Source organism: Bubalus kerabau, chromosome 13 (genome assembly GCF_029407905.1).
Source record: "Bubalus kerabau isolate K-KA32 ecotype Philippines breed swamp buffalo chromosome 13, PCC_UOA_SB_1v2, whole genome shotgun sequence".
NCBI classification, from domain to species: domain Eukaryota; kingdom Metazoa; phylum Chordata; class Mammalia; order Artiodactyla; family Bovidae; genus Bubalus; species Bubalus kerabau.
The window spans coordinates 80,191,572-80,479,929 of NC_073636.1; the positions used below are offsets into that span (position 1 = coordinate 80,191,572).

At 48.2% G+C, this 288,358-nt stretch overlaps 2 protein-coding genes and 1 long non-coding RNA gene across 10 annotated transcripts; 1 reads left to right on the plus strand and 2 right to left on the minus strand.

The window, feature by feature from the left end:
* Positions 1 to 10,834: 10,834 nt before the first annotated feature.
* On the minus strand, positions 10,835 to 139,227 carry ATP9A (ATPase phospholipid transporting 9A (putative)). Of its 7 annotated transcripts, none has more exons than XM_055545320.1 (28): positions 138,930 to 139,225; positions 109,371 to 109,515; positions 107,068 to 107,181; positions 101,048 to 101,156; positions 86,993 to 87,051; positions 85,667 to 85,718; positions 83,479 to 83,573; positions 82,120 to 82,200; positions 80,890 to 80,965; positions 75,343 to 75,419; positions 70,888 to 71,048; positions 70,511 to 70,653; positions 69,432 to 69,544; positions 58,382 to 58,591; positions 45,621 to 45,782; positions 38,592 to 38,684; positions 37,330 to 37,413; positions 35,685 to 35,855; positions 32,648 to 32,746; positions 29,976 to 30,065; positions 29,747 to 29,891; positions 28,714 to 28,778; positions 25,989 to 26,144; positions 21,862 to 21,926; positions 20,408 to 20,516; positions 19,550 to 19,607; positions 16,793 to 16,996; positions 10,835 to 15,518 (listed from the first exon to the last, which is right to left on the minus strand). In XM_055545320.1, exons 1-28 carry the CDS (start codon positions 139,205 to 139,207, stop codon positions 15,382 to 15,384), a joined length of 3,351 nt encoding a protein of 1,116 aa, XP_055401295.1. In that variant the 5' UTR covers positions 139,208 to 139,225; the 3' UTR covers positions 10,835 to 15,381. The 7 variants fall into 7 exon arrangements, with proteins under 7 accessions (XP_055401295.1, XP_055401294.1, XP_055401300.1 ...); XM_055545319.1 differs by having other exon boundaries at positions 58,382 to 58,594; positions 138,930 to 139,224; XM_055545325.1 differs by lacking the exon at positions 138,930 to 139,225 and adding an exon at positions 137,711 to 138,182 and having other exon boundaries at positions 58,382 to 58,594.
* An 8,430-nt stretch (positions 139,228 to 147,657) lies between these two features.
* SALL4 (spalt like transcription factor 4) lies at positions 147,658 to 165,316 on the minus strand. Of its 2 annotated transcripts, none has more exons than XM_055545331.1 (4): positions 165,025 to 165,316; positions 152,520 to 154,874; positions 151,404 to 151,684; positions 147,658 to 149,755 (listed from the first exon to the last, which is right to left on the minus strand). In XM_055545331.1, the coding sequence occupies exons 1-4, from the start codon at positions 165,152 to 165,154 to the stop codon at positions 149,336 to 149,338; spliced, it is 3,186 nt and encodes a 1,061-aa protein (XP_055401306.1). In that variant the 5' UTR covers positions 165,155 to 165,316; the 3' UTR covers positions 147,658 to 149,335. The 2 variants fall into 2 exon arrangements, with proteins under 2 accessions (XP_055401306.1, XP_055401308.1); XM_055545333.1 differs by having other exon boundaries at positions 153,846 to 154,874; positions 165,025 to 165,305.
* Positions 165,317 to 180,417: 15,101 nt separating this feature from the next.
* On the plus strand, positions 180,418 to 194,176 carry LOC129625140 (uncharacterized). The gene is made up of 3 exons (XR_008701277.1): positions 180,418 to 181,255; positions 184,930 to 185,129; positions 194,067 to 194,176. It is a non-coding gene; the product is annotated as an uncharacterized LOC129625140 (long non-coding RNA).
* The last annotated feature ends 94,182 nt before the right edge of the window (positions 194,177 to 288,358 follow it).

Sequence of the window (288,358 nt, forward strand, 5' to 3'; positions counted from 1 at the left end):
GAATTAACAAATGCCTTGACACCACCCCGAAATCAATTAAAAGAACCTGGGACTCATGCTTCTCAATTTGAATAAGGATGGCGGAACCACATCGCCTATTAAGACCCGATCCAATGAAGGGAGGTTCGAGGGAAAATCAGGCTGGGGAAGGCTTGGAATGAAATTGCCTCTTTGTGCAACTCCACAGGGGTTTTAGCATCTTGAACTTGATCAGAAAGCCCGACACAATTTGTGATTCATTACTAGGGACCCTAGCCACGCCCTGAAGCAAATGTCAAATTTCACACATTTAATGAACTCCATACTTGAAATATGTGGCCTGTAAAATCTGATTTACACTGCTGTTAAAATCCATGGTGCCTAAAAAGGAATGCGAAAAGTATATATTTGTGCTTAGAGAAGGGCCTTTTTTCCCCGAGACATTAATTCACTCCAAGGCGCATAAATGTTCCCTAAAGCATTATTTCAATTGCAATATTTCTTTCAGCACCTCAAATTTAGTTACCGACTTTTGAGAAGAGTGGCTGTGTTAGGTCACACACGAGTGGGAAAGTGCCACCATGTAACTGTCAGCTCTCTGGAAGGTAAGCGGAGTTGACAGCTGAGCTGGGGACAGCCCCCAACCTGCACAGCCAAGCTTACTTGGCACCATAATTAAAACCTGCCTCAAGTCAACACCAGTGCAGCCACGGTGCTTGGAAGGTGGATTTGTTTTTCAGTTCAGCCCAAATCCTTATTTATTGGATGCTACCACCTGGTGTTTCTTTCTTCTCCAGGTTCGCCGCTGGCTCTGGCACATTTTAGCTAGGTTTGATACCTGGGGCGGCTGAGCTACCTGGCAGGTGACGCATGGCGCCCCTCTGGGCTGTTCCATGGAGCAGTAAGGGCACAACCTTTATGGCTACTTCCGGACTGAGAAGGACCCCAGGACCACCACCCAAGCTTCACTGGTTCAAAAAGTCCGTCTAACAAACGAGAGAGAAAGCATTACAGACCATGCTGGGGTCAGTCAATTGCCTCTCCCACGGTGGCTTCGGAGAAAGTGAAAAAGTGTTACTCATTCAGTCGTGTCTGACTGTGACCCCATGGACTGCAGCCCACCAGGCTCCTCTGTCCATGGGATTCTCCAGGCAAGAATTCTGGAGTGGGTTGCCATTTCCTTCTCCAGGGGATCTTCCTGACCCAGGGATCAAACCTATGTCTCCTGCATTGCAGGCAGATTCTTAACCTTCTGAGCCACGTGAACAATGAAAAGCAGGGGTCAAATCTGATTGGTCATCCTGCGGTCCTCTCTCAACAGTGATTGGTTTAGGGGTGGGCGTGTATCTTGGTATTGGCCAATGAGATGTAAGAGGGACTTCCGGGACACGTTTTCAAAGCTGATCAAAAGAACGTGTCTTCATTTTTCTAAAATTCTACCAGAGACCCTGAGATCACCCTGGTGTGGAACTTAGTGCCTTCATTTCAGAGTGGGAACCGAAACCTAGAGAGGGATCAGGGAGTTCAGGGACAAAGCCAGCATTAATACTGTAAGGAGCAGTTATTCTTTGAACACCAAACGTCCATTTGCCTTTTCTTCTTGATGAAACAAAAACAATCCTTTTAAAACTTACCTCTTCCCCATGGTAGACCATCTGGAGGAACTGTGAGTCAAAATACCTGGCCATGCAACCCAAACTGGATTCATCAGATTCTCCCACCAGGACTTTAACTCTGGAGTGATGTGAGGTTCAGTTCAGTTCATTTCAGTCACTCAGTCGTGTCCGACTCTGCGACCCCATGGACTGCAGCACGCCAGGCTTCCCTGTCCATCACTAACTCCCGGAACCTGCTCAAACTCATGTCCATTGACTCATGTCTATTGATGGATTAAATAAAGCCAGAGGTGATAAAACAAGGTGCAGTAACCTGACTGTAGGTGGATTAGCTCCTGCTAGCTGTATCCCCAGCATATCCTGGTTCTGTCTGTTCCAAGCCCAAGCTCCAGTCTGACAATAAATCCTCCCTCCCCCAGTTCTTGGCTAAGCTTTGCCACCGCTGATTTTGGTTGTATGCAAACATGGAGCTGTAACTGATACAGGATGGCTTTATGTGTTCATGCGCCATGCTGGCCATCTCCCATATATCAATACATTTATTTCTCCCAACAAGCGTTATCAATTAGGGACTAGGCATGCATACACTCAGGTTTCCAAGGTAGCTCAGTGGTAAAAAAACAAAAACAAAAATCCGCTCGCCAGTGCAGGAAATGTGGGTTTGATCCCTGGGTCGGGAAGATCACTTGGAGAAGGAAATGGCAACCCACTCCAGTATTCTTGTCTGGGAACGCCTATGGACAAAGGAGCCTGGCGGGCTACAGTCCATGGGGTTGCAAAAGAGTCGGACACAACTTAAGAGACTAAACAAACAGCATGTACACACAGAGATGAAAAACCTCGGGCTCAGAGCACATTATCTGCCCAGCATTTCACAGGGAGTTAACATTATCTGCCCAGCATTTCACAGGAGTTAGTAAGCCAGGTCTGGAATCTAAGTGTATCTTGCTCTCCTTATCTGTCAGAGGAGTTTGATTCCAACCACACAGTTACTGTGAGGACTCAATAAGACAATACAGGTGGAAGACACAGCACACTCAGCCCCATTTGAAAGCCATGTGGTTCACAGAAGTGTCTTTTGTGAGAGGCATCTCCTGAGCCCAGTGGATATTCTCTCAAGAATCAAGAGCTTTCTCATGGTTTGATCCAGCTACCAAAAGCCACAACCCTGGACCTGGAGAAAAAAAAAAATCAGTCATACCTGGGGCAAGCAATGTGGTCTGGGGCATGAGCCACATCCTTGACATTTCGGTCTATGGAAATTTCAGCAGGTCCATTGTCTAAGCTGGCCAGGAAAGGTCAGAAGGCCGTGAGCTCCGGCCTGGTGGAGACAGCCCCAGGGCGGTAAACGGATGCCTTTCTACCAGATAACAATACTCACTTCCTGCCACTCATCAGCGCAGGGGCCATGGCTCCTCTTTCTCTTCCTCAATACCCTGAGAACTTCCTGCCACAGGGCATTTGCACATGCTTTTCCTCTGCCTCCAATACTCTTATTTCTCATATCTAGGAATCCTGGTTTCTTTCAACTTTCAGATTCAAGCTCAAAATTCACCTTTCCCTGGCCACCAAGTCTGAGATAGCTATATACAGTCCTTATCCCTCACCCCTACCCCACTCCAGTCAGTCTCCCTAATGATACCCTGATTGAATTTCATCAGTCATCATTGCAAAATGCAATTACCTTATTTGCTTACTTCACGTATTCACTCCACATTTATTGAACGCTCACTGTGTGTGACCTTTTTCTAGGTACTCAGAATAGCAAATAAGTCAAGAGCATACATTTTAGTGGGCAATACTGGAAAAAAAACCCAGAAAACAACCGGAAAAAAAAAAAAAAAAGGGCTCTAATAGTCCTAAGTGCCTGAGGACAAATACAGCAGGGTAAGGGGTAAGGAGGGGCTTCCCAGGTGGCTAAATGGGTAAAGAATCTGCCTGCCAATGCAGGAGACACAGGTTCGATCCCTGGGTCGGGAAGATCCCCTGGAGGAGGGCATGGCAACCCACTCCAGTATTCTTGCCTGGAGAATCCCACGGGCAGAGGAGCCTGCCGGGCTACAGTCCATGGGGTCACACGCCTGAGCTACTGAGCGTGGCAAAGTGTTAGGGAGCTACAGGGGAAGCTAGATATGGAGGTCAGGAAAGGCCTCTCTGAGAAGGGATATCTGATCAAAGATTTAGTGATGCTTGTTTCTCCTCCAAATAAGACAAAAGCTCCTTCAGAGGGGGGGCCATGAATGTCACATCCCCAGGGCCCAGAAGCTGCCTGGCATCCAACAGGCGCTCGTGAATGTTGAATGGCACCCCTCGACACCCCAGGGGATCTCTTACTTATGACAACACCCCTGAGATGACTCATGACTTGAGACCTCTACCCCATCTCAGGGCTGACTCTGCTCATAATTAGAAGGTGGGGACAGCCACAATGACAGCAGCCAGAGGATGTGGCAACTTCCTGGGGGCTGCTGTGTCAGGGGTGGAGGTGAGAAGGGTCCCTGGGAATGACGGGAGTCAGGTAAACAGGGCATGCGTCGTCCTCGTTGGCATTCTCCACCTCTCATGACGAGCATTACAGAATGCAGCTTGTTGGACAGAAGTCAGGCTCTTCGTTTTACCAGGAGCCTGAAGTTGAGGGTTAAAGGGGATTATAGCTCCAAACGGGCAGCTGTCTTTAAGACAACAGACCTGAGTTCCTATCCTTCCCCATCTCTTAACTAGGACCTGTGTGACCTTGAGCCAGTCACGGAATCTCTTCAAACCTTGCTGGTAGAAAAGATAATGACAGTCTCTCCCTCTTCAGAAAGGTTCTGTATATAAAGCACTTTGCACAAAACCAGAGCTGCTGTTGAACCAAGACCCCACACACCAGGCTAAGAAATGATCTGATGTAAATTAGAACCACAGTGAGATACCACCATGCACCCCCCCAGAGTGGCTAGGATGAGAAATACTGACAACAAAGCCAATGACGTGACAAGCTACAGGTGGGCAAACATTTTTTGCAGGTCACATAATCAACAATATACTTCCATATGGAACACACAAAGAATTCTCAGAATTCAACAAGGAGAAAACAGGAACGTTTCACCAAAGAAGACGTGGGTGGCAACCAAGGAGATGATAAGATGTTTGATGTTACCAACCGTTAGGAACATACAGTTAAAAATGATGAAGAGAGACCACCACACGTCTATCAGAATGACAAAATGAAGGGACAACAGCAAGTGCCACCGAAGACACGGAGCAGCCGGAGCCCTCCTGTTGCTGCTGTGGAATGGGAAACCGGCACAGCCACTCTGGACACAGTTTGGCAGGGCTTGGTTTTTTTGTTTTTTTGCAGAATTGACACACGTTATATACTAGAAAATATAATAGAAGTTATACACCCCTATATGGTGTATAATTAATGTTTTAGTGTACGTACAACCATCATCACAATCGAATTTTAGAACATAAGACACCCAATAAAAGTCACCCCCACCTTCCCCCACCTTCCGACCGTCTTTCTGTCTTTAGAGAGTTGCCCCTTCTGGACTTTTCATATAACTACGGAATCACACGATATGTGGCCTATGAAAGTGAAAGTCGCTCAGCTGTGTCCTATTTGCGACCCCATGGACTTTACAGTCCATGGAAATCTCCAGGCCAGAATAATGGAGTGGGTAGCCTTTCCCTTCTCCAGGGTATCTTCCCAACCCAGGGATCGAACCCAGGCCTTCCGCATTGCAGGTGGATTCTTTACCAGTTGAGCCACCAGGGAAGCCCAAGAATACTGGAGCGGGTAGCCTATCGTTTCTCCAGCGGATCTTCCCGACCCAGGAATTGAACCAGGGTCTCCCGCGTTGCAGGCGGACTCTTTACCAGCTGAGCCGCCAGGGAAGTCCTGTGTGGCCTGTAGTGACGGGTGTATTTCAGTCGGCAGTGCTTTCAAGGTCCACCCATGTTGTGCCATGTCAGAGCCTCGCTCCTTTTTAAGGCTGGAGAGCATTCCTTAGCAATGGACAGACTACATCTTGTTCACCCATTCATCAGCTGATGGACAGCTGGAGTGCTTCCCCTTTATGGCACCTGAGAACAGTGCTGTGAATACTTATGTTGTTCGGTGGCCCCGCTTCAACCGTAGTCTCTCTCAACGACGCTTTTCTCATCTGCAAATTGAGGGTACCACCACCTCCCAATCACAGAAACAGGGACAGGGACAGGTGGGAAAGCACTTTCACCCGTAAAACGTCGCAACGCAGCAAGGCCCACTTTTTCCACGTCCGGTTCCTGAATCTTCCTGAGCCCACTCTTAAAACTCAGGGACCACAACATTGTAAATGAACTACATCCCAATAAAAACAAAAAACAACAACTCAATGACTTAACGCCACCGAACCGTACACTTTAAAAGGTTTAAAATGGTACGCTTTGGGTAAGTTTTACCACCATAAAAAAGCAAACTCAAAGTCACAAAGGTTTATGGAACCCTCGCCATGGGCCAGGTCCCGGGCTGGCTGAGGACAAAACCGGAAGTCAGTCCCTCCCGAGCCGCCCCTCCACGACCCTCAAGAGCCCAGCCCAGGAGGAAGCACCCCCAGCATGGGCTCCCGTCACCCACTCCCCTTCACTTCTCTCAAGTCTCCTGGTTTATTTTTTCAAACTCAAGCAGATTTTGCCCTCTGCTCTATTAATCTGTTTTCATGTTAAAAAAAAAAAACAAAAACAAAATGTGTTAAATGACTTGCCAATCCAATGACTGATCCGCTCTCATTCTCCACTCCAAGTTGCTGAGTCTGTACAGCCTGGGGGACATCCTCTTTGGCTCCATCTACCCCCAGTCCTGCAGGGGTGTGAGCCCCGGGCAGGGATGTCCAGGTCAGCCCCGCGCAAGGCGGGCAGGTGGGTGTCCTATGCCGAGTACTGCGTCTTGGAAGGAGTGGGTTGGGGAAGAGGGGCCGCTCAGAGCAGGGCCTTCTGAAGGGAAAGCACCTGTGAAGTCAAGGAAGGCGTGGCGAGAGTCAAGGCGGGATATGACCTCTGTGCCCAGAGTCTGAAATCTTTCAAAACCTCTATCCACACAGGTGACCTCAAGGTTGGGAAAAAAACATGCACAGTAGCCCATTTCTGTGAAGGACTTGGAGCTTGGAAGAGACACCCAACCCCCTATCTGTAGCCCGCCCTCCACTTGGAATGAAGACCACAGCTGTGTCCTGAGCCTCGCGGCTGGCCTCACAGGTGGGGCTCCCATTCCTAACAGCAGGCAAGGAACTGAAGCTCAGAGAACTTAAGGCATCAGCCTCGGTTCACTCAGTAGGTGTGGGGATGGGTATTTGGGTCTGTCTCATCCCAGCTGGGTCCCGGGCATGGTGCCCTTTGCTGCCCGCCCGCCCCACCGAATTCCAGCCCATCCCCTAAAAGGCCATTGCATTCATTCTCCTCCCGCCCACCATCAGGCCCAGAAGAAAGGTGGCGTCTCCCCTGGTGTCCCTCTCAAGCACGAAGCTGTTTTGGAGCGAGAGTCTCCACGTCTGCATCAGGCTGCCTGGCTAGCAGGTTTTTTTTTTTTTCTGGCTTGATTTTCTTTAATTCTGGTGATGATGAGCTGCCTAATAAAATTATGCTAAGTTATGTGCATAGCGAGCAGCATCTTACACTCTAATTACTGGCCGTGTCTTTGAAGAATTCCTGTGCAACTTCCAGGCTAATCAGCTCACCTCTTTTCTTGGGTCTGATTAGTCGTGTGGGCCGAGGGGAGCCCCCACCCTCAGCCCCACTCGAATCAGCAGGGCTCTGGATGTTGTTAGCTACTCCAATTGCCTTTTAAAAAATCTGTTTCACATAAAGGGACAAATGAGAATGAATATTTGCCCATCTTTAAGACACTAACTACATTCTTTTCCACAGCCTGTTTCTCGTTATTATTTCTTTCTTCAGGAGGAATTTGAACACAGCCTGGGTTCCCGCACGCAGTTCATGACTGCAAAGGGCTTCCTCTTCGAAATCCAGCCCAAATGGGCACACTCAAGAAATGTGGCAGCTTCAGAGAACGTGACCCAGTTAAGTACCTTCTACTGGTTCTTCCTTCAGACTCACCTTCTCAATCGGGGTGGCCGGCTTTCCAGGGCTTGCCTGAGAACAATCAGCTCTGCCCACAGCACCCCAGGCGGGGCTGAACAGAGACCCTTTGTAGTATTTGCTGGAAAAGCAAGAGGAAACTTCAGCCAAGGACCAGCTTCTTCTCCCCCTTATGTCAGAGTTAGTGTCGCTCATGCCAGTGAAGTCATGCAGAAAGTCGGCATGGGCGAGGGCTGACTCCAGTGGGAATGGTCTCACCGGAACCCCCTTGGAACACAGAGGTGGAGACAGAGACAGGGAGGGATGGGTCAGTGGGCCCCTCGGACACAGTTCAGCTTCTGACACACTCACGAGCCAACTTTAACACGCTTGCTTGGTTCTCATAGCCCTCAGTCTGGATGCCACGGACGGGGGTGGGGGGCACATCTGCCTCCCCGCCCTCATCTCAGCACCCTGGCCATGCGCCCTCTTTTCTGCTCCTCCAACACACCCAGCCTTTTCAACCCCAGGGCCTTTGCACACCCTGCTACTTGAACACCACTTCCCCCGGTTCCTTTCCTCCCATCCTTCAGGCTTCTGTGCCAGCAGTCCACCCCGAAGGGCTCTTCTCTGACCCCATCACTTCCTCTCTCCTTACTTATACCAGATCATCCCTCTGTCTCCCCTTCGCCCTGCTTTCTTTGGAGGACATTGGAGTCTGTATCTGCATGTCCCCTGTCTCTCCCACACAGAAGACGATAATCATTACGAGGGCGGGGATTATCCATCTTGTTCTCCCCTGTGCCTCCAGCCCAAAGAATAGTACCCAGCACATAGTAGGTGCTCAGTAAATATTTAGCAAAAGAATGAATGAAAATATCAGTATATTCCACACAACTCTGATCCCTCATTATTTGGATTCGGCAATCTTTCTGGAAGGAAATAAAATAATATATATTCCTGGGTTTATCTAGACCCAATAAAAGGGAAAAAAAAAAAAAAAAGTTCTTAAATCTCTTGGAAACACCAAACTCCCGACATAAGCAAAAGAACCTGCAGGTTGAGTTCTAAGATATGAGACCCGGCTGGTCACTGAACGTACGTTGTGGGGCTGGGGACTTTACATATGATTCAGTTACCCCAAATTTTAAGGCAAATCCATTTCAAAATCAAAACCTCAATATGGAAAGTGGAGTGTGGCTTTACTCTGGCATTCCTACAAGAAGGCAGGCTTTCTGAAAAGATGCTACGTTGTAGATAACTCATCCACAAAAGGCGGTGGGGAGGGAAGGGGAAAAACCCCAGGATCGGGTGTCTTTCTCTGCTAAAGCTTCAGATGAAAACTGATCCGGGAGTGCGTGACCCTCCAAAAATCTGCCAGCCCCCAAAGTATTTAAGTTACCCCTCGACCACAGCCACATGGAGAACGAAATTAAATCCCACGGAAAGATTTGACTTTTTTTTTTTTTTTTTTTTTAACATTATGCAATGTTTGGATGAGAAAAGGGAAGGGGGGACTATTAGAAGGAAAAAAAAAAAAAAAAAAAAAAACTCATCTTTTTCCCAGAGTTTAGCAAAGCTATTTCTAGCTTTTAACGATACATCTCACCATCACTTCATGGGCAGTTTTGAGAGGCGAGAAGGCGGGACGCTCTGTTATGTAACCCATTTAAAGTAGGAAATTAGCAAGTCCTGAATGAATTCTGTTACTGTGCTCCGACTTGTGGAAAGTCTGGAGCGACTACAGTTCTATTTTGAGGTGAGCAAATCCATCATTTACAGATCAGCTCACAAATACCGCAGGGTTTCATGTCACCCTGAAAAGTTTCATAACAAAAACAGCTAAAGTACTTGGGGTGATGGAACATTTCGTCTCTAAACCTTATTAGCCCAAAGAGCAGCGAGGAGGGCAGGGCTTCCCAGTTGCCAATTATTCAAAAATGCAAATATATGAGACCAAATAAATATTCATCTCACCCTGCTCCCATCTTGCTGGAGTGTTTTTTGTTTTTTGTTTTTTTTTTTTCAAGCTAAGTCCAGCAAAACAGTCCGGTCAACAACATAAAAAGAAATGTCTGTTTTTAAGGGAGCCGTTGGCCATGAAATAAAATTCTGAAGCTATGAAAGCAGCATCTTGAAACAGCAGTCGGGTATGGAGGGCCCGGCGGGCTGGTGAAAACAGGAAATAGAAAGGTCTTTTGATCCTCAGGTGCCCCCTAGCGGCGCGGCGGGAGCAGTGCCTGCACGGTCATGGAATTTCACAGCAGGCAAGTGTGGTCTGAAGCCTTTACATCGACCGCATGCGGTTAGGAAAAGTACCGTCCCTCTGCCCTGGAGCGCATGCGTCCCCCATGGGCCCAGGGAGCCGCCGTTGACGGGGGCACAGCTAACGTACAATCCCCTCTCTAATCCGTCAACTGAGAACGGCCCTTTCAGCTGACAGCCAGCGAGAGGACACCAGCAGCCTGCACTGCTAAGAGCTGCTAATTAAAACATTTGACCCATTGGATGCTAACTGGCTTCTGGAGACAAGGAGTTCATACTGCTGGGCTCCTCTGGAAATGAAGGCTCCTACAGAGGGCAGAACTGACGTGTGCGGGTTGCGCGTGGGTTTCTCAGCCTCAACACTTAGGACACTGGGTTGGGTGATCCTCTGTGGTGGGTGTGCTTGCCTGGTGACATGGAGGATGACCTGCAGCATCCCTGCACGGTCCTCGCTGGATCCCAGCGGAGCACACCCCCCAAGCTGTGACAACCAAAAATGACTGCAGACATTGCCCGTGTCCCCTGCAGGACAAAATCGCCCCTGGTTGACAAACATGTTGAATGAAACACAATGTCCTCTGCATTCTAAACAATAGCTTCAAAACATCTTTTCCCTAAAACTTAAGTGACTGTGATCCTGAATCTTCTGTCACTTAACAAAAGGTGGTTGTTTGGTTGCTCAGTTGTGTCTGATTCTTTGTGACTCCATAGACTGTATGTAGCCCGCCAGGCTCCTCTGTCTAGGGGATTTTCCGGGCAAGAATGCTGGAATGAGTTGCCATTTTCTCCTCCGGGGGATCTTTCGGACTCAGGGATTGAACCCATGTATTCTGCATTGGTAGACGGATTCTTTACCACTGAGCCACCAGGGAAGCCCCCAATAAAACATACTCAAAGCAATCAAAGACTGTGGGTGTAAATAAATATGAATCATAAATGTTTGCCTTTTTTAATAGAGATCATTTTTTAAAGTTCTAACATGTCTGGAATAGGCAACAGTACAGAATAATAAATAATGCATGGATTTGTGGGGGTTTTTTTTTGCTGAAATTGAAATAGTTCTTTACCCAGAGAAAAAGCTCTTTACTTTTTATGTACCACAAGACACACACAAAATAGCATTCTCATAAAAATCTCTCATTCTGACACCAGAATTTCATGTTTCCGCACAAATTAAAATGATCCCCGAAGGCATAAAGTACACAAGCTTTATTGGGCAACAGCAACGGGCCACGCTGGCACACAATGAAAACAGAACCGTTCAGAATCACGCAGGATCACATGTGTGTCATCAAGGGATCAAGAATGTGTATCATCTGGGAGTTCCTGCTAAATTCAAGTTCTGTACCAGAGCTCCTCTCTAATCAAAAAACGCTGTCCTGGTGAATATTTGCCGTGAGGGTTACAGATAATCTACTAATGAGGAAGTCAAGGAGCCCTAGAGGAATTCACAGTCAGACCCATGACAACAGAGTAATAAATGAGCCACAATTTTTTTTTTTTTTTTGCAAATACCATGTCCCCTCCCCAGCTGCCCCCCAACAAATACAATATTCACGGACATTGCCCAGCAACACCGACAGACAGTGCCTCCAGCCACACTGTGATGGCGAAGACCAGACTCCCGGGCACAAGGTGCTGGCTGGAGAAGATCCTGCAAATCCCCGAGTGCCACCACACTGCCCACGTGCTTCTGGGTTGCGCACAAAAGCGTAACATACACACATTTTCCTAAGAGAGAGTGGACATAATTCATGGAACTGTTTCCTAAGAAGTATATATAAACGACAAAAAAAAATGCTTTACGTTAAAAGAAGGTGAGAGAAATAAAGTCTGTTGCCTTTGCAAAGCTCCTTGCATATTTCTTAATGCAAAAGAAAACCATCACTGACAGGATTCCAACACAGTGAAAACCAAGCATGTCTTTCAAACACTTGAGGTGACGTCATGTTCACACACACACACACACACACACTCCAAACACGCAAAAAAGGTCAAAGATAAAAATGGCTGACGGGTGTTGGCCTTAAAAAGGATGGAGCAGAAGAACATATAGGTCCCATTTGCAATTTTGGCGGAGGTTTAAAATGCTGCCCCATAAACGCTCAAGGGCGTTCCATCCCCACCCTTGGAAAAACCAAACAAAAGTATGAAAGCAAAAGTCTGGAGAAGGAAAAATAGGCATGATCGTGTCAGTTCCCAGTGAGCACAAAAGCTCAAAATACATTCAAAAGTACTGTCAGCAGAGTCTAAATTTTCAGCGGAAACCATACGGGGAAAAGGGTAAGCAGACGCCGGCATTTAACATCACTGCTACAGAAAAGGGTTTCGCTAGGAAAGTCAGTCTGGGATCTGGATACAATGAAGCGGGAGGAATCTCAGCTCTCAGCCTCCCAGCTCCAGGTGGCTGTAAACAGATGGTCCTGCTCCAAAGTGTAGGTGCTCCCTGGCTTGCCCTTCTTCGCTTCGGGGAAACGTCCTTTGCCCCAAGCAGCCCGAGTCAGTGTGACCAGCCTCACCAAGCACCACTGGGAACACACATGAGCACATACAGGCTCTCAAAACGGGCATCAAGGCAGGCGGAGACAGGAAGTCACTCAAGCCAGAGAAGCTTGTCCGGTCATTCCCCCGGAGAAAGGGAGGAGGGAACGGAGGAGGGAAAAGACACACCAAACGGACTGCTCACCTGCCTACACACACCACCATCGCCAAAAAAGACAAGACAAATCATCATCAATAACAAAAGAAATATCTAGTATTGTTGTAGGGCAGGAGGAGGTGTCATTTTTTTTTTTTGTTAAACTTTGAAGGAAAGTCTTTAAACAGCACTGTGCCTGTGTGCCGGGGAGGGGGTGGGGGGGGGGTCTCTGGCTTCCAATCAAATTGGCTGTGGGAGACTTGGGGGCCACTGAGTTCCAAGGTAAGGGGACCTCCAAGCTGTCAACGGCGCTTCCTAAATTCCTTCCCAGGTGGTGAACAGAATTCTTATGCTTGAGGTTTATGACTCAGGAGCTTCCTGTAAAACGGGGGGTTTTGCTTCTGTCCTTGTCTTCTGCCCACAGAGAGGCTAAGCCGGGAAGCACCCGTGTGTACCGGCTCTATAGGATTACGTCTGATGTGTGCAGGTCAGGATCCAGTACCCTCAGCTGACTCATGGCTCCCACCCTGCGGGTCTCCAGCATTTGAGAAGTGGAGCGTGTGTTTTCCTATCAGCACTCCTGCAGGTGGTGGGAACAGGCTGCCTGCCGGCCGGGTGGCTCTCCGAGGTGGCCACGGTCTCCCGTCTCCACTCGCACGTTGGATCCTCAGCTTTTGGCTGCCTCCACCGGGGTGTGGTCGAGAGACCGAGCGAGCGGGTTTGTGCACAGCACAAAGGAGCACGTGCAACCTCCAGGCACGGCTTCCTCCACTCCCCTGCGACCTTTTCTCCCTCTCAGATGCCAGTAAGGAGTTTACTCAAGTCAACTCAAGCACCTCCATCAAAGTTGGGAAGTAAAAAAAAATCCCAAGAGACCATCTTCATTCCCCATCTCTGCTGTTAATCTAAACATTTCCTATTGAGGGTTCCAGGAGACCTTCCTGTGGAAGCCATCACCTGTCTGTGAACAAGGTCAAGGTCAGGGTTTGAGAAAGGGGAGAAGGACCTCCAGACTCCTGAGTCGACAGGGCTGACTTCCAGACAGACAGACAGGTGCGAGAACGCTGAGCACACCTTCCTCCCGCCCCACCTCTGAAACCACATAAAATCACCCAGCAAAGACGTCAGACTGGCTCATCCTTTCTCAAAGTTTTGGAGCAAGATCTTCTTCCTAAATAACCATTCATTTAATGCAACATTTATTTCCTGTGGGGCAGAAATGGCTGGGACAGAATGGGAAAAATCTCGCAAAACTGCAGAATCTTGGAAACAAAAATAGAAGTGATGTCATAGTCAATTTAGCAACGCCTGCAACTTACTGTCATTCTATAAAGTTTTAAGAGGGCAATGGAAATACATCAGTGTATCAAGCGGTCCAAAGGCAAGGACCTGATGTCCCCAGCAATGCAAGAGCGGGCTTACCCGTTGGGGGGGTGGCCATAACTTACACTTCTGAAGCACAAAAAGAACCAGGCCAAAGAGCTGGAGGGGACACAGTCAGAAAGAATTAATCACAAATCTAAGATCTCAAGCACGATCAGCTCTTGCAGATCCACCAACCTAACCCTTCTGGCACGCACATGTGGCTTCTGGAGGGAGCGACTTGAAAACCCAAGAAAGCTTTGCCGGGCCACGGCCAGCGCTTGCAAAGTCTCTTCTTCCTCTGAAACCAGAAGCCATGGCTTTATAGGAAACAGCCGCGCAAGGGCCCCACCCTGGTCGGGGAGAGGAATCTCCACTCGCGGCTGCCTTTGAGCAAGCTTCCCTTGAAATCCGGAGGCAGTACAAGCGAGCCCAGACTGCAGAGCTGCAGCCCAGGCCTTCCCCCACCCCAGGCTCCTCACTCAAGGCTGCCACCGAGGACCCGCAACATGCTAAGACACGTCCCCCTTGGTCGCTGCGTCCTCAGCAACTCCTCCTAACCGGAAACAGACTCCTGTGGACGTCAAGACTCCTGTCCCTGACCTTTCCACCTCGGACTGGGAGGGTCTGAGCCACATGTGCGACGCCGTCTAAAGAATTAGCTGCGTCTCTCGTCACGCTGTCGGCAGGTCGAGGGGCCGCCCAGGGGCACGTTTCCTGCTGAAAAAGAAAGAAGTCCCAGGGTGTCCTCAGATAGCCACGGGCTTTGTAATTGTTACCAGGTCCTAAACGAAGCAAGATAACACTTTTGAAATTCTTTACGAGGTGGTAGGTGATGTTAACGTGAACGGCGGGGCTGTAGACGCTGAGCTGGGGGAAGGATAACGTGCCTCTCTCACTCCCTTCTCATAGCTTTTTTGTAATTCCAGGAATCCAGAGCCGTTTCAACAAGCCAGGCTGCCTTCGAGAGGATATTTAGTGTTTCAAAACTTAGATTACCGTCTGCTTAACTATTTTAACCAAACAGCACCGTCTTTTCCCCCAAACCGACACCAGGAGCTCTATCTTTCTCTGAAACCAGTTATCTTAAGGGCAGAAAAATGTAAAAAGTGCACACACATTGGGATGGTTTAAAACAACAACATGAAACCCTCTACGGTTTTCAACTGGACAGAAACTTTTAGCACAGGACAACGAAATTCAAGTCGTAAGGAAGCCTGCACGGCGACGCACGCGCCAACCTCTTGGCTGGGCCACGGGGTTTCAGAGTCACGTTCAGTCCTCCGTGAACCGCCAGGGGCTCAGACAGGCCTGTGGGGGCCCTCGGGCGCCTGCCTCCTGCGTGTGCCAGGCCACGGCTCCGCAGAAGCCCAGAGCCTCGGCGGCGGGCCCGCACAGTCCCCGGGCGGAGGTCGACAGAAAGCGGCTTGGACTCTGCCCGCCAGGCGTGTGCGCAGCCCGGGGTCCCCTCCCGCGCTCGGCCTAGGACGTGAGCTTCGAGTAGCTGGGAGGCGAGAATCGTCGTCGCAGGTACTTGAGGACGTAGAGGGGCAGACAGCTGACCAGGGTGATGACGGACACTTTCCACAGGAAGGACAGCGTGGCGATGAAGTACACGTCTGCGGGCAGACAGAGCACAGCGGTGGGCGGGGGTAGGGGGCGCGCGGCCGTCGGCCGGACAGCTGCGCTCCCCTCCTCCCTCTGACTTGCTTCTGCGGCTTCCGGATCTTCCGTGAAATGCTACTTTCAACAACTGGGAAAAGAACACTATGGCGTGGGGGGTGAGGGGGCGGGGCCTTCCAGGTGCTTTTGGTTTGGAATCTGACAGCTGGAGGTTTTTCTTTCTAAACCTGGCAGAAAGAGACACTCAAACAACATGGTTCTGCTTCGGAGCGCCTTTTTGCCTTCATCTCGGCAATAGTCACAGAAGCTGGAGCCAGGTCTGAGGGCGGAACGAGGGGGTGGAGACCCCTGGTCAGGACGAGCATGACCTTGGGGGCAGGGGAGCTGGCATGAGATCCCCTCCTGGCTGCAGGACAGTCGTCCCTGTGGTTAGGTGGTTTTTGGGAGAGGAGCGACAGCTAGTGAGTACCAGCAGAACTGGGGGCATCTCCCCTGCCTCTTGAGCAGAAGCTGGGGAAATGCAGTGGGCACTGAGTAAGCACCTACTAAGTGCCACGCCGAAGCCCTCCCCCCCCCCCCCCCATGGGCTGCTTGCCCAGTCCTAGGGCAGGTCCACGTCTAAAGCAATGACTGAAGCTCCTGGGGGCAGGCTTGTCTGGCAAGCCTCTGTGACTCCCTGGAGTCAAGCACTGAAACGCACATGTAGGTGCTCACAAAACCCGAAGGGAGGCTTTTCAAGTGAGTGTGAAACTGTTCTAAGACTTCACCTTCCGTTGGAATGCTGCTTTATCAAAATCTTAAGGAGCAGTTTGCTGATAAACAAGAGGCAGGATGGAAGATGCCTTTGCGATAAGGCAGAGCTTCTCGAGCCAAGAGCAGTGTTAAGTCCTGCTGACTGTCACTTACTCTCCAGCAAGCCTGACTTGGCGCACCAGCTCCACGGAGCCCAGCACGGTGACCAGCTCCCTGGAGAAAGCCCAACAGGTCCTCACATTAAACAAATCCCCTTCTAAGCCAGTGGGCATGGGGCGTGGTTTAAAGACCACACTCAGCACTGAGATCACGCCCACCGGCCTCAGTTCCAGGAGGCCGACTGTCAACGGTCCCTTGCCCCACGGGATGCCAGTGAGACAAGGAGGGCTGCTGAGTGCAAAGGCCTGCTGGACACAGGGCCCAGGCCACGAGGGGCCGCCTCCCTTCCCAAGTTGAGACCCCTCGACCCGATGGGCAGGCTGTGTGTGTCTGCGTTAGGGGTGGGCAGGGCTCTTACCGATGAACTCATGGAGGAACACCAGGGAGGCGATGTAGCAGGCCAGGCTGAGCAGCTCGGCCACCGTCATCAGCCAGTGCCAGGTCTGGATGGTCAGGGCCACCATGAGCAGCTCCGTGAGGATGAGCGACGTGAAGGAGATGGCCACGATGTGCACGAACTCTGATTCGAACAGCAGCAGCGCCCCGTACATGATGGTGCTCCCTGCGGGGGGTCCATGTGGGAGGGGGTCTGCGTGGGGGGGTCCACGTGGGGAGGGGTGTCCGCGTCGGGAGGGGCTCCACGTGGGGGAGGGGGTTCGCGTGAGGAGGGGGTTCGCCTGGGGTGCGGGTCCGCGTGGGAGGGGTCCGCGTGGGAGGGGGTCCGTGTGGGGGGGGTCTGCGTGGGAGTCCCACGTGGAGCGCGGGTCCGCGTGGGGGAGGGGGTCCACGTGTGGGAGGAGATCCGCGTGGGGGGTCCGCGTGGGGAGGGGGTCCGTGGGGGGGGGTCCGCGTGGGGAGGGGGTTCGCCTGGGGGGGTCCCCGTGGGGTGGGGGTCCCGTGTGGGGGAGTCTGTGTGGGGCACGGGTCCACATGAGGAGGGGGTCCACGTGGGAGGAGGTCCGCTGCGTGGGGGGGTTCCGCATGGGGAGGGGGTCCGCGTAGGGGAGGGAGTCCACGTGGGGAGGGGGTCTGCCTGAAGGGTCCCCGTGGGGAGGGGGTCCGCATGGGAGGGGCTCATGTCGACCCCGCAGCCCCCCTGCTGGACGCCGATGCCCCCCTCCCCCCAGGACACAGCCTGGTCGCCCAGTCTGACCCCTCTCCTCTGCATTTAGACACAAAGGGTACCATTTGGTCAAGGACGGTAATGAGAGGGCCTTCACGGAGGTTTGAAAGACAGGCAGCAGATCCTAGTTTTCCTATGTTCCTTTTTTTTTCCTTTTAAATTTTTTGGCCATGCTGCGCAGCATGTGGGATCTTAGTTGCCCAACCAGGGATCACACTCACACCCCTGGAAGCATGAGTTTTAACCGCTGGACAGCCAGGGAAGTCCCTAGTTCTGCTACACTGCTTCTGACTTATATGCAATTGAGCGCTGATCCCCAGGAGGGAGAGGAAAAGCTAGATAGGAAAGACAGGAAAAGAGGCAGAAGGAGGGGGTAACTATCTGGATTGGGTGGAACAAGAGACAGAGGTTTTTCTACTTTATTTGAAATGACAGACGTGGCCAGCCACTGAAGAACAAATACTGTGGGATCCACTGATACCAGGGCTCTGACGTAGTCATGTTCATAGACACAGAGGGGAACGGGGATTACCAAGGAGCTGCGGGGAGGAGGGAAAGGCGTGTTTGCTGCTGGACAGATCACACAGTTTCTGTTTTCAAAGCTGAGAAGGTTCTGGAGACTGGTTTCACAACAACGGGAATATACTGAACACTGCTGAACTGGGTACTTCAAAAGAGTCATGACGGTAAATGGTATGTTTCGGCTCTTCTACCTCCCACCCACCCCAAAAACATGCACGAAAGAAACAGGCAGCTGAGAGACACTTGAAAAATTCTGCACCCATGCTGAGAAGAGAAAGCAAAGTGGGGGAGAGTCTAGATAAGCACCTTTTCATCCAGAATTGCAGGAACTGAACGGACAATGTCTCGTGTTGATCAAACACCCTAGCTATGTGAGGCCACTGCTTAAGAGCAGGGCCAGGAGACTGTGAAGCCCTGAAGCTCAGGTGAGTCTATCACAACAGAGCTGGGGGTAGAGGGGTGCAGGAAAGCGCCACTGCCTGGTATTGTGAACTTTCACACTGGCTCTGCTTTCTTCAACCAGATACACACGTCACTTGGCTACACCTATCAAAAAGACAGGGTAGCCTCTCACCGACAAATGCGATGATTGCTACGCTTTTTAGCTGCACATCACCTCATCAGTAAAAAGCACTAAGCATGAATCCCTAACGGACGATATGTATTTGTGAACTATCCATGTGTACCTGTGCAGAAAGACATAGAAAGCAGGCCCACTGTACAAATATATCAGATACATTACAAAACACACCAATAAACAGAAATTCTAAACAGAGGGAGAAAAAAGTATATACAAAGAGGGCCTGATATTTCCTTTCCATATTCCAGTAAATCATCTCACAAAGCCTCTAGTCTGAGGGACCGGACCCTCTCTGGAGCCCGCGGAAGTAAATACGTTGTTAAAAAACTAAAGCTGGACCTCAGAAAACCTATCAGGACATCCCAGAAAGCAAGCATTTTTTGTTATAGTGACTCCAACACCCCCTCCCCCCGGCAAGCTTTGATTAGTATTGGTTACGTTTTTCTCTGGGCTTCCCTGGGGGTTTGGGCGTAAAGAATCTGCATGCAATGCAGGAGACCCAGTTTCGATCTCTGGGTGGGGAAGATCCCCAGGAGAAGGGAATGGCAACTCACTCCAGTGTTCTTGCCTGGAAAATCCTATGGACAGAGGAGCCTGGCGGGCTACAGTCCATGGGGTCACAAAGTGTGGGACACGACTGAGCGACTAGTTCTTTCTCTGATTTTGTCTCAGTTCAGCTGGCAGCACCACCTCACACGTGCGACTCTGGGCCCCACGACCATGTCCTCAGGACTTGCAGAGGGGGCTTCCGGGGGCCCAATGCCATGCTCCTGACTGCTGTCTCAAGATTCTAGCTCTTTCTCTTCATGTTCTACAGACACAGCACAGGAAATTTGACCCTCAGGCCAAGGCCAGAGCACAAGACAGCCGGTGGTTTTGCCCATCCTTACCTTGATAGATGCTGATCAAAACCCATATCAAGAACGTCTTGTAAGACAGTGGCCGTCCCTGAACGAGAGAGGAAGAGACAGGGCGGGTCAGCGGGCGGGGCTCAGCCAGGGCGCCAGCTGCCTTCAGACGCCCCTCCGCCAGCCAGACAAGACAATCTGCCTGTTTTCATGGGAACAGTGGCTCACACACATCGAAATGCATTAGAGAAATGACATTTTTTTTTAAAGAGAAGTGATTTTAGATGTAATAAAGCTGCTCCTTATTAAAAATTCCTTGAGGACAAAAAAATGCAATTACACACACACACAGGTTTTTCTGGATGGTACATAAGAGCATTTCCAGGGGCACAAGGAGCAGCTGCAGAACAGAACTGTCAGGGGCTTGTAAAAAGGTATGAGGGGCTTGTTTTCTGTTGACGTATCAGTGTTACGGTTTAACAGTCTACGTGTGCATACAACAGTTTAAGAAAAACGAAAAGCCCCCACGCCTTCCTCTCAAAAGAAAGCCATCAGTCCATGTGTATTCACATCAGACGTGGAGCGTCCGTGTGAAATACGGTAAAAGAAGCAGAAAGGTGAGGTCTTTGAACAATTTGAGTAGCGTCTATACTATACCTTCTGCTGACAGGGTGAGAAAAGGTCTAAGAAATGTATCATAAAAATAAAGACGTGACCACAGCCATAGAATAGCTTTGTGGGTTAAGTCAGAAAACATTTGCCTATAGAAGGCAAACATGCTGCATTAAATACATGTTAATTTATAATTTAAATAAAGCAGCAGGGAGGGTGGGAAGGAAGGAAGCAGGAAGGGAGGAGGAAACAGGGCTGGAGGAGGAAGCCAGCAGGCGCCTGGGGAACCTTGAGCAGGTCTTTGTAGAGCTCGGGGTACAGCATGGCCACTTCCGACTTGACATCTTTGTCCAGAACCAGAGAAAACACGGGAAACATGGTATAGATGGTGGAGTACCTGCGAGAAAGAAGATCCCCTCAGCGAAGAGCCAGCCAGTGGAACACCAGCCAGGTGCCCCCCGCCTCTGGAGACCAGCTCCACCGCTCCATTGAACAACTGTGCACGGAGCGCCTGGAGCACGCTAGGGCCGGTGTGAAGCCCTGGAGATGCGAGATGCAAAGCAGACAAAATCGCCTGCCTTCAGAATGCTCCCGTGCTGGGAGTCAAAAAACAACCTCGGTAAACCGTGTTGTGCGTTGGAGGTAAGGAGCTGAGGAGGGAAACACGAGGGGGAAGAGGCAACAAGACACGGGGTGAGATGGTGTGATTGCAGAGAAGGTGGGCGGGAGATGAGACGGTTGAGGAAACGTCCACAAGAGGAGAGGGGGTGGCCGTGTCGGTGTCCAGGGAGGAGCCTCCCAGGTGGACACAGCAGCAAGGGCAGAGGCCCCGAGGTGGAAGTGTGTCTGTCCTGTGCGAAAAGCAGTGAGGCAGCCCACGTGGCCAGAGCCACGCAGGTAGGGGGAAGCGAGCAGATGAAACCCGAGGGAAGGGGGACCAGGTCCCGGGGAGGCACGTGGAGCCTAAAGCCCTGGCTCTGATCTGGCAGGTTCCGCCACGGTTCCAGGGCCTGACAAAGGGCAGGCCGTTTTCCCCAGTTAGAAGCAGGCAGAACCCCAGTGCCGGCTCTCAGGCTGAACGTCAGAAGACACACTTTGTAAGATGGCCCTGGGACCAGCCGGCCCCTCTGTGCCTCCCACCTTGGTAACCAGCCGCCCTACCAGCATCTACCTGGGGCGGGTGGAAACCAGACTCCACCTCCCTGCGTAATTCAGAGACCAGCACATCCTCTGAAAAGGTCAAAAGGAACACCACAAATTCCAGGTCAGGAACAGGGGTGGATATGACGGCAGCAAACGTCCAAGGGACAGCGTAGGTCACGGGGGCATGTGCCCCCGGGAGCCAGGCTCTGGCTGCCTCAGACTCACCAGCAGGCGCTCGCTGCAGGCAGCCATGGCAACGAGGGTCCTTCCCAGATCCCCTCTCTCTGCTTTTCCTAAGACCCCTCAGGGACTTCAGTTTTGCCTGGCTGCCAATTATCTGATAACCTCAGGCTCTTGCAGGCAAGCACTGTTCAGTTATCAGGTACAGAGGGACCACAAACAGACTGGACTCCACCTCCGCAGTCTGGTTACGAGCTCATCAGTTCAAAATTGTATCAACTCAAGAAGGCTCTAAACCAGACTGCCAGACCAGCCTTGACTTGGGGACCAAGGCGTCTTTAACACAACGCGTCTTCCTTCTTCTGCAGTGTTTTAGGGGTGGCTCATTAAAAATTAATACTTTGCCTGGACTTTCTTACCCAATGATGAGGAATCCTTGATAGAGGGGGACGGAGGCGAAGTAAAACACGGAGGAAAACACAGCCTGTGCCAAGGAAAGAAAAGGACGTTACCAAAAACTGTAAGCAAAGCCCCTGTGTCTGTATCAAAAACGGCATCAACACTCACAGAGTGCTTATTTTACGCCTGCCTGTTGCAGTGCTTTAAGCTATCAGCTCATTTAACTCCCACAGCAACCCTAAAAAGGAGGTGCTATTATCATTGTACCCATCCTACAGGTGAGGGAAGTGAGGCACAGGGAGCTTAAGTGACTTGCCCAAGATAGCACAGCTCACAAGGGACAGAGCCAGGAGTCACAGCAGAGGGTTTAGCTCCAGGGTCCACTCTCAGCTCCTCTGTAAACATTTAACTTACACACAAGCCGGACCTGGGAATACCTTGTATCTGATCTCGGTGAGTCTCCACAACAACCCATGAGATCATGTCCTAATACCGCCTACATCATAGAAGGGGAAAGTGAGCAGATAAATGGCCCTGCAGGATTCAAGCCCTGTGCTGTCCCCAGAACCCACACACCCAACGGCTCAAAACCACTGCCTCTCTAGGTATACAACCGATCAACAAGCTGGCGTGTGCATGGTAACAGACACAGAAAAATATCCTCCACCCTAAGGATATGTACCAGTTACCCTGGAGGGTGGGATCACAGAGGCTTCCCTTCTCATATTACATGTTCTACTTTTCTTGGAAATTTTTACAAAGACCCCATCACCTACTACTTTTGCAATCAGACAAAAGCAATAAAGATATTTACCAACCCCTGCTGTAATGTCTGCTTCCTGATTTGGAAAATATTAGCAATGAAAAATTGGCTGGGGAGATAAAACCAGGCTTGACGCTCTGTTACTTCCTTCTCTGAACATCTACTGACCCCAACAGAAGCAAAGTGACCGCCTAAGTTAATTAGTACAAAACCTACCGGAGGCCAGGGACAGCTGTTGCCTGAAGGATTTTAAAAACTGAACATGGAAGAAAATCACTGTGGACGGTGACTGCAGCCATGAAATTAAAAGACGCTTGCTCCTTGGAAGAAAAGCTATGACCGATCTAGACAGCATATTAAAAAGCAGAGACATCACTTTGCCAACAAAGGTCTGTCTAATCAAAGCTTTGGTTTTTCCAGTGGTCATGTACAGATGTGAGAATTGGACTATAAAGAAGGCTGAGCACCAAAGAATTGATGCTTTTGAATTGTGGTGCTGAACAAGACTCTTGAGAGACCCTTGGACAGCAAGGAGATCCAACCAGTCCATGCTAAAGGAGATCAACCCTGAATATTCACTGGAAGGACTGGTGCTGACATTGAAGCTCCAGTACTTGGGCCACCTGATGCGAAGAGATGACTGACTGGAGAAGACCCTGATGCCGGGAAAGACTGAGGGCAGGAAGAGAAGGGGAGGACAGAGGATGAGATCGCTGGATGTCATCACCGACTCGATGGACATGAGTTTGAGCAAGCTCCAGGAGATAGTGAAGGATAAGGAAGCCTGGCGTGCTGCAGTCCATGGGGTTGCAAAGAGTCAGACACAACTGAGTGGCTGAACAACAAATGGAAGAAAAGGCTGGGCCAGCCTAGTGGCTAGAAAGAGCATGGAACCAGAGACCTCTCCCCCTCATCACCTGTCGTGGGCCTTGGCTTGGTACAGAGCTCAGGACGCAGGTGGCATCGAGGGCCATGGTCACGAGCAGCCTGGCTCTGCCCTGGTTGTGACTTCAGAAATGAAAGGTGAAAGCCTCCTTTCAGATGATTTCTCACACAGGCTGCTGCCCAGGAAGGAGGGCTAGAAGGTGGTCAAGAATCCTGGTGTTCAGTTTTGCAAATCAGTCAGGAACCTCTTTCTCTAAATGGGCCAGACTGAACACGCCGCCTTACCCTGGAAACAGCACTGTGGAAAATAAACACGCTGTATCTTCATCCATCTCAGAGGCCACTGTCAAGGTGCAGTTCTAAGGGGACTCTCTCAGCCAGTTACTTTTGGCACAGTGAACAGGGTTAAGGGGTTTTTTACTGGGGATGAAGGGATGGTTTGTTTGTTTTTCCCTCGATAGCACAAAGAACAATTCCTCACGCTAGAACTGTTTTTCTCTGAACCCATGTTTATGGTAACACACGGGCATTACAGAAGTAAATTCATCCAGGCCAGCTTGTGTGTGTTTGCCCGGGAATGAGCTGATTAATCTCCCAGTGATTAAAACCATGACAGCACCCAGTCTGACTGATGAGCTCACGTGACGTGCGAGTACAGATGTGGCCTGAGGAACCACGGCAGCTGTTAGCCTTGTGATCGTGTTGATGAAAATGACTTTAAAGCTCCTTCAGTCATAAGTGCAATAGATATTGAAAACAGAACCGCCCCCAGCCCAGCCCGCAGATGCACAGATGAGCCAGTGGAGGGGAGTCCTCACGTGCATCGGGCAGCAGCACTCGAGCCTGAAGGCGGGGTGTCCTACGCATACAATTAAACAGCTTCCCACAAATTAAAACAACACCTTAACCTAAAATAGTCAAATTCAGAGAGTCAGAAAGCGCACTGGCAGATCCCAGGGGCTGGGAGGAGGAACGGGGAATTGGTGCTTAATGGGCGGAGTTTCAGTTTAGGAAAGTGAGAAATTCAGGAGACGGACGATGATGAGAATCACACAACTGTGTGAACGCTGTACTCAGTGCCGCTGAAGTGCGCGGTTACATGCAGTTTAAATGATGTTTTACGTGACTTTTACCACAATAAAAAAGTAAAAGGATAAAACCTCACCTTAGCTTTACACATTAGCCTGTTTTGCTTTTATTTGTAATTAAGGATGCCTTCAGCACTTGATGCCTTAATAAAACTCTCTGCTTCTCAAGTAGCCCTCTCTGCGGGGCCAGGGCCAAGACCCTTGAACAGAGTGATGCCCCCTTGACAGATGGAAAGACCGAAGCCCGGAGTTAGGTGACTTGCTCAAGATCTCAGAGACACCTGGGGATACAGGTTCCAAGATGTAACATTCCTAAGTTCTCACCACTTAACTGGGGCTCTTTTTCACCTAAATGCCCGAGGAAGAAAATCAGCCAACAGATGTTCAACACCCAGAATGTTTTCTTTCCCCGCTTTGGGCCTCCTCCCTACCACGACTTCACTGCCACGGCCCGACGACAGACTATGAAGGAGCTGGGGGGACAGAAGGCAGGAAGATACCTTATACATTCTAGAATCCTTTGTGAAAAGCAAGATGTTACTCCCTGGGTCTGACCCCTAGGTCAGGAAGATCCCCTGGAGGAAGAAATGGCAACCCAGTACAGTGTTCTACCCTGGAGAATTTCACGGACAGAGGAGCCTGATGGGCTACAGTCCATGGGGTCACAAAGAGTCGGAGACGACTGAGCGATGAACACTTTCAACTCCCCGAGAGGATGGACAACTGCCAGGAGCACGCTGGACTCCCAGCCGGGCTGCGCTGGCGACAGAGCTGAGGTGCCCTGGGCTGCCCCACTCTCACCAAGCATCCCCCAGAATGGAGGGCAGAGGGGAGACCTGGACTCACAGGGCAGGCACCAGGGGCCCCTGCCTGGGTGGACTAAATCCCTGAGGGATACTGTGCCGATTCCTCGCCCTCACTGAGCCTCAGCCTCCCCATCTGAAGCATGGGCACAGACTACAGTGAAGACAGCAAGTGCCCTGCGCTCTGAACACTTAGCCCCCAGGGTACAGGACGCTCTCAAAGAAAGCACACTGCTTGTCTATGGCTGCTTTCTGTCGGTCCTCGATTCTGCATGCGGAAAACTCCGAGCTGGAGTATTCATTTGGCGTTTACCTCTGCGTCCTTCTCTCTGGCAGACTAAGGATGACAACGCATCCCGATACACGAACCCAGGTCACCTACACCACCGTCCATCTCGTGCCCCGGCCAGGCCCCACCGCTGACGCGCTGCAGAGCAAGCACAGCCTTGGCCCCCACGCAGGAGGGCTCCAGGCAGGCGCGCCAGCTCTTTCGGAGTTGCGGGGGAAGCGGTGCAGAGAGGAGGGCTGAAACTGGCCCGGCGGGGTCACTGTTCCAAAGCTGCTTCTCAGGCACTCTCCAGAGCAGCCCCCCGTGCCCGCGTGCCCACCTGCATGGCGCTGATGCAGAGGCTCCTGTGGATGACGAACTGGCTGAGGGCGGCCGAGCGCTTGTAGCTGTTGCGGCCGTGCACCATGAGCAGGCGGCCGAGGTGCCGGAACTGAGTGACGGAGAAGTCGGCGGCCAGCGAAGCCTGCTTGCCCTCCTGGGACCGCACGTCGAAATCAGGAGCCATCAGGCGCACGGGAGGTCAAGGCAAACACATGTTTTTTTTTTTTAATTGAAAAAGCAAGATGCTGGTAAGGAAGAACTTCAATAAAGAAATTCTTTGGTTTCCAGCTATACACAGTTGGTGGTCTGAGTCTAAATCTGATTTTAAAAGAGGAATTTATTTAAATAAAAAACATTCCAAAGCACAGATAGTCATAATTGGGAGGTCAAACGGATCTAGTATTAAGCCTTGGGGGTTAGGCCCAACCCATAATGGGAGTCAGGAGCAAAGAATCATTCCAAGACAGGCAGTGAGCACTCCGCTCCCTTAAGAGTTAAACGTATGGGGCGGGGTGGGGGCAGCCGATGCTCCCGATGGTACTAAATTGAACATTCCCAAACACAGCTTTGCACATTCACAGAACTGGAAATACTTTAGAGTGCAGCCATATTATGGGATTCTTTAAAGGCACATGACAGATGCTATCAATGGGACAGATGGACATCACGGCCTCCTGGTGGTGAACGGGAAGGCACAAACTCCTCTTATGCGCCCCTTACACCAAAAACTCAGAACCATAAGCAAAGCCACCCGGCCCACAGACGTCATGGGATTGTGCTCCAGCTGCCTGAACGCTTCAGAAACCAACGTCCTGAAATACACCGCCTCTCCCACAAAACAGGCGGAGAGACGTGTTCTCCACTAGAGGAGAGTACAGACGTGAAGCGCGCACGTAAACGCAGGGTGTGAGCATCTACCGCTTCCGGAGATTTCCTTTCTAAACATTTTGGGGACCCTTGGAGAAATGAGACCATGAATATTACATACTATCGTCATACATCAACGGTACACTTGTGGCGATGCTATTTTGCGTATGTAGAAAAATGCCCTCTTTCTTAAGAATCCACCCTGAAGCACTGAGGGGGTAACATCTGCAACTTACTTTCAGCTGATTGAGAGCGAGAGGGAAGGAGAAGGAGCATGTGACAAACGCGAATAACTGGTAAATCAAAGCAAAGAGTAAACAGGTGCTCACTGTCCTAGCTCGACTTTTCTGAAGGAGTTACATTTTTCAAAATAGAAAGTTCGAGGAAATATACAAAATGATGGATCTACATGTACTGATGTATAAAGAAATCTAAGCTACAGCAGATTTAGGCAAGTTTCATTTAAAAAAAACATAGTACAATGTTTTAAATGTTAAATTACACATGAGAATAACACATGTGTGCATGAGGTGCACGTATATTGCTTGTTGTTGTTTGGTCGCTAGGTCATGTCTGACTCTGCGACTCCGTGGACTGTGGCCCACCTGGCTCCTCTGTCCATGGGATTTCCCAGGCAAGAACACTGGAGTGGGTTGCCATTTCCTCCTGCAGAGGCTCTTCCTGACCCAGGGATCGAACCTGCATCTCCTGCTTGGCAGGCAGATTCTTTACCACTGAGCCACCTGGGAATCCCATGTATATATGTGTGTGTACATGTAAATTATATACATCCCCATTACAAGTAGTATACACATAGACAAAAATTCTAGGAGAATAATCACTTACTAGTTTGATGCAGCTGTCTAAAAGAAACAACTGCTCTTTACCCATTTCTACGTTGTGCTGGTTTTTTTACTGTGAGCACTTGTCACTTTCATACTCCAGGAAACAAAGGAAGCAGACTGTAACTTTTAACAGAAGAGAAAATGTTCCCGTACTATATGGCATTGTGTAAAGAATTCCATCTGTTAACCTCAACTGTGCTTTTTACAACCTGCATTAAAGCAATCACACAGATTTCAGACCTAGCGTCTTCTTCAAGGATCATTTAGCTCTGCAACTTCAAGCAACTGTCAACTGGATGAGAACCAGAAAACCAGGGAAAAAAGGTGGAAAGGAAAAAAAACATTTTTGGAAAATCCAGATGCATGAATGTATGGGACAAAATGCAGAGAGAGCATCTCTGGCCCTCATTCAAGGCCTCCACACTCTCACTCCACACACAGAGCTAACAAATGTGGGCTCAACCTTCTGGCCTATGGTCATCTCAAGTCACAAAGGACGGAGGGCAGGGCAAACGATCAGTGGAAGGCACACAGCTGACAGGGAAGGAAAAAGAAAAACGACTGTAACACACAACCTTTAAAAATTCGCAGCTGCCACAGCATTTTAGGGAGGAGCAAACCATGCCCTGTTCTTCCATAACCCCTGAGAGGATCCCCAGTGCGAAACTAACGCTTTTACTGACAACACTACCAGGGAAGCATTCGCCGCTCCCCAAGAATGTAGCAAGACACTAACGAAGATTAGGTCTGGGCAAGCAAAGACTCAGCATTTGTCTGTAAGATACCTGACTTCCAGGTAGTAACACTAGGTAATTACCAGACCTGGTTCCTTATGCTCTGTAATTCTAATGGAGAATTTCCAGAAGCACCGAAGCTACATCTCGGAGGGAAAGAGAAACCCCAGCTGGTGGAGCAGAGCGGCTCCCCTCTGACATCCTCACGACCACCACCTAACGCCCTAACGCTGACCCCGGGGCAGAAATCAGCGCCCACCCCCGGATCCGTGCTCACCTTTCCCTCCACGCCCACGCCGCAGTCTGACTCCTGGATCATGCTGACGTCATTGCCACCGTCGCCTGCGGGGCGCACAGACCAGACAGGAAGGTCAGCAAGGAGGGAGAGGCGAGAAACACGACCGCGCCTTTCACGGTCACTTTACAGACTCGTCCACTGCTGCCTCCCGTCGCAGGCTAAGTTTCTGTCCTGTTCTGTCCACTCAGTCTCTCCAACAGCCCGCAGCATCAGCTTCTTTTACCGGCAGAGGAGCTGAGTCAGAGGGACCGGGCGACTGGCCGAGGGGCCTGGCTGACTCACTGAGCAAGGGGGCTGCGTCCACGCCGCGTGGGGGTCTACAGCCCCTTGGGGCCTGCCTCCGAGGGGTGGGGGTCCCATCATCACCAGCGATGACAGACGCTACCCGGCTTACTGCGGCTGCAGCAGGCGCCCCGTAAAGGCTACCGCCCTGCTGACTCCGCCTAGGCACCTCCTGAGGGAGCCGACGGTGCTCTCTCCTTCTACCAATGAGCAGACGGGCTCCCGATGGGGAAACCAAGACCCCGTGGACCCCCAGCTAGGGAAAACCTGCAGACCGGACCCAGACCCCTCTCCGTAGCGTGGTCATCTTCACCTCCGGGGCTTTGCTGTGCTGGTGTCAATAGTGAACAAGGCACAAACCGAGGAGGAAGGCCCGGAACGCCCTCAGCGTCCTTCTGGACGCTTTCTCAGAGCAAAGTACTCGAAAATAATGACAGAAACAGGGTCCAAGGGGGGAAGGGGTATCAATGCCTGGCCTGGGTCAAGGGGCCTGGGAACCTGAAGCCTGTGGCAGTGGGGCCCCGCCCCCGAAGGTCACGCGCAGCCGCGGGCCGTCCCCCGAAGTTCACCAGGCGTCCCCTGGAGGGGCACGCGCAGCCGCGGGCCTGTCCCCCGCAGGTCACGCGCAGCCGCGGGCCTGTCCCCCACAGGTCACCAGGCGTCCCCTGGAGGGGCACGCGCAGCCGCGGGCCTGTCCCCCGCAGGTGAGCGGGCGCGGCCGCGGGCCTACCTACTGCGCAGGTCAGCCTCCCGGTGCGCTCCTGGAGCAGACGCACGATCCGCGCCTTCTGCGTGGGCGCGCAGCGGCAGCAGACCACGGCCGGGCACTGGCAGGCTAGCTCCATGAACTCGTACTCGTAGTACTTGAGGCACACCTGGCGGCAGCGGGCGAGAGGGGCTGGGTCGGCCACGGCCCCCCCTCCGCCCCCACAGCAGCTCCAGGCGGGCCCCGCGCCCACCTCCAGGGAGTCTCCGGAGATGACCAGCGCGCAGTCGTGCTTCCTGCGGAAGGCGTTCAGCTCCAGGTGCGCCTCGCCGCGGTTGGTCACCTGGAAGGGAAGACGGTGAAGGAGGCCTTGCGCTATGAGCCGCTGGGAACAAGTGGCGACTTCCTGGGGCCCCCGTGAGGGCCAGGGCCCCGGCCTGGAACCCTCCCCTCCCCTGCCACCAACCCCCGAGCCAGAGCAGACCGTTTGCTGTGACTGTGGGCATCAGGGGGGTCTGCACACCAACCGTCCCCTCGCCTTTCCCCCAGGAAGGCTGGGACCCACATAATCAAGGGAAGAACAAAAGGCCAGTGTCCTTTCATTCTGCGCCCGGCACTGTGCTAAAAGCACTCTTCCTGCACTTTCACCCCCTCTTTCTCACAAGGGCTCTTCCAGGCTCTACTGTGTGTACAAGGAAACGGAGGCAGGCCGTATGTGTTAGCCTGGCTAGAGGAGGAAGGAAACAGAGGCAGGCACGATGTGTTAGCCTGGCTAGAGGAGCACACCCTGTCCATTTCAGAGCAGGCCTCAGAAGCCAGGCACCTAGCCGGGCGGCTGGCTTTTCTATAAAGAATCAGGGTGTTAAGTATGATATGCTCTGTGGACCACACCGTCTACCACAACTACCCCACTCCGCCGCTACACTGCCAAAGCAGCCACAGACAATCCTAAACAGATGGGCAGATCTTGCATTTAAATGAAACTTTATTTTAAAAAAAAACAGGTGACCAGCACACAGCCATAGTCTGCCAGAATCCTAGAGCATGCAGTGTGTTCTCATTATGTCCAACAGTTATGTTCTGTGAAGTCGCTGTGAACACTCAGTGATGACTGAACTACCGCTGCTGGGAGAGATACAGAGCTAGGCTCCTGTGAGCCTCTGGTCACAATATTTTTGTCCATCGGTCATTACATAACCTTGATTTCTATGTGTCTCTGTTTAAAGACATCTTTGAAAATATATACTGCTGAAATAAGTCAGAGAAAGACAAATACTGCATGCTGTCACTTATGTATAGAACCTGGAAAATAAAACTAATGAATATAAAGAGACAGATACAGAGAACACACTAATTGTGAATAGTGAAGAGAGGGAAGAGGTGGGGCAAGACAGGGGTAAAGGATTAAAAGACACAAACAACTGTGTATAACATAAATAAGCTACAAGACTCTATTGCATAACACGGGGAATCCAGCCAATATTTTATAATTATAAATGCAGTGTATGCTAAGGTGCTTCAGTCATGTCCGACTCTTTGCGACCCCATGGGTTTTAGCCTGCCAGGCTCCTCTGTCTGTGGGATTCTCCAGGCAAGAATACTGGAGTGGGGTGCCATCTCCTTCTGCATATACCATTTAAAAAACTATAAACCAATATGTTGCACATGTGAAACATGTAACGTTGTACATCAACTGTACCTCAAAAAAAATTTTTTAGTAATATACATAGGTATAGTTGACTCATTAACACTACTCATGGCCAACAGGACCGTAACTCACACCTGAAGGAAGCTGATCTCTGGGAGGTGCGTCACAGCCTTCTTGCACTCAGGGACATGGTCAGTACTCAGCTCTGTGCTGGGGACCATTTTAAACCGTGAGATTGCTAATAAAAAAACCCACAAAAATGCCAAAAAACCAGGTGGCACTGAATAGACCAAAAGGCCCCCTGCGTCCAGCCGAGGGCTGAGACAAGACGGCAGAGCGTCGCCTGACTCCACCTCAGCTGGGAACCTGCTCGGCAGGCAACGCCACTCTGCACGTGTCCGTATACGACCCTGAAGGCAGCTCGAGTATTAATTTTCGGGGTACAAATAAATTTTAATGAGTGGGCAGATTTGCAAATACAGAATCCATGAATAATGAGGATCTGCTGTATCTGCCTCTGTGTGATGCTGGTTGGGCTATTCCAGAAACCGTGAGATTTCTTAAAGCTTCAACGTGCTATGGACCAAAGGCAGGGGTGGCGGTGTGGGGAGACCCCTAGAACATCTAGAGAACCCCCAGCTGTTTGGCTTGGTGGCTCTGGTGGCAGACACGTAGGACCACCATATTCAGCCCCGGAGGAGACCCGGTGGCTCTCACCTCACGACTCAGTAAAGCCAACCAGAGTCCTTAGCTTCGAGCCCTGGAGGGGCTCCTCTTGCCTGCACTGTTTGGCCGAGGGCTTGCCACCAGGGCAGGGAATTCTCCTTTGCCACCCACCATGCCTCCTTCTAAAGGCCCCTCAACGGTTTCCTTCAGGAAGGCAGACAGGCCGGTATCTGTGATCTCGAATTTATTTCCTACCCAAGGACTTGGCTTTCAAGGGTTCAGTGAAACCCTAGACTCATATGCACAGTTTCACGCGTACGAGCTTATCTGCATCCCGTCAGCTCCTCCAAGGGACCACCGCCCCCAGCAGGTCAAGAGCACGGGTTAACGCAAGGCGGTCGCCAGGAGCCCCTGTGCCACCTCCGGAAGGAATCCTCAGCCTCACCTGGGCCATTCAGTAAGTCCTCCCAAACCAGTGCCCTGAGCTACCCCCACCCTAGGTGGTAACGTCCTCCCCGTCCCCCTACAGGGGCCCACATGAGATTATGAAGTTACAGGGCAAACAGAGCATCCCGCCCCCGCCACGAGGCCCAGAAGCGAGAGTGCTTTACCAGCCGAAAAATGTGGATGTCCTGGTTCCTGGTCACCAGATGTGCGTTCTTTGCTGTGCATGTAGCCGTCTCCAGCTTGTCCCCCGTCAGCATCCAAACCTGAAATGACCGCAGGGAAGACGTCCCCTCGGTGAGCCTTCAAGCCAGCCTGTCACCCGTGTCAGCTGGGTTTCTAAACACACCGCGCTGAACTGGTAAGTTCCAACTACCTCGAGGCTTACGATGTCCCCGAAGCACTGCAGGGAAAGCCCTGGTTCAATGGCTTCAAGACCCTGTGTGCCTGCTGCTGGAGGAGCAAAAGCTGGCGCAGCACTTCGGGAAACTGGCACGCGCTTCGGCAGACATCGTGGAGCCCAGCCTCTGCCCTCCTAACCCCCCTTCTGAGAATTTTTCTTAAAGCAGTAAATATCTCAATGAAGGGGAAGGCTGTATGGATGGGGGATTGCTTCCATGTCCTACAAGAAACACTGATTTGTCACGTTACATGGGGTCTTTCTACACAGTTGGATTCCCCTGTGTGATCTCAGGGGGCTTGAAAGTGGGGCTCAGTCGTGTTCGATTCTCTGCGACTTCATGGAGTGTACTCCGCCAGGCTCCTCTGTCCATGATATTCTCCAGGCGAGAATACTGGAGTGGGCTGCCATTCCCTTCTGCAGGGGATCTTCCCAACCCAGGGACGAAGCCTGAGTTTCCTACACTGCAGGCAGGTTCTTTACTGTCTGAGCCAGGGAGTCTTTACCCTAGCTGTAAACTGCCAACGGTAAACATGCCAAGTTCCTCATCACCCTGTAAGAGAACATTCTGCGTCTCACTGCTGTGGGCTCAGAGAGGGTAGGTGAGCTCCCAAAAGTTACAGAGCTAGCCCCTGTCCCGACCAGGCTCAGAACCCCGATTTGCAGAGTCTAAACCAATGTACTTCCTGCTCCGCTTGTTCACTCTTTAACTCTGTTCTCTCTGCTCCCAGGAGGGGTGGTGGGGGTGCGGGCACCTTAGAGTCATGGGGCAGGGACACCTTGGCGTGAGGGGAAGAGCAGGGAAGAAAGTAACTATGAAGGTTCTTCACCATGCCAGGCACTGCCTCAGCTCTGTGCATTTAACCCTGTGTGTGTTCAGGGCACTGTCCCTTCACACACCCTTATGAGACAGGAAATGGAGGTGCTGTGAAGTCAGGCCACCAGTCAAGGGCCACAGAAGTCGTCGGTGGGGAGGCAGGATTTGAACCCCCAGGATGAAGGCACCAGGCCCTGCTAGGGGCCCCTTGCCTCTGGATTTGACCCCCAGAGTGTGTCAGTCTTTTCCCTCCATCTCCCACCTGGTCTTAAAAGCAGTGTTGTTGTTCAAGAGGGAGGGGGCATATGTATACCGCTGGCTGATTCACGCTGATGTGTGGCAAAAACCAACACAAGGTTGTAAAGCAATTATCCTCCAATTACAAATAATAACAATATTGTTTTATGTGATCGGCGCCAGTCTTCAGGGTTCTCTGTGAGAGTAAACCCTGGGACAGGAGCTGGAAGGCTAGAGTTCCAGAAAACCATGGAAAGTCCTGAGCGCACTGAGGCTGCATCCCTCGCAGGGGCACAGGCGGGGCCCCGTGGGGACGCTCCAGTCCCAGGTCTGTGGTTCCCGGCATGAGAGCCTGCATGGAGCCACCTCGCACGGCCTGGGGGGCTGCGCCCGGGAAGGGAGTGAAGTGGAAGTTCCCAAGTTCTAACGCCCCCCAGCCTGTGAAAGACCACACGTTAGACCCTCATGACAAGCTAGCCAGACCCCTAACTATACACTCCACACCCTCCCCTCTCACAGTGGAAACCAGCAAAAGTCCAGTGCACGCCCTATGAATAAAACACCTCTTTTGGAGAGAATGGTTTTAAGGAGTAAAAAACCTCAGGACAAAGCCAGTGGCAGAAACTCGGAATCTCCCAGGTTCCTAGAGGAGAGGTTTTAGAAACGGGCGGGAACAAACACGACATGCCCCAAGGCATCAGAAATGGGCCTCTCTGACTTCAGACTTTGTGCAGAAATGGGATCTCGCTGGCAATTTCCTTGCAATGAACCAGGCCTGTGGGCCAAAGACGAGTGACGGTTTGGTTTGCAATGAGACACGCCCACACACGTGTGAGCCCCCTGTGGGCTACAAGGTGGCTGGAGCTGGTTTATGACCACAGGCCTCATGCCTCTGTTCACTCCATCCTGCTCATAAGGATGCCTGCTAGACGGGGGCCCCAGGACATGGTTGGGTAGAGATAGGCCGCTAACCTACGTTATCTTCAGAAGCCTCTAACCCATAGGGCTTCCCTGGTGGCTCAGATGATAAAGAACCTGCCTGGAGTGCAGGAGACCCAGGTTCAATCCGTGGGTTGGGAAGATCCCCAGGAGAAGGGAATGGCAGCCCACGCCAGCATTCTTGGCTGGAGAATCCCATGGACAGAGGAGCCTGGCGGGCTACAGTCCATGGGGTCACAAAGAGTCAGACACGACTAAGCAACTAACACTCATTTTGTAACCCAAGAGCTTGCTAATCCCTTTCTTGGGTTCACTGAGATGGAGCGTGCTCCCCAGACGCCCTCTACTGGCCTCTCCAGATTAAACAACTGGATATGAACTTTCTGGCCCTGAAACAGGAGAGTACGAAAACGTAACACCGCAGGGTGCTGGGGCGGGCGGTCACTCTGCCAGGCGGCCGTTCATTCACCTAGATCATAAAACAGATGGCTGGCCAGCCACTCGGCAGCATGTAACAGACACCCCAAGCGTGCAGGATACTGTGGACCTGAGCTAAGGTGAAGCTCCCGGTCCTGCCTTCATGGAACCCAGTGCGCAGAGGGCAGCCACCAGCGAAAGGACACGCAGGACGTCTTTTGAAAGCAGGCTGTCAGCACAGGAGGATGGAGCTCTTCAGGTCGCCGTCCAAATCCGGATCCCTGTGCTCCCTGTCATTGCTTCCACCCTCTGCCCCATCTCTAATTTTCACCCTCCGCTGAAGAGACCACTCGTCTGAGCCTGGATTTGCTGCCAGGCGGCAGGCTCGCCGTACCTTGATGCCGGCGTTCCTCAGCGTCTCCAGGGTGGGCCTCACGTCTGCCTGCAGCTGGTCCTCCACCCCCGTCAGGCACAGCAGCTCCATCTCCATCTCCAGGCTCTCGATCACCGTGGCCACTTTCAGGGAGCGGTCATGCACACTCAGCTTGGCCTGGACATAGCGGGCCTGGGACACAGCAGGGAGCACGGTCACGCCATGGGGTGGGGAGGTGCATGGCAGGCCAGGCCCGCACAGGCAGGGACCCCAGCCCCGGGGTGAACCTCAAAGTGGTCAAACTGAGATCTTCGGCCTCCTTCCAAGTTCATCAGCCCAGACACCGGAGGTGGAGGGACCAGAGTCCCAGCCTTTGCTCTGCGCTCACCTGCTGTGCAACTCCCAGCAGGTCGCTAAACGTCTCTGAGCCTCAGCTGTCCCTCCATGAAGAGGCAACAATAGCCCCAACTGGACTCAGTCTTCACAAGGGTTAGCACAACTCCAGACCTCAAAAAGCACTGGAGAAGGACACGGCAACCCACTCCAGTGTTCTTGCCTGGAGAATCCCAGAGACGGGGGAGCCTGGTGGGCTGCCGTCTATGGGGTCGCACAGAGTCGGACACGACTGAAGCGACTTAGCAGCAGCAGCAGCAGCAGCAGACCTCAAAAAACAGTCGGTTCTCCCCCATAAACATACACTGTAACCAAGAACCAGACTGTCTAAAGATGACGTCCCACTTCCAAAGACTATTGACCCAACCCTTCCGTTTATCCCCTCTTTATACGGTTAGCAAGGATATGGTCATTTCAAAGCATATGCCTTTAAAGTTGAGAAAACGGCAGAATGCGTCAGGGCTAGAACTCCTGTTAAATCTAACTTCACAGAGAAGTCACGCATGTGAAAGGAACAGACTCAAGCAGTTTCTCCGGGTGGAGCAGGACAAGGGCCCCAGAAGCCTCTCCCTGCAGCCTGCTCTCTCTCCCCCTTCCAGGCATGTATAAATATGGTCATTCAGCTTTGTGCCAGGACAGGGGGTACAACAAGGACCCCCCCTCAAGGAACACACAGTCCATGGGACAGGATGACAATTAACAAGACATATTTATACCTGAAGCCTTGGCTGTGAAAGTCAATGACCTAATTCACAGCCAACACTTTCTACAGCTTAAAAAACATCAGAGCCCCAAGAAAGTTTACAATTTCAAATTGGAAGGTTTCATTTCAAATTTCCTAGAAGATTTACAAAGACTACCCTAAGTGCTGGGGTACAAGAGCAAAGCAGACCAATAAAGTTTGCTCTGAAGAAGATTTTATTCCAAAAAGAAGATATTAAAAAGACCATTGAAATATACACATAAGAGAAGTCATCATATTACAGCTGTTGATAAATGCAAACGAAGAAAGCTCAACAGGGTAACAGGGAAGGGATGAGGTGGGACTGCCTTAGACGGGGAGCCAGGAAGACTTCTCGGAGGAGGAAGCATTTGAGCTGAGACCCAAAGGCAGCAAGGGAGAGGGGCTACGAGGGAGGAGAATTCTAGGCAGAGAGAAGAACCTGGTGTGCTCGGAAATGACATCGGCCTGGGCCAGAGCAGAAGGAAGGGAGAGAAGATGGTGAGGGGGGCGGGGCTCAAAGCCAACAGAAAAGTCACAGAGCCCACTTACCTCAAAGTCTTGATACTGCTCCTCTGCTAGAGATTTCTTTGCCACCACGAGCACCCGGAGCCCCTCCCGGGCCATGTTTCCACACTGAAAAGCAGACCCCGGTCAGCGGAGAGCCATGCTGAGAGCTCTGAGTCCCCACCTCTCCCTGGGGATGGCTGGAGGCTGAAGCAGATGGGACCCCCTTCCAGTCCAAGGAGGACCCCTGGCAAATCACAACACTGCTTCCTCCTAAAGCCGTCTCCCGGAGCAAACCTTCTAAAAGGGGTTCAAAATTTAAGTCAACGCAGCCTGACTTAAATGTGGATATTTCTGGCTCGTTGGAAAAACTGAACCTCTGACAAAAGCACTTTCCTCGATGACCACAGTCAATGATGCCACAAGGCAGCTGTTCCTGTGAAACACAGTGTCAGGTGAGGATGTGTCCACATGTTTTACACACACAGTGGGACTCTGCCAGAAACACATCCCGGCCCATCTCAGTCATCTGAGTTACCTGCCCGGCCCCTGTCAGCATGTGGGACTGTTATCTCGCTAATTAGGAATTTATTCTTACTGAATTTAAAATGTGAATTCTGCACCTGGAGCTGGGAGATGACACAGAAATGGCCTGAGACACGGGCAGTTCCTTCCCTCCAGGCTATGGCCAGTTCCCACGTCACAACCTGGGACGAGGCAGCCTGGGGCCAGGGCCCCACAATGCCCACCTCCTGGTAACCACATCCCTGTATGATCACCTGCTCTGAGGATGCAATGGACCCAGGGCCTTCTTCCCGACAGACAGAACGTGGCAAAGTGAGAGAAGGTCATTTCAGAGAAGGCGGCTTCTGTTTAACCTGTTCCTGTGCTTGCCGTCTCTGACAAAGCCAGGGCCACATGTATGCTGCCTCACGCACAGACCCACAGCGCGAGGAACACGGCTGCCTCCAGCCAAGAGCCACTGCGAAGCTGAATCCCGCCGCCAACTGCTAAGTGAGCTCAGAAGCGGGTCCTGCCCCAGCCGAGCCCTCAGATGAGACCCCGGCCCTGTGCAACCCCTTGACCCCGGCCTGAGACCTGAGCGGAGGGCCTGGCTGAGCTGTGCCTAAAGCGCGGATTCGCAGAAGTTGTAAGAAACAACACATCTTTCTAAGCTGCTGAGTTTGGGGGTGACCTGTTACACGGCCACAGAAAACGCACACAGGCACCCACCCCCCGTTCCGCACAAGGGACAGGCTCCAGAACGTGCTTCCGGGGCCCGTTTCCGCGTCCCACGTGGCACGTACCTCTTCCTCCAGCCAGTCATTGTACTGCACGATGCCTGCCATGACCACATCCGCTCCCTTCATGTAGAACGTGATCTCCCCGGTTGACTCGTCCTAGAGGAGGGATGGGAAGCATGAACACGCAGGAGGAGCCCGCCTGCCCACGAGCGGTGCCGCACGAACTGTCCTTCTGCAGCGGGTGTCGCTGTGCGTTCTCACTCGGCCAGAGATGAAAAGCGAGATGGAGGGGAGCTCACTTTGGGGCAAAGGCCACAGAAAACAGAAGAAAACTCAAAGCACTTGGAAGATGTTAAAGGATGGAAGCAAGATCAAAAGGGCGGAAGAACTTTTTACAGGTATCACTATTCTAGCAGGAATGGACTCCCATGCTGTAAGACCGTTTTAAATTGATACACAGGGCTGCCAGTGTCGGAAAGAGTTTGGGAAGTAAGATAATTCTCAGGGTCAGGGCTTCTCAGCCTCGGTGATGTTAACATTAGGTAGGGGCTGGAGAATTCTTTGCCACCAGAAGGCTGGACTAGGCATTGAACCATCTCACGCAGCATCCCTGGGCCTCTCCCCACTAGATGCCAGCAGCAGGCCCCATGACAGCCAAAATCTCTCCAGATATGAACAAACATCCCCTGGAGGACACAGCGCCTCAGCTGAGAACCACCGATCTAGGTAAAGCTGGACCCTGGATGAGGTCCAGCTGGACCCTAGCTCAGCCCTCGACGCGAGGACTCAGCTAGAGAAGAAGGTACACAGATTCTCGGTCCACACCGACCAGCTGTTCTGGGGAGAGGGGGACATCGCAGCCCAGGCGTCAGATGCTTAGACCCAGCACCAGCTCCCGGCTGTGTGCACCTGGACAGACTGCTTCTCATCTCTAGACCTCACTGTCCTCCTCTGTGAAGCCGGGATCCTACAACTCTTACCACGTGGCTGCTGGGGCTTCAGGGAGATAATCTACATAGAGCAGGCAGCAAAGGGCCAACACCTGCAAAACTGCTGGCCCGGTGTTGTTATTCCTGTTGCGCCCTCAGCTGCGCTGCTTGTAGAAAGCAGGGTGTGAACGCGGGTGGCTTTGTCCCCAGGGGACTTCCAACTCCTCTCAACACGTATCTGACTGTCTCGACCCGGAGGTGCTACCCGCATATAAAGGCTAGAGAACAAGGATGCTGCTACCCATCCTAGGGGCTCCCCGGGGGGCTCAGCGGTAAAGAACCCGCCTGCCAATGCAGGAGGCGTGGGTTCGATCCCTGGGTGGGGAAGATTCTCTGGAGAAGGAAATGGCAACCCACTCTAGTATTCTTGCCTGGGAAATCCCATGGACAGAGGAGCCTGTAGGCTACAGTTCATGGGGTCACGAAGAGTTGGACGTGACTTAGCAGCTGAACAACAACAATCAGCCTATGATGCCCAGGACAGTCCCCGCAAGACAGAATCATCCGACCCCAAACGTCAATAGTGCGCAAGTTGAGAAACCCTGGCTTTAAGGAACTGATGGTGAAATTGCTGATTCTTATCCCATGACTCTTTCCTCAGTGACCTTCATCACAGGGAACCTGGAGGCAGTGGAGACGGGCAAGGGTACCAGCAAATCCACCACCCCCTGAGCCTGAATTCTGCTGCCCCAGGAAGCCCAGAACTCATGGTCTCTAAGCTCTTCATGGAAGAGGAAATAAATACTCAATGCCAAATCAGTGGTATGGTTTCATCTTCTAAAGTAACTTCTGAATGCCTCTGGTCACTGATCATCTTTTCGAACAGCTTGCTTACTCGTAAAAGCGCCCACAGGCCACAAAGAGGCACCTGCATTTCAGCAGCGTTACAAACGCAGGTCGCTTCTTTGATGGATTGCATCTACGCCTGCTTGTGACCCGGGCCAAAGATGGCTATGGGGTCTGAACATGAAAGCATCAGGTTTCTCTTTTTGTTTGTTTCATTTCCCCTTCACCCAAAAGGCGCTGTGGGAAACGATGCCCCCCACCCCAGCTTCGTCTGCTCCAGAAGGGGCTCAGAAGAGCTTGGGCATCTCGGCCAATATAAATACTGCACCAACTCTCTCCTCGCCTTAGTCACTTCCTCCCACCAAGTTCATCGCAAGGTTACTCTGTTCCCATATTATGGCAAGATTACACTGTAAATTTACAGATATCTGCCTGTTGCGTTGCATCGTTTGGGGGCCTCATCTTTTTCCACTGTGGTCTGATTCTGGCACCTGTCCAAAGGCTTCTTTTATTCAGACAATGACAAGGGTCATTGGGTCTCTACCAATGATCCGACTTCGGCACGCCACATGGGAAGGGTGTGGGAAGGGCGATGGAACATCTTGTAAAACAACAAAAACAAAACCAGCAGCCCAGAGCCAAACACACAAGCCCCAAGGAAGCCGGCTTCTCGAACCTGGCTGACCTTCTCAGAAGAGAGATGCACGCAAACACCAGACCTTGCTTTGTGAGTGTTCAGATGCTGCTCAGTTCCACCCACGAGCTCACAGGTGTTTGAGGGTTGACGGGGACTTCCCCGGTGGCCTGGCGCTTAAGAATCCGCCTTGCAATACAAGGGACATGAGTTTGACCCCTGTTCGAGGAACTAAGATCCCACATGCTGAAGAGCAGCTAAGCCCAAGCACCATAACTAGGGCCCGTGTGCTGCAACCAAGACACAACTGAGCCAAATAAATAAAGAAAAATTAAAAAAAAAAGTGTCAACAGTCACTAAACCAAGTTGAGAACCGTTTTGTAACTGAGGGCAAACCTCCTCACATCAGGTAACTGGACAAACAACAGGCAGAAAAGATGGACACCTGAGAACAGCTTCTCAGCCCTGGCACGATGACCATTCGGGCTGGAACCTTCTTTGTTAGGAGGCTGTCCTGGCCTCTACCCACTAGATGCCAGTGGCACCACCCTCTGAGTTGTAACAACCAAAAAATGTCTCCAGACGTCCCCACGTCCCCGGGGGTAAGACGGCTCCAGGGTGAGAGGCGTTGGGTGAAAAGAGGACAGTGAGGTTTGTGCAGAGAGGTGAGCTCGTCCCACGGCCCCACGCTGCACTCAGCAAAACCAGAGAGGGAGACAGGCCAGGAAACAGAAACATCCGCGAAATAACCTGTGTTTCATTAAAGACAACTAACACAGATGGACATGCACGGATTCACTGTTCATAGTGAGAGACAGGAAACGATCTACGTGTCCAAGAAGGGACGTTTGATTAAATAACGCCGCATTCGTTCCCACAGAACGCCAAGCGCACATCAAAATCATAAAAATCATCTTTTAATGGCAGGAGAATATTTTTAGCATACCTCTCGTTCAATGGAGGGGGTGGGAGTTTACAAAGTTTTAGGTAGAGTTTGATGTCAATTTTATAAAAATGTGTGTGGCTATTTATACTCATTTATGCTTAGAGACTCGATGGACGTGAGTCTCAGTGAACTCCAGGAGTTGGTGATGGACAGGGAGGCCTGGCGTGCTGCTATTCATGGGGTCGCAAAGAGTCGGACACGACTGAGCAACTGATCTGATCTGATCTGATGCTTAGAGAAAAAACAGAAGAGAAATTTCCTGAAAAGGTAGGCATGAGCAAGTGAGTCTTTGGGTGGTGAAACCACAGATGAGTGGATCTACCCCCTGGCTTTAATATGCATTTGTTCTGAATGCCTTAGGCGACTGCTGATTTTTTTAAGTATTACCTGGGAAGGACAGAGACCACTTTAAAATACGACAGATGTGCCCATCCAACAGTATCCCAGACATACACCCCACTCTTGCTGTGGGCAGAGCCAGGGGTCACGGCTCGTAATCTATGACGTGAGTCTGCGCATGAGAGCCCTTCGCAACGCAAGGGACAGGACATACTGCGCCCACTTCTAGAAGAGCTGATATCGGGACTATCTGATGATGACTCAACCCCCAAATGACTCCAGCAGAGCCCACGGCCCTAGAACTTGGAAAAATAATGGCTGGGACAAAATTAAAATAGGAGATAATGAGTAATTCCTCAGGAAACACCAGCCCACAGGATTCATGTGGCTGCTTCCAGGCCATGGATGTTCTTGACATCAGACATGAAGTCAAGACGTGGTTTGAAGGCACGGGGCAGGCAGGATGCAGGCCAGTGGGAAAGCAGGGACTGCAAGGGAGAAAAAGCCCTCATCCCACTTAAAACTGCCAAGGATATACATCCGGTATCCCCGGATATACATCCCCTGAGGACATACTGGCCTCGGGGACATAAAAATCTCTTAAAGGGTGTTGTTTTCAAGGCACAATCCCTGCCCTGTGTCACTGGACCATCAGGACCATGTCTAACTTTAACCTGGAGAAGTGGCCTCTTTAATGATTCCCACTTCCCCCTTCAAGTGAGGGGGCTGGACCCAGTCACCCGCTTCTGACAACAGAATGAGCCAAAAGTGTGTCTAATGCTGCTGCTGTTGCTGCTGTTTGATCACAAAGTTGTGTTTGACTCTTTGGCAACCCCATGGACTATACAGCCCACCAGGCTCCTATGTCCATGGGATTTCCCAGGCAAGAATGCTGGAGTGGGCTGTCATTTCCTTCTCCAAAAGTATATCTGTTCTCCGATAAAAAATAATTTTTAAAAAATCAGATTTTTTTGTAAAATATAAAACTAATTAAAAATAAAAGCAATTTTAAGGCAGGATTTAAAAGGGCATCTACAGCTTCCTTCATGTAAAGCTCAAAGAGACAAAGTCAGTCCATGGTAGAGATGGGATAGCAGTTACGCCCTTGTGGGGAGGAAGGATGCAAGACCAGAAAGGGGCACAGGGAACTCCTGGGGTGGCGGTGGAGGCACTCTGGCCTTGTTCTGGGTGCCAGGCAAGTTGTGTTAATTTTGCAAACACTTAAGCTGCATGTTTATGAAGTCTGCACTTTTCTCTGAGTATGCTGTACTTCCATAAAAGTTTCAAAAAATTTAAAAAGAAAATCTGAAACATCAAGGCCAAAATGACACGCTGCTGCGTGATCACACGGTTTTCAGTAACTTTTGTAATTGTATGAATGAAAAATCACTGAAAATATTGTACTACGATAAAAGTGTCAAGACTATTCAATGGGGAAACAATGGTCTCTGCAACAAACAATGCTGGGACAACTCTATATCCACAGGCAAATGAGGCTAAACCCCACCTCACACCATGCACAAGCATCACTCACACCACGCACAAGCGTCACTCACACCACACACGAGCGTCACTCACACCACACACGAGCGTCACTCACACCACGCACGAGCGTCACTCAAAACGGACTGATGACCAGAGGAGAGAAAACTACAAAAACTTTCTCAAAGAAAATACGGGGGTAAATTGTCATGACCTTGGGTTTAGTTCATGACTCTCAGGTACGAAACCAAAGTCAAGAGCTGCTGCTAAGCCGCGTCAGTCGTGTCCAACTCTGTGCGGCCCCACAGACGGCAGCCCACCAGGCTCCCCCGTCCCTGGGATTCTCCAGGCAAGAACACTGCAGTGGGTTGCCATTTCCTCCTCCAATGCATAAAAGTGAAAAAATAAAGTGAAGTCACTCAGTCGTGTTCGACTCCTAGCGACCCCATGGACTGCAGCCCACCAGGCCCCTCCATCCATGGGATTTTCCAGGCAAGAGTACTGGAGTGGGTTGCCATTGTCTTCTCCAAAGTCAAGAGCAACAAAGGAAAAAAATTAATTGGACTTCATCAAAATGAGTAACTTACGTGCATGAAAAGAATTTTATCAAGAAAACAAAAACATAAGCTACAGAATGAGAGAAAATATTTGTATGTCATATCTCTGATAAGGGACATAGACCTTATAATGAAGTCTTACAAGACAACAATAAAAAACAACCCAATTAAAAAGTGGGCAAATGACTTGAACAGACATGTCTCCAAGGAAGAAATACAAGTGACCAATAAAAATATGACAAGATGCTCAACATCATTAGCCGTTAGAGAAATGAAAATCCAAACCACAATGAAATACCACTTCATAGTAACCAGGATGGCTACAATGAAAAGAAAATGGAAAATAACAGGCATTGAGGAAGAGAAACCAGAACTTCACATGGTAGAATGTAAAGAGTGCATCATTTTGCAGAAAAGCTGTGGCAGTGTCTCATAAAGTTAAAAGAGAATTATCCAGCAGTTGGGAAACAGACCCAACAATCCCACTGCTAGGCATCTAACCTGGAGAACTGGAAATAGGTACTTACATCCTTTTACATGAGTGTTCACAGCAGCCCACTACTCACAGCAGCCAAAAGCTGCAAACAGCCCAAACAGCCCGTCATGGGTGAATGGATAATCAACGTGAAATATTATTCAGCCATAAAAAGGAACGAAGCATGGACACAGGCAACGACATGGATGAATCTCTGAAACTTTAGGCTAAGTGAGAGGAGCCAGGAATACTGTGTGATCTCATTTACCTGAACTGCCCAGAATAGGTAAATCCTAGGGACAGAAAGAAGACTGGAGGCTTCCAAAGACAACAGGCAAGGAGGTTTGAGGAGTGACTGCTTGATGCTATGAGGTTTCCTTTGGGGCTGACTCTACAGAAGCGGTGGCTGTACGACCTTATGAATGTACTAAATGGTAATAAATTAATCATGTCAAGAATGTCACCTCAATAGAAAAAAATATATTTTAATTAAATGAACGAATATACAATGAGAAATGTATTATTACCAAGAGTTGCCTGATCTACGCTCATTAGACCTTTCACTCTGAAATGGGATTGAACAAAAAGCTGAGCAGCTATCAGAGATCTGTGCAACTGAAGAACAAATTCTCTTTCTGCAGAGGGAACTGTGTCCTCTGGTTGGTCTGAACAACAGGCAATACTAGAGGAAGAAAGGGGTAAGAAAGAACGTCCAGCCAGAGACACACACCAGACGTAGGCGCGTTTTTAAAAAACAAAAACAATTTTTAGCCATAAACGAAAGACAACTCACCCTCAGACACACACCAGACTTAGGCGTGTTTTATCAAGAAAAAACAAAACAAAACAAAACAATTTTTAGCCATAAACGAAAGACAACTCACCCTCACGATGATGCCCATGCGTTTGCTTTCGTAGGTAAAGGGGAAGAGCTGCAAGATGGTGAAGTTCAGGATCTGGTCGCCAGGGGTCCTCAGCTGCATGGAAGACTGGTCGCGGCCCACCAGCGTCAAGCCCACACTTTCGGTCCACTGCACCAGGGCCACCTAAACGAGATGAGGACCAAAGGTCAGACACACAGGCGGGCGTCCCGGTGCACAGGCCAAGCAAACGAACAGGAAGGTGGACGTGCACAGCGCGACAGGTGAGCTTGAGCGGAGCCTGCATCCCTCGGGGAGGCCGCGCTGGCCCGGAGACACGCCAGCACCCAGCTCAGGCCTGTGGGTGCCCCGGGCTCACGGCTGCCTTCTCTTCCCTAAAACAGCCACGAGCCAGACCATGGAGAGAGCTACACAGGTTCAAGGGTGACCAGTGCAACCAGGGGTCCCGTCGGGAAGAATCTGCACCAAGCAAACCGCAAATATCGGGAAAGAAGGAGCACGATGCGGGCATGGGGAGGGGGTGGCGCTCACGTCCAGGCTCCCCATTAAACCTCACGAATACCCGACTGGGAGGGAATCTACGGTAGCTCTCCACTGGGCAGCTCTGCCCCCCAAGGGCACAGTGTTGGTTGTCACAGCCAAGCAGAGGGTGGACATTCGCTCTTGGCATCTTGTGGGGAGGCCAGGAGCTGCTAAACATTCCACACCACGCGGGACAGCCCCCGGCCCCGACAGAGAATCACCCCCAGCCCACCCACGCGGCAGGCCTGATGAGGGTGAGAACGCTGGTCTGTGCCGGTGAGGAGACTGAGGCTTGGAGAAGCTCCCAAGTTGTGAGTGGTGATGTTCCGGGGCCAAACCTGGATTCACCTGGTGCCCAGCCATGCCCTCCACTGCCCTCTGCGCTTGCTGGGGGGCTGACCTGGTGCACAGCCATGCCCTCCGCCGCCCTCTGCGCTTGCTGGGGGGCTGACCTGGTGCCCAGCCATGCCCTCCGCCGCCCTCTGCGCTTGCTGGGGGGCTGACCTGGTGCCCAGCCATGCCCTCCGCCGCCCTCTGCGCTTGCTGGGGGACTGGTCCAGTCACCAGCTAGAGGTTTTCACAGCCTGAGCAAGGCTTGCTTCTCTGCCCATCAAAAGGCACGGAGGACGCAGATTCCAAGGCGAGGGCCAGACCGCTGGGGACGGCAGCCGGCGAGGGCCCGAGCCCCAGCTGGAGGCAGCCGTCCCCCGGGAATGGGGGCCCAGGGTGGGCACGGCTTCCAGCTTCTCAAGAAAACCCAGAAACCTGACCTTGTCCAAAAGCGTTCTCAACTTTTCAATGTAAGCAAGCTGCATGTTTTAAATGCCCGTGAAGAAAATGAAACATGTCTGCAGAGGAATCTGGCCTGGGGTCTTCAGGGAAAGAAGGAAAAGAGGAGTAGAAAAGGGGGGAGCTGGGAAGGGGCGACCACCCCGCCCCAACCCCCCGCTGCCACAGGAAGGGGGACGGCAAGGATGACGAGCTACGGTGTACGGATGACAGCGTGGTGTTCACTTGTTAGAAGAGCCCACGGAGGCAGGAACTGCCAACCAGCTCTACACGGGGGATGAAGAAACAGACAGAGACGGGAGGGGAGCTGCTCCCAACTGGCAGCTTGACGGGCTGAGATGAGATCTAACCCTAGGTCCAGCAGACCCGAGGCCCAAGACAAGTGCCCATCCCGGGCCATCCAGACGCCCGTCCTCAAAACACCAGGTGTATGCACATCAGCGCATCCTCAGTGAGTGGCTGGCCACCCCTGACTCCCCGTCACCATCAGGAAGTTGACAGGAGGCACTGGGGGCAGAGTAACAGCCCCCAAACATGCCCACCTCCTAGTCCCCACCGACCTCCACCTCCTAATCCCAACCGACCTCCATCTCCTAATCCCCACCGACCTCCATCTCCTAATCCCCACCGACCTCCATCTCTTAATCCCTACCGACCTCCACCACCTCCTAGTCCCCATCAACCCCCACCTCCAAAAAGAGGGCTAATCAAGTGATTTTTTTTTTTTTATGTGGACCAGTTTTTAAGGCTTTATTGAGTTTGTTACGCTACTGCTTCTGTTTTATGTTTTGGCTTTTGGGCCACAGGCGTGTGAGGTCTTAGCTCCCCAACCAGGGATGGACCCACATCCTCTGCATTGGAAGGTCACGTCTTCATCACTGGACTGCCAGGCAAGTCCCAAGTAGTAATTTATTTTTTGCTACTAACTTGCATAAGTCTTCAGAAATGCATTCATGTAACTGTTTGTTCTAATCACTCTGAATTTCAGTATGGCCTGTCTTATCTGCTAACAATTTTCTTTCAGAGTTTAAAATGAAAAAAATCATTAAATATTTTAAAAATCTCATCCATATATATGAAAAAAAATACACTGAGCAGTAGCTCAACTGGTAAAGAATCCATCTGCCATGCAGGAGACCCCAGTTCGATTCCTCAGTCGGGAAGATCCACTGGAGATCACTCCAGTATTCTTGGGCTTCCCTGGTGGCTCAGCTGGTAAAGAATCCACCTGCGATGCGGGAGACCTGGATAGTCCACGGGGTCGCAAAGAGTTGGACACAGCTGAGCGACTCTCACTTTTGTGTGCATTAAAATGCTCACTGGGTCATACACACAAGGAGAAATTCCTTCCAGCCTTTCCTTTTCTCCATGTATACCACTGAAATGTTTTAGTGTATACATGGATTTCTTTTATTTTTAGCATTTTTAATTTTGATTAAGTAAATAAATATCCCTACACAATGTGAGAGATTATAAATACCTAGGTCTATACAAGACTCAAAAGCTTGACTAAATTTACATCCTCCTTTACATACCAATTTAGTAACAAACAAAAAATAATTCTTCCTCTGATGCTTTCTAACAAGACTGCTAGGAAACAGATTTTTTTTTATCCCTGCTTTTAAACAACTATTATTTCACTCCTTAAAAACGTATTTAATTGTTCTGAAATGATGTGAAAAGTCTGAGATATTGGGCTTCAAGGAGAAACGCTAAGTCCCCGAAAGCCTGTTCTTAATGTCAATCAAGAGGACTTCCATGGTGGTCCAGTGGTTAAGAGTCCACACGCGAATGCAGAGGACACAGGCCGATCCCTGGTCCAGGAAGGCTCCACGTCCTGTGGAGCAGCTCAGCCCGCTTGCCACGACTACTGAGCCCACACGCCCTAGACTTCGCAACAAGCGAGGTCCTTACAGTGAGAAGCCGTGCATCACAGTGACGGGCGGCCCCCACTCACGGCACCGAGAGAGCCCGCGTGCAGCAACGGAGCCCCAGTGCTGGCCCAAAAAAAGAAGAAAGAAAAAGAAAGGATGCTAAACGGGAAGCGGCTTGCAGGGCTGTGGGGGCAGTTCTGGCCTCAGCCAGCCCAGACGCCCCCTGGCACAGACCCCACAGGACTGTGCTGGAGGGAAAGCTGAACCGGAAATCTCAAATGAGCACCAGCAACGCGTGCTCCCGGGGAAGCGTGAACTACAAGGCACTGAAACATCTTCTCAGCCCGCATTCTGCTTCAGCAGCGCCCCCACCGCCCCCACCCTCAGCCCCGGGGCCAAGGTCCTAATCAAAAGCTCGCAGGTCTCCTCAGGGGCTGATTCCAACAGGATATGAGCCCTGCAGGGGCCTTTCTTTCTCACCTTCCACTCTCTCACTTCAACTAACATTAAGTCAGCCTTAATTTAAAGCTGATTTCTATCTGAAGACATAAAATCCCTGGGGCCTACTCAGAAGAGAGCTGTTCAGAATGGGGGGCTATCTAGGCCTTCTCAACTGGGGTGGAGACAGACATTTCAGGGGTCAAGAAGGGACGCTAGCTATCCCTTCGCAGAACAAGAGAATGTGAATAAGGCTACTTCTTCCCCTAGGCGGTCAGAGCTTTAGTTCAAAAGAATCATTCCATATTGCCAAATCCTCAAGTCTCACCTGAAGTATCACTGCGTCTCACTGAGTAGGGGTCTTGAGTCTCACTGAGTAGGGGTCTTAGAGGGCCTTGGGTGAAGCTATCTAGAGGTCAAAACGGCAGCAGAAAAAGACGTCGCATAAGGTGGCTCGGTGTTAAAGAACCAGCCTGCCAACGCAGGAGACACAGGTTCGATCCCTACATAGCGAGTATCCCCTGGAGAAGGAAATGGCAGCCCACTCCAGTACTCTTGCCTGGAGAGTCCCATGGACAGAGGAGCCTGGCGGGCTACAATCCACGAGGTCACAAAGAGTTGGACACGACTGAGCGTTCATGCATGCATTAGGTAAATGAATAAACAAATTAAGAGTCAAAGCCAAATGCTAGAAACCAAGAAAGTGCCAGAGCAGGGATCTGGCTCTGTGAGTTGGCTGCATATTCCGGTTTGGGTCAGGCGGAAAAAAAAACAGAGTCTGCCACTCTACCCTGCCCCCACGAAAATAAAAGCCCATCTGAAGAACTCTCGCCAGAGCCGCCCATGAAAGGGCTTCTTCATCATTTGTTGGTCAGCAACGAGCCATCTGTGATAAGTTTTAATAACTTTCCCTTTGTACCTGGGAATGTGTGCTTGGGAATTATGCCAGGCAGGCTAAAGAGCCTTGAATTCTTGTCAAAAGCAGGATACATGCGAAACGTTAAGAACACGCACAAATCCACTATCTGATTTATTAATAAAAGGGTTCTTTGGTGGCCTTCAATCAGATAAACAGCCAGGCTTACAAAGAGTGGCCAGTCTGCCTGAAGCCAGCCTTTCAGGATTATAAATGTATCCACAGACCTAGGGTATTCTTTACTGAAGAAATAAGTTTCATAAAACCACCATATGACCCAGCAATCCCACTACAGGGCATATACCCTGAAAAACTGTAATTGAAAAAGACACATATACCTCAATATTCACTGCAGCACTGTTTACAATAGCCAGGACAAGGAAGCAACGCAGATGTCCATCGAAAGACGAACGGATAAAGAAGTTATGGTACCTGTATACGACGGAATGTTACGCAGCCATTAAAAGGAACGTAAAATCTGAGTCAGTACTAGTGAGGTGGATGAACTTATAGCCTATTATACAAAGTGAAGTAGTCAGAAAGAAACAAATACCATGTATTAAAGCACATGCATGCAATTTAGAAAAACGGTACTACTGATGAACCTCTTTGCCCGGCAGGATAGAGACTCAGATAGAGAAGAGGCCTGAGGACACAGTGGGGGCAGGAGAGGGCGGGCTGAACCGAGAGAGCGGCACTGAAAAACACACAGCATCACACGCCAACCAGAGCGCTACTAGGAAGTTTCCGCATAACCTAAGGCGCTCAACCCGAGGCCCCGTGACAAGCCCGAGGGGTGGGATGCGGCGGGGGGCAGGAGGGGGGTTCAAGAGGGAGGGGATATGTGAACACCTGTGGCTGCTTCATGGTGATGCAAGGCAGAAACCAGTACAACACTGGAAAGCAACTATCCTCCAGAAATAAAAAATAGTTTCCAAAATGTGCCACACTGTGGTTGCAGGTTCGACTGTCGACAGGAATAGGGCAGGCAGTGGACTGGGGCAGGGCAGGCCACTGGGGCGGGGCGGGGGCGGGGTGCCTGGGGAAACAGGCAGGAGCCACCCCACTCGGCTCGCTGCTGCCAGGCAGAAAGCGGACCCAGTCTTTCAGGTTCTGATCTTTCTCAGGAGAAGCTGACTCTTACAGAATGCAGTGATTTTTAAAGTTTGCTGATCAAAAAAATAAACCATCATGGAGTCAGCAACATTTAAGAATCAGTGGACAGGCGGTTTCCCGGGGGGTCCGGTAGTAAAGATTAAGCTTACACTGCAGGGGATGCGGGTTTAATAGCTGGTCGGGGAACTAAGGTCCCACACCCCACGAACTGCGGCTAAAACATTCTTTTCACAAAGAATCGGCGATCAAGGTAGCAGAATAAAGGGCCACTCCCTGATCTAAATTTCCTTGATCTTATACTCAAAATTCAGCCTCCTATCACTTAACTCTGATGAAAATGAGTATCTGAGAAGGAAAGGTGGCATCCCCTCCATTAAAATTTAGCCATTCAGAAACTACTATTTACTTAATCCATGCTGGCCAAAACGAACACGATAAAGGACAGAACCTTCACGCGTCTGTCCACAGATGAGCTCAAACCAAACAAGGCGAATACAACAGTTTTCTCGTGTCCCCCACAACCCCACAGTCCTGCCTTTTACACAGGATCCCTCTCTTCTGAGCAACCAAACTCCTATTTCAAGATTCCAGCCCGATGGTTAATAAGTGACACTGACGGAGGGTTTTTATCAAGTTCCCGACCACCATTCTCTGACCTCACCCTCGGGCCCGAGCGCCTGGCCACGTGACGGTGGAGCTCCATCAGCCTCCCAAACCACTCTGCGTCAACACTCCACTCCCCCATGCACGCGTCTGAATGCTGGCATTGTCCACGGCCTGGGGCCGAGATGCAGGCACCAGGAGGCTTCACGAGAGACAGGGATGCAGTCATGGAGGGAAGGGAAAAAAGCCTCAAGGCTGCAAACAGACTGGGAGGTTGCCAGCCCCTCTTCAAGGCCACGAGCTTCCCTTCCCCTACAGCTTTTCTCCTCACTCTTTGCAACAGGGCTAAGAAAACACAAAATGAGAAAACTGGGACCTTTTGTGCATGCTGCGATGCACAGGGGGACTGAACACGCAAGGCCCTCCATCACGATGTTAGTCACGACCACCAAAAGAGGGGCCCACCTAAGTGTTATGCCTGGGAGACAGGAAGAATGATCTCTGCCGTATCTCAGCAGTCACTAAGAATCTTCCCATCATAGACGGTTACCAGAAAGGGATAACGCAAGGGAACGAGTCAAGGTCGTTGAACATATAAGGTATATACACACACATACAAGAGAGAGGGAGCAAAAACATCAAAATATTTTTGGCTTTTTTTTTCTTTAATTTTTTATTTTTCTATAAAAAGCTCTTGCTACTGTTTTCTTTTAGATATATATATATATAATTTATTTATTTTCGACTGTGCTGGGTCTTCATTGCTGCACAGGCTTTTCTCTTGTTGCAAAGAGCAGGGCTTACTCTCGAGGAGCGGTACTTCAGTAGTTTCTCTTGTCACAAAGCCAGGCTCTGGAACACAGGCTCAGCAGTTGGGGTGCACGGGCTCCGTTGTTCGCCGGTACAGGGGATCTTCTCGGATCAAAGACTGAACCCGTCTCCTGCACTGGCAGGCGGATTCTTTACCACTGAGCCACCAGGGAAGCCCTGTTACTCTAATAATGAGAGCGTGCTAAGTTGCTTCAGTCGTGTCTGGCTCTGCGACACGAGAGCTCTGGCTTGTAGCCCGCCAGGCTCCTCTGTCCGTGGGATTCTCCAGGTGAGAATACCGGAGTGGGGAACAAAAAGCAAAATCCACCTCTAGAGCGCTGTACCTTTACTGCACACCTCTTTTATGACACCCCGTCTGCATTACTCCCAGCCCCTGACATTTTAATGGACGCAGGGATGCTCTCCATCTCTAGAGTCTAAACCCCCTCCACTGCACCCCACCTCTGACGGTGCCAAACATCCTCAAAAGGATGGGATGCGATCAGGGCGGAATTCTCCCCAGCAGACTGCAGCCATTTCACTTCCCTGGGGAGTCACTATACCGGGGCAGGGGAGGGCGCTGCCCCCAGGCTGTAATCAATAGCTGAATAAAGACACTTCAAGGCTTCCCAGGCGGAATGCGCACAGGAAACAAATTTAGGAAATCCTGCTTTCTGTTACAGGAAATGAATCCTGCGCCAACTGGTAGGAATTACTCCAGCAGCTCCGAAGTAAAACGGATACTGGCTTCTGTATGTATTCCATCAACTGACCTTGCCCGCACCGGTGAGGCTTTATTGATATAGAATTTCAAAGGTAGGATTCTAGACCCCGCTGCTCCTACATGGAATCCCAAAGAGATCTGGAAACAGGACAACTTTCTGAAAGATTTCATTGGCAACCGATTCGGCCAACTTTCTGTCAGATGGTCTATTTACATAAACAGATTTCTGTTTCGAGGTATGCATCTTTCGAAGTAGTTTAAAAGGTTGGTGGGGAAAATATTAACAGTGGTTACACCTTTTAGTTGGGCTTCCCTGGTGGCTCAGTGGTAAAGAATCCACCTGCCAATGCAGGGTTCAGTCCCTGATCTGGGAAGGTTCCCTGGAGAAGGCAATGGCAACCCACTCCAGTATTCTTGCCTGGGGAATCCCATGGACAGAGGAGCCTGGTGGGCTGCAGTCCACGGGGTCACAAACAGTTGGACACACCTTAGCAACTGAACAATAACACGCCTTTAGTTGGTAGGGTTTGGCTTACCTTTTTTCTTCTCTACATTCTCTATCATAAACCTGAAATAACTGAGTAATAAAAAAATAAGTCACGGGGAAAAGGAAACCAAGAAAGTAACACTGACCTCTATGAAGACATCGAAGACCAAAAGAAAATATCTTTTTAAAAAGAAACACTATTCAGAATCTTAGCAAAACAGAACAAATCTGAATCCAGAGGTGATTAACGGACAGCAGAGATAAAGGGCTCTTCTCTTTAACAAAAAAGGAGCTGAGAAGCACACAGCATTCCATGGAAGACTTACCTTTGTGGTAAACCTTTGCACAGCTCTAAAACAAATATATCAAAGTTCAGCAGGAACCAGGGGTGCGGGCAGGCATTAAAGACCACCACAGATGCGTGTCAGTAGTCAACAGGAGCCCAGAGGCAGAAGTGCTCATCCAACCACCAACATCTGGAACCTGTTTGAATTTAAATTCTACCCAACACCCACAAGCTACTGGTTCCCAGTCCATAACTATCAAGACTCTGGTCCTTTCTCACAAGGCCCACTCAGTGGTAACATCCTCCCATTCCCAAATGGAAAAGCAAGATCAAGCAGACAAACCCCGGTGAAGAAACAGTGACAAAAGTGACAAGCTTTTTGTTCCAGGGCAGAAGTCCCAAGAGATCAGTAGACTCATCCATACCTATAGTCCCTCCCTCCTTTGCTCTTTCTGCACACAAGTCCCATCTCAGAATGTGGCCAAGGGCTACCACATTTTTCACCCCTAAAAAGCCTGGTTCAGATATCAGTGGTCACGGATCAACTCGGCTTCACAGTTTGAGCTCTTCCACAAATACCGAGCAGACGGAAGGAGGAATCTCCCAGGGGACACATTCCGTTGCCCCAGAGGAGGAGGAAGAAAGGACCTCACGGGGAAAGACACACCCAAGTGTCCTTCCTGACCTTTGGAGATTTCCGTTGTGCCTCCCTCGACCACCTCAAGCACCAGCTCACTGATGCTCTCAGAGGGGTCCAGACTTCCAACACACGAGTGAGTTTCAGCCCGAATTCCTTCCTTCCCAGGAACAGCTTAGCCGAATGGGCCATAGGAGAAAAGCCTGCTTCTGTTAGGGGAAAGTGAAAGTGAAGTCGCTCAGTCGTGTCTGACTCTTCGTGACCCCATGGACTGTAGGCTACCAGGCCCCTCCGTCTGAGTAGTATCTGCTACTGCTACTGCTAAGTCACTTCAGTCTGTTAGGGGAAGCACACTGAAACCCCCCACCCTGACCAGGCACCATAGGTAACCATCTGCACGAGACAGGAGGTCCTGGTAAGGAACACGGAACTAACAAGCCACCACCAACCGGAGGAGTTCGGGAAAGGCCAAAAGGCCAAAATCCTTCTCGCTGGCAGCCACTTTGGCTGAGCAATTCATATGCTACCAGAAAGGACCCTGAGTCAGAGTGGCCATAAAAAACCTGGAAACTAATCCCATCACCATAAAACCCGAGACTGGGAGCCACATGGCGGAGCAGTTCTCCTGGTTCCCTTATCCTCCTGCTCTCTATTAGGGTGCCCCTTCCCAGTAAAGTCTCCAGCATGTCTGTCTCTTTGGACAGTTCTTTTCTGCGTATTAGACAAGAGTCCGCTCTCAGGCCCTGGAAGAGGTTTCCCTTCCTGCAACATTTCCTTTAACTCCAAGGCTTTTGTCTACAATTTGTTCAACCACATGCTTTACCAGGAGGCTGAAGGCTGAGCCAGCAAGAGCAGGTGCTGCCTGGGACCAACCGCTGGCGCTCACCAGCTATACAACGTTGGCCAAGTTGCTTACTCTCTCTGTGCGTCCGTCTCCTCATTTGTAAATCAGAGGTCATGATAGAAACCACCTCCCAATGCTGTTGGAAGCATTAAATAGTAATAGTCACTGACATGGTTCAGATGGTAAAGAATTCACCTACAATGTGGGAGACCAGGGTTCGATCCCTGAGTCAGGAAGATCCCCTGGAGAAGGGAATGGCAACCCACTCCACTACTCTTGCCTGGAGAATTCCATGGACGGAGGAGCCTGGGGGGCTACAGTCCATGGGATCAGAGAGTCAGATATGACTGAGTAACTAATACTTTCAGCCCTTTCCCAAAGCTGCTGTAAGCATTAAATAATAATAGAGACCGAGTTTCACACAATCCCAGGTGCATGGTGAATGTCAACTGTCACTGATGTCGTTCAGTAGTCCAGTCGTGTCCAACTTTTTGTGATTCCACGGACTGCAGCACACCAGCCCTCCCTGTCACTCACCGTCTCCCGAAGTTTGCCCAAGTTCATGGCCACTGCATCAGCGATGCCATCCAGCCACCCATCTCGTCCTCTGACACCCTCTTCTCCTTCTGCCCGCAATCTTTCCCAGCATCAGGGGCTTTTCCAATGAGTCAACTGTCATCACGTACATATTAAAAAAAAAACACTTCACGTACCACAGACGCCCCTCCTTCCTTCTTGAAATTAATAAGAATAATAATAGTTGGGATTCCCTGCAATGCTGGTGGAAGAGTAAAATGGTTAAAAAAAAAAAAATCCTGGGAAGCGCTCTCGTAATTTACATAAACATATTCATTCAGTTTGACCCGCGGGATTTATTGACCATTTACTAAAAGCCTCACAACACCTTCTTGTCCCATGCCACTGATCCACCATGAAGATAAGAAACCTGCCCAGGTGTGGAGCTGGGAACCCAGGATCCACGTGCTCCACTGTCTCACTCCAGCTGCCCCTACGGACGTGGCCTGGTGTCTTGTTTAACATAGACTCCTAGTGCCTGGCCCACGGGAGGCCCTCAGAGATACCTGGCGAAATCATGAACCCAGTTACACCATTTCTACAAACATCAGGTGCAAGGATGCCTGTTAGAAATGTTTCTAACTACTGCTGCTTGAAATGAAGGCATAATCTAAATTCCAGAAATATGAGCACCGTTAAAAGATGTCACGGTCCATTCATGGGCAGTAAATCTGAAGAACTGTATTCTAATACTACTCAACAAAATTCAGAAACAGGCATGATAAAACATTAAGTGAAAAAAAGGAGGATGCAAAACCCTTGCCAATATTAATATTCTCATTTTTTTAGAAAAAAATACATTGAAACCTAGTTAGAGGGGCTATATTTCAAATTAATGAAAATCGGTATCTAGTGGTGTCTAAAAATGGTTTAGTGAAAGGTTTAGCAGAAAAGTAAAAGAATCTGGGCTCTGAAAACAACCTGTCACCCAGGGGGCTGGTGTTATGAGCCAGTCACAGAAAACGGCGACTTCACCCGGAAGGAAAGTTTTCCATGGGACACCACCTTAGCCAAGAAACCTACGTTAGAACCTCTGAGAGCGGGACACGCCAACGTCGTGTGAGTCCAGACACCAAGGCCAGTGCCAGAAACGCGTAACCTGACAACATCACAGGCAAAGCTCAGACAGACACAACCCGAAGGACATGCCGTAAAACTGAGGCCACACGTAAGTTAATGCCACCCAGTAATCCTCTCCTATACGCACACCGAGGGGACAGAACACACGTGTCTACACAAAAACCTGGACACAGATGTTCACAGAAAAACACATATAAACATTCCACAGGCCCATCAACCAAAGAACAGACAAACGGAACACAGTGTTATCCATTCAAAAGCATACCGTTCATTCAAAACAAGGCACGAAGAATTGATACACACCACTACATGGATTAACCTTGAAAACACATGCGAAGCGCAAGAAATGAGGCAGAAAACGAGACACAGCGGGTGTTTCCACTTGAACGCAACATCCAGAACAGCCAGTCTACCCAGACAGAACGCAGGTCAGGGCTCGTCAGGGGCTGCGGGGAGGGGTGGTGGGGGTCTGTGGAAGACTGGCATGGAGGGCTTCCTTTTGGGGTGGTGAAAATGCACTAAAGTTGACTGTGGTGGGGACTTCCCAGGTGGTCCAGGGGTTAAGACTCCACCTTCCAATGCAGGGGACACAGGTTCGATCCCTGGTCAGGGAACTAAGGTCCCACATGCTGTCGGGCTACTAAGCCCACACGCAGCAACGACTGGGGCCAAGCACCACGACAAAGACCCTGTGCAGCCGAAATAAAAATTCACTAATCAATTAAATAAAATCAACTGTGGTGAGGTTAGAGAACGCCACGAAAATACTATTAACACTGAGCTATATTTCCGTTAAACAGGCAACTGCATGCTATGTGGATTGTATCAATAAAGCTTTTTGAAGGAATGTGGTTCATTTAAGGGACCTGTGTCCCGTGTGCTGGATGTCTGAACCACACAGATCTCTTGCTCTTCCCTGATTTATGATGCATTTCAAGGTCAAGACTGCTCCTTCCGGAGGAAGGGCGGGGCCTTTACGGGCCCAGCATCAACCTGGCTCGCGCCGCCCCAACAGGCGGCTCCAGGCGGCGCAGCCGGGCGGCGGGCGTGCGCGGGGCTTACCTCGTCCGGGCTGGACGCCTGGTACACGCGGCAGGAGTCCTCGTACTGCTTCTCGGCCTCGGCCTGGTCGGTGACGCCGTTGGACTCGTACACGGGGGTGACGTTGTGGCAGAGCGCGATGGCCTTGACAGCTTCGTGCACGCGGCTGCTCATGGTCCGCCGCACCTTGGTGGTCGGCGCGGAGCCCTTCTGAGCCGGCGGGTCCTGGGGCTGCTGCGGGAGAGGAGAACAGCGAGGAGGGCCAGGACAGGAGGGGCCTCCGGGGAGGGAGGGGCCGGCGGCCTCGCTGCTCTAGCACGTGCCACCCTAGGCGCGCACTTCAGGGGTTCAGTCCCTGGGGCTCAGCCAAAAACAAACACAAAATAAGGGAAGAAATGACAGTCTAGGGTATGTGGGCGATTCTACCCGGGAACGCTGGGTGGTGTCGGGGGCTCCGCTACACTGCCAGCGATGCTGGGGTTTCAGACCAGGACCTCAGCACTGCTGACATGTGGGGCTTCCCTGGGGCTCAGTGGTAAAGAAGCTGCCTGCCAATGCAGGGGACGCAAGTTCCATCCATGGGTCAGGAAGATCCCCTGGAAAAGGAAATGGCAACCCACTCCAGTATTCTTGCCTGGGGAATCCCATGGACAGGGGAGCCTGGTGGGCTACAGTCCATGGGGCTGTCAAAGAGATGGACATGACTGAGCGACTAAACAGCAACTGCTCATACTTGAGAAGGATAATTATTGGGTGGGGGCGCATACTGTGTGTAGCAGATGCTTGGCAGTGTCTCTGTCTCCATCTCCTAGACTCCAGAAACAACCCCAGGTGTCACAGGAGAACAAACAAAAAATGCCTTCAGAGGTTGCCAAATGCCCCACGGAGACCAAAATCCTGCCCAGTTTAGAGCCACCGTTTGACCTGTACATTCCTCGCAGTTTAAAATGGAAGACAGCCTCAACGGGGCTCTAAAGGGCGACGAGCATCCCAGGGCAGGGCAGGGAGAACGTCAGTAAAGACATACTGCAAAATGGTACCAGAAGTGCACTCAAGGTCGATTTTCAAGGTTAACTGAAGTGTGCTCAGGCTCTGCCTTTGGCACCGACCAAGGACCCTAATTCTTGTCTAAGAAGCGGCTGCCCAGCTTACACAGCCCTCATCCACCTCTTCTCTATACCTTTCAGCACATGGCTTGTCCTCCTTATGGGTTAAGTCTTGGGGAAAAGGTTTTGAGCAACATGGTAAAAAGAAAAGCAGAGACATTACTTTGTCAACAAAGGTCCGTCTAGTCAAGGCTATGGTTTTTCCAGTGGTCATGTATGGATGTGAGAGGTGGACTATAAAGAAAGCTGAGCACCGAAGAATTGATGCTTTTGAACTGTGGTGTTGGAGAAGACTCTTGAGAGTCCCTTGGACTGCAAAGAGATCCAACCAGTCCAAACTAAAGAAGATCAGTCCTGAGTGTTCATTGGAAGGACTGATGTTGAAGCTGAAACTCCAGTACTGTGGCCACCTGATGCGAAGAGCTGACTCACTGGAAAAGACCCTGATGCTGGGAAAGATTGAGGGCAGGAGGAGAAGGGGACGACAGAGGATGAGATGGTTGGATGGCATCACCGACTCAATGGACATAGGTTTGGGTTGACTCCAGGAGTTGGTGATGGACAGGGAGGCCTGGCGTGCTGTGGTTCATGGGGCCACAAAGAGTCAGACACTACTGAGCTTCTGAACTGAACTGAAGGTGAGAAATTTGAGTCTGATACTCAGGTTAGGTGTGAACAGCTGTGTGGCCTCAAGCAAGGCCCATCTGCCCTCTGGGCCTCGGTTTACTGCCAATGAGAGGAGTGGACTAGGGGCTGGTTTTCAACCCACATGTGGAGTAGTGGAACCCTGAGAAACGCACTCAGCAGCATCAAACGTGGAGGACAAGCAGTCCCATCCCCACCTGTGTACCGTTGGGTACCATGAAGGCTCTGCTTTGAAGAATGGGTTCTACTGCTTTGCTCTGTGCTGTGCTGAGTTGCTCTATTGCCTTAAAATATAACAAAAAATTAAGGCCACTAGAAAAAGACTACTTGTCAGTAGTCTATGAGTTAGTGATCAGTAAAACTCAGATACCTCCCATGACCCACCTGACCAGCCTCTCTCCAAGCTCCTTATCCTGCCTCAGTGCCCTTGCTCTTGCTGTGCCCACTGCCTGGAAGACTGTTTCCCACATCTTTGCAGAATTAGCTCATTCCACCTCATCGTTCAGGCCCCAGATTCAACGTCACCTCCTCAAAGATGCCTCCCCCTGACCCCCTAATTGGCTCTGCCTCCTGTGCCCGCCCCACTGGGAAGCACGCTGCCACGGCACCGGTGCCAGTGTCTCACAGGCTAAAACTGGCTTGTTTACCTGCTCACGCTCCTGTTAGATTGTGATCGTGAGAACAGATAGCTTGTCTACTGAATTCTAGTACCAAGGGCAGGACATAACTTGCCTCCGATATCTGTTGAACAAACAACTTAATTTTCCTGAGATAATGGTGAGAAGTCCTCATCTGACACCCCCCCCCCAGTTTTAAGAAGAAATAAATATCAAATTGACCAACATCGGTTCCAGATTTTAAGTCACAATTTAGGACAAAATATCAGAGCCTCCCTACCTCCACAACTGAGTCTCGGAAGTGAGAGCTGTTTATGAGTTACTGAATAGTACGTCCCATTAAAAACATATTTTATCCAACAGAGGAGAAGCGATCTGATCTTTTAGAATGAATCATGTTTTATACCCATGAACACATGGTTTCCCAAAATAGAGAACAGATGGGTTATGAGAAACAAGAAAAGACTTTCATTTAATTTTTTAATACTATTTTTAGCAGTGGCATCAGACTGCTCAGGTAATTAGACAATTACTAAATTATTCTGGTCACGCAGGCACACACACACTGCTCTGGCTTCCTGCTCTGTTAACCTCTGGTGTCAAGAGGACACAGGTTTCACTTCCAGGCCAAAGGGCGCTGCATGGTAACAATAATTAGAGTAATATATCAGAACTACAGTTTAAATGAATCATTATTTGCCAAGTGCTTTTAATTATAAAGAATTTAACTCTAAAATTATAACGAGGACTGAAGATTTACAGAAAGGTCCCCTCTCATAGTGAGGCTAAATCAAGAATGTTTTTTTTTTTCTTCAAAGTTCTGTAATTTATGTTCTGGCCATGGACGTGTGTCTTCATTTTTTTGCCCACATTCCTCAGCACCTGGACCAAATTATTATTTACCATTAGGAGCAATAACAAGACCTTTGACAAAGTAATTGCTCTGGCTGGCAAGTTTCAGCAACAGTGGGTTTGAAGGGAAGGCTGAATTAAGGGTATCTTTCACAAACCTTTGGGTTTTAGAAGCAATCTGATTATGTCTACGGGAGTCAGATACTTCCACTAATATTTTAAATGTGGGATAACACAGAGCCCTGGGGCTTTGCATTCCAGGTGAAACCACTCCAGAGCAAGGCAAAAAGAGAAACACAGCCCAGATTTTTGCAAAGACCCCACTCTCAGATCAAGGAACTACTTGACAATAACCTAGAAGACGGCGACTGAATCAGACCAACGTCACAAGCAACTGACTTGCTGCCTCCACGTTCCTTTGTCTCTCTCTGAAATTGATACGTATCCCCCTTTACTACTAAGATCGTTTTGGCCTGTCTCAGGTCAGATTTGGAGAGGGAAATGGCAACCCACTCCTGTGTTCTTGCCTGGAGAATCCCATGGACAGAGGAGCCTGGCAGGCCATGGTCCATGGGATCGCAGAGGCGGACATGACTGAAGCGACTAAGCACACACACTAAGATGTTTCAGGGAAGACGGGTCACAACCACCGATTCTGATTTAACTTGCAAATAAAAGGCTCCTCCACGCACCAAATGGTGATCCGCACACACCAGGAAGGCACTGGCCACTACGAGGGGCTCGGCCAGCGTTTGCACTGGGTCTGGCTGTTAAGCATCCCCACGTTGCCCATATGGAAAAGCTTCACGTTGTACAGTGTTTATCTCCAGCCTCCTCCCCGTAGGCCCTTTAACCTACACACATTTCTTCTTACTTAAAAAATACCAGGGGAAAATAAAAACAGATGTGGTATCCACAGAGGCAGGTTACGGCCCTTTCTGCCCTACGGGGGAAGCCACCGGTCCTCTTAAGGAGGGCGGGACACGCTAGGCCCTTGTGAGGTCAGAAGTTGGGTGAAGAATCAAGCTCTTCACACACACAGGCCCCTGCCTCGGGCCCGGGGTGGGTGTCCCGCACCGTGGGGTGTCTCGGTCATTCCACGCTACCCCAGCAAACAAATGAGACTTGGAGACTCCATGAAAAAAAAGAGGCCTCCGTTTCTCGTTAATAATCCATGGCAAGGGTATTTCCCGATGAGAACCCCAGCCTATATTTCAGGAAAGAGTAATACAAAAACTAAATGCTCAGTCACCATGAATATCCACCTTCTCTTACCCGTCTTCTATTCCAAATGCAGTGAAAACACTACCACTTATGAACATTCATAAAATCAACAGATACCACAAATGGGTTGCAACTGCTTAAAAGTACACTATTGAAGAGAAGGAATTCCTGTTTCAACAGGTCCCCACGTCACTCTCCAAATAAAGCTCAGAGCTGATAACTCATTAACCTCAAAGGGCCACTCTTCTAGAGACAGGCTCAGAGCTACAACTTCCAAATGAATCAACTGACTTACAGGCTAAGTGACTGAATAAATATAACATTTACTGTATAATAGCCGGGCTCCCCTAGTGGCTCAGAGTGTAAAGAATGGGCCTGCAATGTGGGAAACCGGGTTCGATCCCTGGGTCGGGAAGATCCCCTGGAGAAGGGAATGGCTACCCCTCCAGTATTCTGGCCTGGAGAATTCCATGGACAGAGGAGCCTGGTGGGCTACAGTCCATGGGGTCACAAAGAGTCAGACACGACTAAGCAACTAACATTTACCATGTAATAGTACACACCTTTCTGTATGACAAAGGCAACTTATTGAAACGGAACCACATATAACACAGGGGTTCTCAGCTTGGGAGATTCTGCCCTCCTCCTCGGGCAGTGTCTGGAGATACGTGGGGTTGTCACAAAGAGCAGGGGGAGTGTGCTACACACAGCTAGACAGTGGAGGGCACGGATGTTGCCTGACAGCCTACAATGCACAGGCTGGCCCCCACAACCAAGAATGATGCCGCCCCTGAGGTCATCGCGGCAAGGCAATGGCGGGAACCAGACACGCACGCTCTGCTGCCACAGTCCAGGGTGAGGACGGTGAGACCAACCTGTGCAAGTGCTCAACTGCAGCCTGTCGATTTAAGATTTGAATTTTTTACCTTCGTTTTGAGTTTTTTAAATACTGCATTACAATATGATTTGTCTTAATGACTGCATTTTTTTCCATCTCAATGAATTTTCCTTCCGAGGTGCATTCCTCACTCTACCCCTATCTGGCCCTGTTATAAAACCATTCAAAAGGATCATAACTACGACATGTGTGGGCAAAAAAGGGAAGCTGGACAGTGTTATTCTAACAGTGGGTCTTAGTCAGAAATGCTTCTCTGAATAATCAGGAAAGATTTTAAGAAATCTAAATATATATGCCCAGGTCCCGGTCACTTAAAGAATACAGTAGGGCCCAGGCATATATACATATTTTTCAATTCTACACATAATTTTGATCCTCAGCTCTAGTTTAAAGGAATTACAAAAATATAATGACTTCTTGTTGGAAAGAAAAAAGAACCAGAGAGAGAGAAACACAGCAGACATCTCCACAGACGCACAAAGGCAGTCAAATGGCGTGGCGTTTTATGCAGTCAGGTGTTGACACCGGGAATCTCTGACTGATGTGAATACAGGTGACCTCAATGTTTTTTCTTTGCACCGATCCACATTAATTTATTTTTTCTGTAGTCAAAAAACAAAAAAAATGCATCCTAAGAAAGGATTAGAATTCCTTTTTAATGACTAAAAAACAAAGTAAGCTCTGTGTCCCAGAGAAAAACACACGAGTAAAAATTCTTCCCTGAGAAAACACAGCCTTCTCTGTACTCCCTATGGCTGCAGAAAGCAAGAGACGCATCAGCTGGGCACAGCACGCACTGACGGCCGAGCGCATCCCGCGCACGTCTTGCGCAGAAAGTAAACCACAAACTCACACGCTCACCAGCATACTCATTAAACAGAAAAGGGAAAAAACCGTTCAGTAAATTCCAACTCTACCAAATCCTTCAACAGTATCAGAGGCAAACTATTAAGTGAAAAATCACAGTTCACAGATCAAAATATGTGTAATAAAGTGAACTATGTTTTTAAAAAAAAAATAAGAATGTACCCATATAAAATAGCCTAGAACAACACTCAAAACCACTAGTCTTGGTTTTCTCTGACAAAGGACACCACGTGGCTTCCATAGTCATTATTTTTCTCAGACACATGTATCAATAAAAGTTAAAGATACTTCCACTTGCCAGGGTGAGTAAAATAAAACAGATGATTCCATATTCCAGGCAATATACAGACTGCTGCTGCTAAGTCGCTTCAGTTTTGTCCGACTCTGTGCGACCCCATATACGGCAGCCCACCAGGCTCCCCCGTCCCCGTCCCCGGGATGCTCCGGGCAAGAACACTGGAGTGGGTTGCCATATTCTGACCATGTTGAGAAAAAAATTTAAGTACCTTTCCCACATGTGTATTCAAGTTACACTGTGCATTGAGAAACAGCAAAAGATCATAAAATGACGTGATAAAAAGAAGAGAGCATATTTCACAGCGTTAGCTAAAAGTTCAAAATGACATATGCTGAGGATTATAGATTTAAAATTATAATTATTTAAAATTACAGATTCAAATTGTCGTATCTGTTTGCCATAAAGGTGCATGAAGTGCTGACACAGGCTGCAACCTGGAAAAACCTTGGAGATGTTACGCCAAGTGAAATAAGCCAGGTGCAAAAGGTATTGATTGATTCCAGGCATCTGAGATGTCCAGAATGGGCAGACCCACAGAGACAAAAAGTAGATGGGTGGTTGCCAGCAACTGGGGAACGGTGGGAGTCTAAGAGGCAGGGAGGGTCCCTCTTTGGAGTGGTGAAAACACTCTGACATTAGATAGCCGTGGTGACTGCAGAACACTGAGGATATACCAATAAACCCTGACCCATACGCTTAAGGGGACAAATGTTATGGTTTGTGAGCCATCTCTCAATTTTTTAAAGGTGTCAGTAAGTGAATCAATAAGCCAGAGGAAAAATCATCACATCTCCCTAGCCTGTCATGGGTTTCCCTCATAATGTGTTGGCCATTTCTTTGTGGTTTGTTTGGGCCTGTATTAATCATCTGGAGTTTCCCTGCAGGAATCGTGTAAAAGCACCTGCCTTCTTTATGAGGTTAATTTAGTTAAATAACATCCCTAAAACCAGTCACCTAGACACTCATAAAACAGTCTGTATTCCAACGTTTCGAAAATAAACAATTCCAGAATTCTGACTCCTTTCTGATGAATGTTCGTCCGATAAATCGAGGGAGGGTCCCAGGGTCAATCTTCATGCTCTTAGTAAGGTTTAAATTTTGCTTTAATTTTGAAGATGATAAACTGAAGTGTGCGTGAACACTCAAATCTTTCCTTCCTGCACCTCCACGGGTCACCTTGCACCCTCTGCTTTGGAGTTCACAGATCTAGAATAGCGATATTCTGAAAGATAACGGCGGACCTTAGATTCAAGGTGGGCTTCCCAGGTGGTGCGGTGATAAAGAATCCCCTTGCCAATGCAGAAGATGCAGGACTAATCCCTGGGTCAGGAAGATCCCCTGAAGAAGGAAATGCAATCCACTCCTGGGAAACCCCAGGGACAGAGGAGCCTGGAGGGCTACAGTCCATGGGGGTCACAAAAGAATCAGACATGGCTGAGCAACTAGATAATTAGAATCAAAGTAGCTGTAGCGCCTCTGTTGCCCTTTGGAATCACCTGGTTCACCTGTTAAAATTTGTAAGTCCAGCCACCACTCCGAGACCTTCTGACTCGGTCCCTGGCCATCTCACCCAGGAATTCCAAACGCTGTATTTAGGAGACACTGCTATAAACATCCTATTATTAATCCCTAAAGGGCAGATGGACGGCTGTAACAGGCTCAGGAGAATCCCACTGGGCGGGTGGGTACGGTGTAAGATTGGATTGTGGGGATGATTCCACAACTCTGTAAATTTACTTGAAAAAAGCATTAAACAGTACAGTTAACATCGCTAAATGTTATGGTATGTATGTTATACTTCAATAAAGCTGTTAAACACACACACACAGGAAAGGCTTCACACTTGTCCTCACAAAAGAATCCGTGAGGCAGCTTTTCGCTGTCCGGAGAGAAGGATGCAGATGGCCTCCCTGGGGGATGGGTGTCCACACCAGCCCCAGCCTCTCCCCGTCACACCCCGTTCTTTTACACCAAGGCCAGGATGGGCAAGTCAATTTATGAGCCTCCGCTAAGGAACGGTGCTGAGAGTTCACTGTAAAAAAGGCTGTTTTCTGACTCTCGGCACTTCACTGAGAGGCTTATCTGCGCTCCCCCAAAAATGGGCCACAAAGCTGAACCAGACAAACATCGGAGAAAGGGTGGCTTCTGTCAATACCACAAGCTCTTAATACCAGGATGGGCAGGGGTGTGCCTCCCGCCAGGGCACGTACTGCAGCGCGTGACGCCATCTAACGTAACCGTCGGCAGGCCGGCACCGCTGACGCGGGGCTCCGAGGGAGGCGGGACCCGGCCAGGGGCTGAGAAGCGTGACGATCCACACGGTGACCCCTGCGGGGGAGTCCTGAGGGCACTAGGGGGGCGGTTCAGAGGGAAGACTACTCCAAGACACAGAAGTGAAGTGGCCGACCCTGGCCAGAAAGCTGCAGGCCGGGGTGTACTGGGGTGAGCGGGAGGAGAGGCTGAACCATGGGTGAGGGTGGGGAGGGGATGCAGGCCACGCTGGACGCCACAGACCCTGCTGCCAGGACCAGGGCGGGGAGGAGCGAAGCAGGGAAACCCTGCAGGGTCTCTGCAGACAGCCAGGCAAGGGAGACTGCAGCTTCTGCCTGTTGAGCGAGAGAGGATGACAACCAAAGCCAAGCAGGTGGTCTAGGGGGGCGGGCCTGTGACTGCAGGCAGGTGGCCACGGGGCAGGAAGCAGGGGCACCTCCCAAACCCCTGGACGGAGCTCACAGGGCAAAGGGGCACGGTGCTTACAAAGACGAGAACAACTTTGAGCACACAGGGGATGCAGGGAGAAGGACGGGATGTGGTTACACTGAGCTCCTTACGCGTGAGCACAGATGCCAAGGATTCCAGGCTAAAGCTCCAGGTCGGGTCGATGCCGACATGGGAGCCATCAGCTTTGACAGGGCGGCAGAAGCTGGCAGAGAGGGAAGCCCCTAGAGAGTGACACTCGGAGCCCAGCACAGACCCCACGACTCGACGCTGGGAGACGGGTCAGATAGAGGGGGAAAGGAACAGGGGTGGGCAGTGGCTTCTCCCCCCAGCCCAACCGCATCCCTGTGATTTTCTAACAGTCTTAAAGTCCATCTTTGAAAAAGGTCCATGGATCCATTTAGAGTCAAGCCACGATGCCCACACAGGCAGCCAGCAGATTGGCAGGTGCTTCGTGCTGGCTGTAGGTAATGACTCGACGTGGATCGAGCGAGCTGTTCTTCACGTAAAACCCACACTCGCTTCCAGACTCTGCTCCCTGCCCCGCCGCGTTCAGGAGACGCCCCGGAAATCCAGGTGTGCCAGCCGGCAAATGTCCCAGAAAATTAAAATGTTGACTCTGATGGTGCTGCTAAGCATGTAGAGAGTGCACCTCTGATCCTTACACAAAAATACATTTTTAACTGGCCTTCTGACTACAGAATCAGTATCTACTTGGACAAATTCAAGCAAAACATGGCCTCTATTCTCTTGTCCTCAAACCAGTATCATAACCCCGTAGCTCGTCTAATGCGAGCTATGTCAGCTCTGGGTGTGTTTTCAGAATTACCAAGGGAACTGCTTGTTTATCATCTTTCCTTTAACACATAGAAGCGCATCTGAATGAGCCAGAATCTCTAGGGGATCAGGCCCAAGCCAATGTCTTCTGTTTTGCTTTTATTCTATTTGTTTTTTAAAACATCACTAGGAATTCTGATGAACAGTCAAGGTGGTGATTCACCGGTCTAACATTTTAGGACTCTTAGGACACTTACAAGTAATATCTTTCTCTAAAAAAAAAAAAATGACTGGTTTTGAAAAATATTGTAGCGGGGGAGAAAACCAGGAGCAGATAAGTTGATAGTCATTTCTGATCATTTCTTCCATGAGATCGCTGAGTTGAAAAGAGATGAGGAACTAAAGCTCATCAGTTACACCGTGATTATGTCACAAGCAGTCCATTAACTACTGATTGCTTTTGCTCGTAACTGGGGAAAAGTAAAAAGTAAACATGTCTATAAGCTTGAAGGAGAACCATCACATTCTCAGAGCTTTTGCTGCTGCTGCTGCTAAGTCGCTTCAGTCGTGTCTGACTCCTAGCGGACCCAGAGACAGCAGCCCACCAGGCTCCCCCATCCCTGGGATTCTCCAGGCAAGAACACTGGAGTGGGTGCCACTGCCTTCTCCGTTTCTGATACTAGTTATTGGCAAATAATTTTCTTCCGTGTTTCCCCTACCATCCATTAGTCGTAGTTCAGTAGATCAACCCTTGGGATGAGGAAGACGGGAAAAACCTCAACTGCAGGTTTATTCAAAATATGAAGAGCCAGTGATTGCCACGGGCTTGGAAGGTAAGGTGGGTGGGGGGAAGCGAGGAGCGACTGCTCATGGGTATGGCAGTTCTCTTTCGGGTGATGAAGATAAAAACAGATTGTGGCAAGGGTTACACAGCTCTGCATATTCAAAACAACCCACTGAGTTGTACACATTTAATGGGTGAATCATATGGCATTATGAATTCTTCCCAATAGAGATGCTAGTAAATATTTTTAAAAATCACTTTGGATATCAAAACAGAAGGCTTTACCTGGGTGTAAATACTAAAAATGTGGCTTTGAACTTCATCCATTGAGTCGAGGCCATAGGCTACGGTGCCAAGATGGAGCCGTTTGAAAACCATCTCATTCTGGGTAAGAGTTCCTGGAACACAAAGCAAGGAGCAACTGTGCCTGCATCCTGAAGCTCTCACTATTATTAACAGTAACGAGAGTTCTTTGTTTTTGTTTTTGTTTTTTTGAGGGTTTACTCTATGTCACACACTGGTTTCAGCACTGCTTCTGCTGGAGTAGACATCTGTGATATTCTGTCAGCCTGGAATCCAAGAATTTCTTCTAAAAACAGAATCTTAGAGGTCCAGGGGAAATGATCATCCTTGGTCCGTGGGATGGTCTAGAGAGAATGCCAATCAGGGTGCCTGACTCATTCCATTGGCCAAGAGGGCAGGACATGACATACACGAGGCCAATCAGATTCAATCTTGAAGGAATCAAACCCTTGACCAGACAGACGCACAGACAACAGATGAGTACTGTCAAGTCAAGAGACCATCCTGATACTGACACAGCCAGAACTTGCCTGGTTCTTCTTCCTGAAATCTAGCTTTGCTCTGCCTTCCCGGATCTTTGCAACAGATCCCCTTTTATCCCATGTTCACTAGATGGTAGAGATGCAGGTTGAACCCAGGTCTCCCCACTTGCTCTCAACCACTACAACCACCTCGTAACTTGACAGGTGCTAGACTGTAAAGAGGCATTTTAAGATGTGGTTTCAGGGTCAGGACTTGAAGCCAGTCTGTCTGAGTTCAAAGCCTACTTCTGCCACGATATGCTTCTGACAAGTCATGTAACCAAGTCACTTAATAACTCCAAGCTCACAATATCAGGGGAGGATTAAGTGACCAGATATAGACACCCAGAACAGTGCTTTTCCACATGATTAGCTCTCAGTAAGGCTTTGCTGCTATCATCATCGTGTCCACCAAGGAGTCTATCTTCATCCAAAGATGAAGAGGATAAAAGAACTGCAACACTCATCTCTAATACCTCCAGAAAGATAGTCCAAGCATCTTCTCTGACTTTGAATCCTGCAAGGGCCCCGGACACTCACCCGTCTTGTCTGTGAGTAGGTAGGAAATCCTCCCCAGCTGCTCAGGAATCGTGCTAGAGCGAACCACGGTCCCGGGGATTTTCGAGTCCCGGCGAATGACCCAGCTGTACACGATCTTGCCCATGTCCAGGTTCACACGCAGGCTGGGCAGAAAACCAGAGCATACGGGTTAACAGGACACACCAAAAAGCTGCTTGTACCTCAATGCCGATTCCAACACACACACCGTGGGTGCCGTAACATCGGCACAAATGACACCCCGCCTGTTCCGGGTCAGCCCTTACAAGGGACCAGCTCCTTCTCAAAACCACAAAAGCACAGCCTTCAAAGAGACAGAGACGCGCAAACACTGCGGCACCAGCTCGCTCTCAGCGCACCTGATGGGAATGATGTTGGAGAACAACAGAAGGAAGCGGATGATCTGCAGGTACCAGCGCCCGGCGAAGTGCTGGAGGGCGACCATGACCAGGGACACCACCACCAGGGCTCCGAAGAGGATCTTCGTGAGGCAGTTTACCTCCAGGTCAAACAGGCCAATCTGCGGGATGGCACAGACGGACACTCGCCGTGAGCTGCTGCGGCCCACAGCCCGCCCGGAGGGCTGGGCCTCCCCCTGGACACCTGCACCCTGGGTGAGACAGCAGGCTCTGCGGATCGCCACAACTTTGGGTGAGAATACTGGGCTCCACGGAGTAACCGCCATCCCAGGGACCTCAATGAATCTCATTTTGATTTTTCTTAACGATTTAAAGATCTAGCATGGAAACATATAAGCGGGCCACTGCTGCCTTCAGTGCTGCTGTGCTCTGCACGGCCTCCACCGTGCTCCCAGCAACCCGTGAAACGACCCAGCTCTACACCACGCACTGGTTTTGTATTGCATGGAGAGTCAGGGCACACATGACCGGTGGCATCGGATTTTTAGGTGATGCATTCCTGAACATTACTATTTTAATGACTATATTTATCTTAATACATGTTTTTAAAAAATGGAACCAGCCCATGAAACTCATCACTTTGCAGAAACATGGCCCCAGATAAGGCTAAAACCTCAAATAAGTGGCATTTATAGTTGTAATATAGTTCGAGTACAAAATAAAGCACAGCAAAGGCTAACAGAGTTTTAACAAGAGAATGCACTGGTCATAGCAAACACCCTTTTCCAACAACACAAGAGACGACTCTACCCATGGACATCACCAAATGGTCAATACCGAAATCAGATTGATTATATTGTTTGCAGCCAAAGATGGAGAAGCTCTATACAGTCATCAAAAACAAGACCAGGAGCTGAATGGCTCAGATCATGAACTCCTTATTGCAAAACTCTGACTTACATTGAAGAAAGTAGGGAAAACCACTAGACCATTCAGGTATGACCTAAATCAAATCCCTTACCATTATATAATGGAAGTGACAAAGAGATTCAAGGGATTAGATCTGATAGAGTGCCTGAAGAACTATGGATGGAGGTTAGTGACACTGTACAGGAGGCAGTGATCAAGAGCATTGCCAAGAAAAAGAAAGGCAAAATGGTTGTCTGAGGAGGCCTTACAAATAGCTGAGAAAAGAAGAGAAGTGAAAGGCAAAGGAGAAAAGGAAAGATACACCCAGAGTTCCAAAGAATAGCAAGGAGAGATAAGAAAGCCTTCCTGAGCTGTCAATGCAAAGAAATAGAGGAAAACAACAGAATGGGAAAGACTAGAGATCTCTTCAAGAAAATTAGAGATACCAAGGGAACATTTCATGCAAAGATGGGCACAATAAATATTGGACAGAAATGGTATGGACCTAACAGAAGCAGAAGATATTAAGAAGAGGTGGCAAGAATACACAGAAGAACTGTACAAAAAATATCTTCATGACCCATATAACCACAATGGTGTGATCACTTATCTAGAGCCAGACATCCTGGAATGTGAAGTCAAATGGGTCTTAGGAAGCATCACTACAAACAAAGCTAGTGGAGGTGATGGAATTCCAGTTGAGCTATTTCAAATACTAAAAGATGATGCTGTTAAAGTGCTGCATTCAACATGTCAGCAAATATGGAAAACTCAGCAGTGGCCACAGAACTGGAAAAGATCAGTTTTCATTCCAATCCCAAAGAAAGGCAATGCCAAAGAATGTTCAAACTACCACACAATTGCACTCATCTCACACACTAGCAAAGTAACGCTCAAAATTCCCCAATCCAGGCTTCAACAGTACATGAACCATGAACTTCTAGATGTTTAAGCTGGACTTAGAAAGGGCAGAGAAACCAGAGATCAAATTGCCAACATCCTCTGGATCATAGAAAAAGAAAGAGAGTTCCAGAAAGACAACTACTTCTGCTTTACTAACCATGCCAAAGCCTTTGACTGTGTGGATCACAATAAACTGTGGAAAATTCTTCAAGAGACAGGAATACCAGACCACCTCACCTGCCTCCTGAGAAATCTGTGTGCAGGTCAAGAAGCAACAGTTAGAACCAGTCATGCAACAGCAGACTGGTTCCAAATTGGGAAAGGAGTACATCAAGGCTGTATATTGTCACCCTGCTTATTTAACTTCTATGCAGAGTACAGCATGAGAAACGCTGGACCGGATGAAGCACAAGCTGGAATCAAGATTGTCGGGAGAAATATCAATAACCTCAGATACGCAGATGACATCACCCTTATGGCAGAAGCAAAGAGGAGCTAAAGAGCCTCTTGATGAAAGTGAAAGAGGAGAGTGAAAACGCTAGCTAAAAACTCAACATTCAAAAAACTAAGATCGTGGCATCTGGTCCCATCACTTCATGGCAAATAGATTGGGAAACAAGGGAAACAGTGAGAGCCTTTATCTGGGGGGGCTCCAAAATCACTGTAGATGGTGACGGCAACCATGAAATTAAAAGACGCTTACTCCTTACAAGAAAAGTTATGACCAACCTAGACAGCATATTATAAAAGCAGAGACATTACTTTGCCAACAAAGGTCTGCCTAGTCAAAGCTATGGTTTTTCTAATAGTCATGTATAGATCTGAGAGTTGGACTAGAAAGAAAGCTGAACACCAAAGAATCAATGCTTTTGAACTGTGGTGTTGGAGAAGACTCTTGAGAGTCCCTTGGACTGCAAGGAAATCAAACCAGTCCATCCTAAAGGAAATCAGTACTGAAGAGTCATTAGAAGAACTGTTCCTGAAACTGAAGCTCCAATACTTTGAGCACCTGATGCGAAGAACTGATTCATTTGAAAAGACCCTGATGCTGGGAAAGATTGAAGGCGGGAGGAGAAGGGGACGACAGTGGATGAGATGGTTGGATGGCATCACCAACTCGATGGAAATGAGTTTGAGTAAACTCCAGGAGTTGGTGATGGACAGGGAAGCCTGGCTTGCTGCAGTCCATGGGGTCGCAAAGAGGTGGACACGATGAGCAACTGAACTGAAGTGATGGCTGTAACGGTGGTTGTCATGGGGATGGTAACGCTGAGGCGAAATGACTGATGTTTTTTCACGGAACTGACCAAGGAAATCATTCTGCAATATCCTGACTCTAAGAAACTGGAGGAGGGGTGGGGCTGGGCGGGCGGGTCCTGTTGTGTTTGAGCAGTAACAGGGCCATTAGGTCAACTTCCAGAGCTGACTCTGCGGGCTGTGCCAGAGCCAGCAGCTCGGTGTGGGTTTGAATCCAGGTCTATGCAGCTTCGCCAGAGCATGGTGCTTCTCCAGGCCATTTCTCCTCTTGAGAAGAAGCTGCAGACGTCTGCTGACAGGCTGGTGTAAGGATTAAAAGTGATGTGGGTAGAGGGTGCCGAACTACATGTGGCAGACAGTAAGGACTCAACCGTGGTTGTTTAGCTGCTAAATCATGTCTGAATCTTTGTGACCCCATGGACCGCAGCCCTCCAGGCTCCTCTGTCCATGGGATTTCCCAGGCAAGAACACTAGAGTAGGTTGCCATTCCCTTCTCCAGGGGATCTTCCCGACCCAGGGATCGAATCTGAGTCTCCGGCACTGGCAGGCAGATTCTTTACTACTGCGCCACCTGGGGAGCCCCTCAGGACTCAACACTACATTTTAAAACTTTTAAAATCTTATGTATTCATACACAGGCAGCCCTTGTTTAACTGCAGAGAGCTTTGCAGATACCGTGTTTTTTTACAAATTGAAGGTGTGTGTGCCAGATAAGTGTTAGTATTTTCTAGCAATAAAATATTTTAAAATTAAAGTATGTACATTTCTTGAGACAATGCTTTTCCTGCACACTTTAACAGACTACAGAATAGTGTAAACATAACTTATATGCACTGGGAAACCAAAATATTCATGTGACTTGCTTTGTAGTGATACGCACTTGACATGACGGTCTGGAACCCAACCACAATATCTTCAAATACGTTTTTGAATATGTGTTTATGTATTGTGTGTATAAATACATGTATGGGCTTCCCAGGTCGCAGCAGGGGTAAAGAATCTGCCTGGCAGTGTAGGAGACTAAGAGACATGAGTTCAATCTCTGAATCGGGAAGATCCTCTGGAGGAGGGCATGGCAACCCACTCCAGCATTCTTGCTTAGAGAATCCCATGGACAGAGGGGCCTAGTGGGCCACAGTCCATGGGGTCGCAAAGAGTCAGACACAACTGAAGTGACTAGCACAGCATACACACACACACACACACACACACACACTCTTATGCACAAACATGTACACAAAAAGACAGTAAGTTTATACAAATGAAGTCACACTTTTAGGGGTTCCTGTTTTTGAGTCTTGCTCCTCACCCCACCAACACCAATCATTAAACCACATCAGTCAGAAAGTTCTGGCAAGAAAACACATCCCACAACCGTGTACAGACCTTACTGCGAGGATTCGAGGTATTCATGACACTCCGGAGTTCTCTCCCCGTGTAAAGAACAACACCCACGACAGTACCTAAGACGAAGGAAACACAACCCAGAGGAATGTGAGTTCAGACAGGCAGGCTTTCAGAGGGCCTGACGCGCCGAGAGCACCTCTTCTCAGTCCAGCGTCTGCAGTGCGAGGAAGTCCCCGAGTTTACACCAGGGCCGACTGATGTCTGTGTCCACACAGACGGCAGGAAAGCTCCCAGCCACATGTGGCCATTCACATTTAAATTCAGTGAAAAAGAAAGTGAAATACAGCCCCCATTTTCATTAGCCTCATTTCAGGCTCAACAGCCACAGAAGGGCAGGAGGCCATCCAGCTCGGTGAAGGCGCAGGGCGTCCCCACTACTGCTGAAGGCGCCCCTGGAAGGGCTTCCCTGCAGGTCCAGTGGAGGAGACCCACCCGGCAACGCAGGGGCAGCAGCTCGACCCCAGCCTGGGGAGACCCACACGCCGTGGGGCAGCTAAGCCCGTGCTCCACCTCCTGAGCCCACGCCCTAGAGCCTGAGTGCCTTAACTGCTGAGCCGGGTATACAGAGCCCACGCGTGGGACAGCTAAGCCCACACCCCACCTCCTGAGCTGGCGCTCTAGAGGCTGCGTGCCTAAACTGCTGAGCTGGGTATACAGAGCCCACACAGGGCAGCTAAGCCCGTGCCCCACCTCCTCAGCCCACACCCTAGAGCCTGCGTGCCTTAACTGCTGAGCTGGGTATACAGAGCCCATGCGCGGGGCAGCTAAGCCCACACCCCACCTCCTGAGCCCGCACCCTAGAGCCTGCGTGCCTTAACTGCTGGGCCGGGTACACTAAGCCCGCACCTCACCTCCTGAGCCCACGCTCTAGAGTCTGCGTGCCTTAACTGCTGGGCCGGGTGCACTAAGCCCGCACCCCAGCTCCTGAGCCCACGCCCTAGAGCCTGCGTGCCTTAACTGCTGAGCCGGGTATACAGAGCCCACACACAGCAACAAGGGGAGCCGCGGCAACAGGAAGCCCACTCTCTGCAACTAGAGAGAGCCCAACTACAGCAATGAAGGTCCAGTGCAGCCAAAAATAAATATAATTTTTTTTAAAAAGGCACCAAAAAAATAAAAAAATTAAAAAAACAAAAACAAACAAACAAATAAATAAAAAGGCGCCCCACTGGGCATTGCTGGCCTGTGGGCCTGGCTGCCTCGGAGAACAGAAGAGGTCGGGGGGCGGGGAGGGGGGGCCTGTCCTTCATGCCACTGGCCTCACAGGCATCCAGAGGTGCTGCAACTTCACAAACTACCCTGGAAACCTAGGAAGATGCCCCTCTTATCAGAGCACGTTCTTCCCATGGACTGTGATTCCGCTCAGAGTTGGTGTGCAACCAGAACCTTTGGCAGACGTCTGTCTGGATGGGAGCTTTCCTGAGAACTCCCCTACCCCTTCCTTCCACCCCTCCATCATCATTTGTTTTTAAAAAAGACATCAATTGTTATACACAATTTCTAAAAGAAACCCAAAAAGCCAATTAACATGAGAAAAGATGCTTACCCTACTCAAAAACCAAAAAAATGGGAAATTCTTATTCCCATCCTCGTAATAACAATTCAGATGCATGAGAACATCAGCGTGAGCCCAGAGGTGGGGAAATGGGCTGGCACACACGCTGCTGGCTGGGGCGTCCGCTGGAGCAGCCTATCTGGGGGGAAAACAGGCAACAGCCATCAAAACTGCACCTCTGTCTCCCCTTTTCAGGATGTGCCAGGGAAATGCTCCGCACAGCAGGGCAGGTGGAGAGTCAAGAAGGGCAGCAGCACCCCAGTCAGCATGGGGCTGGCGGCACCCCGATGAAACCAGGAGAGAAACAGACAGGAGGGGCTGGGGAGGGGGCCAGCATGCGCTGATGACCGGGGACGCGGGCTCAGAGTGGAGGACATCTAAGCTGAAACCCGAAACACGAGAAGGGTAGCCCCGCCAAGCACTCAGGGAAGATCCCGGGAATACAAACAGCCTGGGCTCCGCGGAATAAAGGAAATCCCTAAGCTTCTCTCCTCTGGCTCCTCAGCTCTTGGCACAGCACCAACAGAGGGACACACCCAAACCGCCAAGAGATTCAAACAGAGTTGCTAAAGGAGCAAACCTTTAGAGTGCTGGGGCCGTGTCTTTCAGACAGAGGCCCCAGGGGAGACACCAAGGGCCCCGAGTCGATGCAGTCTCCTGCACAATGTGGTTCCCTTCCAGGGAGGCGCTCAGCAGACGGAGAGCTGGAGAGAGTACCTGCCTGCTCCCAGGAAGATGGCAAGCCCCAGAGAGTGCAAGCCAACCCCCCGCAGACGGTCGGACAGGGGGAGCTGAGCTCAGGGTGTGCAGGGGTGGCCGTGCGCCCATGGCTCTCACTCCAGAGCGGACATGGGTAGGCCCCAATCCCCAGCATCCAGGGTTCTAGAGAGTCCTAATAACAGGGGCCCCCGAGGGCAGCGTCCCCATCTAGTACTGGCCAATCCTGGTGCCTTCAAAGGCCGCTGGAGATGCCCTCTCCCCTACACCCCTCTGTGCCCAGGACCGAAACAGTCTCCAGGAGATGCAGACCCCAGCCTCAGTCACCCCATAAGAGCACGCCAGCAGTCCACAGAGCCGCGCTGGTCTGGTCTGCCCAGTGCTCGAAAGCTCTGTCTCTTCAGCTTCTGGCTATGCTGGCTCTTCACTGCCACGGCTGGGCTTTCTCGGGTGGGCTTTCTCGAGCTGCAGTGAGTGGAGTGGGGGTGCAGGGGCTGCTCACGAGTTGCGGTGCATGGGCCTAGTTGTCCCACAGGACACGGAACCTTCTAAGACCAGGAATTGAACCCATGTCCCCTGCACTGGCAGGCGGATTCTTAACCGCTGGACCACCAGGGAAGTCCCTAAAGGTTTTGAAGTAGTTGCCAACTTTTAAATACAGAAGCTTGCATGTTAAAATATATATACAAATAAAGATTTGTGGTTTCTTCTGGAAAACTGGCAGATCTGATGCCACTGGGTCTTCAGTCCTCACCGCATCTCCGGCAGGTGCTGAGCTCAGCCACCCCGCTTGGCTCCCACTTTCCACTCATCACGGTCCCCACTCAGCCCTGAAGACCCCTGACCTGCGCCCCTCCGCTCCCCCAGACCCCGACCCCACTTCTGAGGCTACATCCCCGGCGGCTCCCCCCACACGGCCCCTCCCTCGGCCGCCTGCCCGCTGTGGTGTCCACTCCATCCTGCCTGCCAGGGGCTCCAGCCAGCCAGGCTGCCGGGGTCAGGTATTTCCCCCAGCCCCTCACACCCTCCACCACAGTGCTGCTGCCGGCGACCTCTGACCCCGTCTGAGAAGAGAGAGAGGCTGAGCCCCAGAGAGGGAGGATTCGACAGGTTTACAGCAACCAGACGCTGCTCTGACACGAGTCTGTGATTCCAGGACAAGCCCCGAGGAACAGGGTACAGACCAGTAGGCATTATCAGACCCGCATGGTGTGACCCGCATGGTGGTCACAGTTCAGCCCCAGCAGGGCCACAGACTGACGTGCTGCACACTGGGGGTGGGGGCAGGGGCTCAAGAAACTGTCCCTTTCCATGGAGAGCCTGAGAAGAACTGGGATCTGCGACACCCAGGTTCTGCTTCTGCCGAGCCCCCACCAGCCTCTCCCGTCTATCATCACCCCAGTGACTCCTCAGCCTAGCAGCCCAGTTACCATGGCAACTGCATCTTCTTACAGACTGATGCCAGCCAGTGCGGATGGACCCTGAGCACTGCCTGGGAAGCTTTTTTATTCTTAAATTTCCAACTGATAACGTGGCGTGATCAAGACACGGGAATTAGATTCTGAAGGGAACACAGAAGTGAAATCTCAAATACCTAAGATTACTCTCGAGGGTTGCTTCTGGAGTTGAGCACCGGAAGGAGAAAATGGCTTGCATTTAACTCTGTGTTTATATTAGAACTAGAGTGTGATCAGACATCTATGCGGGGAGAAGCGGAGGCCGGCTAAAGAAACGGTAGCCGCCCAGCTCCTCAGACCCACTGCAAAGCAGACACCCGCTGCAGGGCGTGGCGATTAACACTTCTAGATTGGGGGTCACGGCTTGCTCTCGTCCCACCTCACCAAACACAAAGAAGTCACACAAGTGGGGAAAGAATGCATGTTTTAACTTCACGGTGCCTTTCTGAGGAGCTATGTGAAACCTTTTTTCCATCTTCCAGGTCTCAGTGTGCCTTCCCATCTCCTCCTCCAAGGAGACGATCTCCCCAAGGCTGTGTGGCCTCAGGCAAGTCGCTCGACCTCTCTGAGACTCAACTCCTTATTCCATTAAGTGTCCTCATTTAGCATTGTGAGATCAAAACAAGAGAATGGAAGATACAACACTCTACACACACAGAGCCTGACAGATACGCCTTCTTATTGCGAATCTCTGAAACTGGGGCTGAGAAGCCGAGCTCACCTCTGCCTGCTGCACTGAGTACGGGGGTAGCAGCCTGTGCAGAGCCTGTGCCGGTCCCTCTCCTTTCACAGAGCATCCTGACTGAGCGCCTGCTGTACTGAAGAGCCGCAGGGCAGCAGCGAGCAGAGGGAAACGGGCTGGGAGGGGAGGTGGGGCACGGCACGGACTTCTCCCATAGTAAAGACAGGAAGTTGCCAGAAGTGGAATTACATGTTAATAATTACATATTGGGTTGGCCAAAAAGTTTGTTTGGGTTCTTCATAAGATATTATGGAAAAACCCAAACAAACTTTCTGGCCAAGCCAATAACATATACAACATAGTGATAACAGGGGAACAGATTTCTGCCTCTGGGGCAAAACGCCTGGCTCGAGTCCCAGCTTTGCCTTTTATGTGCAGTGTGACCTTGGGCAAGTTACTTAACCTCACCGGCCCTCAGTTTCCCTATCTGCAGCATGGGGACAATGCCAGCACCTGCGTGCAGGGTACTGCTGGGAGGGTTAAGTGAACCACGTGACCCACAGCAGGTGCCAACAGACTGGCGGCCCCACCGCCATCACTCCAGCTGCCCCAGGAGTGCTCAGCCCCTGGAGCCCTTCTGCTCAGCTGCACCCCAGTGTACCAACCTTTCCTTCCTGCGCCTCAACAGGTCATCCCACAAACTCTGTTCTGGAGTCCAGAGGACCAGACAATTTCTACGTCACCTGAGCGTCTCCGACACCAGGGCACCATCAGGACCAGCCGGGAAGCCCTCATGGACACAAGAGCCCGGACATCCAGGCTGACCCACTTTCTGGTACAGATTAGGACATCAATCTCACGTGGCAATTAGGGGCTATTCCCAGGGCGGACGCTGTGGCCGAGTCCACAGGCCAGGGCGGCCTCCCTTCTAGACGCCTCCAAGCACGGGGGGGCAATTAGATGGCCGTTTCATTCCCTGGGGGTGCAGCAGCCAGTGGAAAACGCCATTTGACCGACAGCTCATTTTCCCAACTGACAGATGATTATTCTCATTATACCGAAGGATTTGCTTTCCTCTTCAAATTGCTAACACATTCGTCCGCGAGGGCACGTACCTGACGCGGTGACTGTGCCGGCCCACAGCGCGTTCTCTATGCTCAGGCTCTCGCTGATCGGGGGGTCGCTGTCCTCCTGCAAAAGAGCAGATGGACACAGGCTGGCCCACCCAAGTCTGCACGGAGCCTGCTGCTGTCTACAGCCTGCTCTTTGCAAGAAAGGAAGAGAGGATGACCCCCGCATTTGGAAGCCAACAGCCTAGCCAGGAGAGAAGGACCAAACTCACAAACCCTTATTCTTGGTGTTTCAGTCCCACGGAAATACTTGAAAACAGTAGTTGGTGATTTAAGAAATGCAAGCTTCCAGCACTGGAGAAACGTTTCACAAGGTGGGAATGATAATGTACAGGGAAATCCATCAGAAACAGCCCTTTGCTGGCCTATCTGAGGGCTTCTAGAACAAGAGCAGGAACAATTCAATACGGGTTCTATAAACCTATCATCTCAGATGCCTAAAATAATTCAAATCCAAATTTAATTTCTATTCCGAAAGGTTGGGATATGGTTTAAAAGTTATAACCATGGTGGACAAGACTTGGAGGATACTCATTGGAAGAGACCCTGATGCTGGGAAAGACTGAAGGCCGGAGAAGGAGGGGACGACAGAGATGAGATGGTTGGATGGCATCACCAACTCAATGGACATGAGTTTGAGTAAATGATGGTGATAAGTTGGTGATGGACAGGGAGGCCTGGTGTGCTGCAACCCATGGGGTCACAGAGTCAGAGATGACCTAGCAACTGAACAACAGCAAATGGCTTCATGTGAAAAAGACATAAAGAATAACATTAATTACAAGAACACTTGGCTCTAAGTAGTCAGGCGATGAAAGCTGTTAGGAGGCTGGAAGAAATTCCCAGTTATGTTGCCTTTACTGAGAAGCAAGTATGTCAGTTTTCAAGGCGGAGTCTTCTGATGGGGATGTCACCCCCACGTGACACAAAGCGACGCCCCAACAAAGCCCTGCTGGCGCTGGGCAGCGGGCCCGCACCCCGGTCACGCCCCCAGGCAGGACCCTGCGCCACAAAGCTATGCCCCGACAAAGCCCTGCTGGCAGTGGGTAGCGGGCCCGCGCCCCGGTCGCGCCCCAGGCAGGCCCCTGCGCCCTCGAGGCTCATGGCCCGCACCCCGGTCGCACCCCGGGCAGGACCCTGCGTCCCTCGAGGCTCATGGCCCGCACCCCGGTCACGACCCCAGGCAGGCCCCTGCGCCCCTCGAGGCTCACTCACTCGGGTGAAGGTGCCCACGAAGTTGTGAATGTCGATGTTCGGCTCCTCTGCGTACACATACGAGCGGATCTGAAGAAGGTCCTGTCCCACGGGGGTGACGTTTTGGAGGTAAAACAAGGTCAGCGCACGATTAAAAGGGATTTCGGGAATCATCCACTGTTTTTCAAAAGCAACTGCACTTTCTAAACAGGCCTCACAACCACAGGGCAGGTGGAAAAGAAGGAAACCTTCCTGCAAGTTAGTCCGGGAGTCTCTACCTGCAAGATCCCCAAACACCCTGAAGCCCTAAAGGGGAGAGTCTGTGTTTACCCGGCTTTTCCAGAACTAACTGATGGTGCACATCCCTCCCCCTATGCAACACTCTCGTTTACAAGAGTCATTCAAACCCACCGAAACCCTCGCTCATTCAACAAAGGGCCCCAGGGCGCTGACCGTTGTGCAAAGCCTCGGACAGGGCAGAGAGGTGAACAAGTGTGCAAGAACACCTCACACCCATCAGGGTGGCTACTATCAAAACAACAGGAAAGAGGACTAAGTTTCCTGGTGGTCCAGTGGCTAAGAAGCCACCTGCCAATGCAGGGGACACGCGTTCAACCCCTGGTCCGGGAATACCCCACATGCCTCACCTGGGGCTACTAAGTGAACCCACCACAACTGCTAGGCCTGTCCTCTAGAGCCTGGGCGCCCCAAGAACAGAAGACACCCCCATGAGAAGCCGTGCCCCACGACCAGCCCCCGCTCGCCGCAACTGCAGGAAGCCTGCACAGCAACCAAGACCCGGCCCAGCCAGAAGCAAGTAAATCAATGAGGTTTCAAAAGCAAACGAAACCCCAGGGACTTGTGCACACAAGACAGGAGCAGGTCTGCTTGCTCCTGGAGGAGAAGGGCGAGGGCCGGGGTCGGAAGGCAGAGCTGGAGCCGGCGGGCACGGGGACAGAGCGAGAGGGAAATACATCACAAACAGTCCTTTCGCTGGCCTGTCTGAGGGCTTTCAGAACAGGGCAGGGCCTCCGCAGAGAGACAAGAGCCGCAGGACCGAGTGCCGGTGGCCGCGACGCCCTCAGAGAGCATGCACGGAGGAGCGGGCACCTGTGTCGCCTTTTAATTTCATCCCAGGTGCTCCGTCAAGGTTTCTTAAGGGCTGGAGCTGCCCGCCAGAGACCATCAACCCCATCGGCCAGATCAGGGTTCACAAGGCCGCGTGGCCGGCAACCAGCGAGCGCCTGAGGCACCAGGAGGATCTGGGGCCCCTGCAGCCCTGCCTCACAGTGGGCGGCCCGCCGTGTGGCCCCCGAGGTGGGCGTCAGAGTCCCACCCAGACACAGCCGTCGGAGGGCTTCTGCAGGGAAAGCTACTCACGGCGGCGGTGGGCAGCCTCTGCGTGCAGGCCACGGGCAGCCGAAGCTTCCAGTCTGTCTCCCCGTCCAGCTGATCCGTCCGCAGGAAGCAGGACCCTGCGGAGGGAAGAGGGGGCGCCCTCTGTGCACCTGTGGGTCAGGACCCCGCCCCACCCCGGCCACGGGGGCGCCAGCAGCTCCTGCTCTGGTCCGTGTCAGGAGAGCCAACCAATGGCCAAGAGGCAAGAAGCAAACCCGACGTCCCGCTTCCGCCACCAGCTCCGGGTTTAAATCCCCGCTCCTCCACTCACAGTGGGAGCCGGGGCTGGGCTCCTGGCCGTGCTAAGCCTCAGCCTGTCGTGTCCGTAAACGGGAGAAACGCAGACCTCACAAGCTGGCTGCAGAGGATTCCGTGGGGGTGATGGTGCCCCCAGACAGCGGCTGGCACAGGCTCACCAGCATTCGCCTCTACGAGGTGCAGGCGTTACGAGCACCTTCTCAGGAACCGAACCTCCTGGGTTCAAGGCTCCGTGGCTCACAGGCTGCGCAACTTGAGGAAGCTGCTCCCCGTGAGCCTCAGTCTCCTCGCGTGCACAAACGAGGGTATCAGAGCGCCGACTCCCAGCTTGAGGACTAGAGAGCTGCTTCACGCAAACTGCTCCGACCTGGGAAGGACCACGGAGCCGTCGGCCGTGACTCCCCTGCACATGTGACGGGTGCCAGGTTCAGCCTGATGTGTGCACGTCTGAGCAGGCAGCTCCATGTTTCATCAGAGGAGCCACTGAATATCCCGACACTGAAGGTAAGACTTCTGAGACCTTTCAGGAAGACCCCTTCCAGTCCATCTTTTTTTGTTTGTTTTGTTTTTGGAAAAAAGAGAAGACTTCTGAGACCCTAATCCATTTTCACTGACAAGGAAACAAGGCCCAACCCGAGGACAAAGCTGTAGCGTTTAAAGGACTGTTTTAACGGGAGTGCATTCCATGCACCCTGGATGATTTAACGTATCATTCATTAGTATACTCTGGCCACCTGAGGCAAAGAGCCAACTCGTTGGAAAATACCCTGAGGCTGGAAAAGACCCAGGGCAGGAGGAGAAGGGGGCGAGAACCAACATGAGATGGCTGGATGCACATTAGTCTGAGCAAAGCCCGGGAGACAGTGGACAGGGAAGCCTGGCGTGCTGCTGTCCATGGAGTCACAGAGTCAGACGCGACTGAGCGACTCAACAACAACAAATGAAATATGAAACCTCATCCTCACTTTTATTAAATTCATCACAGAATGAGGTTGCAGCAAGCTCCAAAGAATATAAACGTGGATTTTTCTGAGGTTCAAAGATCTCTGCTTCTGCCTGCTAGGCAAGAGAAAAATGGCCTTGTTTCCTGAGAACAGCTTAAATAACAAAAATAAAAAGGAGATTTGAGTCAACTGATGAGGCAGGCAGGCAGGCAGCAGAGGGGGCAGCCACCCCGGGGAATACAGCCGGGCCTCCAACCCTGCTGTGGATGCGGACGGCCGAGTGTCCAGCATCATTTCATGTGAGGGATGTGAGGATCCGTGGATTTGGTTCCACAGTTGGGGGGGGGGAGGGGCAGGTCCTGGAACCAAAGCCCCAGGACACGGGGAGACAACGGTAAGTGCGACACATGTCGGGTCTTGGAGGAGACTGGAGGGGGTCGCTCAGGCAAACAGGCTGCAAACAGACAATAAACGCATGGGCGGGGCGACCGTGGCCCCACCGCTCGAGAGCCGAGGTTTGGGGGAAGGCCACCCCGCTCTCCCCTGCCCGGCTTCTCTCTGCCCCACCTCGTGACACACCTCCCAGTATCTTCCCAGAAGAGTCTGTTGCTGTTGGCTTTTGTGTGTTAGACACACTTCCTCATCCCACCAACTCCAGAGGTTGAGCTGAACGCAGCCCAGCGTGGGGGGGGCGGGGGGTGCCCAGCCACCGCACGTGACCCCCCAGCGGTGACTCAGCAGAGGTCCCACTGTCGCTGTCGTGATCAGAAGCTGCTGACCGGCACGCACCAAGCCCCCCGGCCCCCGCCCCCGCTGTTTAAAGACTGCTCTATGAAAAGAAACATTTTTGGTCTGCCTCCATGGCTCCAAAATGATCATCCGCTTCTGTTACATTTTCAAATGATTATTTTGCCAAATCACCACTGAAAGGTTAATGGCTCTTTCCAAAATTGATCCCAGATGCTTACCGTTTTTTTCTGATGTCCTCAGGAAGATCATGTCGGCAGGGACCCGCTGGTTCTGTGTTATGAACAGAGAGACTGTTACCGTGAGTGCCCCTGTGTGGGGATTCGTACCCCCCTACCCCCTGCCCACTCGGTGGGGAGTGGAGGGGGCAACCAAAACCCACAGCCTCTTTTAAGTGTCTGCCTTTGTCGGAGACAGAGCTGGGGATTTATCCTGTTTTTGAATCTGAAAAATCTTGGGCTGCTGCTGTTACGCTGCTAATCCCCTATTGAAATCTTATCTCGAAAAGAGAGCTTCCCATTTTCTGGCAAACCCAACCACTACCTCCTGCAACTGCAGCCTGCAGACCCGGGGCGGGGGCGCCCAAAGCCTGCTCCCCGAGCTGGCTTTCGTCTAGGCTGTCTGCCGAAACTACAGACAGACGTAGGCTAGCCTCATCTTTCTGCTTCGACCAGTTTTTCGGCTTGATGTTTGGCTTTGAGTGGGATTTAAATAAGGAAGTCAAGTAGGAAGACGCGAAAAAAAGCCACGCTCAAAAAAAAAAGAGGGTCTCCAACAGCAGCCCTCGTGTAATTGTGAACAGGAAAGTGTGCCACAGCAGAAAGAGGTCTGCGAGGGTCTTCGCAGCTGCCACTCAGGAGAGCTTTGCTTTACCTCAAATCAACTGTGAGTTCTTAGATTTAATCCTTTTAAAAGAGCAGAGTTCACTTCCTACAGAAAGAAGCTGAGATGCAGTCCTTTCCTAATCAAGTATGATTCCAAGACTCTCCGGGGCCACCCCCGCATCCAGCACCTCCCAGCGGACACAGTACCGGGAGCTACGAGCCTCGGCTGGAGTAACATAACAGTGCTCTTTTTAAAAATGCATTTGTGGCCTTCTTACCGTTCTGTTTCACTTAACCCCTACTCCCCATAAAATGACAGAAAAGCACAACATTCAAGTCAAAAATACACAACCTGAAATTGTTCAACAGGCAAATGACAAATGTTTTTATGTGCTGATACGGGCAGCGGGCCTCTAGGAAAAAACTTTATGCTGAGTTAAAAACAAAAAGACGCCCAAAGAATACATCAAACAGGAAATCAGAGCTTATACTCTTCATGTTTGCAAGCGGGATTTCTGGCTAAGCAGCACAGAAACCTTGAAACAGTATTTTGTGTGTGTGTGCTTCATGTTTCTCCCAGGCAAAGGTGCTGGGTAGAGCCCAGAAAGCTTATGGCCACAGATCCAGGAATCGCACGGCAGGATTCGTGAAGTGGGCGTGACCACGCCCCGCGCACGCGCACCCACGCCGCAGCCGTCACAAGCCGCGAGACTCCGCTCTCACCTTCTCCACGATGATAAGGTCTCCCACCTGGATGCTGGAGCTCTTCACCTTTACCGTCCCTGCAAGGAAACATGCCCCTGATATATCACGTCTGAATTCATTTCAAGTCCTTGTGTCTCTACAGAGCGTCCGCCAGCCTGCACACCCTAAAGGATGTGCCCCCCAAACCCAGCAGCTACAGCATCTCCTGCCTCTCTGAAAAAAGGTTCATCTGCTGCAGAGACCAATTCAAAACCTGATCCCCACTTCTGAGAGCCCTGGAAGGACTCACAGGCCTCAAGCCAGATCTTCTGTCCTAATGGCACTTTAGAGGCTCTTCCGAATCACTATAAAAGATTCATTTAGCCACATACACACACAGACATGGGGAAGAAAATCCAAAGGCAGATCCACGGTCAAAAGACCAATACTGAATTCTCAGCACCACCAAAAAGAAAGCAGCTAACCCAAAATGACTTTTTAAAATTTGCAACTGCTATGCAGTATGGTTCATATGGCCTTCCCTGGTAGCTCAGACAGTAAAGAATCCGCCTGCGATGCAGGAGACCCTGCTTCCATCGCTGGGTCAGGAAGGTCCCTTAGAGAAGGGAATGACCCCCTCCAGTATTCTTGGCTGGAGAATCCCATGGACAGAGGAGCCTGGTGGGCTACAGTCCATGGTCCCAAAGAGTCGGACACAGCCGAGGGACGCACACAACGACATGCTTTGTGTGTGGGGGAGGAGAAGGCCGCCCGCTCCAGTGCTCTTGCCTGGGAAATCTCACACTGAGGAACCTGGCGGGCTACAGTCCACAGTGTCACAGACTCAGACATGACTTAGCGACTCAACAACAGCCAACGGCTTACATGATTATAATCAGACCACACAACTCTGGCTGCATGCTTATGTAGATAAATAATAACATTAAACATGGATTCCATGCTAAGCGCTGTATACACATTGACATCCTAATGGCTTAACTTCCTCCTCTCAATGGCCATCAGAAAAGATATAATCTCTAGCTTTCAGACAAGGGAAGTGGGCTCAGAGAGGCCCCATCTGCCCCCAGTCTCACAGAACAGGTCAGCACCAAGAGGCGCACCCCACCTGACTTCAGAGGAAGGAAGAAAAAACAGGAAATTCAATTCAACTCAAAAAACATTTACTAAAGTGCCATGGTCTAGGAATTCAAAGAAGACAGTCCCTCATCCTAAAAGAGCCCACAGTCCCGTGCAGGAGTCAACAGAGGCGTCCTGGGGAGTGCAGGACAGTACACAGTTTAGGTTCTGCAGCCAATAAACAACTCAAATCTCCCAACAACTGTTCTCCCCAAAGGCCAATAGTCTTTTGTGCGTTTATGCTGGACAACGTAAAGACCATTCCTGGATCCCGGGCCAAGGTGGTGGGCTGAATTTGGCCTGCCAGCTGCAGTCTGCAAACCCATGAGCTGTGAGAGAGACAGCAGGACAGATGCTGTGAGTACAAAACATTGTGTGGAAGGACAGGAGACAGGTGAGTGCAGAAAGGAAGCCGGAAGGAAGGACACCGCCCCCTCTGAAGGAGGACGGAGAACGGTGGCTGGCACCCCGAAGGCACGTGACGACTCACCCCACGTTCAAGCCCCTTCAGTGGAACGCCTGCTGGAGGCCAGGGGATCCAAGGGTGGGCTCCGTGGACTTGCACCCGTGGAGCGGAGACGGCAAGAGACACATAATAAGTGAATGGAGTGGGGCTTGGGGAGGTGTCAGCAAGCACTTTACAGAAGAGATGAGGTCAGACCTGACCAGATGATTCTGGCTACCAGCATCGGGAAAAAGGCATGACATGACAAAGAGAGCAGCACACGTATGCATGTGGCCGCAAGCTGGAACTCCTTCAGCAAGACCAGAAGTACCGCGTGGAGCACAGAGATGAAGGTCTGTGGGCGGCCAGGCGGCCCAGCACCCTGTGAACAAGCCTGCGGAGGACGCGGGTCTTTACCCTCGTGATGGACGGGATCCCCACACGAGGGAGCACCACCACCAAAATCTTCATGCTCCTGGCACCTCCTGTTGGCCCCATTTAGTAAGTCCAGGGGTCCTGAATCTGCTGTCCCCCACTGTGGACTCCTTCATCTGACATACACCCAACACTCACCCACCAGGAACTTGTGCACGCAGCTCAGATTATTTTATCTGACACTTTTCACATCATTTAATGCCACAGGTCTTTCCAGTAATTCATCACTGCTGAGATGCTTCAAAGCATTCCGAAGACTTCAACTGAAACAATTCTTTCTCAGAGTTCCACGGGGTTTGATCTTTAACTAATGTTTGTCCTTAATTAAATTTTGTCATGGTAACAGTGAGGAGACCTGGTGCTAAAAGGGCAGCTCTCAAACACGAATGACATCTAGACACGATGCAGAGGGCTCTCGAGATGGCTAGCCGGTCCCAGCTGGACCCTCCCTCCCCCGGAAAGGGAGACTCCCATAGAGCCTCGCTTCCATAAACCAGAACTCAAGCCGACAGCCTGAGCCGGGGCACCCTTGGAACCCACTCGTTAAGCATCGGTGACGGTGATGCTGCTGTCTTTGCAGAGGGAACCTGCGCTAATCCTAAGAGTCAGCTCATTAGAAATGCATGAATGAACACGGGGTGCAAAGCAGAGAATTCTCTTCCTGCCTGAACAATGCTTCTGGCCCCACCAGGGGGGCAACAGGGAGAAACCGCACAACAGACACACTGCTGTTTCTGAGCAGCTTATCAAGGATCTTCCTGGAGGGAAGATGGTAAATTCAGCGCGTCCCCCTGCCCCCAACCCCCGGTGCCCGTAAGCTTTTCCTTCGCCTGAGTCCACCCCAACTTTCCCAAACATAAATTTACACACTGTCCTTGGTGTTCTCACTGGAATTTATGCTGGTGGCCTGACCCAAACCATCCCTGAGCCTGTGTTCTGATCTTCAAGACCTACTCACACGTTTTCTCCGAACGGCCAACCCTAAGAAGAACACTGTTATAATTCTTATTAAACAATAACTGCATCTGGATGTGCGTGGGTATGTGAGCAAGACAGAGGACAAAATCAGGGGGATTATCCTAAAAAGGTTAATCTAGGGACAGAAGAGATTTATCCTTTTCTTTGGCATATGTACTTTCTAAATGCTTCATGATGATTTTTCTTTTTTTAAGAGTTAACATGAGGGGCTCTTCCAATAAGAAAAAATATATAATAAATTAAATTAGCTCCAACCTCTAAGTGACCAGGCCCAGACTTTCCCCTTCCACGGCAGGGTTCTGATTTACGGTCAGTTAATTTGAACTCTGCCTCTCTGTCCATCTGCTCTGCCTCAACAAAAACCCCTTTAATCCACTGCGCTTGCAGAGCAGTTTCTGACCAACCCCAGCAGGCCGATCCCTCCGACAAACCCTCCTACTGTACCCGGCTCCATGTCGGGAGGAGGGCGGGGGGTAGGGGCACCCCCGCCTCAAGGTCCCTGGGGAGTCTCAGTCACAGCCCCTCATTAGCATGTTAGTATTCGGTGGGAGGAGCCTCAGCTTTTCAGGTTCCACACAGGGGGACCCTCGGTCTCACCCGCTCCACTGAGCCAATGCACAGGCCGGACTGTAAGTCTGGACATCTCAGGTCACGCTGCCATTCTGGGGTGATGAAAACTGCGTGGTTCACGAGCGTTAAAAGGGCAGCTAGCGGGAGCCGCCGCACAGCACAGGGAGCTGGGCTGGGTGCTCTGTGATGGCCTAGAGTGGTGGGACGGTGGGCAAGGGGAGGAGGGGGTCCGAGAGGGAGGGGACGTGTGTACACTCACAGCTGGTTCACGCCGCTGCACCTCAGAAACCAACACAACACTGGGGAGCCAATATCCTCCAAATTAAAAAAACAAGAATGTCTGGCTCACATCTGTGTGCAGAACACACATGTACCTGCTCATTCTGACGAGAAAAGGCAAAACCAGAAGAAGGAAAGGAGGGAAAGCGGCTGGAAGGAAAGAGAAGGGGAAGCAGAGATCCATACTTCGATTCCATCACTGGGGGTTTTGCTGCCCACATCCAACGTCCAAATGACACGCCCTCTCTAAGAAGGCCTTGAGTGGTAAAGAAACCACCGCTGTGGCAGGACAGAAACAGGACCAGAGTCAGTGGTGAAGACCCAGGCACGCAGTGGCTGGGATTAACTCCCCAAAAGAGAAGAATCTCAGAACTGTGGAAAGGGTCCAAAGCACATGATGTCTAACCATGCCTGAACCACTGTTCTGAGCGTTCCACCAGCGTTCCTGCAAAAAAGGAAGAGCAGAAACGCTCACGCTCTCGCAGAGCTCCCCATCTTCCTGACAAAGGAAAACAAGGCCTGAAAAATGGCACAGTGACAGTGACGATGACCTAGACCTCAAGAGAGACGAGATCCCGAGGCTTCCCCAGTGGCTCGGTGGTGAAGAGTCTGCCTGCCAATGCAGGGGACACGGGTTCCATCCCTGGTCTGGGAAGATCCTCCAAGGCCTGGAGCAACTAAGCCCATGCACCACGACGACTAGCCTGTGCTCTAGAGCCGGGAGCCACAACTCCTGAGCCCATGGGCTGCAACCACGGAAGCCCACACGCCCTAGAGCTGGTGCTCTGCAACAAGAGCAGCCACGGCAACGCGACCTGCGCACCACAGTGAGGAGCAGCCCCCGCACCCCGCAACTAGAGCACGCCCTGGTGCAGCAACCAAGACCCCGCACAGCCAAAAATAAATAAATTGTTCTGAGAGAAAGAGAGAGACAGAGGCACTCTCCCTACAGTCCCTTATTGGACTGCAAGAAAATTCTCTCAACACCCCACTGGGAAGTCAGCAGACCTACTTCCCAAGGGGTCCGATTTTCTGTTCCTTTTTTTTTTTTTCCATCTACGCCAGAGACTCCTAAAGCTTCTAGAGACAGAGCCCAGCCCTGTGTATTCACATGGATCCCCTTACCCTTGGGTGAATAGTCTACTCTTTTCATACCATAATTCTTAATACTTTTAAACAAGGGACCCTGGATTTTCATTCTGCACCACAAATTACACAGCTGGTCCTGCACAGGAGTGAAAACGTGCACTCACACCTTTACAAACGGAGGAGAAGATCTGGTCTAGGGACTGAAGACACAGAACTCCCCACCTTGCCCCCCAGACCTCCCTTCTCTTTCAGACTCTGTCACACTCAACCTCCAACCTCTTGGCTCTGGGATTTTCACCATCTTTGCAGAAACTCTACAGAAAGTGGGTAAGAGATTTTTCAAAGGTTAAGTGGCAGATTGCCTGCCAGCCACATCCTAAATCATGAAATGCTTTCTATAAAATAAATGTACCCCGTTCAGCTTCGGCCACTTCACCCAAGCCGTCTCTTGAGTCAGAGTTTATAATGGGGAACAAACTTCCAATTACTAGATCTGTTTATTTCTGCAGCGATGGACCCCCAAGCCTTTCATAAGCAAACCTATTGAGCCCAAACCATGCTTTTCATGGATGAGAGCTTCAGAATAAGGGCAGTTTGTCTACACTGCAGAGAGAAACCAGATGTTTTCCATGAGTCGAAACAAGCAAATGACAATTCAGTCAAACTGCAGAACCGCCTGCAAAAAAAAAAAGTAAATTCCAGGGCACTAGTATGTGTGGGTCAATTTTCTGACCCCCGAACACCTCCAGCTATGCTTCTATTTTTCATTGTGCACGCAGGACATTAATTGCCTTTGTAGGTCTCTGGCAGCAAGCTCCATGCACTAACCCTGGTTAATGTATAACTCTTTAACTCGCACTCTAATCTGATTGTGACAGTGATGAGTTGTAAATTCTACAGCATGTGTACATTTCCTGGGCTTGACACGAAAACGCCTCTGCAGACCCGGCAGAGTTCACAGGTTTAAAGTTGATATTTTCGTCTTCCAATCGGGTTGTCTTGCGTTGCCCAAAGCCGAAGAAAAGACTGTTATGTGAAAACAGGCAAACGGTGGAAGAGTATTATTATAAATTCCACGGGCCACTTTCTGGGGCTTTTGTTTAAATTAGCGGGAACTTTAAAAAGAAAGGCTGGAGTTTAAATTTAACAAGTTTATACTCAACAGAGGCTTTTAAAATAAATATATAAATGGTCCTCCCCTGCTTCTGGTGCCCAATAATGATGGACTAGACCAACACCCCCGGCAGGGGGTAAATACCTGTTGGGAAAGATAACAGTGCAATTTGCATGGGAGATTTTTTTCCGGGGTTGCTTTTTTATTTTGGTTAAACAGTAGATCAGTTCACCAGTGGTTTGTAATAAAGTGAATTTTGAGTAGTTTGAAAGAATAAAAGGAACCTTATGAGTCTGAAATAACAAACTTCGTATCTGTCAGAAAATGTATGGGAAAGTGTTTGGCAAGACCTATTTTAAGTTAAGACTTGTAAAAGCTAATGCTCTGAATCTTGATGAGAGAAGCCTGGGCAATGCTTTGCTTACTGAGCTGTATTTGAGAGCCTCAGTAAAAACCTTTGCAGCAGTCTTGCAGCAGGAATATCCAATGACCATCACTGAGCAGATGCAAGCTATTTACGAATAAAATGGATAAGGTCCTAGTGTATAGCACAGGAACTAGATTCAATGAGCTGTAATAAACCACAGTGCGAAAGAATATATATATGTACCAGTGAATCACCATGCTGTACACCAGAAATGAACATAACACTGTATATCAACTATACTTCAGGAAAATCAGACTTTTAGGGAACTGCATTCAATGTCCTGTGAGAAGCCATAGCAGAAAGAACACAGAAGAAAGAAGCGTCTGTATGTATATAACCGAGTCGCTCTGCTGTGCCGCAGAGGCTGGCACAACGCTGGAATCAACTATAGGTCAACTTCAAAAATAAAGTTTACAATGATTTTTAATAAAAAAGTTTTAAAAGACCATCACTGTAATTCTCTTCTCGAAAAAAGTATGAAGCCTTTTTTAGTGTCATCCCATGTCTGGACAGAGTTCATACTTTGAAAACATAAATGGTGCCTGTGTTTAAGAATACAGAGTTTCCGTTTAGCTAATTAACTATTAGCTAAACAACAGCCACTCGTGAACCCATGTTCCCTGCCCCATCTGATCTCCTGACGAACTCCACTGCAATACAAGGTCCTAAAGGGAACACGTGTGTCTTTATACCTCAATTTTAGTCATATTCACTGCAGTCCTAAACAATGGGGTAAAGTGGATTCTGAATTAAATCTTTAAAAATGTATCACTCTCAAATGGAAGTGAGATCCTTGAGGTTGCTCTGTAACTGGTAAAGGGTGCACAGAGCAGCAGGGAGGAACATTCTGGAAAGAACGGAAGGGTGAAGATACCAGTTCCGTTTTTCACACCACCTCTGTCCTCAAAAGCTGAAAAGACAGATTCCCTCCATTTTGCACAGACCTTTGACTTATGACTTACAGTTCACCCTGTGCCCAGATGTCCCCAGCAGGAAAGAAGCACCAGCAATTGTTTAATTGTGCTTCTGTTTGCACTTTCTTTCAAGGCTAATTATCCACTTGCTTCATTTAGCCCTTGATCACAAGTTAGGCTGGGAAAACATTCCTGGCATGAAGACCCCTGGAATTCATCTGGTGAAAATTTGAAACCAGTTACCCACACCCCACCTGTGATAAGCAAGGCAGGTTCCCCACTTCAGAAATAAAGTTTGGGTTTGGGGAAAGTCAAAGATAAAGAAAAATAATTCCTTTACCAATTATTATTTCTTGGCCCAAGCCAGATCTTTCAAGTAACAAAACAAAGTTTTGCTGAGTCTGCTACGACTTTAAGACCCTCTCTTCTTCGGCTTTGGTGTTTCCAGGGCCACTGAATGCTATTAATTTGGAAAGACAGCTCTACCATTAAAGTCATAAAACGCATAAAGGTCAGAGAACCTCTCTTAAGTCTCTGATCAGGTTTAAATGTGGATTTCAAGTAGGAGGAAAGGGGATGATTACTTATTTAAAAGCATCCTTCCTATACGGCTTTCAACAGTTTGTCTGCCTCAGAATGAGGAGGCTGGATCGACTTCTTTGGACTCAGAAATGTGTTTTGTCATATTGTATATTCAATATCCTGTAATAAATCGTAACGGAAAATAATCTGAAAAGGCTTCCCAGTTGGCTCAGAAGTAAAGAATCTGCCTGCAATGCAGGAGGTGCAAGAGATGTGGGTTCAATCCCTGGGTTGGGAAGATCCCCTGGAGAAGGAAATCACTCCAGTATTCTTGCCTGGAAAATCCCACAGACAGAGGAATCTAGCGAGGAACCATGGGGGTCACGAGAATGGGACACGACTTAGTGACTAAACCACCATCATATATATGTGTGGGGTTGGCCAAAAAGAGCTCACAGGAAAATGCACACGAACGTTTTGGCCAACTCAATATATAACTGAACCACTGATGTGCCCCAGAAACGAACACAGCGCAACTCAACGCTGTAAATCGACCTAGACTTCAATTTTAAAAGCGCGTTTGTAAACTATGTGCTGAAACTGAGCACTGTGGCAATTACTAAGAGACTCCACGGGAAAGTCTGAGCCTCAGCTCAGGGCCCAGCGGTGACCAGACTCACAGACGAAGGTGTTACATCAGGCTCCCGCCACAGCTCTATCCTGTAACTGCCCCACCATCTCAGACACGACGCTGTCCTTCTCTGAGCCTCGGACGTCCATCTGCAAAACCCACCTCCGTGAGGCTGTTTTAAAAAGTACAGAGCAGACCTTACCCAGCGCCTGGCTGGTTTATAGTCGAAGACCTTTCTTTGTTTTTTCCTCTCCTGCTTCCCACTTTGGACAGCATTTTTCTAACAGTTCCAATGCCACCAATGCCACCATCTCCCTGCTGCATGCCGTGATGACAGATTCCTGGATCACAAAATGAACTTGCCCGGAGTCTCAGGTCTTCACTGGCCTATATGGTCTTTTCTTCTATTTTCCCGGGAAGGAGCGGCCCAGGAAACACGGCTGGATTGGGAGGAACAAGATGGAGCCAGAACATGGAATTCTGTCCCCCACGCTTCTAACCATCACCGTCTGTACCTTTGGGGGACTCTCTTTCCTTTCTCCCAGCTGTGCCGGGTCTTTGTGGAGGCTTACGAGCTTCTGCACTTGCTGAGCACACGCTGCACGGCGCCGGCCTGCTGGCTGTGGCGCACGCTCAGCTGACCTGCAGCGTGTGGGAACTTAGCTCCCTGACCAGGGACTGAACCCCAGTCCCCTGCGTGAGAAGGCAGGTTTCTTAACCTCTGGATCACCAGGGAAGTCCCCCAGAGAACTCTTCACCAGGCCACTTCCCGGGCACGTGATCCACGTTAACAGCACAGGGGGGTGCCCTCGGAAGCGGCCGTGACTTGGTTTAACGCTCTGCTGTGCCATCTTGAAGTTCTGAACGATTTTTGAACGGGGGGCCCCTTGCCCCTTGTGTTCATTCTGCATTCGGCACTGCAAATCACAAAGCCAGCCCGGCCTTCTTTTGTCCTCTAGGACTCAGGATGCCGGTCACCTCTTCTGCGAAGACACCAGCAGCCCCTGCCTGATGCACTCCCACGCCTCCCCTCACTTCCAGCTCACACCTCCGTTTAGTCGTCCGCCTTATTTAAGGAAGCCCGGCCGCAATACCGCTAGTGCTGCCTCCCCCGGGCACAGGCCAACCCCAGCCCAGGCTCAACTCCTCTCATGCGCGAGTTACGCTCACGGCAGCGCTCTAAGCAGGCACCATTACTATCCCCAGTTCACTGACGGCTTACGGGATCTGCCGCCACGGCAGAGGGGCGGCACACAAACTCAGAAGCACTAACTTCTTCCACCACCGGGCACTGTGCTCAGGACCAGAAATGCAGTGGTTGCTTAGAAGGGCCATAATGCTTGTGCCGCTACAGTGTAATTACGAGTTACATTTTATAATCATCCTAAATTACCTGTCTGGATACCTTGCTGCACTGTTAATTCCGTGAAGTCCCAATCTCTCATGTTTATCTCTGCAATACAGAAACCCATCACAAACTCTGAAAGTGCTGGAGTCTCAAATACTCTTGAAGAATGAATAAAACGTCATTTCTACACGTAGGTTAATTTTACTATTAAAGTGCTTCAAATACTTCTTATTAAACCATGACAATTACATTAAACATTGATCTACTGCTGCGCTGCTTTAGACACATCATGACTGAAATAAGATGATCTAAACCCTTGGAAGCAGCAATTAAAAAAAAAACTATCCATTTTTCCTTCCAGTGCTAAGTTCCTGATTTCCAGGGTTTTAAGTTCAATTGTTTAAACTCAACTTTTTCCTTCCAAGTTTAGAACTCTTTCAATTTGACTAACATAATGCCTCTAAAACTTTGGCAACATCCCAGAATCTGTGCCATTGACATTCTTATAATGATACTAACTCTGCAATATCTTGAATCTAATTTTGGGACAAACACAAATTGACGGACAGACTACAAAGTAACTGGGCTGAAACTGGCCTGTCCTTTTCAGAAATGTCAATGTCACGACAAAGAAATCTGGGGCACTCTGCCAAGTTAGAGGAGATTAAGGAAGCAGTCAAATGCAACTGGCAAACCTGTACTGCTTTTTGGACTAGGAAAAAAAAAATACTATTAAAAAACATTTAAAGAACAAATGGCAAATTCTGAGCGAGAAGTATAGAGGAAATTGACAGTAATATATTCATGATAAATTTACTGATTTTGTAATTATACTGTGTTATTTAAGAGAAACATCCTACTGGGAATTAAACACAATCTGCCTGCATTGTAGCAGACCCGGGTTTGATCCCTGGGTCAGGAAGATCCCCGGGAGCAGGCATGGCAACCCACTCCAGTATTCTTGCCTGGAGAATTCACGGACGGAGGAGCCTGCTGGGCTACAGTCCATGAGATCGCAAACAGTCAGACACAACTTAATGACTAACACAGACACACACATTTAGGGGTTACCTGGAAAAGGAAACAGCCACCCACCCCAGTATTCCTGCCTGGAAAACCAGTCTGTGGCTACAGTCCATGGGGCTGAAAAGAGCTGAACATGACTTAGTGACTAAACAGCAGCACCGGCATGAAGGGGTTAAAAGGGAATGTCTGCAACTTAATTCTCCAAGAAAAGGTGAGGCTAAGAGGTTAAAAACTGATAAACCTAGGTGAGGGCAAACAGGAGTTTTCCACATAATTTTTGCAACTATTTTGCTAGTTAGAAATTATCACCACTCCCCTATCCAATTATTTGGGCTTCCCCAGTGGTTCAGAGGGTAAAGAATCAGCCTGCAATGCAGGAGACACAGGTTCAATCCCTGGATCGGGAAGATCCCCTGGAGAAGGGAATGGCAACCCACTGCAGTATTCTTGCCTGAAGAATTCCATGGACAGGGGAGCCTGGTGGGTACAGTCCATGGGGTCGCAAGGAGTCAGACACGACTGAGCGACCAACACTTTCACGTTCCTTCCCCAATTATTTAACTATATTAGTATTAATACAGTGTTGCTATTATAAGCCAGCAAATGATGCAGAACGTAGGTAAATATTATGGCTTACAATCTCATGATCAAGGACTTGATGTTTTGGTTTCCAAACTTTCTTGAATTCCAAAAATAGTATTGAAAAGTACATTTTAAGATGCCATGTGATAAAAACAGAAAATAGTCCTGCATGGATACACATGCATGTATCTGTTGCCCTTTGCTTTTGAACTTGGTAAAAACCCTTACTCCAGAAAATATTAAGAGATTGAATGGTAAGGTCAAAAAAGGCTTCTTTCTCTTCCTCTCTCTGAAATCCTCCAATTTTAGCTTCTTACCTTGGCCCTTCCCCCAAAGTGTATCAAATAACTATACCCCCACCCCTCCCCCACACCTCCCCCCACTGTGCTTTGGCTTTCCAAGCTGGCGGTTTTCTTCAGTGCCTTCTTTTCTGGGGCTTTCGAAACAAACTGTGGAGCCAGGGTCTGGGCTGACACTCAGAACTCTGCTCCGTTCTCCCCTCCCGTTGGATTGGCATGACAATAGAAACCACGGGCCACAGAAGGAGACCCACAAAGGAAGACAAGCTTTTAACGCTGGAGCCATCTGCCAGTTCTCCTTAGGATCTTTTCAAGAGCTGAAGGAAGCTAAAGCAGGGGCTGAGAAAGGGGGTCTGCAGGGGAGGGCAGAAAAAAAATCATTCACGGGAAAAGCAATTGCAATATGAAAAGAAGCAAAGAAGGTGTGGAGCCTGGACGGCTGACGCATGGGGTCCCCAGACCCTCCTCCTGAGCTCGACGGAGACCCACCGCACCCTGTCTGGTGGAGCTTCTGTCGGCTACTGAGCGTTTTAAATGTTACAGTCAGAATATGTTATTAAGGGAGGATTTAATATACACGAACCACAAAAACATGTCTTGCAGAGGGGTCTTCTGGTTACCCCCATGGAAAGCCCATGCCACCTGCCTTTGCAAAGATTATGTTGGGGTTTCTTTCTTTAGGTAGCAGAACACCCTAAATATAAGCAGTTTAGCAATAATAAAACATTTCTACACCAACTCTAAATCCCACCTTTTCCCAGAGACTGGCAACTTTTAAGACCACCAACTATGAAAATCTACTTAAATAAACTAACGCAAAATACTTTCACACCCTCCTGCTGTTGCTGTTTAGTCGCTCGTCGTGTCCGCTCATCGTGGCCGAGTCTTTGTGACCCCGTGGACTGCAGCCAGCCAGGCTCCTCTGTCCATGGGATTTCCCAGGCAAGAACACTGGAGTGGGCTGCCATTTCCTCCTCCAGAGGATCTTCCCGAACCAGGGATGGAACCTGCATCTCCTGCCCAGCAGGCAGATTCTTTACCACTGAGCCACATAGGAAGCGTGCCGTCATGCGTCTATACTAAAAAAAACAAAATTTCTGGAGCCTTAAACAAATTTCTCCAAAATTTTTCCTAGAAGGAAAATACTCAGATCCCAGAAACTATGAATGAACTGCTTCTGGTGAAGACTGAGGCACTCCCCATAAAGCAGTTCACACCCCGGCCGGGTGCAGGCTCCCTCAGGCATCTATCTTATCTCTTTGAGAATTCTCAATTTCCTGGACGCAAAGCACAGCTTTTATCCCCCTCAACTGCTCCTGAAACAATCCCTGAACGGGATCAGTCATCCTTGGGTGTTTAAGGTAACGTTTTCATTTCCTATGGGAAATCTAGGTAGAAACTGTACTTAGAAATAAAAGTCGACATCAGTTGGGTTGTTTCATGGGTTCTCCATGGTGTGTTTGAGTGGGTTTTTTTAAATTCCACCATTTCAAAATTTCAAATGAAAGTGTGCCTAGTCAATTCTCTTCGGGTCAGATTATTCACTCTTTATTCTTCCATTTTGAAAATTTATAAGATCCCTTCAAAGAAACTTTCACAGATGCAACATTTAGTATGAAGTCTGGTGCCTTCTTAAAAAACTAACTGCAAAGTTGTCACACTAGTTTTGTAATGTTGAAAGGATATCTTTTAGAGATACGCTCCCTTGAAAACCTGTGTAGGACAGACTTCACAGCCTCCACACCAAGAGAGCTCAAGTGGCATAGAATCTGCCTGCAATCCAGGAGATGTGGGTTCAATCCCTGGGGTCGGGAAGATCCCGTGAAGGAGGAAACGGCCACCCACTCCAGTATTCCTGCCTGGAGCATCCCATGGACAGAGGAGCCCGGTGGGCTACAGTCCATGCAGTTGCAGAGTCAGACGCGACTGAGCGCGCACACGCCCAAACGCCAACAGAAGGGCTGCCTCCTCCGCCAGCGGGGGAAAGGGGTGAGTGCTCGGAGAATGTCACGAGTGCACAATTAATCCCAGGTGGATAAGGCGCAGGTCAGCCGTCAGCACGGGCTCCAGGGGCACAGTGATGGCCCAGGGATGTGGCCAGAGTCCCCCCAGGCCCGGGGCACACCCTGGCCTCCCTCAGTCGCTCTGCCACTGAGCGACTGTCCCGCCCCAGCCGCCCACACCCCACGGCCCTAGGTTGTGAACTCTGCTCCCTGAAGGTCAGCGGCCCATGGCCGAGTTGGGACCCAATGCCAACCCCACCCGCCACCCCCTGGGGCTGGGCAGCAGGAGGCTGACCTCTCGCCGTGAGGCGGCTGTAGACCTGGGAGTTCACCTCCTTGTCCCGCATGTAGCATCGGATCTCCTCCACCGCCTCTCGGATGATGGTGACAGCCAGCACGAAGCCCTGCAGAAGAGAGAGAGAGAGGGTGAGAGAGAGGGGATGAGCCGGCCTGAAAGCCACCGGCCTCCCCTGAGGCCGGGACAGAAGAGACCAGAAGACCAGGGCGGCAGGTTTTTCACGCGCACGAGCCCCAGCAGGCCCACTTCTCTGCATCTCCTACCCCCAAGAAACCCTCGCAGATACCAGGACATCCCATTTGCCCCCACCCAGGGCTTCTAAGAGAAACGCAGAAGCCCCAGAGCCGTCCGGCCGCTGGTAAGGGCTGAGCGGCGGAGACGCCCCTGACGTCTGTGGCTCACTCGCCACGCACCGGGTGCCATGGGAGCACTTTCCCCCCGACTTGGAGCAGTTCACCCCTGGGATGGCCACGCTAGCTGGGCAGAGACCAAGACACTCAGAATATGGTGAAGAAAATGGCCTCCCTGTTGGCTCAGTCAGTAAAGAATCCGCCTGCAGTGCAGGAGACCCGGGTTCGATCCCTGGGTTGGGAAGATCCCCAGGAGAAGGAAATGCCATTCACTCCAGTATTCTTGACTGGAGAATGCCACGGTCAGAGGAGCCTGGCGGACGACAGTCCATGGGGCCTTAAAAAGTTGGACATGACTTAGCAACTAAACCAGGGACGTCAAGGTCCTGAGTGATCATTCAGGGGCTCCTGTTCCAGAGTCCTTGCTCTCAGAGGCCACAACGTTCTGACCTGCAGAAACCTGGATGGGTGGAACCAAGCAGGGGGGCCACCAGAGCACAAAATGAGTCACGACGCCTGTTTGTATTGACCCGCCAGTAGGGAAATCAACCTTCCAGACATAACACTGTTCACATAACACCAACAAATATCCATACACTGCTGAAGATTTTCCAATATCCTGAACTTTTTTTTATTATAAGGTCTGTGTGTGTGTGTGTGTGTGTGTGTGTGTGTGAGAGAGCTCAATCATGTTGGACTCTTGTGACCCCATGGACGATATCCCACCTGGCTTCTCTGTCCACGGAATCTTCCAGGCAAGAATACTGGAGTGGGTTGCCATTTCCTACTCCAGAGGATCTTCCTGACCCAGGGATCAAACCCACATGTCTTGCATCTCCTGCATTGGCAGGCAGATTTTTTACCACTGCGCCACCTGGGAAGCCCCTACTCCTTAACTGTTGGTTAGATTCCTCTGTAAAGAAGGGGACGGGGTAGGGTGGGGACTTCTTACTTGGCCACAAGGTATGTGGACTCTTAGCTCCCCTAGCAGAGAACACACCTGCACCCCCTACGCTGGAGGCAAAGTCTTAACGACTGAACCACCAAGGGAATCCTCATGTTAAAGTACTGATTGCATAAGCACCCATTAGTAAAAGGAAAATTTTAAGCCATCTCACCTTCCCACGTTAGATATCCCCACTCATAAAACCTGGTGCGGACTGGTGTCTGTCACCCATGGTAGGAATCTATTTTCGTCTTGATTTTTCCTCTCGTATCAATAAAAGCAAGAGCAACCATTCATTTTTCTTACAAAAGAGCCTTGTCATCTCTCTTTTTAAAGTCACTTTTTTTAATACAGAGGGCACAACTGCCCCTGAGGTTAGCAGTCGTGAATTCTTTGAGGATTTCATTTTCATACTGTTTACCCCGTGCAATATATTAACTTCGATTCAAAGGACGTTAAATCTCTTATGTAAATCTAGCCAGCGATGTGCCGCTTTGTGGAACCCCTCCCAAGGCCCATACATCTTTGCCATCACAGGATTTCTCCTGTTTCCGATCAGAAGGAAAGTACACGCTGAAGCCACAGCAGAACCGGTACATATCAGAATGGAAGCAAGACCAGACCACACAGGGAGGTGAGAAGACCTGGTCAGGAGAAGCGCGGCCACGTCTGCAGAACCCGCCCCCACCACGCTGCACGCTGCTCTTTTGTTCTGGGCCAGAATCCAGGTTTCGGTTGTTTGTTTTTTCAAGTGTTCCAGTTTCTAGTTCTCTCTGCGTGGGTCTGGCTAAATCCCATCGATGTTAATGGGAAGTGTGTGCTTATCACAAAGACAGGAGGGGCTAACCTCCCTGCTGCATATGAACACTGCTTCCTAAGTCACCATGGGCTTCCCAGGTGGCACAGTGGTAAAGAACCTGCCTGCCAATGCTGGAGACACAAGAGTCACAGGTTCGATTCCTGGGTGGGGAAGATCCCCTGGAGGAGGGCATGGCAACCCATTCTAGCATTCTTGCCTAGGAAATCCTAAGGACAGAGGAGCCTGGTGGGCTGCAGTTCAAGGGGTCGCAAAAAGTTGGAAATGACTGAGTAACTTCACACACAGGCGCACAGTCAGGTGAAGGGACCCAGAGCCGAAAGTGACTGTCCACTGAGCGAAACTCCTTAAGAGCCAGGGAGCTCGCACGCAGTTACCACGTCTGTGACCCCCCCAACACACACACACACACACCAGGGAGCTCACACGCACAGTTACCACGTCTGTGACCCTCGACCCCACCCCAACACACACACACACCAGGGGACTCACACACACAGTTACCACATCTGTGACCCCCACCCCAACACACACAGAACCCTCACCAATCCCAGGGGACCTGCCATCTCTTAAGCTAGAAACTGCTTTACAAAGAGATTCAAATGTGGTCCAGATATAAATTCCAACCTTCCAGCTTTGGAGGTCCCTAAAGGCCAAATCACTTCATGGCAAAGAGATGGGGAAACTATGGAAACAGTGACAGACTTTATTTTCTTAGGCTCCAAAATCACTGCAGATGGTAACTGCAGCCATGAAATTAAAAGAAGCTATGACCAACCTAGAGAGCATATTAAAAAGCAGAGACATTACTTTGGCAACAAAGGTCCATCTAGTTAAAGCTATGGTGTTTCCAGTAGTCATGTATGGATGGGAGAGATGGACCATAAAGGAAGCTGAGTGCAGAAGAATTGACGCTTTTGAACTGTGGTGTTGGAGAAGACTCTTGAGAGTCCCTTGGACTGCAAGGAGCTCCAACCAGTCCATCCTAAAGGAGATCAGTCCTGGGTGTTCATTGGAAGGACTGATACTGAAGCTGCAACTCCAATCCTTTGGCCACCTGATGGGAAGAGCTGACTCATTTGAAAAGACCCTGATGCTGGGAAAGATTGAAGGTGGGAGAAGAAGGGGATGACAGAGGATGAGATGGTTGGATGGCATCACTGATTCAATGGACATGAGTTTGAGCGAGCTCTGGGAGTTGGCAATGGACAGGGAGGCCTGGCGTGCTGCAATCCACGGGGTCACAAAGAGGCGGACGCAACTGAGCAACTGAACTGACTGAAGGGCCACAGATACTGAAACAGAAGCTTGAATGGCAGTGGAGGGCTGTCTAAACTTGCAAGGACGTCAGAGCTGGTGACAGTGAACACACAGAACCCTGAAGGCGCTGAGCCTCTTCTGTAAAGCTGTGCATCAAGAGCAGATGTGCTGGGGATTCCCTGGAGGTCCAGACGTTAGGGCTCCATGTTTCCACTGCTGAGGGCCCAGGTTGGATCTCTGGTTGGGGAACTAAGATCCCATAAGCCACAAGGTGCAGTAAAAAAAAGAAAAGATCTACTAACAGAAAACTCCTGAGAGAAATCAGAAAGGCAGATACTTCTGCGTGGGGAGGCGGGCTGACTGGAGAGGGGCAGAGAGCTTTCTGGGCTGGTGAGAACGTCCTACCCCGACCACGGGTCCTGGCAACACCCAGGGAACGGAAACCTCGGTATCGTGTAGGCTGTGCCTTAATAACAGAGAGATCTAGATTTATTATCTGATCTTCATACAATTTTACTGATTATCTCATCTGTTTCCTGAGGAACATCTCCCACGAACACATTAGCATCGAGAAAGAAGTTACCAGGACTTCCCTGGGAGTCCAGTGGTTAAGAATCTGCTTCCAATCCTGGGGATGTGGGATTGACCCCCAGTCCAGGAAATAAGACCCCACACAGCACACGGCAATTACGCCTGCGCACCACAACCAGAGAGAAGCCCATGCACCGCAAGGAAAGAGCTCGAACACCACAACTAAGACCAAATGCAGCCAAATAAATAAATACCTTTTTTAAAAAAAGAAAAAATGTTACCAAAAGCTAAGACGTAATCCACACGATGACCAACAATGGCACTGGTACCAGAATTTTAAAATTCAAATGAGGACATTTCCTGAGAATTTTCTATGTGTCAGGAGCTATTTGCAACATTCTACTTGCTGTACTTCACTGCACCTCCCAACAAGCCATGGGAACAGACACGATCACCCACCCCCTACTTTACAGATGAGGAAACTGAGGTTCGGAAAAGCTAGTTACAATCACACGGCTTCTCAAAGAGGCTACAGGGCAACCATATGGCCCCACAGCCCTCGTTCTGAACCACTGAGCTCCCGGCTGGGCATGAAACGAGAGGACTCTCAGGGTGGTCAGACACATTTCAAAATGTACTTCAGCCAAGCACTGGAAATTGATTCTCTGCATAAACATCTAGGGGACTTAGGAGAAATCAGCTGCATTCACCAGGAAACAGGTGTCGTCCAGTTGTCTTTGACCCCAAGCCCCCTTCTCTGCGGCCCCTGGAAAGAGGGGAAGAATCTGTGCAACATGACTGCCTCCTTCTGTCTCTGAACCATCACAGGAAACTCTGGCCATGGGGCACTTAGAAGCCTCAGGACTGCCCGAAACTGCTGGTAACCCTGGCTTCTCTCTACAGCCAGAGGCCCGGGAAAGCCAGGACTTGGCTGTTTGCATCGGAAGTCAGGTTCCTGGCTCCTCCTGGAAACTCTGAGCATCATTTCAGTGAAGAGACATGGGCTAGAACTGGAGCAGGGGTCTCGCTGGAAGGGCGGGAGCCCTGCAAGTCATCCTGGCCCCCACACGGGCCCTCACTGCATTACCTGAGGGGCTTCTGTAGTGCCCGGGGTCAGCATCATCGGTACCGATACGCGGAACACATCCCAGACCAGAACCGGGTATAGCACCTGCCTTCGAATTGGGTTCAACACTTCGATCCCTGGTCACCAGCCCCAAGAACCAACGCGGTCTTCCCCTGCAGAGGGAGCAACTCTATAAGCAGTTTCAAACACCTTGACTACACATCTGAGCTAATGTAGTTTCCCGTAAGTTTCCAGCTTCCAGAAAGGCACTGTGGTGACTTAAGACAGATGTCTCTGTACCTGAAGATAAAAAATACTTAATAAAAGGCCGCACCCGCCCCTCCAAGGACTTCCCTAGTGGCTCAGAGGTAAAGAATCTGCCTGCAATGCAGGAGACCCAGATTTGATCTGTGGGCCGGGAAGATCCCCTGGAGAAGGGAATGGCCACCCACCCCAGTATTCTAGCCTGGAGAATCCCATGGACAGAGGAGCCTGGTGGGCTACAGTCCATGAGCTCACAAAGAGACTAAGTGACGAACACTTTCACCCCTGTTCCAAAGAAAACTACTAGCTTTGGTGAAGAACCTTCCAGACCTCCATGTATTTATTTACAAGTCTCAGGTGAGTCACACTCCATACACAGACACACCCAAGCGCAGAATCGTGGTCAACCCCTCACGCTGACACAGACTACATCATAAACAGAAAACAATCCAAAGAGCACAAGCCACAGGGTTGGAGGCCCTGCCTTTCTCGGGCCACTGTGTGCCAGCCCAGTACCCAGCAATCCGCAGTGAGCAGGCGGGAAACGCTTGCTGAAACAAGGAGAGACTGGACAGGGGACAGACAGACGGAAGGAGGAGCCCAGGCACCGCGGCCGTGGGCCCTGGCGGTGGGCGGAACAGAGCGCCACCAGGAAAACCTCGGGGGCTCCCAGCGTGTTGGGCTGGGGGCGTCCGCTCCCTTGAAAGACCATGTCCTGTTCCAGCCGCCTGAAGGACAGAAGCCGCCTCGGACCCCCCCGAAAGGACGCCCCAACTGACTCACCAGGGGAACCCAGTAGGTGTAGAGCGCTCCGAGTCGCATCTCAGGGACGAACTGGGAGCAGGCGAGCAGCAGGAAGTAGAGGTTGAAGAAGTATTTGAACTGGTTAAACAGAACCTGCAGTGGAGAGAGACAGGAGACACTCGAGGCTGGAGGACTCGGAGCGAGGCAGACAGTGACCTTTCAAACACTCCCCCAGGAGAACGCAACTCACGTGGTACCTGCACATACACGTCACACTGACACCTGCTGACTAGGAAAACACACCTGGGTGATGAAAACATCATTTGTCAAAGTAAAGAAGCACATGATACCCGTGGGAATTCTAAACACCACATTCAACACAGTGGGGACCTCTGGGCGTGGAGTCTCTGACAACAGCTGTTAGGTTTCATTTCTTAAACTTCTTCTCCAAATGCAGAAAAGGCCACTCCAAATGCCACTGAAGAGGGTTTAGTGCAAAAGGCTCAGGTTGTAAGACTAAATCAAAAGAGAGATACACTGATGTCTCAATGGTGTGATTTCAACGCCAGAAGTAACTACAGAATTCCATCCCACATGGCAGGAGGGCTCTGGCGGTTTCCACTGGCCCCACGTGCCCTGGGAGTGTCATCGACACCCCGACTCACCTGGCCATCAGGCAACAAGCGGAAATGCCCAGTGTGTTCAGGACACCATCCGGCCCCTCGCTCCTGCCCTGCCACGGGGACATGGATGCTCCACACACCCCAGGCGGTGTAGCTGTGGCCTGACGTGCCTCAGAGTTTCCATGAATGAGAAATTAACTTGCACTTGACTTTAGATACTGAGATTTCAGGGGCCAGGGGAGAGGGTTGAACCAGGTACTGATAAAAGGAGTCAAAAATCACCCTTAAAGAAACATTCTGGGGCTTCCCTCAGGGCTCAGTGGTAAAGAATCTGCCTGCCAATGCAGGAGACACGGATTCGATCCCTGGTCCAGGAAGATCCCACAGGCCATGGAGTAATGAGACCTGTGGGTCACAACTACGGAGCCTGGGCCCTGTGGCCAGCGAGCCACAACCACTGTGCGTGTGTGACCCAGGGCCTGAGCTCCACGACAAGAGAAGCCTCTGCGGTGAGACGCCTCCGTACTGCAACTAGAGAGCAACCCCCTGCTCCCTGCAACCAGAGGAAAGCCTGCAGGCAGCAGCGAAGACCCAGCACAGCCAAAAATAAATCAATTATTAAAAAGAAATTCAGGCTGACCTTATGCTACAGTATAAGGTATTTGTTTCCATGTTCTCTCTCAGTAAATCAGTGATTTTTTTTCTTTCAGCTTTGGAACTGATTGTTGCTGCTGCTTCTACAGCCAGCTGGTGTAGTTTTGGAGGTCACAATGGATAAAAATCGATATTTAACCTAAGGGTGTGCTGGGGGGGAAGGTTTTCAGAAGGCTTGTCTGTTGATCTGTATAAATTAACGAACAAAACGGACAATTGCAGGGCAATATAAGCAAAACAAACATTAGCAAATACGTTAATAGAAAATGTCTCTGGATGGAGGTATTAAAATCTATCTTAAAAAGATTTCTTGGGACTTCCCTGGCAGTCCAGTGGTTAAGAATCCACCTCCCGAGATTCCCTGCTGGTTCGGTGGCTAAGACTCCAAGTTCCCAGTGCAGGGGCCCGGGTTTGATCCCTGGTCCGGGACCTAGATCCCACATGTCACAACTTGGACTCAGCAGAGCCAAATAAATAAATATTTTTAAAAATTAAAAAAAAATCCACCTCCCAATGCAGAGGATGCAGGTTCAATCCCTGGTCGGGGAACTAAGACCCCCACATGCTGTGGGGCAAGTAAACCCACGTGCCTCAACTGCTGAGCCTGCACGCCTCAGCAACAGACCCCTGGGCTGCAAGTACGACGGCACAGCAAAGGAAGAAGAAATAAAAAAATTTCTCTACACTTTTATCTCCCAACATTTCTATTCTGAATATGTGTTCCAAGATGGTAATACGGGGGAAATATAGGCACTGATTTTTTTTTTTTTGGTAACAAAGCTAGGCCCTCAAAATATCTTTTTCACTCCTCTTAGGCCGAACACACCAAATAAATGTGAAGTTATTCCAACCGATCAGGTGGAGGCTCACAGACTTGCAGACAGAAGGCAACCTCTTTCAGGTGCTCAGGACTAAGGGAGGTGAACGGCCAGTGGCTGGGGTGACGTGGAAAACACACGGGGAGCTCACAGGCCCTGCGGCAGGAGCCTCGGTCTTCTAAGACTGGTACCACTGCACACACGTGGTGTAAGAAGAAAAAACAATGTTGTCTCGGCCCGTACGTACCCCAGGCAGAAAGGTGAAGAAGTTGTACTTCTGATTGTTGATGACATTTCGAGGGTACCACTGGTCCCTCTTCTCCGGGTGCCCCAGCCAGACTGTGCGGGGCCTGGGCTCGCCTCCACCGCAGCATCTCAGCCACTCGCCGCACCTGTGGAAAAGACACGCCCACACCGTCAAGGCCATGCCCTCCCAGAACTTCTCTCTCTAAAGCATCATCACTGGGTCAGAACCACAGCCCCACATGGGGCTTCATCCTTCAGTGGGCAGGGAAAACAGACCTGATGCATCTACAAAGCCAGCTGTGGTCCAAATCAAAGATGCTTTGTCCCCAAGCCCAAATTATTTCAAAAAGCAGGATCTGTTTTTTTTTTTTTTTAAGATTTAGAAAATAAATACATAACAATAAGAACTTTTATCACTTTGACATGTTGCAGATGAGAGAGGAAAGCTCAGGACAGCTGAAAAAAAAAACCCTGTGTCTGCCAAAATGTGAGAAACAGCTGAGTCTGGTCTTGAAGCAGGTCTGTCTGATTCTCAAAGCTAACAAGGGTGCTAGTCACACCAAGATTACTATCAAAGAAGAGAAGGAAAATAATCTCCTTCCATGCCCATCTCTCCTTTTTAGCAACACATTGGAGCAACAGCCAGGAAGATGACTCGGAGCCCCACATAACCAGAAGACAGGCCAGTGTGCCAGCTGTAGGCAAGCTGACCCCAAGGGCTGCCCCCAGAGGGCAGCTCCTCAGGTGCCTGGGCACCTGCCCTGCTCTGATGAAATTAGGCTGCTCTGAGACACACATCCCCAACCCCGACTCTCGCCCAAAAAAGGCACCACATCCTTCAGAAGAGCCTGTAAACAAGGCATCTTGAGAATTACGACCCTTATCAGCCCCTTGTGGTAGAAAGACCACTGGCAGAATGTTCCTCAGGCTGGGAGGGAGGAAGCCCAGCACTGCCAGCCCCGCCAGCCCCTTGAGACACTGCCAGCTGAAAGCAAAGCATCCCGATGTGGCCATCACGACTTACATAATTATTTGTCAGCGGCAGACCCGCCTTCTGTCCCTCCGCTTTCGGGCCAGGCATGTCCTGCTGAGGTGCTGGGTACAGAGCTGAGCACACACAGGCTGTGGGCTCAGGACTCTTAAAGATTGGCAAGCCAGCAAGTCGCCTGCTCAGATGCTCAAAATTTCCATGATGAAACACGATGCTCTTTCTTAAAAATAGCATCCTGGTTCCAGTAAACCGGTGCTGGGGGTGGGGCAGGGAGGCTGCTGGTGGCTCCCACGAGGACAGGTTTCACTTCTAAGTAACTCATTCGTGTCCGCCAGAGAAACACAGGGAAACCTGGAGGAGTCCAACCCCGTTCCTGCTCTTGGGTGAGTCACCCAAGCGGCCCAGCGTGGGGCAAAGTGCCGAAAGAACGGGGAGGGGACGCCCTGAGCACAAGCACACCCTTCCGGCTGCAGACGCCTTCCTCACGGTCACTGACTCTGCCGTGCACCAGCTACTCTCTCCCTATCCTGTGATGACCTGGTAATGACGACTTCCAGAGCGGAATGCTTCGAAGGAAAGCTGGAGAGAAGCACAGACGGTCGGGCTGACTGTTTATGTGAGTTCTGTTTGCTTTCTGCTGGCAGAAGGTTCCACGCAGCAAACTACAAGGTTAAACTCTCCGAGACTTAGCCTTCAGGCGTGCACATGCACGGGGCAGCTCGGGCAGGGCAGCCCGCGTGAGGCAGCGAAGACTGGAAACTAACCTAATCGGCCATCAGAGCAGGGGGCGGGGGCTGGTTGGGGCTTCCGTGGCGGTCGGGGCTTTAGACTCCGTGCTTCCAATGTAAGGGGTACCGGTTCAATCCCTGGTCAGGGAACTAAGACCCCACATGCTGCCTGGTGTGGCCAAAAAAGTATTAAAGGAAAAAAGGGGGTGCTGGTCAAACAAGCAGCAAACATTCATACAAGGGGATGCTCAACAGTCTTTAAAGGAGGAGACGGAGCTGCGTGTGCTAAATGGTCCTATTCGCAAGATCTGCTAAATGGAAAAGGCTGAAAGCTGTGTCCAGGACGCCATTCTTTGCATGAAGGCCAGAGGATAATGCGCAGACGTGCTTGGAAGTGCAGAAAACCTCCATAATGAGCTGATAACATGGGTTCCTTTGGAAGGAGTGGGTAGGAGGCCTTTTCCTATGTATTCTCTGGATGCATATTACCTGTGTGGGGCTGAATGTGTGTCTATGTGTGTATGTGTGTGTGTTTTCAGCTAAATCCATAATAGTAAGCATTTATTAAGTGCTCACCTGGTCCAACCATGATTCCAGGTCCTGGGCGGGGATGGGGGGTACCTAACTTTGGAACAAGATCCTTCGCTTCTACTTCCTCACAAATACAAAAGCAGGCAAGCACTTGGCACAAGTAAAATAAGGACTTTGTGTCACCGAGGTCTGTGTAGCTGGCCCCAGACCCAAGCTCTTCCGCATGCGTTATTAGCTGCCCTGCCTGAGCCACGCCCGTGAAGTCTCACATCAAGGGACCGGCTGGAAGCTCCCCATCACCCTTCAGTGCCTGCTGGGTGGGTGGACAGACTTCTTCAGGGCAGTGACATGCTAAGCTTCCTCAGTAGCAGGCGCTGGAGAGACACCCCTGGAGGAAAAGGTGCCCCCCACCTCCACTCCCACCCCCCAGATCCCCAGGCCGCAGCCCGGGGGGCAGGTGGGCAGCGTCTGCGTGTGAGTCGTGCTGTGGTCGGCCCACATACCTGGCACATGATGTCCCTCGAGCCCTTCAAGCCCCCCTGTGGCCCCGGGGTCACCTTCCCAGGGCCCTCCCGTGGACACCCCAGGCCCCCGGCCCCTCTACGCCAGAGCCGGGATTCTCTCACACCAGGTCTGTCTGGGGGCCCTTCTGCCGGCGTCCACAAGGGACGCTGCGGGCTCCAGCTCCCTCACACCAAGTGTGCCAACCACCGCTGTGCCTGCCACCCCGTCTGCACTGCGGGGACTGATGCCTGCTTGCCCCGCCTGCAGACTGGCTCCGCTCCCGCCATCCGGTGGCCTGAACTGCACCATCTCCAACCAGCCCGGCACCCCAGCCTTAGGGGGGGTCCCTGTCCAAGTGTGTCCCGCCTCGAGTTCGGGCCCTCAGCCTAGGCCACATATCCTGCACTTACTCTTTTATCAGAATTCAGTAAGTCAGTTTCCCTCCATCTCTCCACCTGATCTAGCCGAGGCCAACCCCACCTCTGAGCTCAGGACGCAGGCTTGGCCAAGCAAAGCCCTCGACATGCTTATGGGCTCAGAGGAGGGGCTGATGAGAGGTCTGGCGGGGGGGTATCGCTAGAAATTCCAGAAAAGACATGCCCTTCACCCTGGGGTTGTTTAGGTGGCAGAAAACAAGCCTGGAGTTGCAGGCAGACAGCCGCCTTGCTCCCATTTAGGGAGAGTCAGCCTGAAAAATGGAGTCGCAAGGAAGATGCAGAGACACCAGAGGCTCTGAGCACCAGGGCGGAGAGCTTAGGTCTGTCCATCTCCTGGCTTCTGTTTTCCGTGTGTGCTGTGTCACTTCAGTCGTGTCTGACTTTGTGACGCCACGGACTATAGCCCCTCAGACTCCTCTATCCATGGGATTCTCCAACCAAGAATACTGGAGTGGGGTGCCACGCCCTCCTCCTCCAAGGGATCTTCCCAAGCCAGGGATCGAACCCAGGCCTCATGTTTCCTGCACTGGCAGGCGTGTTCTTTAACCACTAGCACCACCTGGGAAGGCCAAGTATCAGGCGTCAGTAAATTGATTTTTGTTTTTATTTTACTCTGCTAAAGCCAACGTTGGGCTTTCCAGGTGGCTCAGTGGTAAAGAACCCATCTGCCAATGCAGAAGGCGCAGATTCAATCCCTGGGTTGGGAGGATCCCCTGGAGGAGGAAATGGCAACCTGCTCCGGTATTCTTGCCTGGGGAATCTCATGGACAGAGGAGCCTGGCGGGCTACAGTCCATGGGGCTGCAAAGAGTCGCACACACATAGTTGGCAAAGCCCATGTTAAGTGGGTGTGTTAACTTGCCCCCAAAATCTCCTAACAGTCCTGTCTGCCACGTGACTGGACTGTCCTTAAAGAGGCATTTTTACTGGTTTGTGTATCTTCACTTCTAAGCTTTTAAAGCCTGTGGTCTTATCATCCTGACCTCTCACACTGATTTCTTCAGGGTTGCGCTGTGCAAACATGGAAGTTTTACATTGAAGTTACTTAAAATAAGAGTTGAGTTCCTCATTCTCAGTAGCCACATTCTGAGTGCTCCGCAGTCACAGGCGGCCAGTGGCATGCGCTGGACGGTGCAGACGGAGAACATTCCAGCACGACAGAGCTTCCCCTGGACCATGCGGCTTTACAGCTTCTGTCAAGGCCCCTCCTCCCACCTGGCTCTGGACCAAACCTCAGCCAAGGGAACATCAGTAAGCGGACCCCCAACTGAAGGCAATCTGCTGAGCAATCCCACACGCGTGTGCGCACACACACACACACGGGATTTCCACATACCAACCACCTCCACTTTCTAAGTTCTTAGTTTGCCTCAATTTGAATGTGTTTTTTCGGGGGGGGGTGGCGGGGTGTGGCTGTATTTCAAGGCATGTGGAATGCTTTAGTTCCCAGACCAGGATCAAATCTGTGTCCCCCTGTGAGAGTCCTAACCACTAGAGGGCCAGGGAAGTCCTCTCAATCTGCATATCTTAAATCAGTGATTCTCAGCAGGAAGAAGGGGGGTAGTTACTGGTGTCTCCTAGGTGGAGGAGGTCAAGATTCTGCTAAACATCCTAGAAAACCCAGGACAATGCCGCTCCCCACAAGAATCATGCGGCTCCAAATGCCAGTTATGCCTTGGTTGAGAATTCTTGCCCTTTATTTCGACCAGTGTATCCTAAAAGGTAACTTACAGGACCTCCCTGACAGTCCAATGCTTAAGATACCAAGCTTCCAATGCAGGGTCTTGGGTTCAATCCCTGGTCAGGGAACTAAGATTCCACATGCTACATGACACAGCCAAAAAAATTAAAAAAAAAAAAAAGGTAACTTAATCAGTTCAGTTCAGTCACTCAGTCGTGTCCAACTCTTTGCGACCCCATGAATCACAGCACGCCAGGCCTCCCTGTCCATCACCAACTCCTGGAGTTCACCCAAACTCACATCCATCGAGTCGGTGATGCCATCCAGCCATCTCATCCTCTGTCGTCCCCTTCTCCTTCTGCCCCCAATCCCTCCCAGCATCAGGGTCTTTTCCAATGAGTCAACTCTTCGCATGAGGTGGCCAAAGTACTGGAGTTTCAGCTTCAGCATCAGTCCTTCCAATGAATACCCAGGAATGATCTCCTTTACTATGGACTGGTTGGATCTCCTTGCAGTCCCAGGGACTCTCAAGAGTCTTCTCCAACACCACAGTTCAAAAGCATCAATTCTTTGGCACTCAGCTTTCTTCACAGTCCAACTCTCACATCCATACATGACCACAGGAAAAACCATAGCCTTGACTAGACGGACCTTTGTTGGCAAAGTAATGTCTCTCCTTTTGAATATGCTATCTAGGTTGGTCATAACTTTCCTTCCAAGGAGTAAGCATCTTTTAATTTCACGGCTGCAATCACCATCTGCAGTGATTTTAGAGCCCCCAAAAATAAAGTCTGACAGTTTCCCCATCTATTTCCCATGAAGTGATGGGACCAGATGCCATGATCTTCGTTTTCTGAATGTTGAGCTTTAAGCCAACTTTTTCACTCTCCTCTTTCACTTTCATCAAGAGGCTTTTTAGTTCTTCACTTTCTGCCATAAGGCTGGTGTCATCTGCATATTGATATTTCTCCTGGCAATCTTGATTCCAGCTTGTGCTTCTTCCAGCCCAGCGTTTCTCATGATGTACTCTGCATATAAGTTAAATAAGCAGGGTGATAATATACAGCCTTGACGTACTCCTTTTCATATTTGGAACCAGTCTGTGTTCCACGATCTGTTCTAACTCTTGCTTCCTGACCTGCATACAAATTTCTCAAGAGGCAGGTGAGGTGGTCTGGTATTCCCATCTCTTTCAGAATTTTCCACAGTAACACTATCATAAATGGAAAACTAGTACCACTTGCCATAAATAGAAGGTAAACAACAAAATCCACACCAGGAGAAGCAAATGTTACTAAATTCCCACTGATACAGGGGCCCTGGGCCCAGAGCCTCCAGTCTGTTGCTGCTGCATCCTCTCTTCGTTGCACAGACATTAGCAAGTGTCTGCTGTACCAAAGTGGACCCTGGGACTTCCCTGGTGGTCCAGGGGTTAAGAATCCGCCTTCCAATGCAGGGGATGTGGGTTCGATCCCTGGTGGAGGAACAAAGATCCTACCCTCCACGGGACAGCTCAGTCTCCCTCAATGCATCGAAGAGCCTGCAGGCTGCAATGAAGGTGCAGTGCAGCCAAAATTTTGTTTAAGAAAAGAGGTGTCACAGAAAACAGCAAAATTCTGTAGAGCAATCATCCTTCAATAAAAAAATAAAAGAAAAAGAAAAAAAAAGTGGGTCATGACAGGGTTAGAAATATTGAAGGAAAACTGAAAAGGGAAGTTAAGGGTCTCACTATATGTCTGCATGAGACTTACTTCCTGTCCTTGAATTACTTAGATATTACCGCTGTAGCACCTGGGGCCAGCATCTGCCTGTATCTGGGGAACCACTGTCCTGCAGCGAAGCTGTGGGCTTGGTGGCAAATTTCCAAGTGATGACGTCCTCCCCTGGCACCTCCCATCAGTCAAAACAGAAGAGGCAGAGAGCAGCCAGGCCCCCACTTGACATCTGGATGTATACCCATGGCTCTTTTTCCAGCAGCTGCCCCACACCCCATCTGTCCAGGGGTGGAAGTCAGCCCCCCAGGAGGCCCAAGGGGGCCGTGCCTGGAGCCGTGGGGGAGCTGTCACCCTGCTGCTGCTTCTCAACACCAAACTGAGCCATCTGTCACTTTCCCAGACACATTAGCTCCTATCCCACCTTCTAGACACGCTGGGGACGGGGTTGCAAGATAGAACCCCTGAGTGAGGGAAATTAATGCAGAGGCTGGAAAAGAAGGAACAGGAGTCCCAGTTTCAGAACAGCAGGACCACGTGGGCTAAGTAATAAACACCAGCGTGCTTTTTTTTTTTGGCTGTGCTGTTTGGCACGTCAGCTCTTCATTCACCAACCAGGGATCGAATGCTGCCATGAAGCATGGAGCCTTAACCACTGGACTGCCAGAGAAGTCCCTGAACACTGGCTTTTAAACCAGACAGATGTACACGCAAACCCCAGCCCAGCTCCACCCCAGCTATGCACCCCTGGACAATTCATCTTCTATGCTTCCCTCTCTTCCTATCTGTAATAAGACCTGCTTTGCTGAATTATCAAAAGGATCAAGGACGTTATATACAAAGGGCATAAGACAACGCCTAACACACAACAGGCATTCCATTAACAGTACATATTATTTCTCAAGTTATTTTTCAGATTAAAAAAACACATGAAAAGTTTCTCGCCTGTCACTAGCAACAGTGATTCAACTAGGTTAAGATGGAAGGCTAGAAATAATTGAGCTTACACTGCTCCCAGCTTAGACCATTTAAACGAAGGGAAACCCAAGGGGACGTTCTTACGGTCTGACTCCAGAACAAACAGAAGCTCTGATGGCCAGGAGCCTGCTGGCCAGATGTGCGGTGGTTTCACGCAATCCGGGCAAACGCAAGGGGTAAAGCAAACACCACAGAGGGACGTGCCAAGGGAACAGCGTTTCTGGAAAAGGTAACTCGTGTAACAAGGGGCCGCCTCCAAGGAAACGAGCGTTTCTGCCTTGGTGCTGCCGCCAGCAGCAGGCACTCAGTAAATATTTGCTAAATTGAGTTTGTGACGTATCCACCCTCCCTGAAGCCAGAGTCCAGAAATCTAGACTTTTCAGTGTTGACACTGGGCAGATCCAGGAAGAATGCAAGGAAAAATTAAAAGCAATGCAGAGAACAAACTGTGGGTACCTGGGGAGAGGGGCGAGAGAGGGGAAAGGGATTAAGAGGTACCAACTACCATCTAGCTGCAAGGATACACTGCATGGCACAGGGGATACGGCCAGTATTTTATAGTAACTACAGATGGACTGCAACCTTTACACGGTACATCTGAAACTTAGATAATACTGTACACTAAATGCACACAGTGTCTTTAAAAAGCAGCATAGAGGGAACAGCCAGCAGCAGTGGTTCTCAATGTGAGTATGGGGTCAATTTGCCTCTGGGGACACTTGGCGACATCCAGAGAGAAGTTTGGTTATCACAACTGCAGGTTCACGGGAGGGAAGGGCTAACGGCATTGAGTGAGTAGAAGCCAAGGGTGCCACTGAACATCCCAGGGCGCACAGACTGGCCCTGTGCAGAGGGTTACCTGGCCCCAAATGCCAAGAACTGATGCTTTTGAACTGTGGTGTTGAGGAAGACTCTTGAGGATCCCTTGGACTTCAAAGAGATCAAACCAGTCCATCCTAAAGGAAATCAACCATGAATATTCATTGGCGAACTGATGCTGAAGCTGAGGCTCCAATACTGTGGCCACCTGATGTGAAGAGTCGCCTCATTGGAAAAGACCCTGATGCTGGGAAAGATAGAAGGCAAAAGGAGAAGTGGGTGGCGGAGGATGAGATGGTTGGATGGCATCACTGACTCAAGGGACATGAGTTTGAGCAACTGTGGGAGGTAGTGGAAGACAGAGGAGCCTGCAGAGGTGTGCTGCAGTCCATGGGGTCGCAGAGTCGGACATGACTTAGCGACCGTATAACAACAAAAATGCTAACAGTCCCGAGTCTATCCCCTACGTGTCAGTGATGCGGGAAATCTTCTCTAGCTGCACTATCACACACGGCGGCCACTAGCCACACACGGCTGTTGAGCACTGGAAACACAAAATTTAAATCTCAGTTCACGAATTTAATGACCAAAACCAGCCATGTGAGTCTAGGAGCTGCCATACTGAACGGCTGGTCCCGAAGGACCAGAAGGACGTAACCCCAACTGTTAAGCACTTGGGGGCGGGGGGGACTGGAGGGAATGGAAGGGAAGGCATGAAGGGAAACCTTGCTCTTTGTTCCAGAAACAGGGAATTGGCTAGATTTTTTTTTTAACTGGGAGAATGTAAAATCTAGAAGAATGCAAAGAAGGAAGCAGTCCACTGAAGTCTGAAGTATCTCTGGCCATAGGAATGCTACTGTCCGGAGAAGAAGCAAGACCACAGTTGCCCCCCTTATCCATGGGGTACTCGGTCTAAGATCCCCCAGTGGGTGCCTGAAGCCGAGGGTGGTTCCAAACTCCACAGGCACTGTGCCTTCCCTAAACACACACACCTGCGGATCAAGTTTCACTTATAAGTCAGGCACAGTAAGAGATTAACAAGAGTAACTGATACTAGAACAATTGAAACAATAAAAGTTATGGGAATGTGCACTCTCTCTCAAAACATCTTACAGTACGAATTAAATGACTTTCTCACCTTAACTAAGTACTTATCACACACCCTGTGGCCGTAATCTTTGCAGTTTGAAGTCATGAAAACTCGCAGGAATTTCTTTTTCCCTCTTCACAATTTCACGAACAGAAGATTCAGCCTTACTGTACATCTTAGCAACCTCAGCGTAAGATTTTTAAGTCGAGAACTTCCCACCTTTTCACTTGAAGCATTTTACAGCTTCCTTGTGACATATCCATATTGCCAACATCATTATTTGGGGCCATTTTTAAGTAAAATAAGGGTTATTTGAACACAAGCACTGCGATACAGTCGGTCTGGTAACAGAGGGGGCTGAGTGGCTACCAGGCCGGACAGGCGGGACAAACGATGATGGTTCAAGTCCAGGGCAGGACTGAGCAGCAAGACACACGGTCTCATCACGCGATTCAGAAGGGCAGACCATGTGAAACTTACAATCCATTTATTTCTGAAACTTTCCACTTAAGATTCTTGGGTCCCTCACACCTAACTGCAGCCATAGAAAGCAAAAGCTCAGAGAAGGTGGGACTGCTGTGTACCAGCGAAAAAGGTCACATCAACGTGGCAACTTCTTCAAATGTGAAGCCCAGATCCTCTCACCTAGAAGGCCACCCTGGATGCGTCTTTCACAAATATTGGTACAAGGTGACCAAAGGGAAGCACACTAGGGTGCTCACAGCTGCAGTACACAGAGAGAGCAAACCGCTGGGAACAACCAGATGCCCATGGCAGACGGACCCCCGGACACTGAACCTGCAGCATGAACAGAATGAGGGAGGGATGCACACGCTGGCTGGACGAGATCCAAGTGATAAAGTGGGAGGAAAAAAACAAAGCGGGAGACAGGCAATTTACTATGCTATGTTTTAATGAAAGTAATATATGCTGATGTATGCATGAGGAAAAATACTGGAAAACACACACGCACGGGATTAACTCAGGTTCTCTGGGGGTGGGGACAGCCACAGATGGTAGACACTCTTCTCTCCCTATTTCTCATGGCTTAAGTCGTCTCCTGTTGGTCTCCTGCTATTCACAGCTCATGACGCCTCTCACGTCGCATCCCACCCCATGATGATTCACTACTGATGAACCTGTGTGCATCCCTGTTACCTGTTCATCCCAGGTCCTCACTGTCAGGCCACCGACTGCAGTCAAGACAGGCGGGCTCCAGAACTCCGCGAGATCTCTCCTTGCTGGTCTACTTTCCTCCAACTCCCAACCCCTCTGCAATGCTCACCCACATCAGACTTTCTCGAGCAAGCCCACCATCCAACTTCTCCTTATCCTTCGAAACCCATTCTGCTATTCCCAAAAAGAAGAGGAAGCAACTCTGTTCTCCCTTAAACTTACCCGCTTCTCTCTAAACCAGGACTGGCAAACTCAAATCCACAGAAGCCCGGCAAGAAAAGAGTAAACAAACAAAAATAAACACACGACCCAGTGGGACAGGGATCCTGAAAAGCCCAGACCCCGTGGGCAGGATGCAGTTCCTTCCAGGATGTTTCTGCACAGGCCCAGCACAACAGACCCTCCAGCTCTTCATGACAAAGACAAACACACATTCTAAGGGGCCAACCCTCAGTTTTTAAATGTTGGCAACTGACTCAATTTTAAAATACTAGGCAGAACTAAAACCACACTGAGGTATTATTTTTTTCCACTTAGCATGATAACCAAGATCAAAGAGCCTAACAACACCTGTGTCTGGTCAGGACAGCCAAACAGGCGTTTTTACCGCGGGGAGGGGCCTAAATCAGTACCACCTCCTGGAGGGCAACCTGGCAACAGCTACCAAAATTACAAATGGACATTCCTTTTGACCCAACCATTACCCTTCGAGATATTTCATATGTTCAGAAAAGGGCACAAAGACCATTCACTATAATATTACTAGTAAGAGCAAACCATTAGAAATGACCTGAACCCCAGGCCTGGGATACAGCAAGTGCTCCGCAATAAACTGGTTAAATAAACACAGTACGTCTCTATGACCCTATGGGAGATTAGAGAGCCAGTGGAAATTTGCTGTATGACGCAGGGAGCTCACATTCGGTGCTGAACAACAACCGAAAGGGGGTGGGGTTTGGAGGGGAGGGGGAGATTCAAGAGGAGGGGACACGCAGATAACCTACGGCTGACTCATGCCGATATACGGCAGAAACCAACACGATACTGTAAAGCAATTATCCTCCGATCAAAAATAAATAAATTAAAAAAATAAAGCACATCTATTCAATGGAACCCTATGAAGCCATTTTAAACAAACTGTTTTTAAAGAAACGAAGAAGCTTTTCATGACTGATATGGAACAAGCCCAGGGTATAATGTTAAGTGAAAAAAGTATGTTGTATTGTGTAAGGGGTACTAACAAGTGAATAAAAAAGGGAAAAATCTATGTGCATTTCTTTAGATACAAAATATCTGTACTGTTTTCATCAATGGTTAAAGACTGTCTAGAACGACACTGAAGAAACTGACGAGTGTTCGCCTGGGGAAGGGCACCAGGTAGCTGAACGGAGCAGGTGGGAAGCAGGCTGGGTTTGCAATGCACACACTTCTGCACCTTTCAACACTGAACTACATGACTGTGACGGATTAAACTTCTTACATTTAAAAACAAAACAAACCAAAAAGCCAGCCTGCTGCAAAACAGCACACAGCTCTCAGTCTGGAGCCAAAATCTTAGCCCCAAGCTTGTGGGTCGGAGACCAGATTCTACTCACCTCCCGCCCCAGGCCTGGTATACGGCAGGTGCTCGGTCGCTCTGCTGGAAAGCCCTCCACACGCCCCAGGCCCCCAGCACACAGGGACCTGACCTCACACGTGGACACTGAGCTAGGCCATCTGCTCACAGGTTCCAGAAGAGGTCTGAGTGCAGCCGCCCCCAGGCAGAGCCAGGCACACTGCAGGGACCACATGATCCCAGAGAACTGAATGGAGTTAAGTGATGACACAGAAGGCAAGTCCCCAGAGGGCAGAACACCAAGCGAGCACATCCAGAAAGCTCTCGGTGCGCGCTGGACGCCGGCGGAAACCATCAACGTGCATCCCTTCCTTGCTCCCCATCCTGCACTGAGTCCTGCAGTTGGAGGGGGCTGAGGGGACTGTGGCTTTAGCAGACAGATCCCAGAACCCGCCTTTGGAGTCCTCACGCTATCAAAGACTCCAAGAGCCATGCCTGGATTGTCCAGACCAGCAGAACTCAATGATGGAGGCACAGCAGGATGCATGCGGGTCCCCAGGGCCGCTGCCCACCCCCTGCTGGCTCCTCCCTCCGAGGTCAGCCTTGATAGTGGCTATCTCTGCTCCTGCCCTTGCCATGGGCCACACGCTGAGGCCTAAGCACACGACAGACAATAGCTCATCCGGTCCTCACACCCCCTGAGCAATGCCATCACGATGCCCATTTTCAGAGAGCTGAACTCACCCCGCCAGAGTCACAGGGCCAGAGAGAGGCATCCCCGCTCGCATCCAGGCTCTGGGCCCCTCCGGGTCCTGGGCAGCGGAGCCTGGCCGCGGGGAGCCAACACCTCTACCAGGAAGCCTCCTTCCTCCCAGCCTGGCTCCTCCCCTGCCCCCTGGAGGCCTGGACAGCAGCCCAGAGGCTATGCTGCCCACCAGGCGTGGCTCTGGTGCTGAGACAGCCCCGCATGGCCACAAGTGAAGCTTCCAAGGGCGCCTGTAAAATGCCAGATTGTTACAGCACCTGTCGCTTGGGGAGAGCCAACTTCTGGAACCAAGGGGTGGAGGGGCTGGTCCGAGGGGGACACGGTCACACCTCTCCTGATGCTGCTGCCCCCCGGGAACAGGACCGGGGCTCCTCTCTCTGCAGGGTGGCAGACGTGATGTCTGCACGCAGCTCTGTCAGGAGAAACTGATCTACAAGGACTTTTATTCACTCAGCAAACACTGAATGCCTGCACGCTCTGTTCTCTTTCATGACCACCAAATGCACCATCCCGAGGCGGTCGGACCCCAGTCCATACACAGAATGTGCCACGGGCAGTCAACCGCAGGCCCCCTGCCCTCCAGCTCCACCCGTCTCAGACACTCGGAAACAGAGAAAGGAAAAAACTTTTCCTCTTACTTCTTTTTCTCTCCTTTTTTAAAACTTTCCCAATCTCGTGGGTATGCACTCGGCAAAAGGAAAAATGTAAATGATTGGAGGAGGCCACCGCCCATCTCCTGACCTGGGAGGGGCCGTTCTAGCTTTTCCAGGGTGTGACACAGCAAAGCCCTTCCAGAAGAGTAGCTCAGTGATTAACACATGGTGAGAGCCCCTAAGTACTCACGAGCTCCATCTAACCCAGAGACCTGGGGATGCGGGCTCATGAAAGCTGCCCAAGGAGTAGCAAAAATCCATGCATCAAGACTGCCTCTACAGACTAAGTTTTCATTTCTAACAGCAAACCCAATGAAATAATGTCACCTAACAGCCATCTGCAGAGAAGGCAATGGCACCCCATTCCAGTGCTCTTGCCTGGAAAATCCCATGGACAGAGGAGCCTGGTGGGCTGCCGTCTCTGGGGTCGCACAGAGTCGGACACGACTGAGCGACTTCATTTTCTCTTTTCACTTTCATGCACTGGAGAAGGAAATGGCAACCCACTCCAGTGTTCTTGCCTGGAGAATCCCAAGGACGGTGGAACCTGGTGGGCTGCCGTCTCTGGGGTCACACAGACTCGGACACGACTGAAGCGACTTAGCAGCAGCAGCAGCAGCAGCAGCCATCTGATAAAAGTGTAGATCAGAAGGAAATATGTTGTTGAGGCAATAAGTCATGTCCAGCTCTTTTGTGATCCCATGGACTGTAGCCTGCCAGGCTTCTCTGTCCTTGAGATTTTCAGGCAAGCACACTGCAGCGGGTTGCCATTTCCTTCTCCAGGGGATCTTCCCAACCCAGGGATAGAACCCGTGTATCCTGCATTGGCAGGCAGATTCTTTACCTCTGAGCCACCAGGGACGACCAGAAGGAAACATACCTAGTATTAACAGGAAGTTGGGCTTTAAATTCCATCTCCTGCATCTTTAATTCTTCTATAAGAGAAACCACTAGTTTTCTTTAACAGAAGTTATTACTTTTACACTGGAAAACAATTAAATGCTAGTGTTTAGAAGTCTCCATGTGGGAGCTGGGGGTGGGGGGGCTCTGGGCAGGTCAGGCAGGTCCCCGCAGGGCCTGGCTGCCACCCTCAGCGGCGGTACAGGGGCTCTTCTCCAGTGAGCCCGGGCTCCCCGGACCCCCCCGGCTGTCTAGGGGCGATCAGCGCCTGTCTGACAAAGGTCCACCCCAGTTAACGCAACAGCCTGGAAACGTGAGAGATCGCGGGCCGCATCAGGGAGCGGCCGGGCGGACCGAAACGGGGGCATCTCCAGTCACGCAGCAAACACGAGGTCACGGTAACCCAGGCCTGGGCCTCCGCGGGTGCAGGGTGCCTCTGCTCTGGAGGGCCAGCGTTCAGAATATAAAGTGACAACACAGTAAGAACCAACTTGTGAGCATCCAGGGTCCTGGGTTATGTGAATTAAAGATGCCTCCTCAAAGAGACAGCAGGTTGCCACTGAAAGTGTCGTTTACAAAGCACATCAGGATACCAAACAAAAGCTTTACATTAAAATGCTGGGTGAGAAAAAATGGGAATAAAAGCACATGTGCTGCATGGGTATAACTCACCAAACAATGTCCACACGAAACAAGACAGGGAGAAGACAGCGTCTGCTGAAAGGTTGAGCTAACCGTGGCGCCGCTGAACGGAGACGTTAACACCCGTATCTCAGTCAATAGCTTTCTCTGTTCTCCAATTCTTCTTTAATACACATGCACTGACTTAACAATTAAAATACAACTTAGACTTTTTTTTACTATTTCCCTTAAGAAGGGGTCTCTGGCTGTAGAGTAAACAGAAGCAGAAATAACATGTTGTTCCCATGAAACACATAAGGTGAGAAACCAATGTTACTTTGATTCTTAAAAAAAAAAAATGTAAACTAAGAAATGCAAAAAAAAATAAAATAAAAAAGGGATTTCCCTGGTGGTCCAGTGGTTAAGACCCCGAGCTTTCAATGCAGGGGGCATGGGCTTGATCCCTGGTTAGCGAACTAAGATCCCATACGCCTCATGGCCAAATTAAAAAGAAAGAAAGAAAGAAAGACCAAGCTGCTTCTCAGAATATATCTGAGAAGAACCAGGCTCCTCTGTTCACAGGATTCTCCAGGCAAGAACACTGGAGCGGGTTGCCATTCCCTTCTCCAGGGGATTTTCCCGATCCAGGGATCAAACCTGGGTCTCCTGCGCTGCAGGCAGATTCTATACTCCCAAATAAAACAAAGAGTTAAAAGAAAAGAAAAAAAAAAAGAACTAGGGTTTGAGTCCTGATTCTATCCAAACTGTTTCAGCTTCTGCCCTTGGGTGAGTCATTTATCAATTCTTTTGTTTTTGAGGCAAAGATAGCAAGCCCAGTCCTTGGACTGTTGACTGTTTGAGGGTCGACGCTCCTAAACCCCTCCCTGTACACAGATCAATGACTTATCCCTACACGGACTTCATCTGGCAACAGAAGTGAGCAAGCGCTAACAAACAGGCAGCGCGGTCACCCCTTACGAACAAAGGACGCAGCGAGAATGAACTGGCAAGAGTGAGTGCCTGCTCCATGACTGCAATCACTTAAAGGTCAAAAACAGGCCCAGTCTCTGCTATCAGAAGTCAGGACACCGATGGGGCGGGGAGGAAGGTGAGGAGGGGCAGGCTTCTGAGGTCACAGCCTGTTTCTTCACCTCCAGTTACAGGAGCGTGTTCACCTCATGAAACTCATCAAGCTGTGCGTTGAAGATTTACGCACTTCCCTGTGTGTGCATATGCAAGGATGTGCATATATGCATAGTTTTTAATCAGGTGATTCAGGGAAAAAAAAAAAAAAAAGCCCTGCCCGTAGGACAACTTATCTGTTTACTTCCTGGTCCTTTGACTTAGCCGGACACAATTGTGTCATCCCTTCTATGAGGGTCTCAAATTGCCTTTAATCTGGAGAACAAAAAAAGAGGGAAGATCAGGAAGGTGGGGCAGTTCTCCAGTTTTACATTTTCTTTGGCCCTCCCTGGGGACTGACTGCTTTATGCAGGCTAAAAGGTATTCAAAGGGTGAGTCCAGACATTTTAGAAACACATGTTCTGCCCTTTTCCTCCATTACCAGGAACGTCTCCCTCACAGAGAGTGAATCAGGAAAATAAGGATCAACTTGCAAACTAACCCAGAAAACAGAAAGTACGCTTCTGAAGAATTCACAATCACTGGGATAATCTGAAGTTCCTAAAAGTTCCCCGTCACATCATTTCTGCTCTCTGCTTCTTCCAGAAGCAATGCACGTATTGGGTTGGCCAAAAAGTTCACTCAGCTGTATCTGCAAGCCCTTACAGAAAAACCCAACAGTGTGCTAGCTGCTGAGTTGTGTCCGACGCCTTGGGACCTCCTGGACTGTAGCCCGCCAGGCTCCCCTGTCCATGGGATTCCCCAGGCCAAGAATACCGGAGTGGGTAGTAGACATCCCCTTCTCCAGGGGATCTTCCTGACCCAGGGTTCAAACCCAGGTTTCCTGCATCACAGGCAGATTCTTTACCAGCTGAGTCACCAGGGAAGCCCCATCAGCACACAGCAGGGGTGGGCAACTATTATACTCCTCATTAGACTAATCTAGCACAGTCCGAATTAACAAACCAACCATCCAAAGCACAACCTGGAAATGTGACCACCGTAAACTCTGTAAACACAAGGAAACATCTGGAACCAGTGCCTCCTCCCTGGGGAGCGCGCAGGGTGTGCTTTAGGTTACGGGAGCCGGTGGTGCTCAGCTCTAGCACACATGACCTTGTAATATGCTTACGGAGACTGGACCGTCTAAAGAGAATCACTGAAGAACTCATCCATCGGTTTAAAACAAAAGTTCACCACTGACACCAAGACTCCTCACCTACAAATAACCAGGAGATGCTTCCTGCATTAAGCCTTCTTAGGCGGCCATATGAAAACACCACGGACTGGGCAGTTAAACAACAGAAATTTATGTTCTGATCATTCTGGTGGCTGCAAAGTCCCAGATCAAGGTGTCAGCAGATGTGGTGCCTTTGGAGGCCTCGCTCCTTGGCGTGCCGACGGCCACCTTTGTCCTGGGTCCTCGTGGCCTGTCGTCTCGTCCCTGGTGTCTCTCCTCTCATCCTAAATTCCTCTTCCTAGAGCACCACTCAGCTTGGTTACAGGCTCGCCATAATGACTCACTTTAATTTGATCCCCTCTCTAAAGGCCCTGTGTGCACACACGGTACTTTCTAAAAGGTGCACAGTTAGGACCCTGGTGTGTAAATTCGACCAGGGATACACGTCAGCCCAGAACACTTCCCAAATGCTCTATTCCAACAGCTCAAGGCTTCCTTAGTCGAGAAGCTGAACTCAGAGTTGAGAACATGGTCCAAACGTGAATTTCTTGCCCAACAGGTTTTTCTTTTATTTCTGTAAAGAGACGATGACTCACCTTAAGGACAACAAAGGCTACAGCCATTCACAGAACACGTACATTCCACTCATCCAGGGGTTCCTAACAGCGGCGGTCCTGCCCACACCTACTCCCCCACCCCCGGGGGACGCGGCAACATCTGGGGACCCTTCGGGCTGTCCCAGCTGGGGGACCCCTAGGTTATAGGAGTGCTACTGGCCTCCAGAGGGAGGCCAGGGTTGCTGCCCAAACTCCTACAACGCACAGGACAGGCCCCCACAGTAGAGAACTGTCAAACCAAAGATGTCAACGGGGCGGAGGCTGAGGGCTAGCCAAACCCTGACGTCTAACCTGGCCAAACCCGACTTCATCCGTGGCCCAGCAGATGGCCAGGCGGAGGGAGGTGCCCTGCCAGGCCCGGCTCCACAGGGAGGGCACTGCTCCCTCCGCAGGCGGCTTCTTTCTCAGGCAGGGCAGCCAGCAGGCTCCACCCCGACAGGGGGCAAATGCCACAGAGATTTAAGGGGAAGGAGGTAACAGCCTTCAGCTCACCCCAACTGCCAGTTCACACAAGAAGCCTTTCTTTCCATGGGGCCCCTTCCAACTGTCCTCTCACACAATCCCCTCAAACCTTAGACGATGATTAAAGCAACGATAAGATCCCCGATCAACAGGGCAAACCAACCATGGTTTTAAAAGCATTTCTTTCCTGGATGACTTGGCGAAAGAAAAAGGATTTTTTAAGTCTACAAATAACAACTGCAGGAGAGGGTGTGGAGAAAAAGGAGCCCTCCTACACTGCTGGGGATGCAAACCGGTGCAGCCGCTATGGGAAGCGGTATGCAGGTTCCTTAAGCACTGAAAATAGAGTTGCCATATGATTCAGCAGTCCCACTCCTGGCCACACATCCGGACAAAACCATAATTTGAAAAGATACACACACCTCCAAAGTCCACTGCAGCACTGTTCACAACAGCCAAGACGTGGAAGCAGCCTAAACGCCCATCAACAGAAGACTGGATAAAGAAGATGTGGAACCAAACACAGTGACATGACTAAGCCATAAAAGAGAAGGAAATGGACTTCCCTGTGGTCCAGTGGTTAAAACTCTGCACTTCCAATGCAGGGGGCACGTGTTGGATCCCTGGTTGGGGAAGATCCCCCATGCCATGGGAAAAAAGAATGAAATAATGCCATTTGCAGCAACATGAATGCACCTAGAGATTACCATTCCAAGTGAATTAAGTCAGACAAAGACGAATATATGTCGCTTACGTGTGGAATCTAAAATATGATCTAAAGGAACACGTCCATGAGACACAGACCCACAGACAGAACAGTCTGCAGCTGCCAACGGGGAGGGGCTGCAGGAGGGGCGGCTTGGAGATTTCTGATCGCTGTGGTTTGTTGTTCAGTCGCTCAGTCGTGTCCGACTCTTTTGCGACCCCGTGGACTGTAGCCCGCCAGGCTCCTCTGTCCATGGGGATTCTCCAGCCAAGAATACTGGCATGGGTTGCCATGCCCTCCTCCAGAGGATCTTCCTGACCCAGGGATTGAACCCAGGTCTCCCGCATTGCAGGTGGATTTTTTACCAGCTGAGCCACCAGGGAAGCCCAATAATACTGGAGTGGGTTGCCATTTCCTTCTCCAGGGGAACTTCCTGACCAAGGAATCAAACACAGGCCTCCTGTCTTGGCAGGTGGATTCTTTACCACTGAGTCACCAGGGAAGCCAGGTTTGAGATTAGCAAATTATACACAGGATGGATAAACAACAAGGTCCTACTATACTCTGTACAGAGTCATAATGGAAAAGAATATGAAAAGGAATGATAATCATGACAGAATCGTTTTACTATAAACAGAAACCAACAACGCTGTAAATCAACTATACTTCAATAAAATTAGAAAAAAATGTTTTTAGAATTTTAACTCTATTAGCACAACCAGCTTATCCCTCTTCTTTCCCCTTTGTAACAATACCATTATATTTTTAGACCAAGAGCATCATGTCAGCACAGGCCACCGCTTCCTAAATGTCAGCCATGACACGGGCACATCTACAAAGCTCCCCAACTATTACTGACTTCATACATCTAAACCAACTCTGTGTTTTTTTTACTGAAACGTATGAGAAAGGCAACTTCCTGTCGCTACTACAAAAAGAAGACAAGTATTGTTTGGCATAAACAGAAGGAACCATAAACATAATTGCAAGCCTTTCAATGTTTGGCCCTGAGCCACCTAAAAGTGATCTCTGGCGATGCTTTCCACAGGCCAAGCTCTGAATGAGTAAATCAATCTTTCAAAATCACATAAATAAAGCAAAAGCTCACTTGAAAAAAAAAATCAGCACCATTCTCTTTGGCTTTCCTGGTAGCTCAGCTGGAAAAGAATCTGCCTGCAATTCAGGAGACCCTGATTCCTTCCATGCCCAGGTCTGGAAGATCCCCTAGGGAAAGGACAGGCTACCCATTCCAGTATTCTTGGGCTTCCCTGGTGGCTCAGATGGTAAAGAATCCACCTGCAATGCAGGAGACCTGGATTCAGTCCCTGGGTCGAGACTATCCCCTGGAAGAGGGCATGGCAACCCACTCCAGTATCCTTGCCTGGAGAATCCCATGGACAGAGGAGCCTGGCAGGCCACAGTCCTTGGGGTCACAAAGAGTCGGACAGGACTGAGTGACTAAGCACATTCTCTCCCTTTCAGTAAAAGTCATCAAAAAGATATGCTACGATGGGTTTTCTTCTTTCCAAATTAAACCAAAGCCCAGTCACTTTCAGGAGTGAAGCTCGAGCCACTCCATGGCCATTCCCAAAGGTGGCCATCATGTTTGGACAGCCCTCATGGGTGACTTCCATCATTTGCATCTGGGTAGAAATATTGAAAGAACTTTCTATGCTGAAAAGTAACAGCCCCAAAAGTCTGAAGATGGCTTATTCCATACCCTGGCTCCGCCTTCCCACTGACTGCACGCACGGGGGCCAGAGGTCAAGCTCAAAGGGCCGCCTTGCTGCCCTGGGGCTGGTGTGCAGCAGGCGCCCTGGCCTTCCTTGGTCCTGTACCCACTTGCTCCCTTTCAGCATCTCCACCTGGGTTGGTGTGTAATTCCACAGCTGATGTCACCGCCTGTGCCCGCCTGGGCAGGGAGCACTGGTCTGGTTTTGGTCAGCACTGGGGCGGGCCCATGGCAGGGAGGCCGTATCAGGAAGTGGATGGCACGGGTGCAGCAGGGCTGGCAGAGGGCACAAAGGCCGCTTCCGGGTGGGCCGCTGCCAACGCCTGCCGGGGCTGTTCTCTCATCCAAGGCAGCCAAGAGCCCATCACAGGAGCGGACGGGCTGGCGCCCCTCGGCGGAGAGAGAGGCAGACAGAGGGCACCCAGTCTCTTGGCCTGAGACTCCCCTCTCCTGGCACTCACGTCACAAGCCCCTCGGGCATCTCCAGCCCTGCCTTCAGACCACATGGCTAAGACAGGCAGACTTGATCCCCCCAACCAGGGAAGACCGCCGAGCCAGGAAAACACAGGAGCAGATGGTTAGTAAGCAGCACTTCAAGAACGTCCAACAGGCATCCTACAGACTTAGACTTGAGGACACTGAGACTTCTGCCGGACCAGCTGGAAAGCTCCTCCCTCCCCATTCTCAACAGCAGAGGCGGCTCCGTTTCTTTTATAAACTGGAGACCTGCTTCAGGCACGCTTTCTCTCAACAAGGATTTACTGGGCCCTTTCAGTCATCTTGGCCCCTGTGGAGGCGGGCTAGGAGGAGGACCTGTAGAATGACAAACATTCTGCAAGGCTGTGGTCCGTGGCCATTTTCGCTGGCTACAAGTGGGGCCTATGGAACCAGAGGGGGTACAAAGCCTGAAAACTGAAGCTATACTGGGCTTCCAGGTGGCTCAGTGGTAAAAGGATCCCCCTGACAATGCAGGAGATGCCAGTTCAATCCCTGGGTCAGGAAGATCCCCTGGAGGAGGAACTGGCAGCCCCACTCCAGTATTCTTGCCTGGGAAATCCCATGGACAGAGGAACCTGGTGGGCTACAGTCCATGGGGTCCCAAAGAGTCGGACACGATCAAGCAAGCAAGCAAGCGCATGCGTGCTCACACACACTCATACACACTCACACACACACGCGCTCAAGATAACACTGAGTTCTATCTAGGCAAGAGACGTGCTTATGTGTACCAAACAAAGAACAGCACAGTAACTCCGGGAGGAAAATGTAACACAACCAGCGTAATCTGGGGAAAGGCAGCGCGCACTTGTGGAAACAGCAGCGTGGTTCGTGCCAAACTGCAAAGCAACTTGTTTTGCCAAGGCCACTGGACACAGAATCCGACTCTTGGCGTGCCCTTCAAGGAGTGACGCTGTGCCCTTCAAGGATCTAAACTTATTGAAAAGTAAATAAAAGTGTAGACTTGTTCTCTTCTTTAAAAAAAAGAAGGATGTGTTGGGCACCTACTCCGTGCCAGGCTCCATGCGATGGTGACTAACCTGTCCCCAGCCAGGGCCCCGCGGTGTTCCCAGCTGAAGGGTCACACAAGGACATGTCTAACTGCAACTGAGCAAAACAGAAGAGGAGCAGGCGCTCTGAGAGGCTCCCAGAATGGGACCTGCTCTGCAGAGGGGACGTCAGGCAAGTCTTCCCTGAGGACCTGAGGCCTCAGTGGGATTTAACGGAAGACGGAGCTTCGGCCAGATGAAGGGGGAGAGGAGGACTTTCCAGGCAGAGGACAGCATGTGCAGAGGCCCTGCGTCCAGAGGGAGCCGGGAGGAGACGTGAGCACAGATCATGCGGCTGGACGAGGAGGGGGCCGAAGTGCGCTGAGATCAGCTCAGGGGGCGGCAAGGGTCCTGGCAGCGCCGTTCGACAGCACCTCGGGTGACGGCGGGATTGCTGGTCTCTGGGCCAACCTGTACAGCAGGCGCTGGCCGTGTGGGGACTGGACGCTGAAACGTGGGGCTGAAACTTTAATCTAGTTTTAATTATTCTAAACCGGAATTTAAACAGCGGCGGGAGGCTAGTGACTGCCATGCTGGACAGCGCAGGGCCAAAGCACCTAGTGAGATGGTTCCCTGGAGGGCTTTGAGCAGAACATGCCCAGGATCAAAGCATCTGGCCATATCTGGGCTTCCCAGGTGCCTCAGTGGTAAAGAGCCCGCCTGCCAGGGCAGGAGACGCTGGTTTGATCTCTGGGTCAGGAAGACCCCTTGGAGGAGGGCATGGCAACCCACTCCAGTATTCTTGCCTGGTCAACCTCATGGACAGAGGAGCCTGGAGGGCTACAGTTCATAGGGTCGCAAAGGGTCGGGCACAACTGAATCGACGTAGCACACACATTCTGGCTGAGAGGTGGAGACCTCATTGGACAATCAAAAGCTTGGATGAAGGGTATCAACTGATGATGATGAAGAAGACAAGGAGGCTGAGCCGGTGGCAGCAATGCTGAAGGAGAGGAACAGACTCCAGAGCAACTCAGGGAGCAAAAGGGGGAGGCCCTGAGAAAGGATTAGCAAAGGAAGAGGAGGGCAAGGCAGCATCTGGATCCTGGGAGTCAGGGTTTTGCCTCGAAGAGCTGGCACACCATTCTCCGTGCGTGGGAACACTGGAGGAAGACCAGGCTCGCGGTGGGAGCCAGGCTGAGAGGAGGACTCAGGAAGACGGCAGAAGGACTTGAAGGTCACTGAAGCCATGGGTTCAAAGTGTTAGTCGCTCAGTCGTGTCCGACTCTTTTCGACCCCACTGACTCCAGCCCACCAGGCTCCTCTGTCCATGGAAATCTCCAGGCAAGAATACTAGAGTGGGTAGCCATTCCCTTCTCCAGGGGATCTTCCCAACCAAGGGATTGAATCTGGGTCTCGCACATTGCAGGCCGATTCTTTACCATCTGAGCCTCCAGGGAAGGGCTCCCCCATGGCTCAGTAGGTAAAGAATCCGCCTGTAATGCAGGAGACGCAGGAGATTTGGGTGCAATCCCTGGGTCGGGAAGATCCCCTGGAGGAGGGAATGGCAACCCACTCCAGTATTCTTGCTGGGAAATCCCATGGACAGAGGAGACAGGCAGGCTACAGTTGGAAGGGTTGCAAAGAGTTGGATGTGACCAAGCGACCGAGCCTGCACACACGAAGCCATGAGCACGCACGAGCTCAACCCAGACTTGCAAAGGCAAAGAGGGCCAGGAGCAAACCCTGAGCAACCGCAACTGTGAACGGGAAGATAGAGGAAGATGACACAGGGGAACCCACAGGACCACCATGGAAGAACCAGGAACGACCAACAAACTCCATCTCAAACACTCACCACGGACAGGAAAAAGGGAAGCATATGTCTGCACAAAGACTTGAATGTTCTTAGTGATACTGTTTACAATAGCCAAACACAACCATCATGGTGAAGACATAAAGTATGGTATGCCTACACGGTGGAAATCTTTAAGCAATAAAAGGGAACTTTAAAACCGCTGCGTTAACAACTCTGCTCAATACTCTGTAACAGGAACTTCCCTGGTGGCCCAGCGGCTAAGACTCCACTCATCCAATGTAGGGGGCGCTGGTTTGATCCCTGGTCAGGGAACTAGGTCCCACGGGGCAAATAAGAGTTCTCACGCCACAACGAAAGACCCCACATGAAGAAATAAAGAGCAAACAGCCCGAGTACTGCAGCTAAGAACCACTGCAGCCGATAAATAAAATTTTTTTCAAAAATTCTGTAACAACCTAATTGGGAAAAGAATTTGAAAAGGATACATGTATATGCAAAACTGAATCCGTTTGCTGTACACCTGAGACCAACACAATACTGATAATCAAGTGTACTCCAATTTAAAATAAGAAGTTAAGAAAGAAGCAGGCTTACAGAGAACGAACTAGTGGTTACCAGTTGGGAGGGGTTTGTTGAGGGAAAAATACAAGCTACTGAGTGCAGGACAGGCTGAGGATGTATCACAACACACAGCCAGTATTTTGTAGTAACTGTAAAGGCACAGGGCTTTCCAGATGGCGCTAGCAGTAAAGAACTCGCCTGCCAACGCGCGAGATGTAAGATCCTTGGGGTCTATCCCTGGGCTGGGAAGATCCCCTGGAGGAGGGCATGGCAACGCACTCCAGTGTCCTTGCCTGGAGAACCCCATGGAGCCTGGTGGGCTATAGTCCAAAGAGTTGCAAAAACGAGTCAGACACAACTAGGAAGTGACTTAGCACATAAATGGACAGTAACCTTTAAAAACTGTATTAAAATAAAAAAAAAATCATTCTGTTAAATGACCCCAAAAAAAGCAGATACAAAGACAACACAGTTTATGACTCCATTTATATGAAATTTCCAGAAAGGGCAAACCTATGGAAACAGAAATCAGTCTGGGATTAAGGCATGAGGGAACTTCTGGGGAAGATGGAGACGTTCAAGAACTGGATTGTGAGGAACTACAGAAACTCTGTAAATTTAATTTTTAAAAAATCAATGCATTGTACCTTAACAATGGATGCATTTTATGTGATATAAACTAACCCAAGTGTAAGCTGCTCAGTCCCTTCAGACTCCGTGACCCCGAGGACTGTATCCACGTGGACTGTAGCCCCCTCTGTCCATGGGATTCTCCAGGCAGGAATATTGGACTGGGTTGTCATTTCCTTCTCCAGGGGATCTTCCCAACCCAGGGATTGAACCCGGGTCTTCTGTATTGCCTGGTCGCTCAGACAGTCAAGAATCTGCCTGCAACTCAGGAGACCTGGGTTCGATCCCTGGGTTGGGAAGATCCCCTGGAGGAAGCCATGGCAACCCACTCCAGTATTGTTGCCTGGAGAATCCCATGGACAGAGAAGCCTGGCGGGCTACAGTCCACGGGGTCGCAAAGAGTCGGACAGACTGAGCGACTAAGCAGAGCACACAGCACACAGGCGGTTTCTTTACCGTCTGAGCCACCAGGAAGCCCCAAACCCCAATAAAGTTGTTTGCCCCCCCAAAAAAAGCTGAAGTAAACTGTGTAAATACTCAGCTGTTTCTTAATTCAGTTCACATCTAAAATTTCCTTGTTCCCCAAGTCCAAATACATCGAAAAGTCAAAGCATCCTGTCCAATTTGGCCATGAGATCCCTAATCATTACTCAGGAAAGGCAAAGTCTCAGTTCTGCCCAACCTGCTCTCTACCTATCACACCAGGGCACCTACTTATCTGGCTGGAATCATTTATGTGGTTAATCATTTCCTGGATTTGATCAGGAGAGAGCAATGAAATCTATATTTCTCAACTTCCCACCATGAAAAGTCCTTCTTCTCAAAGGAGCATTCCAGAAATTACCAAAGGCAAACCTCACACAAAAATCCAATTATCACTATTTGGCCTAGCAAATGTCTAAGATGCATTGAGTGCTTAGTGTTCCAAACTTACCATGGATTAAGTCTCAAACAATCCTAGGAGATACACATAATTACGGGGTTCCCTGGTGGCTCAGATGGTAAAGAATCCACCTGCAATGCTGGAGACCTGGGTTGGGAAGATCCCCTGGAGGAGGGTATGGCAACCCACTCCAGTGTTCTTGCCTGGAGAATCCCACGGACAGAGGAGCCTGGAGGGCTACAGTCCATGGGGGTGCAGAGAGCCGGCCATGACTGAGCGACTGATCACACAAGCCCACACACAGAATTACTGTTAGTCCCTCTTTACAGGTGAAAAAACTAAAACCCAGAGAGGTTAAGTAATTTCCCCCGAGTCACACAGCTACTGAGTGGCAAAACCCAGGCTTGCACGCAGTTCTCCAATCCTGCGCCCATGCTCCTAACCAGTTTCACCAGGAGGAGGATTTCACTTAGCCAGAACCAAAGCACCTGATGTCAGAAACAAGGTTTCCAGCGATGTGAGGCAAGCGCTCATGTCCTAACAAACCCACTGCAACAGTTTTCTCAACATCAGGATGTGGTGACTTGCTCAAGACAGAAAAGAGCTTTGGGGCTACGGGATTCCTCCAGCAAATCAACTGCATGTCTTGGCATATGCTGAGTGATCCCAGCACTAATTATACTCTGTCTCCTGGGGCCTGTGGCACCTAGGTTTTTGGTTTCTTTAACCACAAAATCCTCCAACCATCCTACAGCTTAGAGCCATTAGATAAAAAGAGTTGATCAGGTTCAAATCCATCCCCCCCCCACTGACTATCCCTATGACCTCCAACAAATTATTTAGCATCACGGAACGTTAGTTTCCCTGGCTATAAAATGAAGAAACTAACTCCCAAAATTCACACAGTGGTTATGAGGATTTAAACACAGCCCAGGTGGCGCAGTGGTAAGAATCCACCTGCCAATGCAGGAGACACAGGAGTCTCAGGTTTGATCTCTGGATTGGGAAGATTCCCAGGAGCAAGAAATGGCAACCCACTCCAGTGTTCTTGCCTGGAAAATTCCATGGACAGAGAAGCCTGGCAGGGGTTGCAAAGACTCAGACACAACTGAGCAATTAAGTATGCATTTACCTCAAGTGCCCAGCAGAGAGTCTGACCATCACAAATATGTTTGTTTCTTATTTCTTTACTTCACCTCCCACCCTTAAATTACAAGAAGGCTTTCCAAAAGTGTTTCCAGATACCAAGATCCCCAACTTGACAAGGCTACTCCTAAAAATGCAAATACAAGAACATATATGCAAACACCTGGAATTCCAGAGACCCGACTTGAATTTGAATCCATATCACTGTTGAGGAAATAAATTAGCTCCCAGGTGGCAAATTCCAAAGAAGAAGCAATCCTCCACTCCAATACTAAACAGAAACCTTTTTTCCCAATTGTTGGCACACTCCGTCTGGGCCACTATGCTAAGGATGCATATTTCTCTCATGGTAATCATCACTTTTAAATAATTATTTGCATTTTTCTCTCTTGCACTGAATGGGAGGTTCTCAACTATGCGGACACATTTAAATCATCCGGGGAGCCATGAAAAAATAAGGTAGATAAGACAGATAAAGATAGCCAGGTCCCACTCCAGGTTTTTATTTCAAAGGTCAAAACCGCGGCAGGAATGGTAACTGTTAAAGCTGCCAGGGTGATTCCAATGCACAAGCAGCGACAGGAGGCCCACACCTCTGGTCAGGGTCTGCACCCATCTCCCCGCACAGCCTCCACACACAATAGGCATTTTTATAACTGTTGCATGAATTAATAACTAGAGTCCTCAGAGTCCACTGATCTTATAAACTCATTAAAACATTCACTGAGGGTGTTTATTACGTGCAGGCCCTCCTCCAGGCATAGGGCTCAAGCTGTCACCGAACGTTCTTTAGCCTCGAGAGGTCGGGATTAAAACGTAGGCCAAAAGTGAAGAAAGCTATGGAGGGCAGTTCACCTCTGGCTCAGAGATCCTGAGTTCAGTCTGCGTTTTGCAGCATCTTCGCAGTGGCCCCTGACCCCGCTGGGCCTCTGTCTTCTACCAACGGGGCCTCCTCCCCGGAACGTTTAAGAAAGACTGGGGACAAAGACCCCACAAAAGGGCAGCTGGCATCATCCCTTCCCCCACTTTTCAAAAAATCCCACTGACACCTGGTGAAGTCACCCTAGGGGTTCATCCGGCCCACGCCCCTGCATCAAGCAACCGACGCCGCACAAAGCGGCCGCCACCCGAGAGTGCGCGGGGAGAACCCGACGCCAAAGCGAAGGGCGGCCCGCGGGGCCCGGCCCCGCCCAGCTGCCTTCTCCGGCGACTGCAGCCCCACCTGGGCAGCCTCGGGAAATGCACGCTTCCAGGTCCCACCCCAAGCAGTCACCGGCGGGCCCGGGCGGGCCAGGAATCGGCATTTTAAACAACTCGCCTCCCCCCGCACCCCCTCCCCAGGTTAACTCAGCCCCGGTGATGCCACCGCCCCTTAAAACCTCAACAGGTCAGCGCCCTCCTCCCAGTGGGAAGCTGTCAGGGCGCAAAACACCCGCGCCTCCGCTTTCCGAGTGAGTGCAACCCTCACGAGGCGGCCCAGGGCCCTGCCTCTGCGGAAGGGTACAGCAGGTGGCAGCCGCCGCCCCTGTCGGGGGAGGCTCCTTCCTCAAATTGTGGGAACCGCGGGGAGGGGGTGCAGGCGACCAGCAGGAGCTCCTCTCGCCCTCCAGCGGTCCAGCCGGGGCCGGGCGGGGACCCCGCGGCAGGTCTGCGGCGGGGGCAATGCCAGCCGAGAATTTCCCGGCTCCCGAGGGCGGTTCCAGGCGAAGAGCGAGGTTCGATATTGACCAAATCGGAATTACGAAGACAAGGCGTAATGAGGAAACAATAAAATGGATAGCAGGCGAGGCTGATCCCAGTTCCACAGCGCCGGGCGGGCCCGGCCTCCCACGGTGCCTAAAGCAAGGCGGGCAGAGGTGCCCGGCAGCCGGGCGCTCGGGCCCGAAAGGGACACGATCGCGCCGCGGAGCCGGGCCGGGCTGAGCCGGACCTCTCCCCGCCCGCCCCTCCCCGGGCTCGGCCGCCGGCTCATGGCGCCGGCCGACCTGTCAGGCCCGGCTCGGCCCGCCCCGCCCGGCGCCGGGCTGCGGCCGCGCGCGGACAAAGGAGGGCGGCCGGCCCGGGCCCCGCTCACCCGGCGCGGGGCCTGCTGTCCATCCGCTTCTTCTGGCGCACCGGCTGCAGCGGGATGTTGTCCGTCATGTCGCCCGCCTTGACCGCCGCGCCCCCAGCGCAGCCTGGGCCGCCGCCCGGTCCGGCCTCCGCGCCACCGCCCGCCGGCGCCGCGCCGCCCCGGGGGAGGAGGCGGCGGCAGCGGGCGGGCCGGGCCCGCAGCGACGGGGCGAGCTCGCGAGCGCCGGGCCACGCGCGGAGCCGCCCGCGCGGCCCGACCGACGGACACGGGCGCACCATGGGCCCGAGCTCCGCGCGCCGCCCGCCCGCCCGCGCCGCGCCTGCCACGGGGGGCGGCCCGCCGGGCCCGCGCGCGGCCGCCGCAGAGGCCCCGCCCCCGTCCCGCGCCGCGCGCCCCCCACGAGCGCCCACCCGGCCGCGCGCCCCCCGCCCACGCCCCGCGTGCGCGCGCCCGGCCTCCCCCCGCCCCCGCGCACGCCACTTTCACGCGCACATGCCCGCCTGTGTGCACACGAACACGCCACCAAGCTCACACTGCATCCATCCTCTCACGGGCTCACTCTTGCACACTCACACGCGAGCCACACACACACACACACACACACATTCTCACCCGCTCCCTCCCTACCAGCATCTGACATTCAGTCACTCGCTCACCCGCACAAGCGCACACCCACTGTCCATCCTGGACCTCGCCCACGTGAGCCCCCAGGAATCACAATCACAGGACACACTGCCTCAGTGCTCTCCAGACTCCCTCAGCCACCATCCTTCACCATCGCTGGCCCCTCACTCTCCCACCTGGACCCTGAAATTCCCCATCACAGTGTGCACTCACACACCTGCACACCCTCCATCTCACACTCACCCCTCACCTGCCTCTGGGGCTGACACGTGTGCTCTGTCACAGAGACACATCCAACCACACTGAGACACACACACCGACTCCTTCGCCCAGACCCGCGTCCACACCTACCTCCTCTCCCACAGTGTCCAGGATCCACTCACTTTCCAAGGACCCCGATAAAAATTTAAGAACAGAAGGAAAACGAACAGTGGTGTAGGAAGGAGGGAGGGAAATTAAAAATCCATGTGTAATCAAAGAACCCCAAAGTGTAACACCGTGTTAACTAACCTACTGCAACCAGAAGGAATTTTTAAGTAGCTACACCTAACACATTTGATGTGGGATGTGGGTGCCTTTTAATTCGTTTGCTATGAATAAGGGCAAAGCCACCAAGTATCTGTGTCCGGGGCCCTGAGTGAAGGAAGGCAGATACCAAACCAAGTGTGACTTATCTCATGTCCCGATGAAGTTCCTCAAGAAAAGCATGTCGCTAGACGTTGCTGTATTGCACCTTTGAAGGGGAGACGGCATTCTTTGGCTAACAGACCTGATCTGCTCTGTGTCGTGCAGGACGGTGCCAGGCACACAGCACGATGCACAGCCAACTCTCAGGAAAGGCTGATGGAGTGGAGGCGATGTAAACACCCTGACCCACCAATTATGGCATCAGAGGGGCCCCACCCTCTCCCACCTGCTCCCCAGAGGTCCCCTCTCAAACTCCACCCACCTCAAGCCCTCTTCTCCACTCCACCACCACACAAGGGGACAGAAAAGACCAAAGAGATCATGGCCCTTTAATCCAAGAGCCCCCACACAGCTGGGATCCAGTAAACGCTAGCTCATGTTTTGTTTGTTTGTTTGTTTGTTTTAGCTCATGTTTTTATCAAGGACCTAAAACGCCATGGAATCCCTTATTTCATCCTCCAAGCAGCCCTGCCAGCTGAGTCTAAATGAGCACACCCATTTCACAGATGAGGAAACAAGACACTCAGAGCGGCCTGCACAAAGCAACGTGGTTAGGAAGCAACAAGACTGGGCTCCCAGGCCTGGTCTTCTCTGCTCCAGAAGGAAGGAAAGATGCCCTCCAGTGACCAGTGGAACCAGTGATCCTGACATTTCCAGGCAACTACGAATCCTGATCTCAAACACCTTCCAGCTCCCTCTGGTCCTCGGGGCGCCCACCTCTGGCCGCCCTCACTCACCAGGCTGTGCCCTCACTGTCTAGGGTCGAGTAATAATAGTGGCCCCTCATCTGAGACCCTGTATCACTTCAGCACCTCACAACTGTAGAACCAGAGGCAACTTACAAACAGTTGGGCCTCAGTTTCCTCATCTGTAAAATGGGGGGCTTCCCTGGTGGCTCAGATGGTAAAGGATCCCTGCATCAGGAAGATCCCCTGGAGAAGGGAATGGCTACCCACTCCAGTATTCTCACCTGGAAAATCCCATGGGCAGAGGGCCTGGCAGGGGTCACAGAATCGGACACAACTGAGCAACACACACACACACACGCACACACACCCGTGCGCGCGCACACTGGCCTCATAGGATTGTTGGAAGGATTATAACCAATTATGTACACAGAGCAATTGGAAAGCTGCATACATACAGGGAGAATTGTGGGCAGCTCAGGATTGTTGCAAGAACTCGGGGCAGTAATAGCAAAATGTAAAACAGTGCAATGCATGTCACATAGTAAGTTCTCACCAAGGTTAGTGATTATAATTCCTCCTCCTCCTATAAATGTTAGGATTTTTTTACTAATTAAAGAAACAACAAGGCTTCTCCAGTGGCTCAGTGGTAAGGAATCTGCCTGGCATTGCAAGAGACATGGGTTTGATCCCTGGTCTCAGAAGATTCCACATGCTGAGCAGCAACTAAGCCCACGCCCCACAACTGCTGGGCCTGTGCTCTCGAGCCCAGACACCCAGCTGCTGAGCCCACGTGCCCGAGCGCCCGTGCTCTGCAACAAGAGAAGCCATCGCAGTGAGAAGCCCGAGCACAACCAGAGTAGCCCCCAGTCTCCACAACTAGAGAAAAGCCCTTGCAGTAACAACGGCTCGGCACAAAGAAAAGAAAACAAAAAAAAAATAAAATAAAATTCTTTTTTTAAAATAGTAAAAAATAAAATAAAAAATACCATCACAGTGTTATCAAACGGGGTCTCCAGACAACGTTCTAGGTAGATTTTTGAACTACAATTAATAATTATTTCTGTAGGAGTAGGTACAGAGAGCTCCATATACCCACTCCATATCCACCCTGATCCCAAACCCAGCAATTTTCCTAACATTTTGCATGATTGTGGTACATCTAAATGGATCTGAAATGTCTCCTTGTCTCTACTTTCTGCTTTTTCTCTAGTCAACAGGTATCACTTTTTAAAAGTTTTTCTTTAAATGAATTTTGAAAAGACCAAGAGCCCCTCCTAATCTCCAAAGGTAAAAATATTTTCATATGAAAAGAGAGGCACTTATTTATTGCCTTTGCATTTTCCAAATTTCTGTGTGCTTTTATAATCACTGCAGAAAACAAAAATGACTCCCTTCCAGGAAGGCAATCCCTGAGGAAGGGAGGCACTTAAAGGCTTTTATGTATCCAGATACTTGTGTGAGATAGCAGAGGGCCTGTGGGGCTGGAAGGAACAGTGCCAGGGTCCAGGAGAGCAGCGGAGTGGGGCAGTGATGGGATGGGGCTGGGGGGAGGGCATCAGAAGCCCTCTTCCCGGCTCGGCCCTGCCTTCTCCCGATGGCCCTAGAAACAGCTATCTTAGGGTCCTGCTTTCTGAGGAGCCCCTTTCACGGCTTTGGACACCCAACAGGCTCTGGAGCAGGCTCCATCCAACAAGTCACTGACCCCTAGACACCTAGAACAGAATGATCTTTGACAGACAAGCCAACCTAGTCCAGCCTCGTCTTTCCACAGAGGCCCACAGAGGTCACCAAACCTCACCAACAGATATTGGGCCCAGACCATAATCTATTTTGAGACTCAGTCCAGCCTACCCTGGAGCCTCATTTCCATAGCTCGCCAAGCTGGCTGAGGCTGTTTGCAGAGTGCAGGGTACTAGCAGGGCTCAAAGCGAGGCAGGGAAAAGGGGACCAAAGACTTAATGAACTGTTTGGATAGGGCCTTCCCTGGCGGTCCAGTGGCTCTCCCAGTGCAGGGTCAGGAAATCAGATCTAACATGCTGCAACCAAGGGTTCACACGCCCCGACTAGATGCTGCAACCTAGACTCAGGGCAGCCAAACTTACCTTTTTAATGCTCTGGGTAAACCCAGACTGGGGAGACTTGCTTTGGTGCCTACAGTCTTCTCTGTGGATGAATGCCCCAGGTCGTCCCTTTGAGTTTCTCAACGTGGATGCTACTTACTTTGGAGCTATTCCCAGATTGTGGGGGGCTGCCCCGCGCACTGGAGGATGTGCAGAAGCAGCCTTGGTGTCTACCCATGACGTGCCAGGAGCAGCTCAGCCCCTTCTCCCAGGCTGTGACCTCCACTGACGTCTTCAGACATGGCGAAATGTCCCGAGGGTAAAACTGTCCCTACTCGAGACACACCCGGCTAGAAGGTGATGTTAATCTAGTAAGACAGTATCTCTAACACTGACCTCATCTTCCCGGTTCCCCTTTTTTGGGGAAAGAACTCTCTTAAGTGCTTGTCATAAGCAACTATATCTAGTTAAGATCTAATTATATTAGTTTGTATGGTACTGTTTTTATCCCCAGACAGACATTGGGGAGTTTAAGGAAAATACCACTCAACATTCATTCATTCAAGCCATACTCACTTAGCACCTACAATATTCCAGGCACTGGGGATACAGTTAACAAGACACACAATACCTGCTGCCCAGAGCTGAGGTCTCTGCTGGTACCTAGATCTAAGAAAAGACCGAAATCAAGATGACCAGATGACCCATCTAGCAGGCCTTCGGGGTTACCTGCCTCTTTCATTGTCACTGAGCTATTTTACAACAGAAAACTGTTGTTAACACAAACGATTCTCCCTGGTAGAGACGCAATTGAATTTGCCCAGTGGAATGCAGCTGATTCTAGCCCTGTGAAGACTGACTCCTTTTTTGCATCAGTTTACTTCAATCTTCCTGATTACCTGAAATTGAGGACTTTTTTCAATTCTTTCAATCAGTTGTAACTGTTGATAGAATCTTGGAAACATGTTCATTTTACATTTGTAGGAGTCTTGATTTTCCCATTCCAAAAGGTTATACTTTAACAGGATAGACAGAATAAACAAGCCAACATTTCAGAGTGCAAAACGCCATGTAGATAATACAAAAGGGAAGCACAAAAAAAGAGGTGCATTTATCATTACTTGATAAAAAGTTGGCAACTGTAAGCAATTCTCTTTTATTTCCCCATTTTTAAGAACAATTTCCTGCTTTGTGGAATCCCAAAGATGAGCAATCCTAAATTCCATTATAATTTCCTGTCCTGGGTCCGTCCCCTGGGGTCTTTACCACACAAGAAAGTGAAGACAGAATCAGCCTCCAACACAATTAACTCAGGATATTTAGGACGGTCAGTGAAAATGATTTCTGCCACCAGGATGGCCTGAAAGCCATAAGGATAGCCAGCAAGCATTAAAAAGCAAAACAAAACAAAAAGCTGGTTCGGGTGAAGTTAACAGTTAAAGAGGCAAACTTGACACCAGATATATCTACAGCATGAACCACGGGATGATACAGAAGTTTGTTTCAGTGCTTTTAAGGACCAACAATTATCCCTTTTGCATAAAATAAACCTCTGTATCCTTTGTCCCAAGCCTTTATAACACGGGTATTTCAGTTTACCTCTTTCCCTGAATTAATGGGCTTCCCTGGTGGCTCAGATGATAAAGAACCTGCCTGCCAGTGCAGGAGACGTAACAGGTTCGATCCCTGGGTCGGGAAGATCCCTTGGAGAAGGAAATGGGAACCCACTCCAGTATTCTTCTCTGGAGAATTCCATGGACAGAGCTTAGCGAGCCACAGTCCATGGGGTTGCAGAGTCAGACACAAAACAACTGAATTAATAGATGGTTTACAAAAGGTTAGCCTTTTGATGAAAGTGAAAGAGAGTGAAAAAGTTGGCCTAAAGCTCAACATTCAGAAAACTAAAATCATGGCATCTGGTCCCATCACTTCATGGGAAATAGATGGGCAAACAGTGGAAACAGTGTCAGACTTTATTTTCTTAGGCTCCAAAATCACTGCAGATGGTGATTGCAGCCATGAAATTAAAAGACGCTTACTCCTTGGAGGGAAAGTTATGACCAACCTAGATAGCATATTCAAAAGCAGATACATTTTTCCAGTGGTCATGTATGGATGTGAGAGTTGGACTGTGAAGAAAGCTGAGCGCCGAAGAATTGATGCTTTTGAACTGTAGTGTTGGAGAAGACTCTTGAGCGTCCCTTGGACTGCAAGGAGATCCAACCAGTCCATTCTAAAGGAGATCAGTCCTGGGTGTTCATTGGAAGGACCGATGTTGAAGCTGAAACTCCAATACTTTGGCCACCTGATGCAAAGAGCTGACTCATTGGAAAAGACTCTGATGCTGGGAGGGATTGGGGGCAGGAGGAGAAGGGGACGACAGAGGATGAGATGGCTGGATGGCATCACCGACACAATGGACATGAGTCTGGGTATACTCCGGGAGTTGGTGATGGACAAGGAGGCCTGGCGTGCCGCGGTTCATGGGGCCGCAGAGTCAGACACGACTGAGTGACTGAACTGAACTGAACTTACAAAGGGTTGGAGGGTGGAAATGATACAAGAGGGGGACAAGAAGGGAAGAAATACAAATCGTTTGGGAAGTTCCTTCTCCCAGAAAGGTCACTTTCAAACATTCAGACTTTAGGGTTAAGAATCTGCGTTGGAAGGCAGGGTCACAGGTTCGATCCCTGGCTCTAGCCTGGACGATTCCACCTGCCTCTGGGCAGCTGACCCTGAGACGCTGCAGCTACTCAAGTCCCGGAGCCCCAGAGCCCCGCTCCCCAGGAGAAGCCGCCGCAACCAGGAGCCCGCACACCGCAGCTAGAGCAGCCCGACCCGCCACAGCCAGCGAAAGCCTGCGAGCGGCAGCGAACACCCAGCACAATCAAAAATTTTTTAAAAATTTCTTTTAAGACTTTCAAATGCAGTTTGATGCTTCTTTTAAACACTGAGGTCTTATCCTTAATACCTCAGTTGCAGCATCCACTTCTGAGAGGCAAATTTGCTTCCTGCTCCTCGTTTTGGCCATGTTTAGCTAATGCTCCATTTTCATTATTTAGAAATAGTTGAATCACAGCAAAGTGGTAAGGACCTGGGGTTTTCTTGGTATTTTTTTATTTAGGGGGAAATCTGAATTTTCATGTATACCAGGACCAAAGCAGGATCCCTAGACCAAAAGCAGTTGCTTCTCTCAGCTTATTAGGAGATGTTAATAGCTCTGAAAGCTAATAACTCACTTTCTGTGAGTAGTCGTTAATGATTTTGTTTAGAAACAAGGAAACAGAACTGAGGGAGTTACCAGGACAGAGAATGATTACGCCACAAGAAGCACATGCTTTCTCCACCAGAAAAAGTGCCCCTTTAAATGACTATGGTTACCGAATCCGTAAAATAAATGGGGCCGAGGAGAGAAGAAAGCGAAGTCATGAATTAGCCACAACGGTGTTTAGATCTTAATCAGAGACGGGGTCGGGGACTGCCTGGCTGTCCGGTGGTTAGCGCTGCACTTTCCAATGCAGGGGGGACTCGTTCGACCCCTGGTTGGGGAGCTAAGACCCCACATGCCTTGTGGCCAAAAAACACAAAACATAAAACACAAGCAATATTGTAACAAACTCAATAAAGGCTTTAAACATGCTCCACATTCAGTTCAGTTCAGTCGCTCAGTCGTGTCCGACTCTTCACAACCCCATGAGTCACAGCCCGCCAGGCCTCCCTGTCCATCACAAACTCCCGGAGTTCACTCAGATTAAAAAAAACAACAACAAAAAGCACAAGGTCAGAATCACAAACTTAGCCAAATATACCTCTTTGATGGATTCAAAATAGACTTCCCCCAAACCCAGGGAAGAGCCTACAACCAAGGTTCTGCCATTTTCTAACTTCCAGCCACAAGCATTCAAATGTCCTAGGGTAACCTGACGAAGGTGATGGTGGGGAGGGGGATAAAATGTACTCGCTGGAACCGATGAAACTGCAACTCCCACTGAAATACTGTTGCTGTGTCCATATTTGAAGACACACAGAAAACCCACCTTAGAAATTACCTCCACCAGCCTACTTTCTTTGTGCATTACTAGAGAATGCTGAAGTATGCCATTGCATGCATGCTTCCTGGGTTACGAACTGCCAAGAACCACTGTCTGGAAGGTGAAGGAGACGCCCACCGCCTGGTGGCTTTGGCCCCACATGCCTGCCTTCCTCAGTCTCAACAGACTGAACCAAGAGAATCCTCGTGATCCAGAGTTGGGACCAATTTTTATGCCCATCTCATCTGGGACATAGTAAGTGTTCAATGCATTAGCCTTCTCATTTTGCTTGTTTGGTTCAGAAAGCTGAAGTGGCCTAGTTGTGCTGCGAGCTCAAGTCACTTCAGTCGTGCCGCCTCTTTGCAACCCCATGGACTGTAGCCCGCCAGGCTCCTCTGCCCTTGGGGTTCTCCAGGCAAGGATACTGGAGTGGGTTGCCGTGCCCTCCTCCAGGGGATCTTCCTGACCCAGCGTGTCTCCTGCGCTGCAGGCAGATTCTTCACCACTGAGCCACTGCGGAAGCCCCTATCCTACTTAGTTGTGTGGAATTTCTCCCAAGGCAGCTGGAAATGATTGTCAGGAAAGGACTCTCAGGTGTGGAGCAGAAACTAACAGAAAAATTTACATACACGCCTGGTGGTGAAAAAAAAAGAACCATTCAAAATTTATTCTCCAACAGACAGACAGCATCAGCAGGTAAAAACTACAGGGGTTTCTCCGTAGATCATACATTCACAAGGCATTATTAAGCTTAACAAGTGAGAAAGCCTCTGGTCTATCTTCTGTAACAATATCCGCTTCACAGTGTAAACAGGCACTACCATTGTGTCACTTACAATTCCAGAAGGAAAGGCACAACTTGGCAAAACAAAACAAAAAAAACTTGGGGGGGGGGGGGTGGATCCTAAAGTCAGGTGCAATTACCAAGAGACAAGACTTGACAAAAGCCACAATCCACTCTTCCAAACAGAGGGGCAAAGACTTCCCCACCTGAACATGTGGGTCTTTCTCCTTGCTTGTTAAATCTTCAAGAGGAACGCTTCATCGTCTGCTTAATATCACATATACACAAGGGGTTAGGGTTAGAAGAAGAAAAAAAAGAATCACAACATCATCTTGAACTTCCAGGTGCTCCCACCAATACATCAACTCTTAGGTTTATGATAGGGTCTAGGAACACTTCAGCGGTCATCCAATAGGAAAATAGAGACTATAGCTACAAAAATAACACACGAATGAGGTAGATAAATTAAAGCTTTCACATCCAGGACTCGCCTGTTCCAACTTGGTAGCCTTCATGCAATACTCAGAAGAAAAAAAAAAATCTTCATAATTACTCGGCATTAAGTCACAATCAAGGAAATGTTGGTACAAATTAGTATAAGAAGTTTTTAGTATATAATAAGAAAACATGCCCTTCCATGAGTTTGTTTCTTCAAGAATGGACACCGAGCTCTTCAACAGAGCAGGCACTGGTGAACTAAATTATATCACCTGAGATTCCCTGCTCAGGTGTTCACCTCTCCTGGTTTTAGGAAAAAGGTGGCATCTGGAAGGGTAGAGAGGACCTTGGCACTCTTGAGGCTCCAACTGAACTGTATTTAAATAAGCAGCAACACACACACTGACTCTCTAAGGACTAAAATCAGTCCACTTGAGGGCATCCTACTTAAGGTTCCAAGGTTGAAAAACACTTTGGAATTCTACAACCTTGGTTTTCAAAAAAAAAAAAAAAGTACATTCAAAAAAACAAAAGAAAAATGGGTGCAGGGTTGGGAGAAAACGACAACAGGTCCCGAAACAGACGACAGACCATGTCCATTTACCCGCATACAGTCCCCGCAGAATTAAGTATACAGCCGCCCCCCACCCCCGCCACTCCACCCCCAAGCAGGTGAAACAGGTGTCTTCTCCATGGTGGTTCAATACCTTCCAACTTGAAAGAGGTGACCATCTTTGGAAACAGTTACTCGAGGTTGTACAAAGGTTTTTATGTATATAGTTTGTTGCAAGTAACAAAACTACTTTGCAAGACCCGCTTTCTTCCAAAATTTAAAAAAATACTAGTATTTGTTTTAGTAAGAATTTTTTTTTTCCTCTCTTTTTTCTTTTTTTGCAAAGCAGCATAGCAACATTGTGATTGTAAGCCATGCCTGAGGTTGTGGCCACAACTGTAAACGTTATTTGCACATCAGGAAGAAAACTGGAGGAGATGGGGGCCTTAAAAAAAAAAAAAAAGAGAGAACAATAAAAGATACAGTTCTCTAGAGAGGTCACTGCGTGCACTGCTCCTCGGAGGTGCGTCCTCCTGCGGCTTAGCTGACTGCGATCTTGTTTTCTTCCAGGAGGTGCGGGAACTGGTGTTTGGGGACGTTGTCGGCCGTCCCTGGCTTCTCCACCTCGGCCCCGGCGGCGGACTGGGAGCCGTCGATCTTGGAGGCGGCCGTGTTATTCACCACGGAGCTGGCCCCCAGGGACACCGGGAGGGTGGGGATGCCACCACTCTGAATTACGGAGATCTCGTTGGTCTTCATGGCCAGACCACCGTTGAGCATGGTGGCGTACTGGTTCCACATGACGGGGTCCACGCTCACCGAAGGGGCCATGATTTCCTTGGGAAACATCTCGGGGACCCTCTTTCCGTCCGTTCCTAACAAAGCCATGGTGTTCTCGATGGCCAGCTTCCTGCCACGGCGTGCCGAGCTATTGTTGGCCCCGTGTGTCATGTAATGGACCTGTGGGAAGAGGGACAGAAAGGTTTCCACCCAAACAGAGGTTTTTTCGTGTGGGCCAATCAAAGTCAAGTCTGCCCAGGTTTGGTCCATCTAAACTTCTATTTTTAAAATTAGATTTCGGAGAATTCCTTGGTTATGGCTCCATGCTCCCACTGCAAGGGGCACAGGTTAAAACCCTGCATTGGGGAACTAGGATCTCACAAGCTGCAGAGAGCAGCCAAGAGAAAAATTAGATTTCATATTAAAAAATCCAGATTATCTATTCTCTGAGGGGGGGGTGGGAGCCGGGAACAATCAGACCATCTGGCAACAATGGACCCACATTCCTCCCTAGAGGCAGGCAAACAAAGTTGGGGACGCACACTCCGATCTTCCCCATCTATTCACGTGCACTTCTGTCAATGCTACTAGGTAGTATAGTGTTGTTTCAGAGTGCTAGGGTTACGAGGTGTTAACACACAAACCTACAGAGGTAACCAATGGTATGGAACCAAAGGCATGCAGACACTGAGCGCAGGTGAAATGAGAAAACAGGTGAGACCAGGAGCTTACATCAGTGTCAATGCCTGGTTACAACTGATTCTCTGCACGTATGCTAAGTCAATTCAGCTGTGTCCAACTCTTTGCGACCAACCCCATGGACTGTAGCCCTCCAGGCTCCTCTGTCCATGGGATTCTCCAGGCAAGAATACTGGAGTGGGTTGCTATGCCCTGCAGGGGATCTGCCTGACCCAGGGATCAAACCCACATCTCTTGTACGTTTCCTGCACAGGCAGGTGGGTTCTTTACCACTAGTGCCGCCTGAGAAGCCCATTTATTCTACAGGTGAGTAAAATTAAAATTCTACCACTGGGAGAAATTAGCAAAGTGTGTGAGCATCTCTGTGCAACTTCCCCCTTTGTGGGAACTGACCCGAATAAAAAATTTGAGTTATAAAAATTAATTTTTGGACAAAACAGACCCTGCCCTGATGGAGCTGACATCCTAGATACATAGTGTCAACAGGAGCAATCATTGCTGAGGAAAAAATAAGCCTAGCTGGGAAGGTTACACAAGCCACCAGGAACGAATGTTATTTCATCTACGGTGGCAAACAAGACAGGGACTCTTCTGAAGAGCAAAGATACTCTACTGCCTCCTGCTTCTTCAACCCGCCCTCCTTTCTGCAATTATTTTCCCAGTTTGCCTTTTGAGTTTTCAAATCCCTTTTTTTAAATAAAAAGTTGAAGACCAGTCATCAAGTCTAAAAGCACAAGACAAACCCATACAGGATTTATCAATTTTGTATTACGAACATGACAATCACCGTCTATGTTTCCAGATCTGCAGGATTTTATGAAGGCAACTAACATCCCAACCTCAGAGACGCTGTAATGTGAGAAAGCCTGTTTCTTTTTTCTTTTTTTCACTGCACTGCAGAGCTGGCAGGATCTTAGTTCCCCAACCTGGGCTTGAACCTGGGGCCCAGCAGTGGAAGCACGCAGTCCTATCCATTATTCCTTTTTAAAAAATACTATATTTCAAGAGCCAGTTTTGAGACGGCACGATGTCATATCCCACTTGGCCCTGATGGAAGGATTCGTTAGGGATGAATATCACTGCTTAACACTGAGCCCCCCACCCCCAGCGGAACCCTGAGGAGGCTTACCTTCAAGTTGCCTTTGGTGGTGAAAGCGCGCCCACAGATGTTGCACACAAAGGGCTTCTCACCGGTGTGAGTCCGCTCGTGGATCTGAAGCGCGCTGGCTGAGGAGAAGTTCTTCCCGCACCTCGTGCAGCCGTGCTGCTTGGCCTGTCGTCGGGGCTGGGCCGCCAACAGAGGCGTCATACCTGGGGACATGGTCGCGGGACCCACAAACCCACCGGGAACTTCAACTTTGACATAGGTTGGCTGGGCTCGGATAAATGTGGATGGAACACTGCTCCGACCTGCGCACAGGGAAAAGAGAAGAAAAAAAAAAAACTTTATCATCACGTCATTCATTCATTCTTCAAACCAAGAAAGGAGTTTTGACCACCACTGCCCCACCGTTTTCGAGTCTGGAAACACCTTCCAGGAAGTTTACACCTTGGAGGCAGCTTTCTTCTTACTTAGCTACACAGAAAATGATGACTCCAAGACTTAAAAGAATTTTCCTATTGTGTGAGCCAAAAAATTCGTTCGGGTTTCCCCAAAACAGGAGGTGGAAAAGCCCGAACAGACTCTTTGGCCAACCCAATATTTTGGATTTTAAAAGGTAACGGCATCAGTAACGCATGCAACGCAGTTCCAAGTTCAATCCCCACATCAAGTTACCTTTAAAGTCTGCTCTGACACCATCTTTCCGATTCTACAATGGTGTCCCCTCATTAATGCCATCAACAGGCACCCCACAATTTAAAATAGGTTAGATTCTCTTTTCTCCCTCAAGAATTACCCATCTGTGACATTAGGGAGTGGGATCTCTGAATCAAGGAACTATGAATTATCTCACTGGTGTCCACTTGCTGAAATACTCTTCTAGGATAGCATTAACTCCAAAGAATCCCCGTGCGGCCACCACGGGCCTCCCAACACAAAAATCAAAACCAAGCAAAGGAAACTGTCCATGCCCAATCTGCAAGAACTGTCCTAAGTAAAAGCATGTCAGGACTATGACAGAGGTGGTCACTAATTGCCCTACAGAGGAGCTAGTTCACTCTCCATCGGTCAAGGTCACCCCGGGTTTCTTCCAGATGACCTCGAGCCCAGAATGGACCTAAGTGAAATCCAAAGCTCTATCACCTTCCATCTCAGTGCGGCTGCTCTCGGAGCCGTCCCCTTTGCCGTCGGCGTCTGGAGACTTGGACTTGACGCTCTCCGCCTGGCTATGGGCCGGCGAGACCGCCTGGAAGGACGTGCTCTCCAGGACGTCTGGGCTTCGGCTGGCGCACTCGGGGTCACCCATCACCGAGGAGGCGTCATCATTGGTCAGGCCGTCACTCTCCACGGACCCGTTTTCTCGGCTGCCCTGCCGCTGCAGGACGAGCGCAGCGAGCCCCGCCTTCACCGGGGCGTCCAGCGAAGCCGCCGTGGCCAGCCCCGGGGTAGGGGACGCCGCGAGGACGCCGGCGAGGGGCCCGAGGACCCTCGAGGAGCTGCTGGGGGCGGCCTCCTGGGGGCAGGCTTCGTCTACGTCGATGGCTTCCATGACCCCATCGTGAGCGGGCGCGCCGGGGCTGCCATTCTCCCCGGCCGCCGAGGGCTCGGGGCCCGCGAACTCGCAGGGGCTCTCGGGCAGAGGCGTGTTGGGGATCTGGCCGCCCATGTGCATACGGATGTGCTGCTGCAGCAGAACCGCGTTGGTGAACTTCTTATGGCAGATCGGGCAGGAGTGCTGCGTCTTCAGCGACGCGCTGGTGCGGTGCACCCCCAGGTGCGTCTTCAGGTTGCCTTTGGTGGAGAAGGCGCGGCCGCAGACCTTGCACGGGAAAGGCCTCTCCCCGGTGTGCGTGCGGTAGTGCATCTTGAGTGAGCTCTGGCAGCTGAGGACGCGGTGGCAGATGAGACACTCGTTGGGGTCGGTGGTGGCCTTGTCTATGTTCTCCACCAGCCGCTGCAGCTTCAGGGTCTCCGACCCCGGCTCCGGCGGCCCACCCCCTGGGAAGCCTCCGACCCTGGGGGAGGGATGTGTCGGCCCCACCCCGGGCAGGATGGAGCCATCCTCGCTTTCCGGAGACGGCCCGGGATGCAGGTCGCTGGGCAACGGGCCCCCCGCGACGTCCTTGGGGTGAGGCCCCGAGGGGAGATTCTGAGCTAGCCCTACAACACTGGGGGTCCCCGCCGCGAGCGCGGGTTTACTGTCTAGGGAGAGCCCGGCTTCCTCGAGGGGGACGGGGCCGGCCAGCGCGAAGGGAAGGCCGCCGCCCACCGCCGTCTTGTCGTGGAAGTCGGCAAACAGCTGGGGGTTTGCCTTCACCTGGGGATGCCGGTGGAAGTGCACCTTGAGGTTGCCCTTGGTGGTGAAGCGGTGGCCGCACACGGAGCACACGAAGGGTCTCTCTCCGGTGTGGGAGCGGAGGTGGATCTGCAAGGAGCTATCAGTCCCAAAAGCCTTGCTACAGTACTTACACTTGTGCCGGCAGAGCGCCTCGTCCTTGAGTTTGACCTCCACCGGGGAGACGCTCGGTGGCTTCCCTTTGCCTTTCTTGGACGGGTCTAAGGCCACCGCGGAGAAGGGGCTCTGGAAGAGCACAGAGCCCTGGGCCTGGGGGAGCAGCGCCCCGGGGAGGCGCGACAGGACGCCGGGGAGCACCCGGGTGGCGTCCGGCTTCAGCGCGAAGGGCGGCAGCCCCGGGGAGGCGGAGCCGCCGGCGGAAGGGACGTTGGCGTGAGGTAGCTTGGCGGGCTTCAGGGCGTCCAGGGGCAGCCCGGCGCTCCCCGCCTTCTGGCTGAGCAGGGCCACGGCCGCCGACACCTGCTGCGACACGTGGCCCCCGAGCGTCTTCAGCGAGTCGGCCGCGTGCCCGGCGTGGAGGGCGTGCGAGGCCCACATGTTCACCTGTACCCGGATCTGCTCCGTGAGCTGGATCTGCTGCAGCTGCTGCTGCTGGAGGCACAGGATCTGCTCGAGCACCCAGGGCAGGCTGCCGGCGCCGGGTACGGGCGCCGGAGGCACATCGGCGCTGCGCTGGTTCACCGCCACCTTGGTGCCGCGCAGCGCCTGAAGCGTGACATTGGTGTTGGCCACCTTGCCTTTGGGTAAGTAGCTTATGTCCTGCGGCGCGGGCGGCAGGGCGGCCTCCGTCTTCAGATACAGGACGGACTCCGCCCCCGGCTTTTCCCTCAAGTCCCCGGGGGCCCCTCCACCGCTGCCATTGTCCCGGTGGCCCTCCCTCCGGCCCGGGCTCGGCAGCTGCGGGCTGAGCACAGTCCCTGACAAGTCTTCGGACGACATCGGCCCCTCACTGTCCTTCAAGATGAGCACGGGGGGCGTTTTAGTGCAATTTTTCTTGTGGTCCAAGAACTCAGAGAAGCTGAAGAACTCGGCACAGCATTTCTCGCATACGTGGGTCTCCTCCCGCCGGGGCCGTTTTATCCCTGCTCCGTCCCCATTCAGCTCGTCGCTGCCACCACCACCAAGATAGTTCATTGGAGCACCTGCGAGGAGAGGGAAGGAGGAGATGAGAATTCCACCCTAGGAAGGACACAGGGCGATCTCGGGGGGGGGGGGGGGGGGGGGGGGGGGGGGGGACCCACAACTCACAATTCAGAGGTCTTCATGATCTGTGTCCTAACAAGGAGAAGACCATGGAAGGGAATGAGGGTCTCAGGGAGCCAACCACTGGTGTAGTGGGTGGAATCATAACCCCCCCAAATATCCAATCCCAACCCGTTCCCCTGTGCATGTGGTCTTCTTGTTGGGGGTGGGGGGGGGGGAGGCTCTGTACAACTGTAATTAGAGTGGACCCCAAGCCCAATGCCTGGTGTCCTTAAGGAGAAAAGAGACAGGAAAACTTCCCTGGTGGTCCAGTGGTTAAGAATCCACCTGCCAAGGGTGGGGACGCAGGTTCGACCCCTGGTCCAGGAAGATTCTACATGCCTCGAATCAATTAAAGCCCATGTGCCGCAACTACTGAGCCCATGGGCCTAGAGCCCATATTCTGCAACGAGAAACCACCACATAATGAGAGCCCTTGCACAGCAACTAGAGAAAGCCGGGATGCAGCAACAGGGACCCAGTGCAGCCAAAAATAAATAGAAATTAAAAAAAAAAAAAAGACATGAGACAGAATAAGGCCACGTTAGGCCAAGGTAGGAGATACAAAGCTCTAAGGCAAGGATGCTGGACCCAACAGAAGGCAGCAAGCAGGCTGCGTGGGCCACACTCGCCTTGGAGCCTCCAAGAGAAAACGACCCTGCTGCTCCTCAGCTTCAGGGGTCCAGCCTCCAGAACAGTGCAAACAGACTTGTCTTGGGCAACCTAGTGTGTGCTCATTCACTAAGTCACATTCGACTCTTTGCGGCCCCATGGCTGTAGCCTGCCAGGCTCCTCTGTCTATGGAATTTTCCAGGCATGAATACTGGAGTGGGTTGCCATTTCCTTCTCCTGGGGCTCTTCCCGGCCCAGGGACTGAAGTCGGGTATCTTGCATCTCCTGCACTGGCCATCTAGTAATCTGTACCAACTTATTATTAAGGCAGTGCTGGGAAACTCAATATAATTTATTAAAATAATCCCCACGGAGCTCTCTGCCCCACCTCAGAGCTGGCTTACAAAAGCAAATGGATTTCATGTCATTCATTAAAATGACATTGGAAGCCTGCTGTTCATCTCCACCCTGGGTCCATCAAAAAGTGAAACTGCAATAAATCACTCCTGCAGACAATGTGGGAACTCCACCTTCCCACCAGAGACACTGGAAGTTTAAAGGTGCCAAGAACTATGACGGTGGTACTAAATTCACCTAAAATACGGAGACCTAAATAAGACAAAGCCGATATCCAAGGAATGTTTTTTATGTGTGAGGGGGGAAAAAAAAACTGGAAAAAATAAAGGGAAAGATTGCACGTCCAAGAAAAAGACTTTACTGACCTTCCTGATTATGGAAAACCTGTAGAAATGCCTTAGCATGACATTAAAGGATTAACAAGTCATTAAACAAAGAAGCCCAAGAAAAGCAGGAAACGATGGAATGATAGAATTTATTCCTCGCCCTCCATTTGCAGCCTCTACTACTGTTACATTAAATCAAACAACCTTCATAGTCTGGGCAGTTCCATTCCTGAAAACGATTGGTCCCTGGGTTTCTTTTGCCAATTGGATCCCATTTCCTTCACAGTGATCAGTCTGTATGTCAAAACACCTACTGGGCAGCCATGCTTCAGCCAGATGCCTAGGCCCTGGCGAGTGGAGACTCTGTAAGTGACTTGACTGTTTTCATTTCTTGGCTGTTCTGTTGTACGTACACCCTAACGGGAGAAGTCACAGAGGCACACCTCAGACACCGCAATCCCAGGTATGCTGAGCTAAATCACAGACTTTTGCATATGGATACAAAGATCCACCTAGGAAGAAGGGTATTTTTCACAAAAATGTTTACAGCCACAAAAAAAAGGGGGGGGGAATATAAATTTTGGTATACCCACAGTATGAAAACAATGTAGAATTTCCGTATGTTCTGAATTCGGAGACAGAAATTAGGTGGAAGTAGGTTACAGAATAGTATGCAACAAGTGACCATTTTTGTTTAAAACAAAAAAAACACACCTATTTGAAATGTACAAATGAATGGGGAAATGGCCAGGATGTCAGGAAGTATTCATTTATTTTTTAAGTAAAATAATCACTTTTTAAAAATAAATGAACCTATTTTGCCTCTTCTTGGGTGATTACATTTCCCAACACCATGGGTTTTGACTGAGGAGTCAGTCAACAATTTGGGGGAGGGATTGATCTTGATCTTGAAACAGTCTATTTCTCTTAAGAAAGATCTATAGTTTCCAACAGTTTCAAACACTGACTCTTTTAAATTTCCACAGCATAGCCTTAATAAATTGACTTAATCTTTGCTAATTTCAGACTAGGTAGTAATCAGAAGTTTAGCAAGGTGTGTGTGGGCTGGTGTGAGCCAAGGGAAAGAAAACACAAATTATGGTAATCTATCACCCACAGGTTTGATATGGTAGGTTTACCCCTCAGGATTCCTATTAAATGTGTACAATCATGACAGCGACCTAAGGTAGAGGCCTGGGTTCAGTAATGTGATTAGTAAGTGTTTGGGAGTGCTGGCTACGAGCCTGGCACCGTCCTAGGGTCTGGGCAAAGTGCAGACACTGTAGGTGTTCAGTGAACAGCCATTTCTTCACCTTGTCTATTTCCGTGGATTGGTTACCTGGGCAACTAGGGCTGCTGAAAATAAGACTTAACAACAACCCTTCTCACTTCCTACGCAGTGCAAGGCAGGGCTAGGGGTCTGATGATGCAAAGATGAGCAGCCTGGAAGTCCCCTACAGTCCAGACTAGAACCTCTAGGTGCCCCGTGGTCCACGCTACATCTCCATCCAATCCTATTAAACACCAGCCCCATTTATAGATGAGAAAAACAGACTCCGAGATGTGACTTTTACCCAAGACAACACAATAAAAAATGTAGTCATAGATAACTTTTGAGCACTTATTATGTACAGTTGTAATTTATATGTTATTAACAATTAACAAAAGAGACTATTACATTTAACAGAGGGGGAAACTGAGGCATGGGGCATTAACTTCCCCAAGGTGGTGAAGCTAAAGCCAGGCATGCACAGATCCTCCCTGTGAACACTCTTCATGCCCTTCCTTCCTCTCCTACTGTTTCTTTTACTGAGATGGCAACTATCTTGCCTCTTGCAGAAACCCCTGGGGAGGACAGGAAAGCTTGAAGGGGCAGGTTGGGGTGGGGGCGGGACAGGGAGGGTTAAGACACAATCAGATCAGATCAGATCAGTCGTTCAGTCGTGTCCGACTCTTTGCGACCCCATGAATCGCAGCACACCAGGCCTCCCTGTCCATCACCAACTCCCGGAGTTCACTCAGACTCACGTCCATCGAGTCGGTGATGCCATCCAGCCATCTCATCCTCTCTCGTCCCCTTCTCCTCTTGCCCCCAATCCCTCCCAGCATCAGAGTCTTTTCCAATGAGTCAACTCTTCGCATGAGGTGGCCAAAGTACTGGAGTTTCAGCTTTAGCATCATTCCTTCCAAAGAAATCCCAGGACTGATCTTCAGAATGGACTGGTTGGATCTCCTTGCAGTCCAAGGGACTCTCAAGAGTCTTCTCCAACACCACAGTTCAAAAGCATCAATTACACCCCAGCTATGTCCATGGGGAACAGTAGGTAGGTACCACCTTCCTTCCAACTCCACAACTGCTCTAAAGCAACCAAATTCCCAAGAATCAAGTTAAAAGTATCCATCAGTTCCCAGAATCATTAAGACGGTGTATCTCCTGTGCGTCTGTCATGCGGCGCTTGTGGAGGTGTGTTAAGTGGCACCATCTTTCTGGAAGTGCAACTCTGGCAATTATGTGCCAAGAACTTTCCAAGGGAAACTAGGAAAGCTTCTCTTGGGAGGGAAATATACCAGCCAGGTAAATGCATAAATAGATACAACTTCTTCAGAGTACAATCCACCACCACCATGGTTATACTGCAATTCTTCCACCCAGCAACTCCCTTGGTAAGAATTTACTTTCTGTGATGCCGGGGTTCAGGGCTCATAGCAAGAAACAGCCCAAACTAAAATGGACACACCGGGGTTCACCAGCAAGATTCTGATGAAATAAATCAGGGTACAGAAAAAAGATGACTATTTTGTAGCTTTTTACTACAGGTGCTTGCTCTATAGGACAACCACTCAAGAGTGATTTAAAAAGGAGGAAAAAATGCACAGAACAGGCTGTACAGATAATGTGCTTCCCCCCTGCCATGTCTGGGAAGAGACATAAATATGTCCGTGGGAAACTTCTGAAATAAGAGTTGCTGAGGCTGGTCCCTGGCTTCTGGAGCACAGGCCTGGGGTAGAAGAGAAACTTCAAAATGTATACACTTTTGGCTTTTTTTTTTTTTAATTAGCATGTTACACCCCTCGTGTCTCAGCCATGCTACTTCTGGAAATCTCTAGCAAAGCCCGTGTACAAATGCCCATTCTGCTTGTTAAGCGCCAAAGCACAACTACGACCATCCCCCATATATTGCCACAGAGCACCCACTGCGGACTCTCACACCTTAAGTCATTTATCTTTGCAGCCACATAGACAAGCATCTGTGCTTCCAACGTGCAAGTGTGGAAATAGGCTCAGGAATAAATGACTCAAGGTGCTACACTGTTCACTAGAAAACACAAGAGCAGGGACTCTAGTCTTAAATACACTGAAAAAGGCACTGAAGTTAGCAGCCTCATTTATTACTGTTTCTGCTAGAACACTTCCTTTTTTTCATTTTACCCCTCTAGGAAAGCTTTTAAAGCATTTTTTCCCCCCTACTCTCCCCACCCCTCACCCCCAAAACTTTAATACCACAAACATACTGTATATCTGTTTATGTACTATGATCCTTTGGAAGACCACAAACCACTGTTAACACCCATTTTTTTTTTTTTGGCCAGGATGCACAGCGCACAGGATCTCAGGAACCTGTGCCTGGTGCAGTGGAAGCGCGAAGTCTTAACCACTGTAACACCGGGGAAGGCCCAAATATATGTTTTTGTCTCCCTCTCCCCCCCAGAAAAAGTTTTCACCCCCATGCAGACAATATTCTTTCAGTCGTGAACACTGAGCACACACCTCAACAGTATTTGCAGAGCCCGTGCCTATGTCGTCAACAGAAAGCAGGTATTTTCCTATGATGTTAATGCGGTTGTGTTACTGGAAATTCTGGTTACCTGAGTGACTGCTAGATCTTCTCTACTGTGTTCATAAAGCAGCACATATTACTGTATCACAAACATTTCCAATCATTTTTGCTCAGTGTATCTCAACGCGATTTATTTCCTTGGTATTTCTATGTATCTCACTGTACGCATTTCAATATTTCTGTTGGGGGAGGGAACTGTGGGAGGGAACGAAAAAGGTTAAGCTCCCTGCCCCAGAAGGACCCAGCAGTTCCCAAGAGTGATTTACAACCTGAATACCAGCTTGCAGGCACTGTATACACAGGCTCGCCTCTTCTGGAGCCTCCAAGCAATACTGGCAACATCCCACTCTGAGTCTTCAAACAGCAGGAGCTCTGTTTGCTGGTGCAGTAAAGTACTTCGACATCCAGACCACCATTGGCAAATACTGAAAGCGTATTTGCCCAAGAGTAAGAGGACTCTGTTATGAACAATCGCTGGGTATGCTTAAGTTAACCCTTCCCAAAAGGAAAAAGCAAAGTTCAGAGGGATTACAGCAACTAGATCTTCCATCCTTCCACCCCACCCCCCACTCCCGAATTTTAGGAATGTTATCTCTCAGCATCTAGTTATCCAATAAGTTGGAAGAATGCAGTAAACCCAGCAGGGGGCTTAGATTCAATCACTGCCAAATGGATAGAAAATACTCTTACTATTGTATAGCAAGAAAAGCTCATCTGCCAGAGGCCAATCAAATTCTGAAGCCTATGAAAATGCTTAAGAAACCAACCGTATATCTTGAGACAAGCATTATGCCTGAAGCTTATCTTTTTTTCCCTCCCATTCCTATATTAAAAGAACTACAATGAGTAGATTATCTAAAGTACTTAATATCTCTTACCCCACACCCCCACCAGCAGGATAACTGCTTACCAAAAAACAAAAGGAAACTGAGACATCCTTAAGAACCGAACCAGTTCAAAAAGTGTTTAAAATTAAACCAGTTTAATTTTACATCTGCATTCAGCAATCTGAGAAATGCCTTTAACTCAATTTGTAGGTGGCAAATTAGAGCTGTAATTAAGTTTCCATTTAATAAAGGTACAAAAAAAAAATTGTTCCGAACTGTCTTGGATCAAAATTCAAGTTTGCTGAAAAGGAGGAAGTAAAAAAATCAAAGTTTTTTGTGCTAACGTGTGCAAGCTCTGCTGTTTATGCTAGAGATAGATCCCACTTTGCCTCAACTGGAGCTCATCTTTTAAAAGGAAGTTGTTAACTTCATGCAGGCAGTTTTTGCTCTCTCCTTCCCCAGAACCCCTTAGAACAATACCTGACATGGACTCGAAATTTTAGGGGAAAAATGGATGGCAATGATTTGAGATGCAGTTCTCATCTGGATTTAGAGGCTTCTAAAGATGGTTTAGATGCTTTTTTAAACAATCAAAGGCACACAGGTAAAGGATGATGGAAAAGGATATCTTAAACTCTTTCCATCATTTTTTCCAAGGCAGTAAAGCCTGGAGCACCAAATGCAAACTGTTTAATTTCCAAATTGCTTCCTGGGACCCCTTATTCTAAAGCCTACAGCAGCCCGGCTCCTCCATCTGATAGAATAACTGACAGAAAATTCCATCCCATAACCAACTCCTCTAAAACCACGATAATCACAACTTCTTGGATTTAGAGCACGGCTCAAATCAAACAGAACAAGGAAACTCTGGCAAGCCATTGCAACCAGGAGCTGAAGTTTAAACTGAGCAAAAACGGAAATCAAAGGTAATGTACGTGAGGTCTCCAGCCTGGTGTGGGCTGCAGATAAAACTGCAGAATTATCCCAATTTGGCAGTTCAGCTGTCTTGACACAATTTTTTTAATTGTTATTTTGAATAAAATTAATTACCTATCACATTTCCAGCACACAGTGGGCCTTCTATAGTTGAAGCTATCTAAATAGGGTGTTTCATCTCCCTGGTACAGAGAAAGAACCCAGAAGCTCAGAAAGCAAAGCTTACGCAGCTGAAAGTCTTACAACCAGATTGGAATGCACACCTCACTCTTACACCTTACAAAAAACTTCATTTCATTTAAAAAAAGGAAGCATTAACTCTATCCCTCCCTCCCAAGATGGCTCCCTAACAGGAGGAAGGCTGAAGGGGCTTGAAGGATCAGCTAGCAGCGACTTGTGCAACTTCTTTTTAAAGGAACAAAAGAGGTTCGGGCAAGCTGTAGCCCTTCTCTTCTAGAAAGCCAGATGCAAACACAGAAACTTGGCCTGCAACACTCACCGAGGTTCCTGTCACCAAGATTTCCCTCTCCCTCAATTAAAACAGACTCCCAAATGTCCCATTCTGACTCCTTACCGCAGATGTAGGTCATTTCAGTTCAGAAACTGCGGCTAAGCGGTTATTTGAAATTGGGGAATCTTGATCGTTGATGGTTGTAATCCAGTTTAGCACAAAGGCCATTTGAACCTCTTTTGAAAAAAATGCTAATTTTTCTGTACATGGCCTGACTCCCCTGACCACCTGCAGATTTTTGGATCTAACAGATCGCCAAACTTCATTTTCCTCCCTCAAAAAGCACATTTAAATGGTCTCAAATTTGCTGTGCACTATAAGATCAGTCTAAACTGGATGTCTTTAATTATACGCAAACAAACAGGGGCTCAAACACAAAATGTATCCATTAAAATGGGAATGTACTACTACCTTCCGTTTCACGGCGGCAACTGGGGGCTCTGCAAACATATATTAGAGTCGAAGAATTCTTTCCAAGAATGCTAAAGACTTGCCAAAGAAACTTCGGCACCGCCAGGGAGAGCGCAAAGAACTGACTGGTGTCCTGAGGAGCGCCCAGCCCAGAGCTCTTCAACCCCCGGCCTAGCGCGTCCCTCCCATCAGGTGGGAGCCGGTACCTGCGAGGGGACCCGCCTCTCAGCAGAGCGCGAGGTTCCCGACTGGGCCTCCAGGGGACGCCCGCGCGCAGCTCAGCGGCCACCGCAACCCCAGCGATCAATAGCAACTCCCCCTCCCCAATTGTGGAGGGAGCGCACGGCCAGGCTCGCGATCCTAAACAGCTCGGGTTAACTGGTGGCCGACTCCAGCTAGCGTTCATTTAAGAACGTCCCCTCGCCCCCCGTAACCAGCTCCCCCTAAGGTGCCGAATCCCACCAAAAAGCCGCACTAAGAGTGCGCCCACCCAAAACGAAGCGGGTAGGGGGAAGGGGAGGTCAGAGCAGGACCAGGGGAGGGGTCAGAGCCAGGAGCTCGCCCCTCCTTCCCGGGAGGAAGCGGGCGGGCGGAGGGTTAACCCTTTTGTTCCAGGTGGGCCAGGCAACGAAGCCTCTCCGTCCTCCCCCCCCACCCCCCTCCCAAGGCACAAAGAGAGGCCGCCCTCCTCCGACCTCCGGTGCGCGCTGCCCTGACCACTGGACGCCCCCAAAACCGCAGAGCCGCCCCTTTGGTCAAGCCGATCTCTTTAACTTACCCTGGAAAAAATTATTTGGGGGGTGGGGTGGGGATAGGGATTTACATTAATCTTATAGATTCAGAAAATGTATTCCATTCCCTCCCCGAAATAAAGGGTACGGTAACCAAAAAGTGGCGACGGCTCTTCCCCTCGTTGTAGTGGATTGGAGCGACTGGGGTCGCCGCGCGCACCCCCATCACCCGCTGGGAAATTAGAAAGCAGGCGGCGAGGGGAGCGAAGCCACCAACAAGGCCCGAGAGGAGCTTAAAGACGCCCCCTCCCCCCACGCGTACGCGAAAAACTTATCAGGCGACAATTTGGCGGGCCAGGGCGGAGGGGAGATAGTGAGAAAGCGACTCGCTCCTAAAGCCCCCGAGGTTAAATGATTAGGGAGAGAGGAGTCCGCTCGGCCGCTCCGACTGGGCTGGGGGTCCCGAACTCCTCCCGACCCCGGAGAGGCGCGGCGCGGAAGCGTGGGCCGGGTCAGCCCCCGGGAGCTCGCCCTGGCCGCGACCGCCCAGCCCTGGCGCGACCTCTCCCCTCCGGCCCCCGGGGCGCGCTTTTCGGAAAGCGGGGCGCGCCAGAAAAGCCACGCGCAACGCCAGGCGGGTGCACCCCAGCGGGACTGCAGAGCGCGCGCGACCCCCGCGCCCGGGGGCCCGCACCCCTCCCGCCGCCCGCGGTTATTTTTAGGAAGTCGGAAATCAAAGATGGCTGGAGGTCAGGCCCCGAAAGGTTAGGGCGAAGATCGGCAGGCGGCGTAGCCCCGGGAGAAAAGAGGGAAACCAAAAAAAGAAATTTTTGAAACGGAAAAGAAGGCAATCTTGTGCCCTCGTCCTCCACTTCTTCCGGCCCTCAGTCCCCTCCGCAGCGCGGGTGGCCCGCACCCCAGCTCCTGGGGGGTGGGGAGAGGTCGCGCCCCCTCCCCCTCACGGCACGGGAGGGGCGCGTGCAACAGATCGGCCTCCCCCGGGGGGTCTTCCAAAGGTGCGCCCCTTCCCCAGGCGCCTAGAAAAGCCCCCAACGGGTGAGGCAATAGAGTGGGGACCCCCGGGGTCTTTTCTTTTAAAAGCGGCGCCAGGGAGGGAGGAGGGGAGCCTAAGTTACAAGTGTGGGGGGGAGGTTACTAGTGAGGGGAGTGCAACCAATTAAGAGAGGGGCAGAGGACGAGGAGAAGGGGACCTCTCAGGAACGAGGGGCAGGCAGAGGCTCGGGGTCGATCCTACAGTAAGAGCGAGACCTGGGGGTGAAACTTCCACGAGAGAGAAGCGAGAAAATGTGTAAAATTAACGAGGGCGGGGGTGGGGGTGGGGAACCAGGCTGCCGGTTAGCCCCTGGAACTAAGCCCCCGGATCCAAGTTCCCGAATCTGCGGAGGGAGCCGCGGCCTCGCCAAAGCCCGCGCCTCCGAGGGGCGGGCGAGCGTCTGAGAAGCTGCCCGCCCGGGGCGCGCGCCCCCCAGCCCCACTCACCCGGCGCCCCCGCCGCCGGCGCCGCTGGGGCCGCATCTGCACACTCGGGGGCCGGCTGCTGCGGCTGCCGCTCGCCCTGATCCTCCTCCGAGTTGATGTGCTGGGGCTTCGCCTGCTTGCGCCTCGACATGGTGCGAGCATCGGGGCGCCTGGAGAGCCGCGGTTATTTGCCCACTCCGCCACAAATTCCTGGAGTTGGGAAATTTACCCCCCTTCGGCCGGAACGCGCATGTCTCAGTAATTATTATTATCAATAATGCATTGCGATTTATCATGAGCCCTGACAGCTGATTGGCCTGGGTCCAAGACCTCAGAGATCATTTAAATAAGCCCTCATTGATCAGGGAGGGGCGAGGCATTCTGGGCTTTGTAGTCCGGCCCTACAAGCGACAAAGGCGTGTTCATCTGGGCAGAGCAACTAATTAGCATTCGGGCTCAGATTGGCTGGGTGCTGGGCGAAATCCGAGGGGGGACCATCCTCGCTTCAGCTATCTGAGTTCTGGGAGAGAAAGAGAAAAATAATTGTGTACTTACTAAAAACTAGGAGTTTCCATAACAGTTTTGGAACAAGCGTATTTGGTAGTGTGCTCCAAAAATTACTTTTGTAAGGTTGATATCCGCGCAAGCTGGGGAGGAAGGTCTTTTCAGTGAAATATTTTGTCTCAATTTTTACCTCTAACAAAAAAATAAACAAAAAACCCTAAGATTTGACCCTTCTCCCCTCCCATCTCCTTTTTCATTGAAATGTTTAAATTGAGTTTTGAGATATCCGCAGAATGGCGGTATATTCAACCTTCCCCCCTCATCTCAACACTTAAAGTGGCCTTCAAATTTCCCAAATTTCAGAGTAGCCCCTCGCCATGATTTATTTCCTTTAAATGCTAAATAATAACCTCCAGGATTCATACTCACAAAGTCTGGGTTTTTTGTCACAGTGCAGATCTTGATTTTTTTTTTTTTTAACTTTAAAATGACTGGATACTAAATATAGAAAAAGCAGATTAAAAACAAGTATAGTCAGAGATAATATCAAAACATGGAGAGGCTGAATTTTTTCCCCCACAAGCCATAAATGTCTGCTAACATCATTTTATAACTGAGACAATCCTCTCCCATGGATGAGCAATGGGCATTGTCAGAGAAACTGGGTGTTGCCAAACTAGCCATTATTGGAATTTTTTGCTATACCAGCTTTACTGTCGAAAAGATGTGTATAGTTCAAAGTGATTGCCTCATCATGACATGGAGACGTCTGAAATCTTCTAAAATTGTGCATGTGTGTATAATATTCTATGTATAAAAAACTATAGTAAATTATGATGTATTTTATTCCATTAACTGCCTTGCATGATGTCAATAAATGTTGAATAAATGATGAAATATTCAGCCTTCTAAGTCTTTGATTCGGTGATTCCCTGGTACCTTTCTGCATGCGTCTTAATTTAGCACTGACTCCATGGTAAGGAACTATGCAATTATAAACCCTTCTTCCACATTTGTGCATTACATTTTCTTGATTAGTTATTCATCAGGTTCCCAGCTTGTAACAGTTTCTTGTAAGCTCATCGGGAATGCAAGCAAAATAGAATGCTAAGCTGATAAATATATTCACCTGCTTGTTTGGACAACCCAAGGCAGAAAATAAATCAGCTTGATCGTCTTTTTGATATTCATGGTCATCAATAAAAATTTACTGAAGGAAGTGAGGTTAACTTCCAGTTTTTGAGTCTTTGTTTGAATACTTGGAATTGTTTTAAGTTCCCTAAACCAGAAAAGATAGAATTACAGTCAACAGCCCAAGTTGGAAAGGTAAGAATTTGGTTTCATAATACATGGAAGCTGTTTAGCATTCTCATACTGAGTAAAAAAGCCAATTAACGCCTGCCTCGCTGACTAATCTGCTTATATTCCCAACACCTTTTCTGTGTAAGGTAGGCGATATAATTTACCAGTGTAAACGCATGTGCACAGAGGCTTACAGCTCGTGAAATATTAGTGGTTTAAGGAAAAGTTCATCTCACATGTAGGTGTTTATATTCACTTATTTTAGTTGGTGACAGTGAAAACATGATAGTCGGTTCTGCTCAGGACAAGGTAGTAAAAGTGTGCCTCCTGAGTCTCCAAGTGATAATAATAACAGTTGATTGAGCCCCTGGCATGCACCACAGACTTCGAGAGATGGACACTTCCTAGTTTTCTCTTCCAAGAGGGAGAGGCATTGTTGTGTCCATTTTGAAAATGAGGAAACTGAGGTTTAAGGACCCAAAGTAACATAATTAAGAAGCGGGTGAGCTCAATCCCTAAACCCAACTTCAAAATTCTTTTATCACACCCCGATGCCCATTATCCAGCTGTAGCTGAATATAGACAAGATAGCCAAACAAGAAAATATTGTGGTAAATGAAAACATGTTACATTAAGCCTGTCCTGAAAAATCCAGGGTCTGCAGAAATAACTTCTACAGGTAAAGTCAAAGAGAAGTTTTCCCCAAAGGAAAATCTTCCATGAATATTGAAAAGAAAGATTCAGTACACTTTTCAAATCTACCTCCAACTGATGAGCTGCGGCCAGCAGCTAGTAATCCAGAGGCGAAGTAAGACCTTAGAACAAAGCGGAGGGGGCTGAGTGGTGCGGCAGGCTAGTCGCTAAGCCAAGGTAATTTTTTGAGTATTTAATATTCCTTAAACAACCAAAAGATCTGCACGTGTGATAAGAGTCAGGGAAGAGAAAAAAAAAAGATCGTTGCACAGGATTAAACTTTGTAATGCCTTTTGTTAGATGACTGGGTTTGCGTATAATCAGGTTCTTCTCCCTGTTTGCCCCAGACAGAAATTGTCGGGACATTGACTTCTTTTATACCTTTCCATGAGCAGTCTATGAACACTGAGGCTTTATTGTGTTTAAGGGTATTTGGGATACATAATCCCATTTTATCATCTTTAAAATCCTTTTTTATTCCCATTTCACCCAATGCCTCCTGGGTACTAACAGTTGTATGCTGAGCATATAAATTCAGGAACTTTCCAGTTAAAGGTATAGCTGTCTGTGGAACTCAAACCTTCCAAGTCCATGGAATCCTACCTCTGCTGTGTTCTGCAAGGAACTTTCTCCCCTCCTATTCCTTGCCTCTCTTCACCTGCCTATTTCTACTAAGCCCCCAGTCTCAGCTCGAATTTTTTTCCTAAAACCGGTATGTTCTCATCCAAATTAGAACAGTCTCGCCTGTTAGTCTAGATCTTTTAGAAGCCAGTTCTTTCCTTTTATAGCATAGTTCAAAATGGATAATTATAGATTGAATGGTATATGCATTTATGATTGGTTTTGCACAGTGCAGGCTCCACAAGGGCAGACACCTTCACCCCTGTGTCTCTAGCACAGCCATAGTAACAGAACATGGAAGTCACAGTCAGTGACTTTGGAGAAGGATTTTGGGAGGCTGAATATAAAACAGGGTATTAAAAGCCAATACCATTGATGGTGAAGCTGATGCTGAGGCTGAAACTCCAATACTTTGGCCACCTGATGCGAAGAACTGACTCACTGGAAAAGACCCTGATGCTGGGAAAGATTGAGGGCAGGAGGAGAAGGGGACGACAGAGGATGAGATGGTTGGATGGCATCACCAACTCAATGGACATGAGTTCGAGCAAGCTCCAGGAGTTGGTGATGGACAGGGAGGCCTGGTGTGCTGCGGTCCATGGGGTCGTAAAGAGTCGGACACGACTGAGGGACTGAACTGAACTGACCAGTGATGGAAATGTACAATGTGCGACTGTCATGGTTTCTTAAAAAATCAAAATAGAATTACCATAGGATCCAGCATTTCCACTTTTGGGTATGTAACTGAAAGAACTGAAAGCCGGGATGTCAACAGAAGCCTGTTCGCCCGTATTCATACAAGCATTATTCACAGGAGCTAGAAGGCGGATGCAACCCAAGAGTCCATCAACAAGTTAATGGCTAAACAGACTGTGGTGTCTACATACAATGAAATATTATTCACCCTTAGAAATGAAAGGAACTCTGACTTGCTACAACCTGGATGAACCTTGAAGATATTACGCCAAGGGAAATAAACCAGTCCCAAAAGGACAAATATGATTCCAGTTCTATGAGGTACCTAGAGAAGTCACATTCATGCAGACGGAAAGCAGAGGGGTGATCACCAGGGGCTGGGTGGAGAGGGAAACAGGGAGTTGTAGTTTAAAGGGTACGGAGTTTCAGTTTTGCAGGATGCAGAGAGTGCTAGAGACTGCACAATGATATAAATGTCCTACTTACCACTGATGAGTTCACTTAAAGACAGTTAAATGGTGAAATTTTATGGTATGTATATTCTACCACAACTGGAAAAAAGGCAATTACAAACTGATGGCTGCCCAACCATATGTATTTATTAAAAATCACTGAAGTGTGCACCATAGTGGGTGAGTTTTATGACGTGTACAGCATGTCTAAATGACGCTGTGGTTAAGAAGGTGATCAGGTATTTATGTTACGTTGAGTGCTCAGTGATGTCAAACTCTACCATCGCGTGGACTGCAGCCCGCCAGGCTCCTTGGTCCATGGGATTTCCCAGGCAAGAGTACTGGAGTGGGTTGCCACATCCTCCTCCAGGAGATCTCCCTGACCCAGGGATGGAACCCATGTCTCCTACATTGTAGGCAGATTCTTTACCACTGAGCCATCTGGGCTTCCCGATTAGGTAGTTGGTTGTCCCTATAATCATAAGAGCCATAATTACCTGCGTGCCTTTTTCCTACGTGGATTCCCAGCATCTCAGTCTTGAAAAGACAGAAATGGCAAGGCTGGTGTCTGTAAACCACAGTCTGCCACTGTGAAATGATCGCCCCTTTGGGTCCCTAATTATTTGTACCAGGAAACAGCTAAGCGGACCAATGTGGCAACCACTGCTGCTTTAATTTGGGAAATCTAAGGTTTGGATTCAGGAAGTAAAAGAGTGGCTTTTTTCCTCAACATGGACCAACCTCTTGGAGGCTACGGACTCATCGATTTGATATCTGCCTGCCTCAAATAGAAGGCTTTGTATATCAGGAAGCAGCCATTCAAATCTAGAGATTTAGAAGTTGAGCGAAAATTGCTTCAGAATTCATCTTTGTCATTCACTGGGAGTGCTTTATTATGGGGCCAACTGTCCACTCTTCTGAGTGTCCTGGCCCAGAACTCTTTTATTGAGATGATTTATATTTGCAAGATCTGGCTAATTGCAGTAATCACCGCTTAAATGATGATACTCTCCCAATTCCTGTTTTAATGTCTCTGCTTGTTAACATTTTATCAATCCCAAATTGGTATTGAACAATTTCTAGCTCCAATTAGTCTTCCCTGTTAATACATCCTCTAATATATTAAATCCCACAACTGCATACTCAAAGGAAAAAATAAAGTATAGCTACTCCAGCAAGTTCATTAAAGCAGGAATGAACTGTCAGAAACAGGAGTTTCTACCAGTTACTTCAGTTGAAGAGGAGATGGACTAGGAATGAGAAAGTTGAGGCTACTGGGATTTTTTGGTCCCTCAGTCCCTTGACGGGCCCACTGTGGTCCATGCCTACAGGTCTTTAGGGCAGTCTGGGGCACTTACATGCTCTAGAGAAGATTGGTCAGGCCTTACACTGTTAAGTCCAAGGCAGTGGTTCTCAATGGGGGTGATTTGACCTCCCCACCGCCTGGGGACATATGGCAATGAACGAGAGCTCCTGATCTATAGTAGGTAGAAGCCACAACATAGCAGGCTAAGGCGGGGAGAGCATGCTAATTCCCCACGTAACCCAGGACAGCCGCCCACCTACAACAGAGAGCTACGAGTCAGTAGTGCCAAAGCTGAGAAATCAGGTCTATAGGTAATATGATTTTCAAGGCCATATTCAGTTTCAGTTCAGTCGCTCAGTCGTGTCCGACTCTGCGACCCCATGGACTGCAGCACGCCAGGCCTCCCTGTCCATCACCAACTCCCGGAGTTCACCCAAACTCATGTCCAGTGAGTCGGTGATGCCATCCAGCCGTCTCATCCTCTGTCGTCTCCTTCTCCTCCTGCCCTCAGTCTTTCCCAGCATCAGGGTCTTTTCAAATGAGTCAGCTCTTCACATCCGGGGGACAAAGTATTGGAGTTTCAGCTTCAGCATCAGTCCTTCCAATGAACACCCAGGACTGATCTCCTTTAGGATGGACTGGTTGGCCATATTAGTATCTATCTAATCCTTTTTTTTCCCCAATAATAATAAAATAATAATTTTTATTTATTTAAATTTTTATTAAAAATATAATAATTCCTAATAAAAGTGAAAGTGTTAGTCACTCAGTCCTGTCTGACTCTTTGCAACCCCAAGGACTGTAGCCCACTAGGATCCTCTTTCCATAGAATTTTCCAGGCAAGAATACTGGAGTAGGTTGCCCTGCTCTCCTTCAGGGGATCCTCCAAACCCAAGGATCAAACCCGGAATTTCCTGCATTGCAGGTGGATTCTTTACCATCTGAGCTACTAGGGAAGGCCTTTCTAATGAAACAAGGTACTAAATCACAATCACAGTAAATCCTCTTATCTTCTATAGAGAACCAATTAGTTACCAGTGGGAAGAGGGAAGCGGGAAGGGATAATAGATAGGTAGGAATTAAGAGGTATAAGCTGTTATGTATAAATAAGATATAAGGACATATTGTACAACACAGGGAATATAGCCAATATTTTATAATAACTATATAAGGAGTATAACCTTTAAAATTGTGAGTCACTATACTGTACACCTGTAACTTGTATAATATTGTACATCAACTATTGTTGTTCAGTCACTAAGTTGTGTCTGATGCTTTGTGACCCCATGAACTGCAGCACGCCAGGCTTCTCTGTCCTTCACTATCTCCCTGAGTTTGCTCAAATTCATGTCCATTGAGTTAGTGATGCCATCCAATCATCTCATCCTCTGTCACCCCCTTCTCCTTCTGCCCTCAGCATTTCCCAGCATCAGGGTCTTTTTCAATGAGTTGGCTCTTCACATCAGGTGGCCAAAGTATTGGAGCTTCAGCTTCAGCATCCAGTCCTTCCAATGAACATCCAGGGTTGATTTCCTTTAGGATTGACTGGTTTGATCTCCTTGCGGTCCAAAGGGCTCTCAAGAGTCTTCTCCAACACCACAGATCAAAAGCATCAATTCTTCGGCACTCAGCTTCCTTATAGTCCAACTCTCACATCCATACATGACTACTGGAAAAACCATAGCCTTGACTAGACGGACTTTTCTCAGCAAGGTGATGTCTCTGCTTTTTAATACACTGACTAGGTTTGTCATAGCTTTCCTTCCAAGGAGCCAGTGTCTTTTAATTTCATGGCCGCAGTCACCGTCTGCAGTGATTTTGAAGCCCAAGAAAAGAAAATTTGCCATTGTTTCCACTTCTTCCCCATCTATTTGCCATGAAGTGATGGGACTGGATGCCATGATCTTCATTTTTTGAATGCTGAGTTTTAAGCCTATACCTCAACTAAAACAGAATTCTTAGCTTCTCCAATACTTTAGCCACCTAACGCGAAGAGCTGACTCATTTGAAAAGACCCTGATGCTGGGAAAGATTGAAGGCAGGAGGAGAAAGGGAAGACAGAGGTTGAGATGGTTGGATGGCATCACCGACTCAACGGACATGAGTTTGAGCAAGCTCCGGGTGTCGGTGATGGACAGGGAGGCCTGGCGTGCTGCAGTCCATGGGGTCGCAAAGAGTTGGACATGACTGAGTGACTGAACTAAACTGAGCAGACCACTGATGGAAATGTACAATGTGCAACTGTCATGGAAAACAGTATGGTGATTTCTTAAAAAAATCAAAATAGAATTACCATAGGATCTAGCATGTCCACTTTTGGGTATATAGCTGCAAGAGTCGGATATGACTGAGTGACTGAACAACAACAGCTTCTCCAGGGGAACCTTGTTAACCCCCCCAATTGACTCGAACCCATGCATCCCCGCCTTTTCTCTCAGATTGTACAGGATTAAATTCCCTCGTTCCCACATTGGGATGATTTGAGTAATTTTTCTGCTGCTTCTACAGATGAGAGAAAGATAATATTTGAGTGAATTTTCTTCTGATCTTTCTTTCATGAATATCATAACTTTTACAGAGTTGAGATCTATTTGAAAATACATTAAAAAAAAAAGAAAACATTTTGCAGTTCTATTTTACTTGAATGGGATAGCATCAGCCTTTTCTACTTTGCTAACAACAAATCTTTGTCAATGTGTTCTATCATGTCATTTTTTCACTCTATGGATGAACCTTTAATCCACTTAACCAATCCCTGTTATATATTGAGTTGTCTTTATTATAGAGAACATGAGAGTGAACATCCTGTTGATTTGGCTCTGTGCAAATTTGGGCTTTCTTTTCTTAAGACCACACACCCTGAGTTTTTCTGCAATAAGTGTTGGTGCTTCTCATACTCACAACCCATCAAAAGCTTCCGAAAATACTCTCTCATTCCTTTGTGAGTTCTTGTGCAAGACACGAGCCTGGGTAACACGAGTGGCCAAGCTAAAAGGGTAAAACCATAAACATGCTTATCAGGACATTCAGATATTTCGTAACTGGACAGGAGAAATGTATAGATTTTCAAAAGCAAGTTGAAGGTTCAATTGATTGAACAATTTTTCCGCTAAAAAGTGCTTTCCGCTGCATTCCCTTTGCTAGCAGTTCTGATTCAATCTTTAAACATTTCTGTATTGGCCCCCACAACCTTTCCTAAAAGTTTTCTCTTGCTTTTTCCTCTTTCTTTTTTGTGATTACCTTCCAGACACACACCCTGCTTCCCCGCCTTCCAAAAAATACCTATTCCGAACTTGTCTTAAAAAAAAAATAACACTTGGAAGGCACTTCTGTCAATTTGCCACAAACATTCTTTATTATAACAAACCTTTAAGAGCTAAAAGCCCAGCACTGGAAAGTTTACTGTCATAAATATCTATCTATCATTGTAATATAAATTATAATTGAAAATAAACTTGTCAGAGAACTCTGCCCAAGACACAAAAAGTGAGTGGGTTAGAGCGAGGCAATTAAGAATGTTAATTGGCACAAAGAGAAAAGCAAAGGGCAGTCATTGTTAGGATAACCGGTCTATAAACACCGAAATGGATTTTGTGAAGGGGAAGAAAGGAAGGATCATCTTTTGACCATGAAAGGGAATATAAAATGCCCCGTCTTTGTTTTAATGTGCCGGGAGAGATTTTGACTTCTTTTCTCAGCTCCAACTTCCAAATAAACAAATGACCTGGCTCTGGTCTGGTTACAAAGACTGGAGATGAGGCGCTGAAATGGAGGGAAAGAGGGAAAAGCGGAGAGAGAGCAGAAAAGAGCAGAAAGAAGCAAAGGGTGAAGAAGAAACATAGGAGGGGAGGAAGGGAGGGGTGACAAATGTCGAGGAAGAAATAGACGCCGAGAAGGAAGGCGCGCCTAGGAAACAGGACAAGAGCTAAGGACGGCTGTTGGTTTGTTTTGTTTTTGAGTTTTTTGTTGCGGCTGTGCCATGCAGCTTTTAGGATCTTAGTTCCCCAGCCATGAATCGAACCCAGGACCCAGCCGTGAAGGCATTGAATCCTAAGCCCTGGGCCACCAGGGAGTGTCCTGAAAGTTCATTTCTTAGCTGCCCTTGCCATTATCCTCTGGCCTCTCTCAGTCTCTCCAAACCGGGTTTCCTTTGCCAGTAAATGGAGAGACTAATCTCTACTTTGCTTCAAAAATTAGAAATGATGGTAGTAAAGCCTCTGGCTTATACTGGTGTTCAGGAAGCATGTATGGTTATCACGCACACTTTTTCAGGCTATAGTAGGAAGATTAAGTTTTCTGATAATATTAAGTAGACCCACAACATACATGATAGCCTGGGGGCCAGAGTCATTCGATTTACTTGACTATCATTCATTCAATGAAGAATTATTTTGTCCTCTAGGTGCCAGGCCTTGGGCTGAGTGCTGAGAACTTTAGGATGAAAAAACTCATGTGGTCTAAAATGGGCAAAAAGGGAATTCTCTGGCTGTGCAGGGGTTAGGGCTCTGCGTTTCACTGCAGAGGACCCCAGTTCAATCGCTGGCAGAGGACTAAGATCCCACAAGCTGTGCAAGGCACTCAAAAAAAAAAAAAAAAATGGCCCCTTCCCACCACAAACCTAATGTGGACACTACCGGGCCATGCGAAAAAGTGGCGGTCAAGGGTGCATGGACGCCGCCGAGAACGGCCCTGGGATGGGATGCGGGGATGCAGCTGTGGAAGGCACGAGTTACCTCGAAGACTTGTCATTCCATGACGGAAGGCGCCCTGATCACTTCATTCGTCTTTGCATAAACAAATACCTTTAATACGTGTCAGCTAGAAGCGAATACCACGAAGACAGTGAAACAGCATAAAGGGATAAAGAACGTCAGAGGATGCTTTTTTGGTAGAGGAATGAGGAAAGACCTCACTGATAAGGAGACATGTGAGCAGAGACGTGAAGGAAGTGACAGCCAAGCTGATATCTGTGGGAAGGGCATTCCAGGTAACAGACAGTGCAAAGGCCCTGGGGCAGGAATGTGTTTGCCCTGTTTGGAGAAATTTAAAGAGGCCACTGGGGCGGGACTGGAGTGAATGAGAGGTAGTGGGGAGGCAAGCACACGTATGGCCTTAGAGGTCATGACTCTAGATTTTTGGGTTTTATTTTACAATTTAAAAAATTGTGGAAAATACACATAAAATGTAGCATCTTAATAATTCAAAATAATGCAGGTCAGCGGTATTAAGTGCATTCACATTGTTGTGCAACCATCACCACGATTCATCTCCATCACTCTTTTCATTTAGCAAAACTGAAACTCCATACCCATTAATCACGAACCCCCAATTCTCTCAACTCAGGGCCTGGCACCCACCATTCTGCTGTCTGTCTGAATACGCTGGGTACTTCACGCAAGAGGAATCATACAGTGTTTGCTTTGTGTGACTGGCTTATTTCATTTAGCATCATATCCTCAGGTACATCCATGGTGTGCCCAGTATTGGAATTTTTCATTTTTAAGGGAATAATATTCTTTTGTATGTATATACCACATTTAACTTATAGATTCATCCATCATAAACACTTGGATTGCTACTGCCTTCTAGCTATTGTGAATCATGTTGCTATGGATATGAATATACAAGTATCTTCTCATAGACCTGGCTTTTAATTCTTTGTGGTATATATACCCAGAAGTAGAATTGCTGCATCATATGGTAATTCAATTTTTTAGTTTTTAACTTTTCTCTTTCAGTTTTTATTGGCGTATAGTTGATTTACAATGTTGTCTTAGTTTCAGGGGTACAGCAAAGTGATTCAGTTATACGTATATCTTGGGGCTTCCCTGGTGTCTCAGATGGTAAAGAATCTGCATCCTGGTGGCTCAGATGGTAAACAATCTGCATGCAATGCAGGAAGGCCCAGGTTCGATTCCTGGGTCAGGAAGATTCCCTGGAGACGGGAATAGCAACCCACTCCAGTATTCTTACCTGGAGAATTCTATGGACAACGGAGCCTGGTGGGCTACGGTCCATGGGGTTACAAAGAGTTGGACACAACTGAGCAATTAACACATACATGTATCTATTGGTTTTTAGATTCTTCTCCCCCACAGGTGATTGCAGAGTGTTGAGTAGAGTCCCCGTGCCATGCAGTGGGCCACCGTTGGTTATCTATTTTACATATAGCAGTGTGTATGAGGTCGCACAGAGTCGGACACGACTGAAGTGACTTAGCATAGCATAGCATAGTGTGTATAATTCTAGTTTTCATTGTTCAAGAAGCTGCCATACTATTTTCAGCAACAGTTGCACCAGTTACATCGCCACTGACAGAATTCAACAGTCCAATTTCTCTGCATACTTACTCAGTTCAGTTCAGTCACTCAGTCATGTCTGACTCTGCAAGCCCATGGACTACAGCACGCCAGGCCTCCCTGTCCATCACCAGCCCCCAGAGTTTACTCAAACTCATGTCCACTGAGTCGGTGATGCTGTCCAACCATCTCATCCTCTGTCGTCCCCTTCTCCTCCTGCCCTCAATCTTTCCCAGCATCAGGACTTTTTCAAATGAGTCAGCTCTTCACATCAGGCGGCCAAAGTATTGGAGTTTCAGCTTCAACATCCGTCCTTCCAATGAATATTCAGGACTGATTTCCTTTAGAATGGAAATCATACTCACTCACACTTGTTATTTTCTGGGTTTTGTTAGTAACTATCTAATGGGTGTGAGATAGTTTCTCATTGTGGTTTTGATTTGCATTTCCCAAAGAGGAGAGTGAAAAAGTTGGCTTAAAGCTCAACATTCAGAAAACTAAGATCATGGCATCTGGTCCCATCACTTCATGGGAAATGGATGGGGAAACAGTGGAAACAGTGTCAGACTTTATTTTTGGGGGATCCCAAATCACTGCAGATGGTGAGTGCAGCCATGAAATTAAAAGACACTTACTCTTTGGAAGGAAAGTTATGACCAACCTAGACAGCATATTCAAAAGCAGAGACATTACTTTGCCAACAAAAGTCCATCTAGTCAAGGCTATGGTTTTTCCAGTGGTCATGTATGGATGTGAGAGTTGGACTGTGAAGAAAGCTGGGCGCTGAAGAATTGATGCTTTTGAACTGTGGTGTTGGAGAAGACTCTTGAGAGTCCCTTGGACTGCAAGGAGATCCAAGCAGTCCATTCTGAAGGAGATCAGCCCTGGGATTTCTTTGGAAGGAATGATGCTAAAGCTGAAACTCCAGTACTTTGGCCACCTCATGCGAAGAGTTGACTCATTGGAAAAGACTCTGATGCTGGGAGGGATTGGGGGCAGGAGGAGAAGGGGACAACGGAGGATGAGATGGCTGGATGGCATCACCGACTCGACGGACATGAGTTTGCGTAAACTCCAGGAGTTGGTGATGGACAGGGAGGCCTGGCATACTGCAATTCATGGGATCGCAGAGAGTCGGACATGACTGAGCGACTGAACTGAACTGACCGATTAGTGTGTTAAGTATCTTTTCCCAGGTTTCTATGTATTATATGTCTATCTGAAATAAAAGCTTCCGTTACTTCTTTTTTTCCTTCCTTCCATTTATTTTATTTAAAAAAAAAATCCCCCGTCCATTTATATTAAATGTCATATCACAGTGACACCCTACCAAATAGATGCCCAAATAAATATCAGGACATTTCAAAGATGTAAAAAATTACTCAAGAGGGGGGAACTACGATGGATGTTTACGAAAATCTTAATCGTCCTGCACCAAAAGCACATAAAATTTGAAACTTTTAAAGAAGCTGCATCTTAATATGGCTTCTCTGGAGGCTCAGATGGTAAAGAACCTGTCATGTAAGAGACCCAGGTTCAATCCCTGGGTTGGGAAGATCCCCTGGAGGAGGGCATGGCAACCCACTCCAGTATTCTTGCCCAGAGAATCCCGTGGACAGAGGAGCCTGGGGGGCTACAGTCCATGGGGTCGCAGAGTCAGACAGGAGTGAGCAGCTAACACTTTCACTTTTCATCTTGATACGACTGCTGAGAGGAGTGAAACAGCCTTCTGTTTTTAAAGAGAACATTGCTTTTTGTCTAGTGAGATGAAAAGCTGCTGGAAGGTTTTGAGTGGAGGAATGACATGACTTTCATTAGGTTTTAGAAGGAGAACCGTGAATGTGACGATGGACCTCAGCTCAAGGGGGCGGGGCGGTGGAGACTCCAGCAATGGGCCCAGGAGGGAGAGATGACCGGCGGCTCCAGGAGAGATGCCTGGACAGGAATACGTGGGACGTGCAGACAGACTGGATGACTGGATATGGGGAGAGAAGAGAGAGGCCAAGGATGACTCCTAGATGTTTTACCCAAATGCCACATCATGTCCAGAAACAGGGAGGCTGGGGGAAGTCAGTATGGTGCTGGGGTCTTCGCTCCTCACTTGGGACTTGTTATGCTGGAAAGCCCGTGCAGCAGGGAAGACCCAGCACCAAAAAAACAAAACAAAAACCAACGCATTTATATATTAAAAAAATCAAGTACCCTATGGGGTAATTTCTGTCGCTATCACCCCCATTTTCCAGGGGAGCAGATTATGGCACAGAGAGGTAAATGACTTACCCAAGGCCTCACAGGGCTAGGGCCAACCTTCAGAACTGAGCAACTTCCTGAGGGCCATGCAAGGCGCCAGCAAATAGCAGCCCCAAGGCCAAGTCCAACCTGCCTTTGGTTTGCAGGACCTGTGCGTTAACAAGGGACTTTACAGATAAATGGCAGCCCACCTCAGTACTCTTGCCTGGAAAATCCCATGGACATAGGAGCCTGGTAGGCTACAGTCCATGGGGTCGCAGAGTCGAACACGACTGAGTGACTTCACTTTTTCTTTCTTTCTTACAGAGAAAACTTCACTATCTCTTTCAGGATAAAAAGCATGACTTTGAACTCCAATCTAGCAATGTTATCCTCCAAAAGAATTCCATTCTTTTCATTCATAGACTTAACATTGAAAAAAAATTATAATCAAGTATTGTTATTATATTTTGAAGTTCATTAACTGAAAATTTGGTTTTCTCCCTTACATAAGTATCCACATAATATCCCCAGTTTTGGGACCTCTCTGGCTGTCCAGTGGTTAAGACTCCGAGTTCCCAATGCAGGCATCCCAGGTTCGATCCCTGCTCAGGGAACTAGATTCTGCATGCCGCAACTAAGGCCTGGCACAGCCGAGTGAACACACAGTAAAGCTGCTGTAAATACCCAGGTACAAGTTTAAAACAAAAATCCTCAGTTCTGCTCCTTGGTCCGCAAAACCTAAAATGTTGCTATCTGATCCTTTGCAGAAACCATTTGCGGAACTCTGTCTTCTGTTCAACCATCTCTCAGTGGAGGAAACGCTCAACGTGTCAGGTTGGAAACGGGGTGCTGTAATCATCGCTGGCAGTTAATTCTTAGGACTTAAGGCTGTGAGTCATCTCCTGGGTGACATCATCCAAAATGTTAGCTCTTGAATGAATGGGTGAATGAATGAATGAGTGCTTGGGCGGAGAGGCTGGAGGTGGGGTGGGGGTGGGCAGTGATAGCGTCTTTCACCAAGACAGAGAGCATATCAAGACGGGGAGGGTCAGAAGCGGTGAGTTTAGTTTCAGAAACTTTGTTGGAGATGAGAGTTGATTAGGTCAGCATAAACCCAGGGAAATGCTAACTCAATCTAAGCAAACCCACCATTGTCCTCCGGTATCTGACCTCTGACAGAAAATTCCATAGCTATGCAGAAAGCCCTGTATACCTCTGGGATATTTTTATAGGGAGTATAAAAGAACTGGGTGTGGTTGGAGAGGGAGGGGAAGATTCTGGAAGACTAGTCTTTTGAGAAGAGTTTATCAGGAAAGACCAGTGTTTATCGGGTTCCAACTAAATTAAAGACAACATGCTGGGGCCCTTATGGAACTATCCTCACAATTCCGAGAGACGTATTATTATTCCCATTTTGCAGATGCAGAAACTGAGGATGGGAATAGCTGTGACCCAGGGCACCCACCTCAGGAGCAGCCAATCCAGGCTTTCTATCAGCTCCTCTGACTGCCAGTCACCCATTTGTTTTTTATTTTTTAATTTTTAAACTAACTAATTAATGTACTGTTGAGTCTTCGTTGCTGCGCAGAGGCTTCTCGTTGCGGCGGCTTCTCTTGCGGCGGCTTCTCTTGCGGCGAGCGTGGGCTCAGCACTTCCGGTGCAGGAGCTCAGTTGCCCCATGGAAGGTGGACTCTTCCCTGACCAGCAGTGGAACCCATGCCCCCTGCATTGGCAGGTGGACTCACCCCTGGACCACCCAGGAAGTCCCACCCATTTGCTTCTTGCTACAATCCATGGGGCAGGCAAGGTGCTAGGCCCCAGGATTCGGTAAAGAAGAGCCACCTCTCAGAGGCCAGGGAGGAAGACAACAGACAGGCGGCAGACACACAGGTGAATACATGCCGGGCAGGGAACAGATGATTACAGAGTGACCGGAGGCGGAGGCCACCTGAGTTCATGGGTTCATGAGTCCAGAGCTGCTGATGCGCGGAGGAAGAATGCTTCACAAACAGCCAGGGCCCTCAGGCTGGAATGAGCTTGGACAAGTTGAAGATCAGAAATGAGGCCGATGGACAGTGCCCAGCAGAAGAGGCACCCGCGCCTCCTCAAAGGAAGCGCCCCCCAGGCGGAACGAGCTTCGCGTCAAGGTTTGGAGCAAGGCTGAAGCTGGCTGGGACCGGTCACCTTTGGAACTGGTCTTTTTTATTACTTGCAATCATTCTTCATTGCCATTTCCCCCCTCTTCTTTTCCTTTCTGTGTGTGTGGTTTTTTTTTGCCCTGAGGTCTCACTGGGGATAGAACAATACTCTAGGTCGAAATTGTTCAGCTGGGGAGGGGGTGGAACCAAATATCTGCTCCTTTAAAAATTGCTACATAGTTGTCAAGACTTTGAACACCATCACTTGCGGAAATGAAGCCCTTCCTGAAATCAAGGGCTCAGAACCTCCGCTCTGTCCTCTGAAGTCGGATCCCTGGACGGCTGAGCCTCCTGACTGCGGGTCCTAGATGGAATGCCTTTTCCTGGGGAGAAGCTCTCCTGAGGTTCTCCAAGGGCGCCTCTGCCCCTCCCACTCACTGCCCTTCATCTAAGCTCTCCATCAGGCTTTCCTAAACGTCACATTAGTGACAGCTTGGGGCGTGGATAGTGTTTTGCGGGGGGCTGTCCTGGGCATCATGGGATGTGGAACGGCATCATGGGATGTGAAACAGCATCCCCGGCCTCATCCTGGAACCCAGTAGCAGCCCCTCCCTTCAGTATGGCAGCCAAACATGTCTCCAGACATTGCAGAATGTCCACTGGAGAGGGGGCAGAACGGCCCCCGGTGGAGACCCCTGCTCTAGATGGCCCGTGAGGACCCTGAGACAAGAAAGGTGACAGCAGCTGCCCGTCCTGAGCGCCGGGCACGTCAGTCCTGCTGTGCGGGGGCACCGCTCCCCTCCCCACCTGCAGCCAGGGTCATCCCAGGGGCCCTGACCCTGAGGCTGACAATACTGACCTCGCCCCAGTTCTTCAGGGGATTCAAGGAGGTCCTGTACCTGCCCCCAAACGTGCACCAAGAGCTCTAGGCCCCCCCCCCCCCCCCCACGGTGGTCCAGTGGGTAAGACGCTGCTCTCCCAGTGCAGGGGCCCTGGGTTTTTTTCCCTGGTCAGGGAACTAGATCCTGCCTGCCCCAACTAACACCCAGTGCAGCCAAAATAAATAAATATTAAAAAAATAAGAGCACTAGGGGAATGATGTCATCATTGCCACAAACAGAAACTATTTTAACACACATGTCTAAAATATCCATCCAAGCCATCAATGTTTTGGACTGGACTCTGCTTAGCATGGGGCAGATTGTTCTCTTCTTTGTTTAGTCGCTAAGTCGTGTCTGACTCTTCGTGACCGTGGACGGTAGCCCGCCAGGCTCCTCTGTCCGTGAGATTACTGGAGAGAGTTGACATTTCCTTCTCTGGGGGATCTTCCCGACCCAGGGATCGAACCCACGTCTCCTGCATTGGCAGGCGGATTCTTGACCACTGAGCCACCAGGGAAGCCCATGCGGGTCAGACTGCACGCTCTGTATTTCATCCTTCTCTTTCTACCACCACGACAACTTTAGAGCTGCTCAGTAGCTATTCCCTGAACACCTGCCATGTGCCAAGCCCGCAGACTCGCCCCTGCCTTGGGGATTGGCATCCAGGCCCGCCCCGCAGTGGCCGGCAACCCCGCAGTCAGTGGCTGGCGCCCCTGCAGTCAGGGCCGGCAACCCCACAGTCAGGGCCGGCGCACCCGCCGTGGCCGGCAACTCCGCAGTGGCCGGCAACCCTGCAGTGGCCGGCGCGCCAGCCGCCTGCTCTTGATTTACCCCGCTCTACTGTTTTCACAGCAGAAACTCTTCATACCTGACACTGTATTCTTAACATAACTGGTTTTGTCCACTAGAAAAAAAGCAGGGATTTGGAGCTCTTTCTTTCACTTCTGAATCCCAGCCTTTAGAACAAAGCTTGGCTCACAGCAGGAAATCCCATGGAATTTTTGTTTTTGCTTAAGATTCTTTTGATGAGGACCATTTTAAAAATCTTTACTGAGTTTGTTACAATATTGTTTCTGTTTTATGTTTTCCCTGATGGCCATGGGGTAAGAGGGGTGGTTTTAGCTCCCCCAGGGATTGAACCTGCAACCCTGCGTTGAAAGGCAAACTCATCATAACCACTGGACCACGAGGCAAGTCCCCCAAGGAATTCGGGGTTTTTTGGAGAAATCTCTCTCAGCAGTAAAGAATCTGCCTGTAATGCAGGAGACTTGGGTTCGATCCCTGGGTCGGGAAGCCTCCCTAAAGAAGAAATGGCAACCCACTCAAGTATCCTTGCCTGGGAAATCCCATGGATAGAGGAGCCTGGCGGGCTACAGTCCATGGGATCGCAGAGTCGGACAGGACTTAGTGACTAAATAGCAGCAGTAACAGTTGCACCTTAAAAGGGAAGTCTGGGTTGGAGAAAGTGGGGAGACACTGGTGAACAGGTGGTTTAGGAGGTACAGAGACTGATGATCCTGGGGAGAGAGTATCCAGCAAGAAGTGACAAGGTCCTTGGGGCTCTCCACGGTGCTTTGGGGTTGTGGTCCTAGGAAAGAGGGGGAGCCTCCTCAGGTGGAAGGAAGACATCCTTTAACAGCAGGAGGGAAGCTGAAGACCTCCCAACGATGCACAGTGGAACCCCTCCAGGACGGGTCTCCACGCGTTCTCTGGCCTCATCTCTCCTCTCCCTCATCAGCCTCTTACTCACTCTGCTCTGCCACCTGCCCCCTTGCCTCTCTTTCTTTTTTCCTCTCTCTCTTTTTTTTTTTTTTTTTTTGGCTCTGAGGCTTGCTGAATCTTAGTTCCCCAACCAGGTATCAAACCCATGTCCCCTACTGAATCTTAGTTCCCCGACCAGGTATCAAACCCACGTCCCCTGAAGTGGAAGTGCGGAGTCTTAACCACTGGACCACCAGGGAAGTTCCTCCCTTCCCTGTTTTCAAATACTCCAACCAGGCTTCTCCACTTCGCTTTTCCCTCTACCTGGGACACATACAGAGAGCCACGGGGCTCAGTCCTTCACTAGTTTGTCTCTGCCGTACATCCCCTTTCCAGAACCCCCGCCGTGGGTATCAGCACCCTCCTGCCATGCAGGTCCCTGTTGTTATAAACATCCTGTCCTTGTCCTGCGCGCGTTTCTCAGCACAATCCAGCAAGCAGTGTATCACGCGTTTCGCGTGTATTGATTCATCATCTGCTCCCTCTTAATGCCTTAGTCTCACAGCTGAAGCCCCACTTCCTGGTAGAGTGGGGGGCAGATAATGGATGTAGGGATAAGTGGATTTATATATCGAGCTGGGGCAAGTTGGGGCTGACCCTTCTGATGGAGTCCCCTTCCTGCACTATGAAAGGAATGAGACCGTGACTTGTGGTGTTGGGGTGTGGGGCAGCAGGGAGCTAGTCAGAGATCTGAGGACTTGTGAGACTCGGTAGGGAGAAAGTAGAGAGTGAGATTAACTGGGGTTGTGCATCTGGGCTTTAGGCTTCCCTGGTGGCTCAGTGGTAAAGCATCCGCCTGCCAATGTGGGAGACATGGGTTTGATCCCTGGGGTTGGGAAGATCCCCTGGGGAAGGAAATGGCAACCCACCCCAGTATCCTTGCCTGGAGAATCCCATGGACAGAGGAGCCTGGCGGGCTACAGTCCATGGGGTTGCAGAGTCAGACACGATTGAGTGACTAAAATTTCACTTCCAAACAAGAAAGGAAGGTGCAGAGTGTGGGGGGTGGGGAGGGTACCTACTATTCTCCCCGTTTTACAGATGAGAAAACCAAGTTATTGAAAAGTAAAATGACCTTCTGAAGTGCTGGAACCCTGTCTGCATTGGAACCCAGATCTGCTACATTCCATAGCCAGACTCATCAGCGTGGCTTTAAGGCATGATTTCAAGACAGTTGCCTAAAATGATTCTGGATTTTGAGCTGGAAAATCAAAGAGAAGCATCCCCAGGAGGGGTTTTAGGTGTGTTCTAAGGTGGGACAAAGACAAAAATCTCTTTTTGGATTTCAGGTCTCCTAGATCGCTTTTGTTATGCTTACATTTCAATATCCTCTAGATTATTTCTGTCTCCTCCCTCTCTCTATTTTTTAAATTCCTTTAGTGTTTTGCTTGAGGTCTATAGGGTGTGGCTGAAAAAAATCTAAACTGGAGGCATGGAAGCTTCTTGCTCAATTCATCAGGTGACTTAATATCACCAGTTATTATGATAATAGCTTCCCTTTACATGTGTAAATGAAGCTCTTCTTGAAGGCAGCAATTTTTAACCTGAAGTCCAAGGTCTGGGGCTGGGACCATGAAGCCTCTGCGGTGATATAACAAATTTTGTGCACACCAGCATATTCTGCCAGGGGAAGAAGTCAAAATTCTCATCAAGTTTTCATGACCGTCCCCAGCTTTTTTCAGACCTTCTCCCTACCACAGGGCCTTTGCATCTCCCTATCTGAAACACTCTGTCTTCCCTGAAATCTTGTTGATGACTCAAACTTGATTTTGTAAAGCAATTACCCTTCAATTGAAAAATAAATTAATTAACAAAACAAAACTTGAGCCCTAATTCGGGCATCTTGTATTCAGTCCTGTCTCCTGTACTTCCTTGACTAATTCAGGTTCTGGCTGTCTCACACATGGCCATTGGAGAGCTGGATTTTTGTTGTTGCTCAGTGGCTAAGTGGTGTCCAACTGTTTGTGACCCCATGGACTGCAGCTCAACAGGCTCCTCTGTCCTCCACTAACTCCCAAAGTTTGCTCAGATTCATGTCCATTGAGTCAGTGATGCTATCTAACCGTCTCATCTTCTGCTGCCTCCTCCTTTTGCCTTCAATCTTTCCCAGCATCAGGATCTCTTCCAGTGAGTCGGCTCTTTGTATCAGGTGCCCAGCGAATTGGAGTTTCAGCTCCAGCATCAATCTTTCCAATGAATATTTAGAGTTATTTCCTTCAGGATTGACTGGTCTGATCTCCTTGCAGTCCAAGGGACTCTCAAGAGTCTTCTCCAGCACCATAATTCAGAAGCATCAATTCTTCGGTGCTCAGTATTCTTTATGGTTCAGCTCTCATATCTGTACATGACTACTGGAAAAGCCATAGCTTTGACTAGGTGGACCTTTGTTGGCAAAATGATGTCTCTGCTTTTTAACAGACTGCCTAGGTTTATCATAGCTTTCTTTCCAAGGAGCTCTAGATACGTCTCTATTAGCATTTATCACGGCTACAATTTGGCTTATTTGTGAGTTTGACCAAGATCTGTCTCCCCTAAAGGTGCTACCCGAGTGTTCCCAGTGCCTGGTACAGTGCCAGGCACCTAGCAGATCCCCTAAGCCGTGGCCCTCGGGCATTCTCCTGTATCAGAACCATGGCTCAGCCGGACCCCCATTCTGAAGACAAAGGTTTGAAATATACCACCTGGACGCATTTATCATGCACCCAAACCCATGCTGTCCACACACGTTACTGCCCCATTTTCCCAAGAAGAGCTTCCGATTATTTAGATGATACTGCATAACACGGATGGACCTGGAGAGTGTCGTACTGAGTGAAGTGAGTTAGAGAAGGAGAAGTATCGGATGGAATCCCTTATATGTGGAATCTAAAGAGACTCACAGACTTAGACAATGAATTCATGATTGTCGGGGGGAAGGGAAATTGAGGGACTTTGGTAAGGTCATGCACACACGGCTGTATTTAAAATGGATCATCAACAAGGACCTCCTGTATAGCACATGGACTCTTCTCAATGTTACGTGGCAGCCTGGATGGGAGGGGAGTTTGGTGGAGAATAGACACACGCGTATGTATGACTGAGTCCCTTTACTGTTCATCTGAAACTATCACAGCGTTGTTAATCGGCTAAACTCCAATACAGAAAAAAAAAGTTTAAAGTTTGGAGAAAAAAATAGAAAGATCATACTGCATAAATGTTGAGTGTCCTCTGGAATCAGACTGCCTGGATTTGACTCCTGGCTCTATTTGCCAGCTATGTGGCCCCAGTTGATTCAGCTCCCTCTGGGCCTCACTTACCCGTCTGTACAATGGGGATAATAATATATACATTATACACCCATCACAGAGCTGAGGGCCATCAAGCACGCATACTGTGTAAGCAAGGGAGCTACTCTTTCCACATACCCTGGTTTTGTGCCGAGCTCTTACGGACTTTTACTCTGAGCCCCTGAGATTATCAGCCCAAGTTCAGATGCATGCGTCTTTTTTCACGTCTCAGAAAGCTCAGATTGGAGGTTATAGGCACAACGCCTGAATACAGTGCAAGAATCTCTCTTCACCAGTATATCTCCAACTGACTGAATCCCATTTTTCAAAAAGCAGCGGTTATTTGCAAGAGGTGGATGGCAGGACATGAATGAAGGGATAGGTACAGTCTCAAAACCCAGTGACAGCTTGGCCATCCTGGGGGCTGAGCAGTCTGGAGATGAATCTAGTGGCTTCCACGTCAGATGCTGAGACAGTCATGAGATGTGCCTTTGGTCCTGATGTCAGCTAAGAGTGGATCCGTGGCAGGATTTGTCAAGCACATTTGCTGAAACATCTTGGCTTCATTACATTTATGAGTTTTAAAAGCACGTAAAATATTTTATATGGTCCTTGCAAAAGGGTAGCAACGTAAATACCCAGCGGGGGAAGGATGATTTTGGAGAGGTGGGGTCTGTCATGTCGCCAGTGCCAGCTCTGCGGACATCCCGAGAGTGCAGAATATTCTGTTTTTTCTCTTTCCTGCCCTGTGCCCAGGAGCCCGGCCTTTGGGGGCTGCAGTCCCTGGCTCCTGTGACATCTGGGCTTTTGTGGCTTTCAGCCCATAGGGAGCAGGTGCTGGAGATGGGCGGTCAGGAGAGAGTGCGCTTGGGGTGCTGACGCCTTGGCCGGCCACTACTGAAGGCACAGCTCCTGGGGGGCGGCTCCTCCCTGCAGCTCCGGCCAGGTCCTGCTAACTGCTCCCTCCCGTTGCCTTTTCCAGCCTGGAGGAGGCAAGGGCTCCCGGCTGTCAGTAGCCCCAGGGTGCTTCCCCTACCCCTACAGGCTTCTCTGTACCTGCCTGCACCTTTGTAAATTCCTACTTCTTGAAACTCTCCTCCGTGACCCTGCTGGAGTGAGCCTTCTGATTATTTTTTAATATTCATTTTATGTATTTATTTGGCAGCTCCAGGTCTTAGTTGCAGCGCGCAGGACCTGTGATCCACAGGCCGGTGGGATCTTTACTGTAGCACGCAAACTCCCCGCTCCAGCAGGCGGGACCTAGTTCCTTGCCCAGGGATAGAACCCGGGCCCCCTGGGAGCGAGGAGACTTGGCCCCTGGACCACCGGGAGAGTTCTAAGCCTTCTGATTTTTGCTGGGACCCTAACATGGACTGACATTCATAGTGGATTAAGGTTAGAAATCAAACTCTTAGAGGAGCTTGAACTTTCATGCTGTGGTCCCAATGAGAAGAAAATCCGTCCTGTAGAGGGAGGTCAAGCTCAGGACTGTAGCCCAACCCCCCAAATATCTGATATCTTTCAGGTGCCTTTTAAATAGCAACCCTCTGCAGTATTCTTGCCTGGAGAAGCCCAGGGACAGAGGGGCCTGGTGGGCTGCCGTCTATGGGGTCGCACAGAGTCGGACATGACTGAAGCGACTTAGCAGCAGCAGCAGGTGCCTTTTACCTACTAGAGGCGCAAGCTATGCGTGATCTCAACTGTCCAGAAAACATCTATGTTAACAGAGAAGACAGACAACTCAATAGAAAGATGGTAGTACAGGAGGAACATGGCTTAGCGTGGTCCTGGTACTAGCACTTGAGTTTGCTAAGGCCGCTGTCACCAGCAGGGTGGCCTACACAGCAGAAAGGTATCGTATCACAGATACGGAGGCTGGACGTTCAAGATCAAGGTGCCGGCAGGGCTGGTTCTCCCGAGAGCTGACAGGGAAGGGTCTGTCCTAAGCATCTCTCCTTGGCTTGTAGAGGTGGGCCTTCACAGCGTCTTCCTTCCATCATTTCTGTCTCAGCGTCTAAATTTCCCAGAAAAGCCGTCAGCCATCCTGGATCAGGGCCACTCGGATGCCCTCATTTTGATTGATTACCTCCCTAAAGACCCCGTGTCTACACAGAGCCGCACTCCGGGGTCCTGGGAAGGAGGATGGCAATGTATGCTTTCTGAGGAGACACAGCTCCACCCGTAACCAAGTCCGGCACCGGTGAGGTCAAATCTGGTCGGGGTCACCCCGGGACAAGTTATTTAAACTATTAGATAGTTGAAATAACTATTTCCATCTCATCAGCTGAAAAATGGGGATAATGTTGCAATCACTTTGCAGGATGCCCACGAGCATGTTATGAAATAAAGAGTGGGAGGATGCTCCAAAAGGGCCTGGCACATGAACAACACCTTTTATTGCTGGCGTCCAGTCGCTCAGTCGTGTCCGACTCTTTGCGACCCTGTGGACTGCAGCACACCAGGCTTTCCAGGCCTTCACCTTCTCCTGGAGTCTGCCCAAATGCATGTCCGTTGAGTCGGTGATGCCATCCAACCATCTCATCCTCCGTCGCCCTCTTCTCCTTTTGCCTTCAGTCTTTCCCAGCACCAGAGTCTCAAGCAAACTCTGGGAGACAGTGAGGAGGGAAGCCTGGCGTGCTGCAGTCCACGGGGTTGCAAAGAGTCGGACACGACTGAGCGACTGAACACCACCACCCAGGGGTTAGGACTCTGTGCTCGCATCACAGGGGACCTGGGTTCGATTCCTGATCAGGCAACTAGAATCCCACAAGCTGGACGATACAGCCAGAACAAAAATGAATCGCATCATGTGATATCATATATGTGGAATCTAAAAGAAATGGCACAAATGAACTTATTTACAAGACAGAGATAGAGTCACAGTTATAGAAAGCAAACTGTGGCTACCAAGGTGGGGGGGAGGATAAGCTGAGAGACTGGAATTGACATATACACACTACCATATGTGAAATAAATAACTGCTAAGAACCTACTGTATAGCACAAGGGACTCTACTCAATACTCTGTAACGACCTATATGGGAACAGAAGTAAAAAACAGTGGATATGTGTACACCTGATCCACTTTACTGTACAGCAGAGACACAACATTGTAACTGCTAAGGTATGTCCGACTCTTCTGTGACCCCATGGACTGTATCCTGCCAGGCTCTTCTGCCCATGGGGTTCTCCAGGCAAGAACACCGGAGTGGGTTGCTGTGCGCTCCTCCAGGGGATCTTTCTGATCCAGGGATAGAACCTGTGTCTCTTGTGTTGGCAGGCAGATTCTTTACCACTGAGCCACCTGGGAAGCTCCTGTAAACCAACTAGACTCCAATAAAAATTACTTAAATAAAAAAAGGAAAACATGGATCACGTTATGCCTTTTCCTTCTCAAAACTCTTGATTTCCCACTAAAATTGGTACAAACTGTGTCATTCCGTGCTCCTGCTTCCCAGGCCCTGATGAACTGGCCTCTGCCTGCCTCTCCCTCGTGACTTCCCTACAGCTCTCCGCCTCAATCGCTACATTCCAGCTGCATGGGCCTTCCCGCTCTTCCTCTAGCATAAGAGGTAGATCCAGCTTCAGGCTCCTCGTGCTTGCTATTCCCGTCACCTGGAATGCCCTTTCAGGAACACAGGCCTTCCTCCCCACTCTATTCTGGTTTCCACTCAGATATGACCTCTTCATGGAGGTCTTCCTTGGCCATCCTTTTCTCAATGATTTTGGCTCGTCTGCTCCCCCAACTGAATTGCCTTGTTTTATGGTGTCGTCCTCAATACCCCCATCACCCCCGGGAGTTAACTGCACACAGGTACTTGTCTGTTTACGGTCTGCCTGTATCATCAGCATGTAGCTCCTCTAACAGCTGAGAACTCCCTTGCTCACGGCTGCATCTCCAGAGTCTAGAACGGCGCCTGGCACGTAATAGACACTGAGAGAAGCCATATGGGGGTGGGGAGGGGAAGCCAATATGTACCCTCTTCTTCTCCCTCTTCCTCCCCTGACCCCAACAGAATCACCAGCAGGGGAAAGAACCAGCTGTCAGCATTCTTGCTTTGGGGAGACGGCCAGGGGCTGGGGAGGCCGGGACGGGCCTGGAGGCGAGCGGAGGCTCCTTGGAACTCGGTAACTCACGACGGGACGCGTGGGTGGGCTGGGGTAACAGATTCACTGGTGGGGGGAGTGGCGGGAGCTCTGCGAGGTGTTTAAGCCTGTCAATAAAAAAAGTGACCGCTGCTTTGTATCTGCAGCTACTCAAGGGAAATAAAGCCGTTTGCTTATAAAGAATTTCCATAAACATTTCTGAGGATGTGTATTAGGGGTAATCTTGGGATGTGCATTAAACTAAACAGGGTAGTATAAACACAGGAACAGGCTGAAAGAGGGAGAATAAATGGCCAGGTTTGCCCTGGCCCAGTGGCCTCCGGCAGAAACCCAGAGACTTCGCTTCTTTATTTAAAGAAGGCGGGGGTGGGGGGGCCCAGGCAGCCACAGGCAGCCCTTGCCACCAGCAGATTCTTGAACAATCTCTGGAATTAGGCATATTTTCTTCTTTCTCCCAATGATCAGTGCTTTGAATTCCTGAAGTCATCTCTGTCAAAACATGTAGAGGTGGCAAAAAAAAAACCCAGAAGGGCAGGCGCCCTCGGGATCGTGTTCTGTGCCAGGCTAGTTCTGGAAGCTGTGTGTGCACAATGTCGTTTCAGCTTCCCCGTACCACTCCCGCGAAGGTCATGGTGTTGTCTCCATTTCACAGATGAGGAAACTGAGGCAGACGTGTGATGATGCACTGAAGGGCACGAAACTAACCGGAGCTGGGGCCCAGAGTCTCAGCTCTTTCATGGACGCTCTACTGAAGGAAAGAGAACGTGTCCCCGTACTGTTGTCTGCATTGTCGCTGAACCTGCGGGTTTATTCGGAGGAATCAGAGCACACAGTGGAATGGATCATGGGTTCCATTCAGGCTTCTATCGCTGGTCCGTGCAAGAAGATGCTTCTAAAGTTATTTACCTAGGGACTCCCCTGGTGGTTCAGAGGCCAAGACTCTGAGCTCCCAACACCGGGGGCCCAGGTTCGACCCCTGATCAGGGAACTACATCCCACATGCCACAACTAAAGATCTGCACGCCACAATTAAGACCTTGTACAGCCAAATACATAATAAAATAAATATTTTAAAAAAAAAAAAGAAGGGCTTCCCTGGTGGCTGAGCCAGTAAAGAATCTGCCTGCAATGCACGAGACCTGGGTTGGATCCTTGGGTCAGGAAGACCCCCAGGAGAGGGAAATGGCAACCCACTCCAGTCTTTTTGCCTGGAGAATCCCATGGACAGAGGAGCCTCCTGTATACACGCTGTCTTGCTTCTTGCTTTTTCATTTAACAACATATTTTGGAGTTTATTACGTAGCCTCACCTATAGAACTACATCATTCTTTTTAAAAAATAGTTTATTTATTTTGACTTTGTAAGGTCTTACTTTTGGCATGCGGGCTTCTCTCTAATTGTGGCATGGGTTCAGTTGCCCCACGGCACATGGGATCTTAGTTCCCTGGCCAGTATCTAACCCACGTCCCCTGCATTGGAAGGCAGATTTTTAATCACCGGAGCACCAGGGAAGTCCCTGCACCATTCTTTTTGATGACTGCATAGTATTTCACCAAATGAATGGACCATGATTAAGGTGGTCAGAACCCTTATCCTATACCTACGTATTTAGGCTGTTTTTAGTATTTTGTGATGATAAGCAATTCTCTGGCTTAGTGGCTGGGTGCAGTGTGTGTATAATTTTGTACACATGGATGTGTATATATAATTGCATACATGTGCAAGAATAGTCATTAGATCAGTATACAGAGTAGAATACCAGCACCCCTATAAATTATTTTACAATTTTCCCCTTCATCTCCATCTTCAATTCTATTTCTTTCATTGTCATGTATAGCCACCCTTGTGTATTTAAAATGAGTCCTACCAATCCACTTTCTACATCTTCTCTTTATGTTGTATATCTTTAAATATACACATATATGTGTCTATGCGCATACACAGTATTATTTTGCACAAGCTTAATTTTTATAAATAATATTTTGCAACTTCTTACAAAGATTTCTTTGTACCTTTCACCACTTTTCTCCAGTTAATGTTAATATCTTACAATTAATGTTCATATCTTACATATTAACTGACCAACCTAGACAGCATATTAAAAAGCAGAGACATTACTTTGCCAACAAAGGTCCATCTAGTCAAGGCTATAGTTTTCCCAGTAGTCATGTATGGATGTGATTGTTGGATTATAAAGAAAGCTGAGCACCGAAGAATCGATGCTTTTGAACTGTGGTGTTGGAGAAGACTCTTGAGAGTCCCTTGGACTGCAAGGAGATTCAACCAGTCCATCCTAAAGGAGATCAGTCCTGGGTGTTCATTGGAGGGACTGATGCTGAAGCTGAAATTCCAATACTTTGGCCACCTGATGCGAAGAACTGACTCATTGGAAAAGACCCTGATGCTGGGAAAGATTGAGGGCAGGAGGAGAAGGGGACAACAGAGGATGAGATGCCTGGATGGCATCACTGACTCGATGGATATGGGTTTGGGTAAACTCCGGGAGTTGGTGATGGACAGGGAGGCCTGGTGTGCTGCGGTCCATGGGGTTGCAAAGAGTCGGACACGATTGAGTGACTGAACTGAACTGAATATGCAATGATCAAAACCAGGAAATTAACGTTGGCATATTACTATTAACATTGGTGCAACACTATTAACGAAACTACAGGCTTTTTTGTAGCTGGTGACGGACAGGGAGGCCTGGCGTGCTGCAAGGAGTTGGACACGACTGAGTGACTGAACTGGCAGACTTTTTTCAATTTTCAAGTTTTCTCATTGATTTTTTTTTTTTTTTCTGTTTCAGGATCCCATATGGCAGCTGTGAGAGTTCCTCGATCTTTCCTTATGTTTCATAACTTTGACACTTTTAGAGAATTTTCATCGGTTATTTTGTTAAATGTCCCTTCATTTGAGAGTATGTGATGTTTTCTTCTGATTAGAAAGAGGTTATGCATTTTGGCAAGGACACTACAGAAGTGATGTGTCTTATTACTGAGGCCTGTGTGTTGTCAATATGTCTTAGGGTTAGTGACGTTGATCTTGATCCCTTGGTTGAGATATTATCTTCATAATTTTCAGATCTACCGATGATGCTAAGTGTGATTCCTTCCTTATGACTGCTGCAGAGAATTCTTCCTTTGTTACATTGTACTTATTTTTCACGATATGCTGAAAATCTCATTCCTTGGGAAATAAAAGCTTTGGCCAGGTTGGTTGAAGAAGGGTTAAAGAAAGTGTGTTTCAGTCATGACATACTACGCAGCTGTCGGAAAATAGAACCAATTTAAAAAGAGCTAAGACTAGAGATAACGATTGGGGGAAAATTCCCAAGACATATCATGTTTAAGAAGTAAGTTTCAGAAAAACTAATATTTTCAATACATTTGCAAAAATATTCTTGAATCATTGGAAGGTATTTGTTTGCGAACGCCAAAAGGTCTAGAAAAAGAGTCACTTGTTTACAAAAGCCAATGACTTCCCTGGTGGTACAGTGGACAAGACTCTGCCTGCCAATGCTGGGGACACAGGTTCGAGTCCTAGTCCAGGAAGATTCCACGTGCCGCAAATGCTGAAGCCCCTGCGCCCCAGGGCCGGTGCTCCACAAGAAGAGAGGCCACTGCAAGGAGAAGCCTACACGCCACAGCTAGAGCGCAGCCCCCACTCTCCGCAACGAGAGAGAGCCCGCAAGCAGCAGCGGACGCCCAGAACAGCCAAAAATAAACAAACGCACAGTGGCCAAGCTACGGAAGAAAGTTAAGTTTCCTCAACAGATGAATGCATAAGGAAGATGTGGGACACACACACATATATAAACACACGCAATAGAACATGAGCCAGGAAAGGAATGAGATTTGGCCACGTGCAATAACACGGGTGGGTGGGAGTCGGGGAACGGTGCTCCGCTCAGGGGAAGTCAGTCAGACAGAGAAAGATACCGCACGTTTTCATTTATGTGTGGAACCTCAACAGTTTTTTAAAGGAATGGCTATAACAAAACAGAAACAGACTCAGAGATACAGAGAACAAATGAGTGGTTCCCAGCGTGGAAAGGGGTGGGGGTAAGATGGGGCAAAAGCATTCAGAGGTACAAATAAGTGTAAAAAGAAAAAAGATATAAGGGTGTTATGGACAGCACAAAATATACATGGCTGACGTTTTATAAAAGCTTGAAATGGAGTATAGTCTATAGAAATATTGAATCACTATGTTGTATACTTGAAAGTGACAAAATAAAAAATACGTTTCCAATAAAAGAAAAGAAGCATGAACTATTAACAGTGGTGAGTGGAAAACTCCAGCGTGTAAGAGCTCGCGCTGGGAACAGATGCAGTTTTTATCCCATACTCCGTATATACACCACACATTTATGTACATTGTAATATGGTCCTTTCAAAGAATGAGGAGGTTCCTAGAACAGATATGAAATGAGCTTCAAGATAATTTGATTAAAATGGAAAAAGCAAGCTGGGGGCCGGGGGTGTGTGCATAGTATGTTAACATATGTAAAAGAAACAGAGGGGAATAAGAGCCCGTATTTGTATTCGCGTAGAGATTCGGCAGAGCTCTGTGAGAAATAATGGGGGCAGGCTCTGGGTGGAGGAGGAACAAGAGTTGAGGGAGTCTTTCCATCATGTCCATTCTTTTCAGGTTGTAGACCATGCGACTGTATTATCTATTCAACAATTTGAGTTACTTAAAAAAAATCTTCCGGGGGAATTCCCTGATGGTCCAGTGGTTGGAACTCTGCACTTTCACTTCTGAGACTTTGAGTTCAATCTCTGGTCAGGGAACTAAGATCTCACAAGCCACATGGCACAATGAAAATAGAAAATCTTCTGTGGAGATATAAATTTTAAAGTTGGTTTTTTTTTTTTTTTTATAAAAAAATGCGATGCAAAAAAATTTTTACCATAAACAATAGGAAATGAAGGAAAGCAGTCAGGAATGCAGAGGCAATATGTCTCAACGTTTTATAACAGCATAACCTTGGTTCTGATGTAAAGGTTAATTGTAGAACTAAATTAGCTGGCAAGCAGGTTGGAGCAGCGTGAAAACATTGGTGAAGTCAGCCCTCATACTGCCTTATCTACACGAAAATTATCTTCATCAACGGAGGTCAAGCCACTCTCTGTCTCTCCTCTCCCACTGGCCTACATGACCCAGTCCTGGCACATTAAAAACAGACAGAGCTCCTGTACATGCTCTGTCAAGGTCTAGAGAGGACAGAGACGTGGGGCGCCAGAAAGGCTGAGTATCAGTTTTATCACGGATGTTTTGATGATCGTCGTATCTGTTTCCTGGGAGGCAAGGATCAGAGAAACTCATCAAGTAGCCCGAGGCTGCTCAAATCTGAGGTCAAAACACCTGGGAGAAGTCAACTGAGAGATCTGGTTGCTTCCACATACCTGGATTCATTCATCCAACAAGTATTTATTGAGCACCCATCATATGCCAGGCCGGGGTGGGGCCCAGGATGAGGCAAGGAGGGGCTGGGGCATCCAAGGTGAGGGCCGCCCTCGTTCCGTTCTCATCCTGACCCGTGCCAGGCACTGCACCGGGCATGGAGGCAACAGCGGAGAACAAAACACATCAGTAGAGGGGAAAGAAAGCTGGACACATGACCGGGTCTTCATAGTTTAAGGCTGGATATTATGGGTTCCCCTGGTGATTCACACGGTAAAGAATCTGCCTGCAGTGCAGGAGACTCGGGTTCGATCCATGGGTCTGGAAGTTTACCTGGAGAAGGGAACGGCTCCCCACTCCAGCAGTCTTGTCTGGAGAATCCCATAGACAGAGAAGCCTGGCGGGCTACAGTCCATGGGGTCACAAAGAGTTGGACACGACTGAGCGACTGAGCCTTTTTTCACTTTCAGTACGGTGGTCAGCTGTTTGTGTTGGAAGTTTTGCCCGCCCCTCACCCTGGAGTTGCTGACCTCTTGTGAAGTCCTGCCTTCGCTGGGTTTTCTCTCTGCTTCTCCGGGGCTGGCTCTGACAATGGGACATCCCGCTTCCTGGGTGCTTACGAACGTCTGGCGCTCCAGATGCACAGGCCGAGCGAACCTACCCCGTGCCTCACTATGTGGGACCACGATTGTGACCAGGTTTCCAGACTGCGGTCATAGCTGGTGTGTACCCTGGGAGAGGTGGCCGAGGTAAAGAAGACCGGCCGAGCAAGGGCCGACCCTCGTGTGGATCCGAACAGCCCCTGGTGGGTGCTGCTCACACCTCCACACTGTATCAGAGATGGGTTGAATCTGGGCCTTCCCTGGTGGTCCAGAGTTCACTCTCTGGTCCGGAAGATCCCACAAGCTACAGGGCAGCTAGTCCAGTGGGCCACAACTGCTGAAGCCTGCCTGCTGTGACGACTGAGGCCCATGCGCCTAGAGCCCGCGCTCGTCACAGGAGAAGCCACGGCAATGAGAAACCCTCGCACGGAACTCTAGAGGAGCCCCCGCTCTCTGCAACCAGAGAAAGCCCGGGCAGCAACCCGGCTCAGCCAAGAATAAGCAAAAATACTTTTAAAAACTGCTTCTTTAAAAAAGGGCTGGGTTGGCGGAGTCTGGTTGACTCTTACTTCTGAGGTGTGGGTGGGGGGTCAAGATACTGCCCTGAAATGCAGGCAGGGGCTGTTCTTTCTCCGTCAAGTGCTAATCCTGCCAAAACTCTGTCACCTTCGGTAGGCCCCGAGATGCCACCGCTCCCCACCATCCTCCCTTTTGGTCCAGCCCCTGAGGACCGCTGTAGCTTCGCTTTCTAGCCCCTCCACCATTCCAAACCGGCCTGCCTGTTCATTGCCTCCTCACTCAGCATCTTCACCAAATCACTCTCGCTACAGTGTCCACAGCAATCACAACAGCTCACATCACGGGCCCTGAGTCCCCCTCCGTCCTTTCCTTCGAAGAACAAAAGTATCCCGTGACCACGCGTTACCTGCCAAGCCCTGTGCTTAGCACGGAGTCACACCAAGAAAGAAAGGTGAACGTGGTTCCCATCCTCATCGAGCCCAGGGTATACTGGAGGGAGGTAGACTTCAGTCCAGCAATCCGCCTCAAACATGTAGAGAGATACCATTATACGCTGGGATAACTGGTATGAAGAGGTGCAGGGTGCTACTGGGGGAGTGGGTTAGTCCAAGGGGGCTTCTCGGAGGAAGGGACGTTTGAGCTGAAACCCATAGGATGAGGTTATGGGGTGAAGGGGGCAGAAGACTGTTCCAGGCAGAGAGAACGGCATGGTCTCTAGGATGCTGGGTGAGGCTGGGACGGAAGCCTGCGCAGGGCTGAAGGATGCTGAGCAGGGAGCAGGGCCCAGTGATGAGACTGGAGGAGATGGCGGAGCCCTACCAGGAAGGCTGAGGTCAGACTACGAGGCTCGACAGGACACCCCTCTGGGGCCTTACACAGGGCGATCACGGGGTTCAGCGTGAGTTTAGTCCAACCCAGCCCGGCTGTGGCTGGAGAACCCACAGGAGGGAGTAAGAGTGGATGAAAAGAGCAGTGAGGAAGGTCCTGCCAGTCTATTGCTGAGACAGGGCTGGGGTCAGGGGAGGTGCAGACAGATGGGCTCCCCCTGTAGCGTGGAGACTTAGCGATGGAACCCAGCAGAGGTGAGCAGGGGAGCGAGAGGTCCCTGGCTCCGGCTCACTGTTGGTCTGGCAGCGACCTTCCGGTGACCTTCCCAAATTCACACCGGCTGCCCTCCCGTGCAGAGGTAAGAAGTGACGGAGGAGTCTCTCTGTTGAAGAAAGACTGTGTGGTGCTCTTTGGTTCTCTCTATGCTAATTAAAATGCTCCGTGGAGCACAGCCTCTGAGAAAACCACAGCTCTAAGAGGCACGCGTGCCCTAACGTTCACTGCAGCCCTATACGTGACAGCCAGGACACGGACGCAACGTGCATGTCCACTGAAGGGCGGGTGGTAAAGTTGTGGCACGTGTTTCAACGGAATTTACTCAGCCATAAAAGGGAATGTATTTGAGTCAGTTCTGTTGAGGTGGATAAACCTAGATCCTGTTACACAGAGTGAAGTCAGAAAGAAAGAGAAAAACATACCATATGTTAATGCATGTCTATGGAATCTAGAGAAATGGTACTGATGAACCTATTTGCAGGGCAGGAACAGAGACACAGACATGGAGAACAGACTTGTGGGCACGGGGGGAAGGAGAAGGTGGGAAGAATTCAGACGGTGGCACTGGAACATATACACTACCACAGGTAAAGCAGACAGCCGATAGGGATTTTCTGGGTAACACAGGGGGCCCAATTCAGTGCTCTGCGCTGGGGTGGGAGGTGGGAGGGAAGCTCACGAGGGAGGGGACACATATACACCTATGGCTGATTCATCCCGGTCTAGAGAAACCAAGACAACACTGTCAAGCAATTATCCTCCAATTAAAAGAAATAAATTAGAAATAAATGAATAAAAATGCCCACATGGAAACTGGCTTCACTCACTGATGCTCAGGAACTAGCAACTCCTCTCCTCTCAAAAGACACACTATTAGGACCAGGAGACAAGAATGAACCTATTCTCATGTCATTTGAGGCTTATTTTCGTCAGCCAATAAAAACTGCTTCTGTTACCACCGCTGATGCTTGGAATTCAATGAAATCAATTTGGGAAGGTCTCTGAGGCTTCCCAAGTTGAGAAATCAAATGCAGTGATTTTTCTTTCATAAAAGTTGATGGTATCAACATGTATACACAGTTCAGTACGTTCGCAAGACCTTGTCCATATTACCTGTCCAAATGACCTGCTCAGGGGAAAATGTGAGTTGCAGAACAGTAAGAAAGTATAATCTCATTTTTGTTAAAACAAATCAAAACCAAAAAGATACCCAACCTCAGCAGTGTCGGTAACGTTTGGGAGCGTGTTAGAAATGGAGACACTTGGATCTCTCCCCAGATGCACAGAGTCAGATCCTCCGTGTAACGAAATCCACAGGTGAGTCTTGAGCACGGAAAAGTTTAACAAGCACTACTGTAAGCTTCTCTGTTTATGTATCCACACATAAACACCTGTCTCTGTACTTGTCTTTATCCAGCCATCTCTGTCGGCATCTCCCTGGATATACGCAGAAACGTGTCCATGAGTAGAAACGTAAGTACATAGATGGGTCTGGGATCACTTGCATGAACTCACAGCAGTCAGTTTTGAGAAGGAGAATGTGGTGGTGAAGGTCGGGGGTTGAGAATTCAAGGGGAACTTTCACATTTTACCATGCAGCCTTCTGGACTATTTGTTTATTGGTTTAAGCTACAGGGAGAACCTGTTAATGTCTTATTTGGGGGACCTAAATGTAAATACTAAGGTAGGGTAAAACAAGCCATGAAAACCTAGCCTTGTAGATAACACGAACATCTCAAGTCTTCCCTCTTGGCCCATGGGCTAATAAAAAACTCTTTGACCCACCATTTCCACTTGGAGGAAATTCCCTGCAGAATTACTCACACATGTGTGAAATGATGTCCCACCAAGACCAGCCAAGGGAGCACTGTTTGTAACAGCAAAAGATCAAAGGCGACCTAACCGCCCATCCATTGGAAACGGTTAAATAGGTTACGGTGCCTTTACAGTGGAACAGTATGCAGCCATAGAAAAGATTGATGAGTTAGCTGTGTATTGAGGTGGAACAGTGGCCAAGATCAATGGGTCATCCATGGGAGAAAGTGCCAAGCGATCTGTAAGGCATGTTAATGCTGTGTGAGAAAGGAGGGAGAAGGAACATGTATTTACACTGAGACTTGCCGATGCACACAAACACCTCCGAATATTATATTGCACAAGATCACCCAGAAGGGCTTCACTCCGAGCAGGCAAACAGGTGACCGCAGCAGAGCAGTTAAAACAGAGGTAGCTCCTTGCTTGCTGTTCTCTGTGCTTTTTGAACCACTTGCATGCCTTACCTCATCAAAACTTCACTGAAACAAGAACAAAACAAAACAAACAGAAGCCTCTAGGGTTCTCTTTATTCCTCTGAGAATCCTTATTCCTGGGAACTCCATCTGGGGAACTCATTGTGAATCTAATAACCCAGGGGCTTGGTTTCCCATGAAAAGGCTGCTTTTCACGGAAGGAGAGGGACAGTCCCCATCCTAATGGGACACACACATCCTCGGATGCCCCTTTATTGCCATTTCACCCTTTGCTGCTCTCATTTTATGTGACTCAGCCTTTTTTCTTAAAGGTCCCACTAGTTTTCTTTAAAGAGAGTACTCCAAATAAAAACCTCTGTCATTTTCCTCCTAAACCATCTAGTTTAAAAAACAAAACAAAACAATAAAGCTCTTATTCTAGGATTAAAGTGATGAATAGGAAAGAGCTGGTTTCCTCCTTCTATCCTCCACCCTCACCCCCAAACTATGGAAACAAAACGAGATAAAACCCAAAGTGAACAGAAACAACAGACAAGGAAAACATGTCAAAATCAGGACGTTGCACGTCCTTTGTAGCCCGCAGATCCGGCACCCAGGGGAAAAATTCTATTGAAAAATACAGTTTTCCAAAAAGTGGCACGTGCTTGTTAGAAAAACACCTCAATCATTTTCAGAGCAGAGAAGCCAAACATACCTCCTTGTTTCACTAGCATTTTCCTTATCTTTCTCATGCTTTCCTGAGAGCTGAATGATGCTTGAGAAAAAGAAGAGAACAAGACAGAAAATAATGCTTGGTTAGGTAAATATAATCAGCTAAGGAAAGCCTCCTAGAAGAGCATAATTCACTGAGTCCCAGTTTATAGAGGGAAACCCCCAAACAAAGGACTTTTGTGAAGGGATCAGCCTGAAGCCCACCATAACTTAGCATACAATGGGACAGCTTAATAAAAGAGCCTTCCAAGTTCCACCATGGTTATCTAGGCGCACCCAAGGTGGGGTGGGGGTGGGGGGCTGCTGAGAGAGAGACAGAGAGACAGAGAGAGAGGAATAAACATTTGGAATGCTCCCAACTATCTTCCTAGTTAGCAATCATGAATGCATGAAAGGTTTCTTATCAGCCTGAGTTCCACACATTTTTCAAAATAAAAAGCTATGGCAATTTTCTTTCGGATCTGTTAATGGATCCAGAAAGGTCCAGGGCATTTGTAAATTCACGTAAATACTTCTCCAATGAATGTTAGTGTTTCAGTGAATGTCTCGTTGTTTATGTGGAATGACTAGATATATACATACATATACCAACAACAGGGAATGTAATATAATGGTATTTATTGGATGTATACCATACATGTAATTTTTGAAGTGTTCCAAAATTAAATGTGCGATTATGGATTTTGTTAAGAGAGGAATATTTTGCTCTTGGGATTGAAAGACCCCTAAAAACTAAGTTCAGGTCAGTGGCAGGTGCCGGTTAGCATAATGAGACACTTTGTAGTCATTTATGAATTTTGTATTTTCTTTAGCTGGTGCAAAGCTCCTTGGGTCCCTCAACCTACTGCCCCAGCAGCCCATGAAAAAAAACCCTGAAAATTAAGGCAAAGCAACCCTTGGTTCTCTGTTGGATCTGACCCCACCGCCTGTCCAGTTCCATTTGCTGTTCATCTTAAGGCATATTTCTGATTTCTCCTTCAGTCCTTGTAGCCTCAGGAGGTGAGGGTGAGGCTCAGAGAGGGTGGGGGTTTGGGGCCAGGTGTGATGATTAATCTGCAAGGATTTCTTAATCTTCCACTGTATGTAAATACTCTATGCGATAAAAAGAAATATAAAACAATATCCCTTTAGGAGATTGCAAATGAATGCTATGTTAGCAGGCTGTATAAGAAAAGATTCTTGACCTAGGCATACAAGAAAAATGCAAATATAAATTACTCCAAGATATGTTTTTTTCCCATTCATAAGATTAGCAGATACGCTAATACTGTCTTTGTAAAATGTGGGACCACAGGCTCTCATAACACGGCCTTGATGGGGGAAGCTGGGAGTTATCACTGGTTCAGCCTCTTTGGCGGGTATTAGGAAACATTTACGGAAATAAAAGCTATATATATCCTTTGACCTAGTAATTATTCGCTGGAAATTTATCCTATAGACCCTCTACTGAACACACGACAAATGATGTATGTTCAAGGAAATACATGGCAACATTGTAGGTAAAAGCTAAATAATGGACACAACCAAAATGTCCATTAGAGGAAACTGTCAAAATAAGTTACGGTCATCTATAATATGGCATTGTGTTTCTGCAGCTGGAGGCAGCTGTGTTTGGACTGATATGGAATATTCTATGCACGGTGGAGTGAGATGAAAAAATGAGCTGCCAAAACGGGTTTTGGATGCTACCAATTCACTTGAGTGAAGAAAAAATATCAGGCTGAGCCATGTGAAAGTGCCAACATGAGGCCATTTTTGACCTATAAACACAAATAAGTTTCAATGCTAAATGCATTTTAAACTATATTTATATATATTATCTGCTATCTATCGGTTTAAATACATATACATTTATATAGTTTATGTACGTTTTTAAAAATATTTATTTTTTATTTATTTGGCTGTGCTGGGTCCTACTTGTAGCCTGTGGTATCTAGCTCTCTGACCAGGGATTAAACCCCGGCCCCCTGCTTGCAGTCAGACTCTGGACCACCAGGGAAGTCCCTATGTGAGTTTTTTAAACAGACCTTTAGCTTTGAGATATGCATTGATTCACATGCAGCTGCAGGACATAATGCGGAGAAGCAAGGTGCTCTTTCAGGTACTCTGGGAACTGGGTACCCAGTCTCCAGAACAGTAACATCTTGTAGTGTTAGTCGCTCAGTCGTGTCCGACTCTTTGGGACCCCATGGACTGTGGCCCGCCAGGCTCCTCTGTCCATGGGCTTCTCCGGGCAAGAATACTGGAGTGGGTGGCCATTCCCTTCTCCAGGGGATCTTCCCGACCCAGGGATCGAACCCAGGTCTCCTGCATTGCAGGCAGATTCTTTACCGTCTGAGCTACAGGGAAGATCCAGTAACATCTTACCACACTCTAATGTCACAGGCAGGATGTTGACGCTGATACACTTAAGACACAGAACGTCTCCGTCTGTTCAAACAAGGCTTCCTCATGCTGCCCTTTTACAGCCACACCTGCTTTCCTTCTGCCCTGACCCCTTCCTTAGCCCCAGGCAACCACTGGTCTGTTCCATATTGCTATAGTTTTTTAAAAAAAATATTTATTATTTATTTGGCTGTGCCGGGTCTTAGTGGTAGCATGGGGCATCTTTAGCGGAGGCACGCGGGATGTAGTTTCCTGACCAGGCATCAAACCTGGGCCCCCTGCATTGGGTGTGTGGAGTCTTAGCCACTGGGTCTATAGCCACTCTATATTGCTATAGTTTTGTCACTTCAAGGATGCTAAATTATAGGAAGTACGTAACCTTTCGAGATCGGCTTTTTCCATGCATAGAATTCTCTGAAGGTTCGTCCAGGTTGTTGACTGTCTCAAGCGCTTGTTCCTTTTCAGTGCTGAACCTTACTCCTTGGAATGCAGTACCCCAGATTTTAACCGTTTACCTGCTGAAGAACATCTGTGTCGTTTCCAGTCTGGCCTATAGTGAATAAAGTGGCTACAAACATGTACAGATTTTTGTACCAACATACATTTTCATTTCTCGGGGATAAATGCGAGTGAAGCATTGCTGGGACATACGGTAGTTGTGTGTGTGTGTGCGCACGTGTGCACGCGCGTGTGCATGCACACATGCGCACTCAGTCGTGTCTGATTCTGTGACTCATGGGCTGTATCCTGCCAGGCTCCTTTGTCTGTGGAATTTCCCAGGCAAGATTAGTGGAGCGGGTTGCCATTTCCTCCTCCAGGGGATTTTCCAGACCCAGGAATCGAACCCTCATCTCTTGCGTTTCCTACGTTGGCGGGCAGATTCTTTACCACGAGCGCCACCTGGGAAGCCTGGTGGTGGTGGCACTTTAATTTTGTCTTCTTTTAATAAATATTTATTTATCTATTTGGGTATTTTTTGGCTGCACCTGCTGTGGCATGTGGGATGTAGTTTCCCGACCACGGACTGAACCTGCGCCCCCTGCATTGGAAGCACAGAGTTGAAGTCTTAACCACTGAACCAACTAGGAAGTCCCTCCATTTTATTAGCAGGCAACAGAGTTTGGGATTTCTTTTTTTATTATTATTAATTTATTTATTTTCATAGGAGGCTAATTAATTTAAAATACTGTAGTGGCTTTCACCATACATTCACATGAATCAGCCACGGGTGTTCACATGTTCCCCATCCTGAACCCGCCTCCCACCTCCCTCCCCACCCCATCCCTCTGGGTCATCCCAGTGCACCAGCCCTGAGCACCCTGTCTCATGCATTGAACCTGGACTGGCGATCTGTTTCACGTATGGTAATATGCATGTTTCAGTGCTATTCTCTCAAATCATCCCACCCGCCTTCTCCCACAGAGTCCAAAAGTCTGTTCTTTACATCTGTGTCTCTTCTGCTGTCTCACATATAGGGTCATCGTTACCATCTTTCTAAATTCCATATATATGCATTAGTATACTGTATTGGTGTTTTTCTTTCTGACTTACTTCACTCTGTATAATAGGCTCCAGTTTCATCCACCTCATTAGAACTGATTCACATGTATTCTTTTTAATGGCTGAGTAATACTCCATTGTATATATGTACCACTGCTTTCTTATCCATTCGTCTGCTGATGGACATCTAGGTTGCTTCCATGTCCTGACTATTGTAAACAGCACTGCGATGAACACTGGGGTACCTGTGTCTCTTTCAATTCTGGTTTCCTCGGTGTGTCTGCCCAGCAGTGGGATTGCTGGATCATATGGCAGTTCTATTTCCAGTTTTTTAAGGAATCTCCACACTGTTCTCCATAGTGGCTGTACTAGTTTGCATTCCCACCAACAGTGTAAGAGGGTTCCCTTTTCTCCACACCCTCTCCAGCATTTATTGCTTGTAGACTTTTGGATAGCAGCCATTCTGACTGGTGTGAAATGGTACCTCATTGTGGTTTTGATTTGCATTTCTCTGATAATGAGTGATGTTGAGCATCTTTTCACGCGTTTGTTAGTCATCTGTATGTCTTCTTTGGAGAAATGTCTGTTCAGTTCTTTGGTCCATTTTTTGATTGGGTCATTTATTTTTCTGGAATTGAGCTGCAGGAGCTGCCTGTATATTTTTGAGATTAATTCTTTGTCAGTTGCTTCATTTGGTATTATTTTCTCCCATTCCGAAGGCTGTCTTTTCACTTTGCTTATAGTTTCCTTCATTGTGCAAAAGCTTTTAAGTTTAATTAGGTCCCATTTGTTTATTTTTGCATTTATTTCCATTACTCTAGGAGGTGGGTCATAGAGGATCCTGCTGTGATTTATGTCAGAGAGTGTTTTGCCTATGTTTTCCTCTAGGAGTTTTATAGTTTCTGGTCTTACATTTAGATCTTTAATCCATTTTGAGTTTATTTTTGTGTATGGTGTTAGGAAGTGTTCTAGTTTCATTATTTTACAAGTGGTTGACCAGTTTTCCCAGCACCACTCGCTAAAGAAAGATTATATATTCTTGCCTCCTTTGTCAAAGATAAGGTGTCCATAGGTGCGTGGATTTATCTCTGGGCTTTCTATTTTGTTCCATTGATCTATATTTCTGTCTTTGTGCCAGTACCATACTGTCTTGATGACTGTAGCTTTGCAGTATAGTCTGAGGTCAGGCAGGTTGATTCCTCCAGTTCCATTCTTCTTTCTCAAGATTGCTTTGGCTATTTGAGGTTTTTTGTATTTCCATACAAATTGTGAAATTATTTGTTCTAGTTCTCTGAAAAATACTGTTGATAGCTTGATAGGGATTTTGAACCCTAGAGCACAGGAGGAGGTATTCTTCAACCTTTTCAGGCTTCAGAGATGCTTCTGGAAATCACACCTGAAGAGTATCCAAAAGATTTAGTGTTTGTGCTAAGACAACTGGCTATCAATACCCAAACAAATGGCCCTTTCCTTCACACCATATGTAAAAATTAGCTCAAAATGGAGCAGTGACATAAACATAGAAGCTAAAACCCCAACAATTGTAACATGACCTTGGATTTGGTGATAGATTCTTACATATGACACAAAAAGCATGAGCAACCAAAGAAAGTATAGATAAATTGGAAATCATTGAAATGAAGGTCTTGGGCTCCAAAACCACTGCAGATGGTGACTGCAGCCATGAAATTAAAAGACACTTGCTCCTTGGAAGAAAACCTATGACTAACCTCAGTTCAGTTCAGTCGCTCAGTCGTGTCTGACTCTTTGCGACCCCATGAATTGCAGCACACCGGGCCACCCTGTCCATCGCCAACTCCCGGAGTTCACACAAACTCATGTGCATCTAGTCAGTGATGCCATCCAACCATCTCATCCTCTGTCATCCCCTTCTCCTCCTGCCCCCAATCCCTCCCAGCATTAGGGTCTTTTCCAATGAGTCAACTCTTCGCATGAGGTGGCCAAAGTACTGGAGTTTCAGCCTTAGAATTAGTCCTTCCAATGAACACCCAGGACTGATCTCCTTCAGAATGGACTGGTTGGATCTCCTTGCAGTCCAAGGGACTCTCAAGAATCTTCTCCAACACCACAGTTCAAAAGCATCAATTCTTCAGCACTCAGCTTTCTTCACAGTCCAACTCTCGCATCCATACATGACCACTGGAAAAACCATAGCCTTGACTAGACGGACCTTTGTTGGCAAAGTAATTTCTCTGCTTTTGAATATGCTATCTAGGTTGGTCATAACTTTCCTTCCAAGGAGTAAGCGTCTTTTAATTTCATGGCTGCAGTCACCATCTGTAGTGATTTTGGAGACCCCAAAAATAAAGTCTGACAGTGTTTCCACTGTTTCCCCATCTATTTCCCATGAAGTGATGGGATCAGAAGCCATGATCTTAGTTTTCTGAATGTTGAGCTTTAAGCCAACTTTTTCACTCTCCTCTTTCACTTTCATCAAGAGGCTCTTCAGTTCCTCTTCACTTTCTGCCATAAGGGTGGTGTCATCTGCATACCTGAGGTTATTGATATTTCTCCCAGCAATCCTGATTCCAGCTTGTGTTTCATCCGGCTCAGCATTTCTCATGATGTACTCTGCATATAAGTTAAATAAGCAGGGTGACAATATACAGCCTTGACGTACTCCTTTTCCTATTTGAACCAGTCTATTGTTACATGTCCACCTCTAACTGTTTCTTCCTGACCTGCATATAGGTTTCTCAAGAGACAGGTCAGGTGGTCTGGTATTCCCATCTCTCAGGATTTTCCACAGTTTATTGTGATCTACACAGTCAAACAATTTGGCATAGTCAATAAAGCAGAAGTAGATGTTTTCTGGAACTCTCTTGCTTTTTCAATGATCCAGAGGATGTTGGCAATTTGATCTCTGGTTCCTCTGCTTTTTCTAAAATCAGCTTGAACATATGGAAGTTCACGGTTCATGTATTGCTGAAGTCTGGCTTGGAGAATTTTGAGCATCACTTTACTAGCGTGTGAGATGAGTGCAATTGTGCGGTAGTTTGAGCATTCTTTGGCATTGCCTTTCTTTGGGATTGGAATGAAAACGGACCTTTTCCAGTCCTGTGGCCACTGCTGAGTTTTCCAAATTTGCTGGCATATTGAGTGCAGCACTTTCACAGCATCATCTTTCAGGATTTGGAATAGCTCAACTGGAATTCCATCACCTCCACTAGCTTTGTTCTTAGTGATGCTTTCGAAGGCCCACTTGACTTCACATTCCAGGATGTCTGGCTCTAGATGAGTGATCACACCATAGTGCGTATCTGGGTTGTGAAGATCTTTTTTGTACAGTTCTGTGTATTCTTGCCACCTCTTCTTAATATCTTCTGCTTCTGTTAGGTCCATACTATTTCTGTCCTTTATCGAGCCCATCTTTGCATGAAATATTCCCTTGGTATCTTTAATTTCCTTCAAGAGATCTCTAGTCTCTCCCATTCTGTTGTTTTCCTCTATTTCTTTGCATTGATCACTGAGGAAGGCTTTCTTATCTCTCCTTGCTATTCTTTGGAACTCTGCATTCAGATGCTTATATCTTTTCTTTTCTCCTTTGCTTTTCACTTCTCTTCTTTTCACAGCTATTTGTAAGGCCTCCCCAGACAGCCATTTTGCTTTTTTGCATTTCTTTTCCATGGGAATGGTCTTGATCCCTGCCTCCTGTACAATGTCACAAACCTCCGTCCATAGTTCATCAGGCACTCTGTCTATCAGATCTAGTCCCTTAAATCTATTTCTCACTTCCACTGTATAATCATAAGGGATTTGATTTAGGTCGTACCTGAATGGTCTAGTGGTTTTCCCTACTTTCTTCAATTTCAGTCTGAATTTGGCAATAAGGAGTTCATGGTCTGAGCCACAGTCAGCTCCTGGTCTTGTTTTTGTTGACTGTATAGAGCTTCTCCATCTTTGGCTGCAAAGAATATAATCAATCTGATTTCGGTGTTGACCATCTGGTGATGTCCATGTGTAGAGTCTTCTCTTGTGTTGTTGGAAGAGGGTGTTTGCTATGACCAGTGCGTTCTCTTGACTAACCTAAACAGCATATTAAAAAGCAGAGACATCACTTTGCCAGCAAAGGTCTGTACAGTCAAAGCTATGGTTTTTTCCAGTAGTCATGTATGGATGTGAGAGCTGGAACATAAAGAAGACTGAGCACCAAAGAGTTGATGCTTTCAAACTGTGGTGCTGCAAAAGACTCTTGAGAGCCCCTTGGACTGCAAGGAGATCAAACCAGTCCATCCTAAAGGAAATCAATCCTGAATATTCAATGGAAGGACTGATGCTGAAGCTGAAGTTCCAATCTTGGCCACCTGATGCAAAGAGCCAATTCATTGGAAAAGACCCTGATGCTGGGAAAGATTGAGGGCAGGAGAAGGGGATGACAGAGGATGAGATGGTTGGATGGCATCACCAACTCAGTGGACATGGATTTGAGCAAATTCTGGGAGATAGTGGAGGACAGAGGAGCCTGGCATGCTGCAGTCTGTGCATGGGGTTGCAGAGTCGGACACAACTTATCGACCAAACAGCAACAACAAAGCTAAAAGCATCTGTGCATCAAAGGGCATCATCAAGAAAAAGACAGTTCACTGAATGGGAAGAAATAATTGCAAATCATAACTCTGATGTCAAATATATAAAAAAAACTCTTGCAATTCAACAGTGGAAAAAACAAATAGCCCAATCAAAATATGGGCAAAGGATTTTTCCAAAGAAGTTGGGCAAATGGCCATCTAGCACATGAAAAAATGCACAACATCATTAGTCAGTAGGGATATGGAAATCAAAATCACAGTGGGTTACCACTTCATACCCAGAAGGATACTAGTCAGCAAAAAAGAAAACAGAGGGACTTCCCTCGCGGTACAGTGGTTAAGACTTTGCCTTTCAATGCCAGTGTGAGGGTTCGATCCCTGGTGGAGGAGCTAAGATCTCACATGCCTTGCAGCCAAAAAAACAAACATAAAACAGAAGTAATATTATAACAAATTCAATAAAGACTTTAAAAATGGTCCACGGCAAAAATATCTTTTAGAGAAACACAAAAATGGAAAATAATAAGTGTTGACAAGCTTGTGGAAAAACTTGAAACCCTCACTCTGAAAATCAGTCACTCTGAAAATCAGTTTGGTGGCTTCCTGAAAGGCTAAACACAGAATCACTGTGTGATCCAGCAGTTGTGTTTCTAGGTGCAATAGTCAAAAGAATTGCAAACAAGTGCTCAATACATGTGCACTGAAGCACTGCAGACAGAAGCGGTGAGTAACCCCGATGCTCATCGAATAACAAATGGACAAGAAAAGGAGGGCTGTAGACACGACGGAATATTAGTCAGCCGTAAAAAGGGACGAAGTGCTGATACATGCTACAACGTGGATGAATCTCAAAAGCATTATGGCAAGTGAAAGAAGTCAGATATAAAAGGCCACGTTACAGATTCCCTTGCATGAAATATCCAGAGTAGGTAAATCCATAAGGATTGGCAGCTGACAGGGTTGGCGGGAGAGGGAGCCGCAGAGCACCACCTAATGGACAGGGGATTTTCTTGTCAAGTGATGAAAACGTTTTGTATTTGACCAAGGTGCTGGTTGCACAATATGGTGCCCCGCTCCAGTACTCTCGCCTGGAAAATCCCGTGGACGGAGGAGCCTGGTGGGCTGCAGTCCATGGGGTCGCAAAGAGTCGGACACGACTGAGCGACTTCACTTTCACTTTTCACTTTCCTGCATTGGAGAAGGAAATGGCAACCCACTCCAGTGTTCTTGCCTGGAGAATCCCAGGGACGGGGGAGCCTGGTGGGCTGCCATCTATGGGGTTGCACAGAGTCGGACACGACTGAAGCGACTTAGCAGTAAATTTCCCTGGACTGTTCACTTTAAAATAATTTTATGTTTTACAAATTCCACATCAATTTTTAATTGTATTTGTATTTGGCCACGTCGTGCGGCATGTGGGATCTTAGTTCTCTGACCAGGGATCAAACCCACACCCCCTGCAGTGGAAGCATGGAGTGTTAACCACTGGATCACCAGCGAAGTCCCTCAGTTTTTAAAATTATCACTTGATTCCAGGGGTTTGGAGACCAGCTGCTCCTCACCATGGATTTTTACTGTCGCCAGGGCAGGGACGTAAAAGAGAAGAGCAAAACGGGTGTACCTCCTTTAGAAAAGATATTGCAATTTATTTGATGCTAATCTCCGAAGTCTCTTGGCTTCCCATGTCACAAAGCCCTGGACGTAGCACCCAAAGAAGGCCCTTAAACTCCCTGAGCCTCTGTTTCGTGGAGGCAACCCCACTCCACAGGCAGCTGTGGGGTCTGGGAGGGGGTAACGAATGCAGGGTGGACTGTTTGTCTTTTCTCTCATAGTCCACAGGCGATCAGGGTACACATTCAGCAGCAAGCAGAGGGAGCATCAGCCCAGAGCTTCAGAGGTACCTGTCCATTTCACCCAGATAGTCAATGGGGTGAAACCATCTAATTGGTCTTTGCCATGAATTTCCATGGTGGTCCAGTGGTTAAGATTCTGTGCTTCCAATGAAGGGGGCACAGGTTCAATCCCTTGGTCAGAGAACTAAAATCCCACAGGCTGCACAGTGTGGCCAAAAAAAAACAAAAAAAACCCAAACACCAAGTTGGCCTTTGCCAACAAACGAGAGGTTTTCAGGTTCAGGGACTCTCTACTCACTGGCGTGAGCAGATACAGCCACTCTCTTCAGGCCGCCCGCCCTCACAAAGGCTCCCGGGGTGGATCGAACCCTCGCCCTTGATGACAACAGGGCACCGGATAAGAAGCTCTTTAGATGTGACAGAGAACACATTTTAACAGCCCCAGAGAGGTGGAGTTATCACAGAGTGGCGTAAAAGGAGCACAATTATTTCGGATAAACCATGAAGGAATTTTATTACCCAGTGATGTGATAAATCAACTTCTCTGTAAATGCAATAAAACAATTGTTTAGTCTGCATGATTCATACCACAAACCTTAGGATTCTGGGTTTTGATCTTATTGCCGCAATAAACTGTCTAGACAGCAATTAACAAACTGTTTTTCCTTCAGATGTTTGGAGTGCCAGCAAGGCGGGAATCGGCACTTAGAAATAGAGGGGCTTCTTCCTGACTCCTATTAATTATCGGGTTGGGGTGAGTGGGAAAAGCCCCAAATCGTCAGAATTAGCCTCTAGAAGTGTCCTCTCTCTTGAGGGCCAGGTACCGCTACCTAATGCTGATTTGTAGTTGGCAGGAAATCTAAATATTCTATTTTGTTTTGGTTTTTTGCTTATTATTGTATTGTCACTTTAGAAAGAGGTTGCTAGAGTTAACTTAAAAGTCAGCAGCACGAAAAGTCTAAACTAGACACCTCAGATCCTTTGAGAGATAGGAGATAGACTAGATTTTAACAATGACAATCTGTATCTGCTGAGGGTTTCCCAAGGGGCAGGTGACCCCCACACTATTTAAGTCAGCTTTCACAATTAGTTCTATGAGGGATGCAACTGAGGGCATCAAAACTCTGAAGAAGTAAGCTTTACTCAAGGCGGCAAGAGGTGGGGTGAAATGAATACTATTTGGCTCTGCAGCCTTTCTCTTTCCCACTGGGTCACACTGTCTAAACCGATGGAAAAGAAGTACACTCGCTTCTAAAAAATCACCAAGTTTAAAGTCCCAAGAACACAGGGCTTTCATTGGTCGGTTACTCTGTATCACATACACGGCTTTCAAATTACTGATGAATGGAGGTCCCCGGTGCTGGTGGGTAGGGATGTAGGCTGGTGCGTTAATGGTGAGAGAGGAAAAACTGGAAACTATTCAAATGTCAACCAACAGGGAACTATTACGGCATGGGATATATCCAAACTATAGCTAGAAGAAAGCCATATTCTGTAGGACTGAAAGACAAAGAGTCAGGCTTATGGAGACTTTGGAAGCTTTACATATACTAGTAAGTGACTCAGAGCAAGTTGCAAGACAAAACCAGAAAACACAAAGCAATGCTATGTATTCTCTACAGATGTGTCATTATGGATGTGCGTTGAAAAAGTCTTAGAAATCTACATTTCAAATGGATGGCTGAGGTTTCTAAGGGGGGAGAGGTGGAAGAGAAGTTTGGGCAGGCAGGTCGTCAAAGTGGACTTCAGTCTTATTTCCAATATTTTAGCTTTTTTGCAAAGAGAATATGTTCATATATTATTAGTGAACTTAAAAATTAATTCAAGAAAAGGAGAAAGTCCACTTATAGAAGAACAGCTAGATAAATTGTAATCCAAATGTTAGTCGCTCAGTCATGTCTGACTCTTTGGGACACCATGGACTATAGCCCACCAGACTCCTCTATCCATGGGATTCGCCAGGCAAGAATACTGGAGTGGGTAGCCATTCCCTTCTCCAGGGGATCTTCCTGACCCAGTGATTGAAGCCGGGTCTCCTACATAGCAGGCAGTTTCCTTACCATCTGAGCCACCAGGGAAGCCTAAAAACAATTGCAAATCAAACAACCCATGAATTACAATGTAGCATGAAAAATAGTGAGGCAGATCCATGGCCCTTCTGTAGAAATCCTTGCAAGACTCACTATCAAGCAAAAAGCCTTTACATGGAATGACTGAATTCACATAAAAAGAAATTCTAGAAGGACAATAGACAAAGCCGTTATTTCTAGGGAGAGTAATGGCCAATGGGGCACTAAAGGTAAATTTTGATTGATTTTTATCTCTGTATTTGAAATAATTTTATTCTAAAATAAAGCTGAATTATCTGTACAGCTTTAATTTTGTAATGAATAGTAGAAACAAAAAGTTTAAAAAAAAAAAACAATAAGAGCTGACATGAAATTGAGGTTCCCAGTGGCCAGACACTGTGATAACGCTCGCCGACCACTCTACAAGGTATAAAGTATGTCGTGTCTGCCTTTACAGAAGAGGAAACTGAGACACAAAGGTGAAATCAGGAGTCTAAAAGGCCACTCGAGTCGGAATGGCACCCAGGCTGCCTGATTCAGAGCCCACAGGCTTCATCACCCCCCTCCCGACACTGCCTCTTATCACAGAGGGGACCACGTCCTGTCCTGGCCAAGGGTGGGTGTAAATCTCAACCAGAAGAGTCTGGGGGAGGGGCTTCACATTCACAGTCATTCAGTCCAAGCTACTCACGGGACCCGCAGGATTTCGAGGTTGAGAGAGCCCATGCAAGTTCTGTGGTCAAAACTGGGACAACCGGGTACAGAATCAGTTTCTTCCTAGACTCTCAGACCATTGCTCCATCCACAGTTTTTCTAACCTTTTTACGGTCAAAGGCCCCCAGATTTGTAAGTTGGAACCTTCTTACACACCTACACGATTTTGCTGTTGTTTTTCCAATCTCCACTGTTTGGTTTGCAAAGCAGGGCGGGGAAAACGTTCCGGTTTGTTGCTAGAAAAGGTAATGCTGAAGACATCAGCTTTGTCCTCGTTTAGTTTCTGTACGTCCTTTAAGAAAAGTCTGTGTGATGTACTGTGCTGAGCTCAGTCGCTCAGTCGTGTCTGACTCTTTGAGACCCCATGGACTGTAGCCTGCCAGGCTCCTCTTTCCATGAAGATTCTCCAGGCAAGAATACTACATAGGGCTGCCATGCTCTCCTCCAGGGGATCTTCCCAATCCAGGGATCAAACCAAGCTCTCCCACATTTCAGGCAGATTCTTTACTGTCTGAGCCACCAGGGAAGCCCAAGAATACTGGAGTGGGTAGCCTATTCCTTCTCCAGGGGAGCTTCCCTACCCAGCAATTGATCGGGGTCTCCTGCATTGTAGGCGGACTCTTTGTCAGCTGAGCTACCCAGGAAGCCCTTAAGAAAAGTCTGCATGCAGACAAATCATTCATTTATCCATCCATATATTCAACATCAGGATATAATGGGTCAGTGTGCTCACTCAGGAGTCAGGCAGAATTATATCATTTTGGGTTTCTGACAGCTCTCCTGAAGCTCAGTTTTCATATATTGAAAATGGTGGAGAAGATGAAATTGGCCCATAATAAGGGCTTACAAAATGCTCACTATTATTATCTATCGTCCATACATCTGTTCATTCACTCAGTCACCATCTATTTATCTATTCATCCTTCTCCCTTCCTCCTCCCTTCCTTACTCATTCCCTTCTTTTTCCACGTCTCCACTCATTCCAAACTTCCTCCTTTCCCTGTTTTCCTACCTCCCTTCCTTTCTTCCATATACTTATCTCCCCATCCATCCATCCATCCATCTGTCATCCACTCCTTCATGCCTCCCTTGCCTGGTGCTCTATGCCAGATCGTGGCGATTACAAAAACAAAGAAGACATAACCCCTGACTCCGTGGAGATCCCAGTTTAGATGAAAAGACACAGTTAGGCCTCTGGCTGTAGGGAGTATTTGATCCTGCAGGGAACAGAGAAAGAAAACCTGGGGAACTGTTTAACTTCCGGCCCAGCTCTGGGGGTTGTTTAGGAAGACATGTGATACCCACTCGTCTCCCGAGACTCCTGATGGCTCAGAGTGCAGGGGACGAACAGGGCTTGATCAGCACAGTCGGTAAGAGTGCGGTGCTGCAGCTTCTGCAAAAGGCCCCCACCCCACAAACAAACAGCGTAATTTGGGTTCAAGGGTGACAGGCTATCACATTCTTCAAAAGTAAAAGGCTCTTCTGGGTTTCTTCCATATCTTTCCCCTGCTTCCTTCCACAAACTCCCTCACCTCCATTCTGCCCCAGATACCATACACAGTGAGGAGATACCACCCAGGCCACACTGGGGACTGTTGCCTTATTTATAGAGAAAACAGAACTCCTTAGATTAACAAGATCTGTAAAGGAGAGCTCTCCTAAAAAGGATTCCAGGTTTCTTTTCTGAGGGCTGAAGAGCAGGGCTGGGGGCTGCAGTGAGTCTCTAGAGAAACTGACTCTTAAATTTCCCTCCTGGTGACAATTTGATGATGGCAAGGAAGCATTTCAAGGGCCTCTCCATGGCTCAGTGGTAAAGAATCTGCCTGCCAATTCGGGAGATGCAGGAGACGCAGGTTCAATCCCTGGCCCCAGAAGACCCTGGAGAAGGAAATGGCAACCCACTGGAGTATTCTTGTATGGAAAATTCCAAGGACAGAGGAGCCTGGTGGGCTACCGTTCATGGGATCACAAAGAGCTGGACACGACTGAGTGGGCACAAAGCTGTGCTTTTTGTAACTCTTTCCTGCTTTAATCTTTTTTCATTAGCATTGATCCCGATAAAAGTTGCCATGTATTTTACTAGGAAGTAAATTTTTAATCTACTTATCTTTCTAAACAGAATGTAAGCATCAAGAGGGCCAAAGTTCTTCTGTACCAGTCACCATCCCCTGTGTTAGAAGCATTATAGCACTCAATCAGTATTTCCTTAATAGATAAATTTTGATTGTGCAGATGAGAAAACCGAGGTTCACAGAGGTTAAAAAGCTTGCCCAAAGTCGCATGGTGGATTTGAATCCAGGCAGTCAGACTTCAGAATCCAGCACCTGCCTTTTACACTACCCTCTGCGCTAATGCTTGGGTTCATGTACCTGAAAACTCCAGGAATAAAAACTGGGGCGCATGAAAGTTCCTCAAAAGTTAAACCAAACTGTAAACCAAAATTAATACACGATCTAGCAATTTGACTTCCAGGTATGTGTCCAAACGAATTAAAACCGGGATCTTGAAGAGATCTGCATTCCCATGTTCTTTGCAGGATTATTCACAATAATCAAGGTGCAGGGACTTCCCTGATGGCCTAGTGGCTAAGATTCCACGCTTCCACTGCAGCGGGGCATGGGTTAGATTCCTGGTCTGAGAACTAAGATCCCACATGCCGTGGTGTGGCGAAGAAATTAACCAACCAAAGAAACAAACAGGATGTGGAAGCAACCGAAATGTCCATCAAGGGAGGAATGACTACAGAAAAGGTGATAACCACGTACAAGGGAATATTATTCAGCCTTGAAAAGGAAGGAAAGCCTGGCATGAAGTATCCCATGAATGAACCATGAGGACATAATGCCAAGTGACGTAAAGCCAGTCACAGAAGGCCAGATACTGCGTGATCTCACTTACATCCAGAGCAGTCAAACTCATAGAAACAGGGAGTAGAATAGTGGCTGCCAGGGGCAGAGGAGAGGGGCTGGTCAATGGACACAAAGTTTCAGTTACATGAGGTGAAAGCCCAGAGATTTGCTCTACAGAGCTGTGTTGTTCCCATCAGAGGTGGTCAACCTCTGCACTTTGGAATCACTCAGTTCATCTCAGTTCAGTTCAGTCACTCAGTCGTGTCCAACTCTTTGCGACCCCATCAACCGTAGCACGCCAGGCCTCCCTGTCCATCACCAACTCCCGGGGTTTACCCAAACCCACGTCCATCGAGTTGGTGATCCCATCCAACCATCTCATCCTCTGTTGTCCCCTTCTCCTCCTGCCCTCAATCTTTTCCAGCAAAGAAATCAGGGTCTTTTCAAATGAGTCAGCTCTCCGCATTGGGTGGCCAAAGTATTGGAGTTTCAGCTTCAACATCAGTCCTTCCAATGAATATTCAAGACTGATTTCCTTTAGGATGGACTGGTTGGATCTCCTTGCAGTCCAAGGGGAATCACTCAGGATACTTCTAAAAATCATTAAGCCTGAGCCTTACCCCCAGACATATTACATCAGAATCCCTGGGGTGGAGCCCAGGCATCAGTATTTTTGAAGCTCCCCAGTTGATTTCAGAAGGGCAGCCAAAGTTGACACCCACTGCCTAGTGACTTTAGCCATCCCTATAACCTCAGATATGCAGATGACACCACCCTTATGGCAGAAAGTGAAGAGGAACTAAAAAGCCTCTTGATGAAGGTGAAAGTGGAGAGTAAAAAAGTTGGCTTAAAGCTCAACATTCAGAAAACTAAGATCATGGCATCTGGTTCCATCACTTCATGGGAAATAGATGGGGAAACAGTGGAAACAGTGTCAGACTTTATTTTTTTGGGCTCCAAAATCACTGCAGATGGTGACTGCAGCCATGAAATTAAAAGACGCTTACTCCTTGGAAGGCAAGTTATGACCAACCTAGATAGCATATTCAAAAGCAGAGACATTACTTTGCCCACAAAGGTTCGTCTAGTCAAGGCTATGGTTTTTCCTGTGGTCATGTATGGATGTGAGAGTTGGACTGTGAAGAAGGCTGAGTGCCGAAGAATTGATGCTTTTGAACTGTGGTGTTGGAGAAGACTCTTGAGGGTCCCTTAGACTGCAAGGAGATCCAAACAGTCCATTCTAAAGGAGATCAGTCCTGGGATTTCTTTGGAAGGAATGATGCTAAAGCTGAAACTCCAGTACTTTGGCCACCTCATGCGAAGAGCTGACTCATTGGAAAAGACTCTGCTGCTGAGAGGGATTGGGGGCAGGAGGAGAAGGGGACGACAGAGGATGAGATGGCTGGATGGCGTCACTGACTCGATGGACGTGAGTCTGGGTGAACTCCGGGAGTTGGTGATGGACAGGGAGGCCTGGCGTGCTGCGATTCATGGGGTCGCAAAGAGTCGGACACGACTGAGCGACTGATCTGATCTGATGGCCTTAAAGGGGGCATCCCTGGTGGCTCAGCAGGTAAAGGATCTGCCTGCAAAGCAAGAGACACAGGAGACTCAGGTTCAATCCCAGAGTTGGGAAGATCCCCTGGAGAAGGAAATGACAACCCACTCCAGTATTCGGCACTGAAAAATCCTATGGACCCAGGAGCCTGGCGAGTTACAGTCCATGGGGTTGCAAAGAGTCAACCCTGAGCAATTAAGCACTGGTGTGCACACGCGCACACACACACACACACACACGGGTTTAAACAGGTAGATGACTCCATTTGTAACCATTTCCTCGAGTTCCAGATTGGCTTATCTTTCTCCTCAAACATCACCATTGAACACCTAATAGACATTTGGTCTCGCAAGAGTCAAGCGACCTGTTCCCTCCAGACCTGTTCCTCCCCAGTAGTTGCTACCGCAGTGACTGACATCACCAGTCACCCCTTGTTTCAGGGCAAAAGCTGAACATCTTTCTTGATTCTTTGTCTTGCAACTCCTATCCAATCTACAAAGGACTCCTGCTGGCTGTTATCTCAAAACATATCCCCATCCTGGGACTTCCCTGGTGGCTAAGTGGCTAGGATTCTGGGCTTTCACTGTCATGGCCTGGGTTCAGTCCCTGGTCTGGGAAGAGAGATCCCGCGAGTTGCGAGGTAAAATCTACATTTTACTGAGTGTGTTTGTCGCTCAGTCATGTTCGACTCTTACAACCCCATGGACTATAGCCCGCCAGGCTCCTTTGTCCATAGGATTTCCCAGGCAAGAATACTGGAGTGGGTTGCCGTGCCCTTCTCCAGGGGATCTCCCCGACCCAGAGACTGAACCCACATCTCCTGCACTGCAGGCGGATTCCTCACCTTCTGAGTCACTAGGGAAGCCCAGATATGTGTATCTCCCCATTCTAATCCATCCTCACCACTTCTGCAGCTAGCCTTCTAAGAGACCCCTTCTAAGAGCCACTTCTAAGTGGATCCACTTCCTCTTCTGAACCTTTCCAGTCTGGTCTCTACCAGCAGTCAGAGTGAAATCTATTAAAAAGGAAACTCGGCATGAAAAAATGCTCACTGGAGAAATGCAAATTAAACCACAATGAGCTATCAGTACAGACCCAGGAGAATGGATAAAATAAAAAGACTGACCACAAGGAACGTGATTGAGTCAGTGTTAATGAGGTGGATGAACCTAGAGTCTATTATACAGAGTGAAGTATGGCAGAAAGAGAAAAACACATGTCGTATATTAACGCACATGTATGGAATCTAGAAAGATGGGACTGATGCACCTATCGGCAGGGCAGCAGTGGAGATGCAGACAGAGAACAGACTTACGGACCCGGGTGGGGTCAGGGCAAGGGAAGGAGAGGGTGGGACGAATGGAGAGAGTAGTGTGGGAGCACACACACCACCATGTATAAAGCAGACAGCCAGTGCGAATCTGCTGTGTGACTCGGGGAAGCCAGACGGGGGCTCTGTGACAACCTGGAGGTGGGATGGGGGGAGGGGGGCTCAAGAGGGTGGGGACCCAGGTACACCTACGGCTGATGTATGGAAGAGACCAACACGGCACTGTAACGCAATTATCCTTCGCTTAAAAATAAGTAAGTTAAAAACAGAGTGATCACACCCGATACCGGATTGTATGTGCAGCATCTGAAAACCTCACAGATTGCTGGTGGGATAAATACCGTGGAGAACTGTTTGGAAGTTCTCTAACCAGCAATTTCGTTTCTAAGTAATGAAAACCTATGTCTACACAAACACTATATAAGAATGTTCATAATAGCTTTATTCTCAATAGATCTAAAATGGAAACAGCCCAAAAGTCCATCTCCAGGAGAATGGATAAACAAACTCTGGTATATTCGTCTAATTGAATACCACCAGGGAAGTCCAGAATGTGTTTTAAATGCTCCAAACGTGTAGGGTTTCTGTAGTCATCTTTCTGTTATTGATTTCTAACATTTTAGTCAGAGAACACGGTATGAAAGATAAAACTGAAACTGGATGAAGTGTGCTTTATTTTTGTAGTGAAGAACACAAAATGATATCATTTCTTTCCGTAAGTATTGTTATTGTTTAGCCGCTAAGTCATGTCTAACCCTTTTGCGAACCCGTGGACTGTAGCCCACCAGGCTCCTCTGTCCATGGGATTTCCCAGACAAGAATACTGGAGTGGGTTGCCATGGCCTCCTCCAGGGGATCTTCCTGACCCAGGGATTGAACTCTTGTCTCCTGCATTGGCAGGCAGATTGTTTACCCCTAGTGCTACCTGGGAAGCCCTCCACAACTATTTAGGTAAAATTATCAGAACAGCCAGAAAAAAGAGAAACTCCAGCTTCAGGGTGTGGTTTTCCCTTGAGGGAAGGACAGAGGGAAATGAGCTTGTGAAAGTTGAGTGGGAGGATAACTCTATCTGTTATGATTTTAACATTGTATAGAAACTGACTCATTAGAAAAGACCCTGATGTTGGGAAAGATTAAAGGAGGGAGGAGGAGGGGATGACAGAGGATGGATGGCATCACCAATTCAATGGACCTGAACTTGGGCAAACTCTGGGAGGTGGTGAAGGACAGGGAGGCCTGGTGTGCTGCAGTCCATGGGGTTGCAAAGAGTTGGACATGACTGAGTGACTGAACAAAATAGAAATTGTATGAAAAGATACTTAAAACTAATTTGATAGAGCTCCACAATATTCCCAGGGGAACCTGGGGCAGCCCCTGTAATCAAACACAGTGCTGTATTGCCAATGAAATGTCAGCATTCCAAATGAGGTGAAATGTTAGGGTAATAGACAGCCTCACAGCACTTGTTGGTTTTCAGGGCTTTTTATATTCTGTGAGTGCAGATAAAGAATCATGGACTTGAAGGTCTTAGTGTTGACTAAATAGGGATAGAGTAACAGGTCTATCTGTTATATTATTTATTTGCTTTTCTCTGAACATTTGAGATAGTTCCAAATATACAATTATTAAGACGTTTGTTAAAAAGATTTGAAGGGCTCTCCTCAAATTGCTTTCCTCCAGCTTTTTGTTATTGTTGTTCAGCTGCTATGTTGTACCCATCTCTTTGCAACCCCAATGCAGCATGTTAGGCTCCTCTGTCCTCCACTGTCTCCCAGAGTTTGGTTAAATTCACGTCCATTGAGTCAGTGATGTTATCAAATCATCTCGTCCTCTGCTTTCCCTTCTCCTTTTGCCTTCAATCTTTCCCAGCATGAGGGTCTTTTCCAATGAGTTGGCTCTTCGCATGAGGTGGCCAAAGTATTGGAGCTTCAGCTTCAGCATCAGTCCTTCCAATGAATATTCAGAATTGATTTCCTTTAGTATTGATTGGTTTGATCTCCTTGTTGTCCAAGAGACTCTCAAAAGTCTTCTCTATCACCACAGTTTGAAAGCATCAATTCTTCAGCACTCAGCCTTCCATCCCTGGTCAGGGAACTAGATCCCACATGCTGCAACTAAGACCCAGGGTAGCCAAGTAAATAAATAAAAAGAGGGTAACACTCAGTGCTGTTGAGGGTGTGGACTTGAGCACTATCAAGAACACTTACATGTTGGTTAGCAGGAGTGTCACTGTTTTAAGGGTATATCAGTTTCTTAGGGCTGCCTTGACAAATAACCACAAATTTGGTGGTTTAAAACAGAGATGATTTTCTCACAGTTCTGGAGGCAAGAGGTCTACAATCATTGTGTCACTGGGGCCAGGCTCTGAAGGCTCCAGGAGCTTCTGCTGACTCCTGGCAACCTTGACTGTTCTGAGGCTTGTCGCTGCATCAGGCTGATCTCTGCCTCTGTCTTCACACAGCATCTTCCTCAAGCCTCTGCTCCTGTCTCCGTTCTTCTTAAAAGGGCACCAAATCTAGGTTAAGGGCCCAACCTACTTTAGTATGTGTGTGTGCGTGCACTCAGTTGCGCAGTCGTGTCCAACTCTTTGTGACCCCGTGGACTGTAGCCCGCCAGGCTCCTCTGTGCATGGGATTTTCCAGGCAAGAATACAGGAGTGGGTTGTCATTTCCTTCTCCAGAGGACCTTCCTGACCCATGTCTCCTGCATTGGCAGGTGGGTTCTTTACCACTGAGCCACCTGGGAAGCCCCACTTTTAGTATGCCCTGATCTTAATTAATTACACCTTCCATGACCCATGGAAATACCAAACCAGGTCAACTTCTGAGGTTCTGGGAAGGAAAAGAATTTTAGGGGCGCAGTGCTCAGCTCAGTACACAAGAGAATTTAGATGCGGATCCCATTTCCCCCAGCAACCCCTCTTCCGGGTGTATGTCCAGAAGGACAGCTCCCACAAGGGCACAGCAGGGCCGGCCCTGTGCCGCTAGTGATGAGCTGGAAACCAGCGAGCTCTCCACTAGGGACAGATGAGCCAAACGGCTTCACTCACATTCAGAAAATCTACGAAGCAGGTGAAGAGAATGAGGCATACGCCAGGTACTGGCAGCGGCAGTGTTTTCAAGCGAGAAGGTAAAGTTAGGGAAAATATGTACAGTTTGATCCAGTTTACGTATTTTTGAACACACAAAAATAAAGCAATATATTTTTATATGGGTGACAATGTACAGGAAAGTCTGTAAGGCTACACACCATGGTACTGATTCTCTTTAAGAAGAGAGTGAAAAAGGAGGGCCGTGACACCAACTTCCTGGGTTGTTTTTTTGTATAGTTTTGACATGTTTTCATATTTATTTTTGCAACAGAAATGTTTCATCTGCTTCTTATTAAAATTAAAGTAAAAACTAAGCAACATGTAGATCAGCATGCATTATTGACCCAAGTTTTGAAAAAAATATCGAGGTTATTTTTCAAAAACACACATACTTTTAAAAATATATAGAGAAAAAGGCCTGAAATAATTCACCCAGAGCGATTGTGAGAAGAGCGGTGGTGGCAGGTGGCAGGACAGGGAAAGGAGAGGTGGTATATGTTTGGTTCACTTTTCATTTTATAGTCTTTTAAAATTGTTTGGGTGTTTTCTTCAATCTTTAATACAAGATGCATTCATTCTGTAATTTAACATTTTAATAGCATTCTAGCAAACATTTTTCTGGGGTTTAATTCATTCTAAGTGTCCAGATTTTCTCTTGACCATCACAGGAATGGAAAGCAAAGCTCCAGTGACCTGCTTCCTCCCCAAGCCCGAGCTGGTGTGTAACACTGTGACCAGCAGATGTAACAGGACAAAAGCAGAGGACCACTGCTCTGATAGAGTTGCTGAAATCCCCTCCATACTTTTGGGATCTGAAAAGGAAAGGATAAGCACAGCCTTTGAGATGATATTTGTTATTGTACGTTTATCCCCTAAAAACTGCCTTACCCAATATGGTAAACCACCAGCTACATATGGCTCTTTAAGAGTAAATTGATTAAGGTAAAATAATGTTAAGACTTTAGCTTCCCAGTCACATGAGCACCGTCTCCAAGGCCCAAGAATTACTTTGATTAGTGGCTATGTTGCATGGTGCTTCCATCAGTGTGGGAGGTTCTACTGGACAGAACTGCTTAAAAGCAGAACGATATGTAAACATTTTTGTTTACCACACTTGACAGGATTTCCACTGTGGAAAGGCATCCTGTGTCTTAATTACTCAGAGACAGCCAAGGGAAGGTAGTTTGGCAGATAACTTCTCCTTAAGCCCCCGCTTCTGAGAGCAGGTCACGTGTGATTCTGGGCTGTTTAATCCCATGGACCTGCCACCCTAGTCCCCCTGCATCCTTCCGCTCATTTAAAACACCCCAGTGGATCCTATGAGGTAGTCCCATGTTCTGGCCAAACTGGTTTACGAAACCATGATTTGAGGAGTCCTGTCTTGCAGGCGGCTGGGCCCTGCCTTTGTGTGGCCGTAATAAGGTTATTTATGGAGGAGGGAGACGACTCTCCGAGAAGATGAAAGGTTTGATGGTAAAGGAAAGCAGAAGCTCGGAGGAGCAGGTTTCTCCCATAGCAATGACTCTCCAGATAAGATAAATCACTCGGGACCATTAAACCTTCAAGAAGAGTGCTCGTAAACCTCTCCTTGAAACTCACAAAGCATATTCCCTCTCGGAGGAGCCCACGTGGTGAGGGGCTCGCCGCCTTTCCCAAACTGGCCACTAGTCCCCGTTTCACCTTGCTGAGCCCTTGGTCCAGGACCCTGGACCAGAAAATTACTTTTGAAGTCATTTCTCAGGGTGGTCAACTCTCCCTAGCTCGCCAGGTACTGCAGAACTCCAGGTAGTAGATTTGGGGAAGTCACAGGCAGACCCGGGTGGCTTGGTCATTCTGCTTTCTCTGTACCTTGAGGACAAGCCTGGGACTCAGTTCAGCAACAGAATTTTTTTGTTTCATGTTGAGCTACCATTTATTGGGTTCTACTGTGGATCAGGCAACAAGGGTTCTTTATTGGCGTTTTCTCCTTTAATCCTCATAAGCAATTGGGGGTAGTGGTAGTATTATTGTGATTCTCAACTGACAGGTGAAGAAACTGAGGCTCAGAAAGTGGAAGTGACTTGCCCAAGGTCACACTGAAACAGTATCCATGCCTCCACAGCTCATGCTCTGAACGGATCTATTTATCTTTCCTTTTTATTTTTTTTTTCTGACTCAGCCTCCTTCCTGAACAAATGGAGAGAGCTTCCTGGTGGCTCAGTAGAAAAGAATCTGCCTGCAATGCAGAAGCAGCCGCAGGAGACAGGGGTTCGATCCCTGAGTGGGGAAGATCCCCTGGAGGAGGAAATGGCAGCCTACTCCAGTGTTCTTGCCTGGAGAGTCCCATGGATGGAGGAATCTAGCGGGCTACAGTCCCTGGGGTCGCAAAGAGGCAGACACAACTGAAGCGACTCAGCACGCATGTACGCACAAATGGGGATCTCTGGGCTTTCTAGAAACTTTCCACCAACAAGGGTCTGGAAGCCAGCGCTGTCCTCGTGAGCCAGGAAGGTGAGCAGGCCCCCAGAGGGTCAGGCTCGTGGCTGAACTGCGTCTGTGTGTTCAAAAGTCAAGTCTAATTCTCTGTAACTGTCTGGACCTTTTCATCGGCAAAGGCCAAGTTCCAAAGGTGGTCAGTAAATCACTTGCAGATGGGCCCTGGCCGTGACTGGGTGGACCCCACCCTGCTTGTTTTACCACCAGGGCGCCCCTGAGACAGCGGGAGCAGAGGATTCCCGCCACATTTCTGCGTGTATCGGAGCCCAGAGCACCTGTGACTGAGGGGAAAGCCTGAGGCTTACGAGGTGCCAGGCTGGGCTCAGTTTCATTCCTCTCCCACATCTCCACTATCTGTGAAATAGATAAGGCCGTTCTTCCAGCTCAGGCTTGAGGAAACTGAAGCGATGTTGTCCCCAGGGGACACGTGGCGATGTCTGCAGACACTTGCGGTTGTCACAAGCTGGCGGGGAGGGGAGTGGGGGCTGCACTACTGGGATCTGGTGGCAGAGACCAGGGGTGTTCTAAACATTCCACAATGCACAGGACGGCCCCCTTCTCCCCCAGTGAAGAATTACCCACTGCGGGGCTCCCCTGCGGGTCCAGTGGTTAAGAATTCACCTGTCAAGGCACAGGACACGGGTGCAATCCCTGGTCGGGGAAGATCCCACGTGCCACAGAGCAACCAAGCCCATGGGCCACAACTACTGAAGCCCACACACCCTAGAGCCCGCGCTCTGCAGCAAGAGAAGCCCCCGCGATGGGGAGCCCGTGCCCCAGAACCAGAGGAGCTACCATGATGTGAAGCCCGAGCCCCAGGACCAGAGAGGAGCCCCTGCTTATCCCGACTAGAAACAGCCTGCACAGCAACAAAGGCCCAGCACAGCCAGAAAAATAAAATAAAATATAAACTAAGAAAAGGTCCCTGGTTCCTGAGGGGCCTTATTGCCCCAGAGCTTGAGGGATTCACCTAGAGTCTCAGGCCTCGCCAGGGGCGCGGTAGCCATTAGCTCCGTTTTGTCCTCCCCTTCCTGTACCTCGGAGAACAATCAAAGGTCAGCTTAGGAGGGGACAGACTTTGTGTTTGTCTGATGCTGGAACAGCGCTAGGCACAAAAAAGGGTGCCCAGGAAATACCTGTTGCATGATGAATGGATGAATACGAAGTACCGTTCATCGAGGGCTTTCTATCTGCCAGGCTTCATGCCCAGCAAGCTGCCAGCACCATCTGGTTCCTTTACTTCTCAGAACCTGTCTCAGAGGCAGGCGCTGCAGCCTCCAGTCTTAGGTTATGGAGCAGGAACCAGGGTGCAGGGAGAGGGGCACACAGCTGGATGGCAGCGGAGTCTGTCTCCAGCCCCACTGCCTGGTGTCACACCAGAGTCTCTGCAAACAGCTTCCAGGGCTTCGTTTATTCTCACTGTCCTGGGAGTTATGCATACATCACTCTTCGCAGCACTGAGCTTTTTTTTTTTTAATTAGTTTTGGCCCTAATAGGTGCCACGGACCATATAATAAGTAGAAGAACTCTGGGGACAGCGGAAGAAAAGGCCCCATTGGCAAAGCCCTGCTGTGATCAGAAAGAAAAAGTTGGAGATGGTATCTCACAGCAGGAGATGAAGCCTTAAAGGCATTACGGCCCCACTGGCCTTGCCGTTCTCGGCAGACTGCAGGCGCCGTGGCCCAGAGGGTAAGACAGTTTCCCACCCAGAGCCCAGCCTTGACTTCCCCGGATTCCTGTCAACACAAGGGTTTTAATGAGTCTACCCGAGATGTGAGCATGCCATTGTATTTGCACTTTATGACATCTTGTTATATTTCAGAGGAGAGGATTCTGAATAAAAATGAGCCAGGCTTTTTAGGGCTCCTTTTTATTATTAGCATTTGGTAAAAAAGCAACCTTAATGAGGTGTTAAGAGTCATCCTGTAGCCTATTGTGCAAGAGGCCTGGGAGCATAAACTCCTGAAAAGCCACAGGGCGATTTATGACCCTGGATACCACCCCTTCCTGACGGAAGCTTCCAAGGGCGCATCTTTAGTTCTGGGGCGCTTCCGACAATTCACACGCCCAAGCTGCTTCAGCCGCAAGCTGAATTAAACCTTATTAAACGTCGCCAAGGCTTCTCCTCGCCAGGCTGCTCACTGCGGAGGAAGTCGGCTGGGTCCACCCGGCAAGAAGGCAATTTTCCATTGAGTTTGGACAGAAGGATCCGAGGACTTGACTGTTCGTGTTTCTCTCCTCACTGGTGAGGAATGAACAGCGATGCTTGGAAAGAAAAGAGAAGCAAGGACAACTTTTGCTTCTCAGCAGGGAGAGGAGTGCCTTGGCAAATAAATATGGTGGAGTTGTACTAATCAGTCAGCATTCTTCCTGAAATAGGCTTCATTTAAGGCTGGGGGTTTTTATTCCCTGCCCCCCCACCCCAAAAGATATGCTACCTATCAGTGATGAAAAACACCAACCTCGGGGATGCACAGAGATACCTAGATACCTCAGGCTTAATCTTGGAGTCTATAATTTGAGCAAAAAAGGAAATGATTTAACCCTTTATATCCTTCTCATTTGGAAATATATATATATATATTTTTTTTTTTTTTTTAAAGAAAAACCTGTATTCCACCCTGTATATTGACCCTTCTTAACTTTACGCAGTTAAAACTGAGAATTGGTCAATAAAACTGTATTAAATACTTCAAAAGTACAAAGAGGGACTCCCCTGGCAGTCCAGTGGTTAAGACTCCACACTTCCAGTGTGAGGGCTGCAGGTTCAACCCCTAGTCGAGGAATTAAGATCCCACATGCTGCACAGAGCAGCCAAAGAACAAAAGCAAAAAAAGTGCTGAGATACTAGATCTGACATGTTTGTTATCACATACAAAAAAGATAAGTATGTGATGTGACAGAGATATTAGTTCAGGCTGTGATGGTAATCACATTACAATATATAAATGTATCAAATCAGCATGTTGTACACCTTAAACTTATACAGTGTTATATGTGAGTGATAGCTCAATTAAAAAATCTCATAATTGAATTTTTTCATAGCTATTAAATTGTAATATCAGCATTTTACACAATCTCTATTATTTTCATAGTTCCTTTTGATGGAATACAATTAATATTTAACTTGGAAACATATATCTACATTTCACTTGAGTGAAATATAAAGTGTGTGACTTATTTTGTCATGCAGGATTTTATGGTATTTCCAGAACCTGACTGAACACCCCATGGACTGTAGTCCACCAGACTCGGTCTATGGAGATCTCCAGGCAAGAATACTGGTGTGTGGGTGGCCATTCCCTTCTCTAGGGATCTTCCCGATCCAGGGATTGACATTTGCATTGCCACTGTCTGAGCCACCAGGGAAACCCAATTAATTCATATGTGAAATCTATATATTTGCTCCCTTGGTTCTCTAGGAAAATAATATCCCTAGGGAAGTATTATGGGAGGAAAAGCCCTACAACGTTTGGTGCTGGAAGGCTACAGTGAGCATCTTGGTGACACTCAGCAGCAGTGTGGTCTCGGGACCACGCCATCGCGCCGCCACTGGACTGGAATTGTTTTTCTTTTGGCTGCAGGATCTTAATGCTCAGACCAGGGATTGAACCCATGCCCTCGGCCTGAAAGCATGGAATCCTAACCACTGGACGACCAGCAAACTCTCCCTCCCAAATATATTTATTAGTAAAGTGAAACCGATAATAACTATGTCGATAGTTGTTATATTACTAACATCTATTTTCATTGCAGTTTACACTTAGGTAATGGGACTTCGCTGGTGGCTCAGAGGACTTCCCAGGTGGCTCACACAGTAAAGAATTTGCCTGCAATGTAGGAAACTGGGGTTCAACCCTGGGTCAGGAAGGTCCCCTGGAGAAGGGAATGGCTACCCACTCCAGTATTCTTGTCTGGAGAACCCCATGGACAGAGAAGCCTGGTGGGCTACAGTCCACGGAGTTGCAAGGAGTCAGACACGACAGAGGCCTGGTTCAGGGAGGTGTGGCCAAGGCATCACAGACTTTTGAGAAGAAAAAGGCACTATGAATTACCTGAGTAAAGAACCCAATTTTAGAATGATGAGCCTGAGAGCCCACCCTCGGTTACAAAGTAGGAAAGAGATCTCAGAGGAGAAGAAAGATCCCCAGGTGTCCCCGAGTCTCACCATGGTACTGTGATTAAATACTCTGACGTGGGATCCAGAAGCCTGGGCTCAAATCTGAGCACCATCACTCACTAGCTGTGTGACCCTGGGGAAGGGACACAGATTCTCCCTGGGTTCTGCACCTACAAAATGGGCTGGATGAGAATCCTCACAGAAGGACTAAAACATGTAAAATGCTCAAGACAGTGTCTAATACATGGTGACTCATACACAGATAAAATCACTATTCTAGCCACCACTAATAAAATCACACCATTCCTGGTCGATGAGTTGACATACAAAGAAATCCACGGGGTACCATTATCAACTCCCTCTCTTGGTTAACAGCTAAGGACGGATTAGCTGGTACAAGATATCTTTGTAAACCACTAGTCTGATCATTTTATTGCCTGATTAACTCTTTGCCATAAAATATTTGCAAATCGTATATCTGATAAGGGACAAATAGGTGGAATATATATAGAACTCTTGCAACTTAACAATTTTATTATTTTTAAGACAGATAACCCAATGAAAAATGGGCAAAAAGATGGAATATACATTTCTCCAAAGAAGATATATAAATGGCCAATGAGCTTATAAAAAGATACTCAGCATCATTAGTCATCAGGGAAGTGCAAGCCAAAATTACAATGAGATATATTTCATACTCTCTAGGGTGACTGAGCGACTTCACTTTCATTTTCACTTTCCTGCATTGGAGAAGGAAATGGCAACCCACCTCAGTGTTCTTGCCTGGAGAATCCCAGGGACGGGGGAGCCTGGTGGGCTGCCGTCTATGGGTCGCACGGAGTCGGACACGACTGAAGCGACTTAGCAGCAGCAGCAGGGCAGCTACAAAACTTAAAAAATGGACAGTGAAAGTGTTGACAAGGATACAGAGGAAGTGGAATGCTCATGCATTGCTGGTGGGAATGTAAATGGTGCCGTCACTTTGGAAAGCTGTTTAGTAGCTCCTCAAAACATTAGACATAGAATTTCCATTGATCTAGAAATTGTACTTTTAGGTATGTAGTCAAGAGAATTGAAAACATATGCTTATACAAAAACTGGTACACAAATGTTTACAGCAGCATTATTCATAATAGCCAAAAAAGTGGAATAATCCAAATATCTACTTATTGATAAAGTATAGTATATCCACGTGATGGAATATTATTCAGTCATAAAAAGGAAATATAAATGAAACGGAATAGAGTGTTCCAAAATAAACCCATGTACGTGGCCAAATGGTCTTCAAAAGTGGTGCCAAGATGACAATATGGGGAAAGGACTGTCTGCAGCAAATGGTGCTGGGAAATGTGTATCCACACACCGAAGAATGAGGACAAACCCTTATCTTACTCCATATACAGCCGTTAGCTCTAAAGAGAATACAAATCTAAACGTAAGGCCTGAAACTATAAAACCCCCAGAAGAAATCATCGCGGGAAAGCTTCATGACATTGGAATGGGCAGCAATTTATTGGATATGACACCCAAACCACAGATAACAAGAGCAAAACGTAGACAAAGGGGACTACATTCAACTTAAAAGCTTCTGCACAGCCAAGGAGACCATCAACGGAGTGCAAAGTCACCCAGCAAAATATTTGCAACCAAATATCAGAAAAGGGTTAATATCCAGAATATATAAAGTGAAAGTGAAGTCGCACAGTCATGTCCGACTCTTTGTGACCCCATGGACACCAGGCTTCTCCGTCCATGGGATTTTCTAGGCAAGAGTACTGGAGTGAGTTGCCTTTTCCTTCTCCAGGGAACTTCCTGACCCAGGATCGAACCCAGGTCTCCTGCATTGTAGACAGACACTTTACCGTCTGAGCCACCCTACAACTCAATAACAACACCAACCATTAAAAAATGGGCAAAGCACTTGAATAGACATTTCTCCAAAAAAGATATACAAATGGTCAACAAGTGCGTGAAAGGCTGCTGAACAATCATCAGGAAAATGCACGTCAAAACCATAAGGAGGGACTTCCCTGGCGGTCCAGGGGCTAAGACGCTGCGTTCCCAGTGCAGGGGGCCCAGGTTCTATCCCTGATCCGGGCACTAGAGCGGACACGCTGCCACTAAAGACCCTGCGTGCTGCATAAGACTTGGTGCAACTGCGATAAATAAATATTAAAAAAAAAAAAAAACCCAAGGACATACACTTCACACTCATTAGGATGGATACCATATTAAAAAAAGTAGCAAGTGCAGGCAAGAATGTGGAGCGACTGAAACCCTCACACCCCATAGGTGTGGTTGTAAAATGGTGCCACTAAGGAAAACAGTATAGAGGTTCCTGAAAACATTAAAAATAGAACTACAATATGACCCAGCTCTCCCACTTCTGGGTATGTCCTGAAGAATTGAAAACAGGACCTAAAACAGATACTGGTACCCCCATGTTCATCGTCATGTTATTCACAGTAGCCAAGATGTGAAGTCAGCCTAAGTGTCTATCAACAGAGGAATGGATGAATAAAATGTGGCCTGCTGCTGCTGCTAAGTCGCCTCAGTCGTGTCCGACTCTGTGCGACCCCATAGACGGCAGCCTACCAAGCTCCCCCATCCCTGGGATTCTCCAGGCATGAACGCTGGAGTGGGTTGCCATTTCCTTCTCCGAAAATGTGGCCTACACACATAATACAGTGGAATATTATTCAGCCTTAAAAAGGAAAATCATGTCATATGCTGCAATGTGGATGAACCTAGAGAACATTATGCCAAGTGAAATAAATCAATCATAAAAGACAATTACTACATAATCCCATTTATATAAAGTACCTAAAATCAAATCTGTAGAAATAAAGGGCAGAAGGATGGTGGCCAAGGATAGGGTTATCAGGAGCTGGGAGGAGGGGAAAGCCCAGAGTTGCTATTCAACTGGTTTAGAGTTTCAGCTAACAAAATAAAAAAAATTTCGAGATCAGCTGTACAAGGATGGGTCTATAGTTAGCGACACCATAACATACACTGAAAAATTGTTGCGAGGATAAATTAAAACAACAACAACAAAGAAAGCTGATAAAAACAAACAAAAAGGCATGAAGTACTGAGTCACTCTACAACATGGGTGGGCCTCAGAGATGCTCTGCTAGGTGAAAGGGGCCAGGCACAGAGGACCGGGGCTCCGTGTGACTCCACCTCCATGACCCACAGGGGCAGAATCAGATTAAGGAGGGGCAGAACGGGAGTACTGCGCATGGGGACTGATTTGGGGGGAGCTTGTCGCACGTGCATTTCCCTAGGGCACACACAGCCTCCTGAATCTAGGAACTATCGCAAGAACGTCAGCCCTGCGCTCAGGGACCGTTTTAAACAATGACATCAACACAGAGCACAAGGGAGAGAAATATGGACGGAGAAAAGACAGTGCTTAAGGAGTGAGAGCTGAGCCCAGCAGCAGAGCGGTGTCCCGCCCGCTCTGCGCCTGTCTGCAAGAGGCTGAGCGAGAACCACGTGCTGACGTGCGGTTGCAGATGCGCTTCGGCTGGGAGGCTGAAGCACGCACCTCTGCAGCAGTGAGGACTGACCTTCTCTGGAGGACGACCGTGGCGGGGATGTAGTCAGAAGAGGCAGCCGCCTCGTTCCGATGGTCGAGCTTTCAGGGCTGGAGACGTGTGAGCTGAAATTTCTCACGTATGTGCAGCTGAGAGACTCCTAGCTGACTCTGCCTCATATTTCACCAGAAATTATGAAGCACTGGCAGTGTTTTTCCTAGCACCCGGAAACAAGAGATTTCACACAGCCAAGACGAGTTACAATTTATTACCTAGAGTTCTCAGTGGCTGGGAGATTTCAGTCAAGAGATGAGGAATGCGGAGGTCCCTCTCCCTCACATCTTGAGGAAAGCACGTCTTGTTATTATTTCCCTACCTCTAGTTTGTAAGGCCTGGCTCTTTAAAAACCGACACCGGTATGTTTTGGTCCCAGGGTGCCCTGGAAGATCCACATGAGTTGCTACGGTTCATAGAACAGCAGGCCCAGACACCCTCTGGTTGCTTGCGTTCTAATCCTAACTCTGTCACATCTTAGATATGCACTGTTGAACAAGTTAGCATGCCTCAGTTTTCCTCATCCGTAAAATGGGATAATAGGTGTAACGTCGTGAGGCTTAGAAGAGTTGCCAGCAAGGAGGGAATGTCATAGAAGTTCAAGAAATGCTGGCTCTTAAGGAAGCAGCTAACAGTCATATAGGCTTTGTTCCATTCCGTTGCGCACCGTGTCAAGCAAATCACAATGGAATTTTAATTTTTTAAAACTGCATTTATTTATTTATTTGGCTGCACAGCATGTGGATTCTATAGTTCCCTGATCAAGGATCGAACTCGTGCCTCCTGCATTGGATGCTGTTATCTTAACCACTGGACTGTTGGGGAAATCCCGGCCATTTTAATTTAAATATCACTTGGAGAGCTATCTCTAGAACACGTGATCTAAAAGACAGCCTCCCCCAACCTGCCTTTTCTATTGCAGAGAGCCCTGATCATAAGTTTCAATTACTCTCTGTTAAGTTATATTTCTCTCTCCTCATCACTAGACTGAGCTCTCGATCCGGACAGGGACTGCATTCCTCTTGTTCATCTTGTATCCTCAGCACAGTGCCAGACCCGCAGCGGATACTCAATAAATGCGTACTAACAGAGTAAGGGAATGAAAGTCAGGGCCTGAGCTCCCATTCTATGCTGGGGCTGGGGCAGAGATGGTCAGTTAGAATAGCACATCTAATACAATCGCTACTAGCCACACTTAGCTACTTAAATTTAACTTCAAAGTGATGAAACTTAAATAAATTTAAAACTCAGCTCCTCTGGCACACCAGCAAATTTTAAGTTCTCAGCACGGACAACTGTCTCACAGTTAGGAGACGGTCCAGATAGAGAATAATTCCTCCATCAGAAAGGTCTGCTGGCAGAGCTGATGTAGATCAGTGATTCTCCGCAGAGGCTGACTGTCCCCCTGGGGGTGTCTGGCAGTATCTGGGGATGTTTCGGGTGGTCACGACTTGGGAGATGCACCCAGCATCTAGTGGGCATAGAAGCCTACAGTGCTGGGAGTGGCCCCTCAGCAAGGGCCACCTGGCCCAAACGCCATGAGTGCTGAGGTTGAGGCACACGGCTTACAGGAAGGCACTTAGGTGACAGTTTTCTGTTTGACCAGAATGCTAAGTGTCCTAGGATTTGGATGGTTTAATTTGTAATTAAAAGCCTGGTGAGTACTTTTGGATATATGTGGCATGAAGTCTAGTTTCCTGGCTTAAATTCCTGGAATTCCTCCCTACATCTTTGAATAGGATATTAAATCCAGAAATCACCCTCCAGCTGTATTGTCAAATGTATACATTTGCCTGTAGCAGTAGCTGTCCGACTCTGCAACCCCACGGACGGTAGCCGACCAGGCTCTTCCATCCATGGGATTTTCCAGGCAAGAGTACTGGAGTGGGTTGCCACTTCCTTCTCCAGTGAAAGTAGCAAGACCCATCAAAACTGATCCACATCATTCAGACCAGAAGTGGTTTCCAAGGCCAGATTGTTCTAGATCAAGGGTCTGTAAACTACAGTCCCCGGACCAAATCTGCCCATGAGGTGAGACTGCTTTTTACATTTTGAGATGGTAGAGAAACAACCAAAATAATACTACTTTTGTGACATGTAAAAATTATAGAGATTCCAATTTCGGTGTCCACACGTTTATTGGAGCCCAGCTGACACTATCATGTAATTAAGTAGCGTCTGTGGCTGTTTTCATTTCACATACATCGGTGGGCAGTCTCATGCAGAAACTAAAAATCACAAAGCTACAAACATTCACTTTCTGTCGCTTTACAGAAAAAGTTTGCTCATCCCTTCTCTGGATACTAAACATCTTGGTGGATTTTTTTTTCCCTTTTTTTCTTGCTTGCTTCTATTTTCTTTTTCTTCCCCCCACCCACCCCCCGATCATAATTATCCTGATAATTTGCAGGTGGAGACTCAGACCAAATGACCAAATGGGTTTTCTTTGGGAAGCAGAGTGCGGGAGGGGATTAACAGGAATGCAGGGGCGTTCATGTGAAAGATTCCTCTTAGATGAATTTAGGGAACAAAGACCCCCGTGGTCAGTTATTTCTGTGGGTACGAAAGCAGGAGAGAGTCTGGGTCTTCTGTCAGTTCCGCAGCACAAATCATACAGTTACTGAATACTTCCATTTGCAGTAGTACGCTTTTAATGCTTAACTCCATGACCTCACAAAAATAATTGCTGGGAAGCAAATTTACTTAGCTCTTTGCCTTTATTTGCTGACCGAGGGGTTTGGTCCGATGTTTATATTGTTTATGGAAATGCTGGAGGGGGGAGGCTGTGGGGAGGAGAAACAATACAATTTGGTCAGAGAAGTTGGATGGTTTGAAAGGACTGAGAGGATTTTGTCTTTGCTTTATAATTGGAGTCAGGATTTCCCTTCAAATCACTCGCTGCAGACTCAAAATCTCCCTGGGCTTCTCGGCCCACGAGTCCTGTTAAGCTCTTTGTCACCAGGTTAGCATCTGGCTTTTAAAATCCTTGTCATCTTTATGATTATAATGACTGTTACAACTTGTTGGTGAATGGGTTTTTCCAAATGCTGAGAATGTCTTTAGTCAGAAAGGGAAAAAAAAAAATCAGGTTGATTAAAAATGATTAGTATGTTTTGGGAGCAGTTGAGGATCTCTTTTTTTTTTTTTTTAATCCATGAGAATTTTCACATTAGGAGGCATTGCCGCTGGCTCTCAATTCAGCTTGGAATTTTACTTTTAGAAATGAAAGGTGGCATCTTGAAAGAAAATCCTAAAAGAAACTTACTTTGTCGCACATCTTCCATTTTAGAAAAGAGAGAGATGATCCCGTGATTACAGTGGATAACATTCAGTGATCTGGAGGTTGCCTTCTTGGGCAAAAACATTGGGAGATTCTCCAGCCCTTTTGTAAAATTTGTAAAATCAAAACCTGGATCAGAAAAAAAAAAATAAATAGTGTGCCAAAAGCAAAAGTTAGCAACCATGACTTTAGGAGGCTAGAGCTAGTTTGTTAAGCCCCTTGGAAGGCGATATTGAAAGAGGCTTCCTCAGGAAAATACTAACCACCCAATCAGTCAAACCATCTGATAACTGCTTATCTTCTCTAATGTGATTCGGAGTCCGTTTGATGCCCCTTTGCATTCCAATCACAAAGCTCATCTTAGGTAAGCACCTTGAGGAGGGAAAAAAGGAAAATTCATGAGTCTCTTGCTTCTGCATTCATGGAATTTTCTTTTCACAATAGAAGGAAGCATGTTAAGCTGGGTGGGGGCAGGGTAGGGGTACTGAGGTGAAAATCTGGGAAGGAGAGGAGCGTGGTGTTCAATTTCGGTGAAGCACTTTACTCTGGCTAAATGGTTGAGAAACAATCCAAAGAAGATTATGTGTGAAAACTTTGAAATTCATGTTTTCAATGTCCGTTAAGAAAACTGTGTTGGAAGGCAGCTTCCAGCCTTCTAGCTTCCAGCCTAGAGCAAAATAAGAGCGAAAAAAGTCATGAAGATGAAATGGCTACTGTCTTCTCCATTTTTAGCTACCCAGGAACGCAGGAAAAATTAAACATGCACATTAATGAAGATTTCCAGCATTTGTGATGAGCATGGCTTGCTTATCTGCCCTCCCTACGTTCACAGTCCTTTTCATAATCCTCTACCCTGGAAGTCTTCCAGAAAATGGGAGAGAAGCAGAGTGCCTCCCTGAGAGTAAAAAGTTAATAAGTGAGAACTGCCTGGCCTGCGGTAGGTACTCAAAACAATCTTGGCTGTTATTAGGTTATTGTTAATAGCAACTGTGACTTTACTCCACCCTCTCCCATTGACAGGCAGTATCCATCACACTTTTAATCAATATCTGCTTTGATCCAGCACTTAAATTTATAGACATTTATCTCACAAACTCCCAGTCCGTATGTCAAACAATTGATATTTTTGTCTTGAGTTCCACACTATGTACTTGTATTTTACTTTCAGTTCTGTGTTACTAAGAATATATAGATTTAGCATTATGTCATTTGGTGGATTGACCCTGTTTTCATTTTGAAATGTACCATTTATCATCACTTTTTTTTGGCGGGGGTGGGAGGTGGGGCTGTACTGTTTGGCTTAGTTCCCCCACCAGGTATTGAACCCACGTCCCCTGCATCGGCAGGTGGATTCTTAACCCCTGGACCACCAGGGAAGTCCTATTTTTAGTTTTTTTAAGGAACCTCCATTCTGTTCTCCATGGCAGCTGCACCAGTTTACATTCCCACCCACAGTGTAGGAAGGTTCCCTTTCTTTCATACTCCTTCCAACATTTATTATTCGTAGACTCTTTGATGAAGGCCCTTCTGAGTATCTTTGATTTGCATTTCTCTTAACCAGCAATGCGGAGCATCTTTCCACGTGCCTGATGGCCACCCGTGTCTTCTTTGGAGGAATGTTCTGCACTGCTGACTGCCTGTGGGCAAAATCCAGCAACCATGAGGCTCACGGGTGTGTTTCCTTCTTCTCAGACAACTTGTCATGATCTTTTCCTATCGTCCAGTGTCTGAAAAGGTAGACTGAATATTCAGTGCAGTTTTGTTTTTTAATTATATAATAAATGAGGGTAGATCTAGTGTGTTACCCATCATGACCAGAAGTGGAAATCTGTATATACACAGTCTATTTGAATATCCTCAAATAGTGAGTGGCTTGAGAAGCATTGTGTTATAATACTGGATGCATAAACAACATTTCATGAATGACGGCTATTTGTTTTCCTTAGATGTCTGGCTTTTATGGTGCAGTGTTTGTTTCTTACAGGCAGTCACTAAATGGATATTGTCCAGCCAGAATGTTTTTGGGTGTCATGGACCATTCTGCCTGGAAAAGAGTTTGGGACTTTCAACCTACCCATTTCAGGTAGGAATGGAATAGTTGGAAAATTTGATAACTAAAGTGGGGCCACTTCTTTTTTTCTAAAAACACATTTATTTACTTATTCGGATGCGTCAGCCCTTAGTCAGCACGTGGGATCTTCTGTCGCAGCATGAGGACCCTCTGGGGTGTGTGCGGGCCCCAGCAGTCTCCGAGCCGGGCTGAGTTGCTCTGACATGTGGACTCTTAGTTCCCCGACCAGGGACTGAACCCACGTCCCCTGAATTTCAAGGTGGATTCTTAACCCCTGGACCACCAGGGAAGTTCCGTGACCATTTCTTTATCTGGCTTTTCACCCTTGAAACATTCAGTGCTTCCTACCATAGAGAATGAATGACAGGCTATATCAGACTTATATGGTACGGCATGCAAATGCAGACTGCATTTTATTTACAAATTAAGGGATTTTTTTTCAGGGTAGTTTTATGACCATATGTGTTTTTTACTTTCATACTGGCTTCCAAACCAAATTTCCACTTAAGATGCAACTTCACAACTGTACTGCTATAATTTGTGGACAGTAAACTCACCCAAAGCTACGGACACTTCTCCTTTCTGCTACCCTATACGGACATGCGGTGCAGGGCAGTGCAAGCCCTTTTTCCATGGAATTCTCATGCTCAGTCGTGTCTGACTCTTTTTCCATGGAATTCTCCAGGCCAGAATACTGGAGTGGGTAGCCTTTCCCTTCTCCAGGGAATCTTCCCAACCCAGGGATCGAACCCAGGTCTACTGCATTGCAGGCGGATTCTTTATCAGCTGAGCCACAAGGGAAGCCCTATACAGACTGAGAATAGATATTCCTATTGATTAATTGTCTGATCAATCAACAGTAATATCTATTCTCAGTCTCAGCTCCTGGAGAACAAAGGTTTTATTTTAAAAACTGAAACTTTGAATCAAGTTGTATAACTTTTTTTAAGTTTTATAACTTTTGACGGAGCATTTTCACTTCTGAGATTTCTGCAGAGTCAGGGCGCAAATGAGGCTTGTTTTATGTATGGAGATATATTTTGCAGCATTGCTGCAACTGTGAAAAACTGGAAACAAACTCAATGTCCATTAGTAGAAATGAAATACATTGATGTATATTCATGCAAAGAAAAATGATGAGGTTAAAAAAAAGAATGAAGTAGAAAGTCTATAGAGGAAGACAGAAAGTTATCTAGAGCAGCGCTAACTTTCTGTGATGATAAAAATGTTCTATGTCTGTATAGTAGCCACTCAACACACATAGCACTTGAAATGTGGCAATTGTAACTGAAGAACTGAAGGTTTAATTTTATTTAATTATGTATTTATTTAAGCTTGAATACCCACATAAGGTATGGATGTGAGAGTTGGACCATCAAGAAAGATTGAGCACTAAAGAATTGATGTTTTTGAACTGGGGTGCTGGAGAAGACTCTTGAGAGTCCCTTGGACTGCAAAGAGATCAAACCAGTCAATCCTAAAGGAAATCAACCCTGAATATTCATTGGAAGGACTGATGCTGAAGCTGAAGCTCCAATACTTTGGCAATCTGATGCGAAGAACTGACTCACTGGAGAAGACCCTGATGCTGGGAAAGATTGAGGGCAAAAGGAGAAGAGGGTGGCAGAGGATGAGACGGTTAGATAGCATCACTGACTCCGGCAGATAGTGAAGGACAGGAAAGCCTGGTGTGCTGCAGTCCACGGGGTCGCCAAGAGTTGGACATGATTCAGTGACTGAACAACAGCACCCACATGAGGCTCACGGTACTGTACTGAGCAGCACACGTCTTGAATGCACTGTTCTATAATGTATTGTTTAGAGAAAAAAGCTGGTGGAAAAATAGTAAGAAGAGAATAATTCCCTTAAAAGGTAATCAATAACATGTGTTAATTTATCCATTACAAGAAGTCTAATGGAAAATACACCAAACTCGTAATAGTGCCTTTCTCTGAGACATGTTGTAGACTTTCACTTTAATACCATATATTCATACCATATTTGAATTTTCAAGTGATGAAAAGAATTTATTTTGAATTAAAAAAATAAATAAATCCCATAAAGTAAAACCAAATTCTGAAATTTCAAATCCCATTGAGTTGAATGAACAGGTAACATGATTAGAGGACAAATCCGAGGAATTATCAGAATCTCCTGTACCCTGAGGAAGAGGATGGGGCTGGCTGTGAAGCCACTCAGGCGGGGCTGGCCTGGGGCTCTTGGTAGGTGGATTTAGAAAACAGTTTTTATGCCTAATGAGGAAGCAGAGCAGAACTGCAACCTCTGCCGCTCTGCGGGTTGAAAGCCTCGGCAGTGTGCCTGCTGCCTTACCCCAGTGCTCGTCACGACTGGCACCGACTTGCTGCGCAACATACATAGACAAAAGCACAGAGAATGACCCAGACCCGCCGCTGCCAGGAACTCAGCATCCGAACTGAAACCTTGTCTTTGTTGATACCAATAAGCAACCAGGTTTTGTTTGTTTGTTTTTTAAAGAACACTCTAAATAAAGGAAGGAGGCCAATACTTCCTTTCCCTTATAACTGCCAACCCCTTTCCCTCCCAAAGTCTAATATCTGAAATCTGTGGATCAACACTGAGGATGGGCCACAAAGCATTGAGGGAGGGACAGAAATCTGTTTTGCCTTCAGGGTGATGTGATTAAGTAGATTGATCCTCCCTGGCTTAGAGTTGGAGGCGAGACTAACAAGGTTCTAAAGGCACTTGGGGGTTTCCCTGGTGGCTCAGTGGTAAAGAATCTGCCTGCCAATATAGGAGACAAATTTCAGAATTTGGTTGTATTTTATGGGATTTATTTACTTTTTAAATTCAAAATAAATTCATCACTTGAAAATTCAAATATGGTATGAATATATGATATAAAAGTGAAAGTCTACAACATGCCTCAGAGAAAGGCACTATTACGAGTTTGGTGTATTTTCCATTAGACTTCTTTTAATGGATAAATTGACTTATGTTATTTATTACCTTTAAGGGGTTTGATCTCTGGGTCAGGAAGATCCCCTGGAAGAGGAAATGGCAACCCACTCCAGTATTCTTGCCTGGGATATCCCATGGACAGAGGAGCCTGGTGGGCTTATAGTCCACGGGGTCGCAAAAGAGTTGGGTATAGGTTAGCAACTAAACAACAACAACAAAGGCACTGGATTTGGGAAATTTTCCTTAAGTTTAAAAGTATTCTCCGTAATAACTCTGGCATAGGAGTCCCAGGGAGGGCTCTGATTGGCTCAGTGTGATCCCTTATTCATCTCTGAACCAATCAAAGAGGCAGTGTTGGTAGCCAGAGTGGAATAGAGATCTCTGATTGGCTGATCCTTGGGCAGGTGCAGGGTGGAATACATATTAAGGCACCTTGATCTGCAGGATCCTATGGAGTGCTGACAAAGTGTCCTGAAGGAGGCAGGGTGGTAAGGGAAGGACAATCTTGCTGGGAAGATGAGAGCAATCTACGGTACAACCGCAGGGCCAGCATTCTCATAGAATCACACAGACATACATATCCTTCTTCCTTGCATGAAATCTCCATAATGTTGCCTCTGCTAATTAGTGTTAATGTAGTAAAACAGACTTACCCAACCCTAAGAGCAGCATCGCAACATCCAAGGGGCTGCATCTGTCTCCATTTCAGCATCTCTGGGTGCTGTGCCTTCCTCTGCTCCAGTGTGAATGTGACTTCTTGGCAGGTGACAGCCTATGGTCAAATGATAAATTTTCCTTCAAATCACCTTCTCCAATTACATATCTCCACACAGTGTACAAAGGTTGGGTATACACACGTGGAGGCACAGCCACACAAGAGTCCAGCCATTCTACAGCTCTTTACTGAGCCCCCTTCGTGTACCAGATCCGCCTATTTTTAGTTCTTTTCTTGATTTTTAAAGTTTATTTATTTTGTGCTGCACAGCACTTAGTGGCCGCGCTCAGGATCTCTGTCGCCCGGTGCTGGCTTCTCTCCAGTTGCGATGCGTGGGCTTAGTTGCCCCACACGGCACGTGGGATCTTAACTCCTGGACCAGGGATGGAAGCTGCACTCCCTGCAGTGGAAGCACAGAGTGTCAACTACTGGACCATCAGGGAAGTTTCTGAGCGCATCCCTTTTTAAGATGAAGGACAACTTTCCCGAAGCCCCTGGCAGGTTCCACTCTCGAGTCTGCTGGACTAGAATGATCTCAAGCCTGCAATTGTGGCCGTCACCCGCCAGGACACACAGGTCACTGGGGAACTGTGCCCGGCTCTGTCCCCTCCGTGGGGATGGGGCCACCTGGAAAGAAGTGGGCCTGGCAGTGGCGGGGCAGGCCTCGGTTTCCTCGTGTGTGTAAGAAAGGGTTTAAACAAGACCAGCTGCTGCCAGTTGTTGTTCAGTCACTAAGTCGTGTCTGACTCTTCTCAACCCCATGGAGCACGCCAGTCTTCCCTGTCCTATCGCCTGACGTTCGCTCAGGTTCAGGTCTGTTGAGTCAATGATGCCTTCCAACCATCTCATCCTGTGTCGTCCCCTTCTCCTCCTGCCTTCGATCTTTCCCAGCATCAGGGTCTTTTCCAGTGAGTTGTCTCTTCGCATCAGGTGGACAAAGTATTGGAGTTTCAGCTTCAGCATCAGTCCTCCCAGTGAATATTCAGGGTTGACTTCCTTTAGGATGGACTGGTTTGATCTCCTTGCAGTCCAAGGGACTCTCAAGAGTCTTCTCCAGCACCACAATTCGAAAGCATCAATTCTTTGGCGCTCAGCCTTCTTGAAGGTCCAGCTCTCACATCCATACATGACTACTGGAAAAACCATAGCTGTGACTATGTGGATTTTTGTTGCCAAAGTGATGTCTCTGCTTTTAATACACTGTGTCGGTTTGTCATAGCTTTCCTAGTGTTTCCAAAACTGAGGCCTTTAAGCACCCTCCTTGACTTATCTGTGAATCACACAATTATTTACTTAGCATTTTCCTCTAAGTCTTCTTGATTTTGACTCACTTTTTTACATTCAACCTCATCCTGGCAAATGATGTTTGTAAAATGGTCTTACTGGCTTGTTACATTTTCTCTAAAAGCCATTGAAATATACACATAATTTTTGAAATGAAAAGTGTCTGTTGGCATAACACTTGAAATATCTCGTGTGTACCGCCTTTGGGATGTATACCATCACTTAGGAAATAAATAGATTCTAGGATTCATTTCAGAAGACTGTATTCTCCCGTGACTTTTTTTTTGGCTGTGCTGCAGAGCTTGTGGGATTTTAGTTCCTCAACCACGGATGGAACCCAGGCCCTCAGCAGTCAGACTGCGGATTCCTAACCACTGGATTGAAGGACATGAGTTTGAGCAAACTCCAGGAGATGGGGAAGGACAGGGAAGCCTGGCGTGCTGCAGTCCACGGGGTCATAAACTCATATATAACTAAGCGATTGAACAACACAACCAGTGGACCATCAGGGAATTCCCCTGTGACTTATTATTAATGGCAAAAACAGAAAAAAGGAAAAAAAACCCAGAAAACAAAAAGCAATGCTGTGGGGAGGTCGATGAGATGAAAACAAAACAAGATTTTTTTTTAAAGCCACTAAAGATGCACAGTAGTATCTTGGATTAGATTCTGGAGCACAAACAGGGTAACAGTCAGTGGAAAAACTGATGAAATCATAATAAAATCTGGAGTTTAGTTAATAGTATTTTATCAATGTTAATTTCTCAGTTTTGACAAGGGTACCGTGATATGTGGGCCTCCCCTGATGGCTCAGAGAGTAAAGAATCTGCCTGCAATGCAGGAGACACAGGAGATATGGGTTCAAGTCCTGGGTTGGGAAGGTCCCCTGGAGGAGGGCAAGGCAACCCACTCCAGTATTCTTGGCCTGGGAAATCCCATAGACAGAGGGGCCTGGTGGGCTGCAGTCCAAAGGGTAGCAAAGACTGGGACATGACTGAGCGACTAACACAAACCATATGTTAGTTGTGAAAATTAGGGGAACCTAGGTAAAGAGATCAGAATAAACTGTGGAAAATTCTGAAAGAGATGGGAATATCAGACCACCTGACCTGCCTCTTGAGAAACCTATATGCAGGTCAGGAAGCAACAGTTAGAACTGGACATGGAACAACAGACTGGTTCAAATAGGAAAAGGAGTACGTCAAGGCTGTATATTGTCACCCTGCTTATTTAACTTCTATGCAGAGTACATCATGAGAAACGCTGGGCTGGAAGAAGCACAAGCTGGACTCAAGACTACCGGGAGAAATATCAATAACCTCAGATATGCAGATGATACCACCCTTATGGCAGAAAGTGAAGAGGAACTGAAGAGCCTCTTGATGAAAGTGAAAGAGGAGAGTGAAAAAGTTGGCTTAAAGCTCAACATTCAGAAAACTAAGATCATGGCATCTGGTCCCATCACTTCATGGGAAATAGATGGGGAAACAGTAGAAACAGTGTCAGACTTGATTTTTTTGGGCTCCAAAATCACTGCAGATGGTGACTGCATCCATGAAATTAAAAGACGCTTACCCCTTGGAAGAAAAGTTATGACCAACCTAGATAGCATATTCAAAAGCAGAGACATTACTTTGCCAACAAAGGTCTGTCTAGTCAAGGCTATGGTTTTTCCAGTGGTCATGTATGGATGTGAGAGTTGGACTGTGAGGAAAGCTGAGCGCCAAAGAATTAATGCTTTTGAACTGTGGTGTTGGAGAAGACTCTTGAGAGTCCCTTGGACTGCAAGGAGATCCAACCAGTCCATTCTGAAGGAAATCAGCCCTGGGTGTTCATTTGAAGGGCTGATGCTAAAGCTGAAGCTGCAATAGTTTGGCCACCTCACACGAAGAGTTGACTCATTGGAAAAGACCCTGATGCTGGGAGGGATTGGGGGCAGGAGGAGAAGGGGACGACAGAGGATGAGATGGCTGGATGGCATCACCGATGCAATGGACATGAGTTTGAGTGAACTCCAGAAGTTGATGATGGACAGGGAGGCCTGGCGTGCAGCAATTCATGGGGTCACAAAGAGTCGGACACGACTGAACGAATGAACTGAACTGAGGTAATAAGAGCATGTAGGAACTCTTAATATCATCTTCACAATTTTTCTGTAAAATTAAAATGACCCCAAAATGAGAAATGTATTGGAAAAGGGTAGGTCCAGCAGTTGGAACAATCCCATCTCTGCTTTTAAGTTTCCATTGCTGTCATTAACAGCAGCCATTAAAGTGACGACATTGATTGCCATGCATAGCAGGAGTGAATGGTAAGCTTAGACGGTCCCTAAACAGAAGATACGTGCATGTGCTTAGTTGATCAGTCATTTGTGACCCCATGGACTGTAGCCCACCAGGCGCCTCTGTCAATGGGATTCTCCAGGCAAGAGTACTGGAGTGGGTAGCCATGCCCTTCTCCAGGGGATATTCCTGACCCAGAGATCGAACCTAGGTCTCCCGCGTTCCAGGAGGATTCTTTACTGTCTGAGCCACCAGAGAAGCCCAAGAATACTGGAGTGGATAGCCAATCCCTTCTCCAGGGGATCTTCCTGACCCAGGAATTGAACCAGGGTCTTCTGCATTGCAGGCAGATTTTTTTCTTTTAAACCAGCTGAGCTACTACGGAAGCCCCAAACAGAAGATAGAGATTCTCAAATTCAAAAGAGGTGATTTCGATTCCCACCCCCTCCCCAGTGCCCCCCACCACACACACACACACACACACACACACACACACACACACACACTCAGCTGTGCAGTGAGAAATGTTCCTTCAGGTACCCTTAGCTTCCAGGCCTGCATCTAGAGCCCTCCAACCCAGGATGCTCACGTTAACCCATCCATGCATATGGATGGGAGGCGGCGGGCAGAGTCTACTTGTGTTTCCAGAAACATGAGGGGGAGTACTTCCCAAGGAGAGGATGTCATCTCTTTGAAATTGGACCCTTTAAAAGTTGGGCTGCTGGACATTAATAAGGAAGAATGGAAAGTGCAGATCAATAAGACTTGCTGAAATAAAACACACATTAGCATAGAGTATTCCCCACAACCAAGATTAATGCCTTTTTAAACCAAACCAGAGCAGAGAGGTATATCTTTTAGGCTAATTGCCACTAGAGATTTCAGAGAGAAAGGCAGACAGGCTTGGGGGTGGAGTGGGGGGATGGGAGGGGTGGGGCGGGGTAGTGGACAAAACCCAATTCCAGAGCTCCAAAGAGCTGGAGTGAAATGATACAACCCCTCAAGTTATACAGAGAATTTAACCCACACTAGGCTTGGGCTTATTATTTTAGGCATGCATTTGAAATTTAAATATCTTCTGGGGACAAAGCCTTTTTGCAGCACGGCTGGGTGTTTGCCCAATTGGAGTCCTGCAAGTTTATTAACAGGAGCACATGATCAAACATAACCTAACAAGTGGAGGGTTCTCTTTACTTGTACAGCCACGCCGAAAAGCCTTCTGTGGAATTCCAATCCTTCACCCCACATACCCCGTGTCTAGGACTGTATTTACTCAGCCACTCTCCCTTCCTTTTAAATTTTATTTGCAATTAGCAGTTACTCATTGCAAAGCCACTTTGGAAGATTTTAATATCCTTGTATAGGGGTTTTAAGAACTGCAATACTGATAGTTTTGCTGGTGTAATATTTTAGTCTTAAAAATATGAAATAAAAAAACATGAAATCAGAAGAACTGGTGCCTTGAAATATTCCCAGGGGCATAGATATTTCGAATCAAATGTGTACTTGTTTAAAAAACTTGCTGGCACTTCCCTGGTGGTCCAGGGGTTGGGACTCCGTGCATCCAGTGCAGGGGGCCCGGGGTTTGATCCCTGGTCAGGGAACTAGATCTCACACGCCATAACTAAGACCCAGCGCAGCCAAATAAATAAGTATTTAAAAAAAAATAATCCTGTTGGAAAAACGGTGCTGATAGATTTGCTTAATGCAGGGTTGCCACAAACCTTCAATTTCTATAAAAAGTGCTGTATCTCCCCAACACAATAAAGTGAAGCACGATACGACAAGACTCGGTCTGCTTGCGTTTATAGCTCGCTGAGGAAGAGTCTTAAAAAATGAAAGTTGTGGTTGATTTAGATTTTTCTCGTACTGTGATTAGTGAGACTCAGCTGTTTCCCCTAGAGCTGGTTTGGTCTTGGAACAGTGGGGTACGGGCTGATGGGAGGGAGACCCAGGGAAACGGGAGGAGTGTGGTGGAAAGAGAGAAAGGGAGGGCGGGGTGCCTCACCCAGCTCCTGGGGCCTGGAAACCCCTGCCCCGGGCTAGTGTCTCAGCTCCGCCTCTTTCCCTCCAGGACGGATCCAGTCTCCATTTCCTAAGATAACTTTTTGAAATCATGACCTTCCCCACTGATCCTGCCTGGGAAGACTCAGACCAGCCTCTCCTCGAAGCTTGATCCCAACTATGGTGCTCTCCTGGGTGGGAGGACATCTAAGGACAAGGCACAGAAGGCAAAGTTAACGATATTTCACTTTAAAGAAAATACGGCTGTGAATTAAGACAGATAATATTGTAGGAGAGGTGGGAGAAGGAAATGGCAACCTACTCCGGTATTCTTGCCTGGGAAATCCCAGGGACAGAGGAGCCTGAGGGCCACAGTCCATGGGAGGTAGGGGGGTGTCACAAAGAGTCAGACACGACTCAGCAGCTAAACAACAAAATTGAGAGAACAGAGACGTGGAGAGTTTGTCACTTTCATATAGATCATGGGCTTTATTTTGTGGTTTGGGGGAATATTTGATTTGACTATACAGAACCATTTTTTTGCTGTTGTACTATTTCATATTTCTAGATCATTGCAGACAGAAAAGATCACTTAAAAGCTGTTTACTGTGTGCCTGTTTGTTTTGCACTCAGATTTGAAAATAAAAAATAAACAAGGTATCATTCCAGCTTCCTAAAAAAGAATAATAATATTGTAGGAGAGGCAAAACTTTTCCTCTACTTTTAGGGTCTCTGACTAAGCCTGAGAATTAAGCTGACACAGGACAGAGGAACAGGGAAAAGTGTGCACTGCTGAGCTCTGCACTACATGGGGCCCACTGTGTGGGTTCACTCAGGTGCACATCTTTTTCACTAAATACATACTGCACAACCCATGCTTGGCTGAATCCACAGATGACTGTAATGTTACCTCTGGGTTTTGAATTGCCCAGGGGTTGGCACCCCTAATTCCTGCGTTGTTCAAGGGTCAACTGCCAATTTTATTTAGTACTTTAATAATTTTATGACATGGACATGGGAGCCCTTCAGGAACATGAAGATCCAGAAGGCAGCTGGGGAGGGGGGCTGGGAAGGAGACTCCAGATGGAGGGGCATCCTGTATGCTTACAGCTGATACTCACTGTACAGCCGAAATGGCTGAGTGACTCACACACACACAGCAGAAACTATCACAGCATTGCGAAGCAATTTTACTCCAAATAAAAATACATTTAAAAAGGGGTATATCGGACCAAAGAAGCAAGCAAGCAGTTGGGCCTAAGTGCTTATATGCTCAGTCTAATAGATTATGGAAAAGTAAACTCTATACGGACGCTACAGGCAGGTGAGAGCTTCTCAGCAAAGTTTGTGCAGTCTTGGGAATTCCCTGGTGGTCCAGGGGTTAGGACTCGGTGCTTTTGCTGCCAGGGACCAGGCTCAATCCCTGGTTGGGGTACTAAGAGCCTGCAAGCCTTGTGGCAAACAAACAAACAAACAAACATATGCAGAACCTTCTGGTTCTTCTTGGGCTTAAAGCAGCCCCCACCCCCAGGACTCCTGTGACTAGAATGTTCTCCTCCTCCAGGTGTGGGGGACCGTCTTTCCTGGGGGAGTTCATCTCCGGCTTTCAGGAAGATCAGGAGAGATTGGACAGACTTTTTGGCACTTGCTGTTTTTCGAGTGCCTGAGTTCACAGCCATTGGTTTTGGGCTGTTTTGAACCCTCTTTGGCCACCTGATGTGAAGAACTGACTCATTGGAAAAGACCCTGATGCTGGGAAAGATTGAAGGCAGGAGGAGAAGGGGACAGCAGAGGATGAGATAGTTGGATGGCATCACCGACTCAATGGACATGAGTTTGAGCAAGTTCCGGGAGTTGGAGATTAACAGGGAGGGCTGGCGTGTTGCAGTCCATGGGGTCGCAGAGAGTCAGCCACAACTGAGCAATTGAACTGAACCCCCTCAGTGTCAAGACACCAATGCTGCTGTTTTGCTCAGGCCCAGGAAACACTGTGTTTTCAAAGGCAGAAAAGTGCCTGCCCTTGAACTCCTGCAAGGAGACCTAGGCCTTTGTGAGGCGGAAGGTAAGGTTCCACCTTCCATTCTGCCATCCTCCACGCCCCCATCTGCCCATCAGTGTCAGCCAGAAATGGAGGTTTGGGGTGTGGCGGGGAGGCAGGCTGCTTTGTGTCACAATATGTGAGGAGAAGACACCGAGGTTCCCGGAGGAAATCGAGATGAGGACAGAACGGGGTTCCTGAGGAGTTGGCTTCGTGGGTGATGCTCCTGAGGGCCTCACACCCCCAGGACAATCCCATCTGTCCTTCCTGTAGCTTCCTCCTTGTCGGCTCCAGTCTTTCAGGTCCACATCCCCACGAGGCTGCAATCCTGGCCATAGAACACTAGATCTCGGCAACATTCAGACAGAGAAAGAAGACTTTTTCTTCTTCTGGAGTTTTTTAGAAACCTCCAGAGAGGGGCTGTAATTAGCTCCTGTGACCTCCAAGAAGAGCGGCCCGATGACAACGGCCATCTCATGGACCCCTAACTGGGTGTCAGACGGCCCGGTATTGTCAGGTCCTCATGCGCTAAACTCATGGACCGCCTTTCAGTGTGTTCTGAGAAGCTTTATTCAGAGAAATTAAGAAAGTGGAGACATCACTTTGCCAATAAACGTCTGTTATAGTCAAAGCTATGGTTTTTCCAGTAGTCGTGTACAGATATAAGAGCTGGACCATAAAGAAGGCTGAGCACCAAAGAATCAATGCTTTCAAACTGTGGTGTAGGAGAAGACTCTTGAGAGTCCCTTGGACTGCAAGGAGATCCAACCAGTCCATCCCAAAGGAGATCAGTCCTGAGTGTTCACTGGAAGGACCCATGCTGAAGCTGAAACTCCAATACTTTGGCCACCTGATGTGAAGAACTGACTCATTGGAAAAGACCCGGATGCTGGGAAAGATTGAGGGCAGGAGGAGAAGGGGACGACAGAGGGTGAGATGGTTGGATGGCATCACTGAGTCAATGGACATGAGTCTGAGTAAACTCCAGGAGAGTGAAGGACAAGGGAGTCTGGCGTGCTGCAGTTCATGGGGTTACAAAGAGACAGGACTTAGTGACTGAACAAAAACAACAATTCAAAGAAATGCTTCCCTGTAAAAGGACGGTTTATAGTCAAATAGCTCAGGGTATCTCTTCCTTAGGAAATTCATAGGTCCATTGGCATCCTGAAGGCCCTGACAAGTCCTGCAGAAATAAACCCTGTTTGTGTTGTTGATGAGAACTTCCCGTGCTCTTTGACAAACACCCTGTCCATGCTTCATATATACGACCACTAACATTTCATAATACTAGTCTTCTGAGGAACACACTTCGACTATGTGCTAGACCTTTTCTAAGATCCTTTTTGTCTTGTGTATGCCATGATAGATCATTCAGGAATGTGTTTGTCTACAGGTAACAGCAAACTCCATGGTTTCTCCAGATAAAGATTTATGTGCTGCATGCCACCACGTATTTGGGAGAGGAAAGCTGGGGTCAGTTCTATTGCCAAGAATGCCTTTAGGGAAGGGTTTCCACATTTCTTCTCTGCCATCTTCAGCACATGGCATTTGTCCTCATGGTTACAAGATGGCTGCACCTGCTCCAGGCTGGTAGAAGGAGGCAGAGACAAAAGCCTTCTCTTTGTGGTGGTTTCTTTTTTTAATTCATAAAGGGATGTCCTTTCTAGGAACCTCAACAACCAAAGCAGATTCACATGGCGATGCCCAGATGGGAATGCGGGGTGGTGTACTGTGCAGCTTGGGCTTCCCTGGTGGCTCAGCTGGTAAAGAATCTGCCTGCAGTGCGGGAGACCCTGGGTTCTACCCCTGGGTTGGGAAGCTGCCCTGGAGGAGGGCATGGCAACCCACTCCAGTATTCTTGCCTGGAAAATCCCTATGGACAGAGGAGCCTAGTGGGCTACAGTCCATGGGGTGGTAAAGTCAGATGCAACTGAGCGACTAAGCACAGCACAGCCCTGTGCAGCTGGCAGAGTCTCGTTGCCTGACCAGAGATCGAACCCGCGCCTCCTGCAGTAGAAGCACAGACACTTCACTGCTGGACCATGGGGGAAGCCCCAAGCCTGCTTTGCTCAGAGAATTCTCCAGCTTGGCTCCCAGTCACTTGATCCTGCCTCTTGGTCAAAAGAAACAGGACCCCTTGATCTTCTCTTCTCTGCTTTCCCCAAGCCAGCCAAGCCTCTATCTCCACCTCTGAAGTGTGCTTTGAATCTGACTGTTCTCCCCTGCTCCAAGTCTGGGGATGGGGATGGCTTCCAGGCTGCTCTCCTTGGAGCCTCCTGCCCTGCCTTGTTCTACACCAAACAAGCAGAGGGATCCGTGAACATAGAGATCAGATGACAAGGCTCATCTGTTTGAGTCCAAAGCCTGGATCCCATAGCCCCACTGACCATGGCTCTTCCCACTCTCCCTGTCGCCAGCTCCTCCTTGTGGTCCAGAAGGAACCAGGTGTGATCCCACCTCTGGACATTTGCACTGGCTGTTCCCTCAGCCTGGAACACTCCCCCCAGTCATTTCCATGTCTCTCTCCCTCCCTTGTTCTGCTTTACCTTCAAGTCACCTTCACTGACCTTTGGATATAAAATGGCAGTTCAGTTTAGTCGCTCAGTCATGTCCAAGTCTTTGCAACCCCATGGACAGCAACCCGCCAGGCCTCCCTGTCCATCAGCTCCTGGAGTTTACCCAAACTCATGTCCATTGAGTTGGTGATGCCATCCAACCATCTCATCCTCTGTCGTCCCCTTCTCCTCCCTTCAATCTTTCCCAGGATCAGGGTCTTCTCAAATGGGTCAGTTCTTCTCATCAGGTGGCCAAAGTATTGGAGTTTCAGCTTTAGCATCAGTCCTTCCAATGAATATTCAGGACTGATTTCCTTTAAGATTGACTAGTTGGATCTCCTTGCAGTCCAAGGGACTCTCAAGAGTCTTCTCCAACACCACAGTTTGAAAGCATCAATTCTTCAGCCCTCAGCTTTCTTCATAGTCCAACTCTCACATCCATACATGACCACTGGAAAAACCATAGCCTTGACTAGATGGACCTTTGTTGGCAAAGTAATGTCACTGTTTTTAATATGCTGTCTAGGCTGGTCATAACTTTTCTTCCAAGGAGCAAGCGTCTTTTAATTTCATGGCTACAGTCACCATCTGCAATGATTTTGGAGCCCAAGAAAAGAAAATCTGTCACTGTTTCCATTGTTGAGCCATCTATTTGCCATGAAGTGATGGGACCAGATGCCATGATCTTCGTTTTTTGAATGCTAAGTTTTAAACGAGCTTTTTCACTCTCCTGTTTTCACTTTCATCAAGAGGCTCTTTAGTTCTTCACTTTCCGCCATAAGGGTGGTGTCATATATGCATATCTGAAGTTATTGATATTTCTCCCAGCAATCTTGATTCCAGCTTGTGCTTCATCTAGCCCAGCATTTCTCATGATGTACTCTGCATAGAAGTTAAATAAGTAGGGTGACAATATACAGCCTTGACATACTCCTTTCCCAATTTGGAACCAGTCTGTTGTTCCATGTACAGTTTTAACTGTTGCTTCTTGACCTGCATACAGATTTCTCAGGAGGCAGGTTAGGTGGTCATTCTTCATCTCTTGAAGAATGTTCCGCAGTTTATTGTGATCCACACAGTCAAAGGCTTTGGCATGGTCAATAAAGCAGAAATTGATGTTTTTCTGAAACTCTCTTGTTTTTTTGACGATCCAGCAGATGTTGGCAATTTGATCTCTGGTTCCTCTGCCTTTTCTAAATCCAGCTTGAACATCTGGAAGTTCTCAGTTCATGTACTGTTGAAGCCTGGCTTGGAGAATTTTGAGCATTACTTTACTAGTCTGTGAGATGAGTGCAATTGTGTGGTAGTTTGAGCATTCTTTGGCATTGCCTTTCTTTGGGATTGGAAAGAAAACTGACCTTTTCCAGTCCTGTGACCACTGCTGAGTTTTCCATATTTGCTGGCATATTGAGTGCAACATTTTCACAGCATCATCTTTTAGGACTTGTAATAGCTCAGCTAGAATTCCATCACCTTCACTAGCTTTGTTCGTAGTGATGCTTCCTAAGGCCCACTTGACTTCACATTCCAGGATGTCTGGCTCTAGGCCAGTGATCACACCATCGTGATTATCTGGGTCATGAAGATCTTTTTTGTATAGTTCTTCTGTATATTCTTGCCACCTTGTCTTAATGTCTTCTGCTTCTATTAGGTCCATATTATTTCTGTCCTTTATTGTGCCCATCTTTGCATGAAATGTTCCCTTAGTATCTCTAATTTCCTTGAGGAGCTCTCTAGTCTTTCCCATTCTATTGTTTTCCTATATTTCTTTGCACTGATCGCTGAGGAAGGCTTTCTTATCTCCCCTTTGGAAGAGAGAACTTCGGAACTCTGCATTCAAATGGGTATATCTTTCCTTTTCTCCTTTGCCTTTTGCTTCTCTTCTTTTCATAGCTATTTGTAAGGCCTCCTCAGACAGCCATTTTGCCTTTTGGCATTTCTTTTTCTTGGGGATGGTCTTGATCCCTGCCTCCTGTACAATGTCATGAACCTCTGTCCATAGTTCATCAGGCATTCTGTCTATCAGATCTAATCCCTTGAATCTATTTGTCATTTCCACTGTATAATCATAAGGGATTGATTTAGGTTGTACCTGAATGGTCTAGTGGTTTTCCCTACTTCCTTCAATTTAAGTCGGAATTTGGCAATAAGGAGCTCATGATCTCAGCCACAGTCAGCTCCCAGTCTTGTTTTTGCTGACTGTATAGAGCTTCTCCATCTTTGGCTGCAAAGAATATAATCAATATGATTTTGATTATATTGATCATCTGGTGATCAATCAATATTGATCATCTGGTGATGTTCATGTGTAGAGTCTTCTCTTGTGTTGTTGGAAGAGGGTGTTTGCTATGACAAGTGCATTCTCTTGGCAAAACTCTGTTAGCCTTTGCCCTGCTTCATTCCGTATTCCAAGGCCAAATTTGCCTGTTACTCCAGGTGTTTCTTGACTTCCTACTTTTGCATTACAGTCCCCTATAATGAAAAGGACAAGTTTTTGGGGCGTTAGTTCTAGAAGGTCTTGTAGGTCTTCATAGAACCATTCAACTTCAGCTCCTTCAGCATTACTGGTCGGGGCATAGACTTGGATTATCATGATATTGAATGCTTTGCCTTGGAAACGAACAGAGATCATTCTGTCGTTTTTGAGATTGCATCCAAGTATTGTATTTCGGACTCTTTTGTTGCCTATGATGGCTACTCCATTTCTTCTGAGGGATTCTTGCCCACAGTAGTAGATATAATGGTCATCTGAGTTAAATTCACCCATTCCAGTCCATTTTAGTTCCCTGATTCCTAAAATGTAGACATTCACTCTTGCTATCTCCTGTTTGACCACTTCTAATTTGCCTTGATTTGTGGAACTAACGTCCCAGGTTCCTATGCAATATTGCTCTTTACAGCATTGGACTTTACTTCCATCACCAGTCACATCCACAACTGGGAGTTGTTTTTGCTTTGGCTCCATCCCTTCATTCTTTCTGGAGTAATTTCTCCACTGATCTCCAGTAGCATATTGGGCACCTACTGACCTGGGGAGTTCATCTTTCAGTGACCTATCTTTTTGCCTTTTCATACTGTTCATGGGGTTCTCAAGGCAAGAATACTGAAGTGGTTTGCCATTCCCTTCTCCAGTGGACCACGTTTTGTCAGAACTCTCCACCATGACCCATCCATCTTGGGTGGCCCTATACAGCATGGCTCATAGTTTCATTGAGTTAGACAAGGCTGTGGTCCATGTGATCAGATTGGTTAGTTTTCTGTGACTTCTATAAAATGGCAACGCCTACCAATCAGTCCTGGCTTCCCCTGCACTATTTTTATCCACAGCACTTACAGCTATCTAACTGATTATGTGTTTCGCTCAGATTATTTTGTTTATTGTCTGTCTGCCTTCCCTCACCCCCAGTGCGAGCACCATGAGATTAGGGACTTGGCTTCATTCACTGCTCCGTCTCCTGCTGGATTGGTGGCTGGCACATGGTGGGGCTCAGTCATTTTCTACTGAATGATTATGATTAATGTCTATCCACTTCAGCTCTGTTTCATCTTCCTCGTCCCTTGAAGGAAGGTACTGTGTCTCTTTTTGCTATGCCTATATCTGATGCATAGTTGGTTCAATACAGCTTGGGTGACTCTGTCACCATGGCCCCCCAAAGGCCTCGGCTCCCCTCTCTGCACTGTGAGGAGTCAGAGCAGGCTGTCCTTGGGCCCAGCCAGGTAACCAGAGCCTCTTAGGAAAGCAGGCCTGATGTAACCAGAACTTCCCATTTGTCAAAAGAATATGATCTCTTGTGTGACGGCCCTTAAGGTTTTAAATGTGAGCAGTTACTCGAACATTTTCAAAATGCAACTGTTTCCTTCAGAGCAAACCAGCCCAGCACTGAGTGGCTTCATGCAAGCACCAGCCATGCAGCTCGTGTCCTCTGTCTCGGGCAGTGCAACTGACCCCTCCAGATCAAACAATCCTTCCCGGCAACACAGATTAGAATCTACAGTGCTGGCAAGCAGAGGGCTTTGGTACGGAAGGAGGAAAACTCCGCCATCCCAGAAAAGTTGGCATGAAATTAAGGCGACAAGGGGAAAAAAGAGGCATGAGCTGCTGGCCACATAATTCAGCTTAATCTCCAGGAAGTGATTGTCAAAGCGTCAGAAGGTGTCTCTGCAGACACGGGGAAGCCAGGCCGAAACCGCCCGCTGGGTTTGGAAACAAATTCATATTACAGGTCACACGGCCCGGGGCAGTCAGCGCTACACACGACGCTGACTGCATTATATGACATGGACTAGAGAATTGATTTAGGTGTGAGGGACATCTAATGATGAATGGAGGGAAGAAGAGCCCCAAATTAGGAGAAACTGTATAATTTATGATTGTCAAAGAGGGAAGACGGGGGAGGGTTTTAAATTGGGAATTTGGGATTAAAGCTACACATCACTATATATAAAATATTAATAGATAACCAACAAAGACTTAGTGTAAAGCACAGGAAACTGTATTCCATATCTTGTAATAACCTATGATGAAAATAATCTGAAAAAGTGTGGTGATATATACCTATATACATATATAAAAATATAAAACTGAATCTGCTTGCTGTACACTTGAAACATTGTAAATCAACTCTGCTTCAATAAAAAAGAACCCCCAAACTAGGATCTGCCCGCAGTTACTAAGTATCTGATTAGTGGCCGTCAGAGTCACGAGTCCCATCTAGTTTTTTGAGATTCTCTGTATATATATATATATATATATATACTCCAAATATGCATATAATTATTCTATATACATTCTGTATAAATTGTATGTACAATATATATTACATATTATGTGTACGTATATTATATATAATATGTTCTGTATATATACAGGATATTGTGTACATATAATTACAACCATAATGATATATTCAGTTATAGGTAATATATACTATATACTCTATATCCATGGGGTTGCAAAGAGTTGGACACAACTGAGCAATTGAGCGCATGCACACACACAGACACACGTATACAGAAAACTTAAAAAGTAGGGTATTTTAACCCAACAGTTTGATATATTGTCAAATCTGCATGCTATGCTAAATGCGTGCTGTTTTAAATTATAACTTTTAATAGAGTAAAAAAAAAAGGCAAGAGGAAAGAAATCTAAAAAGCAATGTGACATAAGTGTGCTAGTTAGATAATTTATAAAACATTGACTCATCCGGACTATATAGTGTGATCCAGTGATGAGACACTGAAGTTGTACAAAATATTCCTGAAGGAGGTCAAACTGGCGCTTCAGAAAGTTAATGTCATAAGAAAAGCAAAAGGATGGGCTTGGAGGGCGGGCCGTTCTGGACTTTACAGGGGACACAGCACACACAGCAACCACGTGGAATCGTGGTCCTTGATTGCATCCTGGCTGAAATATACCAGCTGGGAAGGGTATTTGGGGGAAAATTAGGATTCCCAAATTAGGACTGTATTTTTTTTTTTTTTTTAATCCCTCTGTAGTTTTGTAGCTACAACCTGAGGGAATTTAGGGACAAAAAGTCATGACATCTATCATTTGAAATACTTGAGGAAGAAAGAAATGATTCATGAAGCAACTATGGCAAAACGTCAACAATGGCTCTATTTAGACGGTGTGTGTCCATGTAGTGATAAAACTTGATTTTCTGTGTGATTGAAAACTTTCACAGAAGTAAAAGTAGAGCAGCGAAAGCTCAGGAGTCTATGAGGAATATGAATAATACGTTTCTGCTGAATATATTCAAGGGTATTGTAAACGAGGGTGGTTAAAGAGCACGGGAATATTCTGAGAGAAAAGTGGAGGCGGAGGAGCAGGTCCCTGCTTCAGCTTCTGTGTGACTTTGAGTGTGACCGCGCTCGAAGGCCATGTGGAAAGTCCAGAGTGCGGGCCCTTGTGGATAAGAGGGGCCTGATGGCTTTCTCCATCTCTTCGTGAGGACGCCCGGTAGCTTTGTCTCTGCCTTCCTTTTTATCCCAACAATGATTCTGCCAGAACACAGCTATTAGAATGCCCCAGGGACCCACCCAGTGTCTCATAAGTCCTCTGTTTATTTTTCAAAATAAGAGAGGGAAGGTTAGTTTGGAGATAAGGAATGAGGCTGATTAACCAGTTAAACCATTTCTGTTGGTTCAAGAGCTCACATTTCACTGTATTATCTATAATGTGAATAGTTAACTTTCCAGGTGGAATCTTCCTTAGAGGAGATAAATTAAGAAGGTAAAAGCATAACAATAGTGGATTTTTTTTGCCCTCCTTGCCTTTTTTTTAAACTTTCCTAATTGATCTCCTAAACTTCAGATTTGAAGTGATACCTTAATATTGCTAAAATTAATATAAAATTAATTTCCTTTGTGAGGAAGCAATTTCTGAAGAACCAAAGGCCATAGATGGAACATTTTACAAGCTTCTATACAATGAAACACCTTAGCATAGAATCAAACATTCTGGTTACTCAGAACTGGGGTTCATGGTTATGTGGAACAGACTCAAATTTCAAAATACAAACTTAGTATCTTGAAACACCAAAAAATTCCCCAAAATGTCTAAGATTGGCCCTATTCTCATGCTTTTCCAAACTCGAAAAATAAAAAAAAAATCTGACGTTACAGATCTTGACAAAGAAACTTAATGTTGGCAATTTTAATTCTCAAGGAACTTAAGATGCTGACGCAGATGAATGGAATTAGGCATTACGAGAGAAGGTCGTATGGATGAAAAATCTAAATACCTGGCCTATCTCTGTTTATCTGGCTTCAGGAGGCTGGAGGGTTAACCCTGTCAATCAAGACAGCATTGTCGAGAAGCAATACTGTTTTTAAAGACACACTTCAGTGAAAATCTATAGAACGCATATGTCGTTGTTGTGTAGTCACTAAGTTGTGCATGTCTGGCTGTTTTGGGACTTGTGGACTGTAGCCCGCCAGGCTCCTCTGTCCACAGGATTTCCCAGGCAAGAACTGGAGTGGGTTGCCATTTCCTCCTCCAGGGGATTTTCTTCCATCCCTCCAGGGACTGAACCCGTGTCTCCTGCATCTCTTGCATTGGAGGGTGGATTCTTTACCACAGATCCTTCCCAGGTGGCCAATGCAAGAGATGCAGGAGACACAAGTTCAAGCCCAGGGTCAGGAAGATCCCCTGGAGGAGGTAATGGCAACCCACTTCAGTATTCTTGCCTGGGAAATCCCATGGACGGAGGGGCCTGCTGGACTGCAGTCCACGGGGTCGCTAAGAGTCGAACACGACTGAGCAACTTTCCTTTCACTTTCACTTTCATGCATTGGAGAAGGAAATGGCAACCCGCTCCAGTGTTCTTGCCTGGAGAACCCAGGGACGGGGGAGCCTGGTGGGCTGCCGTCTATGGGGTCGCACAGAGTCGGACACGACTGAAGCGACTTCGCAGCAGCAGCAACCTGCTGTAGAATGGTCCGTCCTTGTCGGCAGGGGATATGTTCCAGTATGTGACACACTGGATGCTGCGAGCCAAGTCGCTTCAGTCTGTCCGACTCTTTGGGACCCTGTGGACCGTAGCCCACCAGGCTCGTGTGTCCACGGGATCCTCCAGGCAAGGATACTGGAGTGGGTTGCCATGCCCTCCTCCAGTGGATCCTCCCAACCCAGGGATGGAACTGGTGTCTCCTGTGTCTCCTGCACTGGCAGGCAGGTTCTTCACCACTAACGCCAGCTGGGAAGCCCACATCGGATAGTACTGAATCTTGTATATAGACGGTGTTCTTCCTATGCTAGCAGGAGGGTGTTGTATACAATACAATGTAAATATGCTGAACAAAGCAGTGAGTCACCTCCTGGGTGGGACAGAGCAGAGGGTGCAAGGTTTCACCCCCATACCACAGTGGCACAGGATTGAAAACTTCTGAATTGTTTATTTCTGGAACTTTCCATTTAATGTTTTCGGCTCACAGTTTACCATGGGTGACTTCCCTGGTGGCTCAGATGGTAAAGCGTCTGTCTACAATGTGGGAGACCTGGGTTCGATCCCTGGGTCGGGAAGATTCCCTGGAGAAGGAAACAGCAACCCACTCCGGTACTCTTGCCTAGAAAATCCCATGGACGGAGGAGCTTGGTGCAGGCTACTGTCCATGGGGTCGCAAAGAGTCGGGCACGACTGAGCGACTTCACTCACTGAAACCTTGGAAAGTGAAACCAAGGATTGGGGGGAATACTGTTTTCTAGTTTAGTTTTGCTATAGTTTTTTTTTTTTTCTCCCCTGCTGCTGCTGAAATTGTTGCAATAAGTCACAGTGTAAAATATTTCAATAAACTGTCGTTAACAGTGGTTTGGTGGGGGCGGCGGGGGGGGGGGGGCTGTTGGGAGGGGCAGGGAGGTGAGAGAAGTTTTCCACTTTCTACGTTGTATATTTCTGTACTCTTCTACCTTTTTTTCCCACCAAGCCGGAATCTCTTTTTTAAGGTGAGGAAAAATCCAACAAGGATCAGCTTTTAAGTTAAAGAATGTAATGGTTACAGTGAAATCAGCATTAAAAGCACCCATATCGGTTCCAAATCTCTCTCTTTAGAAAGCAGAATTGCCAGCACAGACCTATACACAGTCTTTGAATATTTGGAAAGACCCATCATTAACTGAGTTTTTCCCCCATGAGATGGAGTGGTTAGTCTGTGTCCACACAATTTCAAAACAACTTGTCAATGTGGTAGGGACAAAAAAAATCCCAGTACTAACCATCTAGTTGATTGAGGGAAAAATTATCAGTCAGCCCTTTGTCATTTAATCCAAACAAATGATTGACTAAGTAAATCTACTTTTTAATTAGTTACTTTTATATTGCATAGTCACGGTATCAGGCAAGGGTTTTAGTAGCAAAACAAAAGGCTGTGAAGATTTTTAAGGAGATATTTCTATTAAATCCTCTTTGGAACCCACACAAAGGTGAAAACACACTGCTGTGTATTTATCTTAGTTCACGGTTATTGGAAGGAGAAATTAACTAACTATGGGTGTAGGAATCTCTCTGGGGGAAAAAAAATTACTGAAGCGTTTTCAACAAAATATTTAGTCACAACCAAACTGGCTCCTTATAACAAGTCACACAAATATATTGCATTTAATAAACAAACAAAACCTATTACAATGCAGGCAGGAGCCATTTCTCATTAGTGGGAATACGAAAACTCTTTGTTTTCTTTTTGCTTCCTGGTCAGTTCTGGTTTTCCTGCATTGCTCATGTAGGCTATAACTACTTGTATAAGAAAACAAAAAAACAAAAAACAAAAATTAAGAATGATACACAAAACGAAGGCTCAGAAGGCAGACCCACACCCTTAGAAGCAGGGTGTTAAAAATAAGATAAAAAAAAAATAATAATAAGATGGAGTAAAAATCTGCACAGGTGGTGTAGGAAGGTCAGTGTCCCTCCTTATCTTTACCGCCTTCCCTAACACTTTTCTTTGTGTAATAACCTCAGATACGCAGATGACACCACCCTTATGGCAGAAAGTGAAGAGGAACTAAAAAGCCTCTTGATGAAAGTGGAAGAGGAGAGTAAAAAAGTTGGCTTAAAGCTCAACATTCAGAAAATGAAGATCATGGCATCTGGTCCCATCACTTCATGGGAAATAGATGGGGAAACAGTGGAAACAGTGTCAGACTTTATTTTTGGGCTCCAAAATCACTGCAGATGGTGACTGCAGCCATGAAATTAAAAGACGCTTACTCCTTGCAAGGAAAGTTATGACCAACCTAGATAGCATATTCAAAAGCAGAGACATTACTTTGCCAACAAAGGTCCATCTAGTCAAGGCTATGGTTTTTCCTGTGGTCATGTATGGATGTGAGAGTTGGACTGTGAAGAAAGCTGAGCGCCTAAGAATTGATGCTTTTGAACTGTGGTGTTGGAGAAGACTCTTGAGAGTCCCTTGGACTGCAAGGAGATCCAAGCAGTCCATTCTGAAGGAGATCAGCCCTGGGATTTCTTTGGAAGGAATGATGCTAAAGCTGAAACTCCAGTACTTTGGCCACCTCATGCGAAGAGTTGACTCATTGGAAAAGACTCTGATGCTGGGAGGGATTGGGGGCAGGAGGAAAAGGGGATGACAGAGGATGAGATGGCTGGATGGCATCACCGACTCGATGGACGTGAGTTTGAGTGAACTCTGGGAGATGGTGATGGACAGGGAGGCCTGGCATGCTGCGATTCATGGGGTCGCAAAGAGTTGGACACGACTGAGCGACTGAACTGAACTGAACTGAACTGAGCCATTCTCTAAGCGAATGTCATGGAGATCATCAATCTATCAGATCAACACACTCCAGGCCACTGGTGTCTGGAACTCTGACTGTGTGTGTGCTTACATGAGCATAGATAATTCAGAGAACTGAAATTATACTACTGTCTGCCTATCTACCCCTCCAACCATCCATTATAGACACGGTATAATGCAGAGGCGAAGAGCAAGGACTCTAGAGCCAGACTGCATCAGTCTGAAACCTGGCAGCATCGTTACTAGTTCTGTGACGTGCAGTGAGTGACTACATCTCTTAGATCTACCCTCCAGACTCAGGGAGTCTCTTCTCTGAGTCAACCTTATTTTCCCATGAAATGCAGACGCTGTTCACAGCTGCGTGGTTTTGCAGCCTTCTTCTGGCCCACAGAAGTTAGGGTTCAAAGGCCTCTTTTCCCTTTGTACTGTCTGTGCTCACTTCAGTCCAAAGCTCATTGTGTTTACGCCAATACACTTCCTTCAAAAATGTTGTGGGTCTCCTATGAATTCACAAGTAGCTTAGCTGGGTGAAGTTGCAGACCAGTTGCTGGCCAGGGTTGGGGTCCCGTGAAGGCTTGACTGGGGCTGCCAAACCTGTTTCCAAGGTGGTGCGCTCACACGACCCGCAAGCAGGTCCTGGGTGTGGGTGGAAGGCTCAGTTCCTCATCACGTGGGCATCTCCAGGGTGTTCCTGTGTGTCCTCATGGCAGGGCAGTTGGCTTCCCCCAGACCAGGTAGGTGATCCAAGAGAGCAATGCAGAAGCTACAAGGTCTATGAGCTTCTCCGGGAATGTGTACACTGTCATTTTCCCAACCTTCTATTGGTGACGTGGATGAGGAGGTGAGGACCATCAGGCCGTCTGGAGGATAGTTACTACAGGACTTTTTTAGACCAAGTCTAAGACAAGTTTGTTAAATGCATGTGAAATGCGTGTGGAATCGGCCCAGTGTGTGTGCTCAGTCGTGTCTGGCTCTTTGCAGCCCCATGCACTGTAGCCTGCCAGGCTCCTCTGTCCATGGAATTTTCCAGGCAAGACTACTGGAGTGGGTTGCCATTTCCTCCTCCAGGGGATCTCCCCGACCCAGGGATCAGTCCCTTGTCTCTTGCATCTTCACCACTAGCGCCACCTGGGAAGCCCCGGAATCTTCCTGGACGAGGGATCAAACCCCTGTCCCCTGCATTAGCAGGCAGGTTCTTATCCACTGTACCACAGGGAAGGATGAGGTGCCTACCATACTATTGAATTTATTTGCTTGTTTATTGCCTCTTACCTCCTCTCACACCTATTCCAACTAGAACAGTGGTTTTTGTCAGGTTCTAAGTCCTCAGCATCTGGAAGAGTTCCCAGCATATAGTTAGCCCATAATACCTTTTAGTTGAATCACTGATTACCTATTTTACGGATGAAAAAATGAAAGTGTAGAGAGAAGTGACCTCCCCAAGATCACACAACCAGGAAATGATGGAGACAGAATTCTAAACCATGCTCGTATCCACCATAATAAACTCTCCCCCCAAATATAGCCTGTGCTCGCAGTTGTAAAAATGGAATTGATAAATAACTTATTCTAAGAAGATATTCACTGTAGATGATGTTTTTTAAAAAACGATAAAAATCTATATATCTAGCATTATCCTTTTTTGGAAGTTAAATAGATATTTGCACAGATACCAGGAATTAGCAGACTTCAGTGGCCAAATCAGACACCATCACCCGCCCACCGCCTCTGGTTTAGTCTGAATTGAGAATGGTTTTTACATTTTAAAACGTAAAGGATAAGAAACAACTTCAGTCTTTCAGCAAGAATGATTACTTAAGGCACTGAGGACACTGCCCCTTGGACCACAAAGTCTAAAGTATTTACTTTCTGACCCTTTACAGAAAAAATTGCTGAGTCCTGGTAACACCAAACAGACCAACAAACGCTTATGGTGCCACCAGCGTCCTCTCTCCGTCCCAGGGTCAGCTGACCTGAAATCTATCTGCTGCCTTATCCTCTTCGTCAGGTAACAGCTCAGTCACAGCTTCTGACGCTTAGGACAAGCACATCTTTGGAAAGCCTGACGGGGTCTCCACATCCGACCGAATAGAGATTCTCAGGCATTATTATCAGGTATTATTACGGGTTTCTCAGGTTGTGCTAGAGGTAAAGAACTCACCTGCCAATGCAGGAGACATAAGAGATGCAGGTTCGATTCCTGGGTTGGGAAGATCCCCTGGAGAAGGAAATGGCAACCCACTCCAGTGTTCTTGCCTGGGAAATCCCATGGAAGAGGAGCCTGGAGGGCTACAGTCCATGGGGTCGCAAAGAGTCAGACACGACTGAAGCGACTTAGTGTTATTTTTATACTGATTCTTAGATCTTGTTAGGCAGTATGTAATAAATGGTACTATATCATCTAATCCTCCAAGGATCCCCAAATTTGCATACTATTACGTCCAGTTTGCATATGAGGTGACTGAGGCCCCGAGAGGTAAAGTGATCTGCCCAGGATCACACAGCTACAGCGTCAGGGTTGAAGACTGAGCCCGAGGACGTGGGGCTCCAAAGTCTGTGGTTTTTCCACAGGCTCAGCCTTGTTACCAGTGACATGCGCAGAACAGTCTCTTCTACTTGATGGCTGCCCCAGAAAGGGTACAGAAACCTCAGCAAATCAGTTGCTCAGCCACGCAGATTTTGGAGTGGAGAAAAAAGACAGAACAGGCTTCTAAAGACCAAGGCTCAGACCCCACCTCAGGCAAAGGATGTCAGCTCCCAGAGCCTCACTCAGCTACCCAGGGGAGGGGGTGGGTGTGGGGACTGTAGTGAACCAGCCCTGCTTCGTAGCATAAGTTTGTCAAGCTCCTCTACATGCCAGACTCCAGTCTAGAAATTTCTATAGCACTTCATCAAAGTAGGATAAGATCACTTTATGGAGTCATGCAGATCATTTGCCAATGAGTCACGTTAGTAATGGCTTCCCAGGGGGCTCAGTGGTCAAGAATCCACCTGCTAAGCAGGAGATGCAGGTTCAGTCGCTGGCTGGGGAAGATCTTCTGGAATAGGAAATGGCAACCCACTCCAATAATCCTGCCTGGGAAATCCCACGGACAGAGGAGCCTGGTGGGCTACAGTCCATGGGGTTGCAAAGAGTCGGACATGACTGAGCAACTAAACAAGAAGAACATGTTAATGATAACTGCAAAAGTTACCAAGCATTTGTTGTGTGAAGGTGACAAGCCACGGGCTTTCCAAATCGGAATCACAATTCTAACAGCTGGACTTCAAAAGAAACAGCAACCTTCCATCGCCTTCATTCAAAGGCAGAAGAACTGATGCTTTTGAACTGTGGTGTTGGAGAAGACTCTTGAGAGTCCCTTGGACTGCAAGGAGATCCAACTAGTCCATTCTAAAGGAGATCAGTTCTGGGTGTTCTTTGGAAGGACTGATGCTAAAGCTGAAACTCCAGTACTTTGGCCACCTCATGTGAAGAGTTGACTCATTGGAAAAGACTCTGATGCTGAGAGGGATTGGGGGCAGGAGGAGAAGGGGACAACAGAGGATGAGATGGCTGGATGGCATCACCGACTCGATGGACATGAGTTTAAGTGAACTCCGGGAGTTGGTGATGGACAGGGAGGCCTGGCGTGCTGTGATTCATGGGGTCGCAAAGAGTCGGACACAACTGAGTGACTGAACTGAACTGATGCCCTTAATGAAACCCCGAATTAGGAGCCGAAGAGCTCATGATCCTAAGGAGAACCATGAGGCTTGCTGTGGGGGCGAGAGGCTCCTAGAGGGACACTAATTCTCCCCACTTCCCGTCCTGGCATCGGGCCTTTGATCTTCCAGCTCACAGATGGCAAGTCGAGGGGAAGTGCTCCCGTGAGTTTCTGTCTCTCTGAGGATGAAGGTGTGCAGACATGCTGAGACACCTTGCTCATTATCAGAGTTTATGAGCGTTAAACTGTGAATTTTGAAGGTCTCGTTTCATTTCAGATCAATCTGCTTTTTTTTTTTTTTGAAGTTAAAGCAATTTGCCTCTGCTCTGTGTTCACTGCAGAAGGGGTGGTGGGGTGGGACCAGGAGTGTTGATGACCAAGTGTTTTTCCAGGGAAACTCTCCTGCTTCAAACTTAGGGAGTCTCTTGTTTGCAGGGTGGGCCACTGCTGGGACTCACCATTTGGCTTGTCAGTTGCCTCTCAGAATAAATTTATGACAGTAACTGATTTTTTTTTTTTTTTTTTAGCTTCTGGAACTTGCTAACAAAATGGAGATGAGATAAAATTGTTTGTACTCTACAGATAGTTTCCCCATAAATTTAAGAAAACTATCCCAGTCCTTTAGGCCACTCCCTTCACTGGTGAGGGTGGCAGGTCAGGGGAAGAACCAGTATAAAATGTTGTTAATTCAAAACTCTTAGAAAATGAGCTCTCTCTGACCATCCTCCCTCCATCCCTCCATCTCCCTATCCTTCTGTCATCTATCTAAAGAAATGACGACGTGAGCTAAAAACAGTCTGCCCCACACAGAAAGAAGGAATACTGAGCCTAAATAATTTGGCAATAACACTTTTCAATATGAAAAAGACGTTTGACCTTAGGTGTAGCAACTTCATGCCAAGGACATAAGCCTACAAAAATCATGACAGGTGTGTGTAAAAACTGATGGACAAGGCCCTCACCACTGCATTGTGATATAAAAAACTGGAAACAACCTTTCTGTTAATAGGATCATCGTTAATTATTTCTCAGCCACTTGCCTGCTTCTTTTCTTAATTCCCCCGTTTGGAGAACAAGAATATTCAGAATACTTCTTGTTGTGTGGTGAGGATGAGATGAGTTAATGCCCTAATAGGATTTAGAACTAAGCTGGGCACACAGTACATGCTCAATAATTTTAGCCTTTGATATATTCCAAATAATAGAAACTAACATATATTCTTTTTAAAAAGGCTGAAGCTGATCCAAATTACTGATTCACACTTATGGTTAGGGAAAAAATAACCAGAAATGACAAAATATGGAGAATATGATACATCACAAATGTGCTTTTCAACCGAGGCCATGTCTCATATTTAACATAGAGGTTTATTTGTAGGTGGAACATTTCAGGAAGGATCCACAAGAGTTGGTGGTCTATAAAAATATCTGCTTAGCCTCTGCAGATGGAGAAATCTGTCCATCTTCTTTAAAAGACATCTGTGGTCAAAACCAACAATTCTCATTTATAGTTTATGACATGTATAGGATAGAACACGGGCTTCCCAGGTGGCTCAGTGGTAAAGACTCTGCCGGCCAGTGTAGGAGACACAAGAGACCTGGGTTCGATCCCTGGGTTGGGAAGATCCCCTGGAGCAGGAAATGGTAAGTCACTCCAGTACTCTTGCCTGGGAAATCCCACGGACAGAGGAGCCTGGTGGGCTCCGATCCATGGGGTCGCAAAGAGTCGGACACCACTGAATAGCACCACCGCCACCGCAGGATATAGCAGTCCCAACCGTCTCGTGTGGCCGAGTTTGAAACTAGTGGTTTTAATCAATTTACAGTCTGAATCAGTGAGAAGCACCAATGATAATATGTGTTCTGCAAAAAGCTCTATACAGCTCTACTAGCTAAAAAACACTGTTAGCTTGAAAATGACTGAGATCAATGAAAGTTCATGAAATATAAACTTGTGGGATAAAAAAACCTATGCAACCTTCGATCTACATTTTCATTATCTTCTGTGCCAAATACTAGGTATGCGTTAATGATAGAAAATCAAAGAAAATGCCTTTGTATAAGACACTAGCAGGTGGGTTACACTTTGATATTAGTTAGGTACTTATTGCTTAAATGTCTTTATTTCATACAAATAACGCAACTGCAAAAACGAGCGGAGCCTCCGGTTTAAAAAGAACTATCCACGATTTTGTATTTTGTAGTTCAGCATTCACCTATGCTTGTCAGATAGTCTTTATTGGTGTAAAATCTCGGTCATTTTACAAACACACGTATTTCAGGGTCCCTCCAGAGTGTTAGCCTGTTCTCATTAGACTTTCCTTTCACTGACCAAATTCTGTGACTTTTCCGAAGCATCCTTTGACTGCAGTTCATGTGAAGTTATCATCTTTAATGAAAAAAGATGCCTGCTGATTCCAAGCCATTTGGTGCCCTCCTGTCAGGGGAGAAGGGTCACACTGAATAAGGCTGAAGGTTTTTATTATCACATCGTAAATGAGCAAATGGCATCTGTCAATACAGAGGCTTGCGGGGCCTGGGAGAGGAAGCCACTCTGGGGGAGGCTTCCAAAGACAAAACGGACTTTTATTAAACTCCTGATCCAACATCTCTTTTCCTGTTTTATTTTGCCTCATTCACTTGGCAAAATCATAATGCCATAAAAACACCCAAACAGGAAGCTGGCAAGCCGTTAGACTGCTCAGCCGCCCCGTTACTGAACAGCAAGCAGTCAGGCGTTTGAATCCTAGACGATGCTTAAGCTTTGAGCATGAGCATGTCACCAGCACGCGTGTTTTCACACCCGGAGCCCTGCCTGCTTTGGGTCGTCTTGAGAAGGTATTTCTTGCCAAGAATAACACAGCCCTTTTGCTGAAGTGTTAATTCTCACCAAGTTTTCATATTTGGGTCATAAACATCCTTCCTGACAATGGTAAAATGGCCAAGGTGCTTACGAGCCGCAAGAAATCTTTATGCCAAATGCATAAAGGCAGAAATGGAGCTGTTCACATCCATCCTGGGAAGAGCTGTCCTGGTGTAGGGGGGTGGGGGCAGGGAGGGGGGTCCAGAAAGATTTCACTGGAAGCGGTTACGGTGGAGGTCTCATAAAAATGTTTCGTAAAAGGTGATAGTGATTCATGTCTGGGCAGGTGTGGGAGTGGTGCACTCGGCCAGGAGGTCTGGAAGATGTGCTCCCTGGGGGCTTTGTGCCAGGGCAGGGCAGGGATCTAGCTCAGGAAACGGCATGGCTCAGGTTCAGAAATGCTGACAGGTGGGACTTGTGTTTTCCACAGAAATTTAGAGGCTGGGCATAAACCGAGTGCCTACTTCCACGGGAGGTCAACAGCCACCGTGCAGATGTTTCACCCTAAAAACATTCACACTGCAGCAGATCTTAACTTGTTCCGATTATGGAAGGATGTCCATGATTGTTTTTTAAAGGCAAATTAAAAAAAAAAAAAAATATATATATATATATCTCAGAACATCCTTTTAGTTGTTAAAAAAAAAAAACCAGCATACACACCGAGAATAACCTGGAGAAAACATCCCAAACATCACAGCGGGTTTCAATATTCTGCACACCATATTTCTGTATTGACTGCATTTAAAATTTTTATTTATTTAGCTGAGCTGGGTCTTAGTTGCAGCATGTGGGATTTAGTTTCCTGACCAGGGATTGAAATTAGGGCCCCCTGTACTGGGAGCACGGACCCTCAGCCACCAGACCACCAGGGAAGTCCTTTGGAAGAGCAAGTAGAGATAAAATCGAGAAGAACTGATGCTTTTGAACTGCAAGGAGATCCAACCAGTCCATTCTTAAAGAAAATCAGTTCTGAATATTCATTGGAGGACTGATGCTGAAGCTGAAACTCCAATACTTTGGCCACCTGATGCAAAGAGCTGACTCACTTGAAAACACCCTGATGCTGGGAAAGATTGAAGGCAGGAGGAGAAGGGGACGACAGAGGATGAGATGGCTGGATGGCATCACCGACTCAATGGACATGAGTCTGTGTGAACTCCGGGAGGTGGTGATGGACAGGGAGGCCTGGTGTGCTGCAGTTCATAGGGTCGCAAAGAGTTGGACACGACTGAGAGACTGAACTGAACTGAGAGGTAAAATGTCATAGATCTACATTTAGAGACAAATTAAAGAACAAAAACAAGCGCATGTAAACTGGTGAGTCTGAGGAAGGTCTGCAGTCTCCTGAATCGACTGTGCCGCTGGTCATTTCCTGACGTTGATAACGTGCTGTAGTTACGGGGGTGTCATCACTGGGGAAAACTGAGGGAAGCCAAGGGGCAGGTACCAGGGACCCTTCTGGACTATTCTCACACTTTCTGTGATCTGTAATTACTTCAGATTAAAAAGTTGAAACAGGTCAGCTATTAGTTTGTAAATGAAAAACATAATGAGAAGACAAAGTGATTCATAAAGCTGCTCACTGCGTATTGTTGAAATTTACAGATACGGACGGCAGAGCAGAGTGAATACACAGAACAGATCCAGTGAAGCGGCTCACATACGCTCAGAGAAATACAGTTAGAGCCTGCCAAAGCTCCAACAGTGCTTACCTTAGATGGAAGCTTTTCATTTGGCAGGTACTTCCTGGTACTTAATTTTTTCTTTGGCCAAGCAGCACAGCTTGCAGGATCTCAGTTTTCTGACTAAGAATTTAACTGGGTCACCGCAGTGAAAGCCTGGAATCTTAACCACTAGACCACCTGGGAACTCCTGGTCCTTAATTAAAAAAAAAAATTGTGACTATCCGTCACTTTTAACAGTGTTTGTCATTTTTTCTTTTTTTTTCTTTCTCTTTGTCATGTACTTTTCTGAGGTTGATTTTTTCCCCAAACTTAAACACACACACACACACACACACACACATACATGCATATATGTGTGTATGTTCAATTCAATTCCGTCACTCAGTTGTGTCCGACTCTTTGTGACCCCATGAACTGCAGCACGCCAGGCCTCCCTGTCTATCACCAACTCCTGGAGCCTACCCAAACTCATGCCCATTGAGTCGGTGATGCCATCCAACCTGTCATTCCCTTCTCCTCCTGCCCTCAATCTTTCCCAGCATCAGGGTCTTTTCCAATAAGTCAGCTCTTCACATCAGGTGGCCAAAGTTTTGGAGTTTCAGCTTTAACATCAGTCCTTCCAATGAACACTCCAGGACTGATCTCCTTTAGGATGGACTGGTTAGATCTTCTTGCAGTCCAAGGGACTCTCAAGAGTCTTCTCCAATACCACAGTTCAAAAGCATCAATTCTTCGGTGCTCAGCTTTCTTTATAGTCCAACTCTCACATCCATACATGACCACTGGAAAAACCATAGTCTCGACTAGATGGACCTTTGTTGGCAAAGTAATGTCTCTGCTTTTCAATATGCTCTCTAGGTTGGTCATAAATTTCCTTCCAAGGAGTAAGCGTCTTTTAATTTCATGGCTACAATCACCATCTGCAGTGATTTTGGAGCCCAGAAAAATAAAGTCAGCCACTGTTTCCACTGTTTCCCCATCTATTTGCCATGAAGTGATGGATTAGGGTTAGCTGGAATCAAAATTGCTGGGAGAAATATCAATAACCTCAGATATGCAGATGACACCACCCTTACAGCGGAAAGTGAAGAAGAACTAAAGAGCCTCTTGATGAAAGTGAAAGAGGAGAGTGAAAAAGTTGGCTTAAAGCTCAACATATGCGTATGTACATGCATTTAATTTTTGGCCTAGGCAAGTTCTTCACTCACTGCTTACTCTTCTGGGAAAATCTTTTCACCTGTGAAAATGGAAATAAGACTATTATCTCATAGTTTGGACCCAGCTGTCAGTACTATAAGGGGAAAGCTTGATCTGATATGTTACTCTTGACTTCTAAGGAGAAAGGAATTAGGAAATGCTGGGGACCTACTATGTGTCAGACACATTACATCCTTTCTCTTAGTTATTCCTCAATACAAGCAAATGGGGTAGATATTTTTTTGGATAGTCTTTCAGCAAGTGAGGAAACAGGCATTGAGAGGATAGTGGAGCTCACACAGCTGGTAAGTGGAGGGGCTGGGATTTGAACCCAGAAAGTGTAGCTTGGGTATTTGCACTCTCAACCACTACTTTATACAACCTCTGGATGGAGACTTAGGACATCACCATCATCACAATGACTATGTCACAATGACATAATAAACGTACTTCTGCTCTTTTGGACTCTTAACCAGTACTATTCCCAATACATAATAAAGGGCTCGGCAACACAGACGGAGAACGTAATGAATGGCTTAACACCAGACAACTGAATCGCTGCTGTAATCAGAATTTCCCATGGCTCAAGAAAGTGCTGCCCCTCACTGGGTGTGTACAGGATGGAGAGGGGGTATATCAGGACTTGAAGCTGCCAGATTCTTTGCTGTAAACAGAGCTCCAGACAAGACAGGTGGGCAAGAGCAGAAGTCTCAGGGGGTCCTTTGGGAAGAAAGAGGAGCAGCATGTGGGGAAGGTGTCTGCAGGCTTCAAACCGGGATCTCCTGCATTGCAGGCCGATTCTTTCCCAGCTGGGCTACCGGGGAAGCCCTGGACCGACCAGGAGGCTCCAAAGAAATGATAGGGGCTGTGATAGACTGAATACCACCACCCCTAAAGATGCCACACCCTAGTCCCTGAGACCTGTGGGTATGTTACCTCATGTGGCAAAAGGGACTTTGCACATATGCTTAAATTAAGAATCTTTAGAAAATCGAAGATGATCCCAGATTATCCAGATACAACTGCAAGGGTCCTTATAAGAGGGCAGCAGCAAGTCAAATAAGGAGGTAAAAGATGTAACAACAGATGCAAGAGGTTGGGTGATATGAAGAAGCCTACAGGAGCCAAGGGATGCAGGCGCCCCGCAGAAACTAGATAAGGCAAAGGACAAGTGTTTCTACTGGAGCCTCCAGAAGGAGCCAGCCCTGCGACACAGCCTTGACTTCAGTCCAGGGAGAAGAATGTTGGCTTCTGATCTTCAGAACTGTAAGAGAATAGACTTCTGTTGTTTCAAATCACTGAAGTTTGTAATAATTTGTTAGAGCAGCAATAGGAAATTAATACAAGGAATGTGAGTGCTACTCAATCCTAAAGGAAATTGAATATTTTTTGGCTATTCATTGGAAGGACTGATGCTGAAGCTGAAATTCCAAAGCATTAGCCACCTGATGAAAAAAGTTGACTCATTGGAAAAGACCCTGATGCTGGGAAAGATTGAGGGCAGGAGGAGAAGTGGGTGATAGAGAATGAGATGACTGGATGGCATTAGTGATTCAATGGACATGAGTTTGCGCAAACTCTGGGAGATAGTGAAGGACAGGGAAGCCTGGTGTGCTGCAGTCCATTGGGTCACAAAGAGTCAGACAGGACTGAGCGACTGAACAGCAGCAACAATGAGTGCTACTGGCTTTAAATGGACCCCTCTCCAATTGTTTTTATTTATTTATTTTTCAAGGTCCTATTGTATGTGTGTGCGCGCGCGTGCGCGCACTCTGTTGTGTCCGACTCTTTGCAACCCCGTATACTATAGCCTGCTAGGGTTCTCTGTCCATGGAATTTTCCAGGCAAGAATACTGGAGTGGGTTGCCATTTTCTTCTCCAGGTAATTGTTTTTAGATAGAAAAAAAAAGAGATAAGAATTCTTTGTAAACTAATATTTGTTGCCTTATTGTGCTTCTTTAAGTGTGTCTTTGTGTGATGACTGAGCTGCATGGAGTCCTTGGTTTTATTTGGATTAATTGTTGGAATCAAGATTGCCGGAGAAATCAAGCTGGAATCAAAATTGCTGGGAGAAACATCAATTACCTCAGATATGCAGATGACACCACCCCAATGGCAGAAAGTGAAGAAGAACTAAAGAGCCTCTTGAAGAAAGTGAGAGGAGACTGAAAAAATTGGCTTAAAACTCAACATTCAGAAAACTAAGATCATGGCATCGGGTCCCATCACTTCATGGCAAATAGACGGGAACAGTGGAAACAGAGTCAGACTTTATTTTTTTGGGCTCCAAAATCACTGTAGACGGTGAGTGCAGCCATGAAATTAAAAGACGCTGGCTCCTTGGAAGAAAAGCTATGACCACCCTAGACAGCATATTCAAAAGCAGAGACATTACTTTGCCAACAAAGGTCCATTTAGTCAAGGCTATGGCTTTTCCAGTGGTCATGTATGGATGTGAGAGTTGGACCAAAAAGAAAGCTGAGGGCTGAAGAATTGATGCTTTTGAACTGTGGTGTTGGAGAAGACTCTTGAGAGTCCCTTCGACTGCAAGGAGATCCAACCAGTCCATCCTAAAGAAAATTAGTCCTGAATATTCATTGGAAGGACGGATGCTGAAGCTGAAACTCCAATACTTTGGCCACCTGATGTGAAGAACTGACTCATTTGAAAAAACCCTGATTCTGGGAAAGATTGAAGCGGGAGGAGAAGGGGACAACAGAGGATGAGATGGTCGGATGGCATCACCAACTCAATGGACATGAGTTTGAGTAAGCTCTGGGAGGTGGTGATGGACAGGGAAGCCTGGTGTGCTTCAGTCCATGGGGTTGCAAAGAGTTGGACACAACTGAGCAACTGAACTGAGCTGAATGTACTGAATAAACCCTTAGTGATAACAACCCACGAGCTGAATCTACTTCACAGAATGGAAAACCATGGCACAGGCAGACCCAAGCTTCTCTAAAGAACCAGTTGGAAGCTGCATGCACATTGCAAAATTTCACCCTCTCCACTATGTTAATGGACACAGAGTCCAGTATATTAAGTCTATAAGGATACTAGGGCAAAACTCAGGCATTTTTGCAGGTACGTACTGAGTCACTTCAGTTCTGACTCTTTGCGACCCTATGGACTACATTTAGCCCTCCAGGCTCCTCGTCCATGGGATTCCCCAGGCAAGAATACTGGAGTGGGTTGCCACGCTCTCCTCCAGGGGATCTTCCCAACCCAGGGATTGAACTCATGTCACTTGATGTAAGGAACCTACCATTGGCTGGTGGGTTCTTTATCACTAGCGCCATCTGGGAAGCCCATTTTGCAGGTAGGAGAGGGCAAAAGTAAAATATAAAGGGAGGGTTCTTTCCTTAAAAAAAAAAAAAAAAAAAAACTTTACGTAAAAAGGTACATACTCTTGAAGACACATTTTAAAATACAGATAAAAAGAAAAAGAAATTTACTTGTGAGAATATAAAACAGATAACTTCTGTTGGCAAAAATGACGTCAATGTATTTTCTCTGCCTACATATACTTACAAAGGTTCACCAAAAAGAGATCATACGGCACAAACCACTTGGTGACGGCTTGGTGCACTAAATCATCACGAACTTCTTTCCATGTCAATAAATAAATTTCCTTAAAGCTGGTTTCCAAAGAATGTTAAGAGGTATTGGGAGAAGTTCCAGAGGGAGATGACCTGGCCAGTCTGGTAAGAGACATTTGGGGAACATTTCTCAGATAGTTGATATGACCGTAACACTGCACAGGCCTCAGAGCGCTGCACAGTAGGAGGTTTTTCCAATCTGGCTTACCATGAGACTGTCCTTCCCCCCTCAACATTTTTTAAAGTTGAGAATAAATGTACATAACATAAATTAACCATTTTGAAGTGAACCATCCAGCGGTATTTAGTGCATTCACGTGTGTGACCACTGTCCCTCTCAAGTTCCAAAACACTGTCATGACTCCAGAACAAAACCCTGTTCTCATGAAACAGCTGAATCTTCCTTATCCTGGCATCAGGAGCTCCCTGGTTCTTTCTGGTATTTGTTGAATGAATAAATAAAGATAGGGTTTAAGACTATAATAACAACTCTTAAGACTTTGATCTGCAAGGCTACCTATTTACAAGAATACAAAAGCCCATGATATAATAGAGAAATAGAGAATCTGCTAAGATTTGGTTTATCATCACGGTAGCTCAACCAAAACAATATGCTTATGCAAATTATTTAAGCATAACAAGAATGTTTCCAAAGCATTCTGGCATATTAGAAACATTTGAAAGAGGGCTCCTAACATCTAAGGGTCCTCCGCTCAAAAACAGCCAGAAAGGAGTCATCTTGCATCTCTTTTTTAAAAAGGTTACTTTATGCAAGAAGTCGGGAGATGAGATTCTCCAGGTGACACTCCACAACCAGTGGTGTAAATCTAATATTTGGAATTTGGAATGAGAATGAAAAAGACTTCAACCAGAAAGAGTTAAAAGGGTTTCCTCTGAGGAATGGGCCTGGGGCAGGGCGGGGCGGTCCGGCCTTTCTTTAGCCCTTCTGTTGTTGATTAATTTTTAACCCCCGGCAAGGAATTCTTCCATTTAAAACAAAACAAAACAAAACAAAAATTTTTAACAAATAGGTATTTCTGGACGCTAACTATGGTAATAGGTAATCTTGCATTAGAGAAGTACAGGAGATCTAGCCAAATTTTATTCCAATGTGAAGATAAGAGAACATACTGATAAAAATATTTCCAGAATGGTACACAAGAGGTGAGAAAGCTGGTTCCTACCAGGGAGGGGGCAGAAAAGCAAGAAGGGCTTTCACTGGGCATCTTTTTATACTTAAAATTTTTGAAAGATGCAAATGTATTACATGTAAAATATAAATGTCTTGGGAAGAAGAAAAGCAAGAGTTTTATTTTCAGTAAATGAATAAAGATGGATAAAACTTACTATAATGGATCTTAAAAGTAGATTATTCAAATATAGCCAAATGTCAACTGTGAGGAAATCTAGGTGAAGGATTGGTCAGTTTAGTTCAGTTGCTCAGTTGTGTCCGACTCTTTGCAACCCCATGGACTGCAGCACGCCAGGCTCCTTGTCCATCATCAACTCCCGAAGTTTACTCAAACTCATGTCCATCGAGTTGGTGATCCCATCCAACCATCTCATCCTCTCTCGTTCCCTTCTCCTCCTGCCTTCAATCTTTAAATACAGTTCATTTAACTATTAATGGAATAAAAAAATCATTTTTCAATAAGTTTGAGGGAAAGTATTATGAAATTAAAATACAGTGATAATCACTTGAGAGGCTTTAAAAAAAAAATCCTGGTGCTTAGGTAACATCCTGGAACAATAAAATTGAAATCTCGGGGGAGGCGATAGCCTTTAATATATATATTTTTTAATTCCCAGATGATTTCAATGTACAGCAAGGTTGAAACCACTGGTCTAGAGGATCTCAAAGAATCCTTTTTTGCTTCAACTTTCTCTAATCTTTTAATTTCCTATGTTGGCAAAATAGCTCCAAAACACCCAGAGTCATTTCTAGCCAATTTTCTAAATGAATTATCTTTAAAGAAATAAGAAACAGGAAATTACATACTAGGAGCAGGGAGGTGGTGTCTGTCCTCAGGAAACAATGTTCTCCGAGAAGCCAGGCGGTGCTGGCACATGCTTGGCTCGCAGGATACCGAAGGTACCCTGTGTTTTTCTAATTTTATGTGAACTACTGAGTTTGATAAAGTTCCCTTCTCACCCTGTTCCACACTTGGTGACTTCAAAGAGGGGATAGGGTCAGTTCAGCTCCACAGGGGAGAAGAGAAAGTTCTAGATCTTTCAATACACTGGGGAAGCTGGACTGTTAGGACAGTTTTAGCTGCAAAGAACGGAAAACCCAGCTCAGCAGGGCTTGGGCAATCTTGATTAACCGTCTGTCAAGGAGTTTGTCTCTGGCTGTTTCTAGCGGCGGTGACTTAGTTGCAGGAGCCAGGCTTTCCCGTTTCTTCTTCTTTCCAGCCTCCAGCCGCAGCTTGTCTTCCTGGGCTGCCTCCCACCACGGCCCCAAGACCGCTGCAGAGTTCTTAACTCAGGGAGACAGTGGTTCCCAGAGGCAAAAGGACAAGTCCCTGCCTTTCAGCCCTCTTTAAGGGTGAGGAAAACCCTCCCTGAAGGCCTCTCAGCAGATTTCCCGTCATCTTTTTGTTCAAAGTGGTGTCATGTATCTATTCCTAAACCTTGACTTGGCAAGACACATGAGACACCATAGTGGGCTCACAGTTGCAAGAACACCGTGTGTACACACACACACACACACACGCGCGCGCATGCACACACACACACACACACGCGCGCATGCACACGCAAGCCCAAGCATCTAAAGCGAACGTAAAAGACTTTTTTTTTTTTCCCCATGCCTCACGGCTTCTGGAATCTTAGCTCCCTGACCACGATTGAACCTGGGCCTGGCAGTGAAAGCACTGATCTCTAAGCACCGGACCGCCAGGGAGTTCCCCAAAAGACTTTAGTTCTAGTGTATTCTGATTTGGAAACAGTTTCCCTTTGCAATTAGTGAGTCAAAATACACACAACATATGCTTCTCAAAAGTCCTCGATAAGAAGTCCAAGTGGGAATTTAGTATTTGATAAAGACTGCCTTTCAGATCGGTAGAGGGAAAGATGAGTTACAAAATAAATGGTGGCAATCTAGAAAAAAATGTGAAGTTGGAACTGGACTTTGGATCACGTGCGCATGTGCATGGACTGTAGCCCGCCAGGCTCCTCTGTCCATGGGATTCTCCAGGCAAGAATTCTGGAATGGGTTGCCATTTCCTTCTCCAGGAGATCTCCTCGACCCAGGGACAGAATCCTTGTCAAGATCCCAAATGTAGCAGAGCAATTAAGCCGACTGCCACACCTAGAGAAGCCCGCGCTGCAGTGAAGACCCAGCACAGCCAAAATAAATAAATGAATAAAAACGTTCCCTTGGCATTATGTGGATGTTGCTTAAAAACAACAACAAAACCAAAGTGGATTAATTTGAACACTTATTCTCCAGAAGAGAGTCAAGACATCTATCTGGCAGCTTTTTAATTTTTTCTGTCTTGTTTGAAATAAAAATTTACAATCTAAGAACAAAACCACAGCTTTTGATGCCTTGTTCTGTTTGATATAAAAGTTACTAAAGCCTAAAAGGATATGCCTGAGCCCATTTGAGAATGCCCCGTTTACGGCTGTGCGGCTTCTCACTGTGCTTTCCAGATTTAACCCACAAGGGTTTTTGTTCCATTGTGTTTGTTTTATTTTGAAGGGACAGAAGTAATAGCCAACATCTCAACAAAGTCGGTTCCTGGTGCTGTCTCTCACTTCTGTCTTCCTGTGACCCAATAAACATAACCAAACCCGACAGAGTGATGGTTAAAAGCCAGTGCAAATTGAGATTGGGCAACTCAGGCTTTCTTACTCACACAGGCTTTATCTTTGCAAAGCTGTAACATTAAATCCTGCTTATCCCTATCAAATATGGACATCCAGCTGTAGACACAAAATCATTTTTTTTCTCCCCCGACCGTGTATATTCCCCTATCCAACTCTGCATTAAGAAAGCAACTGACAAACTAACGTATGGAAAACAACTCTTTGATGCTGCTCATAAAGACCAATTCGTCCTCTAGGCTCACCAAAGCTGTTCAAACAAGAGCTCCATTGTCCCCTTTCGGAAGAGAATAATAGAAAACTTAAATGAAATCTGGAGGTCACTGGACCGCTTAGGAAACGGGGAGGTAGATGTTGCAGCTGTTAGTGTGTGACACGCCATCCACACTCACATTTCCAGAGGAAATGGTGAGGATTTCTGACGTCCAAGGAAGTTGTGCAATATGGTTTCCTCAATTCAGGCTTCTGACTCTGCCATGCCAAAGAACCCACCATTTATACTTCATCCAAAACCAAGATTTAAGTAAGTAACCATAATGATCAGTATCATAACAGGGAGCATCATGGCAGCTACCATTTCCTGAATGTATTTAACCCCACCATGACCCTGTAAGGTGGGCATGACTATTATTCCCACTCTATAGATGAACAGACTGAGGCTCAGAGAGGGAAAGTAGCTTCTTCAGGAAGTATTTTTAAAATCTGGATTATTTGGGAAACTACTTCCTCTCTCCCTCTCTCTTTCTTTTAAACTATTTATATTTGGCTGTGCCAGGTCTATGGCACACAGGATCCAAATCCCTGACCAGGGGTCAAACCAGGGCTCCCTGTCCTGGGAGCTCAGAGTCTTAACCACTGGACCCCCAGGGAAATCCTGAAGCTTCTTTCTTGAACAGGGCACTCTTCTGCTTCTCATCTTTCACAGACTCTTTTTTGAAATGTTAAAAAAAAAAATCTACCATGTTTTTAATTATATAATAAATATTAATGCAGATTATAAACTGCTACATACTGAATTTTTCACAACAATGAGACTATCTCCTGGTTTAATTTCCAGAAATGGAATAGCTGGATCAAAGATCAAAGATACCTGATTAACTTCGGCAAATATTGCCAAATTGCCTATCCATCAGCAGGAGAGGGACTTCGATCCAGTGGCTAAGACTCTGCACTCCCAGTGCAGGGGGCCTGGGTTCGATGCCTTCTCCAACTCTGCCCCCCACCTTTTTGTTGTTGTTTCACTGCTAAGTCGTGTTCAACTCTTTGTGACCCCATGGACTGTAGCCCGCCAGGCTCCTCTGTCTGTGATTCTCCCAGCAAGAATACTGGAGAGGGTTGCCATTTCCTTCTGTGGGGGATCTTCCCGACCCAGGGATCAAACCCACGTCTCCTGCATTGGCAGGTGGATTCTTTACCACTGAGCCGCCAGGGAAGTCTCCCCACCTAGTCCTTCTCAAACATCCGTCAGACCGTGTCACTCTCCTGCTCGCACCCTCCACTGGCTGCTCGTGGCAGACAGCTGGGTGATGGACAGTGAGGCTCTGAGCCTGACTACCGAGAGGCTCTGGCAGAGGGAGATGGGGCTGGAAGAAGTAAAAGGTGGTGAACTGAACCTGCTCCGTCTGCAGAGGCACAGGCTGCCGATGCGTCGGTGGATTGGAGACTGTACCCCGGGCGGCCCCGGGGGCCCTGAGCTGAAGATGGCAGGGCCACCCTGTGAAGGAGCCGGGGGCCCTGAGTCGAACCCGTGCGGAACACCTGGATTGAACGGAGGTAGACAGGCTCCCCAGAAAATCCATGAACTTGTACGAACTTGCCTGTTGGGATTCATTCCTCCTGAGTTCTCATGATTGAAATCCCGACTGGCAGTCCACCTGGGGACACCCTTCCGTCCTCTGTCCTTGCGCAAACATTGACCACACGCCAGAGTGAGTGAATGAGTCTTAGAGGAGAGACATCCCTGGGACTTTTGTAGTCAAGCCTGGGCTTCCCTGAGGCAGAGGGAAGTTGAGATCAGGAGACCTCATCTAGGGCTCACTGCTCTCTGACACGCTCTGGTGTGCAGAGAAGCGGGTAGGGCGTGGCACCGCGTGACCCTGTAGCTTTGCTCTCCGACCACGTCCACTCGCTGAATGTCCTGTACAAGTGATACCACGATCTGTGCAGTGAGCAGGACAGTCAGGGAGCGAGACTTTCTAGAACCTGCGGGACCTCCCCTGCCTCAGCCCTAAGGGTGGTTCGCCCTCGTTGCCAGGCAACTGGTTGTCATAGAGACAGAGTACACCACAGGGTTCCGTGTGGTCAGTTACGGCCTATGGGACACTGGAAATCAGAGGCAGAGCTGAGATGCCCGTGGGATCAGCGAGGGCCTGCTGACCGTCCCCAGAATGTCTTCACCACTGGGTCTATGGGATGCTCTCCTGCTGGTCTCTGCGGCCTTGAGAGGAGTCCCGGGTCCCTGGGGGTTTTCTTGGGAGATCCTGCTGTGTGCGGCCATGGCGCTTTTCATAGTCAAGAGCTGAAGCACTCTAAGAAGAGGGGCAGAGCTGGCCAAGAGGTGTTCTGCCCGTGCTGAGGTCTACAGGAAAGTCAGGGAGAAGATTGGACTCAGGGCACAAACCTATGAAGCCCTCAAGATGCCCGTGGTGGTGGCCAGGGCTTCTACCTTACAAATCCTGTGCTTGGAGGCCCTCAACAGAAACCCAAGAGGATCATCTCTTGAGGACATGAAAGACCTTGAAAAAGTACAGAAAAGCGAGCCCTCCCCCCAACTTTCGTTTCATGGGCTGATGATGGCTTGTCTCCAGGACAGATACAGTCACTTGGAGACATGGCGGAATGCCACCAATTTCAGGTGACCAAGGCAAAAAACATCTTGAAAGCCTCTCAGGACAAGGTGCGACATCTCCAGGAACAACTGAGGGATGGTTTGAATGAAAATAGTCATCTTCAGCAAAGTCTCAAAGTGCTCTCCCGAGAAATGGAGGGATGGAGGCACGGGACACAGGCCCTGAAGGGACGAAAAGATGCGCTGGAACGCTCAAATGCGCAAACGCAGCGGCTGCTGGACGATAAAAGGAGCCAACTGAAGTCACTCGTGGACGTCACGCTGAAGACCAGACATTCGCCTGACCTCTCGAGAGAGGGTCCCGTTGAGAGGAGCAACTTGGACGTGGGAGAAAACAGAGAAGCAGAACGTGAGCGTCCCCCAGGGGGCCTGTCGGAAGCTTATCTGAAGGGTCTCATTCATGCTGTTAACTTAAAAGTGTCCTTTAAAAAGAAAAAGAAAGAAAAAGAAGAAATATCCAGAAAACTGTATGAAGAAAATCAAACTAATGAAGAGCGAATGGGACAAATAAAACGTCTCCAAACCGAGCAAACCTCCTTGCGGTCTGAAAACGCACAGCTGGAGAGGGAGATCCAGAAGCTGCAGCTGAAACTTGAAATGCTGCCTGAATTACATCAGGAGCAGGTCAAGCAGCTACTGAGAAAGTCGACTGAGGAGGCAACATGCCGCCTGGAGATGGAGAGGAGATGTCCCCACGTGTACCGAAGACTGGACTATGCCAGTCAGAAGCGCAGCCTCTACGAGAAGATGGCAGAGGACAGAGAGAGGGAACTGGAGAGAGCCACTTCTTCCTCCTGGAGCGAGCTCCTCTGACAGGAGAGAAGGACCCGGGAAAGGTGGGCAGAGGCTCTGTCCACCGAGAGGGTGCTCCACGAGCTGCGGGAGGAGAACGACCGCATCAGGCAGCTACTGGCCAGCCTCCCGCTCAAGCTCCAGCCTTTCCCCAGCGGAGCGTTTGTTGCTGCTGTATCAGGGTATCCGCTGGGTCAGGAGGCTCCCCAGGAAGCTGGAAGGCCACGCTGGGAGGGCTCGGGGTTCCAGGCTCACCCGCCAGTTTGACGCTGCCTCCATAGCAGCTGGGGCTGTAAGACCCCACCCACAGCCACGCCCAGACATGTGCCTGAGTCCTCTGTGTATAAAAGCAATTTTGATTTATCTCTTTCCGGTCTAACTGCTGTGTTTAGTTGAAGCTATGACTGCTCATACTCAAGTTTTATGGCATTAGAATGCCTAGGTAGTATTTTTTCGACTGGAGAGTCCACGTGCCACAAGAAAGACCCAGCACAGGCAAAATTAAAAATAAATAAGCAAATGAATAAATAAAAATAATTCTCTTTCTATATAGTTAAGTGGGGGAAAAAAAAAAAAACAACAACGAATACAGACCAATTGAATAGAAGGCTACCATTGGTGGGAAAACAAACAATACTTTTATACTTCTTCATATACTTACATAAACTTATGATATATGTTCATATTATATTTATACAGACAGACGCATTTCCTTGAGTATGCTTAAGATGTATCTAATAAGATGCACATGCCTGGAGGAGGGCATGGCAATCCACTCCAGTATTCTTGCCTGGGAGAATCCCATGGACAGAGAGGAGCCTGGTGGGCTACATAAACCATAGGGTCGCACAGAGTCAGGCACGACTGAAGCGCCTGAGCACACACAGGATGTATATAGAAATGATACTAGTGAGGTGGTCCAGGGGTTAAGCATCCAGCTGGCAACGCAGGGGACACCGCACTGATCCTGGTCGCAGCAGACCCCACATGCCGCCGAGCAGCTAAGCCTGTCAGTGACAACTCCCTCAGCCCACAGAGCCCATGCTTTGTAAGAGAAGCCCGAAGCCCCGGGTACAACACAGAGCAAACTCTGCTCACCACAACTGGAGAAAGCCCTCGGGCAACAGTGAAGACCCAGGACAGCCAAAAATAAATAGAATTTACACCCCCCAAATGGTACCAGTGATTACCCCTGGGGAGGGAACTTAGTTCTGGGAGGCAGAAAATTTTCTTTTTTTTTTTAAACCGTTTTCCAATTTTGGACTTTGAACGATGTGAATTTGTCCCCATGAAAACTTAAACAACAAGGATGTAAAATAATTTTATATTCTTTTAATGAATATTCTTTAAAAAAAAAAAGGTCGGTCAGTTAATTGGTTATAACCAGTCTAACTTCCTGTCTTTGGGACAACAGGCAATAGTGATTTTTTTTTAATGAGAAAAACTTTACATGCCCATTGTAAATAACTAACATGAAGAAAATGTAAACACCTAACTTCTCTCTTCCCTTTCCTCACCTGCTCCATACCTTGGAGATCACTCATTAATGAGTCCATCCGTCCGTCCACCACGCCAACCATCCCATCTACAAGTAGATCACATAGTGTGTGTAGATTCACGATTTGCCTTTCAATTAGCTGGAGAAGTCAATGGCACCCCACTCCAGTACTCTTGCCTGGAAAATCCCATGGACGGAGGAGCCTAGTGGGCTACCGTCTATGGGGTCGCACAGAGTCGGACACAACTGAAGTGACTTAGCATCAGCAGCAGCAGTAGCAGCAGCAGATGCTTTTCCTGTTGGCGTATCTTCTCATTCATCTCAGTGTCATCTTATTTTTTGCATGTATTACAATTTTTTAAAGAAAACACTAATGGATAATGAGACTTCCCAGGTGACTCAGTGGTAAGGAATCCACCTGCCAATGCAGGAGATGCAAGAGACGCAGTTTCCATCTCTGGGTCGGGAAGATCCCGTGGAGAAGGAAATGGCAGCCCACTCCTGTATTCTTGCCTATGCAATCCCATGGACAGAGGAGCCTGGTGGGCTACAGAGACCATGGGCTCACAAGAGTCAGACACGACTTAGTGACTAAACCACCACCATATACCCTGGGCAAAGTTTCTTTATTGCTTATTTACCAAATAAGAGGGTTAGTTATATATTTTTAAAACTCTAGTGATAGCCTCACTGACAAATTTGACTCAGCTAACTTTAAAAAAAGATCCACGTACCAAAATGACTACTGAAGATCAATTGTTGAATCAACTATAGAACTTGGCTTAGGAAGCCAAGAACAAAAGTGAAATCAGATACCTTCAGAACCAATCTACAGTTCTGTACAGATACTGTAACAGATAGTACAGTTCTCTGAAATCTTAAGTCAAAAGAGAAAATAAGAGATTAACTTATTTCTAATTTACTTTAGACTCAAGCATATAGATGCATGACTTTTCTCAGCAATTAAAATATTTTTTTGGACAATCGAGAAAGAAAACGAATGTGCAGAAAGAACAGAGGATGAGCACACAAAAATTTACATATGAGGGTATTTTTTGCATCATTTTTTCACAATTGGGAAACCCTGGAAGAAACTTAAGTGGCTGCCAAAAATGAATTGGTTGTGGACATTATGGTACAGCCAACTCACAAACCACTGATGCATAAATGAAAAAGAATGAGGTCAGCTTATGGGTGCCAGTGGAATGACTGGCAAATGAAACTGCCAAGATCAAGGGAGTATACACAAGTTTTGGCAAAATTAGTTTTAAAAACACCACCACGAAATATGTGTATTGCTATTGTTTAGTCACTAAGTCATGTCTGACTGTTTGCAACCCCATGAACTGTAGCCCACCCGCCAGGCTCTTCTGTCCGGTACTGGAGTGATTTGCCGGTTCCTTACATAAGTGTGTAGATCTGTGCCTTTATGCCTGCCTATGGGCATCTATGTTTCCACAAGGGACACAGAGAGACACACCGGAGGGAGGAGGGAGTGCCCTAATTTTAGAAGCACAGGCGCAGCGGAAGGTTTACTTTATAAACTATTACAACGCTGGGCTCTTCCACCTAAATGCATGCCTCCTGTGCTCCGAAGCGCTTTCACTGCAGCAGAAGCACACGCCGGCCGATGACATTAACATCAGATGCTTTCACCATCAACATACTCCACTCTTCTAAAAAATAACCTGGTGATTTAAAATTCATCCTTAATCGTAACAGCCAGCCAGCCCATTTGTGGCTCATTCATTTCCCCCAGAAAACAGTGAATAAACACAGCAGGGTATAAATGCATACGTCTGGAGAAGATGAACTTTTACCAGTTTTGTCTTTTCAGAACTCTAAAGTGCGGACCTTACCAATTTCTTTGACCTTTTTTCTTCCCCCCATTCGGATGCATGGCGGTGACAAGGCATTGAATTTCCAGTTTGTCACTAACGCCATAGGCTTTATTATGCCTTTGAACAGAAGCTGGGCTTAAAAAGAAAAGTTTTTCTTAATAAGTAGCTGTTCATCCTTTGATATGCACATCTGGATCCCTCGTCTTATCTCGGGCATGCTAATGCTGCTTCCTGCAGATAATGATAAAAGAACAACTCAAAATAACAAAAAAGGAATAAAATGTGCCAGATGCCTAAAAAATAAGGCAGACAATGCATATAAAAGCAACTGGTTTTTCAATTCCGGAGAATAAACTCTAACCAACAATTGAAGCAATCATTTTAGCGGTCAATTGATGCAAGAATTTTTTTTTTTAAGGGATTAGGAAGGGGAAAAAAAGCGAACATTAGCTGACAGCCACCACCACATTCTGTTAGAAATTAAGGGGGAAATGTAAGTTGCTGTAAATCACTTTGGGGTTAATTTTGCCTCTGCCACGTGACTTTGTTTCTTTTTTCTCTCTTTTCCCCGCATTGGGCTGTGACTCCAACACTGTTAATTAACACAATTAAAAGCTAAACAGAAAGGCTGATTCACAAAATTTTCAGGAACTACAGAACATTTCAAACACAGAGAAGTACCGAGAATAATATAAGGGACATCTGCGTGCCCATCATCTGGGCTTAATGACCACTTTTTCATTTTTTTTCTTTCTATTTTATCAGAATAAATTTCCTTCATTCTTAGAAGGAGTCATTCCAAATGTGACTCTTTCTTAATTTCAACATCATCTCTGTTTATTGAAGGAAGGTGCTCTTCTTATAAAAATATTATGATTTTCTCAGTTTTGCTGGGTCTCAAAAGAGCTTTCTTCTACGTAGTGTGTAAATGGGCCTGATGTTTTGAAAGTGAGATTAGTATTCAGGAAGAAAGAGTAGAATTGTTATATGTTGAATATACATATTTGATTTATAGATATTACTTATGGTTACTATCTAGATGAGCTTTGTCCTTTACGGCTTCTTTTCAAAAAAAGCAGTGACTAATCTGTTTTGTCAGTGAGTGCACACAGCATCAGGAGTTCTGAGGCTGATTGTGAATG

Bases quoted from the DNA above. Each gene is read 5' to 3' on its own strand.
- ATP9A (XM_055545319.1), bottom strand. From the start codon at position 139,207: ATGGTGCGCCCGTGTCCGTCGGTCGGGCCGCGCGGGCGGCTCCGCGCG. The intron at 45,783-58,381 runs GTAAGCCCCGCG...CATCTCGTTTAG, and splicing joins AGGCGTCCAGCCCGGACGAG to GTGGCCCTGGTGCAGTGGAC. The intron at 19,608-20,407 runs GTTCCCCAGGCG...TCTCTCGTTCAG, and splicing joins TCTACAAAGACCTGCTCAAG to GGACGGCCACTGTCTTACAA.
- SALL4 (XM_055545331.1), bottom strand. From the start codon at position 165,154: ATGTCGAGGCGCAAGCAGGCGAAGCCCCAGCACATCAACTCGGAGGAG. The intron at 151,685-152,519 runs GTGATAGAGCTT...CCCTGTGCGCAG, and splicing joins CAGCCGCACTGAGATGGAAG to GTCGGAGCAGTGTTCCATCC. The intron at 149,756-151,403 runs GTAAGCCTCCTC...CTCTTCCCACAG, and splicing joins CCACCAAAGGCAACTTGAAG to GTCCATTACATGACACACGG.